Source organism: Neodiprion fabricii, chromosome 7, assembly GCF_021155785.1.
Source record: "Neodiprion fabricii isolate iyNeoFabr1 chromosome 7, iyNeoFabr1.1, whole genome shotgun sequence".
Lineage (NCBI taxonomy): Eukaryota > Metazoa > Arthropoda > Insecta > Hymenoptera > Diprionidae > Neodiprion > Neodiprion fabricii.
Window position 1 is genome coordinate 9432469 of NC_060245.1, and position 288358 is coordinate 9720826.

A 288358-nucleotide genomic window follows, 5' to 3' on the forward strand; every position below is an offset into this window, starting at 1 on the left:
AATCTTTCATTTTGCATGGATTCTAAATTTATCGCGGTTGACAAGATCTCAAATTTCCAAGCATAAATGTCCTACTTGGTTGTGCGATAGGTGTCTGTCTCATTTTAATTTCGAAAGATGTTTGTTGAAGCACCGAGCTGATTGCATGAATTTAAACAAAACCAAAGTTATTCTACCTACAGATGAGAAAAAAATACTCAAATTCAAAAATTTCAAGCACAAAGAAACCGTTCCATTCTGTATTTACGCGGATCTCGAATGTTTACTGGAACCTACGCTCAAAAAGATGGGTACAAGAACAATTTATCAGAAGCATCTTCCGTATAGTATAGCTTACTATCTGCATTGCGCGTTTGACGATTCGCTTTCAAAATTCCAAATTAATCGTGGAGAGACTTGCGTTCAATGGTTTGTGAACGAGTTAGCGGAATTGGTACATTCGTTAGAGGGATACTACAAGACTGTTGTACCGATGGAACCACTAAATTTCAATCAAATCAACGAATTTTATTCAACGACAGTGTGTCACATTTGTGAAAAACCGTTTACACTCGCAGACGTGAAACATCGTGATCACTGCTATTTCACGGGAAAGTACCGTGGTACCGCAGATCCATGGCTTTGAATGTACCGCGACTATCGGTCGACCTTGGACATCAAACCGACATCCGAGTAAGTGAAAAAAAATTCTCGGAACCATTAATTTTGGAATGTCACGTGGTTGATAACGTGGGAAAAGAATGCGGGACGGTAAAAAAGTTTTCGCCCCCCCCCCCCCCCCCCCCCCCGAGGAGAGTGGGGGTAACCTTCAAGGGTTTGCGTCTGAGCTGCGCGGAGCGGCTCGGTCGGTAAAGAAGGTGTTTGTACTCAGAACCCCCTTTGCTATACTACTGTTATCAATGCGTACTATGCGTTCTTTCACTGCTAATATCACATGGATTAGAAGCATGGAGTGGGGCCTACGAAACTGCCATAACCAAAGTAGCAATACTCCAAAATAAAACAGTGAGGACGATAAGTTTTAAGAACCACAAGTACAGTGCGGATCGATTGTATAGAGAATGCGGAGTATTAACAGTTAAGAAAATGTATGCTGTAACGGCGGTGAAAACTTGTAAAAAAATCGATTAATGCCAGTGCGAGCTCCAACTAGAAGGGCGTAACATCAATGTGTTATTGTGCCGTTCCGAAGGACCACGCTGGGAATGAGAGGCTGGGAAAATGTGGGACTATAGATATTTAACGAGCTGCCAAGTAATATAAAGCAGGAGAGAGATAGCAAAAGGTTCAACATGGAGTTAAAAAACATGTCATGAAATACTGGCAAGGACTGTCAACAATCATCAAACATATAGTAACTAGTAAGAATATTAAAAAATAAGAAATAAAAAATAAAAAATAAATAAACAAATGAATAAAAAGTAATAGATAAATAGAAAGATGCAATAACAATAGATAAATAAGAAGATCTATTTAGTATTATAGGCTTATATATCTATATACTTTCATAGCTTAGGTAATATATTATTAAGTTGCCGGCGAGAAGGCACCCCAGGACACAAATGTTAGAGCACTTAGGGGGCATTCATGAATCACGTGAGACTCACAATGGGGAGGAGGGGTACTTGAAAATATCACGTTTGATCACACGGGGGGAGGGAGGGGTCTTCTCGGGCAATATCACATGTATTTTTTGATGCATTTTTTCTAAAAATACCGAGTATATTTAGAGATTTTTATTGGTTTTATCACATTTTTTACCCATGCACGCGAGTAGTCGATCGGTGAAAAATCACGTGATAACGGGCAAGGGGGGGGGGGGGGGGTTCACCAAAACCTCATGTGTGATCACGGTGGGGGAGGGGCGGAGGGTCTAAAATTGATTATAAAGGCATCACGTGATTAATGTATGCCCCCTTTTCTGGGCCTTCTCTTGCCTGGTGGTATTAGAGCACGCATCTATGTGTAGGAAAATGATGTATGATATAGCACAGAATAATGTATTGTAATACGATGAACACTATGTAAATACCACAGCAATTCTATTATTATCAATGAGCAAACAATAAACAATATAGAATTAATAGCTTACAGTATATCCAAGGTAACTAATTTTACCGGGACAATCTCTAGAAACTATACAGCAAGTGCGCACGCGTGAGTTTTATCGGCCGTTAATGCAGGCTAGCTACTTCGAGTTTCAGCTGTCAAACTGTATCATGTTTTCGGCAGCGATGTAATTCGTACGAATTTTCGAGGTTAGAATCTTACATAACTGAGATCGTGACCGCGGTATTGCTGAACGATTCTATTACTCTTAGATAACTCATGCTCAATAAGAGTAAATAACAACATAACCACAATCCGCTACTTTACACGCAAGAGATTCACAGCTCTTGACACATTGTGCACGTTGGTCCCTTGTTCAGCCGACGAATATATCATCGCGGTGCGATTTTGACGACCAATCAGATTGAATTATAGCGCATGCACAGTTGTTGTGTAGCTTCAAGAGATTGTCCCGATATTATAATCTTATTCAGTGAAATAGATATGCACGTAATATACATATATTTTCGATTTCTGACTTACAGTTCTCAGTTTTGCGTTCATTTATATTGTAAACAATAAACTATGGCCTCCGAGGATGACGATATTACTCCTCATTCTAAGAAACATTCTCGGGATGACTCGAAATGTGCTGTTTGCAATATTTATTTAAACATATATGCCGAATAAAAGAAGAAAAAACAATTTCATATATAGTCGAAATGCTTGATGAGAGAAGCAATTTGAGACTCAGCTACCATAAAGACCGTGATAATCTGATAAGAGTATTGGTACATTCTCGTCACATCAACGGTAAAATCTATAAATGTTATATCGAATACACGCCAAATGGTATCGGATATGCAAGTATACTATGTTCCTGCTGTGAATGCCCCAATGATAAACGTACTGTGGGTTGTTGTGCGCATGTGGCAGCTGTTCTTTATTATCTTTCAAGCGGCCGATACAAAGGTAGGATACTGACAATGAGACCTACAGAAATCTTACCAAAACTTTTCATTAATGATGGGATCGTTGTCAGCATCAACGAAGATAGTGACGTTGATGATTAGTGTGTTGTCGACCAGCAAAATACTAGACTAAATACGAAGTAATTAAAAAAAAATATATGTACCAACTTTTTATCAAATTAAAATATAATAATATCATAATTCATACCCGTTTATCCAAATTACCTCTTATTTTTGAACAACAGATTTTCGTAAAAGCCAAGTATAATGTCAGAATTGAAAAGTATCCCTGTAATAAAGTGAATTATTTTGAAGCGAACCCAGCGGTTATTTATTTCTATCGTGTGTATTTGATAAAATCACTATATATTTGCCGCATTAAGTTGCCTTTTCATGCGCATCTCAGTCGCCCCGAATCGAGCAAAAATCGAGTGAATTAGGGTCGTACGACCACTGTAGTAGCTGTTTTTGCGTTTGCCCGTCAAAATGAAATTAGCATCAAAAAGCAGCGACAAATGTACTGTAGAGGATTATTCGTGCATGAAATAGCACTTTCATTTTGGCGGAAAATTCAATTGAAAATGAATGAATATGCCAGTTTTCAACGCTTTCATAAATTCCTATTGATTTTGTTTGTTGACAAAAATTCGTGAGCGTGCGAGAAGTTATGACGCAGCGAAGAAAAATTGTTTCGCATTATCTTGGCCGAAAATTCACAGTAAAATAAAATAAAAACTCTTACTTTTTTTTCATAGGGACCCCATATTTTAATATTTTGTTGAATCATGGCTCGCGGAATAAATGTTGAGGCGTAACAAAAAAAAATATTCCCAAGCTGGTGCCACGCAGGAAATTATTGATATTTCATTCAAAAACTTTCAATCCGAAGCCTAAGCTCCAATTTGTGATTGAAAAATCTGTAAAATAATCTAGTTTTGTGTATTTTTGCGAGACCTTTCGATTAAGACTAAACTCGAGATGATCGGTCGAATAATCGCGGAAGAAGTTGGACAAATCTAAAAAACGCGGTTTATTGAAGTTATGACCCATCGTTACAGTCCGCAAGGCTGAAACTTAAAGGGAATTAGTCTTTTTCGCGGACGGATGAAATGTAATCATCCCGAAGAAATTCGGTGACAGAGCAATTATTACATACTCATCCTACTAAACCCTTTGCCTTAACTCGACTTACTTTATCCATCACAAATGTTATTACAAACATATTTCTGGTGTAGACATGCGATCTTCTATAAGCCCGGTGACAGCTGATCTGGTCATGGAAAAACTAGAGCAGTCTTTCATCAATACATTACCTTTCGAATTCCCTTTTTACAAACGGTATGTTGATGATATTGTTACGTGGGGGTGAGAGTATACTGAGCGGTGGTAATTAATGATTAATTGAATCATCAAAGTTGCTCCCACGTAACGACAATGAATAAAAATTAAATCTAAATCTAACCTTTCGATAAGCCGGTAACTTGTAGGATCGTGTTGTTATAGTCCTGTACAGGTGTGTGAGGTTTGTTCAAATGATTGAGACTAAATTTTTAATGATAAAAATGGGAAAGGTTGTCGTTCAAAAGAAATGGCTTGAAATGATTTAACTGGTAAAAGATTAAATATATTTGGTACGATTGGTAATTGAAATGTCTGGTAACAATGAGCGTTGATAATGACGTAACAATTTATGAAGTGTTTGAATTTATATAACAATCCACGCCGACGGACGAATTTATATTCAAATCCAGAGAAGCTGCAGAATCGCTAAATTTGACCGTTTGCATGTTTGAGCAAATCGTGTTATTCTATTCTAATGATATTATTATTAGATACCAAGAACATCTATCCTGAACGATGGTTATAACTAGCTGGTGGTGATTATTGTATCTCTCTTTTTAGGTTATCTTAAATTAACTGCTGCTGTCATATCAAATTGTGTTTAAATCTTGGTAACAATACGTTTGATATAATTGGGGTAGTGAAGCTAGCCACCAACTCTAGTCTTACTTTTGACTAGATATTAGGATAGTAAATTTTGACTGGACAGGTGAAAACATTAGAATTCGTTCAATGTTGAAGATTAGCACTCGGATTGACTTATCTTTAGATGTAACACGGCGAGATTGAGAGCCGTCGGATCGTGTGGTCTGCGTCAGTGGTATTTCTGGATCAGGGCCTCACCTCGAGATCGAAAGGGTTGACGAGTCCAAAAGTTGTTAACGTTGAGCACTTAGTCGTTGTAAATTTAGAATAATACTCTACTATCGAAAGCTATGGTTGAAAATGTCAATTTGATTCACTCGCGGTTTTGATATACATTGAAAGGTGATTCTAAAGATTATTATTTAAAGGTGATAATGTAACTGGTTATTATCATAAGCACTTAATATTACTAGATCCGATTGAATCTGGGCAGAACTTGGTTTGATTTGAGGAAACGGAATATCATAAAAATGTCTATTCTCGAAATAATTAGATTTAGTAAAGAACAGGAAAGATGGAACGTAGAAGATAGTGAGTCTTTTCAAATCACAGGATAATATGAATGCTCGAATTTGACGGATTAGCAAGAGGCTTTAGGCCGGTCACAACTAGGATTTTCCGAACGCTACTATTGCTCAAGAAGGGCTGATACGGGTTGACGTCCACGCACCTCGCGACTTAACAGACAAAAGACGCGGCTTCTTGGGCCTGAGGGTCCAAGGAGCTGCAGTTGTAATAAGTTACAACGGTAATTAGCCAATGAGGTGAGAGGGCGACCTCCCGGTGCCCGAATCCACATGGTCAGCGTTACTTCACGCTCTTCGACGGTGTTCCGACAATTCTCAATCTCGGCGGTGACATATTAAAAATATGAACAAGAGATATTTACATACAATGTTCACACATTCATCCATACATCTTAATAAGTAATCTATTTCAATTTAGTTCACAATGGATGAATAGTTTATGCTAAATATCAATGATAATTTTGCCTTAAAAAGAGAGGTATTATTAGGCTGAGCTCCGCTGTTACTAGCTCAGCAGTCTCCTATCTCAGTTCTTGGTACCAGTTATAGGAACAAATTTGAACCTTATACTAGGGATCATTGTTGGTCTCTACGTGACTTTTGCCAGGAGGGGTGGAACTCGCCGTATTAGAATATGAGATTTTGATGAAATAATGTCTGTGCGTTGAAGAAATTAAAGAAATGAAATGAAATGGAATTTTGAAAAAAGTACGCCAAGGCGGTACGTCAGGGCGTAACAATATCAACAAATGCGTACATCAGGACAAAATCCACATTCTATTGAATGCTTTGACAACTTCCATCCGCGTTTAAAATTTACCTATAAATTAGAATCTAAACATAAGATCAGTTTTCTTGATACACTTATTAGAAATGACAAAGACGTATTAATAACAGATTGGTACAGAAAAGAAGCTTGGTTTGGGTGTTACATAAACTGCAACTCACATCACCCTCTACAATACAAAAAAAGTGTTGCGATTGAGTTGTTTGATAGATGAATTGGTCTATCTCACCCAAGATTTAGAAAGAAAAATCTAAAATTGGTCAAAGACACATTGAAAACCAATGGCTATCCTACTAAACTCATTAGCCCTATTCAATCACAAAGGGTGGAAAAATTCTACAACACTGCCAGATGTCCAAACCAAGACCAGTTGGATATAAACAATAAAAATCATGTAACTTCCATTCCTTTCATCAATGGTCTATCACAACAAATCAAACATATTTAAAAAAAGAGAACACACGGGTAACCTATAAAATAAAAAAATACACTCAATTTCTTGTTTTCTGCTCTAAAATCACAGACACCCACTCTTGAACAAATCAAGACTGTATACCGTATAGACTATAAAAACTGCAACAAATGTAATGTAGAACGAGTAGAAAGTTTCGTGTCTTGAGCACCCGATGTAAGAATGTATGTAGATGTATGTTTACATTTTGGAATCTTACGCTCCGATGGGAAGCCACGCAAGACGGGCAAATCCGTCTAATAAATGATATGCGGATGTGCATATCAACAGTTCAAAAAACGTATCGCAAATCATAAATATGATATTAAGTCCCATAATCCAGATAAGTCAGCCCTGGTATTTTATACACTTACTGGAGGTCACCATTTTAATTTCGATGATGTCAAAATATTAGATCAAGAAAATAATTGGTATAAAAGATTAATCAAAGAAATGATCCACATCTCCACAAATGATACATGCAACAAAAGAACGGACATACAAAATCTTAGCCATCTATATTCTGACATCATAAACAATGAAAATTAACTCAAACCATTATCTCAAACTTTCAGCAAACTTCAATTCAAATTTCGCACACTTACTATCTTCACTCTGTTTGACTACGTAATACAACATTGTTAACACCGAAATTTGGTTGGGCATATGAAACACCTGTTTAAAACCGCACTTCCTCCATGGTAGTCGTATAATGAATACCTAAGCGCTTAGGAATGTCCTTTAATGTAAGTTTCCTCAGTTTAACATTTACTATAAAATTAGATATAAATTCTCAACATTTTTATGCTCGATGAACACCTACTAAGTTCGCTGTAATTATATAAGTTGTTTTGTTTGTTTCTTTTTCCAATAAATAGCCTGATGATCGCTGGCTGGGCCCAGCCGTAATGCCGCAAAAAAAAACCTTATCGGTTTTTCTCTTGTCAAAATTGACCTTTCCCCACGAAATCCTCACTCATATATCTCCTCGGGTCGAGAAAATCGACGCAATAAAGAATAACATATCCTTAAATGGACGAAATCGGGCGAGGACACCTCAGGAAGTTTCCTTGTCAGTTAAATTTAAAATAAAACTGATTGGTAACAAATGAGGAAACGGAAAAAGCATGCAGGATTTAGGAAAAAGCTAATCGCTAAAATAAAACGATAGAACGATAGAAAAACGGTAGAGGTAGAATAAACGATATCGATGGCGGCACAGCAAAAAGGAAAAAAGTAAAGTAACTGAAGGAAATCTAAATCAGCGATAGCAAGGAATAGCGAAGCTATCTCCTGGCTGGTGACCGTAGAATACACGGAGGTTGGAGTTCGACTGGGCGATCTCGCCGCTGCCGTCAGGTAATCTTCTTCCTGTGATTGGTCGTTTATTTCCCCACTGTGGCGGTCTCGGAACCCCCCCTCCAATTCTTGCTCGCGCTCGAGGCGCCCCAACGGGGATCAGTGAAATTATTTTATTATCTTTATTATCATTATTATTATTTTCTGGTAACCTTGATTCTCCCTCTGGTTTTTCTCTCCCGCCTAACCGGCAAAACGTGATCTGCGTGATTTAATAAATACCGTGATAAATCAACAGTAAATATCAGTGGATTATTTCCCTCTCCTTGAAGATATTGAAAATTGTAGCGACGCTCGCTATACCACCATAATTGGGTCATCCCTCTGGTGGCGAGTTACGATTGTGATTGCGTTGCGCGTCTTCGAGAATGCCGATAGATGACACGTAATGTCATTTCCGTGACTTGGCTAAAGATCTGCGTTTCGGTGAATTTGTCAAAAACGCTTCTTTATGAAAGCCGAGTATGTTATAGATAACATCGTGAGAAAAATTTCCCTTGCTGAGCGTGGTATGGTCTACTGTACCGTTTAAAACTAAGTTTTCGAATACCTTAATCTTACGCACTGTGTCAACGAGCGTAAATTACTTGCTGCCAATGTTACCGGCTGTCAGTGGCACTTTTGGTGCCTCCTGCTGCAAGGTGTTGCAAAATACAGCATATATCACACGTCTGGATAGGCGATATCTGACTTATGTAATTACAGCACTCACCTTGACTTATACTACGTACACTCTTGTACTCTCATCTTCAACTTTGCGCGTACCGGAAATCACCCACTTTCCGCACTTGTAACATAATACACTCTTCCTTCCTTTTACAAAGTAGAAATGAATTTACCTCTGAGTCAAGTTACTTTGCAGCTGGAAATATCTATTTAAAATTTAATACGTTTCAGTACTTAAATGGAATGAGTACAATGACACAAAATTTTGCCCTTTGAATACATCATAGTACAGATTTATTTTTCTGAAAAATCTCAGGTAAGACATAATTAGAAACAATGAAGTGATTGGACTTTCAATGGGTTCATTTATATAATATTTATTGTTATTTCTCGCTCAAATACACATACGCACTGTTGCGTTCTCAGCTTAGAATATTTTGCTCCAACAGGGGAACGAGTAAAAAATTTTATTTACGCAAACAAGTACGATGGCTTCAAGCTAGAAACTTCGACGCATGGTGATTGTTATTGAATCAGCGTCCTGTGTTTCTGGCTGGTCGACGAATCCAAGCTTACCGTAGAATTCATGTGCTTCTTTGTTTGTTTTAGAAACCGTTGTGTGCACGCCAAACGAACCTAGAGTAAATTTTTTTTTATTATTCGCAGTGAGCAAAAAATATAAATTATCATGCAGTAAATATGATATGTTGAGTATTGAGAAAACTAATAAGAAGGGGTGGGTGGGTGGTAGAAATTTCACCCTTTGAATCCTAATGTGTCACAACTCAGTAGAATTGCATAACGGTTACACGAAGTGAAATTCACGCCAAACATAATATTTTCCTTCAAAAATAAGTTCTAAAAATCTGGAAAAAAATGTCTACGTATTGTTTGAAGTTTGCAGAAAAAGGTCTCTCAATTTTCTTATTTAAAATTGATTGTTTGAAGATTGTAAGACTTCGGCAAAGTTAAAGGAAGTGTCAAAAATGTCGAACAAAGCTTTCATTTCGTATGGAGAATGGCGTCAAGTAGTCCAGGAGAATGAAATTAAGTTCTATTCTGGAATAACGTAGGTTAGCCGATTTTTTTATAGGTTCGTTAGAGACGGACGAACATATTTTCACCTATGCCCCAAAAAGTTAGGTCCGGGTTTGTCCGTAACGATTGTTTAAACTTTTGAGACCCCACATTTTGTTAAATAACGTCTTTGTTATGGGTCATACACGAAAACTATTCAAACAAAAGTCGTTCGTCTCATCATTGTCGATGAAACAAGCTGTCGTGAGATCAACTTCCTCTATTTGTTTAGTTGCAAAATGCAAAATGCCGTGGAAAAAAAAAATTCACATTTCTTGTTATAAATAGATGAATAAACAAAGTGTGGCTTCAAAACTATTGGTACAGGTAATATGAAGTGTCTTCAAAATTATCGTGCAAGGCTTTTTTGGCTGTGTTATATAGTTGAGCAACAATCCGCGACAAGCCAAAATCCGTATATCGTCTGCCTTTTCTCATTTGATTGGCCCACGGGTTGCCAAAAAATCATGGAGTCAGTTCGTTACTAGTACTTTCCATAAATTTTTTGCTTTTAAACAAATAGAGATATCTCCGAGAATATTCATATTATTGTAAATATTATGATGGATTGTACTTGCTCTTCATTTTACGAGTAATTTAAAAAAACAAAACCTGAATATCTTGATTAGAACCGGAGATAACGGTGCTTAAGTGTTATTTTATTTATTGTTGTTGTAATTAATATTGAGGGGGAAAAAAAATCAGCTATCTCTCAACACCCCAAGGCATCACCGTGAATTTTTTCAGATTTCTAGGTGCGTTGTATCTAGTAAAAAAAAATTTCTCAACGTTCGTCGAGCGGGGTTAGTCGGAGGAATGAAACCGGGTGGCATGGTGGGGGGCTCGAAGCTTTGCGCGCCCGGCTGTTCTCGCTGCTTAATGAACAACTCAATAACTCCGTTAATAATTATCGTATAACATTTTTTTTTTTCAGAACTAAGCTATTTTTTTCTCAAAAATTTGGTTCTGTAATTAGATTTTTAATATTTATAATATTTTTTTTTCTTTTGGATTTTAGTCGTATTCTTAGGAAATATTGTTATAAATAACTTTAGATATATATCTGTGAATTTTAAGATAAAATGAAATTAAGAAAAACTTAATTACGGTGGTGTATGTATACATATTGTGACGTGGATTTTTCCCGCTCCATGGTCACTCGGAGAAAATGACCGAGAACTTACCGCGTGCACAATAAATCGGCGTCCGCGAGGTATCCTGGACCTAAAACAATATAGCGTAATTTGTTGGGCGCCTGGCGTGATCAACACGCCTCGAAATCGGTAATGCGATATACCGCAACCATATACTCGATAGCTCAGTACCGCGGAGAGGGGAGGGGTAATTTTTGGGTACAGAGAGATACGACACACGTACGCCAACACGTTCTCTTACAAAGCAATAATAAAATTAAAATAATATATTTTCAGCCAGCGATAACATAAAACAAAAGAAATGATACTTCAAAAGTCGCTCTTCGCGATTCTAAATACAAATACTTAGGTTTAACAAAAAAAGAAAGAACAAAAAAAAATTAATAGATCTAGAAGACCTCTACGGCCTACGTGCGCTAGTCGCTGCCTTAAGAATAAACGCTAACTCACAAAAACCAAAAACAAAATTGGACCCGACGCGCTGCCCGAGATCGTCCTCTACGAAATGACGCTAATCGCCAACTTAACAATAAACTCCTCGACGAAACCGGAACCGAAATCCCGACCGACACGCTGACCGCGATCGGTAATAAATCAAAAAAAAATTGCTTATGCCTACGGGCGCTAATTGCCACCTTATTACTAACCAATAATACAAAAGCCCAAACGAAAAAGGGGATCGTCGCGTTATTCGCGACTGTCCTCTACAAAAGAAAATTCTTATTAACACGCACCCGAGCGCAACTTTCTCCGTGACGTCGGGACGCGGTTTGCGAATTCGAACGCTCCCCTTTCGACGGCTCGCGACCTACACGAGAAATGATACTTTATCGTACTGATTTGACGTGGCCCAGTGTAACGGAATTTGGTTACACTCAAATTCGAGATAATAGTGCCTCGGCTCAAAACGTGACTCGACTCGATCTCCTCGATCGCTCGGAATTGGCTCTACTTTATTACGCGCAACTCAGGCTACGGTCACCAAACGAAATAATCAACAAACGAATTTCGAGGATTTTTCGACACGCAAATTACAAACGGCTATCCTTTCTCGGACAAGCCCTCGCTCAATTACTCTCGAAATTCGATCGCGAGAATATTAGCAGCGCTTACCGCTCCACATCCAGTAGACGAACTCGCCTACTCCCTCATGACGATGGCTGTTCATCATTCCTCGCGATCACCACTTCTGTACAATAACGCAAACCCAAAGAAAAGCCTGACCTAACGCAACTTCGCCACGTGACTACTGTCTTAGTTAGTCGCCAGAACTCGAGTGATCCCAGATGGCCGATCGGCCGCAACGCCGATCTCGTTACGCTAATCCTTAGTGACGTCATCACCCTAAGAATGCGCAACAATCGATCTGTCATCGATTTTGGAGATTGCGCAACTTGACGCGCACCTGTCGTCGCGACGCGGCGCAGAACTCAACGCTAGATCGCGATGTCGTCTTCCGCGCAGCTCTACGGGGTCCTGGGGTTGGGCGGGGTGGTGCTCCCTCGTCGCTAGCTGGTCTCTCGCGGTTGCCTCGGTCGGGTGTAAGCGGGGTGAGCGGGAAGGCTGCGGCGCGTCGGCCGCCAGCGGGAATCGCTTTCGCCTTGGATTCTCGCGCTGCAGGGATCTGCGTTGTCTCCCCCTCCGCAGCCTCGGTATCCTTCCCGCGAGATCTCCGCGGTTTCGCCTTGCCTCGAAATATCTTCGACGTCGGAGTTGGTCGCTGGCTTATGGCCGGTGTACTCAAAATAAAAAAAAAAAAACAAAAGCCTGCAATATCTTATTCGTAATTCGCTATTTCGTCCCTGTCGAAGCCCGGATGCGTGACTCCAGTTCTGGCGCTCTCTATGATTATCTCGCGACTCGATTTTCGAAACCCTTATTCCTGGATTCCGCCCAGGGTTCAGGGAGTACCTTGTAACGGGCAGGCCTAACCGAAATGCCACGTAACAATATATATATATACATTGTGACGTGGTATTTCGTACCCCGTCACGTTATTTAATTATCGCATTCCCCTAGGTACAAATATCGCTAAAAATAACGAAAGCACGTCTAAGGCCAATACCCCAAAAATGAACGACTAATTATCTTTAAGTTGATTTCTCTTTACTAAGCTAATTGTATGCTATTTTCTAATTCTGTAATGCTCTTCGAGAACCATCCGCGAGACCTTCACGTCAAGATACCAGGACATTTCCTGACAGGGGTCACGTACCAGCTCAACATCAACACCACCGACTACAGACGAACGAATACCGCTGAAACCACTCCCGATGGATGCCTATCTAGTTGTCGAAAAGGGTCGTGCGTGATGCACAACAGCACCTCCAACTATTTGAGACTTATCGGCCAGGAGCCGAACCACGAACGAATGCTTCTACCGCTCGGATGCATCGTCAGGCGGCGTACAGGGCTGTGCGTCAAAAACACAATGAAGCCTCCCGCCGACGATACTTATCAGCCTGGAGCTGAACCGACCCTAAAATCTACTAAGTCGTTGACTATCCAATAGAAGACGGTTTTCTCTTAACGAACCGTCTTATCGAAGGACTGCGGCGTGGAATAGGCTAATGATATGCTGACCACGTGGATCTGGTGGATCTAGTGTGGGGATCCGGGTTGAGGGCCATCACCACCAGATCGTTCCGGCATGAGGGCTTCCATGAGCGAGGGCCGGGATGCAGCGCCGACGAAATAGCTACAACGGGGAGTACCAGTAAAGCAAGGAGTGAGTTACAGTCGGTCGCAAGTCCAGGAGGCCGGTGACGTAACATTGCCGCACACCTCAATATCGCAATACCTGAGCAGTACGACCCCCACCCCCTTCTCACCAACGATACCGCATAGCTGCAGGAAAACATCTCTAACCACCTTCCGACGTCCTGATACCTCGATACCCGTCGTCGAGGGAAAAGAACATCAAACGGCGAGGGATTATCGCCGCCTATCCTTGGACCAGGCCACGAGACCAGCTGGTCCAATTAAGATACCGCAAATTTTGGGAAGAATCACGTGACACCAGCTCGATGAAAATCAGGATCATCGCTCATCTCATTACTCTACGTTCAGTTGTCAATTAAGAAAGACGTGTTCTCGATATCTGTAATAGAGTTTCTTGCTATCATTGTATTTAGTTTCTCGCTAGTGTACCGCATTCTGTAGTATCTACTATATCTTCTTTTACGTAAGTGAGGTTCCTTTTCTATTTTGTGAAGCCACGAGATTACTTGCAATATATCGTACCTTTACCTTTATCTCTTTCTCTCTTTACCTTGCAGTTGGTCTGCTTGAGTCAATTGGGCTCGTATCTTTTCTCTTTATCTTGCAGTTGGTCTGCTTGAGCCACCTGGGCTCGTACCTTATTCTCTATTATCTCTTATCTTGTCTCTTTCTCTGTCTTATTGCAAGTAACTTCGCGACTGGTTGATTATTACTTACGCATTGTAGTGACTATCGCTTTATCTTATTATCCTTCTCTTTTAGAATATTTGAATGTCTAATATCGCTGTCTAGCAGCGCGTTCCGTTAAAGGATCAATTTTTATCTTAGCTATTGAGCATTACTATTTTGTTATATTTTCTCTGATTAGTTTCTATCTGTCTCTTTATCTATTATCGTTGATTATCGCATCTTAGTGAGAGTACCGCGGAAGCGATCTTATATCGCTGCGCGGTCCCGTTCGTCGTTTATTTGACATTGGAGTATTGTGCCGTATCGCATAACATCTTTTTCACTATTTTCTTCGCTAATATCGCTGATCGTAGTTGTCCGTAGTCTATTGGGTTTGCCGTACGTTGCATATTAATTACCTTGAATATTGTTTGCCTTATCTTGAATTACCTTTTATCGTACCGATTATTATCTTTCTTTCTCTCGCACTTACCGCAAACCAGAGACTACGTATTATCTTTTATTCTCTATACTTCATGATAATTTTCTATTTGACCTATCGCTTGAATTTACCTTGTAGTTCATAATTCCTTGTCCGCCTATTTCTGATCATTCTGGTAATGTGATAACTATTTCAATTGTTGTATCTCGCCTGTGTTATAATCGCTTCTCACATTTTATGATTTATTCGCTTACCGCTTAAGTTAAGTACAGTATATCCCTTCTGTTCTACCTATCTATCTTAAAACCGTGTTACTCATTACCTTTAATATCGCGAGCTTACGCATATTTCCCGCTTATTCGGAAAACGTTCCGTTAATTGTTAACTCTCTCGCTTAACCTTTCTCTGGCTGTAACTATTGTTAATTATCGCATATATCGTACTTGTATCGCAAACTCTTCCGCTACTTGCTTGTCAGTAAACTTATCGCTTCTTGTTTAATATATTTGATATTATTCCTGCTTCACCTGTTTCTTATTTTATCTATTGGATTCGACTCCGCCCCTCTACCATTATCTTGTCTCTCTGAGCGAACTGTGCAAAACCGTCGTAGAACCTGACCTTACCTTTATCTATTACCTTTACCTTTACCTTTGTCTTTTTCTCTAATTATCTATTTTTGACGCATGTGCGTCTGGCGCTCAACAATCGTATCTTTCTCCCTTAGTATCTCTCTCTATCTAATTATTTAGGTTAGCGACTGCGCCGTAGGGTAACCAATTATCGTTATATCGTTCTTACCCTCAAGTATATAAAAATATCTGGTTACAACGTATATATAATTATATATATACATATATAATGGAAGAGCGAGAGAGAGATTCCAAGCTTTACAACGGATTTTTGCTGTGAAATATTTATTTTCCTCACATGTATATATATATTTCTATACGCAATTTCGAGCGAAAAAAAATATGTATAAATATTTATGGTCAGATGTTCATTATTATTTTATGTATTGTAACATTATATATAATTGACGCTTAAATCAGTTTCACTTTTCCTACCATTACCCTAGGTATTTTCAATTTTTTTTTTTTTTTCAAATTTTGGATGAGTGTAATCTATAGAAATATATATACACATGTAAGGAAAATATAAATTTCAAAGCAACAACCCGTTATAACGTCCGGAATCTCTCTCTCGTCTTCCATTATACATATATGTATGTATATATGTATACATACACACACCACCGTAATTGATTTTTTTTTAATTTCATTTCATCTTAAAATTCACAGATATTATATATCTAAAGTCATTTATAGCAATATTTCCTAAGAATATGACTAAAATCCAAAAGAAAAAAAAATATTATGAATATTAAAAATCTAATTACAGATTCGAATTGTTGAGAAAAAAATAGCATAGTTCTAAAACGGAAAAAATGTTGTACGATGATTAATCACGGAGTTATTGAGATGTTAATTAAGCGGCGAGAACAGCCGGGCGCGCGAAGCTTCGAGCCCCCCACCTCGCCGCCCGGCTTCATACCTCCGACTATCACCGCTCGACGAATGTTGAGCAATTTTTTTTTTTACTAGATACAACGCACCTGGAGATCTGAAAGAATTCACGTTGATGCCTTGGGATGTTGAGAGATGGCTGATTTTTTATTCCCCCTCAATATCGATTACAACAGCAATAAACGAAATAACACTTAAGCACCGTTATCTCCGGTTCTAATCAAGATATTCAAGTTTTTTTTTTTTTTACTTACTCGTAAAATGAAGGGCAAGTACAATCCATCATAATATTCACAATAATATGAATATTCTCTGAGATATCTCTATTTGTTTAAACGAAAAAAATTTCAAGTCACCCAAAAATTGTGATCTTCAAGTATAAAAATTTTTTTTTTTTCATTTATGAAAAGTACTAGTAACGAACTGACTCCATGATTTTTTAGCAACCCGAGGGCCAATCACATAAGAAAGGGCAGACGATATACGGATTTTGGCTTGTCGCGGATTGTTGCTCAACTATATAACACAGCCAAAAAAGCCTTGCACGATAATTTTGAAGACACTTCATATTACCTGTACCAATAGTTTTAAAGCCACACTTTGTTTATTCATCTATTTATAACAAGAAATGTGAATTTTTTTTTTCCACGGCATTTTGCATTTTGCAACTAAACAAATAGAGGAAGTTGATCTCACGACAGCTTGTTTCATCGACAATTATGAGAAGAACAAGTGTTATTTGAATATTTTCCGTGTATGACCCATAACAAAGACGTTATTTAACAAAATGTAGGGTCTCAAAAGTTTAAAAAATCGTTACGGACAAACCCGGACCTAAATTTTTCGGGCATAGGTGAAAATATGTTCGTCCGTCTCTAATGAATCTATAAAAACATCGGCTAACCTACGTTATTCCAGAGTAGAAGTCAGTCATTTTCATAACTTATTCGTCTGGACTAAAGATTGGATTTCAGGACTAAGAGACTCTACGAGGAGTTTGAAAAATTTTTGGGTTTAATTCACCCCCAGTGACCCATTAGGGTTAAATATTGATACTGAACGGCTATCACGGTGCGATAAAAATTATCCGACAAACTGCTCTAGGAATAAATTGATGTATTTCTGACGTATTTTGGTGCGCTAAATATGATGACGTAACCTGTTTTTTCCATTACGTCAAGATTTTTATTCTGTCGAAAAGTTTCATTTTTGAAGAAAATTGATATCTTTGGCTCGCATTATCTCCCAAACCGTTACGTAAAGTGCATTAAAAAACTGATGGTATGCGTTATTACCTACGCTTATCTATTGCTATAACTGTAAAGGATAAAAATTTTGGTTTCTGCTGTCAAAATTCACTACTTGGGCTGTTATTTTCGTTGGATGAAAATACCCTTATCGCATTGAAATCATCTTGCATGAAACGTTGAAATCGGAAATAATACATACATCTTAACAAACGTGAAAAATATGGAATTTTCATGTCGAAAATACTTTTCATAGGTATTTGTAAATGTAATAAAATTGAAAAACAATGGTATATCACTAAATAAGTTATAACATATGACATATACTGTTTCCACCGTACTTTATGTAGCGGTTTGGCAGATAATATTAGTAAAAACAGTGCAATTTTCGTCGAAAATTCTATTTTCCGATCGAATATCTCGCAGCCCTGATATAGTAGAAACAAACGGGCAACAACATCACATTCATCGCACCAAAATACATAGGAACTACACCGAATCATTCGTTGAGTAGTTTTTCGACAAAATTTTTCAGGGCTGTGTTATGATAAAAATTGATACTCTGGAGTAAAATGAAAATGAAATGATTTGTAAAGGCTTTTAGAAGCTATTATTTATGAGCAGAAGGAGATGAACGAACTTTCCAGCAAGTGGGTATTCTTTTTTAATTAATAAAATCCACTAAAAAATCATCGGCCTTTCAAGTCGAGAATTCGAAGAGAAGATGCATTTTTTAGGTGGCTGTACTGTTAAATATCAATACTATTTTGATAATTTTTTACAATATGATCGCACGTCAAGTGTTTAGTTTGGTTTAACTCACAATCAGTATGTTCGTAAGCTACGGTGTTTGGGCCAGAAATGTGGAAAAAAGAATACGAGAATTATAAACAACTACTTCGATATCGAGTTTTTACTTCGACCTCTTAAAAGACAGTGAAAAATGAAATAGAATTATTCGATTTCACTTCACGTTGGCTCATGTTATTTGAAAAACTACTTTTCACAAATTCACTGAACCGACTTCTTTTCCTTTTAATAATTAATCCGGTATAGCTACTTATCGATCAAAATCAATAGAATTGCAACCCTCGAAAATTTGATATTGAACAATGCTAAAGTAATGAAAAAAATAGGCGTGGTAGAATTGTAAAGAATAATTTTGCGAGCAAAATGACTCATCGGAGAGTGAAATCGAACAAATTCTTCAAATTGCTCGCTGTTTTGAAATGAATAATCGACATCAAAGCTCTTGTTAATAATTATCATTTTTTTCTGCATTATTCGTAGAAATATTGTAGGTTTTCGAATGCCATGGTTTCCTTACGGGGTGGATGGTTGTGATCACGACGAGCGGTTATCGATAACGATATCATGTACGTGCATGTACGAAGAATAAAGGGATCGAAAAGTTAAATGTTTAAATATACAATTGATTTATTGTAAAAGGTGTGGAAAGTACAATGCGAAGATATGGAGGACGAAAAAGGGAAGAAAGGTGAATTCAGATGTTGGCCGATTGAAAGATGATTTGAGAGTGAATATACGGGAGGAAGGATCCAAGCGACTGGCTAGTTGCAATTCAGAGGTAGTATTCTGCTGATGCGATATGGGAGTTGAGACAATGAGAGGATGATAGTACTAAGATTCACTGTATAAGGTAGCTGTAACAGTATGGGAGAAGGGTCAAAAGTCTGGAGGACATAACGTGTGATAAATACTTGAAGTGTGACCATTTTGTAATAAAATGATGAAACAAGAATTGATTTTTCACCATACAATCTTATTAACACTCTCTCTCGCTCACACATCACTCTTCCTCTCTCTTCTTCTATTCCTCCATTCTCTTGTCCGGTTTACGGACATTTTTTAGCGTTACCAAGGAACGTGCCGTTGTCGCATAAGAAGTATTCACTTAAAAAAACTTGAATGGCTACTGAGGTAACTGCTTTTGTATATACCAGGTCATCTCTAGCAAAGGCTTCGTACGGCGCTACAATATGCAAGCTCAGAGATCTTAACGTAAGCTCCGTTATCGAAGCACTAAGAGTCGTGACTATTTACAGTTCCATGTAGTGATATTGTAAATTTACAGAGATAATGGTATTCATTACATTAAAGCAACCACACAAGTAGTCATACAATTTGGGAATAAATTACCCTGGACTTTTATGATATGATTTCACATTATAGTTTTTTATCAGAAATTGCTTCAAATGACGTACTTTGATTTTATTTCAAGTACGAATATGTAGTGAATTTACGTCAAGAAAAAAAATATGAACAGTTTATTTTAGCTTAGAACTTTAGCTCGAATTCCATTATACGTACTGGGAGTCTCTGATGAAAGTGCCTATTCCGAGCTACGCGCTCACCCCCAGCACCAACACACGGATAACTTTTACGTGAGCGGAGCGAAGCGGACAAATGCTGCGAACGAAAACTTGTGCATGTGTTGGCGCTGGCGGTGACCACATGGCTTGAAGTCAGTACTTTCACCAAGGACTCTCGATATGTACAAAACTTCATCTTTTGTTTATTAGTACGACTGAAAACTTACCATTTGCCCTCAAAGCAGCAAGAACACAAGTGACAAGCCTCTTTGCAACCGATTGGTCGGTTACACTGGGTAGTATTGAACATATCAGTTTGGAAGGGTATTGTCTGGATAACTCTTCCGCAACGTCAGGCACGAATGCGTGAAAGTATTGTATTGCCTCCTACAAATTGCAATTAACCAAATCAATCCAACTATTATTGCAGCAAACGGTTCGGAGATATACATAAATATTGTGTACTGATTACTAAGGAGTAAGGACATCTTAAACTTGCTGTATTATTAGCAAAAGTGCATATGCGATGTTTTTGGGGGCTCCATTCTAAACGTCACATCATTTTTTACTGCATAGTCTCTGTGTTCTATGAGGTTTAAACATGCTACGGATTATGTCAACACGTATCTACCAAGTAACTAGTGGTTGATGGTATTTGAACAGAAAATGTTATTCAAATATAAAACTGGATGTAACAAAACAGTTTGAAAACCAATGTGCATCGAGAATTATTTGGGTAGTAAATTTAAATTTTTAAGAGATTCAATGACGAAGAAAATGGATATAAGTTACTGATTTACCTTCTCATGTTGCGGTAGATTTTTGACACTATCGTCTAACGGATATTTTGCTTGAAGTTCTGGAATCCAGGAAATTGCCATCTTCTGATTAAACGCTTTGAGGTTCAAAGCAGCGAGTGCATATCCCACAATGCCATCTTCATCCTCGACAACCATGCACAACTCAGGGCTCAGTAATAGATAGCTTCCTACCAATCTAGACTCATATAAAACAGTAGAATGACTGTCTCTGTGATAAAATTTAGTAGGAGCAGCTAAATAAATGCTTACCTATCAGCTACAACTGAAGTGCCTCCAGATATTTTGTTGCAAATTGTTCGAACTGCATCCTCGTCAATTGCTGAATAAGGTCTAATCGTATAAATTTTACTACACGGAACTTCTGGCGCCTTGTAAACAAACAAATCGTTTCCACTATCTACGGGAATTAATCTCTGTAATTTGAAAAGATAAGTACGATAACTTTTGTAATAAACAATCACCAGTTAACTAAACAAATCTTAAATGGCTAGTGAGGTAACTGCTTTTAGATACATATACCAGGTAATGTCTTGCAAAAGCTTCGTAGGGCGCTACAATATACAAGGTCAGAGAACTGCGCGTAAGCTCAATTATCAGAGCACTAAGAGTTGTGACTATTTGCAATTCTATGTAGTTTTATCGTAAAACAGCGACTGCTATGTTTAAGTCGGCTGCAGATCCGGGCAGACGATGACATAACTCACTGTACAGAACTGTTTATGAGGCCTTTGCACGAACTAAGTGACTACGTTCGGGACATCGATCCGTCTACTGATCAACTCTATGGGTTCTTAGCCTATACTATTTTCTATTCAGCTGATAATTTCTTGAATGAAGTCTACTTCTTTTAAAAGGGGTAACATAACTATAAAAATTTTTAACTTTGCCAATTTTTTAGGGATGGAAGAAAAAGTAATGAGACAATCATATTTAAGGAAGTTATTGGGCGTATATTTAAATATGATACAAATAATTATTATCAACAAATATTAAAAAACAGCGACACTGGAGCCATTGTCTTGAGACATGTTGAATTTTGCGACACCTAGTGCACTGGTGCAAACTTAAATCTGGAAAAATATATTACTTGATCTAGATGTTTATGGCTAGAAAAATCCGAAAGGGATATTAAAAATATTGATTTTCGTGTGATTGGCGAGTGTCTGAGTGAAAGACGTTATATTTTCGACAAAAACAAGGTCATCATTTAACAGTAAATAATGGTTAAATTAACTTATCCAAAATCTCCTACGCATTTCTCTAGTTATAAATATGTGGATTAAGTAACGTTTTTTTCCAGATTCAAATTGGCACCAGTTATACTGCGCGCCGCAGAATTCAACATGTCTCGCGATGATGGCTCCAGTATCACTATTTTTTAATATTTGTTGATAATAATTTTTTGTATGATGATTAAATATATGCCTCATAACTTCCTTAAATATTCATACATTGTTACGTTTTCTTCTATTAAAAAAACAATGTCACATTTTTACATTTTTACAGTGGTGTTACCCCTTAATCAACTCAATTTTCTTGCCCCTTTGACTCCTTACTATTGCCTAGCTGTTATGTTTTATCAATATAAATTATTAATTACTAGACATGTAAACCGAAAATCCCTCTTAAAATAGCCTTTTCAAGCGACACAGCGCGTTTGCACCAGCACATACTTGACTTTGCCATGAGCTGAAGGCGACAGGCGAGTTTTAACTTGACATTAAGGGGAAGTATCTGAGTGAATTTTCCAAATATTCGATTTTGTTTGTTGTTGTTGTTGTTGTTGTTGTTGTTGTTGTTGTTGTTGTTGTTGTTGTTGTATTTTATTATTCTTATTTTTATTATTATATATTTTTTATTATTATTTTATTATAAATTGTAGTTCAAAGAATGTCTTATACAAATTTCATGCAGAAATTCGCAATATTATAGAAGTTGTGGGTTATTCTGCAAAACGCGGCAGAACGTTGAGCGCGCGGTCGGTCGGGTTTGCAACTATCGCACTGGGCCTTTTGTTATACCGATCAGGTATACAAGGGTAGGATAACCCTCGGTGCCTGGAGTTGCTTCGAAGCGTCGGTCTATCATTCATCCTACAGAGGTGAACAATATTTTCTATTCTGTGCATCATTAGTGAAATCGATAAAATGAACCGTAAAGATCAGCGAAATAAAATCTCAAGAACGGATAGATCGACGTTTAAGATCCGTAAAGACAATCCTCCGGAAAAACGTCCGTTGAATCAGCATGAATGTGAAAAAGATGACAGTAAAATGTGTGCTTCTGCCGAAAAAATTCGAAATTCAATTGAATTAGAACCGAGTGTGAATCACGACATCGAATACGTTCTGTTGAATTTTGTGACTGTTTTTTGGTTTATCAGTGAACACGTGAAATGTAAAGACTGCGGACAGACAATTACCATTACGAAAACCTGGGATTGCTGATCAACAGTAAGGTAAAAAATATTTCTATCGTGCGAGTAATTTTTCTGACAAACTTCAAAACAGTATTGAAGTATACTTTTTGAAAAATGGGTCATTCCATGTCAAATCGACCAATAGTTGGAATCGACCCTCTTCGATTTGGCCGAATTTTGGTCAGGAGTTTTCTTTCATCCTATTACGAAGTTCTGCCAAAGGAAAAAAATTAAAAAAATTTTTTTCAAAAGATATGAAGAACTCAAAATTTCACAATTTGTCCTGTTTTTAAACTTATACTTCAAATATCTTGAAAACGATTGCAAATTAAGAAATGATCAATGGTTAATTTCAAAGGTGATACTTGGGGCTGTGAAAAAATAAATTCTCGAAAAAAAATTTTTAAAAATCTCAAATTTGTGAAATTTTGAATTTTTAAAAGTTCTCAAAATTGACGCTCGACAATAAATTCTTGACTCAAATTTTTTTGTATACTACCTTGAACCAATCTTAAGAGATCGTGAAATTTTTGAAACTGTGTTTTTTGATTTTCCCAAAATACGAATTTTTGAATTTTATTAAAAAAAAATTATTTCAGCATCATGGAGACTCAGGATTTCTTAACGGCACGGCTCGGCGAATCTGTGGTGTGTCCTAATAGTCACCCTCGCGCTTCCCAAGGTGACCCACTCCTCGACTCACCTTCCCTAAACCGTAACGTAGTACTTAGTTGTCCTAAATCTCTTTGTCATTTGTAATAGTTTAATTGATTACCCTGGTTGTCCTAAATCTCTTTGTCATTTGTCATAGTTCAATTGATTACCCTAGTCGTCCTAAATCTCTGTTTGTCATTTGCAATAGTGTACTTGATTTATTTCATTAAACAAAATATAAACCAGTGTGGACAATCCGAGTCCCATCCATTCGTCTTGTCCATACCACTGAGATCCTGTCACCCAGAATACTGTACTTTCATCACAGCAGGTGTGTTCACACTTTATATAAGCGAAGCCCAAAGTAATTTATTTCTATCCGCTCGCGAATAGATTACATATATATCCTTTTAGATCACGCTGAACGAGATCCTTTGGATTATCGTCCGTGCGTGACACTCCGAAACAATATACATATCGTATGAGTACTGAACATCACGTCGAAACTTATTCGAAAAATCGTCAAGCATTTTTCATGACATGACAGTGAAGGGTTATGGATTGAAAAAGTCAATCTTAAAGACATTGTCGTGAAGATTCACAGCAGTCTAAAACTGTTGCGAACATTTTTCTGAAACGATTGAGGTTGGCTTAACCTCTCCCTCTATCCGCGTAAGTAAGCCTTCATGTGCTCTTGCTACGGTTTAACCTTTTTCAAGCCTGTACTCACTATTTTTTTGTCCACAAACCCTCTTTCTGTAGATTTCTTGTACCTTGTGTGAACCATCTTTCTGACTTGCTTTTTGAACTCATTGCACTGCCCTCTACACTTTTCTGCTTTTAATATTGACTTCGGTGAGCTTACATAACCTCTTTCTATCATAGCATGCCTGTACCTTACCATTGCTCTGCTGTCTTGACCGCTGCACTTCACTGATGTCGTCATAACTTTGGTGCCGCTGCTACATAGCTACACTTATTTCAGCCAGTCGGATCGGGATCTATGTATCCGTGAGGGTGGTCCTTATTTTGAGGGGAAGGGGGGAGATTATCATTGAGACACCCCCCAGATCTATTCAAAATCATTAAAAGAAAATGCGTGTAATGTTTTAAGCCTCTACGACAACTGGAATACATGCGTCTAACAATAAACTCTACAAGTCTTAAATGTAAAATACACGTAGTATTTATGACCGGTTATTTCGTTTTGTAAGACTTTGGTGTAAATGAATGGACCGATCTGAAAATTGGCAGAGTTGTTGTTTACAATCTGAAAATTCCAAAATTTCATTATAATTTCGATATACATTTCTTTATATACATATGCTCAATAACATCGCTTTTATTAGGCTTATATGTATACAAGGGAACACTAATGTAAGATTTTTAAATTTTCAGGGTTTGTTCCTATCATTATAAGCAATAACTCGGCCAAGTTTCAAATCAATCCATAATTTTTGCCAAAGTCATACAAAACGAAATAACTATTTATACAAATTACATGTATTTTATTTTGAAATCTTTCGGAGCTTAGAGGCACGTGTTCCAGTTGGTGTCGAGGCTTCAAACTTTACACAGATTTTTTTTATTGATTTGAAACAGATCTGGAGGGTGTCCCAATCAAAATTTTTCCGAACCCCAACTATATGTGTCCTTCTTCGATACTTCTACAAACTTCTTTTCGCTAGCAGAGCTGCTGTTAAGGCCAGAGGTTTCAAATATACGTGGCATTACAATAGCGTCGTTCAGACAATGTTTGTGGTTGCTAAGCACACTTGTCAGATCCATTCCAACCAGTGTTCTTGAACCCTTTAAAGCAGTCACAACCTCCGCGCACCGCTCAAATCTGTGGAAAGACTATCATCTGCCTCTAGGTCTAGGCCGTTTCTCTTGATTGCGTGTGGAACTCTCCTCACTCGGCCCTATGATGGGTCTTGTCCTGGCTCTGGTGGCGCAACTCATGGTGGTTCACATCCTGTATCGCCTGTTGCGTTCTTGGCTCTAGAATTAGAATCATTTTCAATAACGTCACTTTGCTTACTCTTCTCTATCGCTCTCGATGTCTATTTCTCTAGAAGATTCGTATCTGAACCTGTACCACTTTGATACAAACTCCATCCGTAGTCATCTGGATTACATGCACTTTCATTTCGTCTTATTTAACTATTACTTCATCGCCGTAACCCAGTTTTTGCTTCATTTAGAGATCTTCGAAGCCTCTCTAGTCACGGTCAGTTACTCTCTGTTCCCAAGTTATCGTGTTGGTGAGATGAGTACACTTCACGTTAATGACTCTTCATGGAAAGATTCTTGCTGCCTCACCGTTTTTGTATGCCACCACCCATGATAGTCCGGTCAATTTAGCCATAAAAATAGTGATCGAAACACAAAAATTCCGACAGAGCTGAATTTTGGTAGAGACCTTGGGTTTACCATTATAAAGAAAAAGGAAAAAGTCCCCATCCATACCACGTGTGCTAAAAAAGTTATTCAAGGTCAAAGGTCAAAATTCTCGGTTTTATCGATTTTTTCTCGTTAACGGTTAATTTTATCAAAAAAATAGCTCAGACAAAAATTGTAGATCATAAAATTATCCACAAGAATGGTCTCTATACTTTTTTTCCTAAGAATTATCATTTCTGAGATATCGCGTTTCTGACAGACGAACGAGTTACATTCTTTATAATATACACGCATATGTCACGGATGTACATAGTACATGTATAGTATATGTAGTATATATATAGTATATATACTGATATACGTAGTATATATATAGTATATATTAAGGTGGTCCTCATTAGAATGTTGACGAATTTATTCCGGATCACCGCATCAAATCAACTATAAATAATTCAAAAACAATTCACAATTTTTTCAGATTTTTATATCAATTGTAACCCGTGCCTGTAAGATGAAGGATTTCCCAATTTAAAATACACATGTTTTGAATACGTTCTTAGTATATATTTTACTGCAAGAGTAATCATGTTCGAAAAAATCCATGAATGTGAGGTTCTGGTGAGCATGAGTGCTACTATCTGAGAAAAAATTCACATCATCATACCAGGTAATATAGACAATTGCATTTCTTATAAATAACAAGAAAAAGTCAAATTTCTAGGGTGTGCAATTCGTCGAGATTGGTTGGTATGATGAGGTGAATTTTTTTTCAGATAGTAGTACTAATACTCACTAAATCTTCGCTATTACAGATTGATTCGAAAATAGTCACTCTTACGATAAATTATATGCTGAGAATGTAAATGAAACAGGTATGTTTTAAATGGTGATATCCATCCATTTACACGTACGGGTTAGAATTGATATAAAAATCTGAAAGAATTAGGAAATTGTTTTTGAATTATTTATAGTTGATTTGGGGGGTGATCTGGAAAACATCATCAACACCCTAAGTAAGGATCATCCTAGTATATACCGGGACAATCTCTTGAAACTATACATACAATGCGCATGCGCGAGTTTTATCGGCTGCTCGGACAGGCTGGCCACTCCGAGTTTCAGCTGTCAAACTCTGTTTCTGGCGGCGATGTAGTTCATACGAATTTTTGAGGTTAGAATCTCCAACAGTCGAGGTAGTGACTCGGAAAGTTGATGCTAATGCTCTTTGAAAATTGGCTTTATTCGACTGAAATGAGAAATCTGTTTAAATCTTGGGTGCTTGGAAGAAACGCAGCAGGTAGGTGGGAACATTTTATTTGATCACTTTTATTATTTCGTACATTAGAAATAACAATGAAATTTTTTTCTATCAACAGGTGATACAGCCAAAATAATTACATCTCCAATATTTACTATTATCTGCCTATTCAATTTATCACACGTACAAAGATCATCGCCACTTTCAAGCAACTAAGCAACTTTCTCACTCTCTTGTGATTTCGGTGCTAATATTGAATTTCATCACTCTTGAAAATGAGACATTAAACCGAGCGTTCAAGAAATTTAAATATCTCACTACCTGTAACAGAATGGTGAATCTTTTTTTTTCTCGAAAATAGTTCAACAAAATTTACTAATAGTCGGTAGTCAATGTATTTTTTCCGATCAATAAATTATTGCTACTACTATTAAAAATTTTCTAATGATTATCAGAGTTCTTTCGCAAATTTTCAATCATGTTCGATTGAATAAATGAAGGGAACCTAATACTCAAATTGAAAATTCAAGTAATATTAGATTTATTGAAATGATTTCTGTATTTCATGTTAGTGCGGCTCGAAGCAAAGAAAATCTAATCGGAAGCGTAGAAACCAGGAACGTAGATCACATCCTATGACACAAGTTGAAAAACAACTTTCTCAAAATGCGCCTTAACGTCACAATCAGCTTCAAGGACAATCATGTTTTAGAGTAATGTCAGAAAATTATTACGAGGATATTGACTTATCGGATTCAAGATTGTGTCCCTTATTCCATCAGAATAAATTAATATCTAATTTTTAACGAAGTTTATGAAGATTTTTTTCCAAATAATGTAATCCGATACAATATCTTGTTCATAATCCTCCGAACATCACCTTGTAACAAGGATATTTGGAAAGAGTCCCTTTGTTGCAGAAACCATTATAAAATTCTTGGTTTTCAATTCGTGCTACTGAATAACTTCTGCGTTTCAGGTTCCATTTCCAATCTCAAAATCAAATTTTTTTTGCTCCAGACAATGCTAACATGAAATGCAGAAATAATTGCGGTAAATGGAGATTCACAAGCTTTCAGTCTTAGCGTAGGACCCTATAAAGAGTGTAAAATTGAATTTGGTTTTAAGTTATCGTGCAATTAGGTAGCCTGATGACACCGTCAACTAAAATTAAATTTAAAGACATTTGTAACTGAACTTATTTAACAATTCTAGATTTAGATTGATTCAGTTTACCTAGCAAAATTCGACCCCACAATCTAATTGAGGTCTTGAAAAATTATTCATCTGAATTTAATGCCAAAGAGAGTAAAAGTAAGCTTCAAAATAAGATACCAAATTAAATGGCATAAAGTTTGAAAAACAATGCTGGTCAATAATAATGCTTGAATTACAATGGTGCACAGAATGATTCCTCGGTAGAACGAATTGGCAGCAACGGTTAAGTAACAAACTTATCGCTATTGGCTCGATCAAAGTAAAATGATGGAATATTTAGCCATTATCATCTGTAGGATATCCCGCTCTTCAATTTTGCCTCAACTGATGTTAAGAAGGTGGCGATGGCCTGATGAAATTCACTCTGGCACCTGATGTCTGACGGAACAACCAGGTTCGATGGTTCTAATGATTGCACCGCTCGAGAAACCAGGATCCTTGCCACCTAAACGTTTTGACCATCAGGTAAGGCATAATTTTCCTCGTGTTAATTAAAGTTTAAACTTTGAGCCTGCTGCAAAAAAAAACTAATTTTATCATTGAATCCATGTTAAAATATTGTAATAGTCAAAGATCACGTAATTAGAAATTTACCTACATGCTTCCATGCCTGATAAATTTAGTCCCGCTTTGACAATGAATTACTTCGTACCTGAAAATATTAGAAGCTATTATTATCAGACAGGATCTTTTGGTATTTTTTGATACAACTAATTTCCAATAAAATGCACAAAACATAAATCGTTAATGAGACGCATTTTTAATTTTATGTAAATAAAGAATCTGTTCACAATAAACTTTGTTTTTACTTACCTACCTCTGTTTATCCAGACTCCCACTTGTTAATGACATTTCACATTGAATTTCAGATTTCTTCTTTCAATAAATAACACCCAATTTCTGTATCATTTGATATTTGCTTTTCCGTTAAATTCTTTATTGCGTCGGTTGAATATCTTCCGATATCGACCGCGGTATTGCTGAACGATACTGTTCTTCTTAAACAATTCACGTTACGTAAAAATAAACAGCAGCATAACCTCAATCCACGGCTTTACGCGCGAGAGATTTACAGCTTTAGTTTAATTTTGTGTACGTTGGCGCTCTGCTCAGCAGACGAAAACATCGCCGCAGGGCGATTTTACCGACCAATGAGATTGAATTATTTGGCGCATGCGCATTGTATGTATAGTTTCAAGAGATTGTTCCGGTATATGCCGATATACGTAGGATATATAAAGTCGGACATTTAATATACGTAAAAATGCTTATTTGTGCCTCTTAGGGCCGTTTTTTCCAGCTCTGGGTAAAATTTACCTAACGGTTAACCAATGTAATTTGATAGGGTTACCCGTCAGGTGAATTTTACCCAGAGGTGGAGAAGCCGGCCTTTATATGTATGAACCATACTATTCGGAGAATATACACTCAAAAGATACTCAGTCCCTTATTCCGTCTACCAGTATAATAACGTTCGACTTTTAGAATCACGATATCTCAGAAATGATGATTCTTAAGAAAAAAAATGTACAGACCATTTTTGTGGATAATTTTATGATCTACAGTTTCAGTCTGAGCTATTTTTTTAATAAAATCAACCGTTAACGAGAAAAATCAAAAAAACCGAAAATTTTGACCTTTGACCTTGAATAACTTTTTCAGCACACATGGTATGGATGGGGACTTTTTTCTTTTTCTTTATAATGGTAAACCCAAGGTCTCTACCAAAATTCAGCTCTGTCGGAATTTTTGTAACTTGAAATGTCTAAATTGACCGGACTATGAGTATTTTATTGTTGAACTCAAATCGCAGAGCATTCGCCCTGCCTTGTCTCGTTAGTTTACCATCCTCCCAAGGCATCCAACCTGACCACCGTCGAAACTGGCATGACTGGTTTTCTGGCATCTATCCGGTGTCACTGATAATTGATGATTTCAATACGAACCAGCATGGTAACAACTATGATGCTGACAATTGGCGGGTCTTCTGCTATACTCGGATCTCTTCTGCCATTCAGCTCAATATACCATACACACATCTCTGATAACTTGCTCGACCTTCGTTTATTTGGCGACCAAGAATTCATAAACGGTCAATCGCAATCGCCTTTCATTGCAGGACATGATTTGATTCACGCTCGTGTAGCCATGCATACGCCAATAAAATTTAGAATCATCTCCGCTCCCACTTGCTTTTTTGCCTAAAGTGTTCGTCTTGTATTTCGACAGCTCTAGTTGAAGCTCTTTCGAACCTGATACTCCTGTGAATGATATGCTGTAGTGCCTACATAATAATCTTAGTTCTGCTATCGACGCTCATTTGCCCATGTTCGCACTTTCACCCCTGCTCGTACTGCCCCGCCATAGATTTTTCTCAAGCTGATAATTTATTTGCATATTAGAGATGTCCTTTATTGTCATTAGAAAGGGTCGCGCTCTTTTACTGATTACCCCCGTTTTCGTATCAGCAGGGACTCTTTTCATAAGTAAATTTCTGCACTCGCTCTGCGTTTCGTGCTATCCGACTCCCTAATGCGCCTGATGCCTGCGCTATTTGGTACCATCTGCGTTTTTTTGGGCTTGCACCCTCCCAGCGTGGCGATTGCTATTTTCTCCGTTCAGGAATTGCATTGTTAATTTCCATCTGTTTCGCCTGGTCTCTCCATGGCCCAAGCGGTTATATTTCTCCTCAGCAGACGACAAATGCCAGCTTCCCACTTTATTTTACGAGCGCAGACGTTGATGGGCTCTCCCTAGAAAATATCAATGGCCTATTTGCAATTTTTCTTATTCTACTCCTGATATCCAATAAATCGCTTAGCACAGCCGTCATTATCGAGCTTAGAAAGAAGGCTCAAAAATAGATAAGGAGTGCTGGTTCTGGACATAGATCCCTACATTACAGATACAGCTCGGAAACAAGCCTTCATAGCTCGAATACAAGCTTTTTTCCACAACGTTCGAGGGTCACGATTTCATCAATTGAAAAAGACTCCTTCCCCCAAACTGCGCTCTACATTAGCATAGTTTTTTCATCCTCATCGGACATTTGCACTCTATCTTTACCACGTCGAATAAAACTCTGCACAATTACGCTCTACCTTTACTGTAATATCAATAGTTATCGAACAAGACCGAGGAATTGCATGACCGAGCGTAGACGGAAAATCTGTTCGAACTCTCGTACACGAGAAGTTCAGCACTCTGAGTCAGTGTCTAGGAAGTTCTTCTACTGTGAGTCCGAAGATTCTTTCATCCCTCCGATAAGCAGCGTGGAGAGGTGAGACGTTGAGAGGTTTGCGAATACGAGTTCTCAGTGTATAAGCTCACAAACAGTTCTCGAAGTCGTCTGACAAGTTTCGAATTGACATTGGGAAGTCTGCGTCGATCGGCAAACGTTGAATTCTGAAAGGTACTAGAGCTACATCAGCTTCGATGATGAACGAATTCTCGGAATTAAACTGCAGAACAGTTCTCGAAATCATCAGGCAAGTTTCGACATGACGTTGGGAACCCTGCGGGCCTCCAAATAGCCGAATTGGGCTGTGATTACTACCAAGTTAGCAGAACTCATCTGAGGTGCTTGGCTCATGTGAAAGGCAAGTATGTGTTGGCGCAGGCTCACTTCGTTGATTGAAAAACCCTGTTCCAAGAGACTCTTGTTATAATTGAACCATTTATTTCCGATGATGGTAACTCTTCTCAATTTTACTGGCTTTCCGCATTAATATCAGTAACGTATGTAAATGTGAACCAAAATGTGAACGACTCAAAAGTCGTGGAATCAGAATCACTGCTAGTGTTAAATAGCTTCGATAACTGCTTCTCGAAAACGACCACCCATGTATTCCGTAATAATCTGGACATATTTGAAGTTTGTTACTCCAAAAATCTTTACACACCAAGTACCAAATAATTCATCAACTAATCGGTCTTGGATCGTTATATCGGGTCTGTCATTTTAGTTTTTTAAACTTTGTATTGAAAATTATAAGCAGGGACCTCGAAAACCCAAATTTATTAGTCTTCAGTTTTCGTTGGATATTTTGTAGCCACTATTTTGAATTTTTTAGATTTATTCTCAAAAATGATGAAAATCTAATTTCAATTGACCGTCTTTTTCACGAAATTCAATAAAGCGCTGTTCATTTTTACGCATCTGATAAATTTTCAACTACTTGGTTGTTTCTGATTTAATTGGGTTTATTCTGAAATTAAAATTGAAAAACCAGTCTCATGACTCTATTAGAGCATTTCATAAAAAAATACAGAGAAATAGAAAGTGTAACGATAACGATATAAGATAAAATAGAACGAGAAGGTAAAGAAATAGAATGGAGACAAGCATCGAAGAAAAGAAGAACCAAGAAAGAGAAAAAAGATACAGAGCAATAGAGGATAAGCAGCTCATCAGAAGAAGAGATTGAAAAGTTCAAAGAAAATAGAGAAAGCGGATATTTGAAGATTCAGGTGTTTGAGTAAAACAGAAAAGTTATGCTACAGGGATGAAATAAAAATACATCAAATATGAGTTACTGATGGTATCAAAAGTTGAATGAAGTTGTTAAATGATATATAATACCTTTAACAAGGGATGCAATAAGGAATATACACAAGGTGCCCCTAAATTCGATTCCACGGGCCAGCCAACATGATACCTTGCTAAAATCCAATTGATAATTTTTTTACCAGCAGCTCGTCAGACGCATAATTATAGAATTATAAGAGAAAGCGCTAAGCGATAATCCGTGTGCAGCATTGTCTTCGAAGGTGCCGCCACAGAAGTTAAATTACTAAATCAAATTAACTATATGAATATCGTCAGCAATGTGGTACAACTACGTGTAAGCAAAAGAAAATATTAGCAGCTGTCATATATATAGAGTTATTACAATAGAATAGTATTTTTTAATAACACCTACATGGGAAGTTCGACTTTGCGCACTGAAAAGTACGCACGAAGCGCCCGAATCGACTACACCTCAAAAACCGTTAGATAATGTTAAAAACTGTCAGGCAATGTTCATTACGTAACAGATTTTGATATTACTCAACTGTTTACGACATTACCGAACAGTTTGGGAATTGTTGAGGAATCAACCGCCTCGCACACCCTCTTCGGCGCGCCGGGTCGAACTTCCCGTTACAGGTGGAACAAAAAATAGAATACTGTACGCGTGCGCCTATATTACCCTCGCGCTGGTTTTCTGTCACTCTCAGTTCGCTCGACCGACAAACTACACTCGTGCTAGAATCACATGCTTTGCGCATTTGTACTGTAACATACTATTTTGTAACAAGTGTGCATAATTATTTGAATACCCTGCGAGGTCTACATTATTTAGTTGATGATCATTTTATAGACAATATAACTAAAACTTTTTTCAGAGCGGTTCTGCTAATTTCGGGATTTTGAGATTGATCTTTGTCTGTATTATGCTTCATGAAACGGAGATGTTTGTAGTTCTACGGTATGAGCGATTTTCAAATAGTGTTAGTACAATAATTTCTAGAAAAATATGTAGAAAAAAAACTTTGAACGCAATTATGCGAAGTGCATCCCCAAAGTAACAAGAATGATTTCCAAATTGATATTCCTTTCATTCAAAAAACATGCACTCATGTAGGATTTGATCACCTTCGAAGTTAGTCTCCTGGAACTGAACATAATGATTTCAGCGATGCTGCCATTCTTCGCAGGAGGCTGATCAGAACCTAAATGATGTATGATGCTGTAATTTCATATGGGTTTTGGCCTTGGGGGGACAAGTTCAACACAACCTCAATTTCACACTGTGTGAGGTTTTTTGTTCCCCGGAAGCAAATCTCACTTGATTTTAGTACTGTTGAAAGATCCAGTCAACCGCGAACACGCGACAGCCTCTCACATGAACACTTCTAACACTGTTACAGAGAATGCGTCGCTAAAATCGTTGTATTCGGTCCCAGGAGACGAAAAATTCAAACGAGGTCGGGTGTACATGTATGTTTTACGAATGACAGAATTTTTCTCAGGATCATTTTACTTTCGGGACGGCCCTTGAATATCCCGGAACTACATTTTCGTGTAATACCGCCACGATATTTGAAGAACCACTCACGATGTCAACCTCAACTTCAATGAAGAGGATTTCAGAAAATATCGTACACATGATCTGTATTCCAAATTAGATCAAGAAAAATTTGTAGTCTATTTAAATTTCCAGAGTAAAAAATAAAATGAAATTTGATTTTCTTCACATTCTGATATCATTCATGTTTGTACTCATTTTTTAAAAGCAATCAATACAGAAATACCAAATAAATACAAAATTATTGAGCAAAAAATATATTCGGACTTCTTTTCCAGAAACTGTAGCAAGACTTTATTGTTCACTATAATCCGATCGGCTTTTATTGATTCTAAAATGATTTTGTATTACTTTGCTTTTTGATATTATTATGAAATGCCTGACGAGAATGATAGCAAGGGTAGTAGAGGTTAGATTATATACAATTGTACTTGATTAAGGTAGGAAATTACGATTTTGATTTCTTTAATATTAAACTTCCGCATGTGGATCAAATCAGGATTTCAGTGTGAATTTCACATCTATTTATATACCTTGCTGATTAGATTATGACTATCCAATTTAGAGTTCCATTTAAGAGATGGTCAGAATCCAATAACCTAAGTAATACAAAATGACAGTGTGATAAATAAGATTCAAATTGTTACATACAGCACTTGAGTAATTGAATAATGAGAAGTTGAATACACTGTTGAATTTGGAGACTTGTACATATTTTCGTAATATCTTTTCAAATACTTTAACCATTTGTATTCTTTATCGACTGACTGACAAGCCCTCGAATATGAAGACAAAGTTTGAGAAAATTGTTTTCTTCCTGTGTGACTATATATTTTTCGAAATACTTTATGCTCAAAGATAGGCTTCCGATCTGCATATATTGAGCGAAAAAAGAAGAGATACGAACCTGTAAATCTGCAGTAAGTCCACCTCGGAATACCCAGGGTTCTTGATCTCCGCTCATAAATGTTTCTTTCCATCCATTGGAGAACCCTGATACATTAAAGAGTTATTGAATTAAAAACCGAAAGGGGGTTTCGCCAAGATTTTTAAATTGACATCTACGTTTATATTTAAACTAATTGTATTTACGCAATTCTGATATTCAAATTGAATACTACAAAATATAGCTATGTCGGAATCCATGAATTCTCTTAGTCCAAAATTACACTAGAGAAAAGAATTCTTGCGCTCAAATATGAAAACTTATTCATTTGTATTGCGATTAATATAGTTTGTTAGTGTCATCGAAAGTTGATGAAATAACAGTTTAGGTAAGCTTGTTAGTTCAATGATTATCGAAAGAGAAGTTTCATCACAGTACAGACTAACAAGTTGAACTGAAATAGAAAAAAAACAAAGAAATATGATAAGGTTGATTTATTCAACAAAAGCCGTTCATGAAACTTACCTATCGATATATTCAAAATTGAAATATGATTTTATTGTCATTAAACTATTACAGAACTGATCACGGTTAAATAAAAAATCATGCAGTGTAAAAAGCCATTGCACTAGTGGACTATATACACTACAGTATTACTTCGTTACAAGAGTCTTCGTTATCAGAAAATTTCCCCTTTGTTCCGCTCGAGCGATTTTATAGCTCTCCCCACTCCACCTGTGTATCCGAGGTTTCCCAACTTTGGCATGGACCCATCGTTATAAGCGAACTAACGATTGCATTAAATCATACGTATTTAGACACTGAATTGACATACATAACCGTCATGTTCTTGAAACAAGGAGTGGTTCTGATCATCGACACACTCACACATGTGTGATTTCCAAGGACTCCAGGCAGCAATGGGGGAATATTGCGGCGATGAATTTCTTGAAATCTTATTCCCCTAACCACCCTGGTAATCTCTTATAATGAAGTATTACTGTATTAAGCACCTTGCGCAGGACGGATGCTATACCTACCAATAGGATATTTGTGTAAATGCATCCATATCAGCTATGAATTGTGAAAATAGTATAACTTATGTGTCATGTTTCCAATTGAATCAAGACTTTCGAAGTTATCGAACAATAATACTTGAAGTAGTTGTGTCTTATGAAAATATCTGTCGCGATTTAGATTTCTGAACAGTAGAAAATAGTCAAGTTCGTCGGGTTGTTATTCTTTTATATTTACCATAAAAGCATGTTGAATTATGTGTACACAAGGCGCGAGGTTGACATTTTCGTAGTACCTAAGCGTCAGAGTTTTCGATTATGTTTAGATCAATTGATATAACAAATCATCAGAATATAAATCACTTTGAAAAAGTTAAAAATTCTCCAAATGATTCGCCAGCTTGCAATCTGCAAAATGAACTTGATTTCTGACATTTAAAATCAAGTAGTCGAACTTTTTCGCTGATACGGACTTCTCGATTTTTGCAGTTGTGATCTAGAAAAAGACTCATTCAAACAAACTGAATAGTGTTACGTGCTCAGTCTCTCTTCGTACTAACAACTTATTCTCCTTCTCTCTTATGTGGAAGCCTCTTCATTTGATCAGACTAAACAATCTCTGCAATGTCCTGTGTACACCTGACTATCTCCTCTCATTTTCGGACACTGATCTTGCACTCTGGTTTCTGCTCTCATTCACACTTAGATCTGCTCAACCGAAACCACTTCCCATCTACTTTTTGAACTGTACACTTTGTTTTTACCTCTCGACCTAAGCAATTTTATTTGCAACTCTCGCATCACTCGACACCACGCATACGTTTATCATCATAAGGACTATTTTACCTCCAAAAGCCATGTTCACCATCAGTACCTGAATCACAAATCCTGATTCAAGTTGTTTGTAAACGCAAAAGTAAAGATGAACTTAGTCATGCTCTATTCCTTGCCACTTGGAAATATATGATCTTCAAGTCGTTACGATGGAAAAATTATAACTTATAATTCATCTTCAATTGAAGACATACATCTATCTATTTGGAATTGGTGTAGTCGATTTCCAGTGGGTCTATAAAAAGCATCCAAGTATGAATATATTTCGAAGACGAAGAGAAAGTGATGCAAACTGAAAAACTGTGACATTCTATATTCGATATGCAAAAGAAACTTGTATTCGCAGCATGACTTCTTATCGAAGTGCAGAGCTGAAACTTTGTAGAGATATTTCATTATGGTTTCAGAACTAGTTCAGGGATGCAAACGGTAAAAATTCTCAAATAATACTTCAAATCAACATATAGCACAAAACATGTTATGTCAAAATACTACTGGAAAATAGGCTGATACACATATCGTCTCGAGAAAATACTATATTGTATTACAACAAGAAAAGACGTTATATTGAATAGTGTCTAAAAAAAGAGTTATCAAAATACAATAGGTAAAGACGCTTTCTCAAAAACGTATTTATTTTCTCTGAAAATAGATTGGCAACACTACGGTGCACTCAATAATAATTTTCAAACTTGCATTTAAGCAGATTTACTAACTTTGGACCAAATTTTTGGGATAAAAATAACCATCTGGCTGCAATTAGGATTTTTTATAGTGTGCACTAAATTACAGTACAATTGTTAACTGCATGATGAAAAGAAAGAACGAGGAAGAAATAACAAGTTAATTTTATTATTTTATTTAATGATTAATGTTATCCACTTGACCTTTGGATACTAGAGATAAGTTTTTCGAATCCCATTTTGATGAAAAAGTTATGGCTCCAATATGTCGAAGTAATAAAACATGCGTATTAAATATTTGCATTTTTTAAATTTATTATTATACTTCTTGGTGTTTATTTAGTGTTTTCATTATTTTAAATTATTAATACCTTCTTGTGAGTTTATTGTCATTGGTTATTTTGATTACTATGAAATAGAAAGATAGCTCTACGTAAGTATATGTTCGGGATGAACGTGAAAGCTAGTGAGCAGATTTTTAAGATTTCAACTGATAAACACACAGCCAAACTCTAGATAGCTCTAGACACAGGCTCCAGAGTGCAATGTAGGGTAAATTCGAGATCCATGGGATCTAGGTAAATTATAGGTGTTACTATAATGATCTCATAAGCCATAAGTAACAATTCACTAATTTCTATTAAAATGAACAAGGTGTAGTTATTACAAAGGATAAATAATGCTTCGGGTTTAAATATCGAATCAGTAGAGTAACCCAGAATTGACACAAACAGTTAACAATCCTGTCTCGATGCAGCTTGCGAGCTGCAACGACTGAAGGGGAGGTTCTAGTCAAAATGTATTTTGTTGTTGTTGGAAAGCACTATGTCTACCTATCACTGTGTCGCACTGTGTCGATTGACTTCGTTGATGGAAAGCCCCCAATATCTTCCTTGTGATTCCGAGAGTAACGTAAGCTATGTTTCATCACTCTATCGCCTCAGAGGACTGAAGAAAGAACAGAACTGACAATATTTCAGCCATCCTCGATAATTGTAAGTGAATCAGCTGTGAATTGCTCGACTCACAATGAGACTAGAGAGGCTGATCATTATGGACTTCATTTAGCCTGCACGAGGTAGTTGCTACTGATCAACGATTCGATGTATATTTTCACCGTTCCCTGTCATAGGCTCTACCTATTTTGATATCACAATCTCAAAATGACACAAATTTTTCAGTGCCCAGAGTTCAATCTCGCCGACAGATGGTCAGAACACTCATGTGTGTCGCAGCATTTGATTGGCCAGAGCAGTGTAAGTGTTCAGTTGGTCTGTAAGTGAAACTGAACATTGGACGTTAGAAAATTTGTGTTGCCAGCTTCAGCACCTAACTGTCAAGCGAAGGGCCCTGGGTTCGATCTCCTGTACGTCGTTCTTTTTTATATGTAATATACAGATAAATAGCATTAATACAGTTATAATGCCAAAAATTGATATCAACGGTTTATAAAAAAAAGCATCCAGAGACAGGAAATCGATCCCACAACTCACCACGCACCACTTTAGTGCCATACTATTGCATCCACGCTTAGCTTCGTATGCGAAGTTGCGGTTGAGCTATTGCTGGAACTGACCCAAATGTCATAAAATTTAAAATCATAAATACGCAGCAGCCAGAACTAATGAGATCGAAGAGAGAACCATGATGGTTCAGAGATCATAAAGTATCATCATCACGTGGAAGCTGAACGAAATCCGCTTCGATTAACCTCCCTACTTTCAGCTCTCCTTGTGACGGGATATTTTACGTGGAATTCGTCTGCAATGCATGGGTTCCACTTTTTCTGTCATTTTGAGGTCTAGAATTTTCTCAACTAGGACAAAGGTTGGACGTGATTCAACGTTGATACGTCGAGTGCCTTCGCTCATACATGTGTTTACGTTTCTGCTGATGATTTATAACCAACGCAGATAAAGTATTCAAAATTTTAAGTAAGCTGTGCTGAATTTAGGTATCTGCTCTAAAGTTGCAAAACCATGTCGTTGATTTTCAACTTTCTGCAATTGATTATAATCTTGAATACCATTTCTTATTACGCATTTTATAAGAAAAATTTTATGCATCAGCTGTTCGAAATGGTTTAAAATAACGGTAATTACCATAACACGATCCTCTTAAACCAACAGTTGTCACCACTTTTTAACAATAATGAGACTCGTTGGGGAGGAGAATAGTAGCGGGGGAAGCAGGGTCCATAATACTTTCATCTCCTTCACCCCACTTCCTGCCACCTTTTCGGCGGAAAGGGGGGGGAGGGGGGGGAGCAAAGAGTGGCTCTCTTTCCCACGTCATTCCTCTACCCTCAAACAGGTCTTATTATATGTGACAAGATTTCAGATGAGACTTTTCTAACAACTTTTCTTCGGGCAACTACAGCTTTGAATATCAGAGAAAATATCAATTTTGGGGGATTATACAGGTACATACGATTCATCTTTGCAGATCTGAAGATTGACAATTGCCGCCAACACGCCAATCTCACGCCTTGTATAGTAGTGATGTCATACTACTTGGTAACGAAAGATATTAAATTTCTTCGTCGAAGTGGAAACTACGGTAATGTATATCATTTTCACAACAATCTGATATGTTTACATGTCTCTAATTTTTAACGGTTATTACGCGTATTGTTCGTGCTTTTCGATGTTCTACTTTTAAGGAAGTTTTTTGATACGGATGGACGTGAAACGATATTTCTGGTCTGTTTCATCGGATTCAACTGACCTGTATCAAATAATTGACATGAAAATAACGCAACTTTTAGGAATTATGATTTACACATAGCTATAAACATAATCCAAAATCCAAACTAAATTCAAGTCGTGTCGAATTGAGAATCTCCACAGATAGCATTGTATTCCAGTGCAAGAAATTGTCGTCATACGTTATAGGTTTGTTAAGGGAGCTTTCCAGTGTGAAATTTTCAAAAAATCGATTTTTTTTTTTTTTTGCTTTATCGAATAGTATACACTCTTCCGAATATTCCCTGAAATTTTCATGCCGAAATCCAGATTATTTCGGTTACTGTACAGCATTTTTTGGAAGAAGGCAACGGAGCGCTACAGCTGCCGCGTCGGCCGTCTGCCCGTGCGACTGTTATTTCTATTGTCTCGTTCCTACCTGCACGTACTTGAACTTGGCTCGCCAATTGTCGAAAATGTGAATTCGGACTATTGGATAATTTGCCGTTAATTAGCCGTAAATTAGTCGCGCGACTTATTTTTTTGTCGCACTCAATTTTCAAAAAAAAAGTGGATGGCGTGCTAAATTCTTGAAAATCAATCAATCACTGTGTGTGGCAACTAGCCCCAAAGCACGTATTCTGCGGCAAGCAGATAGTAGAAATCGCTACGCAGTGTGCTGTGTGCACCTTCAATGAAGGTTACGACCCAATTTTAAAAATTTTGAAGACGATGGGATGCACGATAGGGCCGAGCGCTGCAGATTTCGCCGCTAAGTACAAGAATGCGCGCATCATCCGAGCAAACCGCCAGGCGTCCCTGGATAGCAAAGAGGCGAGGACAGCTCGTCGGACTGAACAATCCATTGACCACGATCTTTTCGAAGAAGCAGAAGGGATATTGTACGGACCTGGCATCGCTGATTGACCGTAAGTAAACGATTTACCTAAAATTTCCTCACTTGAAACTTTGAACGCGTTTTTCTCGAAACAGCATTTTTCAAAACGGTGTCCAACTTGGAGGGCAGAGTTTTAAAGCTATCGAGTTGAATTTTTTACACAATATTCTTAACGTCATTGTTTATCGTGCTATGGAAGCTTTTTTTTTTTTTTTGACATCTTCCTATTTTTTGGTAAAAAAAACTGCCAAAAAAAATGCTAAAATAGATACTTTTTGTTCAAACCGGCGCCATTTTTGCAAAAAAAAAAAAAAAGAAAAAAGCCTCCATAGCACGAAAGCCAATTATATACCGATCAATAATCTTTTTGTGTTTTTTGTTTCAGATCAAAATTGTGACCCCCAACGTGGACACCACATCCAAGTGCATTTTCTGCAACAATTGTTTCATCATTTTTATAGATATTAATTAATAAATAAATCGATCTTTAAAAAATTGTTTAGTATTCTTCAATACCCAATTAATGTATAAAAAAAAAACCAGACCGATTAGATTATTTTTTCTTTAAAAAAAAAAATCGCGAAAAACAGCGATTTTTCGGGCTGTCACACTGGAAAGCTCCCTTAAGCATCTTGAGCGGAATATTTGAATAATTACGAAGAACCAAAACTACGTAATCACATGAAACGGTAAAGTGCAATGAGTTTCTAGCAATCTTCGGGTGAATTATGCTTTGGTTAGCATTTCACTGTGTGGTTCTGATAATCTCATCTGCTAAAAGTACATGTTGATACCTCATTTCTTGTAATGCTGTTTATTGGCAACGAGAGCTTGCATACAATTAAGCAGGAGTGGATACCCCTTGCCTCAAAAAATCCGGAATATTGGTATCTAGGTAACTACTAAGAAACTGGATAGGAGTTATGCATAGAGCTATGGTAATTGCGTGCACTACCTTGAGTTACTAATTAAAACAGGTAAATGGCATACATGTGTAGCTTCCTTGGGTATACGTAGTCATCGTCGTTGGAAATCTGCCAAACCCTAGTGAAAAAACAAAAAGTAGAAACGGCAAGTTAGTCAGTATTCAGATATATTTCAATCTTACAGTTTAAATACCAAAATAGGGAACACTTTTGACCGATTACATTTTTAACGAGAATCAATCAAATATATGGACGTAGAGTACTACTTCAAATAAAATATGAGATATTCAGCGTTACACAATATGTTTTACCAGCAAGGAGAGTATCAGATCTCCGGATCACAGATTCTGCTGAAACTTTTAAGGATGTTTCTTTAGCTCAAAATATGGAACTTCTCATTTGCGATTCCATCCATTCAGCCTTCCTTTGCTCGATTTACAATACATCAGGAACGCGATTAATTTTATACTTTACTGTGGCTCTGAAATAATAACATATCTGTTAAACTAAAATCTACAAGGTGTCCTATTTTGAAAAACGGGCTTAAATTTATCTAAACATAACTTGAGGCGAAAACATTAAATTAAAAAATGTTTCAAACAAAATTTGTTGTACATGAAGGGGGACATCAGATGAGCAACCCGATTTTTGGGTCCGGAGCCTCTGCTAGGCTCATCAAGGCTCAACTTTTGTCTTTTAAATGAAACCTTGAGAATGAGTCCTACGGTGAACAGAATTATTCAACATTAAAAAATGTTTGAGCACTTGTTTTCATTAGTTTTTCAGCATTGCTAAGCATTCGAGAACCACCAGCATCAGCGTTACCCAATGTACACCGCGGGGAGGTTCTTGAACGCGTTCTCATTTTGAAATTGAGCGCAACCATTGACGTATTGCCACTTTTTTTACGAGAAAACTTCGATTAACGTTTTCGGACTGTTTGAAGACGGAAACCAAAAAATGACTCCGAGTAAAACTTACTTATTTTTCGACGAGAAATGAGGAAATTCTATAAAAAATACCAGGTGCTGTTTGAAAAATAACAGTTGGGTTTCGATGGGCCCAGCAGAGACCCCGGACTCAACAACTGGGATGCTCATCTGATGTCCCTTTTCATATACAGCAACTTTTGTCCAAAAGGTGTTTTTCAGTTTAATGTATAGTTTTCGATGTATTGAAACTTATTTTATCTCAAATGGGACGCCCTGTACAAGACCCTGTAATTGAAACTTTAGGAGAGAATAATAAAAATTAATGTAGGTGGTGATTCTTGACCACAAGATGATGATAGAAGGTTAATTCTTGGATATGAACGTCAGAAAAATTAAACGAAGTGAAATTTGTTTACGTTTCGGCCCGAGTTGGGGCCCTCCTCGGAACGAAATATTTATCATGGTCTTAATGGACCGCATAGTGCACAAGCAAGAGTATTAATTTAAAAACACAAGTCATGTAGATAAATGGAATGGACCAGTTAGCAGTACAGTATTTGAAAACCGACAAACCAAACGTCTCTCCCAACTACTGATATTCACCGACTTATCTCTTAAGTGACTGGAAAGGAATTTGAATTTAACGCAACTATCAATCGATGTACTATCGCCACTGACCAGTACGATAGTACGATAGTACGTCGATTGACAGTTGCGTTGACTTCAAATTCCTTCCCAGGCACTTAAGAGATGAGTCAGTGAATATGAGTAGTTGGAAGAGACGTATTGGTTTGTCGTTTTTCAAATAATGTATTGCTAACTGGTCCATTCCATTCATCTACATCACTTGTGTTTTTAAATTAATACTCTTGCTTGTGCACTATGCGGTCCGTGAAGACCATAATAATTATTCCGTTCCGAGGAAGACCCCAACTCGGGCTGAAACGTAAACAAATTTCAATTTTGTTTAATTTTTCTGACCTTCATATCCAAAAATTACCCTTCTATCAATGCAAATGAATATTGAGAGCAGAAATGGACAACAGGATTCTTTGATCAGGGTATTCCACCCAATAAACTGCTGATATAATTAATTTTAACCGAACTGAAGAACGGCCCAATGAATAAAACTTTTTATCACAAGCTTCATATTTTGGGGCAAAGGAACACACTTAAAAGTTTCAGTAGAATCCGTGATCTGAAGGTCTGATGCTTTCCTGATGAGTCTAGCAGCTTGCCAATAAAAATCTTGCCTCCCTGGTAACTTCTGAGCAATCAAAGTCAACTACATTGAAATTTCCATATAGCGGGCACTTTTGGGATCGGAAATCTTGTCCGCTATTGAGTAGTGTCTGTTATTTAGGAAATGCCTAATTTTTTAGTGCACAAATATGTCGTATCTTATTGCGAATAAGTATACACATTCCCACAAAACATGTAATATTTTAATAGACGAAAGAACATGAACGAATAAATGTATGTAAGTATTCAAAATACATAAATTGTAACAAACAAAACAGAACAACACTTTTTGTTATAATAAAATACATAATAAAATATATATGTAATAGGTTCAAAAAAGAACGGTTTCGTAATATGTAGCAAACTCTAGCGTACGCGATGGTACGTCAACAGCCAAGAGTTCGGTAAACAATGAACAAACTGAAAATTTTGCAAGCCTGTCCGCTATTAGGAAATTTTTTCATGAACAAATGCATCCCCGGCAGTGTTTGCGTCCGTTGTTAAGGATGTTAAATATTGGAAGGTATATTTTCAGTTAGCGCGATGCTTTTCTATCGAGGATATCTAACTTGTTCATTATAAGAAGGTATCCGCTGTTAAGAGGTGTCCGTTGAGAGAATGTTCACTGTATATAATATACATATTCACAGATGGTACAATGACAAATTACGCTATTTGTGGATTTAAAAAAGTAGCTGCTGGTACATGTTTCACATTTTCAAAAGATACAATTCGCTACTTGTTTTACATAATACTCATTTGTAAAATATGTACATGTATAATCGCGCATTCCATATAAGTTGCACAGACAAAACCAGGGACCCGAAAAAAATGGATTATTCATAACATGTCAAAAAGTGTAAGACAAACTACATCAATGGCATATTTAATCATATGTGAGTGTGCTATTTTCTCATTCTCTGCAATGAAACTCTGTTATTATTATAGATCCTTTAACATTGAATTCTTTGATGGGAGTGATAGACTTTTCCCTATTATCGAAAACATCGAATCTCAAGCTAACAGCGTTTACCATTCACAACACGTAATGCGCACAATCCCTATTGCATAGAGCCGTTTTTATGGGCCAAAATGTTGGAAAATCAGACTTCGTGAGTGTTCAATGCTGTAAGTAGAGAACGCCATAGGACAAAGGACGTCCACATACAGAAATTGATTTTGCGACAGCTGGTTTTTCTCCCTAACTGGTGACGCTGTCAAGGAATTGCAATTGAAGGATTGCTTCTCCTTCGGGCTGCGCGTTACAAGCTGAAATTCTCCAATTGTAATTCCTTGCCAACGTGACTAGTTCGAAAGCAGTATTAGCTGTAGCGGAATCAATTTTCGTATGTGTACGTGTTGCAGTTGTCCGCCGATGCAGCCAGCTTTTGATGCTTTCACAGCCGACAGAATAATGTGGCGCGATAGAAAATTTGACAGAAAATCAAAACGTGGTAGGAAATACCAATTGGAAGAAACTCAAGGTTTCGACACGACTTCACAACCGCAGTATGAAGGTTTAAGTTTGTAATATTAATGTAACGTTGAAAAATTCATGTCTGTCTGAAATTCTGCAAACCACGATTTTGCGTTATTTAGAGAACATACACATATTTTGGAGACCCAATATTTTATATCATTCTACAACTGGAAAATACTGATCTTTATTTTAATAGTTTATTGCATTGGAAGGTTGCTATAGTCAGTCTTTATTTACCAAGATGTAATAATGAAAAAATTTGCAAATTATCACAAGACAGTGACATGAAATGGGTAAATAAATTATGTTTGAAAAATAGCTTCAGCTAGTACCCAAAATGCATTGATATCGAAAAAAATGGACTAATTTTGTATCGTGAAATAGGGGCGTCATTTATGTTGACTCTTACCCGAGTCTACGCATCATTGGTACAAAAAAGTTAAAGTTAAATTTTAAATCATTTGAAGTCGACTTTTAAGCACTAGTGCTCATAAAACGTACAAAGTAATCGAGTTATTTAGAGAAATAGCGATGAAAATGCATTTCTACGGTTCTCAGTATGTAATTAGTGATCATTAACGGGTTGAATGAGCCGTGATTGTTCGAGTCAAGTTGTATGTTTGCCGCTACTGTATTACTTACACGCAGTATCACGTGACTCCTATTGATGAGTAGAGTTTAATGTTGAGTCACGCAGTACCAGTTGTGCCATTACAGCAGCAGCAATCGTGCAACTTTACCTAAATAATCAAAGCTCATTCAAGCCGTTGACGGTCGAAAATTACTAACAACTGTAGGAATGCATTTTCTGGCAGATTTATTACCTGAAACACAAATGTTTCTGGATAAATGTGTCGCGCATCGCACATAAAATTACGCTATGGCGTTTTCCTATCAGTGATACGTAAGCCACGACAACAGTCAACGTAGATGACACCGAAACATTTTATGTTGCAAAATAAATCGGTTTTTCCCAATTCCAGTGGATTCTGGATACTAACTGGAATCCATTCTTTATAAATAATCGACTTAATCCATTGCATGCTCCCGTTTCGGGTTATTATTCGACGTGTTCGGTCGAACGAATAGTCAGAGGTGCCCAGGCACGAACGGTCGCTCACGCGTGTATACGAACAAATGCGTCGCGCGGCCGACTCTCTCTATTTTGTCTTTGCATGTGTTTTATTTAGACGAGCATGAAGGTGGAGGAGATAGCGCGGGCCAGGCCGCATCAGTCAAGTACTCGAGCGATTCGGGGTCGGTCGGTTCATTCCTTTTGCCTTTTTCTTTTCTGTGTGCGTTTCCAGAAAGACGGATAAATCTAAAAAGTTTGTCTGCAATTCGATTGATACTTGGATCTTGTGGTGTCTTGTATTTTCAAATCCTTCCTGATTGTTGCATGCAGGGGAGCTGGAATAACTTCGTAAGTACACTAACACAAGCGCGGTACGTCCCGCCAGGCACACCGGCGCAGCCCGGTTGTACCAATGAGCATTGCTTGTACATACTTCGACTCATACAAGATAATCCTTCAGCTACACCGAATCAAGCGGTGATACCTGAGCACAAGCGCAATGCTTACACGAAGTCGCCAGTGACTTCATTTACCACGATTATACTGCACGAAACAGTCCAGACGCCCAACGCAAATATACATAAATATAGAGATTCAATTCGGAAGTTTCAAACGAAACCAGCAATCAATACAACCACATATATATAATGTCTCCTACTCGTAGATTTCACCTCCGAAATAATTAATTGTGCGAAATATATTTGATATGACAAATATCTTATACACATTGTAAATTCAACATTTGCGAAGGGTTTTTTTCTCTGAGGTTCATACCTCAAAGACTCTGAGCCATAATAAGACATAGAACTGGTGGCTCAAAATGTGTGTTTATTTCATTTATTCCTATTCCCTAGATCGTTGTTTTCTAGAGTTGGAAATCGTGACCAAATGAAAAAATACGCGACCTCGTTTTTATTAAAGAGGACGCGACCCACGAAACACGACGTGAAAATGAATTGTATCTCAGTCAGTAAAGACTGACTGTCGCATCCTCTTAATGGGTACTCTTTAGTGCCATTCCATGGATATGCCATCATAATACCTCGCTAAAATACAACTCAAAAATTTTGTGCCGGAGGAGCTCGTTAAACGCATGGTTTTCGAATTATAAGCGACAGCGTTAACAAGGGGAGGGCGCGATTTGTAAATAATCGATTTTGATGAAACTCAGATATGTTGTAGAGGTATTTGCCTTAAGTACCAGACTAACCGGAATTAGGATAACAACTCTTATTCACCCAGAAAATCCTCTACAACATATCTGACTTTCATCAAAATCGATTATTTACAAATCGCGCCCTCCTCTTGTAAGCCAATTCGGGTACAGTATTTCATCTGAAGTAGCTGTACCGGAAGCTGACATTTAACTTTCCTGAAATTGGATAAAAAGGATGGAGTAGAGATAGAAATGGCTAGAACAAGATAAAACAGAACTAGAAGTGAAAATTGAGCACGTAAGCGAAAGAGAAAACGGATAGAAGGAAGGACTGAAGCAAATAAAAGACACAATAATGCAGCTTGAAGGTAGAAACGGAGAGAAAGCGGATGGCAGTATATGAGAACTGGAAAAAAAACTATGAAAAGAGAAGAGATAAGAACAAAAATAGACAAAGTAGAGAAAAAGGTCAGGTTGCAGCAAAGGTTAGGTAGAAGAAATAACACAGTAATCGAAGGGATAGAAGGGGCGGACATAGCACAGGTAACGAAAAAGGCAATAGAGAAAGGAACAAGGATCAAAGGGATCCAAGAACTAGGTGGAAGGAGAGAGAAAGGGAGCTCCAGAATCATGAGAGTGGAATTATACACCAAAGGAGAAAAGAGATATGCTTACCAAGAAATGGAAGTCGAGAAGAACTAACTAAGAATGGAGGATGACCTGAGAAACGAGATGAAAGCTATTAAAAATAGCAGGAGAGGAAAGAATAGGAGCCGAGGGAATAAAGAAAAAATAGAGTTCGACAAAATCCACATATAGGGAAAATTTTGGAATTGGAATAAAGAGGACAAGGCAATAAGGGACAAAAAAAAAAAGAACGCAATAGATATCAAAGGAAAAGAAGGAGGAGGAACGAAGAATGCGTGAAAGCTGACAAAAGAATCGGGGGGACTAGTTAGAAAATGGAATAATGAAGAGAAAGAAAGAAATTGAATAGAAAAACAAGGATTCTGAAACGTGACAGGCCTAAAACGCAAAGACAAACTCTGAAGACAAGTAACGAATTGGGACGTAATCGACCGGATGGAGACATGGGTGGGCGAAAGAAGATGAAGAGGATTAAAGACAGACTAGCAAAGGGATGGGCGTTGAAGATCAAGAAGGCTAGACAGGAAAGGAAGATTTATAAGAGTAATAACCAGAATAATGAGAGACTTCAGGCTAAAGGACAAAAGGAGGGAAAATGAAGGATGTCAACTAAGGATGACGATAGGAGAGGAGAAGTGGGGCAGAAAAACTGTATACGTAAATAAAGATGTAGAAAAGAAGAAGCTAGAGAAACCAAAAAAGACCACGAAAGAAGCGATCGTAGGTGAAAAAAAAAATCATAACAGGGTGGAACTGGAACGCAAGAATAGAAGAAGATGGGGGGGGGGGATTAAAGAAAAACATGAAATGAAAAGGAAAGGAAAATCGAAGGAACAAACAAATCGAATAAGGTAGGGAAATCCATAATGAAATAGCTAAAAAAAGAGCAGAGAAATGAAGCAGGGGAATGGACTAACAAGGAAGGTATCTCAGGTCGAACTCTCCGATTTGATTTCTTCTGTAACATATTATAGTTGACTAAAAGCTAAACGACACGTATTTTTTTTTTAGTCTTTTTTTTTTTTTTGGGAAATGGCATTTTTGATTTCTTGTTATGAGAAAAGTTTCCAGTGGGATTGGTTAAACAATATGTTCTTGTGGGTGAAACTACCAAATCGCCCACTGACATGCCTTACTTTAGAGGGTGGTTCACCCCCTTAAACTGTTGAAGGGCAGATTAAAAAGAACTACGTTTCTCTTAGTTTTTAGTCTACTTTAACATATTACAGAATAAATCAAATCGGAGAGATCGATTTGGGATACCTTCCTTGTAAGAAGGAACATACACATTGAGAAGCGCAAAAGCAAAAACAGTAATCGTTATCGGAATCTATTCGCAAAACTCTCTTTATTTCTCTACTACTCTAATCGCGTGAGTACTTCGGCAAAAAACTGCGAAGTTCAATTGGTTTAGAACAAAGCATAAACTTCGATGTTGATTATGTTTTTATAAATTTCGTTACCGTGTTTTCGTTTATCAGTGATCACGTGAAATGCAAGCAGTGCGGTGAAGCAATAACAATTACGAAAACTTCTATTTATGGTCTTTAGTTCAAGCTGAAAATAGAGTGTCCTTGTGAGCCCCGTAGTGTTCCCTCTTCCCCATATATTTCTAATGCATACTAAGAAAATACTAGGTTCGCTTTACTATGCATACGACAGGAATCGCGGAGTAAAGGCATGCAACGATTTTCTGGAATTATGGATCTAGCACATCCAGTCTAACAGACTGCGCATAGCGCGATTGTAAAAAATATTGCGACTGTTTCAGAGTCAGTACAAGTTATTATTTTTAAGTCAGTAGTGCGAAAAGAAAAATAAATGACTGCAACAAATGAGACAAATCCGTGATTAAACGTGTCAGGAAATGGCAGATGGCGCAAGCGGTGCTTCAATTCATCCACGGGAGTATGTAGTGGCATTGGACATTACACTGGTGAGGTACTTCATGTAAATATCAAGTGCATATACCAAATTCCCATATTCCAGAATAAGGAAACTACTGCTGAGTTTCAGGAAAATAATCATAAAAATATATGTACTGTATACCGCAAGGGTTCTTCCGGAAAAATGGAAGTTAACGTAATATCTGAATTATTTGAAAGATCGATAGGAAATTAGCATTGGAGGTTCCGAAACTTATAAGGGAATAAATGACAGAGCATCATATGAAGATACAAAAATAACCAAGAAAGAATATGATGGACACATCTAGAAAATAATGGCACGAGACTTAGAAATTGTAGACAAAAAATACCAGCGGACTAGGAGGAAAAGGTGAACTGATAGGCAACCGCATTGCCAACCTCTACAATTTATTACGGTTTCGCGATAAGACATAACAGTGATTTTGTGGAGGAGATGAGCAAAGCGATTGTGGCCACAGGATGTCCAACGACCAGGAATTATAAGAGAATTTGAAAGTGCCCTTAAAAATGCGTAATATATACAAGAATTTTGATATATTTTGATTTTGTTCCGTTTGTGCTCCTTAATTCTTGTATGTAATTGCCTACTTGTTTGCCTATTGTATATCTTGTCACAGTTTTTGCAGGGAATTTTGTAAAACACGCAAAAACGGAACATTCACGGCCTAGATGAAAATTACACTGCTTTAACCAGACACTCCATTGAACTAGACCATGTTTTTAGTTATGAACGTGCTAGCGTCTTAGCTGTGGAACCGGTACATTACAAACGTCTTCTTCTTGAGATGTGCAATATTGTAGCAGATGCTCTTGCAGTTAATTTAAGTTAAGATATTGAACATCTCAGTAATATCTATACGTCAGTAATACATCATTCTTAGTTTCCTAAGCTACCTATTGTGCATAACTCTACTTTATCATCAAAACTGTATTGTTTCGCTTCTATGTTCTTAGGTCATATCTATGTCTATTACTAGCCGATAATCCTTTCTTCTAGTCCGACCGTTGTTGTCTCAACGTTTCTAACGGTCATCTAATTTCAACGTCGGTCTTTCCTTGCCAGTAAATTTGATCCAAGATGGGAGCTTGGGCGTTTCGTATTGCACTGTATAATTGTAATATAGTGGTGTATTTTAAAATTATATTCTGTAAATCTGTTTCATCGTCACGTCCACATCAAGTTTTATTATCCAAAAAATTCTCACACGAGGTGAATATTATTCCTTTTTCTGTGAGATTAAATCGCATTCACTTGGTGATGTGTTTCCTATGTAAGCTATTTTTTAGGTTGCATATTTTTTTTCATTATTTATCTATTTATTCATTTTTTTATTTTTTCTGTACAGGGTGTCCCAATTCAAAGTACACATTATGTTTTCAGCCGAACTAACGTCTCAATTGGAAAATGTGTCCTACAAACGGGTAAAAGTTGGGGATAAAAAAAAAAAAAAAAATTTTCCACGAAGGGAAATGTGAGACTCATATAATTTGAATAACAATTTCCCTCGGGGCAATATTCGCTCAGAATCAATGTCAAAAATGGCAATCGTAATAAAATTTCAAGCCGCACGGTTATATCGAGAACTTTACGTTGGCTCTTCAAGCTTGCGCTCAACCCCCACCCCATTCGACAAATTACCGTCTTCCGAAAACGTAGCAGAAATGACAAAACGAGGGGCGAAGTTGAAATTTCGAATTTGAAGAGTTCCAAAACCTCCTAATTCGGAATTTTTTGATGGCCAAGGTTGAAGTAATGAAATCAAGCTCTGACGAAACATGAAAGTTTCGAAAGGTCAGAAACCAGACGCTCAAAATTCCGAAAAAGCAAAATTTCGAAAGTGCAAAAATGAAAAAATTCCGAAAAACCGAAACATCGAAATTCTGAATAATCGTAGATTTTCAGTTCTGTGAATTTCTGGCTTGGTAAAATTTCACCACTTTGACATTTCTGTTTTGGATTTTCGATATTTTTACGATCGGAGTCCCGGTCATTCTGATTGTCAGTTTTTCTGATTATCTACAGCCACTCGTAAATGTTAATTTCTGGAATTTCACTCGGTCGAAAGTTTATTTTTCAGAATTTTTCCTCCATCAGAACTTCACTTTTCGGAACTTTGCTGCATCGTAACTTGAATATTCGGAACTTTGATCCGTCTGGTTTCCGATTCTTCGATACTTTGTTGTTCCTCCAAGTTCGACTTCTTTACTTCAAGTTTCACCACCAAATAATTCGGATACCATTGAATGGACAACTAAATACGAATTGGACAAAGCTAACGCGGTGTATGTAAAAGGAGCAGTGAAATAAGAATGCAACTAATCAGTTGCAGAAAATTATCCCCCAATCGTCGATGTGCTGGATTTGAGCGATTCATCGCTTCAAAACCTACTAAAAACTTCAAGTGCTACTGTACAGTGTGATAAGCATGCAATACCGAACGCAAATTGTGCATTTCAGAACGTCACGTCACTTCAGAACTGGATATTGTAACATCATGCTTTATGGTGACGCAGAACAATTTGTCTTACTGTGCATCAGCAATCTTCAGGAACAATCCCGCATTCCCGGCGAATATATCATGATTGTGATACTGATTGTTTCCGATATAAGCTAAAATTATTCAATCAAGCTTATTTTTAGACGTACTCATGAATTAATATAGTACCTTTATCCTAGTTATTAACCTCTTACCGACCGAACTTCGCACGTATCCGTTCCAGATATGGAACCATGGCCAGGAAAAGGTTAAGACTGAAATTTTTGAACAATTGTTTGATTCTAGAAACTGTAAGTCGTCGTAAGAATATTCTATAGAAGCTTCTGAAACCTCTTGACGTGAATCTAATAAATATAGAGGTCATTGGTATTACACCGGTGTGGTAAAAAATATCACGTAGTTCATATCATGGTGAGAAAGGAATGTGGCGTGAATAATATTACACCAGCATTCCAGTTGACGAACAAAATTCTTGGAACCAATCATGCAGTAAAGAATGTCACGTAGTTGATATCACATCCAAGCCGACAAACAGTTCTGCGAACTGATTATATGACAAATAATGTCACGTGGTTGATATTACACCGGAATCTCAACCGGAAAACAGTTCTCAGAACTATCAATCGTAGAATGTGAGGTGTTTGACATCACACCGGAAGCCACTCAAGGTCAACACTCAGATTGCCTTGGGAAAGTCGTTTGCAGCGACATCGTAGAACAGTTAAGGGTAAAGGCTTTAAGTATTCGTCAGTGGGGTGATAACAGGTAAGATAGATAAGATTGAGCGAATTTTCGGTAAGGCAGCGCGATTATAACCTTCAGTTAGTAAGAATTTCAGCATAATTTTAGTAAGGCAGCGCGATTTTTAACCTCTGTTCGATATTTGATTATAATTTAATAATAAACAACGTCGGTAAAGCAGAGCGCAGTGTTGACCTCATAGCATCAAAAGGGTTTGAGTCTCAGTAAAGTGTCAGTAAGTGTTGGTAGTAACAATCTGTATCCAGAAGCAGCACAGCTATAACATTCCTGCTATACCCTTTCGGGTACAACCCCACAAACGAATAGCTTGTGCAAAATTTAAGAGAGATGGATTAGAGACCGTCATTATGTGTCTACAATCGTTTTAAGATTTTTAACAGAAACACCCGAATTTGCACGCTCCGTCTTACAAGTTTTGCGAGCTAACGCTAAGGTCCTCTTCGACAATACTCGACATGCTAATGATATGAACTCAAAAGTCTTCCCATTCCGAGGTCTTCTACATCTATCTAGTTTGGTGTGGTGGCCCGTGGAGTACCACTTACTAATTAAATTTTTTTGGTGTTTACTCCTTAAGAAACGATTTGAGTTATAGGGCCCGGTACGGAAATTATATGAGGAGTAAAATCAAGTGTAACACGAAAACTTGAGGCGTTACGTAGAAAGAGACAAACATATATATTTGTCGGATTGAATGTGCAAAAGAATGAAATGGAAAACATTACACAGCGTATCCTATACTCGGGGCCTCCTCTTTGTGCAATGCTTCGTAGTCTCACTGTATAGTTTACTACCTCTGGTCTGAGAGTTAAATGTGTGCGTATGTTTGTACGCGTGTGTGTGTGCCTGCGTATTACGAAGTTCTGCAGCAACTTGTATACTGCTGCCGAGTACAAGGTATCCATGCTGTATAACAAATACATATAGGAGTATTTATTGTACGATACAACGTTCACAAACAGCAACTAACCATCAACTTTTAATGTATTGATTTTAAAGATTTCTTGTACTTCTATGCATTGATACATGTATTTTTATGTATTACACTTTTATTGAAGTAATATAAATAATCCGAATAATTACTATTCAGAGAGAAGGCAAAAAATATATGAATCATCGACGTAGGATGCGCGAATTAGTGATGAGGACGAGTGTAAATAAAACGAAGATGATGTTGAGATGGAAAGAGATGATGATTAACAGTAACCGAGAATTTTATTCATTCTGATGTGGCGATACAGACCGTATCGCAAGAGAGCGTTACAGAGAGTGAACATTTACAGAGCGAGAGAACACATAGATTACACACATACATGATTTCGAGACAGTAGACAATACATGAGATACAGCTGATAGGTTTTGAGTCGCGACACGGGCAAGCGGCGAGATTTGACGCAGAGACGGCAAGTAAATATTGCACGCGAGTGTGAGGACGATTTTGAGTGTCGCGAGACACACATTTAACTATTCGATACTTTGCCGAAACATACCGCCCGCTTCGCTATCGGTAACGATCGCGAAATTAGATTATGCCGCCCGCCGTGCGCTATTTATTCTTAGAGTCAATAATTGTCTTGAGAGGACACTGGAAGCACACACAATTTTACGATCGGACGTTTTAACACAGCGGATTTCGTTTGAACGGTCACGACGCGAACGAGACTGTCGGTTCCCGGATGCACTTCGATCACTTTCGCGAGGGGCCACAAAGATGGAGGTAGATTTTCGTTTTTTACGAGAACGATGGATCCGATTTTGATGTTCCCGTGATGAGTCTGCCATTTCGAGAGGTTTCGGAAGAAGTGAAGATACTCCGTACTCCATCGTTTCCAAAAATGCTCCAGCATTTGACGCGAGTGTTGCCAATGCGATAGCCGTTGAACTGGCACCTCGATGAGTGACGGCTCAGGAATTGTGTTCAATGCTGAGCCGACGAGAAAGTGTCCTGGAGTCAAGGCACTTGGATCCCGTGGATCGTCCGAGATAGCGCAAAGAGGTCGAGAATTGAGCGTGGCTTCTACTTGCGTGAGGAACGTCGCGAAATGCTCGAACGTTTGAGGTGAAATTTGACCGATTTCACTCCCGCCCATTTTCCACCGAAATGAGGCACGGAGGGAGGATTGAACCGCCACTAGGTTCCGTGTGATGCAAGGATGTTCGCGATTTCTGAGAACTCCTTTGAGGATGCAGCGAGAAGACGGCGAAATTCTGAGTCTGCGCCGATGAGATTCGTTCCACAATCGCTTGTGATCGAGGCGCAAATTCCTCGTCGAGATGTGAAGCGTTTGTACGCCGCGATGAATGCCGCCGTCGTGTAGTCCGAAACTAGCTCGAGATGTACAGCCGAGGTCGTAAAGCAGATGAAGATAACAATATATCCCTTGCATGATTTTGCTCCTCTTCCGCGGGAGTCTCGAATCGAGAATGAACCAGCGTGGTCAACGCCAGCGTGGAGAAACGGCCTTGATTGCGTGACTCGAGACTGAGGGAGTTGGCCCATCTGTTGGCTGCTGAGAATGGCGCGATGACGCGCACAAGGAAAGCAACGATGTATGAACATGCGGATCGGTACTCTTCCTCCCAGGATCCAGTACCGCTGTCGAATTGTAGCGAGAGTGAGTTGCGGATTTCTGTGGAGCGTCAACCGATGATGATGATCGATGATCAATGTGGAGACCAATGATTCGCGAGGCAAGATGAACGGTTGCTTTTCGTCATACGAAAGCGATGAGTGATTCAGTCGACCACCGACTCTGAGGAATCCGTTCGAATCGATGAACGGCGTAAGTCGCGATAGTGGATGACTCCGAGTGAGACTTGAGCTTGTTTCGATTTGGCAAATTTCTTCCGCGAAATACGCCTGCTGAGTCACCTTGGTCCAATACTATTGGGCGTCATTCAATTCCCGAGTCGAGATTGATCCAGAATTGATAGAAGACGTGGGTGATTGATTTGATGATTTCCGCTTCGCGAGGAAATGATTTGCAGCACGCTTACACAACGCGATGACTTTGAGGAGAGTCGATAGTTTTGAGTAGCGATCGACTAGATCCCAGATTAGTAGCAACTTGGCTGTTGCGATATGCGTCGACAGCCCTTTTCTTTCCTCGAGATGAATGTCTTCCTCTGGTCGCGGAGATGAGGATGGCCAATTGACTGAAGGCTTTGAGAGCCAGGATGGTCTGACAGTCCAAAATTCAGAATTTTGGATTTGCTCTGAATATGCACCACGAGACGCAAGATCAGCGGGGTTTTCAGAACCCGAGATGTGATACCACCGAGCGCGCGCGAACTCTTGGATTTCCGTTACGCGATTACGAACGAATTCTTTCCACCGCGATGGGTGGCTTTTGATCCACGCGAGCGCGACTGTGAAATCCGTCCACAGATAGACCGGGGTGTTCTCAAGATTTAGAGTCTTTTCCACGTGACACATCAACCGGACGAGAAGATTCGCAGCGCAGAGTTCAAGACGAAGAATTGTCACCTTCTTTAGCGGCGCTACTTTAGTTTTCGCGCACACTACTGAAACGCACACTTCGTAAGTGTCAATGTACGTTCGCGCGTAGATCACTGCGCCTAATGCACTTTGAGAGGCGTCCGCGAAACCGTGGATCTCTATCCCGAGAGATGCTGAACTTAACCCGATCCATCGTAGGATGGTAATAGCTGAGATGCCTTGAACATCTTGTAGAAACTCGATCCATAGCGAGGACAATGAAGCTGAGAGCGGCTCATCCCAGTCGAAACCGAGTGCCCACAATTCCTGCATAAAGATTTTGGCTCTGATCATGATGGGCGAGAGCCATCCGAGAGGGTCAAAGAGCTGCGCGGTTTGTGAGATGACTTTTCGTTTCGTGAAATTGTCCTGAGTTTGATGAATTTGCGGTGAGAACGCGAACGCGTCGATGTCTGGTCTCCACGCAAGACCGAGAGCCCGAAAGAATGGACTTTGATCGAGATTTAGATGCATCGCGATCTCTTGATGGTTTCGAGAAATATCAACGAGAGTTTCTGGGTGGCTTGAAGTCCACTTTTGAAGTTCAAAGCCGCCCGCCTTGAGCAATTGATTGAGTTCGTTGATTTTCTCGCGACCTTGATCAACGTCCTCTGCTCCTGAGAGGATGTCGTCGACGTACGTATTCTCGAGAATGACGTGGCTCGCAAAGGGATACTGCTTACCTTCGTCCTGAACGAGTTGATGAAGAACACGGATTACCAGATACGGAGCGCTTGCAAGACCATACGTTACCGTAGTTAGTTGATATTCTTCAATCAGTAGCTCTGGTTCTTCCCTCCAGAGGATTCGCTGAAAATCTTGGTCATCATCGTGGACCAAAATTTGTCGGTACATCTTGACGATGTCTGATGAGGACGCGACTGGATATTGTCGCCAGCGTAAGAGAACGTCCGCGAGGTCGGTTTGCACTTTTGGACCGACAAGATTTTCATTGAGAGAGAGTCCGAGGTTGGTTTTTTGAGACCCGTTGAACACGAAACGCAACTTTGTTGTGGAACTGCTGTCGCGAACTACACCGTGATGGGGAAGATAAAACACGCGGGAATTGTTTTCAGGTGCATTGATAGCGCGACGCATGTGCCCGAGTTCACGATATTCACGAAGGAAGCTCGAGTAAGCCTCCTTGAGATTCGCGTCGCTGCCAAACCGTTTCTCCAAACGAAGGAGCATTTGATGCGCGGGATTCCGGGAGTTGCCGAGCTCTACCGAATTGTCCTTGAGCGGCAGCTGAACTACGTAACGACCGGACGCAGTTCGAGAAACCGTTTCGCGAAAGTGTTGCTCACAACGCTCTTTTTCGGAAGTTAGTGTCAAAGGTTTCGACACTTCTTCCTGCTTCCAAAACTGCTGCATAAGATCGAGCAATTCGTGATCGAGGGAGCATTGGAAGCCTTGGACTGCGCCATACGAGGGGCTTGCTGCTTCCGCTGAAACGCAGCCGGAGAGAACCCAGCCGAACTGAGTTTCTTGCGCGATTAGAGTTTTTGGTGCTCCTCTTCGAACTCCTTGAGCAATGATGTTGATGTAGATGTCGGCTCCGAGAATTACGTCGATTTGGCCGGGATGTGCAAAGCTTGGATCCGCGAGGTTGAGTCCTTGTAGATGAGGCCAGTCTTCGACGAGAAGTCGAAATGAGGGTAGATACGATGTGAGTCGCGGAAGCACGAGTACCTCCACCTGACACGAGAACGAGGTGTGAGCACGAGATTGGAGTTGCAATGTCGCGATGCCGCGAGTCACTGCCGATTGATGAGCTCCGACGCCAATGATCGGTATCGTTGCTTGATGCCGACGTAGTCGCAATTGTTGCGCTAGCGACTCCGTGATGAATGAACTTTCGGATCCTTGATCGAGTAGAGCGCGAGTGATGATTCTTTCTCCAGTCTCCAGATTCGAGGCGATCAATTGCACTGTGGCGAGAAGAACTGGAGAGCGCTTGATCATTGTAGGCTGAGCTGAGTGGTTGATCACCTGAGAGGCGCTGTTCGAGATCGGTGCGTTCTGCACTGCAGGTTGCGCTACTGCAGCCCGTCCTTGAGATGTGCCGCTGTTGGCAGCTGTCAAGATTGAGGAAGAGTTTCGATGCAGCAAGGAATAATATCGACTGTTGCACACGCGACACGTTTTGTTGGATCGACAGTCCTTCTGCTGATGTGGACCGAGACAATTGAAGCAAAGCTTTTTCACAGAAACCACTTCCCTTCTTTGATCGAGAGATTTGTCGCGAAAGGTCGAACAAAACGCAATGTAGTGGTTGCCTTTGCAACAAACACACGACTGTTCCTTTGATTGCGCCGTATGTGACCTTGTCGTCTGAGGATTTGACCTTCCTTGCGATGAGTGCGGTTTCGACGTCACGATTTTATTGTGAGCATGAGCTTGCTCCACGGCTTCGAGGGTGTGGATGCGACCGATGAGAAACACCTTGAGCTCCGCAAACGAGGGGGGCTCGAGTTTCTCGCTAACAATTTTCTCCCACTCTTCGCTGGGTCGAGCTTACGAATCGTCATGTGCACGATGATGTGATCCCTTAATTTCTCGGGACTATCGAGAAGTTCGAGCGCGCCAAGAGCTTCGCAAGTGTTGCTGTGCAAACTCTTCAGTTCCGATGATGATTTTTTTGCGACACGAGGAATCGCGAAAAGTGTCGCGAGATGAGAATCAGTCAGAAGCCGCTTGTTTTCGTATCGTGAGACGAGAGTTTCCCAGGCTCGAGGGAAGTTTTCTGCGGTGAGAGAAATGTTTTTGATGAGTTGTAACGGTTCATCGGTCACACTGGTTTTGAGGTCGTGCAGCTTTTCCACTTCCGAAATTTGCGAATTTTCGCGAACCATCGACGAGAAGAGGCCGTGAAACGGCTTCCAGTCTGAGTAGCCGCCCGCGAAAGTGGGCAGTTCAATACGCGGTAACCGTTTTGATGATCCTCCTGCTGGTGCGTCTTGAGGAGCTGCAGCAGCTTGCGCGGTTGCTGCAGGCGCAGGCTTTAGCAATTCGGGAAGATCAAGCATCACTCCTTCGCCACTGAAGAAGTGCTCTTCACACAGTCCGTAATAATCTTTCGCGAAGTACGAAAGCTTTTTGATCGCGTCGAGTTGATCACCTTTCGCTGCGAACTTGATCTCGTTGATCTTTTCGTGATTATCTTGGAACTTATTCCAACTTGAATTTAAAGCATTAAGCCGCGACTTCACCTGCCCGTAAGTGATTTTTTCCTCGCCGAGCTTGCGCAGGTTGTCGACGGCACGAGAGATGCGCCATATGTAGTCCTTTTGACGTCCGATATGTTCTTCGATCGACATGTTGATGTACGAGAGGATTTAAACTTACACGACGAAATGAGTTTTCATGAACGAGACACAAACACACTGATAGTAGCGTGACGCGATTCACACTTCGGGAGACCGGTGTTGTTGACGCTCCGATCTTAGTCACGGTCACTACAGAGGACACCGCACGTTTGAATTTAACGGACGCGACTGCTTTTTGTTGATGGTTTTCACCGATAACGAGATTGTTCACTTTAATAACGTGTACTTTCACAATTAGATGCTCACGCGATAGTTCGGTTTTCACTCACTAGCTAATTCGTTTTCCCGTAAGTCGCAACCATGCGAAAGATTCGACTCGATTTGCGAATGATCCGATTCGATTCACGACTGATCTGGCTCGAAGGACCAAAAAATTGTTAGAGAGAAGGCAAAAAAGATATGGATCATCGACGTGGGATCCGCGAATTAGTGATGAGGACGAGTGTAAATGTAACGAAGATGATGTTGAGATGGAGAGAGATGATGATTAACAGTAACCGAGAATTTTATTGATTCTGATGCGGCGATACAGACCGTATCGCAAAAGAGCGTTACAGAGAGTGAAGATTTACAGAGCGAGAGAACACATAGATTACACACATACATGATTTCGAGACAGTAGACAATACATGAGATACAGCTGATAGATTTTGAGTCACGACACGGGCAAGCGGCGAGATTTGACGCAGAGAAGGCAAGTAAACATGGCACGCAGGTGTGCGTACATGTGTGAGGACGATTTTGAGTGTCGCGAGACACACATTTAACTATTCGATACTTTGCCGAAACAATTACAGATATATGTTTATTTCTCTTATCATTTTGGAAGATGCGTTCATTGACCCTCTTTTTCTATTTGATATATATCATAATTATCGTTCATAAGGAGTAAACTCCAATCGTGCGTCGGAGCTGACACACACACTTTTTTTTTTATGGATTCGTATTTCTATTAACTAGCAGTCTTCAATCCTTTGCTTGCAATTACAGAGCGGTAGCAAAGTTCGGCAGCACACTTATAATTCGGCTTTAAAAGCACTGACTATATTTACTGCTTATAACTCTCGAAAAAATAGACTAACCCAGGTGGAAATAATTTTTAAGCCCACCTATTAATTTGACTCTACGATAAGTGGAGAAAATCGGACAATTTCGTAGTTTTTACATACAAATTTTTGTAGGTTACCGTTCATTTTCGTGTAATATTGTACTTTTTCGTAAATTATTTTCGTTTTCAATAAATAAGTGTATATTCGCTAGCATATGCGCAATTGTTATTCTTATATCAAATGCTATGATGGATATTATTTGTGGTAATATGTCTTAGAATTCTTGGGTTGATGAAATAACAAACGTTAGTTTTTTCATGAGACTCACCTATTTAGATAAAGTGAGTTCAAAGATATGCGAACGATTCTCCAAATTCATCTAGATAATACTTACGATCAGAAAATGAGAAGATCAGTCTTCGGACGTAGACCCAAATACTGCTAAGTCTGGACTTGTCCGCAATAGTTTTCCTTGTGAGAAAGATGCAAAATCTGTCGGTTTTGTAACAATGTATTTCATACTTTCTCATACACATTCATGATCTTATCGATTTGAATTAGCTTTTTAAATTGTCGATCGACAAAATTTTTCGTGAAAATTCAGACTCATAAAATTCATAAAGCTTTAAAAAGTTGTACTTTTCAACTGAATTCTTATAATACTAAGAGTGAAAATATTAATATTATCTGGAGCCGTAATTGTAATTATTTTTCATGGAAAACTGCAGATTTTCATGATTTTTTTGCAGAAACTAGCAGTTTTTCATAAAATTCCACAAATTTCTACGAAAAAAAATCTATTCTGCCCTTTATCGGTAATTGTAATTACCTTTTATAGAAAATTGTGGAATTTTATAATTTTTTGTAACAATTCGTAATTTTATATGCAAAATACTACGTTTTGTGACGACTTTCCACAATTTTATATGCTTTTTGACGATTTCCTATGATTTCCAAATATTTCCAACAATTTTCAACGATCTGAATTTTACCGTAGTTTGGTGTAAAATTGATTTCTGTAGGAAAGGCTATTAAAGGGATCCCCATAGTGGGGATTTACTTACACATCTGCATACCTATGAAAGATTTCCACCCCTTAAATTCTCAATGATAAAGCGATAATTCGAGCATTTATTAACTAAAAATGGTACCTTGGATACAATTGTTGTGGGCAAAATAGTCACAGCTGCAAATAAGGCTGGAGGTAAAATAAAATTTGAATGAAAAATCTTAAAAATAGCTGACAGGCACGCAGTATTTGCCATTATTTAACCCACAACATCACAGCAAAAATAGTCGAATCAAAATCCCAAATTGTGCGAATCGGAGACGCGAAAATCACTTATGCACAAGTGTTCACAGAATTTGAGATGACTGATTTTCTGGAAAAGTTGTTACCATCGCATAGTGGGGCGGAATCACTAATCTCTGGTGGAAAAATGAAGTTTCGTCTTCGGTGTTTTGAAGTAGTGGATTAGGTAAAGTGATAGTTGCAGGGTCAAATTGCAGACTGGGGAAAAGACGAGCCTTTATACCTGCTATTGTATTACAGTTGTAAAGTGACCCTCGCTCGAGCCAGACGCATCGCGCTCCAAGCGAAATTTACAGTGTTGTGTTTAAAACGTCACCAAGCCCAGAAAAATTGAGTTATCAAAAACCTAAAAAATGGATTCAAAAGGGAAAGGTAAGTATATCATCGTGAAATTCTAAGTTTATAGCAATGATGTCATCATATCATATCATATACATTGAAATCAACAAAGGAATGATTTGTCCAAAAATGGACGTAAAATTGTAACGGAAAATTGTAAACATGGAGAGAAAAGTTGAGCTGTACTCGATTGCCCCGCGGCTGGACTTGTATTAGGTTGCAGATTGATCTATTATTTAATGGAAACAACAACAAAGTTCAGCGATTTTACGCGCCACCCCTATTGCTGAAAGTTTTTGTAATAAAAAGTGCATTTTTCTCAATATCGAACTAAAACATAAAATATGGAGAAGCAGTTTGAATAAAAATTTGATGGTTTCAAAAGATCTATTCCGGGGTGTACTTACGTTGTGAGCTCAGTGCCCAGGATGGGCCTGGTGAGGCCCTACTCGATTTTTTTTCTCATCGCCCTCACTTTTTAGTTGTAAAGGAAGGCGGGTTCTGGATACAAATCCCTACTATACCGACACAGCCGAGGCGTCAAATTTTTTCGCGGGAGAGGGGTTATCCCCACCGAGACTGACGTTATCAGCCTTCATCTGCTCTGCGCTCTGCATTACCATGATATCGATCATCGGAAAAAATCATCTGTTTTGCGCTCTGCGTTGCCATCGTTGATGATGAAATTATTTAAATTTTAGTTACTTTTTCACCCTCATCGATAAAAAATTAGGTATTATATGTAAACTTACCATTATCAGCATACGTTTGTTTCATCATCATCGGTTAAAATCTCAGGCTCTACAGTTACCAACATGCATCGAGCAAGATCCAGACATAAACTCGACTCACGCAGTTCGACAAGACTCAGCTTCCAGAAAGTTTTTCCACCATGAGTGAGAAAGGGGAGCGTGACGTTGTGAGGTTAGCAACGACGAATTCGCATAATTTTGGAAGGTACACGGTTCTCGGAATCGTCAGACAAGTTGCGACACAACGTTGAGAGGCCCGCGTTGATCGGCAAAACGTTGTAGGTTTTGGATCCACACCTGCATAGATGTTGAATTAGCGGAAAACAAACGGATCGTGTGACAAATTGTGACATGATGTCAAGCGGCCTGCGTCGATCGACAAAACGTCGAAGGTTCTGGATCCGCACCTGCATCAATGACGCATTCGCAGAAAACAAACGGATCGTCTGACAAGTAGCGACATAATGTTGAGCGACCAGTGTCGATCGGCAAAACGTTGAAGGTTGTAGAACCACACGTACTGCGACCCTGAACGAATTCTCGGAATTTATGAAGACTGTAATATATTAAGTTATAACACGGGAAATGGTTTGGAAACAGTTTATTCGATACATCTTATCAAGCCTCCGGCCTCGAGCTGACTCTGGCCTACAAGATAATCTTTTCGGGAGAGTCCGCTGACTCACCCGATTGTAGACGCCAGCTCGTAGAGCGTCCCAATACACTACAATCTCCTCCCTTTTTATTTTGCAGCTCACAGACTAATAATAATAAACTTAATAGAAGATAATAGCAAACTTACATTGACCTTCATCTATTTGACTTTACTTTCTTTATTTAAACGGGCTGAGCGTCCTAACGGTATCGTTTCAGGTTCTACCTCCTCGTTATATTTTGCTACCCTTTTCTCTATTCGTCGAGTCAGCTGATTCGCGTGTCTCTTCCAAGTGAGGTCCGGTGCTACCTACACTTCGAACGTCACTAGTGACAAAACCTCCGAGACCGTTGCCTTTACCTGTTTGGAATCTCCTCGCCTTGATCTTCCGCCCATACTGGGTCCCCTACCGCGAAGTTTTCTATTCTCTTTAACATTTTCGCTTCCACTTGCTTGACTTATTTTTGTTCAATATCATTTTGTAAGGACGGTTTAAGGAGATCAAAACGCGTTCGCAATTCTCTCTTATACAGCAGCCACGCCGGCGTTTTCCCGGTCGTGTTGTGTGGTGACTGCGGTAATCAAACAGAAAAATATCTATGTCTTGATACAGCGATTTTCCTTCTTTCACAAGTTTTTTTACTTTCGTCTTAAACGTATTTACAAAATGTTCCGCCGCGCCGTTCATAGCTGGGTGGTACGGGGGTGAAAAACTATCTTTGATTTCCGATGCTTTCAAAAACTCGCCGAACTCTTCGCTCGCGAATTATCGACCATTGTCGGATACTAAATGCCTTGGCAATCCGAATCTCGCAAACAATTTTCCAAATTCTGCCATTAGTCTTACAGCCGTTATACAGTTTCCAAAATCTACCACTTCCAGCCATTTAGAGTGCGGATCGATAACCACCAAGAACATGCGACCCTCGAATGGGCCTAAAAAATCGCAATGAACTCTGGACCATGGTCTGTCGGACCACGGCCATGGCGTCAACTGAACCTTTGCCGGCTTGTTTCGATTTTCACCACAGATTGCGCATGAGGCTACTACATTTTCAATATCACCGTCAACCCCCGGCCACCAAACATACGAACGCGCTAACATTTTCGTTTTCACAATACCCAGATGCGAGGCGTGTAAGTCCCTCATCACAGCTTGTCTCAATTACTCAGGTATCACTACCCTGTGTCCCCACATTATGCAGTTTTGATCCAAGGTCAACTCAATTCGTCTCGCAAACTACGGTTCAAACTCTCGAGCTTTTCTTCACTCAGCGGCCAACCCTCTCTTACAAATTTAGCTACTTCTTTTAGAACTTTTTTTTTTGCGGTTTCCGTTGCTATAATTCGAAAATCTAGAACTTCGAGGCTCTCATTTATGTATCGTACCGCAGTGAACTCTTTGTCAAAAACTTGAATCTCGTTCTGAATTGACAGTGTATCGCAATTGCCATTCTCTGCCGATTTAATATATTCAATCCGATAATTAAAACATGACAAAAAGTACGACCATCGCTGCAAGCGACTTGCTATCATAACCGGTATTTCGTTCTTGGGACCGAAAATATACAGTAATGGTTTATGGGCCGTTCTCAAAATAATTTCGCGTCCATATACGTACTGGTAGTACTTTTTGAAACCAAAAATTATATCAGTAAGAATTTCTTCTCTGCATGCACGATGTAAGGAGACTGTAGTGTGTAGATGTTATGTTTACCCTTTCAATCCTTTGCTTCCGATGAGAAGCAAAAATTATATCACTCGCCTCTTCATCTATGATCGTTCGATTCAGTTCATCTGTCGGAATCATTTTCGATACGTATTCGATCGGTCGCTCACTACCGTCTCTATACTTATGCGATAATATCGCTGATAATCCATATGCCGATGCATCGCACGCCAAGATTAATTGTTCTTTAGGATCGTAATGCGCGAGAACCTTTTCGGAGGTCAACTCAGTCTTGATCCACTTGAACGCCTGTTCGCACTCATCCGTCCAACAAAACTCACTCTTACTCTGACATTCATATAGTGGTTTCATGTATTGTACCCTGTTGATGTATGTACTATACATTTATATTGTACACACATCACTCTGTAATGTATAGTGACATTGAAGAAATCGAATCTGACCTACACGTATGTATGTATTTAGAGTCAAAGTGAGTCGAAAACAAGATCGCAGAGAAAGCGCCACGAATGTCAAGTGTTGTCCAGAAAATTTGAATATTTTATCCTAACGTATTTCTATAGATTAAATATACTCATAGAATTATTGGAGTCTCGTTTTTTCCCAACCATTCTAACATACCCGACGCGAAAGAAATCTCGCATACTATGTAACGAGGCCTATAAATACCGCTGATTGTTTTGCATCTTGTGGGCGCGGTGCTTCTATCATCGCTTTGACTTTAGCTGGTGCCTTGTGTAATCCATTTTTGTCTATAAAAAAAACCTAGTATCTCTATTTTTTCTTTAAAAGATCGTATTTTTTTGCGTTCGCTCTCAGACCGCATTCTCCTAGTCGCACAAGTACGGTTTCCAGTGTCCTACGATGCTCGCTTTCCGTGTTACCCGTCCAATACAAGTTATCCAGATATACTTTTACTCGAGGAATGCCACTCATACACGCTTCCATATGACGTTAGAAAACCCCTGCGCCCGACGCTACTCCTTCCGGCAGACGCGTGGATGTAAAAACCTTTATGTGTCGTGATTGTTAAGGGGGAATATCAGTGTGACAGGCTGAAAAATGAGGTATTTTTTGGGAATTTTTTTTTTTTGAAAAACGGCTCGATCGAATTATTTGGGATTTTGTGTATTTATTATTGAAGCATTGAAGTATACAAGGGAAATTTTTTTTATTTTCAGTACATTTTATAAAGCAGAGGAGCGATCGCAAAATGGCGTCTCAAAAAAAAACTTCCCGACGATTGACTACATAAGTGCCACAGCAAGCATCCGAAATCAAAAATTCGAAAAGATTATGAAATTATGATAGTATAGATATCGCAGCATCGTAGGAAATTTGAAAATTTTGATTGGAAAAAAAATGGCGGCCATTTAAAAAAAAACGAATTTTACACAAAAAATTTGCGGTAAATTACGAATAAAAAAAAAGTAAACAATTTAAAGAAAACTCTACGATGCGACGATAGCGACAAGTTTTCTGAAGACAATCCTTTTTGAACGAAGTCGATTAGACAAAATTTGACCAAGTTATGCTGTCAACCAGGTCAAAAACATGGTTTCGAGAAAAACGCGTTTAAAGTTTCGAGAGGATAAAATTGAATGATGTCACTTAAATATTGATATACAACAAGTTCTTACCGATTAATCTGCTATCCCTGGACCATATAGAAGCTCATTTTCGTCCAGCACTAACATTTCCTCATCCTCACATCGGTTTATATCACTCAAGCGTCCCTCGTGCATGCCTGAATAGACAAAAAAGTCGGGCCGGACGCGTCCTGTATAGAAGGCTCTGAGAGCGTCGATGCTTGGTGCCGATTTCGAATACTTCTAAGCCGAATATTGTTTTTAAAATTTGTAGACATATTCTTAAAGGTCAAAACTATCTATTTAAGCAAAAAAAAAATCGATTTTTTTTCACACTGATATTCCTCCTTAAACAGTTGCGAGACGCTTCTTCAACTGGGATTTGCATATATGCGTGCTTTAAATCTACTTGCGAAAACGTCTGCCCCCCTTCAAATGCCGCGAATATCTCTCCGATGGTGGGCAACGGATACTTGTCAATCACGAGTTGAGGATTTACTGTTAATTTAAAATTTTCACAGATTCTCACTGACCCGTCTGACTTCACAATGGGTACAATGGGAGTTGCCCACTCGCTAATTTCGACTTTTGCCGAATGAACCAAACCTACCAGAATGTCGATTTCTTTCTCTACTTTCTCTTGAAGAGCGAACGGCACGTGTCTAGCTTTAAGTGCTACGGGCTTAGCATTGTCTTTCAAAACAATTTTTACGCTACCCTTATTAAACAATCCCGATCCTTTGCCGAATAACAACAGATACTTTGCTGCCATCTGCATCTCTATTGATTTCTCTTGTGAAATTAGCAATATGGAATTTAACTTTCTTTTATAGTTTTCATTCGCTTTTAATCCTAACGGCCATTCACCAAGTGCTGCCAGCCATTGCCTACCGATAAGGGTTGGCCCTCTAGCGGGCACGACGTAACAATCTAAGCGTTTAGTCACGCCGTCATACTCAACTCTTAAGTTTTTTATCACTCCTACCGGCGGTAGCGTATATCCGTATCCCTCTAACGCTATTGACGTAGACTCGAGTTCGTATTTAGGAAGAATTTTTTTTCGCGTCTGCTCGGACATTACGGCTAAGAACGTGCCCCCATCCGCCTGCATTCTCACCTGTACATTATCGATATTTAAACATACTTACATCGGGTCCGCTATTATTCTACCTGTGCTCGAATACAACGCGTAAACATTTTTCTCTTCGGTCGCTTGACTCGTTGTTGTGTACACTCGTAGATGTAAACACCCGCGGTCTCCTTCTGGCTCGTCGTCGAAATCTTCGTTGCTTCCTTCTTCCTCGAGATAACGCACCGATTGGTGTTCTGCGCCCCTTTTTCCCCAGCACGCCGCTGCCAGGTGTCCCTTGCGGTTACAGTTGGAGCACGTCTTCTGCTGGTGAATGCATGCTCTCGCGTAGTGGCCCGGCTTCCCACAGCAATAACATTCGATTTCTTCGTTATTCGTCTGTGCGATCGGTCTTCCTTTCTCATTGTCCGTGCTCTCTTGTTTATGTTCTCCTCTTGGCCTCGCTCTCTGGCTTCGTGAGCGCCCTCGTCCCGGATTTCCTCTCCCCTGGCTGAATCCTCGGCCTCTCGCTGATGCCCGTAGGTAATTGACATCGTGAGCTCCCGCCGTGGACTTTGCAATGCTCTACACTTTCGTGGCATTTTTCGCTGCCTCCTCGTGTGCCACTGCTATTTTATAAGCCCCGTCGAACGTTAAATCAGTTTCCTTAAACAGCGTAATTTTTGTTTTATGACCTCGTAAACCGCATACCAACTGGTCTCGTAGCGCTGTCGGCACATCCGCAAAATTACAGTGCAATGACATTTTCTTTAAGCGCGCCGAACATTCAGCAACCGTTTCAGTGGTTGACTGTACCGTTTAGTGAAATTTACATCTTTCAATAACCTCGGACGGCTTAGGCGCTAAATGTTGTTGTATTATTTCCGACAATTGCGCGAATGTTTTCTGCTTTGGCTATACCGGGGCACATAAGTCACGAACTAACATGTACGCGTCGTTGTCTATCAGCATCAACGGCATTCCGGTCTTCTTATCCTCGGATGTGTCCTGTGTCTCGATCTATATTTCTAGCCGTTCGGAAAACGATTCCCAATCATCCTCGCTTAGCTTAACCGACAGCCGCTTCGCTATATCCATCGTACCGCACTCCTGTTTACTGTTTTTCTGTTCTAAGTTCCGCGCTAGTTGCTCACCGACACACGAACACACCAAATCGTATTCTTCACACATTACTCACTGCTTCACCGGAATTCTATCTCGAATACGTTTGAACAATTGCTTCCTTAACTCATCTATCGATGCTTGCTCGTTTACGGCCTGTTCTCTTTCTTTAAGCTTTTCGATTACATCTTTTTTGGACAATTTGTACACCCACGATACCTGTGGTGCAGTTGCGTTGCTTCCGCCACTCGCGTTCTGTCCTCCGCGCTGCACCTTTCCCGGCATTTATCGTTATCACGCTCGTTTTTTTTACTCACGCACTGCCATCTCTGTTCTATATTTTCTCGCATCCCGTTGCGACTACTGATGCTCTGTCCCGCCTCACGTGGTGTTTCGCATCCCATCCTCGTCGCCAAATTGTAATATATTAAATTATAACACGGGATATGGTTTGTAGACAATTTATTCAATACATCTTATCAAGCCACGAGCCTCGAGCCGACTCTGGCCTACAAGATAATCCTTTCGGGAGAGTCCGCTGACTCACCTGATTGTAGACGCCAGCTCGTAGAGCGTACGAATACGCTACAAAGACAAACAGTTCTCGAAATCGTTTGACGAATATCAACAAGACGTCGAGCGGCCCGCGTCGATGAGCAAAATATTGAATTGTAGAAAGTTCCATCTCAAATCTGAGGAATCGTGTGTTTTAAGAATAATGGTTGATATTGAGGAGAAAAGATTTTATTTGAATGACTTGCGATTACGGTTTACATAAGAGTTAACATAAAAAAAAAAAAACCGCCAAGTCACGGATCTTTGCGCTATTGTAAATATCCGTAGTACTATGTAAAAAAAAAAAATACTATTTCAAGGATTTTGGAATTTTTTAAAAAATGGCGGAGTTAGAGCCATGTGAATTTCTGTAAACCACTGTTGCACCGCTATATTTGAAAATTCATATCGCCGAACTATTCATCGGAGCGGACTGATCCTGCAATCATTCTGTTGGTAAAGGAATACGCTTCGATACAAAAAGTTTTATTTAAAAAAAGGCAATTTCTTTCAATTTTTTTTACCTTTTTTTTTTATCTCGCTGCCATTTCCACGGGCCTAACAACAATTCATGGAGAAAATTTTTTTCAGATACTTGTATCCTTCCCCTTCAATCATAAAAAGAAATCTATGGAGAACATACCTGGGCCGGAAAAAAAAAAAAGACACATCTCGTCGCGCGTCACTGCGCGTGCCGATCCACATCGGCGTTACTCCCGCGAGCTCGCTGTGTTATGTATAGTAGAGTTAAATTTCATTTGATGCTTTTCCACTTACCCAGGCTATCCATTCTACGAAATTAGTTATTTAACTACTTTATCCCTTCCGTATCCGTCTACTGGTCATCTTTTCTCGGAGTTATAAATACCTGTTCTGAGAATTCGGAGCCACCAAGTGCACGAAATCTAATTCTTTCATCTGTATCGGGATTCAATCCGTCAATCTAGGAGGTTGTTTTGAAAAGGAAAATTATCAAACCATCATTGTCTATGACAGGAAGGACTATAGGTTTCGAAGAATTTATTATTTCGTACGGCCCAAGTGGATCGGAACAGTGGATCGAGGTCAAATTTGTTCTTTGTGCGTGATCCACGTGTGAAAATTATGTTTCTTTCTCTGCCGCACACACTAAATGCAACAATTGCACCAAGTTGGCTGCTCCTCCCCGAGGGCATATTGTGAACTGATTCGAAATAAAAGGCTCAGTAAATCCGTAATTACTGCAGTCTCACGACAAACTCGCAATTAAACGGTTAAAAACTCTTTCGTTGTGGAAATGCCGAGAAATCAGTGTTGTGATCCGTTCGGCTTGCCAAGGCATTAGAAAAATTTGCGCCCGGTAAAACAGTGAATGCGCGATAAGGTGACATTGATCGCACACGGTTGTCTGATTTGTGATAGTTGTCGGCTGATGTTAAAGGACAATGCAGTGCCCAGTACGTCGAAGCAAATCGTCACAGAAATTGTTTCAATACCGTCATCAACCGAATGTCAATCCGGAAATTCATGTATTAATTTTCCCGAGGTTGATAAAATAAATGTAATCTCTGCTATTAATTCGTCATTGACAAGTTTCGGTGAATCACCGATACCCGTGAAGAAAATGAAAACGGTTTCGGAAAAAGTAGAGTTATTCAGGAAACTTTCAAGTGCATTAAAACAACATTTTTCGAACTGTGTACCTACGAACAGCGAGAGTGCAGATTATACCGAGTAGTCAACTCAGTTGAAACATAGATTCAACGAAAGAGATAAGGCATTCAGATTGACCATTCTTACTGCTCGTCCAAAGAGTTGGAGTGTGGGAAAAATTGAAAAAGAGTTCAAGGTCAAAAATCATATGGTTCGCACGGTGAAAAGGTTAGCTGAAGATGAAGCGATATTATCCTCACCAAATCCGAGACCTGGCAAGACGATATCATCATGCGAAGTTGTATCACTCGTGGTAGAATTTTATTGAAGTGAGGAGGTCAGTCGCATAACACCAGGTGAGAGAAGCTGCATAACCGTTAAAACAAATGGTGAAAAAATATTGCTTCAGAAATATCTGATATTGAACAATCTGAGAGAATTGTATCTATTGTTCCGTGATCGTTATCCGTATAAAAAAAATCGGTTTTTCTAAATTTGCGGAGTTGCACTCGAAAGAATGTCTTTCGGCAGGACCGAGTGGCACACATACCGTGTGTGTTTGTACCTATCACCAGAATGTAAAGATGATGATGATGGGCGCAAATATTATTGATTTAGTTAAGAAAGGAGCTGTGAATTTTCCGACCTACCAGCATTGTTTAGCTCAAATCGTTTGCAATCCATCACAGCCACGGTGTCATTTAGAAGAATGCTCGAATTGTCCTGGTGTAAATATCATCGAAACATCGTTGCAAGAAGCCTTTGCGCATAATTTTATCAACGATGTTACTTATGAACAATGGATATCAGTAAATCGAACGTCTTTGGAGACACTCACCAAAAAGTCCGAGGATTTTATAGATAACTTCTGAGATTAATTGTTAAAATTGGTTGCACATGATTTCATTGCGAAGCAGCAAAGTAGTTATTGGCAGAAGATGAAAGACAGCTTGAAAGTTGGTGAATTTTTAGTAGTATGCGATTTCGTTGAGAATTATGCATTTGTTGTACAAGATTCCACGCAAGAGTTTCACTGAAGCAATAATCAGGCGACTATTCATCCAATCGTGGTTTACTATAAAAGTTACGGTGACGATCAGTTGAGATATTTTAGTTTTGTGATAATTTCCGAGCATCTGAAACATAATAGAGTTGTGGTTCATTTATTTCAAAACAAGTTAATCAACTTTATGAGAGAGAAGTTTCAAAATTCGATTCCTATGGAAAAAATAATTTATCTCTCCGATGGAGCAGCTTTCCAATATAAGAACAAAAAGAATTTCATAAACATAACACATCACTTTGAAGACTTTCAATGCCAAGCCGAATGACATTTTTTTGCTACATCACATAGAAAAGGGACCTGTGATGGTGTTGGTGGAACTGTTAAGAGATTAGCTTCACGTGCGAGTTGACAACTGATCGGCAATTCTGATCCCATGCAAACACCGCTGGATCTATACAATTGAGCATGTTCTTATTTTCGGAGGATATCTTTTGCGTACTGTACATCTGCAGAACATCAAGCGGAAGAATCTATTTTACAAAATCGATTCGATAAAGTCTTGACAATTCGTGCCACTCTGAAATTACATGCGGTCATTCCAGTATCTTCTAAACACGTCAAAACAAACTTATTTTCCACATCAAAACAATTTGATTCGACGAAAATTATGAATTAATTTCAAATAAAGGTGTCCTACTCAGCGTTATCCTGCGAATCATCGCTAAAAATATCGGCCCTTTTCAGAGCCACCAAAATATTGCAAAAGATCCATCAGTCACATAGCACAAACCGAGTGAAATAGAATCAGACCCAATTCTATCACAGGTGTGTTCAATGAACCATGACCGTACTGGAATTCTCATAACACGTATTTATAACTCCGCGAGGATGACCAGTAGACAGATACGGAAGGGCTAAGGTAGTTAAATAACTATTTTCGTAGAATGGATAGTCTGGGTAAGTGGAAGAGCATCAAATGAAATTTAACTCCACTATACGCAACACAGCGAGCTCGCGGGAGTAACGCCGACGTGGATCGGCGCGCGCTGCAACGCGCGACGAGATGTTTTTTTTTTTTCTCCGGCCTAGGTATGTTCTCCATAGATTTCTTTTTATGATTGAAGGGGAAGGATACAGGTATCTGAAAAAAATTATCTCCCTGAATTGTTGTTAGCCCCGCGGAAATGGCAGCGAAATAAAAAAAAAAAGGTAAAAAAAATTGAAAGAAATTGTCTTTTTTTAAATAAATTTTTTTGTATCGAAGCGTATTTCTTGACCAACAGAATGATTGCAAGATCAGTCCGCTCCGATGGATAGTTTCGGAGATATGAATTGTCAAATATAGCGGTGCAACAGTGGTTTACAGAAATTCACATGGCTCTAACTCCGCCATTTTTGAAAAAATTCCAAAATCCTTGAAATGGTATTTTTTTTTTACATAGTACTATGGATTTCTACAATAGCGCAAAGATCCGTGACTTGACGGTTTTTTTTAAGTGAAGTGGCGTGGACCCGCTCATAGATTCATAATGTTGGTATAAAAAAAAATTACGTACAAGTTCTTATTCGACAGTATCATAACCAAGCTCTAGTCTTTTATGTTTCAGTAAAAAATTCTGCAAGGAAAACACGTTTTGAACAGCATAATTTCGACGTAATAACCCATGGTGAGGATCACATTCAAGTGTAGTGTCCCCAGCATCTTGTTTAACTTTTGCAACGAAGGACATCCCAAATCCGTCAAATCGATGACTTCAACTTCTTTTTCACGTAAAATGTTCTCTAACCATTTTTTCTTTTCCAATCCCTTTACGTAAACTTTCGAATCATTAAGTAGTGCTTTACATCTCAGTATGAAAGCAAGCTTGTCGAAAGGTCACCGCTGCTCCAACATAATCCGTGGTAAGTACGTTTTAACCACGAATTTTCGCTTTTGAATCGAGCAGATAAACAATCCCAGTCGAAACGACGAAAGGTGGTTCAAAATGGTAAACTGACGGATGAGTTTCAGCATTCAGAGATAAAATCGCTAACTCTATTAGTGTGAAACCGAGACACGATCTTTTAAATCCTTGCACGTCTAATATGAATTCCACCGTGAAAAATATTGAACTAAAATGCTGTAATCTGCTCAGTTTTATACCAACTTTTCTGACCCCACCACTTAGTGGGTTATATTCATTTATACAGACATGTAAGATTCAACAGTATGCAGATGTACCAGCCGGAAAGTTATTTTTAGCCTCGAATTCGATGCGAATATCAACGGGTCCAGATTTTAGGGGTTCGTTTTGTTTCGAAAAGTCGATGAAAATCCAAAGTTAGTACTAAAGAAATTCACTCTTCGTCAACAAAGGCGAAGGGTTCCTTGCCGTAATTAAGGTTACCAGACCCCCCCCCCCCCCCCCCCCCCCCGTCCACCCGAAATAATGTATGCATGCAATCATTTAGTTATTCAATTTTTTTAATATTATTTTTTTAATATTATTTTTCTTTATTGTTTGTACCAGAGCCCAGGGTTCTTCCCTTGTTAGCTTTTTCTCTTCCACTTTTTCCTTCTTTTAAGATGTCTTAAAACGCAACGATTACTACCCCAGATCTCTCTGAACTTTTGGGATAACAGAAGCGTTGTTTCGGGTCCTATCGATGCCTAACGAATACTTGGAAAAAAAAGTTGAAACGAACTCGCACATAATTCGGGACATGCGAGACAATTTTTATAAATGCGGTACGAATTCGGGTGAAAAAAAAACCGGGACCCTTGGCTGAAATCCGGGACTGTCCCGCCTAATCCGGGACGTCTGGTAGCCTTACCGTAATACGTAGCTTGGAAGTTGGCGTACATCTCGTACAGCAATGCGAAGCGATAGTGACTCATGTCCAAGTTCAGGTTACCGTACGGATAACACTTAGAATTCAAAAAAAGCTTCGAGTCGGTAATGTTACAGTGATCAAGATGACTGGCATTTTTGCTAGCTTTGTTTTTTCGCTTCGTTTGAAAACCGAGTACAACAAATCGTGGTTTCTCCGATTGGGTGGATATTTTCACAGACCAAACGTGTTTCGTAGTAACAGGTAGCAAAGGATATTCGTACAGCTCCCAGCTACGGATACTCATGGAAACAGGTGAATCTTTTTCGATGAAATTCAACAGCGCAATTTTTCGTTGATCAGACGGCTTCACATATGGTACTAACTATTCCAGTTGTTCTATAACAATTTTAAAATCTTTTTCCTCATTTTGAAAAATAGCATTCAAAGCAGTTTTGGATCTTCTACGAATAAGCTCATTCTTCGTGTTAACGACAGTTTTGCGGTAGTCTTCAGCAAAACCCAATATCATGCTTAGGGAAATAATTACATCAAAGTTACCGTCAGCATCGGTTAATTTTTTCGTTTCTGCGACATCGATCCAATCAGCATTTTCCATAAGCCAACTCTGACCAGGGCTTAGCGAAGCGAAACCCTTCAACAAGCTGGTTAAACCTACGTTCTTGTTCCTATTGATCTCTACAGCGTTCAGTTCGTATCGCACCTCTTCGTACAAATGGCAGATGGCATTATTGACCGAGGATGTGATTGCTGTTGCAGTACCGTCAAATTTAACAAATTTTCCAGAGAAATGCAGTGAACTCTTGCTCGGTAATGTGCATGAATTCCGATCTTGAGTGGTAATGTGAATCTCATCACTGTTGTTGAAACTTGATGATGCATAAAGTTTGTGCGCATGTATCTCTAGGTGTTTGATTGACTCATCGAAGATGACATGCGGTTGAATGTTCAAGATTTCCTCCTCCATGGTACGTAGCAGGCAATGAAACAGCTAAACCGAAATTTTATTCGTTGGAAATTCCTTTGCCAAAAGGAATCAGCTTCAAATCCAGAGCTATCAGAAACTCTACGTTGCGACGTGTTAACGGTTCGGGAATCGATCGATGACTGACTTGATCGATACATGTTGACTTATTATTATAACTCTTCTTGAGTAATCTGTTATACACAATTCCCATCTTTTATTGCGATTTGATATGCAGTCTTACAATTATAACGTCGCCACGAAAATTAATCAGGTCTCCCTCTTGATCGACTAATCGAAGCTATACGTGATCTAAGGTCCTGACGGCGATCCTAAGGTAAATGACATGCGACGGCACTTCCATAATCTTATATCCTGTTAGAACGATCGGGAAAAATTCATGAATAGTGTTCACTTTGCGTTCGTTGATGTAGGCACCTGTTGTAATGCTACATTCGACTCGCAGTGCGTTGACCTTGAGAACGGCTACAGGCATATCTGATTGGTGAGTTTTTCTAGCTGTCAATGCACGTGGTGCAAATCCGAGAAGCCGACCAATGGAATCAACTGGTTCAAAATTTACTCTGTGGCTACATTTGATTTCGCTGCACAACGTGTTATTGTTAAGCTTGATGTGGATAACAATGTCGGTATTTTTCAAATCATCTTGAATTACTTCTCAATATCTTCAATTTCGTAGCTACCGGTAGTAATGGTGATGGCTTTATCCACTATATACATTTTATTGTGACTGACATCAAAGTTCGGAATGGAATTGAAGGTTAACAATTCTACGAGACCAAGAAAACAATCTTTATCAGCAGCAAGCTCGATCGGAGGGAAATATCGCGCCTCGAGAATCGAAGACATTCCCGATATCGTTAACGTAAGTGAATCATGCATTACTGCAAGTGTGACGCTGAACTGATTCAACTACATATCATGTTTATACAGCTCACCTCTAAGAAATTTCAGACACAAGTGTCCGCATTCAAATGTATCATAATCCTGGTATCTTTCATCATTATACTTAACGCTACCAACACCGAGATATTCTACAAGATCTAACGGAAGTTGAAGATGACCGAAACTGTTGAAATGAACAACATCGCTGCCACGTTTCTTGTATGCAACCCAGTGTGTTCCAGGACCATCCTTATCGTCAAGATTGACCACCGCCGTCTCGTTCTTACGCGGACCGTTCTTAGGCATTTCGTTGCGCATGAAAAGTCTTCGCAATTATGGAATTTTCATGATGTCAGCATACTTTAACAAATCCCAATTAGTTAACGGTCAGCGTGATAGCTTTAGATTTAGTTTTTTGAAAGACGAAAACCTAAACCCGTCTTGTACGGTTTAAGATGGAGACCTTCACCTAAAGCGATGGCTTCCATCGTTTTGTTACGCCGTTTGCTTTCCTCCAATTCCCGTTTAGCTGCGTTCGCGTCTTTCGCAACCTTTGCTATACCAGCTGCACCTCCAGCTAATGTACCCGTATCGCTAATACCAGCGAAAATAGGTACGAGAAGAGGTAAAAATCCACCAACTTCAAAGGGTACCGGTAGTATGCGTGGTGATCGTACGTAACGTTTACCACCTTCTTTTCTCACACCTTCACGAGTACCTTTGAATGCGGATCTAATGAATGTTCTCACATTGTTGCTTGGAATCATAGACTTTTCCGCTGCACGTATGATTTTTTTCAAGGAAACATTCTTTGGTTTCCGACACCCCATGCCTAACTTTGTCTTCACCTTCATCGTGTTAGCTACAGTCCAAGCCGTCGCTTTTTCACTCAATTTCGCGTTCTTTGCATGAATTTGTTTCCAAACTTTTTCAGCTAAAATTTTATCCGCAACGTTTCTAGCTTCTATATTCTCACAATTTTTAGAATAAGCTATATCATGTTCCTTGCACGCTGCATCAAGAGAATTGATACCGGAATCGCCTATTGCGAGCCGTTTCGCCAACTTTGTACCAGGACCACAATATTGGTAACCAGGAACATGCAACTCGATCGGAAGTTTGTGGATAATGCTATCTATTGAACCGTTCTCACGTGATTTCTTTTTCGGAGATCGCTTAAGATGACGTGAGTGCACAATCATGCCCGCTCATCAACTGAGGAAAGTGATTAAAAACGAGGTATTTATAGCTAATCCGATCAGTCCTGTTCGAGATGCGGTTCGAGAAACAATCGATCACGCCGCCGGTGATGAACTTTGCCAAATATATGAAAAATACAAAACGGAATAACCGTGATGGTAACCTGTTACCGAGCAGCGTACGTGCAGTATTTTGCAGACCATCCAACTGTGGTAAAACCAATGTTCTATTCACGCATATAACCCACCCAAACGGTTCGAGATTTGAGAACGTGTACGCCCACTCAAAATTTCTCAATCAACCGCAATACATGTTTGGGAGACAGTGCTTGATAGTGTCAATGGTATCAAGTACTGCTCCTTTAACGATCATGAGCAATTCATGGCACCGAACAAGGCGCAACCTAACTCTATCGTGGTATTCGATGACGTAGCGTGCGAAAAGCAAGACAACATACGTGCACACTTCTGTATGGGTAGACATCATGACGTAAACTGTTTCTATCTTTGTCAGACTTACACTCGAATCCCCAAGCATCTCGTGCGTGATAACACCAACTTGCTGATCTTATTTAAGCAAGACGAGGTGATTCTGAGGCACGTCTACAACGATCATGTAAACACCGATATGTCGTACACACGGTTTGAAGACTTGTGCATAACATATTGGAACGGTGACAAGTATGGATTTGTAGTCATCGACAAGGATCGAGAGCTCGACAATGGTCGATACAGGAAGGGATTTGACAATTTTATGAACATGAGAACGGAATGAAATACAACATCATTGAAGAAAAAGAAACAGTATCGTTGCAGAGCTAGTCATGTCAACATGCAGGAAATTCGTCAGGAAAAAGAAGTCTTGCGTCAGATTGCTCAAGCAAGTAATGCAATTCGTCGTAAGCATAGACTACTCAAGATGGGAGAAAAGTCAATGGAGAAGAAAATGAAGGATGACTTCAAACCTGTGGTAACTCCTCTGCAGGAATTAGTAAAGGTTACGCGAGGTGTGAAACCAATCAAAACAGAAGTGAAGGAAGAAATGAAAGATGAAATAAAGGATGGGCAGAAGAACGAAATCGAATCTGAGGCAGCAGAAGCTTATGAAACTGCGGGAGAAGACGAAGAGGATGAAACTTTTGTAGTCATCCATGGAATTAGAGGATGAATATCTTGAGATATTTGACAATCAACCACACCAGAACGATTTGGATACCGTTTACGGGGTGCGGAAGCTTTCGACTGTCGGACTGATGGTTGGTGACTTACCAATACGCTTCGAGCATAAATACATTCGCGTAGGTGATATGCGGTACCCAAAAACCAAGGGGTTGTTGGAGTTGTTTAAAAAGATGCCAAACATCGCTCACGTTACCTCTGACGACAAGGAGAAATACAAAAATATCGTCCTCGCAACAAACGCTCATAGAAAATACTATAGCGCGAAGGAGTCTATTCGACATGCTAGCGATGCAAAATTCAAGTATGTAATTGCAGAGCTGCTCAATATTTCTACGATGGGCAAAGGTATATCGTCACAGTCGTTGAAGCGTACGGGTAAAGTCTGCCTGCCTGTCTGCTACCTGAGGCTTGGATTTCTCGACAAGGTATTAAAACAAATTATATTTTCTGGGACGATGCTAACGAATTGGTGGAACGTCTCCGCTTGCTTATAGCATCTCAAGCAGTTGGGAATACGAGTCACAACAACGGAATAATGTCTATTCTCGGAGAATTACGAGAAGCGGGAATCATTCATTAGCCAATTCCCACAGCTTTTACGATCATTTCCGAGATGAGCGTCGACGTGTTTGGACGGCAGTTGAATCAGAACACCGCTGCGAGCACTCGCTGTTCGCCAGATGTTGGATTTCAAATAACTGTTGAGGAGCATTACGGTATACAGAACAAAAGACTGCAATACTCGTGTTCGAATCTCCCGCCCTCCGCTACATTGTCGACCGCCAGACCTGGATCATCGTTCTGGGTAGCATGCCAACACCAACATGCCCCTCTCTCTCTAAGCGCTCTCGCTTTCACTTATATATATACTCTAACCTACGCATCGCTACTGCTTTTCTGCTAATTACATCTCTCATTACAATTAACTAATCTCGCTTAAATTCAACTACGAATTATTGCCATTAAATTCAGTGAATTATTGTACGCTTCTTTTCTGTTCACGGTGTTAATTTCAGTGCTTTACTCGTGCAATTTTCAAGTCTTCCAGGCATGTGACTGCAGACCGCATGGCACGTTAATGCGTAACCTGCAAGTATCTCATGCATCGCCTCGTTTTCAAATCAAATAAACTAGCAGCACTTACGTAAAGCTTAAGTGTAATTTAGATTTATACTGAACCTAGTGAATAATTGTTATTGAATAAATTAAAATTATTGACAACGAAGTTGTTAAGTGCTTGTGTTAAACTTAAGCCACCCAGGTCCCAGTATATCTCGCCGTACTCTTGCTATCTTGCCCTTTTCTTTTTACAACTCGTATAGCTGACCCTGTTGGAGAGAATAACGCTGTGAATCTAAAAATTTTACAAGAGATATTTAATTTTTAGCAAAATCAAATCGTTATACTTGGTCAATTATTCAAAGTTTTGCAGACTACCGCAGCGAAAACGTTGAATACTTCGTAAGTTGACTTGAAAATTAACAGCAATCAGTTTATACGCAACACCAAAATCATCTTCACGTTGGATGGAAGACTAACAGCGTTGCAAAATGAACGGGGAAAAGCTAGCGCTGGTAACAGAGCTACGGAAGCCAGCACGACGAAATTACCAACGTCGACGAGTAGACGTTCGCGGCATCGATGAGACCTGGCATGCTGATCTTGTTGTATGACGTCGTACGCTGGACAAAACTAAGGCTACAAGTACATGCTCACAGTTATTGATATCTTTTCAAAGTACGCGTGGGCTATACCGATAAAGAGCAGGTCTGTAGATGATGTTACGAAGGCAATGGAATCTGTGTGTGTCCAAGGACCGGTACCGAAAAATTTACACGTCGACAGAGGAACGGCATTACACAGCTCGAAATTTGAATCTCTTATGTCACGCTGTGGAATCAAACTTTACTCCACGTACAGTAATTTGAAGGCTTCGATCTGCAAACGCTTCAATCGCACGCTCAAAAGTCAATTGTGGAAAGGGTTCAGTAAACAAAGAAGCTTCAAGTGGCTCGATATCTTATGTGATTTGGTTTCGGCTTACAAAAACACCAAACACCGAACCATGCGAATGAAACCGTCGGATGTCACCGTTGAGAAAGAAAGGCTGTTATAACGTCAGGCGTACGGAGGGCTTCGAGCGATACCTATCAAATCGGCAAAGTTCAAAACTGGTGACAAAGTTCAAATCAGCAAATTCAAAAACGTCTTTAAAAAAGGTTACACTCCCAATTGGACGACTGAAATATTCACGATAAGTCGAGTGGAAAATACTCAGCCTGTGACGTACAAGCTCAAAGACTATCAAGATAAACCCATCGCTGGTGGTTTCTACGACCAAGAGTTCCTCGAGGTTGAACATCCGGATATGTATCTGGTGGAGAAGATGCTCAAAAAGCGTGGAAGAAGAATATATGTTGAATAGTTAGGTTTTGACAAAACACACAACAGTTGGATGAACGAATCGGACATGTAACATTGAATAAATGAATTTTTGGAAAAACCTATGTGCCTTTTCATCTTATACGCGATACACAACAAGTATGCATCTTTCTTTTTTAGACAATCGACAGACATATGCATCGTTGCACAATTTTTATATTTCGGAGCGTTCTTATTCACTATCCTACATAATAATATTTTATATATCATGGTACAGTTATAAATTTAATCCTACATACATTACGATACGGTAATTACAAAGCCAAGGTGCAGGCTTGTAGCCCCACAGAAGCGTGTCGGTTGTGTTTTGAAACACGATCCGCTTGTCGTCATGCCAGCTCAGTGCCACTTTCTGCTGTTTTACAGTGTATACCTCGTGCTTTCGACTTAATATTGAATGCTGATTTCTAGACAAAATTTTCACGTTTTAAAGCACATTCCAAATAATCGATGAAAGTTTATTTTTCTCAACTCTGATCCTTAGACACCTTTGGCACATTTATTGTCTTTCTCATCTCTCAAGACTCGGAATGCGTACAATTTTGCTCTTAATCCTACAAATTCCAACATTATTCTCCCGTTATCCTCGTCTTTCAATAAGCCGAGGACTTTTTTGTTCGCTAGAGGCATTTCATAAGCGTTATCAAGCGGATAATCAGACGTATTAAATTTATGCAAGTCCTCCTTTATGTGTTCGTATACGTCGGGGACGGTAAAGTTGTAAATCAAAGTGTCGGTATCGGTGTACGTGAATTTTGCTCGGTTGCTAAATTTCCGTTTAATATAATTATAATGAAAATCATAGATATATGTTTGAGATAGATCCAGAATGGAGAAACCTGCATACAATGGTTTATTCAACTTGACTTTCATTTTATTCATTTCGACAATAATTATCTCTTTGTGGGAAACGGTGCAGCTGTGAAAATTAGGTTTGGCTTTGGTAGCTTTAGCACCGTATCTTTCATTCCATTTCATGATCAGCCTGACATCTCTATACTTCCCAACATTTTTCATTGTTTTGCCGAAAACTGCGTTGTTCGTCAGTTTGTAAAAATTTGTCTCGAATTCGTTGTGAGATTTTTTCCGCAAATCGGTATTCAAATCTATGTAATTTTTGAGCCACGGGGTTTGCCTGAATTTGACAACTTTGTGAATTTTGAGTAATTTTAAGCCTAATTCCAAACATTGTTTCAAAACGCGATAGAGAACAACGTAGTTTTTCTTGGAAAGTAGCGTGGTTATCAATTTCGGCTGTTTATTGTTCGGAATCGGAGGTACATAGTGCTCCGGACACAATGGTAAGTCTTTATGAGTTTCATGCAACTCCTCAGGATATTCCAAATTTACCTCCAGTATGTAACCAAACTCCATTTCGTTCGGAATGGCAAGAACGTCGCACTCTCTGAAACCTGACACCCATTCGAAAGAATTACACGGCAGAGCAAAGCTCATAGCAGCACCGTACAAATTATTAACGTCAAAGAAGATGAGATCAGATTCTTCGACCTCAGGATCGAATGCCTCCCCCATGTACCCGTTGTTAGCCTTTGCGTATCTGTTCGAGCACTGTGACACACCACCTCGAATACCTATCTGGATAAACATAACCATATCTATGGCGGTGAGAAGCTGGAGCTCGATGCCTGTACATTTTAACATTGCATCAAACGACAGACCGGGCGCTGTGTAGTAATGTAATGGGTCCAGTTTGTACATGGTCCAACAATTCTGTCGAAAATTTTAAAAAACGTCGGCTAGTAAATACACGTTCGTCTGTAAATACAAGTCCGAATACTCTCCCAAAGTTTGAACGTTAAAAGTTTGCCAAACTTCACATGCATGTGCACAGTCGTCGTCTGATATATCCCGATCATTTAATTTTGAGTAAAATTGTTGTTTGGATAGTAAAGGTCTGTCCTCGAGCTTCTCCCAGCTGTCTATATATTCGTACGGGAACACTTTTTTTCTGATCAATAACTGAAATTTATCTTAGCTACGATAAAATTTTCGTGTGATTGATTTTTGATCATCACGGAGATACGTTGCTAATTTCTCAAGACTACTGGGCATGAAACGGTACGAATCTATGAATCTAAACTTTATATCTGTCCCCTTAACGAATTTAGTGAAGGAAATGTACTTTTCTTTATTAACAGGTAAAAGTTTAACAGTACCTTCGAATGACGTTGCCAGTGCTTTGATCAGAAAATGCGAATTGTAACCGGACAGATTCTGGAATATCACTGGGATAGTGTGCGAGTTTTGGTAATTTAGATTACAGCCGCAGTGAGCAGCACCACGGTACTTTCCTGTGAAATGGCAGTGATCATGATGTTTCACGTCTGTGAGTATAAACGGTTTTTCACAAATATGACACACTATTGTTGAATAAAATTCGTTGATTTGATTCAAATTGAGCGGTTCCATCGGTCCAATAATTTTGAAATAAGCTTCTAACGAATGTGCCAATTCCTCTGACTCATTCACGAACCATTGAATGCAAGTCTCTCCAGGATTAATTTTAAATTTTAAAATTGAATCGTTGAACGCACAATGTAGATAGTAAGCTCTACTATATGGACGATGCTTGTGATAAATTGTTCTATTTTCCCCAAAACTTATAAGAGTGGGCTGTAGTGAACATTTCAAATCTGCGTAAATGCAGAATGGAACAGTTTCTTTGTGCTTGAAATTTTTAAATTTGAGAATCTTGTCCTCTTCTGCTGGTAAGATAACTTTGGTTTTGTTTAAATTCATGCAATCTACATTGTGCTTAGTTAAACACCTTTCAGATTAAAAGTGAGTCAAACATCTATCATATAACCAAGTACGACCATTACGTTTGGAAATTTGAGAACTTGTTAATCGAGACAGATTTCGAATACAAGTAAAATGAAAGATTCTATTTTTTTCATAATTTTCTATATCAACATCATCGTTATCGTCAGTGATTTTAGTTTCTATCGCTAAAAGATGAATTACAGGTTTATCAGACTCATTCTGACTCAGGTGAATCGGTACTATTTTACTTTTCCTCCGATCACCTTGGTCTATACCATAAAATTTAATGGAAAGTCCATTAAGTTTCTCAAAGTTTGAAATGGTTTTTTTGTCTAGACATAGAAAACTTCATACCATCATACCGTAGCACTGAGCTGAAATGCGGGTACGAGCTGGTCGCGTTGGGATTGTTGTTGTCGGCTGGGAACAGAGCTGCGGTGACCGACCAAAGAAAGCAGTAAGAGTCGTTGATTCTGATATTTACCACAGCCTTCTTATCACTGATATGCTTAGGTAACGGGGTGTGGGTATACAGACCACCTTGTAGTGGTGTATACTTGTCAATGTGACGGCAAGATTTATAATTGCAAGTAAGGACCAGCCTGAATCCTTTTCCTGGTAATCTTCCACCTTTTTCAACAAATGCTTTGTCGCGTTTTCGACAATATTCGTTAATATCCGTTGTCTGGAGGATGATTTCATTTCTCGTATTGAAAAATTTGATCTCTTCCACCGTGTTATCATCTTTTCTAACTTCAAATTTACAAGCCAGGATAACGTTGGCTTTCAAGCTCCTGTCTTTCTTCAGAGCGTTTTTCAGTCTCGTCACAGCTAGTACCTTTGCGTCTTCTAGAAATCTCTCCACATCTTCATGCATCAAATTGACGATAGATCGAGTTCGAATTCTCCCATCAAAAGCTGATTCCAAATCTTCCCAGTGAACTCGATCGCTTCTTCTTTCTTTCCGCGTACCTCCACCCGTTTTCTGAAGATGTTTGAATTTTTCCGCGAGCGCTTTCGAGAGTCCGATCGTTGTGATAATTCTCGTCTTTTCTCCGTTCGATGAAGCCTTTCGCAAAATTTTGTTGAGAAGCCGAATATTTTGACTTCCGAATTTTATCCATTTTCGAATTTCTGCTGTTGATGATGATTTGCCCAAGATTTTGTACGCCGATTCCATAATATCGATCAATCTCAAACACTTCGTGGATTCCATCTTTAGCTGCTTCCTCACGTATACTTGACAAGTTGATACTGAATGATCGTTTGCAGTGATGAGCGTTTTTTTTATAGGGCAGCTGTACCTATGTTTGTGTGTGCGCGCGCCGTGTTTTGCATTCCCAGAGGGATAGTAACCCAACACCGCAGATCCTTGGCTCTGAGTGTATACTACCGCAGCTATCGGTCGACCTTACACTCTGACCTTGACTGAACCCGTTGAAAATACATCGTAGGGTTCACAGTACAGTGACAAGCCGAAAAGAATGTCACGTGGATGATAACGTATCGACTTCCGAGTTGGTAAAAAACAATTCTCAGAACCAATAATTTTGGAATGTCACGTGGTTTATAACGTGGGAAAAGAATGTTAGGTGGTTAACGTTACACATCAGCAGTTCTACCGTGAGAAAGGAATTTGAGGTGGTTGATGTTACACATCAGCAGTCCTATCGTGGGAAAAGAATGCGGGACGGTAACCGACATCCAGGTCGGTAAAAAAGTTCATGCCGCTGCACACTCTACAGTTGACAGGCGAGCACTACATAGAGACTTTGACCTTCAGTCGGTAAGCTTTTCGGTAAAACAGCACGATTTTGACCTCCGACCGATAAGAATTGTCGGCAAGGCAGTGCGATTTTTGACCGTTGACCGATACAACTGTCGGTAAGGTTGCACGTTTTTGATCTCAAGTCGGTACGGTAGACTGTGACGTCATCGCGGAAAAGGGTTTGAGTCTGGGGAGGATGTAGGTAAGTGTCAGTAACAGGAATCTGTATCCAGAACCCCCCTTGTTATACTCATTGCAAAGCTTCTTAGGACTAGCAGGTTACTTTAGAAAATTTATTAAAGGGTACGCGAATATTTCAAAACCGTTAAGTGACTAAGTTAAGGAGGGCGACAAGGAGCCATAAAATCAAACCAAGAGCAGTCCGAAGCATTTACGAGATTGAAGGATATACTAACGGAGCAGCCCGTGTTGCGTATTTACAATCCGAAATACGAAACGGAGTTGCATACGGACGCTTCTCAAGAGGGATATGAAGCGATTCTTTTGCAACGCTGTTCGGACGATCAACAGTTGCACCCAGTTGAATATATGAGTCACAAAACGACGGAAGCTGAAAGAAATTTTCAAGTTATGATCGCGAAGCGTTGGCAGTAGTGAAAGAGTTGAATAAATTTCGCGTTGACCTTTCACATTTACCTTTTAAAATAATTACAGATTGTTCAGCATTAGAGAAAACAATAAAAAAAAGGATATAACCCCACGTGAGGCACGATGGGGTATGCTTCTAGGAGAATTGGACTGTGGAAAAGAATGCCGCACGTTGACGCCCTCAGCCGATACCCCGGAGTATACACAATAAGAAATGATCTCGTGGATCGAATTCAACAAGCTCAAGAAAAGGACGATCGAATATGTCTGATACGGCGAGCATTGCTGACGGGAAGTTACAAAGATTATGTGGTAGAGCACGACTTTTGTACAAGACGAGCGAGATAGACAAACTGCTCGTGATACCAAAAAGAATGCAGACCGAGATAATTCAGCGAGCTCACGAAATTGAACATTTTGGAGTACGAAAAACCCAAAGTCTAATTGTCGATAAATATTGGGTCGATAAACTCCGCGGAAAAATCGAAATTTATATTCAAAATTGCATCCCATACATTCTTGGATCGCGGAAAAAAGCGAAAGCCGAAGGATTTTCAAATCCTATCCCAAAGGAAGATTTACCGTTACAAACGCTCCATTTGGACCATTTGAGGCCATTGGAATCAACAAAAACAAATTATCGGCATCTACTAGTCATAGTGGATGCATTTACAAAATTTACGTGGATTTTTCCGACAAAATCAACAACTACAACTGAAGTTTTAGATGAGTTGCAGATTATGCAACAGACGTTCGGGAATCCAAACAGGATAGTCACAGATAGCGGAAAGGCATTTACGTCGGGCAATTTCAGAGAATATTTTGAAAACGAAAAAATTCATCACACTCTAGTAACAACGGGGATGCCACGAGGCAATGGACAAGTAGAAAGAATCAATCGAATATTGCCATTTTGACGAAGCTGTCGATTGAAAATCTATTGCACTGTGTAACATGGCGTTTCAGAGTCGCCCGTCCCAAGGGCACACAACCGTTATTATTTCTATTTACGCGTCCTCAGCGGGGTACTCCAACCGAACTCGATACAAAATAGGCAATAACTACTTTTAACTAATTCTTTCCTTGTAAATTCTGTATTTCGCGCTTCGGCGCACACTAATAAGGTACTTGGACGACAACGATCCCGACCACCGAGGGACTGATATCTACCGTTTCTAGCTCTCGACGACTTCGCCTACCGACGGTCTAATCAGACTATACTGGCTACCTTGGTGCACTTCTTTGACTACCAGGGTAGCATCCACCCGAACCTTCCGTATCGCCTCGACTGCCGGTGAACAGGAAGATGAAAATTCTCCCGACGGCCGAGGGCACCGCTCCTCAAGGACGATCCAGCCGCCCGCTCTATCGGATGCCGTAAGGATGGCGTAAAGGGCAGACCGTAGCCTGCCATCTTCCGACTTACTGGCCTGGTGCCGGACCGACCCCAAACCACTACGTCCAGATTGATAAAGCCATCGTTCCGAGGATCGACGCAGCCTTCCTGTCGGCAAGGACTAATTGTGTGGGTCATGGTCCACGGTTTAGCCAACCGTCTGACTGCATGACCTCGGGTATGGGCAGCCGGCTACTGCCTGTACAAAAGTCGGTGGAAGTGAACAATGAGGCGTCACTCTCCACTCGGTAATTCTGACCGAGAGGCACCCTGTGCATGCCTCTGTCACTGAAGTCCCCGATGATAGGCCACCTGGACAGTAAACTGAAGCAGCTATTAAACCGTATGAGTTGGTCTCAATGACGAAATCGCGAGCAGCACATTACGCCACATCTAACGGTAATCTTCGAAAACGCATGACCACGCCGTAACCAATATTCGCCACAGGGGGATGGCCTATTTGCAGTGGGGGTCAACCAACCAATCAAAGGGAAGAAGAATCACCTCACGACAACCGCGAGATCGGCGAACCGAACTCCGACCTCCGTCTATTCTACGCTTGACCCGCTGAGCGACAACTGTTTCAATCCGTATTCTCCCGATTATTCTCCCGTTTTGAGCTACCGATCCTTCCTCCTTTACCGCTATCGTGTCTATCGTTGATCATCCCGCTACCGTTTTATCACCACTATCGTTTGTTCTATCGTTAGATTTCTCCTGTAAATTCGAGTTCCTTCTTTCCTTCCTTCCCGTTTTGCTAATTATAAGTTTTATTAAAAATAAATTCAGTGTTATGTGCCTGAAGTCACCGATTAGGGTAAGGCTTCTGCCTTGTAGTGTATAGTTACGAACTTGCTCATAGTTTCTATTCTTTCTTAATGTATTTATCGACTTTGTGTGAATTACGGTCCACGGCTTAGAGTTGCGGTAAGCCGCCGTGGAACTCCATGATTTCGGTCATTAATATTGTATTTATCGTTTCTTGATTGCATCGTGCGATGCCAGTTTTGTGTGAATCATGGTCCACGGATTAGAGTTACAGTAAGCCGCCATGTGACTGCATGATTTCAGTAATTAATTATTTTCGTGTCTGAGCGACCTCGTAACTTCCGATTAATCAATTCTCTTGTATTTATGACTTTTCTGATTATTTGTTAATTTCTATTATCCTGCTTCTGTATTTTCTATCGTATTTTGAGCCTTATTGGCTTTACGTTTCATTCCATACTTTTTTGCAATAGTAGTGTGCCTTATATTTTATTTCTGTTATTGCTTATTATATCTTTATTAATTTTCGTGCCTATTGTACCGTATATCGATTTCCTTGGAGTATAACCGAGCGTAGAATCAGCCTCTAAATATTACTGCACTTTTTTCTATTGCTATTGTCAATTCTATATTATTTTTGCCTGTTATTCTTTTCTCTGTATCTTGTTAAGTTAAGTTCTGCGTATTATTCTTGATTCTCTTGTACTGCGGTGTATTTAGTGTATTTCTTTATTTTGTGAACTCTCCGAAATTCTCACTCTCTCATAATTTTGTATTTTGTATTCTCTCGAAAGTTACGTTTAGGAATTCATTGTTTAATTCCTCCGATCCGTAATTATTGTAAATCATTGATTCTATCGATTATGAATAACTCTAGCGAAAATTATCTAGTCGATCGTTTACGCTATCGATTGTGTAAATTGTTAATGAATTTTAATCTTTCGTACTGGTTAGAATCTATGATAAATTCGTCGTATTATCTACCGAGCTATCAATACTTTCTTTTCTACCGATTGCAATAAAGTTCTCACTATCGTTTTTAATTAACAGAATAATGAGTTTCGTTAGTGTCATTTGCCACTTGGGTAAGATCACGTCGCCCAGTGACGTTGTAGTTTTAAGTAAATTCTTGCATTATATCGCTTCTCCCGACCTACGTTCATTTTTTTCTGTCAACTACCGTCTTTCGTTTCAAAGCTACCGTTTAATTCTATTGTACCGAAATTTTTGTGAACAACGATTGCTTATTTTATTAACTACCGCTGTCGATACCATTTCATTTGCCTGTCTCAACCCTGTAACCTTCTCGACAATATATGATCGATTGACCTGTTCATTTTTCCTGACTTGAGTTTACTCTTTATTTCATTATATTCTTCAATTCTATAATTATTGTTAGCTGCCTTGAATACCGCGACTCTACCAGTTCGTGTGAGTACCTGAGCCTAGCCAGCCATGCAACGGGTTCTCTAGTTATTTTTCGTACGGTTTCGTGTTACTTTTATTGATTCGTGTTATTGTTTGAAAATCGACGCTAACGCGTCTGGCACCCAACATAATTGATTTTGTTATAGTTTACGGGGTTATATACAGTTATAATTTTCAAAAAAATTGATTTTTTTTCATTTTATTTTCTTAAAGTACATATGTTTAAGAATACACACAGAAAGTTTCATATCGTTCCGGTGAATATTTTCGAAGTTACACGCAAATTTGAAAAGGCGTTTCAGAGTGCTTGAAAGTACGAGGCTGGAGCGGAAGCGCTTACCTGGAACGCTGTCCTTTTATGCACCTGCCTATTGTAAATGTTCCCTTCTAATATATTTCGATGCGTAAAGCAACAGCGTGTTATTGTTTTTTTTTATACCTGAAAGGTAAATTTTTATTTTTCTCTCCCCAAACTTTAAACGCGTTTTTCTCAAAATGGTGTTTACAAAGTCGGTGACGAACATTACTCGAAAACGGCTAAACCGATTAGTCTCAAATTTTAACACGAGCTTCTTAAATATATTTTTCAGTAATGAGTCGAAGATTTTTCCTCACCGATAAATATATTTTTTTTTATAAACAATTTAAGGCCGAAATTTTGGTCAAAAATCGATTTGTTTTTTGAGAAACCGCCATTTTGTGAAAAAAATTTATTTTGCTTATTCCTTCGATTAATTACTAGATTTAACATTACTTCAACGAAATCTGTTTGGTTTTTTAATTTCTGAGGATCAAGTTCAAAGATATAGTGGTCACCGCAAAACGTCTTTTTTGAGAGAAGCTCCCGGAGATCAGCTGTAGCTCCTTTCCAAATAAATATTTTTACTAATACTAAGTCTTAAAATACAGTTAAAGGATACCATAATATGTGTACAAATTTTTAGATCAATAAATTTAAAAGTTTTCTCAAAAAAAAATTCTGAAAAATTCGCTTTTTTTCGGCCTTCTAACTGTATATGTATAACCTCTTAATGTTCTGAATAAGTGGAGAATCGTGCCAAAGTGTCAGCGGTAAATCCTCAACTGAAGGGAACAGAATTTAGCGTTACAACTGGTACAAACACGTGAGTAACGCGCAGCGTGCAATAAATTGCACATATCAGCGAAGCATAGGGACGCGTTTGAACTTCTGATCGGAACAAAAATGAGAATTCGTGAGGATCCACAACTACGAGAACTCATCGAGGAAGAAATCACGAACACGTTTGAGGAAGAACGAGAAAAAATTCGAACGAAAGCAAAGAAACAAATACTTACCGTACAAAACGAGAATCGAAGACGGTTTAAAAAAAAAAGAAAAGCTGCAAAAAAATATGCAGTGGGAGACCTCGTGGAAGACCGCGACTCAAATTGAAAGAAAAATTTTTAGGACCGTACCGAGTAAGTGCGGTAAACCTGAATGATCGGAGCTTTGGTAGTGAACAATTCATCTGATATATGGAAACGTTAAGTTGAAGCTATTGGAACTTTAATACATTCTACGCAAAAGTGAAAAGTTAGACAAAAATGATGTCGTATGCACATCCTACATGAAGACGTTGCGCTAAGAGTGGTCTTGAAGGAATCAGTTCCTTACAAACTCGCATCGAAATAAATTGGGTGATCAGAATCAATGCAATTACAAAGTTATCACATTTACTTTCCAACAAATCAGGACTTGAGTTGAGTAAATAATTTTATTTGTGTGTGTTGGTGTTCTTTTTCAGCCAAATGAGGAGAAGACAACAACATCAAGCTTGAGAACGAAACGAATTTATCTAATCGGTGAGTCGTATTAGAGCATAATACACATTTTCTTTTTCTTACCTAGAAGAAAACAGCTTAAAATTATTATTTTAACTATTTTACAGAAAATGTCTGAATATTATCAAATCGCGGAGCGCATTTACGTTCCGACTGAATAGGTGGAAAGGCTACCAATCAATTATATATTTGAAGCGTGCACTGCGGCTATTGTCGCTACTGCAGACTCACAATCATATTCAGATGCAGTCCTTGTGTTCCTATAACAGGATGGAATTCTAACTAAACTAGTTCGCGAAAACGACAACTGGGGGTTTCTCAAAATTTATATAAAGGAATATGGAGGAATCCAGAAAAAAATAATGCTTTTTTATAATCATAGTTTTATAACAGACATGTATTGTAAGAAACAATTTTTCTTAGTAATAAATTTTGTGTGATTCCGCTAATATTTTTACACACATAGCTTCGGAACCTTTCAGAATTCCACGTTTGCGTGGTACAGATAATTTTTTATTAAGTTATTCTGAAGTTGCTGCGTCGTTAAATTCAATTTGATTATATTTAGCACCCAGATACTTCAACAGCAACTGCTCCTGCTCCATCGTCTGTATCAAGTTTTGGAATTGGCGTTCATTCTCGTTGAGTAGTCTCACAATCCGTGTTGGTAAGAAGACGCTGAACGCGTCGTCGAGATCTGTGACCACTCGTTGACCGGACCTTGTCTGGACTCTTCGGATGCCTGTCACTTTATACGTTCTAAAGATTTCTAGATCTGTTAGTTTCCTTGTTGAGAGAAATTCATTCATATTTCCAACTTTGTTAAATTTAGTGAAATCCATCTTTTTAACTTTTTAAAATCTTTTGTTGTATTTCTTGAAAATTTAAACGTTCCAACTTCTTTTTCACTCTGTTCAGCTCAGACTATTGGTCGACAACTCTTCCAATTCAGGAATATTTTTTAAGAAGACGTAAATTCGCTCTCATAATTCTGCTTTGTTTGAGGTTCTTTTCATGAGAAGTAGAGGATCGATGCAAGACTAACGTTCTAAATTGAATTTTCAACTTTTATAGTCATATTTCTCCCCACCATGCATATGTTATGATTTTTCATTGCACATAAATTCGTTCATTATCAAAGCAAATGTGAATCTACAACCTTCCAGAATTCAACGTTTAGCTCATAGACGAGGGTCGCTCGATGTCATATTGATATTCGTCAAACGATGTCAAGAACTGTTTGTCTTCATAAATTCCGAGAATTCGTTCAGGGTCGCAGTAGGTGTGGTTCTAGAACCTTCAACGTTATGCCGATTGACACAGGTCGCTCAACATCATGTTGATACTTGTCAGACGATCCGTTTGTTTTCCGCTAATTCAGAATCTATGCAGGTGTGGATCCAAACTTGTGTCGCAACTTTTCTGACGGTTCCGAGAACCGTGTACCTTCCAAAATTCTGCGAATTCGTCGTTGCTAACCTCACAACGTCACGCTCCCCTCGCTCAATCATGGCGGAAAAACCTTCTGGAAGCTGAGTCTTGTCAAACTGCGTGAGTCGAGTCTACATCTGAATCTTGCTCAACGCATGTTGGTAACTGTAGAGCGTGAGATTTTTACCGATGATGATGAAAATAACGTATGCTGATAATGGTAACTTTACGTAGAACACCTAATTTTTTACCGATGAGGGTAAAAAAATAACTAAAATTCATATAATTTTATCATCAACGATGATAACGCAGAACGCAGAGCAGATGAAGGTTGATAACGTCAGTCTCGGTGGGGATAACCCCCCTTCCGCGAAAAAATTTGACACCCGAGCTGTGTCGATAAAGTAGGGATTTGTATTCAGAACCGGCCTCACTTTACTACTCTTTTTATAGCGGATTTATATTCCTGGCTTCAAAAAAGAAATGTTTTGTTTTAAGTTATTTTTGTTAAGCCCCTTCCAAGAGGCCCAAAAAAAAAATTTTTTTCTTCCATGTCCTTCATTTTCATTGCATGATGCATCATTCGCTCTACAAATGATTCGAAAATTATTAATGAATAGTTACGAATAATAGTGCGGAACAAATAATAGCTAGTGAGATTGAATATACCTATTTATATTTTTTGACATTTCAAAATCCGTTGCCTATGATCCTGCAGTACCTGATTTATTCAGGAAGGGTATTTTCCTTCTCATCAGAAACAAACTAAATGATCGTGCAGCTACAGTAAACGAGGAAATTGAAAGTCCATGTCCAAAAAAGTACAACATCTTTTCACGCTTTCGGATGACATGCAATGTCTCATACGAAAATTGTTGTTAAAATTTAGTGATAAATGGAAAACCGTTTCAAGGCATGAGGAACATTTTTTAAAGTTTTCGGAATGGCAGAGTATTTTTTGTTCCTTGGAAGAGACTCCAGGATGTTGAAAAAGTCCAGCAACATGGGTCGGCCTTCTTAAGAATTTTCCGAAACTAGTGAGCGTACAAAACGGAGGAAGACTGAAAAATTGCGTGCAGGGACAAGTGCTGAAGAATTGTCTTGCGCGATGAGCCTTTGAACATCTGACAAATTAGATGCTACAAAAGTCGTCCAAGATGTGACATCGGGAAGCCCATCAAAAGCTGCACAGTATAGATGATCTATCGGATCGATTACGGAAGCCCCTCTATCTCCTGATGCTGCTCTGTCAGTTAGAGTTGAAACGAGTTTATCAAAATCACAGTACCAGAAAATTCATAGTGCAAGTAGAGAAAATTGCTCCACTTTATTTACATTGTACAATAAAGTAAATCAAGCGAAGTTTAAATGTGACCCACCGTAATCAGATATTTTTGTAACGGATGTAGTGCCTAAGGAAAACTGTCTTTGCTGGACCACACAATCGGAAAAATCTTCTTAACTCAAGCGGATGTGATTAACCTCATATTAACCCAACGTGATATGCCTTACGAAAAAGTTCGCAACTTGAATTCAGCTCGAGACTTCGTACACTCGTATCCGCGGTATCATATGCCAACTACAGTGCATAAATCATGGTGCGGAAATAATAAATTCTGCACAATTTCCAATTGGACAAATACGTGAAGACACTTTAGAGTCTAGTAATAAGTACACTAAGAAATACAGAAAAGGTTTTGCGAGGAAATGTTCCCAATTAAAATCTGAAGACGTTTTTTCACGGCTTCTGTTAACATCCAACCCACACATTTCTACTTGGCGCAAATTACCTTACAAAAAAATGTAAGTCATTGTGGCTAAAAGGAGTACAGTGATTAACTGCGCTAAGTATTTCAACAAGTAAAGGAAGTTCAAGGTATTTTCCAGTTGAATCCACTGACTGTGAACCAGGTGATTCTTTTGATGACGACTACAAAGAATTTACGTACCTAACGCGATTATTTAATAAATAAAAATAGTCGAATTTTTCATGTTTCATGTAGCATTTCGTAGTTTATATTTACTCAATTTAACAGTAATTTGTATATCATTATAATTTAAATACTACTGTATTAACCTAATTGAAAGCAAATCATTGTTATTTCTGTACTATCAGTTGTAACGTGGCAGTTCGGCTAGGCCTGCCCGTTACAAGAGACTCCCTGAACCCTGGGCGAGATCTCGGAATCAGAGTCTAGAAAATCGAGTCGCGGAATAATCTCAGAGAGCGCCAGAACTGGAGTCACGCACCCGAGCTTCGACAGGGACGAAATAGAGCATTGCGACCCAGATATTTCAGGCTTTTGTTTTAATTTTTTTTTTTCGAGTGCACCGGCTACCCTCCAGTGACCAACTACAACACCGAACATCTTTCGAGGCAAGGCGAAACCACGACGATCTCGCGGGAAGGACACCGAGGCTGCGGAGGGGGAGGCAACGCAGATCCCTGCAGCGAGGGAATCCAAGGCGGACGCGATTCCCGCTGGCGGCCGGCGCTCCGCAGCCTCCCCGCTCACCCCGCTTACGCCCAACCAAGGCAACCGCGAGGTACCAGCTAGCGACGAGGGAGCACCACCCCGCCTAACCCCAGGACTACGTAGAGCTGCGCGGGAGACGACATCGCGATCTAGCCTTAAGTTCTGCGCCGCGTAGAGACGACAGGTGCGCGGCAAGTTGCGCAATCCCCAAAATCGATGACCGATCGATTGTTGCGCATTCTTAGGGTGATGACGTCACGAAAAATTAGCGCGACGAGATCGGCGTTGCGACTATCCTAGATCACTCTAGTTCTGGCGTGGAAACTAGGCGGTTGAGTAGTATTTTGGGTTGTATTGAGTTAGAGTTGCGGTGGTTCTGTGCCCGTGAGAGAGAGCATTTCGTTGCGAGGAAGAATATGAGCCGGCACGAGGGAGTCGGACCTTTCGTCGCGTGGATGTGGAGCGGTAAGCGTTGTTAACATTCTCGCGATCGAATTTCGAGGGTAATTGAGTCAAGGCTGATCCGATAAAGGGTAGCCGTTTTCTTTTGTTAGTTTGCGTGTCGAAAAGTACTCGAAATTCGTTTGCCGATTCTTTTGCTTGGTGACCGTAGCCTGAGTTGCGCGTGAGAGAGTAACGTTAACTTCGGGGAATCCAGAAAATCGAGTCGAGCCACGGGTTGAGCCGAGACGTTATTGTCTCGAGCTTGAGTGTGACCGAAGTCCGTTACACGGGGTCATTTCACGTCATCCGGCACATCTTCGTTTATCGTATAGGTCGCGAGCAATCACGGGGAGCATTCGAATTCGCGACTGCGGCCCGCCGTCGCCGAGGAAGTGAAGCTCGGGTGCGTGCTGATAAGAGTATGCGTTTTTAGAGGAGGATTGCGGGTGTCGCGACGAGCCTCGCATCACTTTAGTTATCTAATATTCTTTTTAGTTATTCAATATTCTTTTTTTTCTTTCTTCTTTTTTTTTGTTTGTTTGCATTATCAGTTAGTATTAAGTTGGCGATAAGCGCCATTTTGTAAAGGACGTTCGCGGGCAGCGCATCGAGTCCGATTTTGTTTTTGGTTTTTAGGAAGTAGGGTAATGTTAAGACGGCGACTAGCGCACGTAGGCCGTAGAGGTCTCCTAGATTTATTCACCTTTTTTTTGTTTGTTATTATTTTTTTTTCTATTTTTTATTTTTATTTGGGGTATTTCTACCTTTCTTATTTAGTAGGAAAAGTGACATTGTAGGCGGAATCGCGAAGGACGACTTGCGTGGTCGTATTATCATTCTTTTTATTCTTTTTTATTATTTACTTTTATTTCTTTTGTTTTTTTTGTATTATCGCTGATGAGAAATATATCATTGGGATTTTATAGTAATTTAGCCACATCACGTGTTGGCGTACCTGTGTTGCAATTCTCTCGACCCAAACTTTACCCCTCCCCTCTCCGCGGTACTGAGCTACCGAGCATATAGTCGCGGTGTGTCGTATTAACGATTTCGAGGCGTGTTGATCACGCCAGGCGCCCAACAAACTTCGCGACATTGTTTCAGATCGAGAATACCTCGCCGGACGCCAAATTATTGTGCACGCGGTAAGTTCCCGGTTATTTGCTCCGAGTAACCGAGGTGCAGAAAAATCCACGTCACACAGTACATCACTATTATTTCAGTATTTCTGTAGTACCCTAATTCCAAGCAAATCATTATCATTTTAGGACAAATAAAAAGGTTTTTTCTACACAAGTCGTCCATGTCGGTTTCTCCATTTGATTTTTTTAAATTTTGACTTCAGGTTCATAATCAGCGACCCTAAAAACTTTCTAGTACAGCTTTTACCCTATTTGAACGCGTATTTCAATAAATTTTTTACCATAATGATTGTATCATTTTGTTTTTTCAAATTTTTACTTCAGGTTCATGATAAGCGACCCTAAAAACTCCCGAGTACAGACTTTTAGCCGAATTGCATCCGTTTTTCAATAAATTTTCATCCGTATTGGGTTCACCATTTTATTATTTTAAATTTTGATTTCAGATTCTTAATCAGCGACCCTAAAAACTTTCGAATCAAACTTTTACCCTATTTGAACGCGTTGTTGAATAAATTTTTTACCATAATGATTGTATCATTTTGTTTTTTCAAATCTTTCTTGAGGTTCATGACAAGCGACCCTAAAAACTCCCGAGTACAGACTTTTAGCCGAATCGCATCCGTTTTTCAATAAATTTTCATTCGTATGGGGTTCACCATTTTATTATTTTAAATTTTGATTTCAGATTCGTAATCAGCGACCCCAAAAACTTCCGATTGCGGGCATTTGACCGAACTGAATTCGTTTTCGTCATTTGGCTAAAGATTTCGGATTCCGTCTCATTGTGCACCGGTCGGTCATTATAACTACAAGCTGAATATGAAATAAGTTATAACAATATTACTTGTTCAATAAACATGCCAAACATTTAATGAACTTACGTTGTACAAAGAGGATTCCTAGAAGGGAAACGACCTGACCATCGATGCATCTGCAGATAAGCAACCGAAGTTACAATAATTCTTTGTAGGGTGGTAAGCATGGAACCAATTATGGCGCCTGTCACAAACCCACCTGACTTGAACAGCTGTCGTAGCTGACACGAACTCCACAAAAAGGGTTAGCATGCGCTGTAAAACATTGAGTTTGGTAAGATATACTTTGAAATTATGTAATTTTGGAAAGTGTTCAAAACTCTGATAGCAATGTAGCATCAAATCTGAAAATTTAAACATGATAATTTTAAGGTAAGTTGTATCGTGAACGGTTTCATTCAAATGATAAACCAATCAGGGAACTCGATTTTTGATGGATGTTGTATTATTTTTGCAGACAAGCAGCGTTACGATCTGAGCTAGGTCGAAAACTAGCCCAAGAGATTCACTTGAGAGTCTCATGAGACTTGTTCCCGGCTAGAATTTGCAAGGTTATCAAAATGCCGCAGTCAATCGCTGACGGACAGCTGCTTAAGCTAGACGGGCTTGTGGCAGATGCCGTGCATAGTCCTATGATTAAATTCCCACAAAAATTTGATTTGATTTCGGTTATCTATCTGGCGGCGCATCGTAGTTAGCATCGTTTCCGTTACAGGAATCCTCTGGCTGTGTAACTTGGATTAGTATAAATATCGAGTGTAGTCTCTTGTAGGTATGATTTATAGCATTGCAGTCAATGATGTCCAACATAGGATTGGGCGATAGTTGATAAATATTTGAATCTTCATGATACAAGTTCATTAAGTGCATTGCATGGACCTTGTTCTACTACGAGGATGGAATTACCCATGCTTGGAATTTAGCTTATTACTTCATTTTCCAAGGTATCATCAATTTGTTAATCTTATTTCAAACTGTATGAATGCTTATAGGTTATGACTTGGGCCACCTCAGGACAGCTATCTCTGTTTTGCGAAAAATCATTAAAAATTGTCAATGTTTGCATTAAGGTATTGGCAAGGAGAAATTATTTGCCAATATTCAATGAAAATTAAGAGTCGAATCCACCATTTATCTCTATAATTCAAAATTAAAACTAACCAAATCAGATTGGCAATGAGCAAATTATTTAGTATAAAAGAATGCATTGAGCACCTAAGTTTCCGTACAAATCACCGGGTATTCACTCCTGCTCAGCCGGATGTAATAGGACGTAGGATGTAAAGTCACAATAGGCTGCTTTACTTAAGTGGCAAGCGCCTTTAATCCTGTACCTATTTACCACTTAGTTCGGCTAAGCACAGGTTCGTCAGAGAGCCCAAGTTTCTCAACCAAGTACCGCTCTCATCAAAAATACTATAGGTTATGTCTTCTGGCAAAAACATGAGTTGTGCAACTTTTAACAAGGTTGAAGTTAGTAACGTTAACGTATTGAAAATCTGAGAAAAATAATTATTGCGCAATTTGAGAATGACATTCAAAGAGTTCACTTTGCATAACACGAGTATGTTTCGTCTATTGTGGTTTACTAATTTTCGAACACTCTCAAAGGTACTAACGATTTTTCATGAGTAAAAATCGTTACAATGACATTACTAACTTCGTATTCATAACTTTAAATAAAAATCATAAAATGTTAGAAGTGGAATATGCTCATGAATGTATTTACCTAAAGAAGTAGTGATTCTTAACTCTAAAGTTTGACACATTGTAAGTAATGATCTTGACTTACCAAGCCATTTGATGTAACTGTTCAAAAGAGAGACAACTCCTCTCATATCCCATACGTATGCATAAAGATCATATAACAGCTCTCGATTGTTGCAGTATGTAAGTCGTTGAAAAAGCCTGTTCACTGCAGCACACATGTCGTTCATTTTAGCTGCCCGAGAATGCCATTCTTCAACCTGAAACAAAAAAAAATATTACAAACTAAGATGTCATTGAGCAGAAAATCATCATGAAATATTAGTTGTTCTAGTCTGAAAATCATCTTCAATTCGCTCACGTCCGCTTTGTTGTACATTTCCTGATTTTTTGGTTGTTTCATAACAATGTGAGCATTGCTCTTCAGCCAGTTAAATTCTTGCAACAGTTGAATTCCTTGCCCACCATGTTCGAAAGGTAGGTAAAATAGATCACAAAGCAAAGAGAGGTCTTCTTTCGTCAGTTGTTTTTCTGGATCCACTACATTTGAACCTTGTGTCTCCAAGGCATCATGATTATCATTATCCGTCTCAACTACCATTTGTGATCCGTTTACAGCTGATGATGATACTTCCAGCTCAACTTGCATACTGCCAGATGCTCCACTGCATGTCTACAATCGGAAAACACTTTTTTTAAGACCAAGAAGGAGCTACGATATTGAAGCGCGAGATTCGCTATTTAAATAATTTGTTTCATATCTAATCTCAGCTTAAAAATATAATCGAAACACAGTACATGGTCAACACTTCAGTAGGTTTCATTTCAACATAAACCAAAGCAACTCCAAGTAACCTTACCGAAATATTTTCTATCATTGCGTCATCTTCAGTTGTGCTTTTTACCAAATGCGCAGGTGAGTGGCCAGGTGTAATAGTACATTCCATTGGTTCAGTGGCTGGTGTAACGTTAGGTATCGTTTCGCTCCCGGAATTTGGTACCACCGAAGGTATAATCGATTCATTGACTACTTTAGTATCGGATACTAAAGAGTTCATAACAGGTCCACAAGCAGGTTGCAGAAAGCCTTCAGTACCTGTGACGCTCGAACACACCTCTGCCAATGCTTTAAGATGATTTGAATTATTAGAAGACGTTGTAGCTGCCGATACTGTAGTATTTGTTGTTGACGTAAGACTCATGCATGTGTTGACCGAAGGTATTATCGGGATTGGAACTGTAGGAGCCACGCATGGCTGAGGTTTTACAATGACTCCCCAAGCTGCACGTTTTTTATGAAATTCAACCAGCCAATCACTTATAGCATTTTTAAGAGCGTGCCGAGGATGGTACATATTAGGGCACAGATTTGATGGTACATCTTCACCAACCACGCCATCTTCTGTTTCAGTTTCCAGTTTGATATCAGCCGATACGGTGTCATCTAACGGAAAAAATAATTATCGAAAGTATAAAACGTATGTTGCCACATTTTCTTACTGTTGCTAGTTTTATATACTTAAAATTTAATTCATTATTAGGAGTGGGGGCAACACTGATTATGAGAGAACCATCAGGGGATCTGATACCTTTTCTTGCCTTGACAATGCGCAATTGAACGAATGTACATACAGTCTGTCTCATAACTTACTACTATTGAATAAACCCTTAAGGATGTATGCAATATTTTTTAATCTAATAGTGCACCAGAGAAAAATAGATCGCTAGTTTTTTAGCTCTTCCTGGGACGCTGTCATAACTAGTCACATTCAGTTTTTCTGAATTTCAGCGATACCTAACCTGACATCCCACGAAACAACTAGGTGTTTCATGAGCAGTTTATCCTACTTGAATGAGAATACAACTCTCCCACAGGTATTCAAACCTATTAAATTATTTTTGACGAATGTGTTTAAATAACTTCAAACCATGTATTCAATTTTGACCATCGATGCATTGAAACTTTTGGCCTTGAACTATCTAAAAACAATGATCTTAATGGCGCTCCAACGAAAATACAATAAAATTCATCTAGAGTGTTTTTTACTATTGGGATATGGTATGAATATCGGTGAATATTGCAGAAGTTTTTTGTATCAAATTTTAAATCTGAAATTTAACAAGGAGCTCGAATAAAACAAAGAAGCCAGAAATAAAATTTTTTTTCACTGTTAATTATTTCTCTAAATTACATGATCTGTCCGGAAAGTAGTCGGACTGAATTTTTCCCGCCCAGATAGAGCGACGGAGGGGAACCTTTTTACGTGGATCAAGTTGTGGGGAATTTTAGCTAATCAGCGCACCGGTACCCAATCGCCTTCGAGCCTTTCCGGAATCGAGGTCGATTTTAAAGTGAACCTCAGTCAAGGTGCCTTGTCACGCTTCGCAATGAACCGTTTAATTGAGCAGCGTTACGCGACAAAGTTTTGCTTCAAACTAGGTACAACCGCGAGTGAAACTCATGAAATGATGAAAAGTCCCCAGCCACCCTACAGCCCAGATGTAGCTCCACCAGACTTCTTTCTCTTACCCCGATTCAAACGGGTTCCGAAAGGACAGCATCACGGCTCGGTCCAGGCTATTTAAAAGGCCATGACGAGGCACCTTGACTGGGGTTTACTTTAAAATCTACCTACACTCCGGAAAGGCTTAAACGCGATTGAGGACCGGTGCGCTGCTTAACTAACAATAAGACTCCCTACAATCCGACCCACGCGAAAAGGTCCCCCTCCATCATTCTGTCTGGGCGGGCAAAATTCAGTTCGACTACTTTCCAGACAGTCCCTGTGTACATTCTCTACGGTAAATCCCAAATAATCCGTTGTCTGTATGTAAGGATTGCAATCGTTACCTCAAATTCTAAGAGAATATGACAATTTTCGAACATGCAAGTTTTTAAGTACACTCAGTAAAATCGATGAAGTAGTTATTTTATAACTTACTCAGGCTAAGATCTCTTTTTCCATCGATGTTGCATCGACTCCATTGGGCCAAGGTATGTATTGCCACAAAGTTAGCACCATATTCACAATTAGGATTTGTCAATACTCCTCTCAATTTAGGAATGAGATCTGGTGACCTCCCGGAATAAGGACCAAGGAATACTCTTTTTTGATCGTAATCATTGGCGTGGAGATTATCCCAGATAACTGGAGGCCTACGTAAGACGTCAGTGATTTCCTCTATCGATTCGATTGTTAAGAGCCGTGAAATGACCTTCGGTCCTGTCCACATTACATCAATTTCTTGTACTAATTTACTACCCAATGTATTTAGGTACTCTGAACTAGGGACGTTTGGCATGGCGCGCGTCGCACAGTATTGCGTTGGACAAAGCAGAAAACGTGGTTGTCCAAGGTGTTGAAAAATATCATTTGTAACAGAGACCTGAAACAAGAAATGAAAATCATTCGATCACATTCAACAAGCAAAGAAGAATGTCATACGAAAGGTGGGTATTGAAAGACCTAGTGATGTAAAGAATTGTAAACAGAAAGGTGAAAGGTATTCTATTACATGCACAAGGAAGACTCTATTTGCACAGGGTAAAAATTAAATATGTGCAGCCACTTCGCCAGATGATGGTTCCAAAGGACAGGGCTGGTAGAATTCAAGTCGTCTCAAAAAAGTCAGAAGTGTCTTTAAACCCTAAGAAAAAATGACAGGAAAGTGACCGATCAGGATTAATTATTATATAGTAATTAGACGACGTATGCTACCACGGTGTTATTCATCTCGGCAAAAAGAGCCCCAATTTCTAGTAAGGTAGTTTTTTCCAAAATGCTTCTTCTTACAATCGTGCTAAAAAAAAAGTGCTATTTTTTCATTACCATCATTTACATAAGCAGTCAAAATTTGAGTGAGCTTGGCCGTGGCAATCTCGAATTATTAATTGTCAAAGTTTTAACTCTCAACACGAGATTCCCTATCTTAAGCCTGCGGCGACATACCCAAGATCTACTTTTCCATAAATTTCTCGGAAATGCTCCTAGGAATGATTATGAAAAACAAGTATGATGTAAAAGACACCATAACGAAATCTTCCCTCGCTGAGTGAGGTATGCTCCACCGTACCATTTCAGAGTAATTTCAATCCAAAGTTGAGAATTTTATAGTGCGAACGACGCGAGTCAGCGAGAGCAAGAAAGTGAGCCAAGATGACAGTGAACGCTAGCATCTCAAATGTTAGAATCTCACAAATCTGTATGACTACCAATTTTCAAAACTTCCGCTAGACTTTTCAAGATGACCTCTTATAGAGCAGCAAATGACTGAACTATTAAGCGTTGATGAAAATAAAGCCCTAGAGCATTGGATGGCCTACGGCTTGCCTTTAGCTGGTATTGAAATACTTATTCGCGCCGAATAAGATCTACTTTACGAACATGCCACATAAAGTACAATTCTTTGTCCGTCCTCAAAGTGAGTAAACGTACAATGAAGCCTCCGCAGAAACTAAAACGAAAGAATACTGATCGTGAAAGTCTGCCTATAGCAGGAACTTCACGATCAGATTTTCCACGCGAATTTGTTAAAAGTAAATTTGTTGATAGTTTGCATGTTTAGAAACACTGATCCCGGAAATGAAAGAGAAGACAACCCGTGCAGTGTACTCTTCTATAGAATTGATAGAGAAAATGGACGTAATGAACAAGACGCAAAGTATGGTAACATCAAATCGATCGAAAATTATGGGTAAAAAAATGACGTTGGAAGTCATAGATCTAATGTATAGTGACGAATTCATTGAGAACAAAGAACTGATGACTACAGAGAAATAATGCGAATTGCATACTGAAATAGCACCGATAAACACTAAACATGCGACAGTAGTCTTCAAGTTGACCAGAAAAGAGTGAAGATCAGCCAGAAAGGTCCAGTCGCATTTGAATTTACGGCAAATTTGACATGATATTTTCGTAAAATTGAGTAATAATGGATTCATAAAATACTATATTTTACGGCTTGTACTCCAAAATAGTAATATTAGGAGGTTTCAATAATTGAATAAAAATTTGCACTTATTCCTCTGTTCTACCTACATTGGCAATATTCTGCCTGAGATATTATTAAAGTTTTATTTTTGATTGTAGTTAAATGCAGTTGGACTTTTGGAACTCCATTCGAATTGTCCACTTAAAACATTAACGACAAAAAGCAGGCGCAAACTCACAAGTAAAACCCAGCTATGGCGTTAGAAGAACCACGTAAAATGCAGCAGTAAAAAGTTTGAAAAATATCAAATAATGGATGGGTGGGTGTTTGGTCGTTTTGAAAAGGCCAGAAAAAATACGCATCTGATTAGTACACGAACATAGCGAGAATGGGCAATGACCACTTGAATTGAAACCTTAAGAAATATACATAAAAATCCAGAATGAACGCAAATAATACTGTCGACTGATATTGATTTATCGCACTGTATATGGAGCAATCCATACCATTTCGACCTGGGTCTGATCATTGACCTCTCGGATTGAGTCAGCGATTTTTTACATGATTGTTCTCATTTTAAAAGTTCTTTAAGAGTTCTTACGCACTCGCTTTTTGTTTTAGATTCTTTGGACTCGATTTGAATTTTCTACAATTTTTGAAAACGATTGTATGGATCGAAATAATTTTAAAATCTGCAAAAATTCTGAAAAATCTGTCTAGAATCAAAATTTTTAAGCTTATATATGCGGTGGAAAGATTCTTCCGTTTTACTGATTTAAAGCTTTTCCCGAAAAAAAGTAGAAGCGGGTGTCATTTTACTAAGGATGGTTGCTGAAAAATTATCGTATGTCAAACCAGATTACTGAAAATATTTTAGATTTTTTACAAGATTTTTTTTCTTTATTTTGCTAAGGAAAAAAATTGAAAATAATAAAATGGTTCCGAATAATTTTCAAAAATTCGGTGTGATATATGGAAATGTTTCAGCAACAAACCATAGTAAAATGACTCCTGCTTCTAATTTTTTTACAGTTTTTTTCGGAACAAGCTCGAAAACCGTAAGAAGGAATAATCTCCCCACTGCGTCGATGAGCTTAAAAATATTGATACCTGATACACGATTATGCAGAATTTTTTCAGATTTTTAAATTATATTGATCAACAAAATCCTTTTAAAAACTTGTAGAAAATTCAAATCGAGTCCGAGAAATCTAAAGAAAAACGCGCGCCTTTCAAATTGAGAAGAATCATATAAATTCTCGCAGACCCAATCTGAGAGGCCATCGCTCAGACCTAGATCGATATGGTATGGACTGCCCCATTCGTTTTGAAATGATTTTGGTAACTTTTTTAAAGAAAATCATTTGTATTAAGAGGTAAATAAAAATGATCACATCCGTTATGTTAATTTTTGGTAAACTCCAATGTCCTCGTTAGTGTTAAGAAGTTAAAAAATGTGTATATGATATGTCTATTTTATTTTGAGGGCATATAGACCGGGTGATTCGCGATATATGAAATTTATCTCGCAGTTATATGTTCTCTCGTATATTAGGACACTGCATCTTCCAAATATTTGTAAACCCATGTAGAAGACTTACATAATCGAGTGAACAACCGCAACGATCGTACCAGCACGACGCTAGTTACGTATTCGCACATATACAATATACATATATTGTGATAATATGTTTCCCTAACACTCAGTACTCATTAACGACTAAGTGAGTGTAGCGAGTGCAGAACAACGTTGAACCAGCGCGGGACCAGGCGAAGCGACGAAACGAGCATAATCATCAGCCAGTCATACATAGCATTAAAGTTCGAAACCAAATTTTGGATGTTCGGATGTTCGGATGTTCAGAGAGTGACGTCACCAACAATTTTTTCTCACTTGACGTCATCGATCTATAGTAATCGTCGACAACCAAAATCAGCTAGCCGAATTCCTCAGTCCGGAAACAACCACGCAGTAGAGAGGACGTATGAGAATCGCACTCCGCAGATTTCGAGGGCCAGGTTCTCCAGCTCCTGGATCCCTGCGCTCCCAGTCCGCTAAATGCTGAAACTCGACTTCCAGGACAAGCGCTCCGTAGTTCATGTGCTACAGGTCCACTGCTTGGTGAAACTCGACTTCCAGGACAAGCGCTCCGTAGTTCCTGTGCTCCAGGTCTACTACTTGGTGAAACTCGACCTCTAGAACAAGCGCTTCGTAGTTCTAGCTGTCCAGGTCCTTAACCTGGTGATTTTTGACCTTCAAGAGTAATTTCCCGTGATTCCTGCGTTCCAGGTCCTTTACCTGGTGGATCTCGCCCTCCAGGACTCGCGCTCCGTAGTTTTGGCTGTCCAGATTTTTTACCTTGTGGATTTCGACCTCCAGGACTGGCACTCCGTAGTTACGTTTTGTTGAAATTGTTGCTGTACATTCAATATCTACTAATAACGTTACTGACTGGACGTCGAGACTCACTATGTAAATTATTGTGTATGTATTGTAACGTTTGGACGAACGTCACGAAATAAATACGGGTTCGTGAGCTTAACTAGCGAAGAAATCAAAGGCGGAAATTAAATATTGAGCAAATGCTTTAATGGCAAGTAAGTGTTTTCAGTTTAACCGTCCGAAGCAAGGCTGTTTTTACAATACCATCGGTTGACGCAGCAACCTTATTCATTGTATGACAGATGAAGTCTTACATGTCTTTTATCTGTATGACTAATAGATCAGCTGAAAGGGAGGTAAAACGGGTAATTTCACCTTTTGTAACAGTATATCACGATACATACGAGCAGAATTATCTGGTAGTCAATTATGTTTTAAAGTTTTACAAATGTACGCTGAACTCATGACAGTAAGGCTTTATCTAAACGAGCACAAAAATCAGCTGTACTAGACATAAGTACTAGGCGTAGTGAGCACATAAGCACATCTTGAATTGTGTATTTGCACATATGTTTAATGATGTGTTTATTAACACTTATTACCCATTGAACAGTCCTCAAGCAGCTAAGGCGTAAGGTATCTGGTAAATCTCGTATCATCTGGTAAAATACTGACAACGAGTAAGTGAGCGCACGAGCACAAAAACCAGCTACACTAGGCATCCGACCCCGAGTGAGCTAGAGCGAGCGAGGATTTTAAAGCTAGTAATTAATTATTTTATGGAATAAAATTCCGGAAAAAATCACAGAAAATTACACAAATCGAGACGTTCAAGCTGTCGAAAAGAGAAGGTAGTCACTAGCTGGAATCCACCGGAAATCAGCAATCGAAATCTCCAAGAATTTTTAGACGCTCGAGTTTGATACCGAAAAATCTGAAAAAAATCCGTAACATGTGTACAGATATCTGCTAGATTTGTGATTTGTTTCATAATTTTCAGAGTTAAGATGTCAGATTTAACGCGAAGAGAGTACAAAACAGGTTTTTTTTTTGCGATAACTTCGAGCAAAATGGAGTTAGACGGCTCAAATTTGGTATGGGTCGATCGTTCATCAATATCAAGCAGGATGTCACTTGCACAATCCATTCAGAGCGGGGGCACTTTTGGCATGCTCACCAGGCTGTGCCTTGTGCATGGAAGAAAATTATGCCTTTGTGGTCAAAAAGTAAAAATTTAAAACTTTTTTGAAATAGCAAAGTCAAAGAGACTATTCATCCAAATTTTGTTTATCTTACAGTCCCAAAGTGAAGCCTTTGCTTTTGCACATCAGTTTTGAAAATATTTTCCTGACAACAGCCTAGGGAGCCAAGATATGTGGGCAGAACCACAAAACTTCGAACTTTTCCGAAATAGAAATATTTATTTTTAAGTCTGCGAACATACATTCCAGATTTGGTGTGTTTCCAAATGCCTTGAAATACGAATAATTCGCGTTTTTAATTATTTTCAGGTAATCATAATATTGTTGTTTTAACATTAGCAAAAGAAATGAGTGCGTTGAGTCAACGCGACAGAAGTGAAACTTCCGAGTCGTTTATGTATTTGTTTTTTTTTACCCTTTCACTAGGTTGTGTGGAGAATCATTAGTATAATTGTTGTATTCAATGGTGAAGTGAGGTTGAGCATTATATATGACAATGAATATGTCCATAAAAGGAGTGTATAAGATTGAGACTTAGGTAGCCTAACTGAGCTACATGTCTGTTAATTTACAATAAAAGCATGGCTGAAAGTTAACACTTAGATTCCACATCTCTCTGGAATCACACTGTTGCCACACTGGGATCAGACTGACCTTAAACTTATCCACCTACAAATGATAATTCAGTATGAATAAAAAACAAAATAAGTTATACATTGATGAAAATCCAGAAATAAAAATTTAATTAGTAAGTGATACTTGACCTTTTTACAAAAATACCTTCAGGAATAAATCAAATTCTATCATTATCGTTTCACGTATGCATCATGCCTTGAAAGAAGCACGCAGAGTACCGCTTACTAATTTAATTATTTTCTCTGGATTTTCACCATTGTATAAGTTATTTTGTTTGTTATTTATACTTGACTATCATTTGTAGTTGGATAAGTTTAGGGTCAGTCTGATCCCATTGTAGCAGCAGTGTAATTCCAGAGAGATGTGAAATCTAAGGGTTAAGTTTGAATCATGCTTTGATTGCGAATTAACAAATATGTACTCGGCAGTAGTATGTGATTTCAATCTGTTTTGATAAACGATAAAAAGACATTTTAATGTTTTTGGCGAAAGGTTTTTGCACCAGTGGTACTTTTTGAGGAGATACACATATAAATACGGTGACGATCAGCTGTATGCGGTCCCCATAAGCGACAGCTGACAATAACATGAAGAAGACGCGAAGGACGCCGATGACAGCCGACGATGACCGACAACACGCGTACGGAGTCAGAGGACACAGACAGAATTCAGATAGGCTCGCGGGACACGGACAGAAAATTGCGAGTTTGACCGCAGCGGTGAATTCGACGGAGGGGCCCTCAAGAGTATAAGTACTGGTGCGCCAGGAGGCTACGGCAGCAGATCTCCGGGAAAGCGCCAAGCTGACACACCACGTGTAATTGAGATCGAAACAGGGGGCAGCGCCTAATTCAATATGGCGTCCAAGAACGAGATACGAGTGCAGTGGCAGCAAGATAACAGAAACGGTTAAAGGTAGGAAAAGGTTTCGAAGAAAACTAAAAACAAATAAACCGGTGTAAGATATTCCCTAAAACCGCACAAAACTTGGTGAAAAGTAAGTATACATAATCTCTAATCGGCTTGCTGAACGAAACATGACTTGCGAAACACTAACCCCGGACAATTTGGTTATCGAGAATCGAAAAATGTGGATAAATTTACCTCACACATTTGCTGAGGCTTCACCAGCTAGCAGAAAACTGGTTAAAGGCTTTAGTATTTAATGGCTTTACAATTCCAAAAACATAATATTTTGTGGCTGGAAAAACAAGTTAGAGACTAAAAAGACGGTACGTAACCCCATTGCCTTCTGCCTACAAAGATCAAATCCGCATGGTGCCCCAGACGTGATTCGGGGAATCATTGATAACGGTGAGATAAAGTCGATGTCCTGCACGTGTTAAGCTGGTTTGAGCTAAAAATGCAAACACATCGTGGTAGTGTTAATATACTGCAACAGGTACATGCTATTCATTACAGCAGTCTTAAGGGATCGTCTCAGTGTGACCCTCCGAAAAATCACTGATTTTCGCCAATTTTTTTTTTAATGTTCAAATAAACTAATCGGTCCGGTTTTTTTTTTTATAAATAAATACGTTTATGAAGAATACAAAATGATTTTTTTAAAGTTTATTTATTGAGTGCATCATTGTTGAATAAATTGTTGTAATTTCACGTGAAAAAAAAAGGTGCTGCACGGTTTCCACGATGACGGCCGCAATTTTGATCTGAAAAAAAAGTTTCAAAAAGATTATTGATCTGTAGGAAAGTCGCTATCGCGCTATGGAGGGTTTTTTTTTTTTGTCAAATTTGACAAAATGGCGGTGGTTTGAACAAAAAGTGTCGAATGTGGCCCTTTTTTTCGACAGTTTTTTGTAAAAAAAAATAGGAAGTTGTCAAAAAAAAAAAAAAAAGCTTCCATAGCGCGATAAAGAATGACGTTTAAAATGTTCTCCCGAAATTGGAACTAGATATCTTGAAAACTCTTCCTTTGAGAGTGGAAACCGTTTTGAAAAACACCATTCTGAGAAAAACGCGTTTAAAGTTTGAAGTACGAAAATTTTAGAGAAATCGTTTACTTACAATCAATCGGCAATGCCAGGTCCATACAATATTCCTTCTGCTTCCTCGAACTGCTCATTTTCGGCTGAAATTTCGTTTCGACGGGCTGTCCTGGCTTCTTTGCTGTCCAGAGAGCTTCGGCGATCTGCAGTTTTGATGCGCTCTGCTTTATATTTTGCAGCGAAGTCTGCGGCTATCGGCCCTATGGTGCATCCCATTGTCTCCATGATTTTTAAAAGTGGATCGAACCCTTCGTTGAACGTACAGGCTGCACAATACGTCGCGATTTCTACGGTTTGCTTCCCACAGAATATGTGTTTGGGAGCGAGTTGCCACACGCAATGATTAAAACTCTCGTTATTATTTTGAGTATTTGCGCCCGTACATCTCTCTAACAAATCGTCGGTGGTCAAATCTTCGTAGATTGGCTTCAAAACCTCTTGGACATCGTCATCGAGCGCTGGTGGATGAGAATATTTTTCCTGAATTCCATTGGCCTCAGCTTTGCGCCATTCGCACCACGAATCTCCTCCCGAAGGACAATACTGATGCTGGGGATTCTCATCAGTTGAGCTTTTGTGGTAAAACGTCGCCCATATTGCGTTCCTCATGTTCTCAACGGAATCGGAGTTTCGACGAACTGCCAAGCCATAATATTCAGAAAGAGTTGTTAACAACTTTAGTGTCAATTGCACTTTTTTTGGTTCAGCAGCAGGTTCTTGCATTGCATTTTTTCCCCCTTTCGCAATACTTGAACGAGCTCTTATTTTCTTCGGTTCAGTCTCCACTTGTTTGTCTGCAATTTGCTTCTTGGCTTTCTTCAATTGGACCAACCTTTTTCTCGCTTCGTTTCCCCTTTTGTAAACACGTTTTTTGACGTGCAGAACGCATTCTTTTTTTCTTATCGTGAGCTCGTCGCCATAAGACTTGGCTTCTAACAACATTTTGAAGGTCTTTGTATCTCCATCTCCAATATAAAATCCGTATTTTGCATTGTGGATTTCCTCAGATCTCTTGAAAATTTCGAGCATACCATCAACCTCCATTTTTCCAGCGCTGCCTTCGTGATTTACGTTGCACTCCGGTTCATGCGTCGCATACCATGCATCGTATTCAACCGTGTTTTCTCTTCCCTTCCAAAGTGAACAAACTCTGCAAAAGCTTGACCGAACAGCAACGTCCAGGACTTTATTGGTGTATTTTCCAATGACAGACACGATACCCATGCGCGAAGTAAAACCGCGCTTCGACCAGGATCCATCACCAGACACCGTGAGAATATCCGCCCGATCTTCCGCTTCCAAATTTTTTTTTTTTTCTTCAGAGCCTGCTTTTCGGATAACGGCATTGTATACCGATTTCACAACAATATGCAGCGTTTTCATGATTCCGTAATACGTTGTGCTGTTGAAAGTTGAACTTAGATCCATTAATGCGGCAAAATTTCTGATGCCATGTATGCCGATGCCGAGTATTCGCATGACGAAACAGAAACGGCGGTTGATTTCGTACGCATTGTTTATCAACGGACAAGAGTTGATCTCGGCCGGGTCCGAACACAAACAATCAACACAAATTTTGAATCCCAATCCTCGAATCGATTTTTTATAAAATCGCACATCACTATCACAATTTTTGCATTTCAGGAGTTGTTGAAGAGCGCCGAAAACCAAGGCAAATTCGATCAAAACATAGCTGAATGTTTGATCGATTTTGACCTCAAAGTCCGGACTCTTTCTCCCTATTTTCGCCGCCGAAGTACTTGCAAATGATATATTCGTCTCAATACAATGTCGATTTGTGCCCTCGAATTTTGCGGATCTTTTCCTATCACGTCGAGGTTTCATGTCTCTTGTGCCTTTTCTATCCATTTTGATTTTTTTCGTGGAGGTTTCACTCCTATGTCTATTCGTGGTCGATGTCGAAAACGAACTGAAATGCTTGGCAAGTTTATTTTCGATAATTATATTTCGATAATTATAGAACGTAAGTACCTCAGAAGGATGCACGTGCAGTTAGAAAAATAAACAAAAGGAATAACGGTCAAGCGGAACGGCGAACGCGGCAGGTGTCGCGCTCCGTTCTCCACTCCGTTCCGTTTCTACCGGAAACGCTGTAGCGACCGTAATATTTTGAATTTCGATTTGAAAATTTGAGAGAGTGTTTATTACAGTGTATACTATCCGATAATGCAATAAAAAAAAAATCGATTTTTCGAAAATTTCACACTGAGACGATCCCTTAATGCATAGAGTAAATAACGATCCAAATCAAAAATATCTGAAATGTAAAAAAAGCCGCCAAGTACCATAATTACATTATGATAAAAAACTTGTCGTCAATCTGTGCCCTGAAATCAGGAAAAATGCCAAGCACGACGTCCCCGCACGTACACGTGGTAAAGTCGGACCTCGCTTTTCGTGTAATGATATCGAAACATCATTCCAAGATCTACGTACTTGGCGGGCACACTTTCTCTTTTTTGCACCCATACTCGTCCTACGTGTGCTTGTGCCTTTAACCAAATTACACAAGCAATGATAATATTATTAGCTTTAAACTATATAATTGAAATAACAATAAAAATTGTATTTATATATGGTAATAATACAATGTTTTCTGTATTTTATAATTACTACTTACGCAAACAACTTAAATAAATTATTAAGGGTTTATTCATACGGTGAGAATTAAATATCAAACTGACACAATTTAACACAACTTTATTTCAATGTGAGAAAATAAAAAAATTTCGTCACCGTCTTAGTGCAGTCTGTAGCGGGTAAATTCACGAACTGCCTGGAAATTGCTGTCATTATAAGGATTTAACAATAGCCACAATTGAGAAAAGTTTATCTATAAATTGGGAATATTTTCTTTAAAAAAATATTTTTCGTATTTAGTCGGATATAAGACAAGCTACTGACAGTGTGACGTTAGTTATTTATACTTCCGGTCAACGGCTGTTTTGAACTACTTGTTGTGTATCGGGACATGGAAAAAAAGCATCCATACGCTCGCACGTAGCGATTTTCCCATGTTCAAGTAATAGGTAGATATTATTCATTGATACTATGTCGCCAATTTTAAAGCGAGAAACATTGACAATCATCTCTCTAAGTATATTTGTATATACGCGATTAAGGTTTTTTTCTAGACAGTGACGTATTATTCTTGATAATAGCACGAAACTTTGAGAAAACAATAGGAGAGTCAATTTTTATCTGGCCCGTAGTATTTAGTGACACTGCGGATTAAAAATTAGAACTCATTATCTCCAGAGCGGCAATATTAAAAGGTGTACTTGCTGTGTAGGATAGCATAAGAAATATTACACAATAATATCCAGTCAGTTCTCGAATTTGCCAGATACGGGTTACACTAAGAAGCTGCAAAGGATTTTTAAATTCTATGACTAAACTAAAGTTATGCTAGATTGTGTTACTTCAATATTCAATTTTCACCACATGAATAAGCCCTTAAGAATTGATTTAAGGTGTTCGCATAAGCAGTCATTATAATACAGAAAACATTGCATTATCACTAGGGTGGTCCTCATTTAGAATGTTGACAAATTTATTCTGGATCACCCCACCAAATCAACTATAAATAATTAAAAAACAAATCATAACTTTTTCAAATTTTAATATCCACTGTAACCCGTGCCTGTAAGAGGAAGGATTTCCCAATTTAAAATACACGTGTTTCGGACACGTTCTTAGTATATATTTTACTGTAAGAGTAATAATGTTCGAAAAAATCCATGAATGTGAGGTTCTAGTGAGCATGAGTGCTACTATCTGAGAAAAAATTCACATCATCATACCAGGTAATATAGACAATTGCATTTCTTATAAATAAAAACAAAAAGTCAAATTTCTAGGGTGTGCAATTCGTCGAGATTGGTTGGTATGGTGATGTGAATTTTTTCTCATATAGTAGTACTAATACTCACTAAACCTTCGCTATTACAGACCGATTCGAACATCGTCACTCATAAATAAAATATATGCTGAGAATGTATCTGAAACAAGTGTATATTGAAACGTGATATCCATCCATTTACAGGCACGGTTTAGAATCGATATAAAAATCTGAAAGAATTAGGAAATTGTTTTTGCATTATTTATAGTTGATTTGGGGAATGGACTGAAAAAAAATCATCAACACCTTAAGTAAGGATCACCCTAATTATGACTATGAATATAATTTTGACGCTCGTGTTCGCTGCGGAAAAAAGTTATGTTCACATTGAGTAAAAGTTAATAATTCTACATAATTCTAATACCGGTTAAGTGCCACGTTATTGTATACACTCTTGAATAATACCTCACCAAAAAATTAGGTGCACCAAACTGCCCCTTTGGTTATGGTGAATTTTTTGATAAATGGAAGCGGGAATTCAGGCACGGCGCGTGCTGGCGCGGCATGTATACTATACTGTGCGAAGTGCACCACAGTAGGGTGCGAATTTTAGTAATTTGTTTCTCATAAATATAATTATTATTGTACCGGATTCAACTATCATTTTCATTAACAAATCATTACTGATTCTTAAAAATGTTCTATTATTGTCTAATAGTACAAGATAATTAGGTTTGAAAATGGCAAAAAGGACTTAATTCTTAATTTTTTTAAGACAAGTAGAGGGTCATTAGAAAAGCCTAAAACCCACCAAAATCCAACAAAATTTCCTTGTGTTGGGTCCGCCATCTTGAAAAACATAAAAAACAGGTAATCCTCGATATCTCGACTTCTATTGGTCGGATTTTCGTTTCTTTTTTTAGTTTTGTAGGGAAAAATATTATCTACAACTTTTATGTGAAGTAATTTTTTATAGATGCGAAGGAAAACATTTTACGATAAAAAAAAGTGTATCACAGTATATACTTTCCATCTATAGACTTACATACGGTATAATACACTCAGAAAGAGTAGACCCAAAACGATACAATTTTCTCCGCAATAAACTCCGGCCATTAGTAAATTTTGGAAAATTTCAAGCTATAAACTTAATGCAAGGGACACTTATTGTATATTTTCAGTTATTTGAAATACAGATTGGATATTTTCGGAAAATAATTAAAAGAATTTTTAACAGATTCATAATAATTCAATAATTCAAATAATAAAATAATTTCTGAATGAATCTAGACAAACTATTTAATTTAAAAATTCTCAATTACTAATAATTTCGAATTATTTGTTGGAATCGCCAACTGTAAACAAACCAAGGGTAGTTGCAATGTCTGACTGCAGTGACTCTAGCGACAATAACGATAGCGATTCGGATAGCAATTGGAGCCTTTAATTTCAAGTGCATTTGAGTCATTTTATTATATGAATGTAACATTTAATGTAATTTCCTAATAAATAAGTATTTGTATTCAAATTCGTATTTACATTTACATACTTTCCCAATCTACTATATCCTACACATGTACGTAATAATGAATTATTTCTATTCAAAACCCCTTGGTACCTAATTCCATAGAGATTGATTCAAATTTAAATAAAATTACCCGCCATTTTTCAGCCGCCATTTTTTTTTTTGGAGACTTGACTTCAGATTCGTGTTCAGCGATCTCAAAAACCCCCTGGTACCAAATTCCATAAAGATTGATTCAAGTTTAAATAAAATTACTCGCCATTTTTGGGCCGCCATTTTGTTTTTTGGAAATTTTACTTCAGATTCATGTTCGGCGACTTCAAAAACCCGCTGGTACCAAATTCCATAAAGATTGATTCAAGTTTAAATAAAATTATCCGCCATTTTTAAACCGTCATTTTGTTTTTTGGAAATTTGACTTCAGACTCGTATTCAGCGATCTTAAAAATCCCCGAGTAATGAATCTGATAGCGATTCGATAACACCTTCAATTTTTGGCTAGAGATTCGGGATTTGGAACCACTATGCGACGTGTACGTGCGGGGAGGTTGTGCTTGGCATTTTTCCTGGTTTCACGGCAATGATTGACGATAAGTTTTTCATTATAATGTAATTATGGTACTTGGCGGCGTTTTTTACATTTCAGATGTTTGTGATTCGGATTTCATTACTTTTTGCAAGTCTCCAACAGCAACAATAATACATCGTATAACCAATCATTTGATAAATACAATCCTTTCAGCCGTCAAGACATATAACACTTGCAGTTGATAATGTTGCACACTGCGATAACTCACTAGGGAATAAAATCGGATTCATATACAACTTGAACTTATATAAACAAGAAGATAATTTACTGGTGACAAATAAAGAGTTGCGAAATGCAATTGTGCATGCGGTGGTACAGGTGAGTTAAAGTATTTCGCACAGTTTTAATATGTAATTTGAAACTGAACAATACAATTTAGCCGTGCGTATATGTGACCGATCAGTAGTGGCGACCTTCATCACTGAACAGTGCTCGTGCGACCATAAAGATAATATAGAACATTGAGTAAGCATCCCGTCAGCAGCCCAGAGTGAACCATCGTGATGTCTTTTATTTTTTGACACTACACATGTGCACACATACAAGTGAATTTCGCATGATGAACTCTCAAAGACGAAAACATACTTTTCAAATGTTTTGTGACGAGCTGATTTCTTATTCAGAATTGTTGTGGGTGAAATAGCGGTGGGAGATTACAGTTAAATCAAAAGTGAAAAAAAAAATTATTATAAAATATTTCGTTGACAACTGACACGCGTATTCACACACTCAGAACGTCAACATGGCTACCGCTGAAACGACTGGGATAGTATTTTGGTTGTTTAACGATTCGTGGCATTTAGATACCACTGGAATTTATTCCACCCACAACAAAATAACAGCCCGGATAGGTTAATTGCATTTCCGTTGTTGGATAAGTTCTACATACTGATATTTTACGACGCGAAACTTCAGTGATACAAGATCGCGCCACCATTATCTTTTCGGCTCGGTGCTGAGCTGGCGAGGCTGAACCAGAGCTGAGCGTAAATTCTCGTGGGCCCCGTCCGCTGCACACGATACCCCTGCACAGCTTGTGTAGTACACTACACAACAGCTTGAGCGGGTTGAGCTGCTGTGGGCGACCCCGAAAGTTTCGAACAATTCATTTTTGACTTTTCACCGATATGAAGAATCGACGCTGAAATATCCAGGTGTTTGAACAAAACATGTGAAACTATTCATATTTATTATAATTTTCCAGATCGTCGTATTGGCCATATGAAATGCATATCAATTTTGAATAACTCATGAGGATAACGATACGTAATTTGCGCGCATAACCTAAAACTTGTCATTGTTTACCTCTGACGAAAATCTCTACCGACATGTAATTGAAAAACGATAACGAGATCTTTTGACAAATTATTCTGAATTTACATTATTCGTTATTCTGCTTTCAACTTTAGATATTGAACGTTATTGTCAGGCTTGCCGTCAAATATTTGGGGATACATATTTTATCTCCAATATTACGAAAACAAAGTTTGAATCGTGAAATTCGTTACCTTGTGGAAGAAAAACTGGTTAAGGTTACTGCAGTTATAGTTTATAAATCGAATCGGAAAATTTAATTTTATGAACATAAATAATCAAACCAACATTTGTGAAGTAGTATTCCGAAACGAGACAGAAAAAATTATGCCGGTTGTGAATGAGCTAAGATTGTAAGACAGGATCTTTAAAGCAACTACACAACTTAGTTGGCATGCCGAGAGTTTGCTGTATAATTTCACTAGTAACACTGTCGAAAGCTACAATGCTATCGTCAAAAAGTTCAACGGAGGAAAGCGTATTAATTGCCGAAGAAGACATTCCTATAACACTCAGTGCGCTGGGGATGTACACTTCAACATACCAGAGTCGTACTCAAAGTTGAGTGCTACTATAGAAAAGAATCCGTCTACCGAATTTCACCTACAAGCAATTTTTTTAATCATCCCAATTATGATATGAAATGAAGTAACGCAATAAGACTAAAAGGCTTAGAATACCGTTTATTTGCATACTTTATATGTTTTGACTAAAAAATGTTATGCGCTACGTAATATTACACTAGCGCATAACAGCCATGCTTCTTCGGAATCGTAATGAAGATTTGTTTTTAATTTTCTAGATGAAGTACTTTGATCTTCAAAAGACTGCTGTGCAGGTATATACTGAACATGATTGAGATCTGCAGCTCATTCGCTTGATGGCCTGAACACAGCCTGGAAGATTGAAAGGCACAAAATGAATCCAGCAAAGGCTTCAAGAAAGCACTGAGTTGAAAATGTACAAAATTGTACGAAGCGAATACTGCAAGACAACTTTAAGGAAGTCTAGAATGTGTACGGTAATAGCTCAAAAATGGTGTGGTGTGGGAAGACTACAACCCTGAAGATGATATGGAGTGAGTGTACAGATCTTAGTGATCATACTGGATGATAGGTAGACATAGCTCAACATACCATATAACTTGCACATGATTTTTTGTATCTCATTTCCTCAAATTTCAACTCATACGAGATATTGGAATGCAATTTTCGAAATAATCGTTTCTTATTTTACAGGACCTCTGACGCTGAAGGTTGATTGATTCGTCGGTTACACGCTTGATTTTGAGAGGGCCATCAGCTTGACAATGCAAGAAGCAACGCATGTAGCATTGTTTAGTATAATTATTACACTAATCATAAAAAAAAATCATTTTTGTATTTGAATCGGCTCAACACCTCCTAGATCGGTTAAAAAGAAATTTCAAAAAATTGGGCCAAAATTTTAGCATTCTAGTTCAACTAAAACGGGTGCCTGTGAGCATAAATTCATTTTGAATTTTTAATTTGGGCAGGAACCGCTAATAATCACTGATGATGAAAAATCTATATGAAAAATGAACTACTACATCAGCTATTTGTACAGTATTTCCATTGTAGCGGGGAAATGAGAAAAAAATTATGGCTTTGTCCGTTGACACTCCTGAAACAATTAAAATCATGGCAGAAAAGTTCTTGAAATATTGAAGATAAAAAAAAGATGAATCATTTGTAATTTAATCACAAATCAATCAGTCGTTATTCCCAATTAGCACGCATTATTCATTACTTGAAGTTGGCAATCGATCATCGTCATCGAGTATTTTTGTTCATTTGTAATATTCGAAGAATTTGATAATTTTTTTTTGGTGGCCAATCTTCAGATCTTCTCCAGAGAAGCTTTCTAAAGACCACTCTAATGATATATGATATTTGTGTTAAACTATTTTTGAAAACATTTTGTGCAAATTTTTGTAACTAATAGTGAGTGAAATAAAACAATTTACAAATAATTATCCTGTATACTTCGATACTAACTGAAACGTTTCGAGTTTATTTACGGGCCAAATTTCGCAAGAATTTCATACGTAATATGAAAAGTAACGCGGAGGTTTCGCACGAACTCGAATATTATATTAATTTTAAGAATTTCCTGTCTCGTAAATAGAACGGGAGGATTCGGTCTCTGGACTCGGAAGGAAGGTGCAGAATGGTTATTTGTCGATTATTTATTGAACTCCTGGAAGAGGTTGCTACAGTTTGACCGTTTCAACTTGGTTTTCGAGATAGCCTTAAAAATTGTTCCCTCACTCTCATGTGCAATGGCACGAGTGGAATAAACCCATCATCACAGGCCGTGTAGACGGTTGAGGGTCAAACTTGACCTGTATTTGTGAAACAACACACAGATCGATCGCTATGAGTGATTGACTCGTGATGCGAGAAATTTCTTTCCAGAGAGGAAATCTTTAAATAATAGTTAAATGTTTTGTTCGCGGGAGGCAGGATGAGTGACAGGATGTGACGTCGTAAATTTATTTTTCTTGTAATGTTTAGGAAATTTGTGGTAAGTTAGGAAGGAATAGCTTTTTCTTATTTAGTTTGATAATAATTCGGTTTACCTACGGCAAGACTGAATATTATTTGCTTGATAATATGGTGGTCAAAAGGACGGTATTCGACAATGCGGAATCGTTGTTGACAAGTTTGCTTCGATATTGATAATTATTCGTCTAGCTAGTACCAAGACAGAATATTATTCACGTGATTGCATGGTAGTCAGAAGAACGCTATTTGACGATCCAGAATCGTCGTTGACAAGTTCATTATTTGGTACTGATAATTATTCGTCTTGCCAATAGCAAGACAGAATATTATTTACGTGATAGCGTGGTAGTCAAATGATCGGGAATTCTACGCAAATATACCGTCACCTGTATCAAGGCATCCAGTCGCAATGACAGAGACTCTTTACAGGTTCAAGTGCCCTACCTATGGGTCAGAGGATTGTGAGACGATCACCGTATCTGAGCTATGAGGTTAGACGCAATGCTGTTCTTGTCTCAGACACGGTTCCCTAATACTTAAGGACTTTTATTGAAAACAGATGAAATGTTTAATACGTTGAATGCCTTCCTTTGATGGGGAGTTGTGTTTGAGGATTCCTGGAAGGACAACTCAACGTCTCCTGATCGTGGGTCCGTCGATATCTGGCTCCTCGTAGACGTGGGATGCTCCGTCAATATAAGCACGGATGGGTCCTCGCGTTGGACGATGTGTGGATCTACTCTGATGTGTTGTACGATAGATGATAGATGTCGAGCCCCATTTGCGCTCGACTTTTATACTTGCTTATTGTCTAGTTTCGCAGTTTTCGGGGATAGCGATTGGCCGTGTCCCTTGAAGAGGGAACACGGTAAATCACGTGATTTGGTTGGTTTATTGGTAACTGGTGGGGTTACCGAGTGTGTCGCAAGATTTGGGCTTCTCCCGATAAGCATAATATTTGGGGAGCTCGGGCTGACCGTCAGGTGCCGGTACGCCGGAAGGGCGTCCCGTCACATAAATGCGTAGTTCTGTTCGATTTCAAAGTATTGATGGATTTATTTGGTAATCCTATTCTTTTTAAAGACCAATGTTAGGCTACGTTATTATGTCGAATAATAACATATCTCAGTGTAAGCAATTATTACTATGAATCATCGAGTTTGTTATTGACTTATTCTTTTGAATTAAAATGAAGTAGTTTTCTCTTCCAGAACACAATACAGAAATAAAAGCAAAAAAAACTATACATCGTTACAACTGAATCAGTCTTTGATACCCAAGAATTAATGTTCTGCACATGTTCTCGTCAAAGAAAATTTCAGAACTTTGGGACCCCGAAGAAACCACAAATGATTTTGCATATGTGTATGCTCCTGACCGAGGAAGTTCCTACGTCGATCACCAGTCAAGTCGACTACAAAGATGGCGGCTACGATGATTCACTCTTAATAAGTCTTCTAAAGGACGGTAATAACGTCTGATTACGTGTTCTGATTCACATCAAAATCAATAGGCTTAGAGATTTTAATGGCTTTCAGTATTTTTTCAAATTCAAAGTTCAATCTGTGTAGCGGTTCGATACATAATGACGTCCCAAGCAGCGTTCTGTGCCTCAAGATTTCGACAATTTTTTTAGTTCGACTGCATGTTCGGATTTATTTCTAAATCAATATGGAGTGAGATTTCAATAGCAGTGACTCCTCGTTTAAATTTGAACTCAATCCGTGCAGCTGTTCGTCACTTATTGAGATCCCAAGCCTAGGGGCGGAGAAGAAGAAGAAGAAGAAGATTTTTCATTTTACATCAACTTTGACTGTTAATAATTTTAAAACTGGTGGGCAGGTTTCAATCAAATTTATAGTGCAAGGTCAGATGGACAAGATCTTTAGGTCCTGTGAGTTTTGTTAGAAATCAGTCACACATTCCGGAGATATGACACCTTGATTTCGGGCTTTAGTTGGCCGGGTAAAGATTCTCGGCTAGTAGTCCAGACGAATAAGCTATAAATTCGATTGACTTCTACTCTGGAATAACGTAGGTAAGCCGATTTTTTATAGGTTAATTAGAGACCAACGAATATATTTTCATCTATGCCCCGAAAAGTTAGGTCCGGGTTTGTCCGTATCGATTGTTTAAACTTTTGAGACCCACATTTTGTTAAATAACGTCTTTGTTATGGATCATACACGAAAACTGTTCAGACAAAAGTTGTTTGTCTCATCATTGTCGATAAAACAAGCTGTTGTGAGATCAATTTCCTCTGTTTGTTTAGTAGCAAAATGCAAAATGCCGTGGAAAAAAAATTTCACATTTCTTGTTATAAATTGATGAATAAACAACGTGTGGCTTTGAAACGCATGTTACAGGTGATATAAAGTGTCTTCAAAATTATCGTGCAAGACTTTTTTGGCTGTGTTATATAGTTGAGCGACAATCCGCGAGAAGCCAAAATCCGTATATCGTCTGCCCTTTTTTATGTGATTGGGCCACGGGTTGCCAAAAAATCACGGCGTCAGTTCGTTACTAGTACTTTCCATAAATGAAAAAAAAAATTTTTTTATACTCGAAAATCTCAATTTTTGGGTAACTTGAAATTTTTTTCTTTTAAACAAATAGAGATATCTCTGAGAATATTCATATTATTGTAAATATTATGATGGAATGTACTTGCCCTTCATTTTACGAGTAATTTAAAAAATAAAACCTGAATATCTTGATTAGAACCGGAGATAACGGTGTTTAAGTGATAATTTGTTTATTATTGTTGTAATTAATATTGAGGGGGAAAAAAATATCAGCTATCTCTCAACACCCCAAAGCATCACCGTGAATTTTTTCAGATCTCTAGGTGCGTTGTATCTAGTAAAAAAAAATTGCTCAACGTTCGTCGAGCGGCGTTAGTCGGAGGAATGAAGCCGGGCGGCATGGTGGGGGGGCTCGAGGCTTCGCGCGCCCGGCTGTTCTCACCGCTTAATTAACAACTCAATAACTCCGTTAATAATTATCGTGAATTTTTTTTTTTTGAACTATGCTGTTTTTTTCTCAACAATTCGAATATGAAATTAGATTTTTAATATTTATAATACTTTTTTTATTTTGAATTTCAGTCATATTCTTAGGAAATATTGCTATAAATAACTTTAGATATATAATATCTGTGAATTTTAAGAAAGAATGAAATTTAAAAAAATTTAATTACGGTGGTGTGAGTATGTATACACACATATATATATATATATATATATATATATATATATATATATATATAATGGAAGAGCGAGAGAGAGATTCCAAGCGTTATAACGGATTTTTGCTTTGAAATATGTATGTATTTTCCTCACATGTATATACATATTTCTATACATTAGACTCGTCCAAAATTTAAAAAAAAATTAAAAATACGTAGGGTAATGGTAGGAAAAATGAAACCGATTTAAGCGTCAATTATATTTAATGTTACTATACATAAAATAATGGTGAACATGTGACTATAAATATCCATACATATTTTTTTCGCTCGAAATTGTGTATACATATTATTTTATGTGATAAAATTATTTATTACATTATTATGTTATATTAACCCCTTATAACGCTTGGAATCTCTCTCTTGCTCGTCCATTATATATGTATATATATATATATATATGTATACATACTCACAACACCGTAATTAAGTTTTTCTTAATTTCATTTTATCTTAAAATTCACAGATATTATATATCTAAAGTTATTTATAGCAATATTTCCTGAGAATACGACTAAAATCCAAAAGAAAAAAAAATATTATAAATATTAAAAATCTATTTACAGATTCGAATTGTTGAGAAAAAAATAGCATAGTTAGAAAAAAGAAAAATGTACGGTAATTATTAACGGAATTATTGAGTTGTTAATTAAGCGGTGAGAACAGCCGGGCGCGCGAAGCCTCGAGCCCCCCCCCACCATGCCGCCCGGCTTCATTCCTCCGACTAACGCCGCTCGACGAACGTTGAGCAATTTTTTTTTACTAGATACAACGCACCCAGAGATCTGAAAAAATTCACGGTGATGCCTTGAGGTGTTGAGAGATAGCTGATATTTTTTTCCCCCTCAATATTAATTACAACAATAATAAACAAATTAACACTTAAACACCGTTATCTCCGGTTCTAATCAAGATATTCAGGTTTTATTTTTTAAATTACTCGTAAAATGAAGGGCAAGTACAATCCATCATAATATTTACAATAATATGAATATTCTCGGAGATATCTCTATTTGTTGAAAAGCAAAAAATTTCAAGTTACCCAAAAATTCAGATTGTCGAGTATAAAAAAATTTTTTTTTTCATTTATGGAAAGTACTAGTAACGAACTGACTCTACGATTTTTTGGCAACCCGTGGGCCAATCACATAAGAAAGGGCAGACGATATACGGATTTTGGTTTGTCGCAGATTGTCGCTCAACTATATAACACAGCCAAAAAAGCTTTGCACGATAATTTTGACAAATAGAGGAAATTGATCTCACAACAGCTTGTTTTATCGACAACGATGAGATGAACAACTTTTGTTTGAACAGTTTTCGTGTATGACCCATAACAAAGACGTTATTTAACAAAATGTGGGGTCTCAAAAGTTTAAACAATCGTTACGGACAAACCCGGACCTAACTTTTTGGGGCATGGATGATAATATGTTCGTCCATCTCTGATGAACCTATAAAAAAGTCGGCTAACCTACGTTATTCCAGAATAGAAGTCAGTCGATTTTATAGCTTATTCGTCTGGACTATTGGGCACTCTGCAGCAAGACGGCAGCGTTGGAGCGAGGTATACCTTTTGATTATGGATCCTAGAAATTAAGTGACCGAAAAGAGTTCGGCCCTTTCCTAAAATATATGCCTGTTTCTACTGCGTGTGTGTTTCATATGTATACATTAAGGTGGTACATAAAAAAATAATTTGCGATTTTCGCCCATGGATAGTATTGTTTCTACAAGTTCATTTCTACAAGTGGCGTTCCCGCAAGTTCATTTCTCATACATTTTTAGTTGTCAATTTCGTACATCTTAATTTAATTTAATTTGGGGGCAGGGGGGGGGGGGGTAAGGTTTTTAAACTTTTCTGAGTATTTAAAAAAACTAAAATTTATATGAATGTATAATATCTGAAGAATATTGTGTCAAAATTTCAAGCGATCGGAGCAAAATTATCGGAGTTGTGAGCATTTGAGCGTCCGTTGTCCCAGACCCGTTTTTGATACCTGCCCACAGCTGCCGAGGCGGGATTACCTAAAGCGTTTTTGTGCTTAATTATAATCTCTAAATTTATCTCTTCAAAAAAAATAATACCTCCAAATAAACGTACGAATGACGAAGTGAAAGCGAATAGTGCATCATCGAAACAAAATAAACCGAAGTACCTCTATGGAAGTAGAAGAAGATCTTTAAAAACATTATAAAATCATAGATTTTATTCTTGTTTTTTCAACCATTTCAACTTTAGTAAAGTGCGTAAGATGTGATGGTTTCATTTCAATCATACAAAAAAGAAGGTCTTGGATTCAATGTCAAAATTAAATGTGAAAATTGTAAACAGCTTCGCTAAGTTCCGTCTAGTGAAAGAATAGATTGTGGTGTATACGATGTAAATTATCGATTTGCTTCTGTAATGCGAATGTTAGGCTTAGGTTTAGCCGGGTGTGATAAGTTCTGCGGTTTAATGGATTTGGCTAGGAATTTCTTATCGAAACCATGCTATGATTCATATATGCATGAAATGTATAAAAATATAAAAACTATTGCCAGCACGTTTTTCACTTCGGCTGTAAAAGAAGAGAAAGAAGCAATATGTAAAGCAAATAATTTACAAGATACATCAGAATTGACAGTATCAGGCGACGGACCGTGGAAAAAAGAGGATTCTCCAAGTTATTTTGCGTCTCTTCTCTGATTGGATATTATACTGGAAAAGTAATCGATATTCTTGTAAAAAGTTCTTATTGGCACGATTGAAAAATTTGGGGAAGCAAATTAGATACTGCAGAGTATGAACATTTGCAGCATGTACATTTAATGAAGGCTGTTTTGCTTTGTTGGCCTTTAGACAAGATATGCAGATCGGTACAGGGCGGAGTTCTGTTGATTGGACGCGCACAGCTGACGATTTGCGAATTAGCAGAGCGGAGGAACAAACTGCGCATGGCAGTAAAAAAGGAAGAAAGTTAAGTAGACAAGTACAAAAAGATGTTTCAGTCATTCCAGATGAAAGCTTTGTACTTTAGGGACCTGGCATCGTCGACTTTGTGTGTGTATAAAAGAATTATCGAGTTTTATTTTGAATTTTTTAGTGTGCAAAACTTTGAAGCGTTTTTCTGAAATTTGTCATTTTTGAAGTCGTTGTACGCTGTAACTCAAAATCTAATGCACCGATTCTTTTAAAATTTTGTACACTATCTCTGCACATAAATCAACAGGTGACGCTGCCAATGTTTTTTTTTATTTTATTTATAATTATTTTTTATTTTACAATAACAAATTTTCCGAGGTTTTTATAGCGATAATTGTGTTTTTCACTTCCAAATGCTCCCAAAAATAAAAAAATCGATAAAAAAAAACTCAGCAGCGTTACTTCTAGAAACATTTCACCTAATAAACGCATTTTGATTTTTTTGTTTCAGATGATTCAGTGACGAGTTTTAGCGTATACCGCAAAACAACTTTTCTTCGAGGCGCCTGCGGAGATTTGCTGCCAAGGGCGTATTTATGAATATTTCGCAATGAAAATTTATGAAAATATAGTTCAGATATTGTATTATTATATGGAAATTAATTAAATAAAACAATATTACCTGTATTGTCTAAAAAATTCTTGAAACCTTACCCCCCTCCCCCTTCATTCGATTCGATTTAAATTGATTCGATTCGATTCGATTTCATTTAATTTAATTTAATTTAATTTAAATTATTTTGCCGCCACTTCTAAAAATGAATACATTTAACTGTCAATTTCGTACATTTTGATTTAATTTAATTTAGTCTAATTTAATTTAATTAAAATTAGTTAACCGGGACTTGTAGGAATGAACTTATAGGATCGCAACTTGTACAAAACAAACCTTTCGGAGCAAATTGTAAAAATTGAACTAGTAGGATCGCCACTTGTAGAAACGAACTGGTAGGCATCGGCACTTGTAAAAATGAACTTGTAGAAGCGGTCCTCTCCCAAACAAACTTTTCAGAAGGTGCCACGATGGAAGTTCGCAAATTATTTTGTCGTGCAACACCCTGGTATACATATATTGGCCAGTCCACTGTATTGCCTAGCATTTATTGAAATTAATTCATAGTACTATTTTTATTTGTCTGCCCTAAAAATCATGAATGTTTTTCTTCCTTATTTTTATACTCTCGTTTATACCAATAGCTAACTGCATGCCAAATGTGCATTCATCTGCGCATTCGTTCATTTACTCATTCTACACATAAATTGTTTACAACAGGTGTATATAGGGTTAACATTGTAAACTTATATCGTCTTTGCCCTTCAGCGTCATTATATAGATAAATAATCTTTGTTAATATCGTCTACCGTTGAAAAGTGTCTCTTTTGATTATGGTTTACTTCTCTTTCGATCTCCAATCGTTGTTTCGCTGAAGGTAGTTAATGGCGACATGCACGTGGATGTTATATTGTTTTATTTCATTTTTGAAGATTTGTCTCCCGATATAATTTCCATTCCGTAACATTTTAGTGGCAGTGGTTTTGTCCATCGACCTGCCTACCTACCTTTCTACAACAAAAAAGTATTGAACGCCAAAATTTTCCGGCACCATACCAATTAGTGATAGCCGTGCCGCGAACGAACTCCGACTAACAAGGTTTTGTGACAGTTATTCTAAACTTTCAATACGACGTGTGTACCTGCCACCATCAAAAACTCACTATGACCGATAGCCCTGCAACAAATGTTCAATTTCATCTATCTAGTCACAACTTGGAGCTATTGAAATTCACCATGATACGTCATCCATAAGCGTAAACAAAACTGCTTGATTTTCAAATCTTCAAATGTATTTAATGTCTGAAATCACCAGCATTGAACATCCGATATCATCGCATTATAAATCATTCCTAAAAGTGAACTACTCTTAGCAAAGTGAAAATTCAAGTGCAACCCTTTAATTGGCACAATATATCCATCTATATTTGGAACCATGAAAACCCCTGTGCCCCCGCTTCAACAAGTTGAGCCCATGATTGTTATTCTCCCGATACCCGGACCATCAGACGAATATTCCTCTGTGGCGGCCACCGCCGGCAACAACCTGAGCTCGGTTCGCTACGATAAGGCATATAGTCCAGGGAAGATAGGAAATAAATCGGAAATTTTTTGAAGACAGCAGATATCGAGATGCGGTTTTCTGCATTGTGTTCAGGAAGGTCCCAGGAAAAAAGTCTATATCGTCTGGTGGGGCCATTTTTCGAAAAATGCATTTTGCAATTGCATAATTACTTGCAATATTATGAAAACGACTAGAAACTCGGAAAAATCGCTCGGAAATCGTTACTCGGGGGTTTTTGGGGATGCTGAATTCAATTCTGGCGTTAGAATTATCTGGGGGCGTTCGGGGGTGGCTCTGCGGGGGCACCCGGGGAGTGATTGGGGAGGAAAATTGCAGCGTCCATGAAAACAAACGAAAATCGTTACTCGGGGATTTTGGGGGATGCCATATTCAATATTAATAGAAACTCCTACGATTTATCATTTAAATAAAGTGTTATTTTCATAATTTGTGATTTTTCACTTTCTCTATTACCTTTCCCGTAGAGCAACCGGAAGCAATTTGTTTATAACATATGTAATATGATTCAAGATTAAATTAAAATGTTTATAATTTATACCCCCCGATAATTCTAATGCCAGAGTTGAATTCGGCATCCCCGAAAACCCCCGAGTAACGATTTCCAAGCGATTTTTCCGAATTTCCTGTCGTTCTCATAATATTGCAAGTAATTATGCAATTGTAAAATGCGTTTTTCGAAAAATGGCCCCACCAAACGATATAGACTTTTTTCCTGGGACCTTCCTGAACACAATGCAGAAAACCGCATCTCGATATCTGCTGTCTCCAAAAATTTCTTTATTCCGGCTGATTTTGATCTAAATGCCCTGGACTAATAAGATGCTTCAACTCGACGCTGCAAGACTACCTCCAATTCACCGATACCGGTAATAGCAGAGCATTATCAAAACTTTATCACCTCCGTCATCAACAATCACCAACTTACCCCAAACAAGTTTCTACACCTGGTATTTTAAGCACTACTTTTCTCTCCTTCAATTATTCTATATTTTCTACGTCTAGCTACCGACATTGCCATATATGTTGATGCACGTATATTTACCCCTTATTCATCAAACAAAAAATCCACGCCAAAATAGTGACTTCTTTCAACGTATATCTTATATTTCATTATATTCTTATATTCAGTCTCGTCTATTAATTAAGAAAGTCTTAAACTTACAAGGAGAGTATCAGGCATTCCGATCACGGATTCTGTTCAAACTTGCAAGAGTGTTTCCTTGGTCCTAAAAATGAAGCCCCTTATGATCAGTACCATCTAATGAGGCCTTTCGTCGCAAGGTACCATTCATAAACTGACACAAAATACCATTTTCGACGAATTTATCAGGCCTTCGGTACTGCTCTGGACTGATCCAGCAAACTTGGATATATCAGTGAAACTTTCTGAGTAGACCATGAAAATTGATATTTCATGTGATAACTCACTATATTTGACCCTTATTGCTCTGCGAGGCCAACGTATTGGTGAATATCGTGAGCTTTACTGAAAACATCTGCGGAGTAAAACGACATCGTAACATTAGATTGCTCGTGTATGCCCACGATATTCTGACTAAAAAAGCGTCCATATCTTCGGTTTTAGCTCGCTGGGAAATAACATTTGATAATATTCCATGAAATTTACTGCTTACTATTTCAATGCCCACGTCGAAAACACATGAAAACATCTGCTAACAATTACAAATTATTAATTTTGGTATACAATTGGCTGAAACTTCCATCACAACGGATTCTACATCACTTTGATCGCCGCAGCTAGACGGACGGATACTACACATGAGCGAAGTAAAGCAAACCGTGCAAAGGTTTATATTACATATCGCCTTGTTGGAATACATACAGTGTTGGCTGGCATGTAAATTAAATAACGCAATGAGGCAAGACGTTAATATGGCAGTTTGCTTTTATTTGCTTTAAAGTGCCTTCAAAAACCGAGATTTGTTCTTTACACTTATTATTATTTATTAAAATACCCAAAAGGTTCCTATCTTTAATACTATTTTTCCATTTACGAAGATTAAATATCTCCGATTTCATCTTGGGTAATACATCCACAAGCTCATTTACCATCCAGTTCAATATTCTGAGCAACGACCTTCGAAATCCTGCACATAAACACGAGAGATCGATTTTTCAGTAAAACTATGTTAGTACTTACGTTATAACTACTTTCATAACAAATATAAAAAATTTATGTTTTTAATAAATACTTTCAAAGAATTCTGTTCATGTAATGCAATGGTGTTATTTCGATATAATTATGAATTTTGGTTCGGTTACGGCTTCTAATCAGAGAATTGTGTGTCACAGCTCAATACAGAAATTACGAAATGTAAGAAAATAAGGAGTAATAATAATCTATTCACCATCGATTTTCACTCACAAGGCCAGCTTTAATATAGCGATTCTGACAGATCCACTGAGACATCTCAATCGGTACACAACAGACGATGTTGGTAAGGTAGCACGCTATTCCAGTCAGTAACCTAGTCATAGTGGGCTGTTAGCGAAAGCTCATAAGGGGGATTACGTTCTATGTTCATTTATAAATTTATGCGCTAGTTTTATGACAACCTTTTTCTTCTACTTTTTGTTCATAATAACACGCCGTAGTTTACGAAGCGCAACGAGCGACGAAATGTCTATCAGATGGAACAGAGCATAAGAGGCTTCATTCTTAGAGCCAAGGAAACACTCCTGCAAGTTTGAGCAGAATCCGTGATCCGGAGGTCTGATCCTCTCCTTGTTAGTCTGAATTTATATCGGACACGATATATCAGATGGAGAAAAAAACAAATTTCAATGTGGCTTACGTGTCGCAGAACTATGCTTCAGACCTTTTGCTAAAACTACCTACCTTCCAGCAGTTAATTCATTACAGATTAGATCACAACGCCTGAACACTCATCAGTTTCGAAAAACAACATATTTCTATTCTTGTCGATTTTATAAAGATTCTACCAAGACATATTGATACTGCCTAAGCTGAGAAACAAAATGATAATATGCAATACCCTCCTAGTCTAATATTACCCTCACATTTTCCTAATCTAAATTACGATAACAGCTCAAAATGTCACTAACCTAGCTTAAATGAGAGAAAAGTCTTTTCACCCATACTAATTGTCGTCTTACAAGTCAGCTATAAAGACCATAATGTCAGCCGTATAAATGCTACACAAGGACAGTGTACTCTCAAACGCGGTAGTAGTTGAGCTCAAGATGTAACCGTAGCCATCTCCCATGACGACATTTATCGTACAGTGACTGCATCTGACCACTATAGCCATGTTTCACGTGATAAATACATTCTAAAAACTTGATACTTTAACGGCCATATATTCCATCTTTTTTCGAATTACTGAACTATTAGAAACAAAATTTTGCTTTATTAATAATGCCGTCGCCACATCCTTCCCCGTTCTTCGCGTAGAACTTTTTTTACTTTTCCAGCCTGCTCTATACCTGCAATCGCAACGTCTAATTGCTTCTTCATTTCTGGTCCATAGTAACATTGTGCCACCACCCCTCTCTACCATTAATGAGAACTGCAACCACCCTGGTACATAAGAGTATCACGCCAGCAAAATCTGCCCTTGCCAGTAAGCAATCCTTCACCCACATATCCCCATAAAATTAATTACTTATATTACCCCATAGATTTAATTCCTTGTATTAATCTGCGAGCTTTAACTGGCTCGTCGCACAAACGGGAAATAGTGAGAGCATAGTGGAGAGTAGAGGAATGATGTACCTGACAGAATCGGATCCGACCAAACCGGAAGTCTACTATAGAATGCAATTGAATAATTGATTCTATTCGCGGGCTGTCCGTTTATTTCTATTAATGTATTTCACTGCTTCACTGCCGATTTCACTGCTGCGCAAGCACAACGGCAAAAAATTTGAAATGCTGCGCATCACAACGATGCGCAAACACGTTCCAGAAGATTCTACACTATGTTGATGAATATGGCATCACTACTTTTATACCGATTCCAATCATTTCTTTTGAAATAAACAATTTTGGAACAATACCCGACAATTTACTCTACCTCACCATCATTCCATCCCGTGCGTACCCTAACGACGGTCAAGGTCTAGCGTAAAAGCAAACTCTTTTCTTTGGAATGTTCTGCGAACTGGCTACAATCGACCTTTTTTGTTCATGCAGCAATCTTCTTCGAAAGAATCAAAAACCTTACATCCCCCCCTCCCATAACTCGTGGTACCCGGTGTGATATCAATCAACTCACATACCCAATACAATGTTTACGCGATGCCGTTAGTTAGCAAAAAAGTGAGAGCTTTCATAAAGGACGAAAACAACGGCAAGTCTATAACCGAACTTATTGTTCTCAGAACGAAATTGTATTCGATTAAAATATCAGGTGAAAGCACAGATAAACAGCGAGTCAACACAGGCAGACCATCTACTTTGAAAAAAATTACTTTAACCCTTTCGTGCATAAACTTTTTCTTACATGCAATTCACTTGCAATTTTGCATGCACGGGCTTTTGGGTTCGGATCCAATATGGCGGGCAGACAAAAACAACTTGAATTTTTTTTTTTAATTCTGTAAGATTTTTTGGTATGTATTAAGCTTCTGTAAAAATTGGCATTCAGATTTCATGGTAGATTGGCAGAAAATGCTTTATTTCGTGGGAAAGTACGAGTTTCCATTTGTTTACATGAGTTATTTTTCAAAAGAAAAAAAAAATTTTTTATATTTTCTTTAGACTTAGAAATATTTCAGGGACTGCGGGACCAAAAAAACTCAGTAGTTGTTACAAAAACAGTAGTTTAATAAATAAAAAAATCTTTAAAAAAAAAGATGGGACGCTAAACGACCCTGCGTGAATTAAAGGGGGTTAAACGATTATCTGCAATACACTTTCATTATCGGAATTCAGTGAGAAGTCAAAATGTGATTTGAAGTTTGGAACTGTAACGTGGCATTTTTAATGCCCGTTACAAACGACTCCTTGAACCCTAACCGAAACGAAAAGTAGAGACTGCGGTATCAATTGATGAAGTATCCAAGATTCCGAGGGGGCGAATAACGAGGTTGAAATTAGTAACAACGTTATCGTAACGAAAACATTGGAAAAAATCACTAGTTTCTTACTTTTACAATGATTTTAAAGGAACTAAGATTACAAAATATAAGTATATTTTATTTTATTACGGTTTACTTAATTTCAAACAGTTCCAAAATCGCAAAATAACAGGTTTTCCTCATTATCACCATGAATCGTCAAGTTTACGTTACTAACTTCAACATAGTAGCGAATAAGATATTTCACAGTTTTTGTTTCTTTTATTTTCGAGTATGATGGCACAATTTTATGGAACGATGGATAGCGACGATTTTAAAAGATGTCGAAGCTACGGAAGGGAAGCCAACGAAGATCCCTGCATCGCGGTCCAAGGCGACATCAATTCCCGCCAGTGGCCGGAGAGCCACAGCCTTTTCTCCGCTTTTTCCGCCAATAGCTGGCTACTGGACTTGCGAAGAATCAACTAGCGACGAAGAATGACCGCCCGCGCTATTATGTAGCTACGCGGCTGATGAAATTGCAATCCAGGGTTAAGTTCGGCGTCACGACGTTCCAGCAAATGTGCGTCAGATTGCGCAATCGACGAAATTGATGGAAAATCAATTGTTACGGATTCTTGCGGGCATGAAGACACGTAGCAGGGGCCGCAAAGTGATCCGTGTTGCGGCAGTTTGAGAAATTTTCATATCACTCTAGTTCTGACGATCGCGTAATAGACACGTTCTATGCTCTTCGATAACGAGTTTATTTTTTTTACAATTACGAACTGTCGATGACGAAAGACTTCGAAAAACTGGATGCTTTTTGTAGTAGCTGCAGAACGGTAAGCGCGGCTTAGTTTCTCACGATCGAATTTCGAAAGTAATGAAGTAACGACTTGCCAAATAACGGATAGGCATTTTAGATTTGCGATGTCGATAACTGCTGGAAATTCGCTGGCCGATCTTCTTGCTTGGTGACCGTAGCCTGAGTCCCGCGTTATCAAGGAAAGAAAATTTAATTTTCTAAAATATTTTGAGTAGATTGAAGAATGAAGAAAGTTTAGTCGAAATTCCGGTCAGGTAAATGGAAGAATTTAATTGTTGGGAAAACGAACATGTTTGCGTTTTCGACGTTTCAGCCGGGCCCTGCCGACCATCCTCAGGCTATAATAATTACAAAATGTTTCAGAAAACAATTCTAATTGGAACACTAACATAGTCTCTCAGGGCCCGGCTGAAACGACGAAAACGCAAACATGTTCGTTTTCCCAACAATTAAATTCTTCCATTTACCTGACCAGAATTTCGACTAAACTTTCTTCATTCTTCAATCTACCTCCTGGTCACTAATACTTCACAAATATTTTGAGTAGAGCCACGGTTCCGAATTAAGTCTTTTTCGTGTAATTTTAGTACAATTCGAATTCCGTTGTAGGAAGTCGAGTCGTGGTATCACGTTTCGCAGTGTCGCGTCTCGAATAGGTTGTGAATTGCCGTAATTGACTGTTCGAAATAGACAATGGATTACTTAATTAGTAATTTTGAGAAAATGTAGCATTTAAATACGTTGCGACTGCGTTTAGTTGAGTCTGAACTCGTGATTTATGATTAAGTTTACTGTTACGATTTGAGTCTTACTCGTTTCGATTTAGTTGACGGTTACAATAAGAATTTTGTGGTGTCAAATTTCACACATATCAATTTGTGATTGAATACGATTGACTTTAGGTTGTGTTGACTCATTGTCAATTAATGTTTTCGTTTTGTTATATTTGAGTTTGAGTAAATATTGAGGTTACAAATAATTTCTGTTCAATTTTCGTTTTGGCTTGAGATTAAATTAAGTTGCATGTCTAGTGCTACGCCTCGACGTACTTTTTTCAAAATTGTTTTCCCTTCCCCGACTTTCCGTGTGGTAGTGCTGACTTAACGTTAATCTATCACCACCGCCATTTTTTATACTTTTTTTGCAGAGCAGAAAATACGTTATTTTGCCACTAATTAGCCTAAAAATAACCTAAAATTATGGTGTAGTCCATTTTTTGATTTTCTAACGTAGTGGTGCCAGCTTAACGTAAGTAAAAAACCTATCTCAATTGTTAAATTCATTACGGGTGCGACAATGTTGAAGTGAAGTCACCATTTTTCATCTGTGGAAGAACATATGAAAAAAGGAATTTCATGCCCCCAAAAAATGATATTTCGATATTTCGAATTTAGCTGACCACTTGTTGCTGATCTTGCTTCGTGTTTTCGCAAGTGGAATGTAACTAGCCGTATCAAGCTGGAACCGCCACATTATAAAATCGAAAAATCTTCTATGGAATAATTAAGGGCTAATTAAAGGCAAATTAAATGCTCTATTTTCGAATTAAATGCTTTGCGTTTTTTAAAAGAAACCTGTGGCGGTGCCAGCTCGAGATAAACCTGGAACCGCCACACCTAAAAAAAAACGGGAACGAGGTCAAATTTCTAAAAAGTGTGGTCATAGTTAAAGACTGATTAAAGGCTCCAGGAACGAGTATTTCATTAAAATATATATTATACATAAATTAAAATATAAGATATATATATATATATATATTAAAATATATACTATATATATTCACCCCCAAACAGCTTCAAAAGTTCCATTTATGTATAAAAATACGCCTGTTAAAATTTCAGCTCTTATTAATATTATGAGGGTGCGCACCGTACTTTTCTTTTTTTCATCAGAATAACGTGTACGTAATAGAGTTCGTCGCTGAGGCACATTGGAGACTATGTATCTATATATCTGGCATGTTTAAGTGTGTATAATACACGACTTATTTTAACCTAATTAGAACGGCAGAATAACTCGGGCAAAATGCTTTTTGCCCCTTCTTATTTTTATAACTAGCTTACGATGCGTCGTACAGAAAATTCACAAACAAATTTTCGTAGAGAATTGAACGCTCTACAAAAAAAGGTCTCTTATTATTTTTCGATAAATTCACTCGTTGAAACGTTATTCGAGGTCAAAAGTCAATAAGAATGAAAACAACTTTTGAAAGAGTAGATTTATCAGAAAATAATAAGATATCTTTTCTTGAACAGCGTTCCATTCTCTACAAAAATATGTCGGTGGATTTTCTGTACGTCGCCGCATCGTTAGCTGCTGACAAAAATCAGAATGAGCAAATACTTTTCTCCATATATTTTTATGAAAAATAGAAAAGTGCGATGCACAACCTTTTAATGTTAAGATTGAGAGCTCAAATTTTGAAAGACGTATTTTCGTACCGAAATGAAACTTTTCAACTTGTTTGGAAGTAAAATAAAATTTTTTTTTCTTATTAAAGTGCCTTGTTATACATTCAAAATAGTTGTGAAATTGATTTTTCGATATTATTATGAATTTAACTTATAGATAAGACCTTAAGAAACAAGAAGATATTTTTCCAGTATTTTGGGTATTATAAAGTTTCAACTGGTTAATGTGCCGTGAATGCAAACGGCTCATGGTTACCTGTGGTGAGGTAGGAAAAAACAGAGTATGGTTTCAGGTTGAGGGCTTACAACGCTATACAGCACATGATGTGAATATACGATATATTGTCGATTAATGTTCACACCACGGAAGAAAAGTTAAAAATGGCAATATTGATTATTTCAAGAAATCTTGCAATTGAATTATTTCCCGAGATGTGCGGTGCTGTGATAGCCAACATCACAGTCGTCTCCACGCAATTCTCAGTCTACTGAAATCATACATGCTGAGAATACCAATAGCTATTTTGTTGAATAAAAATGATTTTTTCCTACCAATGAGATTTAATATTAACAATGTGTACTATAGGCAATTACTGGCGAATAAAATTGAAAATTTTTTGATACATAATGGAATTTAACACAGGTCATTTAAATGAATTCACTCCAAGCGCTTAGGCATTGACAAGCTTTTTTTGATAATTGTCGATATACCCTTTGTTCGCCTGCATTTTTGTGATCATTATTGAATCATATTTTATTATTAATATTTTTATTATTAATTATCACTGATTTACGATTCTGATTCATGGGTGAATTCAATTCAATGGATCGGGGGCGATAACGTCGGAAATGAACCGAGTCAAGGTAGAGTGAAACATTGTTTGGATAACGGTGACTGGCTTAGACAGGCAGAACACATTATTGCAACAAATTTGTGAGCGATAAACTTTTCGACAATGTTGACACTTGATCCAATAGCACTCCATATTTATGCATCAGCATGAAGTTACGGACAATACCAGAAATTACTCTATTTAAAATAGTCTCGGGAATCATGGATTGAAAAGAGGTATCATGATTCCTGATAGCGACGAAGTATAGTAAACTATGAATAGAACGTTTTCGTCTCTTGAGCACCCGATGTAAGAATGTATGTAGATGAATATTAACATGTAGGAATCTTACGCTTCCGGTGGGAAACCACGTAAGACGGGCAAAGCCGTCCAATAAATGATATGCGGATGTGCATATCATTAAGTTTTTAATTATAGTTAACTATACTGGCAAACGGTCCCGTGAAACTTGAATTATTTTTTAGTACTAACAGAACAGAATAATCGGTTTGATCGTTGACAAAACATGGGTGAAATCAACTAAATACTGAAAAATTTGGTGTATCCTGAAATTCACTCAAATTTCTCTGCTGATTTTTGTAGGGCTTGTGATGTTGAAAATTTTTCCGTTATCAGAGACAATTCAATAATGCATTGTTTTGGAGTGATCGAAATCTGGAAATTGAAATAGATTTCCTCAAGACTTGTATGTATTTTCTGAAACACAGACTTTTGAAATCTGCAGCGGAAAGCCTATGATTATGAAATTGACGTAACGCCTTTAAAAACCCTCTAACTTGTTCCGTCCACGAGTTACACTGATTTTTCGAGTATTGAGGTGGTTTTCACCCCTTGGGGGAGGAGCATTTAATTCGCACGGGTGGTTGGTTAAGAGCCTTTAATTCTAGAGTAATTTTGACGCCTCTAGAAAGCCTGTAACTTGTTCCGTCAAAGAGTTACACTGATTTTCCGAGTTTTGAAGTGGTTTCCATCCGTTGGGGGGGGGGGAGCAGTTAATTTAAGCGGGTGATATTCCAGGAGCTTGCAATTCCAGAGTAATTTTGACGCCTATACGAACTCCGTAACTTGTTCCGTCCAAGAGTTACACCGAATTTAAGAGTTTGAGGGGTGTTCTTGTCTAAGGGTGGTTCTCAGAAAATGTTTTATCCATGGATTCCTGGAGCCTTTAATTAGTCTTTAATTATGACCTTCACTCTTTTTAGAAATTTGACCTCGTTCCCGTTTTGTTTAGGTGTGGCGGTTCCAGGTTTATCTCGAGCTGGCACCGCCACAGGTTTCTTTTAAAAAAAGGAAAGCATTTAATTCGAAAATAGAGCATTTAATTAACCTTTAATTAGCCCTTAATTATTCCATAGAAGATTTTTCGATTTTATAATGTAGCGGTTCCAGCTTGATATGGCTGATGTAACTTTTGATCTGATGATCGACATGAAATGAAACAAATTGGAATCACTTAGTCAATAATACTCTGAAAGTTCGATCATATGACATCATTTTTTACGTACAACCGTACGGCCACTATTTGCAAGGAAGCAAATAAAAGAAACTTCTTCGCTGTTCTTCACAAGAATAAACAATGTTTCCATATTATGATCTTCTTGACTTCAAATAGTTCTCTCTGAAGAATGTCTTGATATTGTTTTTCGAAGCCATTGTTTGTAAATTATCATAAACAATTGTAACGAGCAAATATTAGGAAAAAAAAAATTTTTTTCACGTGTTTTTTCTCAATTTTTTCCTTCTCTAGGCACTATCTAACCCTATTCTATACAAACTATAAGTATAAGTATCGATGAATTTGTACACAGTAGTCAGGTGCCCCCAACATTCTTGAAGGATCAGTCACGTGTCTGCATTTAGTGAACGCGGCGACAAAGACATGGGACCTTCTTGATATTTAACAGAAAACTATTCACAAAACATCATTAGCCGGAGTGCGTTTAGATTTTTTGAATCAAGTTTAAGGGGGATGGGTACATTAGAATAACAAAATTTCATGTATATGTTCATGTTTTTCCCTCCATTTTCATGAAGCTCAGATCTTTCTTTAACCCCTTCCCAAGTACAAGGTCAAACGCGTCTCACTGTATGACGAGAGACATTTGTTACCAGGATACCATTAGTCCAGGAAATAAAGCCGAACAAAGGTCTTTTTATGACACAAATTCAGGATGGATGAGACCTATATATGCTTATTAGTCCGGTCAATTTAGACCAAAAAATAGGGGTGAGGTTACAATAATTCACACTTGGCTGAAAACTGGTAGGGTTGTTCAAAACACTGTTATAAATGTAAAATGTGAAAAAAAATCCTCATCGATCCGACACCTGGAAAAAAATTTACTCGGGGTCAAAGGTCACAAAAACGGGTTTTTCGCGATTTTCAGCAAAACGGTAAGTTTTATCATAAAATTAGCCCAGACAACAATTATAGATCAGATAATTAACTATAAAAAATATCCAAATACTTTTTTTCCTAAGAGCCACAGTTTTGAAGATATAACGATTCAAAAAGTCGAAAGCGTTGTAATCGTCATAATATGCACACGTTTCGACGGCACCTTTGAGGTAGTGTACTTAGCACGGTTTTTTTACTGTGGTTTCCCTGGTAGGCCTATTCCACTGATCTGTTGTGATTCTGTTTAATTTGAAACTATTGAATAATTAAATATATTGGCAAGTGTTGAAAATGATAAAAGGGGTGTGAATTAAAAAAAAAAAAAAAGTAAAGTTTATCCATCGGAATCATAATTGTCTGAAACTTCTGCTTCCTATTCTCCTTGTTCTTCTTTTTCTTCTTGTTCTTCTTCTTCTCCTTGTTTATCTTCTTCATCCTGGGTGCAAGTAAATTGCCCCAATAACGACACATCGCATGTCTCTTCGTTAGCATCAAATGAATCTTCAATTTTTGGTAATTCAACATTGGAGCATGACAGACCTTGACAATTTGTACATGCTACAGAACAAAACAGTCCAACTTTTTTGCAACCACATTTAGCACTACATCCCTTTTTACAGTTGCAAAAAATTGTGTTTAGCAGTTTTTCTGGCGCAGGTGAGAGTAAAGTTTGAACTGGCTCTAATGAATTGTCGACCAACTTCCAACCCCATCTTTTGGGTCTAGCTGATAACCAAGCCACACTTGAACTAGGTAATATACCCGAAAAAGATGTTGATAAGCAGCCGCTGAGGTTGGAGGAAGACAAGCTAACTGCACTTGTTTTTTATTTCGAGTATTTTTAACGAAACATGCATATCGAAACTTATCTAAGCACGTAATTTTTTTAGGGGCTCCATACATGGAGAGAAGAAAACGAATTCCGTTGGTGATAACTTCTTGTGGAGTTGAATTACTCTTTTTAAAAACTTCAGCACATTGAACTAAATCTTGTTTTTCAAACATTTTAAAAACAGTTGTTTTACCCCTCCTGAAAAATGCATATGTCGTATCATAGCCAGTTTATGCATGTAAAAATAGTGCATGATTTGACACTTTGCAAAAGTAGATAAACTTTCTTATGAATATATTAACAATTGATGTTGAGCTTTTCCAGGTTTAAAAAAACAAATAGTATTTTCGATTGGAGTTCGAGCAGTGAGTAATACGAGTAAGTCTACATCTTCGCCTACGACAATAGTTGTATTTGTTAAATTGAATTGCTCTATTGCTGTTTCAATTATCATTACATCAGCATCATTATTAGCTTGTTCGACCAATATATTTTCAGCAGTAAACTTTTCTTTCAACATTGCAATGAACCGAGATTTGTTGTGAGTATTTGCAAGAAATTTCTGTTGACTGGGGGAAACTGTCATAGATTGATCAAATAAAATATCAGAAGATGAAGATGTTGCTGAAGTTGAATGGGAGACAGATGTTGCTCAAGGTTACACTGGCGTATAAAATGAGGGACTGGGTTTCTTTTCACCCGAAATTCTTATATTCATAATATTTTATATGTGTAAGTTACACTGACCGATAGAACGATATTTTTACTTGTATTACAGCTTCAGTGATGTATATACGTGGTGTACTTATACATATTATGATGATTACAACTCTTTCAACTTTTTGAATCGTTACATCTCTAAAACGGTGGCTCTTAGGGAAAAAAGTAATTGGACATTTTTTATAGATAATTATCTGATCTACAATTTTTGTCTGGACTAATTTTATGATAAAACTTACCGTTTTACTGAAAATCGCGAAAAACCCGTTTTTGTGACCTTTGACTCCGAGTAAATTTTTTTCCAGGTGTCGGATCGATGAGGACTTTTCACATTTCATTTATAACAGTGTTTTGAACAATCCTGCCAATTTTCAGCCAAGTTTGAATTATTGTAACCTTGGATGTCTAAATTGACCGGACTATATAGAGCTGATGGGCATGATGAAGGCCTGTGTTTCCGAGCACGATTTTGTTGGCGAAAAAACAAAAAAAAATGCGGAGCGTTCAAAGTTGGTGAAACGATGTTTTGAGCGATAGCGAGGAAACTATTGATCTGAGAGAAAAAAAGTTTTACAAGAATTTATAACTATTGAAAAGACGAACAATTTGGCCGGTCACAAATTGAAATTTACTAATTTGTTCTCTTGCAAAGTAATAAAAACCTGATAAAATGACCATTTCTACAATAACGAATAATTTATCCAATAATGCATGTACATCTTTGAAAGTCTCGTAATATATATCTCTTGGTAGATCGGAGAAAAGCTATTTATTATTAAAAACCCAACTTTTCTTGCACGGAATTTCCGAGCTGAAATATTATCGAGAAGCAACAAAACTGGAAAAATATTAATCCCAAAGAGTCCCACTATCATGTACACCATGAGACAAAACAATTTTTTATTATTAAGTGGCTGTAAAATGACTCCAAAAAGGGAGTACGCTTTTTACTCGCAAACAAATGGAATTACTCCGCCAATTTTTATGTTACAGAATCAGTATTAGCATTATTGAAAAGCTGTTATTTTTACACGGATTTATAAAAAAAAAATTCGTTCAAAGTTAATCAGGGGGGGGGGGGGAGATCATTTTTTAACATGGAGAGCTAAAATTTGGGTACAGTATAGAAAAAGACTCTTACTAACCGGCATAAAATTTTCGAAGACATTACTCATGAATGGACTGTTCATTTTTGCGGTTAATTCACGGTCAAGACGTGTGGCCGCGTATGGCGACGGAGTGGGGGACATCCATCTCCGCCTGGGCGGCGCTTGCGCTAAAAGTGAATTCGCGGGTTCAAATTCCACGAACTTGGAATATCTCTTGATGACAATGAACGTAACGAGATGTTTTTTTTTTTCAATCTCGGCTAGCTTTTTTCGTTGATCGTGAATTTGTTATCAACATCTCAAAAAAAATATTTTTGAACCTCGAAATTTGTTTATTAATTTTTCATCTTACTCATATTTAATCAACTTTCGGATTTAATGTGAATTGCCTTTCATCATTATAAAGTTCCTCTATGAGTTTACCGAAAAAAATCGACTCAATGAAAAATATATTGTTTCCGAAGCATGGATCATCTGGAATAAATACGAAACGTATTTACGTTCGAACATAGCGTATTTAATACAACAAACGGTTATAAAAAGTACCGAAGCAAAAAATACAAACGTCAAAAGCCCTTCAAATTGAGGCATACGTAAATACGTTTCGTATTTATTCCAGAGGTTCTGTCCCTTATATTCCGATTTTTCCGCAAAACGTAATTACCCGTGCTCCGGAAACAATATATTTTTCATTGAGTCGATTTTTTTCGTTAAACTCATAGAAGAACTTTATAATGATGAAAGGCAATTCACATTAAATCCGAAAATTGATTAAATATGAGTAAAAAGAAAAATTAATAAACAAATTTCCAGTTTCAAAAATATTTTTTTTTGAGATGTTGATAACAAATTCACGATCAACGAAAAAAGCTAGCAGAGATTGAAAAAAAAAACATCTCGTTACGTTCATTGTCATCAAGAGATACTCCAAGTTCGTGGAATTTGAACCCGCGAATTCATCTTCAGCGCAAGCGCCGCCCAGGCGGAGATGGATGTCCCCCACTCCGTCGCCATACGCGGCCACACGTCTTGACCGTGAATTAACCGCAAAAATGAACAGTCCATCCATGAGTAATGTCTTCGAAAATTTTATGACGGTTAGTAAGAGTCTTTTTCTATACTGTACCCAAATTTTAGCTCTCTGTGTTTAAAAGAGCAGCTGCAATAATTATTGAAAAAAAATATCTCCCCCCCCCCCTGATTAACTTTGAACGAATTTTTTTTTTTTTAAATCCGTGTAAAAATAACAGCTTTTCTATAATGCTAATACTGATTCTGTAACATGAAAATTGGCGGAGTAATTCCATTTGTTTGCGAGTAAAAAGCGTACTCCCTTTTTGGAGTCATTTTACACCCACTTAATTGTAAAAAATCGTTTTGTCTCATAGTGTACATAATAGTGGGACTCTTCGGGATTAATATTTTTTCAGTTTTGTTGCTCCTCGATAATATGTCAGCCCGGAAATTCCGTTAAAAAAAAATCGGGTTTTTAATAACAAATAGCTTTTCTCAAAAAGTATTAATCTGATCGAGCTCCGGTTTTGTAAATTTTTTTAGTATACCAAGAGACATATATTACGAGACTTTCAAAGACGTACATGCATTATTGGATAAATTATTCGTTATTGTAGAAATGGTCATTTTAGCAAGTTTTTATTACTTGGCAAGAGAAGAAATTAGTAAATTTCAATTTGTGACCGGCCAAGTTATTCGTCTTTTTATACCTATAAATTCTTATCAAACTTTTTTTTCTCCCAGATCAATAGTTTCCTCGCTATCGCTCGAAAACATCGTTTCACCAACTTTGAACGCCACGCATTTTTTTTTTTTTGCCAACAAAATCGTGGTCGGCAACACATAGGCCTTCATCGCAGCCATTAGCTCTATAAGAATATATAGGTCTCATCCGTCCTGAATTTGTGTCGTGCAAAAATGCTTTATTTCCTGGACTACATGGCAACCGCTGTAAATAACGCAAATGTTTTCTGCTTGAATAAATCAAGAAGAACGGGAGGCTGAGAATCTACTCACCAATGCTGAAGAACTGTTGTATAGACCAGGAATTACGGATTAGTGATGAATTAAAAAAAAAACGGTGTTTTGACGCAATAAGCAATCCTGATATTTTAAACTCGTTATTCTCGAAACCAGGTTTTTCAAATCGACGGACATAACACGATAACTATTTGACCGATTCACTCTAGATTTGGACAGCTTGTGCTTCATTCCTTTGTCTTGGAATTCAGTCGGCCAGATTGTTGGTACATTATTTTTTCATTTTTTTACTCTAATGATTGGGCAAAAAAGTGATGAATTAGGTTTTATTATTTTTATTTATACGGTGGCCATTTTTTTAAATCTTCAAAAATCAAAACCGTATTTTACTGAAGTTCTAGCTTCATATCTTAGCTTCGAAATGACGTTTGGTTTTTTTTTCAAATCAGCCGTTTACCCAGAAGGCTGTCCACCGCCAAAAAAAGGCTTTTCATTTAACCAACTCCCACGGGCACCATTTTCAATATTTTCTGATACACAAAATTTTTCATATATTGTACATACATACATTCACATAAATAAACTGATAGTACAAATGCAATAAAATCACAAAAAAATTGATGTCTTCTCGGTCTCTAATGTACATTCCCTGTCAAGTCAAACCTCGTCAACAAGTCGCACGTCGAGAGGTAAGTAAAAAAAGTTGATACGCAGATCTAACAATTTATTTAAATATCGAGGTTGAACTTTTGAGGCAAGAAATCGAGTCTTCCGTACGTTCTTTTGCCCACGGAGGATTTGTAATTTTTTTTGCTAACATTGACATACCCATAATAAATTTAACAATTAAGACTTGCTTCTGAGGTTTTCACGGAAGCTGAGCGTTTTTGAAATCTTTTTTCAAGCCGCCCTCACGGCCAAACTGTTCAAGTTAGAGAGGCGCCATCTGTAACTTTCCGGTGGAAGATTTTGTGTTCTACAAGTGATTTTATGCATTTTAGTCTACCTGTAGGTGTTTCAGAGTGTTCGCGTTGAAAGTACCCGCAATGCGAAAAATTTGCAGATTTACAAAGTTTTTAATTATTTTTCAAAAATATACCTAGCTACAATATACCCAACAACTCGGATTCTCATTGCATAAGATGGTATGAATATGCAAAGACATTTCAACGTAATGTTGAATTTTGATACAATGTTAATTATTTCAGCCAGCTATCAGATTTATCTAAATTGCACTGCACCACCTTTCAAATTTTTTTCACCAATCTGTTTTTTGACATAAGCTCTCTAATTGTGAAAAACAAGCCAAGTTTTTTATAACAAGTACTTGATGCGAAGAAAAAAATTTGAAACAGCTCAAAAGATATCACATTAAAGGTTTAAACTCATAGCTACAACAAACATGACCAAATCTCGTGATGATAATCTTGTTTCACGATTCTTTTCAGCAGTCCTACCACCAGATACATTATTAGTGCATAACGAGGTTAAGCTTGTTAACATTACGTAACAGTACATTTTTTTTAAATCATCATTTTAAGCTTTAGCATCAGTCTAAACTGCTTCTTGCAAAATGAGTACATATCGCGTTATTTAAGAAGGTTGGTGAGCTTGGTGAGCCAAAAAACTACTTCTCACGAATAATATTACAAGAAAATCGAGCATTGAGTATTTATCAAAAATGTCAATACATTCGTAAGAGGTTTTTTTTCTTTTTTTGAACCATATGAAAATGAAAGATACTGCAATCATGAGGCAAAGCTTACATGTAATTTTTCATTTCAAATCGCTTCAAAATGAGAAAAATAGTGTTGTTTGATTTCACTCAGCAATAATTATTTTATTCACAAGACAATTTTCAAAAGTCTCACTAGAAAGCTTTTTATTCGCCACGTTGGTACTATTAAACCTTCAATTTTACAACATTACATCAATGCTAAATTTGATGATCAACAAAGAGTAAAATTGAATTGGCTACCTAAAAAATATAGAATCTGTATGAGTGTTTTTGTATAAAATAGTTTTCTGAATAAAATAAGCTATCATAGAATGAAATCAAACGAATCTAGTAGATTTATCGTAATATTGAAGCTATTTGAAAAGAAATGTTGATTTTTAAACTTGTTTCATTACGGTATAGTTTATTTTCTAATTTCTTAAGAACACAATGTACCTTACAAACACATAAATTGATTGAATGCTCAAAATGCTACTATCTTGTAATAAAATCGATAAGAAGTATCAACAATTTTTTGTTCATTAGCTTCCTAATGTCACAATGTATAATGCACCATAATTCATTCGATATCAAATTGGCAAATTAGCCATCCTATTTGAAATTGTCTTCTTACGTTACTATCATGTTCTTTAGCCTCACATTTTTTAAGCATCATGACTAAATAGATCACACCATTTTGATGAAACTTACTTGAGCGTGTGCGAAGGACTGAAAGACTTCTTTATCAGCTTCACTCATTTCTGGTTCAATATCGTCGAAGAGCAGAGCAAATGCAATGCAACCGAACTGGCTAACTTGCTCCAGTTTCCTTTTTAAAGCAGCAATTTCTTTTGGACTAGAATAAGTAATATCTAAGCCAGGTGACAAGGCATAGTAAAAACTGATTCCACACTCCTTAGCTGCAGTTATAAGACCAGTTAAGTGCTCGGCTTCTTCGACTGTATATAAATCTCGCCAGTATGCACGATGTTTGTAATCGTCTTTTGGTGCATAGAGATATGAGTCCATTCCCCACTTTTTCATTCTGAAACCGAACGGGAACAGTTATTTGCTATATTTCACAAACAAAGAAAATATGTCAAGCAGTATGTGAAATGTTTCTATTAGAAAATCTAAAAATGTGATCGACAACACAATAAATTTATTCTGTTATTATCTTTCAATGATTGAAAAGACATTCTTACTTCTGGAATAAATCCTTTCTCTGTTCTGTTGTCCAAGGGCGGCCGTAGAATCCTAAAATAATGAGAATAGATGTAAAGTTCAAGTCGATTGAACGCATCGGGCTGGGGTTAGGGTTGTAACAATAACATTATTGTGCCACATTCATCATTACTTAGCTCCACATAAGGTCAGAGAATACTGTCGTGGTTTGATTGAAAACTTCAGTGGTGATGTAGTATTCAAGGGGAAGTATCGGAAGATTATGAACAAATTGTTACCTTCAACAACGCCACATATGAAATTTCCATTCTTCGTGTTTGAATTATGGCTAGCTCCATTTGTCACCGCCATCGTGAAATACAAAATATGTTTTTGTTTCGATTTCCTGAGTTCGAAGTTTAAAATAAAATTCGAAACGTACAAACTCGACCTGCGTAGTAAAAAAACAAGGCAAAACCATAAGGTTTAACTTTCTACTTCAACTTAAACGTCACTGAGTTTGCATGGTACACAACAGTACACAACGACAAGCTTTAATTATGTAAAAACTACACTCCGGTAAGACTTCGCCAAAAGTAGGATCGATTTCTAGTCTCACGAATTGTTCACGATCGGTGGTACACTCGATACAGTAAAAACATGATAACTTTCTACCATATTGTCATAACGTTTTCACTGGCTTCACTCGATGCGCACTGAGTGCAAGTTTCCTAGAATTCCGCTTCTTATTAAGCTCCATATACTTTAGCCTCACATTAACACCCAGGTGGGCTAATATTTTTTGAACCCTTCCTTCGTCGTTTGTTGGTATTTAATAGTGAGTTCCCGACGTTTGATGGTGAATAGTTTAGTCGTTATTAATAAAACAAATTCGACTAGGGATTTCGCGTGACGTCAGCCCTTCATGATTGTATTTGGTGATCGAGCGCTACTTTTGCAGAATCGTTTGTTGGTATTTATTAGCGCTTGTCCAACCTTCAATAGTCTCCCAATTATCTGTGAATATTGGAAAAAATGGCCTAAAAACAAAAATAAGAGGACAGGGGCAGGATTCTGAACATCAAGTGAGTTCGAGTTAGTGAGTTCTACGGTTTTCCGCTCTCCATGCTATTATTATAGTCGATGGTTAATGAACATCACGGTCAGTACAGAGCTTATCGATGTTAAATATTATTACGAAGTGGCATATGCTGTTCATAGAGAGCGATAGCTTAGAAAGAAGAGAAAAATAGATGTTCTGACGTTTGTTTGTATTAATCATACATAACCTCTTATTCCTTCTCAAAAAGGTTGGGTCAGCCCCACGGTCTTACATACAGGTCTGAAAACTCTGGTGGTGGGGGGCGACTCACTTCTTGAGTCCGCTTTCAATAATTCTTACAAGGGGAGTGTCTAACTTGGGAATCACAGATTTCCATTACTTTTATATATATTGTAAGGCAGGGTCCCCTCAATAAATATATAAAGCGGCAAGACGCCATTCGTTTTTATTATTGAGAAATTTCAACTCAAAGTTCTATATGTAACTTAAGTAGAAGGAACCTTTTTACCGGTTGCAGCAATAGTTCCGTGGCGTAGCGGTAACGCTCTTGCTTACTGAGCGACTTTATTTTTGATAATATTGATCACTTTGTTATTATAATTATTACAAATCCTATTTTTATCATTTTTTGTATTTTTTCCTAACTTAAAAATAAAAAAATAATTTATAGAAATATTAATTATTATTTATTTATTTTTGTATTAAATAATTTATAAAAAAAAAAAAAAATGTAACTCTAACGGAACTTGAACAGCCGTTCGGTCCCTCAGTAAGCAAGAGCGTTACCGCTACGCCACAGAACTATTGCTGCAACCGGTAAAAAGGTTCCTTCTACTTAAGTTACATATAGAACTTTGAGTTGAAATTTCTCAATAATAAAAACGAATGGCGTCTTGCCGCTTTATATATTTATTGAGGGGACCCTGCCCTACAATATATATAAAAGTGATGGAAATCTGTGATTCCCAAGTTTGACACTCCCCTAGTTAGATTGGCCGCATGGTCGCTGTAACCTAGTAGGGTCACTCGTGTCACCTGTGAGCGGCAGAGACAAAAAAAATTTCTCTCTGTTGGCGTAAGCGCGCTACAACCTAATCGGCCGTACTAGATAGTAGCGACAGCGACGCAGTGCCGAAACTGTAAACTACAAATTGATTCAATGTGTGAGTCACTCCTAGCCACGGTCTTACACACGGAGTTTCCAGACCTGTATGTAAGACCGTGGTCAGCCCCCTGATACACGCTGCTAAAAGTAGTTCGCAAAATGTCCCTCGATTCTGTCACCAATTGCCACCACTAGTGGCGCTAATAGTTACCTGACGAGCTTGCGCGCGAGCCCACTGCTCGTATACTAAAAAATTGTACGCGTCTTGTCCCCGTTTTTTAGTTCCTCTACGTGGCGCTAGTAGACTTCTGACACGCTCGCTGCCCTTGCTGACCGCGTGCAAGCTCGTCAGACAACTACTAGCGCCACTAGTGGTGGAGATTGGCGGCAAAATCAAGGGACATTATGTGAAACACTTTTAGCATCTTGTGTCAAGGGGCTGCGGTTATGTATTGTGCAACATATAGGTTATTCGTGGTGTGAATCGAAAATAGATTATTTCAATTTTTAATCGCAGGTGAATATAAAGTTTATAGCTGAAATGGCGCATTCGTGTGTTGTGCAGTGTTGCGGAAATAATCGTACAAAAGTAAAAGTTTCTGATGGGTATATCAGTTTTTTTCGTTTGCCTCAAGTTAACGTGATGTAACACCTGATTTCCGTAATTCATTTTTTGTACCTGGCATTGATATTCGAATTATTCAATGTTTCAAAAATTAAGTGTATTCTCCAGAACACGAATCCCGTAACATTATCGCTACAACTCCGAACCACAGTCTTACATACAGGTCTGGTAACTCCGGCACTTTTGAGTGGTAGGGGGTGTCACCGTTAGTGAGGCACACGGTCTTATTTCCTATCTATCCGCTAGGAGCGCCATTGGCCCGGGGTATGATAGATATAGATATATACCGATAAGATAACCTGCTCATCGAAGTTTTTGACAGTTCATAACTCAGTGTACAGTGTGTAAACAGTGGATCATCTCCACAAGATCTCAAACTGTCTCAAAAGTTGTGAGCCCTCGCTTGATGTTTATGGATTTTAATGACTTAAACATTTGAGGATTCCGTTCAAATAAAACAATTATCACGCCCGGCATGGAATGCTAGTAAACATCTCAATCATTTTTTATTCGCATCTTTCTTCATTTTTGAGTGTTATTCAGGATTGTTGATTCCGAAAAATCAGCTATTCGGATCTGATTTATGATTGGCTCACCCCGAGGGGGCAGCGCTGCAGACGGCGAAGACGAGAACCACGGTTTTGCCTCATTATCTGAGTCATTCCCCACCCTACTAGTTTCGGACCTGTATGTGAGACCGTGCTCCGACATACTCAAAAGACCTATCATCCTTTCCCCGCGCAGATTCAACGTTACAACAATTAATCACCACAGATCTAGGGTATTATGACGCCGTTGGTACCGGATTTACTTAAGTCCAGTCCAGCGCGAGACGGAAATTTCTTTAGAGAGAGAAGCTGCACTCCTGGGCACACCATGGGTGCGTTCGTGGAGCACGCCTACGCGCTTTGAGCGCTTACGCTTACGGACCCGTTCGACCCATGCATACTCACACCACGGGTGAGGGGCGATTTCATTTCGGTCGCGATCGATGTTTATATACATATATATATATGTCGGAGAAGAATTAAGAGGATGCATCATCAAGTGAATTCGAAACTTGAACTTTGAATGAGTCCGCCGTATCAAGCGTCAAACGTTATTTAACATGCTTTGAATATAGAACGAATAAATGGTTTGTTTATAACAACGCTTGGATGAAATCGACACTCACGGAAAAGCAAGCGAATTGACCGGACGTATTGGGATCATCGCGCTTTTTACAATGAGCAATCCACGAAATGCAAATCCTATATCCTCTCCGCCTTCCCGAGGCTTCACCCCGACATACATATATATATATAGTCAATTCTTACCAAATTCTCTTCGGAACTTTACGATGACAGCTATGCTTTGGATAAAATATAAAACTACTAAACGACAAATTTTCGAGGACGATTTTTTCGATGCGGATTTCTTTCATGAATACCGACTCCATCATTGGCTATAAACATCTAAAACGACCCTTAACAATAGCTATTACAGGAAATTGACTTGCATCGCAATGTATATGCGTACGTATAAATGAGTATAGGTATAATAAATATATGCGCTACAGCTAAACTAACGCCTGGAACTATTGCCTAACTACAATTGCTTCAATTTTCACGAACAACCGGTCGGCTATCAAAGGTCGAAATTTCACTATCCAACACCACCAAACGACCAACAAACGATTGCTAACACGGAAAATTGCATTTCAATGCAATTTACAGCTAAGAAGAAGCTGTGGTAAGTTAGATGCGCTGGGATTTGGACAAACTCCCAGAACTAGTGCTTAACTACAGTCGTTTTATTTACTTTTTTTGGAGGGGGGTTCGGTGGGAGGGGCGAGGGCTATGTTTTCAATTATTACAGATAATTGAAGGACTATCATTGGATGGGGAATCATGAATAAACAGGTTCATAAAGTTAGCACCCGAAGTCAATACAATCGACTGAAAGTAGTTTAGAACGTTTGCGCGTGGCTTGAATATGAAAAATATCACTCGCTCTCGTTTGCGCGTTCACTCGTTTTTGAGAAATATGCAAATAAAGATAGGATGCTGAAATTCAGCACCCGGTTTTTGAAAATGGTATTATGCGAAAGACTCACAGAATTTTGAATACATTGTCATGTCAATCGTTTGCGCGTCGTTTGCGCAACGAGCACCGCAAAGTAATTAGGCAGAAAATATCAAAATTAACAATAAAAAAATTAGTTTTTCTAATGTACAATATTAGCCACCAGAATAAATTATTGCACATGCGCCGAGAGCGGTTTAATTCCGTGTGTTTCAGATTCCAACCAAATACTAGAACCAATGTGGTAAATAGCTGAAATATGCGTTTCAATCACTTTCAATCGATCACGCGGTTTGCGCGTCGCCCAAACCTGAAAAATATTACAATAATTCGTTTGCGCATTCGCGCGGTCTTAAGAAAAAGTGGAATGAACACCGGGTGCTGAATTTCAGCACCCGCGCTCTGCGAATATCGATCGCATATGAACCCAGTTTGGAAAATTCTAGACATCTCGTCTCTAGAATCGTTTGCGCGTTGTTTGCGCAAACAGCACCCACAAGAATTATCCAAGAAATAACAAAGTTGGTGTTATAATGCAGGGCAAATATAAATTACATAGAAGGGCCAAAAAGTTCAGCACATGTTCAACACCATACGATAATGAAATATTTATTCAACGTCCAAAGCATGCTCCTTGCACGACATAACAAGAGTAATACATATTCTCATTTTGGAGCGATCAATCAATGTGTCGGTATTGATTTTGATATTTTCTGCCTAATTACTTCGCGGTGTTGGTTGCGCAAACGATTGACACGACAATGTATCCAAAATTCTATGAGCCTTTTTTTGAGTCTATTGACTTCGGTTGCTAACTTTATGAAGCTCTAATAAACACCACCAAACGACCAATAAATGATTCTCCGACAAGCAGGACTCAAATCACGGTGTAAGAATAATAGGTGGTCCAACTGCGGCTCGGCGACTGTAATTATTTTCACATAATTTGGTACTTGTACACCAGACGGCTATGGGTCTATATGAGTATATGACCATTGCAAACAATAATGGCGGCATGTAGTATACGAAAGCGAGGTGGGTAATTTTAGGTTAATCATGAGATGAACGTGTGATATTTATAAAAATTTGAGCAGAAGTTGCAGTTGAAAACATAAAATACCAAAAATAATAACGAATTAGAAAATATATGAAACATGTAAAGTAATATAAAATAAATAAAAGTCATAATAAACCTATGAGGTTGAGATTTGTAATGTTGACGAAACAGAATAATCGAAAAAAGTTCGAACTTTGAGGCGTCGAACTACTCCGTGGGTCGAACCTTTGAAAAATAGCAAATACACTACGTAAATTTCGAAGTTGGTTAAAACATTGTATCTCGCTTATTTTGCAATTATAACAATATTTGAGTTACAAAATTGTACTCTTATGAGTATCGTATTGCGTCAACGTTATGAATTTCAAGCAGCTATAAAATAACGTTTTCATCAACCCAGATAATTTTCTCTTTTCACAGCTGTGCTTTAGAATGTCGCTAGTATGAATTTTCACCCATTGTCACATTCTCATAGTTATGTAGTAATGCATGATACATGATACAATTTCAGCCTTGTATTGTTCGCAAGGAAATGAAAAACTGTAATTTTGTATCATATCAGATACAGTAGATTCATATACAGATCCATTCTAAGATCCTATGTGCTTACAGAAGTATTTCTCAATCGCTGATAGAAGAGAGAACAGAAATATATTGCTACGAATTAAACCACGTCTGGTTTTCATGTTAATCAATTCTGCTTCGTCAAGAGTAACATTTTTTTTAACTGACTGAAAGGCTTTCTGACATATTTAACACTTATTTTGCCTTCCTGATTTGATACAAAAACCCAGTCACATAATATATTATGCAATTGACCACTGAAGCTGACGCAACATCATGGTCAAACCTGAGAACATCTTCGCATTCCCATTCCGTTGTTTGGATAATAGAGTCTAACTGCGTCTTTAATTCTTGCAAGTGGTTTGGAATGTGTGTAGTATCCTTTCTAAAAATCATTGGGTAATCTGCCAATGGAACTAAACGATTGTGCGATTCTTCTTGCACTGTAGTATTTTTAAATTTTGGGGATTTCAACAGTTGATATATTGATATTATTTATAAAGTTGTAAAAATGAGGGGGGCGTAAAGTGGTCATTAGCAGCTCAGGCTTGCCTGATAATCCCAAAAAAATTCTGCAACATAGATTAGATACCATTTCATAGCTCAAATAGGCTTGACACAAGAAAATGTAATATCGAATACTACAATATTTATATGCTTATTGTTAGTTTAAATTGCAATACAAATTAGGTTCACCCCAAGATATAAAAATCGGAAGGTACAACAAATATAAAATGTGTAAGATTTTGAAGATACGTTTTTCAAACCCTGCGTTCCACCATTATTGTTTACCATGGTCCTACAGATCCGTAGTAGTCTGGTGGGCGTGCACCCATTTATGCTAAAATAATCGCAAGACTTAGCATTGCGCGCATAGGGCAGCCAGACCACCCATTATTCTTAATAAAAGAATACAAGTATGAAGGGCTAATGTCACTTGAATACACTAGCCGATGTTGTTTTATTAGTAACGACTACTATTGACTATCAAACGTTGGGAATTCACTATCAAACTCCAACAAACGAGCAACAACCAACTAAAAAAATCAACTCACTCGCGTGTCAATCAGGGGCTAAGTATATGGCGCTCTTATGTTTCCATCACGTATATCCAGATATATAATGCAGTGATATTATTATGACTACGGAATGACCATACATGGAAATAATCGTATATTGCCATCTAGACGCCGTATACCCTCCATACTATGCAACTACATTTGAAGTAATTCATTTCGGCTAAATTCAGCAATATTGATCTGACTGCATCTCACAATCAGTCACATGGACATGAGTAATATTGTTTGAATACATGGACAACATGGATACACACGATTGACTATAAGATACCAGTTCTTGATATGAACAATAGGAGCTGATGGAGTTATAGTAAAGGGATGAAATTATGAAGTGGTACTTAAGATACGTGACTAATATTTTTATCGCAAGCAAAAGGACGACTGATACAGAAAATCAATTTTTCATGATTCAATTTCCATTAAAGGGCATAGCCGGATAAGCAGGTCGAATCGGCCCCCGCTGAATTTTTTGTCGGTACTTCAGAGATCAATTTAGACCCAAATGAAAATAATTCAGTGAAAATTTCAGCTATTAATCTTAAACGGTTTCCGAGTAATTGAAAAAAAACCTATTTTTTAGTATTTATTTTTTTTTTAATAGTAAAATTGAAAATTTTTTTTTGCTGATTTTTTTTTGAATACTTACGAGTAAAAGCTGTGAAAAATTTTTTTTTTTATGATTTCTAGACTAATAGCCGATTTTTAAACTAAAAAACAAAATTACAATTATTTTTTTTATGCCTATTTTAAAACATGCAATCACCAAATTTGGACAGAATACGTCTTTTATACCCCTCTGTACTCAGGAATTTTTTCAATTTTTTTGGTTTGGTGCAACGTCATGAAAAAAATTAAAAACCAATTTTTTGTTAATTATTTATATTTCAACTGCTTAGAACACTACTTACAACTAATTATAAAATGTATTTATTCATAAAAATATTCATCAAAAACGTAAGTGGTCATCAAAATATTTGTTAATATTTTCGTCAATCTTCATCACTGTCTTCACTAATAACTACACAGCGCCCGGTATTATTGAAAATGCGACTTAAAATCTCTGCTGGTCTTACAATTCTCGATAAATATCTAGCATGTGATAGGTAATGAATAATAGCTGCTACATGCAAACAACAACCAACTGTACGCCGACCGTTGGCACAATCACAGCAATATCGAGAAATTCCGTTAACTCCATTTTTGCCACGATGATACTCAATGAAGCAGCGATATGTTTTTGCATTAATATGCCGAGATCTTACTTGAAATCTAAGAATGTTTTCAGCCGATCTTACGTACTGAAGGCTTATATTATTATCTTCATCCATCATCTCAGCTAAGTATGACACTGCTTGAGAAAGCTGGTATGATCCTTTTAAGTCGCATTTTCAATAATACCGGGCGCTGTGTAGTTATTAATGAAGACAGTGATGAAGATTGACGAAAATATTAACAAATATTTTGATGACCACTTACGTTTTTGATGAATATTTTTATGAATAAATACATTTTATAATTAGTTGTAAGTAGTGTTCTAAGCAGTTGAAATATAAAATAATTAACAAAAAATTGGTTTTTAATTTTTTTCATGACGTTGCACCAAACCAAAAAAATTGAAAAAATTCCTGAGTACAGAGGGGTATAAAAGACGTATTCTGTCCAAATTTGGTGATTGCATGTTTTAAAATAGCCATAAAAAAAAATAATTGTAATTTTGTTTTTTAGTTTAAAAATCGGCTATTAGTCTAGAAATCATAAAAAAAAAATTTTTTCACAGCTTTTACTTGTAAGTATTTAAAAAAAAATCAGCAAAAAAAAATTTTTAATTTTACTATTAAAAAAAAAAAAATACTAAAAAATAGGTTTTTTTTCAATTACTCGGAAACCGTTTAAGATTAATAGCTGAAATTTTCACTGAATTATTTTCATTTGGGTCCAAATTGATCCCTGAAGTACCGACAAAAAATTCAGCGGGGGCCGATTCGACCTGCTTATCCGGCTATGCCCTTTTCGATGCTTTTTTAAAACCAGTGCATTTTTCGCGGCAAACTGAGATTTTCGAACATAAAAATAGTATTTGAACATATTTATTTGAAACTAAATAATGCACCGTTGTTATTAATACGTCAGTCTATGTTGCACCAAAACCTGGTAAACTTTAGGTAATCATTATCACAAAAGTAATAGAAAAACAAATTTCAAAATAATCTGGCTATCTGCTAGTTTGAAACATGGAAAAAAAATTGGTATGTCTACATAATTTACCTCTGTATTTATCAAGAAAATATCAACACGTCTGCCATAATCATACAGCATTTTTGATTGCATTTAGCACTTAGTTGCAGCTATAATTTTGAGTGAGTGTAAGCTATAATATTTTATCTCAAAGCAGAAGAATAGTAAATACTGGAATTATAAACCCATTTATTTATCACATGACATCGTTGAATATTTAATTTTACAACCTTGCACCAATGACGATTATTAGCAAAAATGATGAAATTGAGGTTGCCAATTGGAAAATATAAAAGCTGTCTCAGAATACTGACATGAAATAGTCTTGAATGAAGCATCGTAAAGTTTAATTAAACGAATTGTTTAGATTTTAATTGATTTTGTAATAATAAGAGATTAAATATTGATATCTCAAATTTTTATTTATGTTTTCAACATCATCTATTTGTGCATTGTATCGCGATGAAAAATGATCACAATATAAGATTTGACTCTAAAGATATTACAATTGACCAGCCTAGGCGGTGGGTCGGTCTAGCCGGTTGACCAGCCTGCCAATTGACTAGCCTAGTTGGTTGACATACGTTGCAGAAGGTAATATACATTTTTTTTAGCTGTTTTCGTCACATTTCCAAAATTTCTCATACTGAAAGACAATTTTAACAGCTTATCAAAATTTAAAATAAATCCACAAGTCTTTTATTCTTTGTGAAGTGTAAGAATTCTCGACCTCGTAGATAATATATTAGTGAGTCTTGGTGAGCGGTCATAGAAATGTATAACGTATATTTTCGTTAACGTAGATAAAAAGATTCCAATCCCACTTATTGAACTTGTTAAAGCCTTAAACATCTGTTTTGATTCGGCAATTTTCAAATTTAACGAGAACACATACACACAACAATTTGGGTTGCCCATGGGATCCCCTCTCTCTCCAATCTTGTTAGATCTTGTGATGGAAGACCTAGAACTGTCATGCATCAGCAAACTAGATTTTGATACACCCTTCTATTTCAGAAATGTTGACGATATTTTAACTGCTGTTGCTAAAGAAAAAATAGACTACACACGGAATATTTTCAACCAATATCATCCCCGATTACAATTCACCATTGAAATAGAAGATAATACCGCTATCAATTTCTTGGATTTATTGCTGATACACTGCAACTCTAAAATCGAAACAGATTGGTTCCACAAAAAAACTTGGTCTAAAAGATACTTGAATTTTAATTCCCACCACCCGATGTCCTACAAGATAGGTACCATCTTTAATCTTGTTGACCGAGCCATCAAATTATCAAGTATCGAATTCCATGAAAAAAACTTGTCACTTATATATAATATTTTAAGATGGAATGATTATCCACACGGCCTATTATACAAACATATAAAAAAGAGACGCTTCCATATCAATAACCTACTTGACCATAATATTGACTCTGCTTCCGCAGACGACAACAACAGACTAGCCACTACATTTATCCCCATCCCATATGTATCGGGTCTCTTTGAGTCGTTGAATAGGTTTTTTACCAAACACAATGTCAAGTTTGTAGGAAAAAACTCAAAAGACCTACAACTTGTCTTTGACAGTCTTTGATTCGGGAAAAGATGGGATCCCTATAAGTAAACGATCCAACGTTGTTTATAAAATACCCTGCAACGATTGCAATCAAGTTTATATTGGACAAACTGGCCGCCATCTAGACACTAGACTCAAAGGACATCAACGCAACGTACAAGATAATGAGGATCGACATACTGCTCTAACTAAACACGTGATCAAAAAAGAACATTCTTTCAACTATGACGATGCAAACATCCTTTGTGAAGAACCCAATTATTATAAACGGTTACTACTAGAAATGTGCAATATTGTAGGACGTCCAAATTCCGTTAATCTTAGACAAGATGTTGAACATCTTAGCAATATTTACAAACCGCTGATTACCGCCCACATATCACACTTTGTTTAACCTTAACTAAGTACATAATTTTGATGTCCCCATGTTACATATTTTTACAAATGTTTATACTTGTTCACCTTCATTCTGGTCATATTTGATTCTCTCAACAGTCGTCGTTTACCAGTTGACTGAAACGGTTTAACAAAATTGTTTAGACATGGAGAATAGGGTCATAACGATACCATTACCTTTGTTTCGACATCGTTTAAACTATTTTAACTATCATAAACCCTTTCTTTAAACCTTGTTAATATTTTGACTCATACACTGTGAATATACATAGTTTTTTTAATTACTAACTTTCATATCTTTTACACCTACACTTTTAACAATTGGAGAAGTCTACAACGTTCACTGTCATCATATTTGAAGAACCTTTGCTCTCCAAATAGTATTTTATGATTCTGACAAGTGTCTTAATCCTCTTTCTTATAAAAGGTAAATTACTCTTTAAATTCTATTACTTTTTAATCATAACAGATATATGATATGTTCTCACTCACCTACAATAGACAATAACTTTCAATAGTATTACATCCATAGTAATTTATGTCTTACTGGAAAAAATTTTTGTTCTTGACAGTCAAATAAAAAAAAAAAAATTAATCGTTCTGAGGAGGGCCCATATCCGGGCCAAAACGTTAACAAAAATATACGTTATACATTTCTATGACTGCTCACCAAGACTCAATAATACGAGTATATCTTTTATTCTTTATTCCAATTAATTTTCAAGCAACCTTATGATAAATTCATTTTCATTATTCATTTTTATATTTATTCAAGAATTTGCGTAATTTTTCTTGATGAATTATTGCTTCCAAATTTGAAACTCATAAAATAGGTTTAACCTTCTACATATCTTGAATGTGTTTCTAGCAAAGAGAAAAGTGTTTCCGAATTCTTCAAAACTTGAGACATTGATCTTTTTCAACTCATAATTTTAAAAGTGCTCATCAAAGGCAGAAAATTCTACATGGGAGCATTCTTGAAATGATTGGAACTAAAAATTTTTTCAAAATATTTGCAGCTCAAAGTTGACTTCGTTAAAAACTTATAATAAAAAAAAGCGTCTTAGAGATGCTACTATCGTGTGTAAAAAGTTAAATATATTCATGTAAATATAAAAGATACACGTTCATATATTTGATTGATATTTATTTTTCCGTTGTATAATTTCGACGTACATATTTCTTATACGAGATTTTCTCAACTTTTTAATCTCATGATGACAGTATGTAAATCAGGTATCAAAAATTTATTAAACCAAAAACAACCCCAAATAGGGTGAAAACTGGATGATTTATCAACATTGTTTTAGATAGCGTTCTTTAATTAGATTTATATGAATATTTATTTCGAGACAGTATGATTTGAGGCCAAGAATAGGTGCAACCCCTGATACGAACTATATGCACCCCTATGCATTGAATTTAGTAAATCTAATGGCCATTCTAAAATCTCTGTCAACCAATGAATTCTAATCGTTTTTAGTATACGTTCATTATTAAATTTCTCCGCTAACGAATTATATTCACGAAAATACCCTTTTTTTCATACGTTTATTTGTAACAATTTCGAACAATTATGGATTCACAAAAAATTCTAATCATTCCAAAGTTCAATTATGTTTCACCTGAAAGTGCAAAAAAATTCAGGATTTTGCATGGAATATGAAAAACAAAACAAAAGGAAACAAAAGGTGCCATCATAGTGGCTTCTATGACCAAAAGGGTTAAAACTTCTTCCATTCGAGGCATACTCCTCAGAGTATAATTTCAAACAACTATCTTAAATAATATTAAAAATCTAATTTGTAACTCAATTTATATCATTATCTTTATTCTTGAAGTAACCAAAAGTATCGAATTCAAAGTGTCAATCTTCCAAAATAACCTTTCATATTTTCAGAGTGTAATCATAAGTTAATAAACAATTCCATATAATAAAGACTTATCTTCCATTCCTTGCCGCTGCACAAAAATCATCCGCCACTGCCACTGACTGCTGATCCTGCATCTAGCTGAAGTCAAGGTAAATCACATATCAAATTATCCCTTTGTTTGCACACTTCCGTCACGACCCGTCGACTGCATATGGCATCAATCAGACCCCAGAAAATATTCGGCTTTGAATATCCAGCAACTATGAACTTTTTGAAAAAAAAGGTAGAATTACTTTTTGTGGTAAATTGATTAAACTTTAAGCTTGTACTGTCAGATTATCAAAAATAAAAAATGTAACAGTCTGAGAACGTGCTTGAAGTGGAACGTACTCCTCAGCGCTATTTAAGAACAAAGAAAAAATTGGAGTCAAAATGTCGGTGTGTGCAGACAAAGGGTTATATTATATCCATCAAGTTCCCTCTTGTAAATTACACATAAGGTTCCAACTATAATTTCATAACGCGGTTGGTTCACGTCTGTCCAGTGTACTTTAGTACTTAATCGATATTGGCAACTGAAAACTACTGATTGTACGTCGCAGTAAATTTTCGCAACATAATTTAGAATCTAATTCCTGAATTGTCCAGAAGTGTCCGTTGGAACGTCACAAGTCGTTCAGCGGATATCACAGTAAATAACATGTTTGCTTCGATGGTGCAGCGCATCCGCAGTAGCTAACACAAAGAAATAGGTCGTCACATTTGAACTATCGCCCTCTACGCCAGTCCCATCACCTTGGTACACGTGCCAGTTAAGTTGTATTTCAGTAATATTCATGTCAATATTATATTCTGTGACTGCAGTCAATGATTCGATTTTCACTAACTCTCATCGATGTAATACACAATATATCAACCATCTGTGCATGTGCAAATCAAAAAGTTCAGCAGCTTCGACTCCCAACTTTATTTTAAATGCGAAATTCTATTATTTCTTTAAAAAATATGATATAACACCATTTCAAAGCGGTAAAAAACAAACCATCGAAATATTAAAGTGTGACAATGACTGACTGAAACCTAGTTAGGAACAGTCGCAGTTGCATTTGGTCCAAGAGCTCCTGCTGCAGCTGGTTCTTCGGTGACAATGCGTCGATTCTTTTTTATTCGTTTCCATTCGCCATTTGTATAATTCATTTGAAAATGCGTTTCAACAAGCATGGAAACGGTGCTTCCATCAGCTTGGGTAACTTCTTCTATATTTTCCGACAGCATAACTGTAACTATGTTACCCAGCTTTGGGCAAGGATTATCTGAAAGAAGAGAAGATTAATAGTTAACCAAAAAAATGATTGGAGGATAAAAACTGCCAAACAAACAAACAAATTGTAGTTTGATGTGATTATTCATTAAAACATTTTATTCAAATTTACCTCTAGAACCGGCCATAAAACCAAGGATAACTGCTTTCTCTGGTCGGGTAACCTTATTTGCTGTTCGAAACATATCTTGGGCTTCGAGCATTTGTTCCCTCTGCAAGAAAGAATGTCAATACGTATTACGTTCGATCCATTTGTGTGCAGAAATTTAAATATCGGTTACAATGGAAGCATAATTTTTACCACCCATAGGGCAGTAGAAGTAACATTTCTTAACAGTAGTGTGGTATTAAGATGATGCTATAGTCAGCCTTCACCAACAGAATAAAATGACACTTTGTGACAATGACATACATTGTTCTGTTTTTGACTATTATCGAAGCACACGCAGCACTGATATAAACATGCCGCAATCAGCGCAATTCTTCATGCAATTCTGAACAAAAACATCCAGAAACTTTTGCGTTTTATGCGAGAATAAGACTGGAAAATGTATTACTAAAATAAAAGGTAATTTATTTGCAGGAATACATTTCTAAGAACCATTATGGCATAAAACAAAATTTGTATTTGTGTATTCTTATTTGGCATTGCACGCTACATATAGCACTTACTATAGCATAGTAAGTGATGTATAGACTTTTATAATAGTCCACATAAGTGTCATTTGACACGATCAGTAGAGGCGAACTATAGCATCCTCTCAAATACTTCTACCGTACAAATTTTTTCGATATCCAGAGGCGGTCGATCCCGATATCAGCTAACTTCGAAGATTACATGCTTATTCATTTTGATTGAGCTGAATGCCATCAGTAATTTGTATTCTTGTATGTAAGGTCCTTGTTGTTAGAGTGAAACCGTAATGGCAGTAACATGTTTGTTAGTGTTGATGAAACTGAATCAATGGCGAAGAAAAAGAAACAGAAAGATATCGAGTTGGAGACATTCATCACTATGGACCGATAACTGGTTATTAGACTGAACGTTAAAAAAAAAGTTTGTGCTCCCAGTTCAAAAACCTAAAGTTAACCTTGAAAAAAGAAGATCCTCCAAATTTCAATGTTCTATCTTAATATTAAGGTGTGCCGATAATTTTTTCAAGTTTTTTTTTTTTAATAAAATTTCAGTTTGTTTCAGAGCTTAATATTTTTTAATATGACAATGATTTGAAAAAAACAAACGGTAGAAAAGAAAATGTGGCATTGAAAATACTTTTTACTCAAACATTTTCAATTTTTCATGATGGAATATTCAACATGGCGTCCAAAAAAAATATATCCTAGAAATTATTCTTTAAATAATTGTAAGGAAGCCTAGAATAAAAAATTAACAAATCAAAATAGTAACTGAGTTCAGAAACCTTACTCGAGTGACTCGAGTATCGCTGTGTCTTTGTTTAATCTCATGTGTTAGACAGAGACAGTATGATATCAGAGTTCACTCAGGTAAGGTTTCTAAACTCAGCCCTGCGGTCACATGATTTATTATTCGTTACTATTTTGATTTGTTAATTTTTTATTCTAGGCTTCCTTACAATTTTTTAAGGAATAATTTCTAGGATATATTTTTTTGGAACGCCATGTTGAATATTCTATCATGAAAAACTGAAAATGTTTGAGTAAAAAGTATTTTCAATCCCAGATTTTTTTTTCTACCGTTTGATTTTTTTAAATTTGTCGTACCTGTGCATTCAGGTGTCATATGTGGTAACTCATGCATTGAATATTTTTAGTTTATCGACTTAGAATTTACAGAGATCTAAGCTTTCAAATCTTCACTACCACACAGTCAACTTTGAAATTGATTTGAACGTATACAAGGTTTCTGCAAATTGCTGTTACGCGTGCAGTGCACGTTCTAATGCTGCTGAAAAAGTGACAACACGAAGAAAAAAAATCATTTGAAAGAGACCGCTATTCTTCACTTTTTCTGAACAGGTTATGTCACGTGGCAACAGTTTTGTATTGAACTTGTGCGAATTGTTGAGCAATAGCATTTTCAACAAGTTTATAATTTGATAAAATATTTCGCCCAAAAAAAACTTTGTGAAAAAAACCCTCAGACACATGGCGCCCCACGCCATGGCGTGGTTGGTGTACTAGGTAAATTGGCCCTGCGTCTATATCACAAACAATCCCCCCCTCTGCCTCATTTTCATCCTCACACAAAAAAATAGTAACATGTCATCATGCAAAATGAGAAGATTGAACCTCAAAGAGGCTCAATCAACATCTTGGTTAGGCACAGATATAGATCCTGATTGCTGCTCGTCAGGTCTAACTATCCATTCCAATACAACAGTTCCTTTCAATAGTTGAAATAGCATTAAAAACAAAAGAAAGTAAATAAAAATTTGTCCTCAAAATCTTATCTAATTTTAATGATAATGTCTTATTTATAGTTAAAATGGTTAAAAATGAATTTATTATGATCGAACACTGTATGAAGCATATATATAAAATAAGAATGTTACCGTGAGAGACAATCCTTTTCTAGTATTAGCAGCTGCAGTCGCCGGTGGTGCCGTCGTTTGTATTCGAATTTGTGTTATAGTTTGAGTTGGTCTGACAATTTGTATATTGACAGGTGAACTTTCAAGAATAGTTGAAGGTGTTGGATTGACTACTGGCAATGTCGAACTTGCTGTTGCAGGTGCTATAGGCGTAGGAACTGGAACAACAAATATGACATATTTAAAATATAAAAATAAAAGAGATCTAACTCAGTAATTAATAAACTGCGAAATTTCTTATTTTCACTGGGAATTTTTTGTATGATAATACAATCCCTGATAATATCCTAAAAAAAATGTATATTTTTTTTCAATGACTCGTTTTCACCCTGTGAATCGTCAAATCTTTCTGAAAAAGTTTGCAAATAGTTTTCAAAAATCACTAATGTAATTGTTCAGTTTTTGATTTGAAACATTGAAAAAAAAATGAACAATCAAGTCTGAGATGACGAGGGTCTGCGAGTGGATGAGAATGAACTCATCCGTTACACAAACGGGTTCGTAGAGAATTTTTAGAATGCAAGTTTTTATACAATTTCAACATCAGGTTTAAAATACAGTAACAAACTCTGAACTATAACACGTAATATATCAATTGTCAGAATTTTCTATCCCAAAAATCAAATAATTCCATTTGTGATTTCTGAAAATTGACTTTTTTTGTAGGATAGTTTGAAAACTCATAGGCTAAACAAATTGGTTGAGGAGAGATTTTTATTTGGAAGGTTTTTTGGAAGAAGCCCAATCATGGAACGAATTCTTTGCAAAAATAAAAATATCGTTACTGAGTGTTTGCTGAATTCGCATTCGTTATTATGTGCACTGGTATAACCAAAAACTACCAAGTATTCGAACTTCCTGATTACACAAATAATTTCTTATCGATCGAAGGAGTAATTGAAAGTGAGAATAATAATATAGATGTATATATATCATAGTCTGAATAAGTATGAAATATCAAATGCTCATAGCTATAAAATCGCAAAAGTTGTGCAAAATGGATGGTGGTTTAAAAACTGATGTTGCTGAACTTCCTCTACTCACTCTGAAGGTCATAACAGAACGCTGACTTACTTGTTTGCGCTGCAATAGTTGCCACACCAGTTGTCGGTGTACTAATAGGTGTAGCGTATGGTTGCGTAGGTGCAACAGGGGTTGCAGGAGGATTTAAAGGTGCCAATCCCTGCGCATACTCTGGAGTGGCAGGTGTTTCCGGTGAGCTAGGTACTACCGTGGCAGCAGTTGCAGCAGCAGCTGCCTGAGCTTCGGCCGCCTTCTTTTGTTGCTCCTCTAACTCCAGCATACGTTTACGTTTTTTAGCTTGTGCATACCCTAGGGGTTGTTCATTTATATCCAAAAGCTTTATTCCACCATCTTTACGAATTCGACTTCCGATTGGTGTCCTATTAGACATTGATGGACTTGTCAGAGAAGGTGAGCGAAATCCACTGGTTGGAACTCTGCTGGGTATTCCTTTCAAAGGCGCTGGAAGGAACCGTGATTATTTTAATCTCTCAATATTTATATCAAAATCAGTGATTGAGGAAATGAACGTCATGTAGCACATACATCACAATATTGATGTAGGTCAATTATAACATGACATTTTTTTTTTTTAATATTTTTTGAGGTGTGAGCAGATTGAAAAGGTAATTTTAGTTCACTCTAGTAGTAAATGGTTGTGTCAGTAATTATTAAACCCTTGAATGTTGACTGACAAGGTCTTGTTGGAAAATAAGTACTACCTAGTACTTGAATATCTCAATTTTCGAAATTGCACTGACTTCAGTTTTAAATTAAACCACTTGAAAATTTAAAAATTTCAATTCTTTTCTCGAGGTTTCATTACATTAACACGTCGACTGCCAACTACGAGATATCTCATAGATTGTTTACTTGCCCAGGACGCCTACTACGAGTTATCTCGTAGTTGGCTTGCGCGAAGAGGTTTCTGCTACATAAGCCAACTACAAGATAATCCGTAACATATTTTTTTTGAAAACATTCATAACAATTTTTAATAATATAACATGATTAAATCAAATTGGCTCTTTAGACCAGAATCGTGAAAAATTCCGTGGCAATCAATGTGGTAAAGTTATGAACTTCAACCTTGTTACACAATGATAATCCAACTCGTGGTAGAAAGTGGAATTATTCACAAGAATAAGCATTGTACAAGTATTGACACAGCGTTAATATACCGATTTTGTGCAAACTCAACTCCTTCGATTCTGTTCTAGATATGCAAAATAGTAATTTTTCTTTTGACATTTAGTTCTAGTGGCATTACTAACTTGAACTTTGCAGTATTCGAACCATGAACAATAGCTTTGAATTAAAACTTTAAATATAGTGCTAAGCTGTTTTAAATTTATCTTTTTCTTCAGCTGTCTATTTGTTTGTAAAAAAAATTATAACAAGTGGCATAGTACGATTTTGTATTTGCCATTCGAATGAAGCAGTTATTTTTAAATGGAATTTCGATACATATTTATTTAAAAAGTCTCGGTAATTAAGCCTTTTTTGAATAATTTGACCTCTGTAAGATATGAATAAATCATGAGATCGTAATATTACTTAGGAACAAAATGTTATTCCAGACTTATGTTAAAAATGTGACGTTATTGAATTTATTAATAATTAAATTCCTATTTTAAACATCAACCCTGACTTTTGGGAAATAGACAAGAATTATTTGTGAAATATTAGAGTGTCAAAGTCGTCAACAATTTGAATTGACTGACATATATGCTGAAGGAGTCTGTTGTACACAAAAAGAGCTTAATTCTGAATGGTACTCTGATACTTTTTTCAAATCAGTCAAAAAATAAGCATGTTACGTTTCTGTGCAAAATAATAAAGTGAGCACACCGTTATATTACACAAAATTATATTACACAAAATTATTGTACACGATATGATTTTGTGTCGTAGCGTAGTAATGTAATGTAAGCAAAGTGTAACTTTATGAGATATAAGTTTGTGTGGTATAATTTTTGGGTATGATAATTCGGTGTTGTAGTCGAATTTCATCTAATGTCAGGTGTGTAGGAACAGTATGCTTTCAATGTGATTACTTTGGAGGACTTAATGTTACTCTTTGAATGGCAAAAGCCCAAAAAAAAATCAGAAAAAAAATTGTTACAGCTTATTAGTCATACAGCTAATGGCTTCAACGAAATACCTAAAATTCAGTATCATTTCAAGTATTAGTTGATAATTAATCTAATCTCACTTGTATCAGTCATTTTCCTGGGCATTCCACGACTTCGTACTGGCACAGTTGGGGCTGCACTTTTTTTCATATTACTAGCTGCATCTGCACTCTTTTGTAACAATTCCGCACGCAGAGCAGCACTCTTGGGTTTCCTCTTGAGTGTGAAATGCTTGATAGATGCTGGCTGCTGCCCAACGACTGATGTCAATGCTGTTTTATTCAAATAGTGGCATTCTAGCGGAAGCATAGCTGCATCACATTGTTTTTTTACCAACTTCCTCAGGTCATTGACTAGTTCACCAAATATTGGACGATGCTCATCAAGATCTGATATGTCAGTGTTCAATGAGCCTGTTGATGGAAATGTTTTCATCGCTTCAGACAGCATCGATACCCATAATTCATTGTCCAGTGATGCTACTTCGATGATTTCTTCCAACTCAATACGCCACTATTTTCAAAAAAAAATGCGTTTACTATGAGTATTGAAAATATCAAATCAGTGGGGTATTCGAAAACTGCTGAGGCCCATGGTACCATTGATTTTCAAATACATTTCATCAATTTCAGGCAGTTATAAAAAAAATTATAATTTTCCAAAATCGAAGCTGCGGCCGGTGAGTAGGGGAATTCAAAAAATCAGAAAAAAATTCGGAAATATTCCTATTTTCACCCCCGATATAACGCTACAAGTTTCATCAGAGAACGCGAAACTTTAACCCCGAAAAAAAATAATAAACTCTCCCGAATTGACGAAAACGTTGAATTTTCTAAGTTCGAAGCTGCGGCTGGTGACTAGAAATATTCAAAAAATTATGAAATAATTCAGAAATGTTCCTATTTTCACCCCCAATATAACGCTACAAGTTTCATTAGGGAAAGCGAGAAGATGACTGTGAACATCTGTGTTGAGTGCTGCAACTACTAATCGACAACTGCTAAATCGTCATTGTTTATCAGGAGCTCGTAACTGTCTTGCACATATTTTCACAAATTTCTATGTTTATCCGAGTATTGACACTACTTGACGTATGGTAGAACGTGAGAATCGAAATTTCCAGCTCGGGCGCCCCTGGCCCTTATTCGCCCCTGGATTTCGCAACCTGCGGCTGAAACCTGCAGCTAACTTCAGCGTCGTCCAATAACTGCATCGTTCATCTGATAGTTTCAGTTTTATACTCTGTTATCCGAATAGATGCAATATAAAAGTAACAACGTGTATGTTCGAACAGTAAAATAACTGCATGCAAGTTACGCGAGAGCCTTACAGGTAAAATTAGGACAAGTGTGAAATCGCTTACACAAATTTCGTCGCTTTTTGTAATTATATCATACACATAAGGTACAAATCAGAGGTTCCAAATTCTGAATGCTCATTCAAACGGTAATCCACTGAAGTTAAAATTAATATACATTGAGGAAAAAATCAATTTTGTGCAATTTCAGAATAACTTAAATAAAAAATTCATTATATGCTTGTATTTTACTCTACTACAGTTTCCTGAATTCCAAACAATCCTAAAGTTACAAAATAAGGATATTTCCTGAAACTGCATCCTTATAATAACGTTACTAAATTCAATCTCATAAAATTCAAGTAATTTACATCGTTCAAGTCTTCTTGGTACTTTTTCCCACAATTTAAATTATTTACTCATCAATTCATACTAATTGTGGAGAAAACTGTCATGCACACTGAAATCGTTTTGTGAAACAACTAATGTGATATACGGCTGTTAAGATTTTCATTCAAAAGATCGTTTGAAATTTAAAGCACATTACAAATTATACAACTCATGTCTGTTTCAGAGAGTTAGAATTAGTTACAATACTGAGGAGGGAGCAACTTCGTCGAGGCACATGAAATATTGGTGTGAGCAATATATACCTCGGTGTGACTCACATGCAGCCACTTCATCAATGAATTTCCATAGTATAAATAAACACTGTGTCTATTTGCACTACAGAGTGAACTTAGGCAGAATATGCTAAATATGCCAAATGATCGCATGTTAGTAATGTAATCGCATAAGTTTTTTCAAAACATCTGCGGTGTCCGAACAAATTTTCAAGTGAATGGAATATTTTGGAAATATCATCTCTGAGGGTGACAGACACCGAAAGCGTGTTTCAGACCTCTGGTATATGTTATGATTTTGGATAGTGATAGAATAATATGATTTATTGAAACTCTACCCGGGGTATAACAGAGATCTAACTTGATTTAGCCTTTATCACTCAATTTTGGCTTGCCACGGATAATCGTTCAGGCACTCAAATATTTTGCAAAACAGTTCGGGACAACTCAACACTTGGTAAGTCCGGAGTGTCCGTTGACGGTAGTGTGAGTAGACACTTTAATAAATGATATTATCATATACAAATCAAAATGGACATTTTCTCATTGTATAGAATATTTGCACTGACTGAACTGTTGCAAAACTGCAGAAGATTGGCTACCTTTTTCGCAGATAGTTTACACCAGAATTTTCATGCCTAGTAACGGGAAAACAGGAGATGTGGTATCTGGTTGAAGAACTACATTTTTGATACAAGTGACAGGCTGGATATGAGAAAAACCGTTGTGACAGATTAAATGAATTGATAAAAAAGATCATTGAACATGGATATCAAGTTCAATTGTGAAAATGGTAACAAAATATGAATACTTATCGACTATTTTATAATAACGATACATACTTCTTCGACATTGCGTCTTTGTAGGTGAAAGAAAGAAAGGAGTAGTTTGAGCTTAACTTGAGTTTGCAAATCCGGAAAGCAATCTTTTATGTTTCGCAAAACTTCGGCGTTTAATTGGGAACAAATTGAGCTGCCAGTCCAGCTATCATTTGACGTGCCGAGCTTATTATGAAGCCATAACGAAGTATCACTATCTCGCACGTTTGCCATATTGAAATTGTGTAATTAAATTCTGTATGGCCTGAGCCATGGTCTTACATACAGGTCTGAAAACTCTGGTGTTGGGGGGCGACTCACTTCTTGAATCCGCTTTCAATAATTCTTAGATTGGTCGCAAGGGTCGCTGTAACCTAGTACGGTCAGAGATGAGTAGGGAGATCTCCAACGCTCGGCTTTTCGTGATACCAGCTAAGTTGGATCGATAATGGGATCTCAACATTTACTATTGTTTTCGCAAGTTTTTAGTTTTCTTGGATCTTTGGATAACTTAAAAAAAAAGAATAAAATGGTATGAACTGTATTCAGGCCTTCTGGCATTCCTCTAAATTTCAGAAAAATTGAAATCCATTAATAATAGAGAAATTTATGACCGAACAAATAAATAGAAACTCCAATTCCGGCATGAGAAAAAAAAACTTGCTAGAAAAGTAGTAAATGTTGAGATCCCATTATCGTGTCGTGCTTACAAATCATATTCTTAATTATAAAATCAGTGTGAATTTTTTCAGAATTTTAAAAGAAGCTTTTTCGGAATTGGTTTTACAATTTTTTTCTATTTCAGTGGTAGCTAAAGAAATCTGCAAAAAATTCCGACACTGTTTTAAGTCAATTGAAACCGTGGTTGCAACATCATACTAAAGAATTATCAAAATCGAAGAGGGTGAGGTACATGGGTTGCAAATTTGACGCGGAATGCCCCATATACGATGTATATCTATTAGCATGGTCGTTAAACGGATTTTTTACGTTAATGGCTTCGAATATAAAAAAAACATCTCTAATTTTTTCAGATTTTCATTTCGAGCTCTTAGTGGCCTTATGAGATTTTCTTTTTAATTAGAAAAAAAAGTAATTTTATGATTTCCGGAATCTCGCCTATTGACAGTGGTCTCCGATAGGAAATATCCTCAGGATTAGGGAAAAAATAATTAAAGAAATCCCACCTGTGCGCAAAATTGTTAAGAATCGATTTGAATACCAAAAAATTAAGGAAATTTGGAAATTGAGGAAAATGTTTCCCCCCCCCAAAAAAAAAAAGAAAAAATTATCGAAAATGCGTACTATATTCTTGGGCACTAGAATGGAATTCCCCACACATCTTCCTATACAATCAAAAATAAAAACGTCTGACAATTCAAGGAAAATTAAATAAAGTATAAAATACGACTACAGCTCCTTCACTTTTTTTCTCTTCTTAATCTATAAAGTAAATAGATGATCGTCAAACCTGCCGGTTTTTCCATACTCGTAAAATAATTATGTAATTCACTTAGCATCTTGATACCTCGAGAGCTGCTGGCACTAAACTGAACACTGTGAAGTCTCTTAACTGGCTGCCGATATCGGAAAAGGAGAGGGGTCCATACATTGTTGCTACTGAAATAATTTTGTCGTTCCGATTTCGCATCTCTCAAAATTCTTAAGAAATGCTCGTCAAGACTGATATAAAATGGACGTTTTTTTTTAATAAGGAAAAGTTTTGACAGTAATGGAAAATAGAGATTACTAAAAACAAATGTATTGTTTTTTAATAACACCGGCCCAATTGAATTTTAAAAGGCTTATGGTTGAATAAACTTCAGATTTGGGTTTAGCGGACCAAAATGCATAAAAATCATACTTGGTCTACAGTTCCACAAATTTTTTTCTTAGCAAAACTGCCAATGTTTGGCGATTTTTATGGTTTATTGCAATTTACTCAAAATTTTGAGGGTGTACGGGCAAAACTGACTTCAGATTCGGATTCAGTGCGTCAAAATACATAAAGATAGGTAGGTCCGGTCAAAAGTACAGACCACTTTTTTTTTTTTTGTGGGCCGGTGTTATTAAAAAACAATACATTTGTTTTTAGTAATCTCTATTTTTCATAACTGTCAAAACTTTTCCTTATTAAAAAAGAGGCGCCAAAAACGGGGAACAAATCGATTCACTCTCGGCATTTTATTGTTTCAATTATTTGTTCTCTTCTGGGTTACCCCCACTACAAAAAGGGTGGGTTCAATAAAAAAAAAAAGCAAAAGGAAAGAAGGAAAAAATCGACCGGCTCAGGAAATTTTCTTTCTTTCATTTGTTTTTTCTCTCCGAAAATACAAAAACAAAAGCCGGGATTGAATTTAAAAAACAAAAAAAAAAATAAAAAGAGTGAACTGCGATCGAACCCGTGTCCCGCATCACTCCATCCTCATGTTTTTTTTTTTTTTGAGGAGGAAACCTATATTATTATTTATTTATTTAGATAAACAATAAATATACAATATTTACAATGTTGCACTTGTAATTATCTTAGTTTATGTAACTCCGGCCTAAATTTTAAGCTCAATCTAACATTTTGTTTTACATTAAGTGGTTAACTTATTTTTTAGTGTTTTGTTTAAGACTTGAATGCAGTATTATAGCAAAGGCAGCAGTAATTAACTTAAATACAGGAAAACTTCGCGCACAAACCTGTGATTGAAAATTCATCCTCATGTGGTATCCACTCAGCCACACCACAGCTACGTCCGCGAGCGCGCGTTTGCTCGGTATGTTTATGGAGCTTGCTTGGAATTCGCTGATGCTTCTCTGGAAGATTCAGTTTGAGAAAAAAAAAATTTCCCCCAACCACTTGCCCATTGCACATTTTGCATAAATGTTATCGAGCTGGCTTCGTATATTTTTCCATATACTGCGTGTACAAATATTCGAGAACACCAGGCGTCACATATTTTCATATCAATAAAAAAATAATATATGTTAAAAAAAAAAAAAAAAGTATTCGGACTGGGAATAGTTAATTAATTTGGTTCAGCGTCCGCTAATTGAATCCAAGATTTATCAAATCTGCAGATACTTTTATTCGCTGACATTCATAACTGAAACAAAAAAAATCCCAATTCTTGCATTCCTGAAAACATCTGCGCGAGCGGGGACAAGGATGCGATTGGCAACCACTTGCTCGAGCAACCGAGTGTATCTATATATACACGATTGTGGGCCACCTTCGGTGCATGGCCGCCTGGTGTCAGGTCGGAAATGCGCCACCTTCGGTGCGTGGCCGCCTAGGTGTCACGTCGACGCTCCAACTTAGCTGGTATCACGAAAAGCCGAGCGTTGGAGATCTCCCTACTCATCTCTGATACAAGTTCTATGTCCATTGGCGTGGTGAGGACGATAACTCAAGACGCGAAATTAATCATAAATTTGGTTTAATTATTGCAGATTATCGAACTGCGTCCTGATGAAGTTGTGAAAAATAATCATCAGGTCAAAACCCAGTTCTTAGCGCATAAGAATGAACGTGTTGCGGTTCGTGCCGAACGTGATCTGTAGCATCACAAAATGTGATGGTTATGTAGCAAGATATTATGCCTTCAAGTCGGCTCTCAAAATAAAATGGGTTCGGCCCGAAAAAATTCCATTTTACAAGCCAGAAAAAACCGGGGACCTTGGTTTGAATTTGAAAGTAACGTCGAAAGATTTTGCTGGTAGATTTGGCGAGTCTAAAGAATTGCAAGAGTACGTGTTCTGTTCTTTGTCAGACTTTGCATACATTTTGGCATTCATTTGATACCTTTCTTTTGTATTCAATTTCCTGAAAAGGTTTCATTTTTCATATCAACAATTTTTAGCGCCGACGAAGTAGTCAAGAAGCTGTTTACGCTAGAATATCTTCCAGAAATGGAAACAAGAAAAATGAAACGAAACAAAGCAGTCGCTCTTGTAAGGAGGCATGAATTAGACTGGGGCTCAATGGAGGCAAAACGTATGTTATTTAACAGTATTTTGCTATGAATTACTTATCCTTGTTGTGAAAATACAAATCAATTATCTATTACAGTTGCAAAGATGACCGCTATTATTCAAGACATGCAAAAAACAATGGATAAATTTCCTAGGAATGCAATCCTCAAAGTTGAACTCAACGAACTCATTCATAAGCGGAAAAAATTCCTCGGATATTTACGCCAATGGGACTATAAACGATTCGAATGGATTCTTGAGAAGCTCAACTTGGTCTATAAACCATATCCTCCGTAAGTCATATTATGATTGAATAATGTCAAGATCGTAAGTCATACCATTTAAGATTCAGATGATTTAAGTAGATCATTTATTTGTTTCGTTATGTCAACAAATATAGCAAACTCCTAAAGTAAGTAACAAATCGATTTCTAGAAAACTTCTCCCAGTAACACGGAAAGACTCACTCCGCAAGCTAACCCAAAAACATTGTGATGAAATTGTACAAAAAAAGTTGGATGCTTACAAAGCTGAGCTGACCTTAAAGCAAAAACAATTCTTCAAAGAAAAATCAGAAAAGCTTGCCTTCATCAGACAAGAAGAGTTGGAATGTGAGTTAGAACCTACTGTTACCGAAGAAGAAATACAAGAAGCCAAGAATAAGTACGAATCGCTTTAATAAACATATTTCTTTACCCGAATGACTTGGACCCTGTATATACATATGAATAAAAATTATATACCAAATATTATCCGAATAGCGACTGATGATTGAACTAAAATTGAAATAGAAAAATGTTGAATAACTAAGTATTAAGTGATATATGTAAACCATGATTCCATTTTATTTAATTTATTACATTACAAGATGATGTTAAAAATATTCAGTCAGACGTTTAAACGTGACTCCTTTTAAAATATTAATTATAGCCAAAATACAGTTTGTTCGAATACATTATATGCTCTAGGGTGATCCTTATTTGGCAATCGGAAAAATTTTCATTGGAAGGCCCTCAGATCTGTTCCAAATCATTAAAAAAAATCTGTCTCGTTTCAATCCTTTACATCACTGGAACACATGCCGCTAACGTCTGAAAGTTTTAAATGCAAAATACATATAGTTTTTATAATCAGTTCTTTCATTTTGTATGACTTTGGTTTAAATTCAGAGATCAATTTGAAACTTGGCAGAGTTTTTCCTTATAATAGTAGAAACAAACCGTGAAAATTTCACAATTTTATTAATTTAAAATATATTTTTTTTTTATACAAGCTTAATAGTATCACTTTTATTAGGCTCGTATATAAGGAAATAATAATTATAGGATTTTGAAATTTTCAAGGATTGTTCCTATCATAAGCAACAACTCTGCCAAGTTTCAAATAGGTCCCTCAATTTATACCAAAGTCATACAAAACGAAATAACTAGTTCTAAAAACTACATGTATTTTACATTCAACGCTTACACAGCTTAGAGGCACGTGTTCCAGTTGACGTAGAGGCTTGAAACTTTACACAGATTTTTTTTTAATGGTTTGGAACAGATCTGGGGGGCGCCCCAATGAAAATTTTTCTGATCCCCACATAATGACCAACGTAATACGCACACATATGTTGAAGAGAAGTCGCAAAAAAGAAAATTGACGGTGCAGTTTAGAAATTAATTATACTAACATTAGTCGATTATATTCATATATGACAGATTAAATTCTCCATCAAATACTCCGAAACATGGTTATTGTTCTTTGTTGTTCGTTTTTCAGTTTGTTGTGTTATTTTAAACTGCAAAGTATGAATTGTCCTTGGAAGCGTTATAGACTTCATCTGTGCCTGGACCGTTTATTATTACTTTTTTTTGCACTGCTTGAAGACGATCTATTTTTGTGAGAATCTTTGCTATTGGTATGGCTGTCCTTGACTGGGGTAGTTACGTGATCTATACCTCCGTTAGACATCGGCCCATTAGTAAACTGAACGTTACTGTTGTCTACGTTACTTAGAGTACCATTATTCTGGGAATAACTTGTTTGAACCAAGGTGTGATTTTTACCACTTGTTTCTTTGTTATTGCCTGCCGTTAACACTGAATTTGTAAAGCTGCAATTGTCCTCGCTCCCGCTGTTACCAGCTTGAGATTCCGACTCGCTGTACCGCTCAACTGGAATCATTTGTCTCTCGTGAATAGTTTAAAAAAAAATAAATAAATGAATAAAAAATAAAGGGAAAAGCGAGTCTGTTGACACAGCTTAATTACAGAAGTCATTTTTAGTTCTAATCTTCATAGTTTACTTCAACTAGAATTCTAATAAACTTTATTCATTGAATTGTCTATTTTGTTGATTCAAGTTATCAAAAAAGACTAAGGTTGTTGAACAAACTTTGCATTCATGGTAATGTAACAGTAAAAAAAGTGATAGACCAAAATCAAAGAGCCAATAGAATATATATATATTATCACAATGTACATATATGTATACTGTCACTGCACATAGAATAAAAAAAATATATATATATATATTAGGGTGGGCCAAAAAAAATGAGTATTTTTTTTTTTTACTTTATACTCTGAAAATCGGTTGCTAGATACCTCTAAAGAATTCTCACGAAATATGAGCTCTTAATTTTGATAACAAGGTCCTCCGCTTTACAATTTTGCATTTTTTCCTGAGTATTAGAAACAAAAATTCATATCTCTTTGACAACTGTTCGTTAAAAAATATCTCTCCTCATATTCTTGTAGGAAATCGAACGCTCTACAAAAAAGGTCTCTTACAATTTTTTCGTAAACCTTACCGTTTAAAAGATATCAAAGCTTAAAGTTTGATTATTTTAAGAGAAATTTCTGTTTTGCTTATGAATTTTTTAACTCGCTTACAAAAAATTTTGATGAATTGCGCAACTCATAGTTTTGTAGGAAATTAACTGCTCTACAAAAATGGTGTCTTATGATTTGTCGATTAAGTTAAGCGTTCAAAAGATATTCATCGTCAAACTTCAATGCATACTAATTTTAACAGTTTTTGATGAATAATTCGAAAAATTTCAATTTAATTTATAAGTTTCATGAAAATTTATTCCAATGTGAGTTCCTAAGAAAAGAGAAATGTTTTAAACTATTTTTCTTTTATTTTTTTAGTTCTATATATTATATAAAAAAATAAAAAATTTCTAAAAAAAGAACTAAAAAAATAAAAGAAAAATAGTATAAAAATATATATTAAAAATTAAAAAATATATATTATATAGAACTAAAAAAATAAAAGAAAAATAGTTTAAAACATTTCTCTTTTCTTAGGAACTCACATTGGAATAAATTTTCATGAAACTTATAAATTAAATTGAAATTTTTCGAATTATTCATCAAAAACTGTTAAAATTAGTATGCATTGAAGTTTGACGATGAATATCTTTTGAACGCTTAACTTAATCGACAAATCATAAGACACCATTTTTGTAGAGCAGTTAATTTCCTACAAAACTATGAGTTGCGCAATTCATCAAAATTTTTTGTAAGCGAGTTAAAAAATTCATAAGCAAAACAGAAATTTCTCTTAAAATAATCAAACTTTAAGCTTTGATATCTTTTAAACGGTAAGGTTTACGAAAAAATTGTAAGAGACCTTTTTTGTAGAGCGTTCGATTTCCTACAAGAATATGAGGAGAGATATTTTTTAACGAACAGTTGTCAAAGAGATATGAATTTTTGTTTCTAATACTCAGGAAAAAATGCAAAATTGTAAAGCGGAGGACCTTGTTATCAAAATTAAGAGCTCATATTTCGTGAGAATTCTTAGAGGTATCTAGCAACCGATTTTCAGAGTATAAAGTAAAAAAAAAAATACTCATTTTTTTTGGCCCACCCTAATATATATAAAAATCGACTATTTTTTTTTTCACTTTATACTCCGAAAACTTGGTTGGTAGAGACCTCAAAAACATTCTCTCCAAGTATGAGCTCTTAATTTTAATAGGAAGGTCCTTCGCCTCGCAGTTTTATATTTTTTTCTTATGGTGAGGAAGAAAAATACATATCTCGGTATCTACTATTTATAAAAAACAAATTCGTCTCATATTTTCGTAGGAAATTGAATTCTCTACAAAAAAGGTCTCTTACAATTTTTTTTGTATACCTCACTGTTCAGAAGTTATTGAAGGTTAAATTTTGATCATTTTAAGGAAGATGTCTTTTTTTTTATGAATTTTATAACCGTTCAATAAAAAGTCATTATAATACGCGCAACTCATGGTTGTGTCGGAAATTTACTGCTCTACAATAATGGTCTCTTATGATTAGTCGATTAAATTAACCGTTCAGAAGATATTCACCGTCAAACTTCAATGCACACTATTTTTAATAGTTTTTGTACAAATTTTGCCAAAACTCATGGATTAAATTGAAATTGTTTGAATTTGTACAAATTTCTCCGAAACTCATGAATTAAATTGGAATTGTTTTAATTATTAACAAAAAACTTTTCTATATATATATAACATTATTTCTATATATATATAACATTCTATATATATATATATAGAATGCGTATTCGAAAATTTCAGGTGACTTGAAAAATTAACGACGAAGCCAGGAATCGAACCTGGTGTCTAGAGATGCTTTACCAGAGACTTACTCCACTAGACCACCTAGCCGCCTGACTTCCGTCGTTAATTTTTCATCTCACCCGAAATTTTCGAATTTGCATTCTCTACGAATTTTTCTCACGTAAAAATATATATGACTTCTTCATATCATTCTGATGATCGGCCGGATCCGATCCAAATGGCTTGATACAGGAGTGTAATGAGTTACACTCACAAACAAGCCACGATTACATACTGTCTCAAACTGTGTCTCTTGCGACGAATCCTTCAACTTCTATATGTATATATCAACTTCTATATAGAATATATATATGGGACATTCCACAACAATTCGACCTGAGTTTTGCCCTTGAACGCGCGATTTTTTCTATGATTCTTCTCAGTTTGAAACGTACTCAATTTTTTTTTTCGACTCAATTTGAATTTTCTACAATTTTTAGAAACGATTTTATCGACCGTCCGAAATTAGAAATTTGAAAAAATTATGAAAAATCCTGCGTCAGATATAAAAATTTTCAAGCTTGGACCCGGAGTGGGCCGATCTTCCTTTCTTACTATTTACAAACTGTTACTGACAAAAACACATTAAAAAAATTAGAAGCGAGAGTTATTTTACTATGAATGGTTGCTGGAACATTTTCGTGTGTGTGTACATACTATATTGACAAAGTGAATTACTAACGACTGAATGGTTTAATGCACTTGCACTACAAATTGAAAGCAAGACCAGTTGTTTTGTCTGGACGACCAGTGTTTATAAATTCAGGTGACAGGTCAATGCAATGTATGTAACCTCGAAAATTTCGACATCTAGTGGTCATATGAATTTATGAATCCTGGTTGCCTTGACAAAACAACTGCTCTTGTATTTTAGCGCATGCGCTTTCAATCATTCGGTTCGTTAACAATTCACTCTGGTTATAGTGGTATACTTATACAAAGTGAATAGCTACGGTTGAACGATATAACGAACTCGCTTGTACTAAAATTCTAGAGCAAAAGCAGTTGTTTTGTCAGGACAACCGAAATTTGTTAGCTTACATACATTGCGGCAACCTATCACCTGAACTTATAATAGTTGGACATCCTGGCAAAACAACTGGTTTTGCTTTAGAATTCTAGCACATGCGCGTTAGGCTACTCGACCGTTAGCTACTTTGTATATATATATATATATATATATATGTGTATTTAAAAAAAAAAAAAAAAAAAAAAAAAAAATGGATTCTTCCTAACGCTGCCCGATAAAATGCCTGTTTGGGACCTAAATAATAAGCTCTTAAAAATTGAGCCACGAGATATTTACGAAATGCAAAATCACAACTTCAAATATTCACTTTTCTTTTCCAAAACAATTTTTTTTTTTTTTTCAAATCTTCAGATTTCATATATTAATTTTCAATTCTCAATAAAATAGAAATTTCATATCAAATCCCAAATTTTGTTGATCGACTGAATTGACAAAAAAAAAAAATTGTTTTGGAAAAGAAAAGTCAATATTTGAAGTTGTAATTTTGCATTTTGTAAATATCTTGATAAATACGCAATATATGAAAAAATCACAACAGACTTTTTGTCATATATGTTATATTTTGGGAGATTTTTAGGAAAAAGTGGAAAAAAAAAAAAAAAACGAACAATCAACCGCGCCAGTTCTTACGCAAAAGCTATGTGGCTCAAATTTTAAGAGGTTATTTTTTAGGTTCCAAACAGGTATTTTATCGGGTAGCGTTAAAAAAAATCCAAAAAAATTTTTTTTGAAACTAATATACATATACATATTAGAGTGTCCCAAAAAAACCGACTATTTTTTTTTTTCAAAGAACATTGAAAAATCGTTAGAGTATCTCTAGAAAATGACCCTGTGAAAATATAAGCTCTTAATATTAATATTTAGAGGTGGCGATTTGTAATTTTCTATTTCCCATTTAATTAACATGGGAAAATTTTTTTTTGAACTTTGGAATTTTGTGATGGGATAACGAGCTACTTCATAAGTATGACAAAATCAGGTCTTATAGGAAATTTGATGCTCTACAAAAAAGGTCTGATTGACATTTTGCGTAAATCCAGCCGTTTCAAAAATATCGAGCCTCAAACTTCGGACTGTTTAAAATTATGCTTTTTTTTCGTAAATACAACAAAAATTAATTTATATGTATTATAAACCCAGAATTATCAACTGAAGAATAAATATAAGAATAAATACATGCATATATTTATTGTCCAGTTGATAATTCTGGGTTTATAATACATATAAATTAATTTTTGTTGTATTTACGAAAAAAAAGCATAATTTTAAACAGTCCGAAGTTTGAGGCTCGATATTTTTGAATCGGCTGGATTTACGCAAAATGTCAATCAGACCTTTTTTGTAGAGCATCAAATTTCCTATAAGACCTGATTTTGTCATACTTATGAAGTAGCTCGTTATCCCATCACAAAATTCCAAAGTTCAAAAAAAAATTTTCCCATGTTACTTAAATGGGAAATAGAAAATTACAAATCGCCACCTCTAAATATTAATATTAAGAGCTTATATTTTCACAGGGTCATTTTCTAGAGATACTCTAACGATTTTTCAATGTTCTTTGAAAAAAAAAAATAGTCGGTTTTTTTGGGACACTCTAATACATATACATATATATATATATATATATATATATATATATATAGAGAGATATATGAGTTTACAGGTATGTAACAAGGTAAGAACATGATGTAGCTCAAGATAAACACAACTATCAAGTATAAAGCTGTGGTGTGTACAGTGAAATTATAAAGGATTAGGTAATTTTCTGGTAAAACAGCATCGATAATGGAAATAGATTTATGGAACAACAAAATAGACAACAATAGTGCCAGATAAAAGGGTGAGAATTCAAAATTTAGTTATGGATATCCATTGTGGACCTTACTTTTGTCTTGTGTATTTTCCAGTATTCCATTCACAGCCTGTAACAGAAGATATAATTTTCAATAAACTTCTCCTGTTAGGCTTGGATTACTTAGGATCACTTAAATAAAATATGCCTATACAATAATTTAAAATACAACAAAAATTTGTTTAATTAAGGATAATATAGCATACTTACAGCAACAGATGTGATTGACGATTTGGAAAACAGCCGTTCTGCTTCTTTGAACTTTCTGTTGCGCTTATCTGCCTTACTATTTGTGTTCTTATTGCTTGCTAAATAACGATCCCAGCCTCGTATAATATTCCCATACAGTTGCGTATCCTCAAGATAGCTTCCCTCAAAAGCATATATCTGTCGTTCTAAATTTGCTAGCGTGTCCTAAAATTGAATTTTTCCTATTTGTCACTCAAAATTTAGCGGCTTCGTTTCAAATTTCCTTAGAGCCAATTGGTTCGTCTTTCGTGATTGTAGTTAAGCGCTTAATAAATCGCGATCCGAGTAGAAATATATGATTATAACTTCGAAATTGAATCAAACATCAGGGACGAGAACGAGTCAACGTACGACATGAGGCATTAGTTTGGAACATAGATTATAAACGGGTGATATCCTAAGATGTAAAGTTTATCCAAATACATGCTTGTCTTTACTAATTTTACGGTATTATTGGTATCGTACTGTACGGCAGATCGGACGGGGTTTAATACCAAAACCTTTTAGCAAAATATATTATATTTATTATATAGTATATTTGACTCACCGCTATTTCAGCCTTACGCTTCACAAGCTCTGCTAACTCTGTCCGCAAATCCACTGATGATTTAGTTGACATAGTTTTGACAAGTTTCTTTTGCAATTTTGTGTTTTATAAGTTAAAAATTTGCTTCACACTAAATAATTGCATGTAAGTCAGAGCACGGTCTTCTTGCATACAGCTCAGTCACGCATACAGGCTGGGAAGTCGTAGGGTGAGGGGAGACTCAAATAGTCTGGCAAAGCGTAGTGCTCATTTTCGCCACTTGGAGCAGTACAGGCTTGGGGTAAGCCAATCAAGAGTTAGCTTTGAACAGCTGTGTTATGATAGTACATGAGTGTTGTGTGACGTCGGAACGGTACCTAGTGGAAATCTCCAGATGTTAGACACCGGAAACATTCACACGCAGCTACAGCTAGACTCACATCGGTAGTTTGGGTCACCAATTACCGATTAAGTATTGAAATACACCGGACAACGGGCATTCTGTCGCTCTAGTCGAACGAACCGAAGAGGGAGAAATTGTTGGATAAAAGATTTAATTTGGCTTACCTTTTTGAGAATATTCTGGATGCGATGACTTGTAGATTGGTGAGAGGTTTTAGCGGAATAACTGACTTTAATATTTGGATATTTTGACTAACTTGGTTTATTTTATGAGTTTTGATATTTAAAAGTCACAAACGCAGAGTTACACAGTGTAAGATCTTAAACTTAGTATGACAAAAAATGGAGTTGAAGCTCGCTGAACTTTTGGGCAGAGTAACGTTGTATGAAAGTTTTAATGCAAAAGGCTAAAGGATTTTACCGCGAGACTGTACCGGAACTAGATGACGAATCTGGAGGTAGAATACAAGAGGACGATCGAGTGATCGGTCACCCTTTTTATAGGGGTCGATCGTTGCGCAGAACGATCCCCCTCTCTAGTTTTTTGGTCACCTTTGCGCACCTCCCCTCTTTTTCTGGGAACTAATTAGGTCACGACATCCTCGCGCATACACGCCTGTTATCTTAGTTCTTTAGCTATTACTATATCGTAGGTTTTTACGTATGGTATATCGCTGCTTGGTGCGGTGGTGTAGGTGCGTGGACTTTGTTCCGTAGTTCTCCGAACTGCGTGAGCTTTTCGTTGTGGCGCCAGCCCCCTTTGTGGCGCCAGCCCCTTTTGTGGCGCCAACCCCCTTTCTGGTGCCCCTCAGCCACTTAACTTCTTCCTGTCTACCTCTTAATGTTTTTGCTATCTTGTTCGTTACAAAGCCCATATTTCATTCTGGTTACCTGTCGTTTGTTAGTTTTATAGTTATATCTATATAGAATTGTATATGTATTATAGTCGACTACTGTCGTTGTTAACCTGGAGTACAATAGCAATTGTTTACGAACATAGTTTGTTATTTGTTTAACATTATTAGAATCGCGCTGCTGCGAATATCCTTAGTTGTTTGTGTTATAATTCTCTTAACAGATTTAGAGTATTTAGTAATTTGATGATTCATAGCTTTAGAGCAGGTTTACATGTGTGCTTTTGTATATGATTCCCTTCTGTAGTTGTTAATTCTTATATTGATATAAATCGGCTTGGAAGCTTCTAGAACGTTTTCGTTTCGTCGGTAAGTTTCCTAATGTATTCTCTAAGTAAGGCTCTGTATGGCTCCACATTGGAGATCTGCATTGCCTTCAAAACGTTGCGCGTGTTGCCTACAATACGGCGTTGCGGAAGAAGGTATAGTTCATGCCGGGTAATTAGCATTCACGGTTTGATGGTTTTGCAGTCTCTGGTTTTATGGGTTATTGCAGCAGCGCTATCTTTACATTATATTGGTTATGCATTTATCTATGGTTTTACAGTCTTCTATACTCCAGGCTATATAGTAAAGCGTATGTTGCTTATAGTATAGCTCTCAGCTCCGAATGCACAAATGGCATTGTTGAGTGCTACATAATAATTGGGTATAATTGTGTTAGTTAATTATAGTGCTAATATGATATATAATAACGCATAACAGTATTATAGTTCTCTGTAGTACGAAGATCTCGTAACATGGTTTTTAAGCCTCGGCTAGTGAATTTCATAGTTATTTCCATCTAGGGATATTTCAAATAGTTAGACAGTTGTTTTAATTTCCTATGGTTACAAGATTCTCGTATTTCGAGTTTGGTTAGTTGATAAAAGTAACATGCAGTAATAATAGTCGATAAAACATACGGACGTTCCGGTCGGATGTTACAGTTGACTGAAGTACACTATAAGCTAACTGATCAATAGACTGAGGCCGTGTTCGAAAATTGACTGACAGTACTGTCAGCAATCTTTCATCTCTTTTGCGTTTCCAAGTTCGTGAATAGCTCTGACTCTGTCCTAGGGAATTTTCAGTACTGTCAGTCCACTTACGAACACGGCCTGAATCTCATGAAGTCCTCAATTCTATAAAATATTCAATTAAACTACAAGTGGCAAAGAAAAGTAACAAATCTGATACGTTGGTGACATTAAACAATTTGTCATCAACCAGTCATTCCGATGCACAATTCCTTTTGTTAAAAGAAAATTCAGTCCATTGATAAGATGGTAACAGATAGGCTAAGGGTATGTTCCGATATACACTGCGAGCACTGCAAGGTGTGACGTCAATTTAGTATACTGCGAAGCCGTTCCTTCATAGTTAGCTATACTGGTTACTGCTTCAAACGGAACGCAGTACAGTATACTGTGATCGACATTTTTTAGCGTTGCATTTATTTCATACATAATATTTGTTTCACACTGCAATAAACACAATTTATTCAAATTTTCCATTTTTGTTTTTAACGGCCGGTATTTTTAAATGACAATATTCAATAATAATAATTATCAATAGTGGAAGCTGTTAAATTTCTGAACGCTGTTGATCACGTGATCAAAGCACTGAGAGCACCTTACCTCGAAAGCACCAGTGTTCACAGTAGAAAAATGGCGACGATTTATGACGTCATATATTTCCCTAGGATACTGCGACTGTACACTGTCCGTCTATAACGGAACGAATTTCTCCCCAGTAAGAGCACTGAACAGTGCTCGCAGTGTATATCGGAACGTACCCTAAAGGTCGAAGCACATAAAATTACAGAGGCCATGGGCAGAATGCAGAAGCCGTAGCGCATGCGCAATTGCGAAAGTCCAGTAGAGCCATATGGCTTCTGCATTCTGCCCATGGCTTATGGATTTTTAATCTACATAAAAATCCATAAGCCATATTCCATGGCATAACAAACACAGAAGCGTGCGTGATTGTACCACTGTTGATTACCTGCAACTCAAAAGAATAGGATATACATTTTAACAGACAGGTAGGCTCTTTTATTGTTCAATAATTAATGTAGGTAAAATTACATACTGGACATGGGTGTCAATATTTCGTCTTTTGTAGATACAACTTTGAATCCTGGGCAGTGTAACATTTTAAGGTTAGGCGGATTTACGCACATGATTTCTCCAATTCATTTTTTGGTCAATTATTAAGAACAATATCTTCGTTAATGTTTTGTTCGATATATTAATCTCAGTATTTTATCTTGGACATTCTACAGTTTAAGTGATTTTTACAATTCAAATTTTTAATATAATTATATTTTTTGTTTAGATTGAATTTCGAATCATAATGAATTTTTATTATAGGAATGGATGACTCTGATTTATTGTTAATTTCCTTGGTTTATCTGGGAGCAATTTTGGTAAATCGCCGAAGAGAGAGAATACGTCGGCGGCGCAAACGTTTGTGGGTCCGACCAATTAACATGCGCAGACGGCAGCAGGGTGCTTTCCACAATCTCTTTCAAGAGTTGAAAACTGATCCGCAGATGTTCTGGAAATATGCTCGTATGACACTTCCATCATTCCAGAACTTATTGGATATTGCAAATCCAAGTTTGTTAAAAAGAAGTCCACGTGCTATTAATCCTGAACAACGACTCGCTTTGACGCTACGGTATTAATTTGTATAAGTCAAGATGTAATTCTACGTAGATAAATAAGTATAATACAATACGTATCCATTCAATATCGTCATATGTATTTTTACCTTTCAGATTTTTAAGTGGAGACAAAGTTCCTGCCATAGCGTTTGCTTATCGTGTCGGTCTGTCAACAGTGCATAAGATAATCAAAGAGACCAGCGACGCATTGGGGAGAGTTCTTGGCCACAGATATCTTCAAGCGCCTTCGAAAGAAGAATATTTACAAATTGCTGAAGGCTTTTGGCAACTATGGAATTTTCCACATTGCTTGGGGGCGATCGATGGTAAACATGTCGATGCACAATGTCCGCCCAACTCTGGCACTCTGTACTTCAATTATCACAAGAGATACAGCGTAGTACTGATGGCTGTATGTGATCATAATTACAAATTCACACTAGTTGATATCGGCTCCGCTGGTAAGAACAGTGATGGTGGAATTTTCGCAATTAGCGACTTGAATCCTGAAAACCGGCAGCTAAATATCCCTGAAGGAGCCAGCAAATTGAGCGGAAGCGACATTCAAATGCCTTATTTTTTCATCGGAGACGAAGCATTTCCTATCGGTAAACATTTGATGAGGCCTTTCACAGGAAATTATCTTGGCGAACGTAAAAATATCTTCAATTATCGACTGTCTCGAGCACGGCGTATAATAGAAAATTCGTTTGGGATTTTAGCTAAAAAATGGGCAATTTACAATCGACCCATTGTTGCGATTCCAGAAAATATAAATAAATATATTTTAACAACTGTGTGTTTACACAATTACATCCGCCACCAAGAAGGTGACAATATTCAGTTTCAAAACAACGATGAAGTTATCGAGAATATCGAAAATGGGATTGCATATGCAGTAAACGTAAGAGAAACTTTGAGCAATTATTTCTTAACACCACCGGGAATGGTAAATTGGCAGTACGATTATGTGACTAGGGGGCAAAATCTAGACTAAAAAAATTAATCGACGTACGACTCACTTGTATATTATATTGTAATATTTATTGCTGGTCCCGTTTCACTAATAATATATACCATCAACAATAACATATTATGCGATACTTAATCTTATTAAAAGGATTATTCTTACATCAGTTTGTAAGTTATTTCCACTATTCATAAAATCACTGTTTTTTTTTAAGTTTGAACACTGCAGGTAAGTTTGGTGGTTAACTGACTTAAATAAAAATATAAAATTAAGAATAGAATCTCTTATACATATGTAGAAATTATCGTAATGAGAAATTTTCAACAGGTCTCGCCTTTATATGATAATGAATTAATGAAGAAAAATATTATATTTATATGATATGACTTAACATGATAATGCCTTTGACTAGACATGATAATTTTCAGTTTTTAATGTTTTTATAATCTAATAGTCACTCACACAGCCAATTAAACAACGTTTAATTCCACCTGACCACTTTGTAGACAAACTCATCCAAAAGTTCTTTCTCCATAGCAAAAAAATATATTGGAGAAAAACTATCTAATCTTTTTTGGGGCTACTATTCTGCCATAAAATTTTCAGGATTTCTCGTTTTTTATTGATTTTTTCATCCTCCTTCATTCTATTCAATTCTGTCACAATTAAATTGCCGAAAGAATGGTCGTGATCGCTACATGTTTGTTCAGGTTTTTTCTTATTTACCAAATGCGCTGTAACTACCTTATTAAAATTAATGAAAGATGCTTCAAATTCATCATTCTCTGCTTCTTTTTTTTTAAAGTCTTTTTTTATCGTTATATATGGATTAAATCTGCCCTTCGTATATGATGGTGGTTTCTTGAAAGTGTTGGGAGTTTCATGTATTGTGGGTGACGCTAGTGGAGACTGATATGATGATTCATTCGACGTGGACGCTGATCGATTTTCAAACTCGTTCACAGTGAAATCTGTTGAAAAAGACGATGATGATGACGCTTCCTCAAAATTCATCACTTCGGGTGTCGTGCATGGAGTCGGTCGATTTGTTGATTCCGATACATTGATGATATCTTGTTGCGATGAACTGCTGTGGATTTCCGAAGTGAAATCGCCTTGCTGCTGCACCCATTTTGAGATTGCCTGATTTCGACTCTCGCTTTGCTGATGAGTTGAACTGAATGGTTGTGTCATCTTGACATTGCTGACCGATCTGAGGAGATATTTAATTCAATTTGTAGATCCACAAGAGTACAATTTTTTACTAATATGATGTAAGAGTCTGCAAAATATAAAGTTGAGAAATCTCACGATCGAGTTTTTACGAATTTATCTATAAATCGCATGGCTTCGAAGTGTACGAATCCTCGCCGTTGAGCCGCTCCACTTCCGCTCTTATTCTCAGTATTTTTTTTTTTTTTTTCTTTCGAGTAAGATTCCCTTAATCGAGTCCAACGAGTGGAGCAAATTTGAGCTGTAATTGAATTTATGAGAAATTTGTTTAAAAACATTTATTGCACAATAGCATAGCAGTTTTTCAGTATTTGATCTATTTTTTACACATCGAGTTATTTTTGATAAAGGATCAACTTAAAAATGATGAATTGTGTGCTTTTGTGGAAGTTCATGAAGTGATGTGAGTGTAGTACACATTGATAAGAATTATATATTACAAAGAAAGTGATAGAGATGCAAATCACATTGCAAATGTCTGCAAGAGAAATCTGTCATTCGAATTCAATCATCGACCTTAATTTAGAGTGAGCAAGGTTGCTCATATAAGAATACTTCATTGGCAAACAAAAATAATACTGACGAGTCGCATTCAAAACTCCGGCTATCTCCACCCAGGAGTTCTCTTTTTTAATGGCATCGCGGTAGTCTTTGCAGCTTGTATCGTACAGATGCGGATAGCTTTTAACCGCATCTATCAAGATTTCATCAAAACCTCGCTCTTCTTGATTTTGCAGTACCACTTGAGGATCCAAATTTTCTTGCATTCCACAGTCTTCGAAATTCCTTGAATTATTGCTTCGTCGACAGTAATCCGTATGATCGTTGTCCATGTCTATAACGGCAAGATCTGAATATTCATATGGAATATAAAGAAAATCATCATACAACCGATGTATTGTAATAATTAGATAATAAATTATTCATGTGGTAAATTTGAGTTGGAGAAATCATGCACGTAAATCCGCCTAACCTCAAAATGTTACACTGCCCAGGATTCAAAGTTGTATTTACAAAAGACGAAATATTGACACCCATGTCCAGTATGCAATTTTACCTACATTAATTATTGAACAATAAAAGTGCCTACCTGTCTGTTAAAATGTATATCCTATTCTTTTGAGTTGCAGGTAATCAACAGTGGTACAATCACGCACGCTTCTGTGTTTGTTATGCCATGGAATATGGCTTATGGATTTTTATGTAGATTGAAAATCCATAAGCCATGGGCAGAATGCAGAAGCCATATGGCTCTACTGGACTTTCGCAATTGCGCATGCGCTACGGCTTCTGCATTCTGCCCATGGCCTCTGTAATTTTATGTGCTTCGACCTTTAGGGAGTCCGAACGCATATGGAGGAATCGTCGAAAAGTGGTTCGTGAAAGTGATGAAAGATCTTGTAGTTCGGGATGTATTCGCAAGCGATACTAGCGCCTGGTTACGAATAGGATACGCTGACGGAACCCGCAGTGGTAGCGCCACCAGGCGCTTACAATCCGTGGATCGTTCATTACTTTCACCGACCATTTGGCTAGCATTGCGTTCGGATTCCTTACCTGTAGTCTCCATGCATTTGTGAGTCGCTCTGCCTGTGATATACACAGAGCCTTTCCGCTTCGTGGGAATTCGTGCGTCTTCGTCTCTAAAAAGTCTGAAAAAGTCGAGGTGTTGGGATATTTGTTCGTAATTGGAATTTGATGTATTAACCAAAAGTGGACTTTGAAGTAAATAATAATTATTGTAATTGGAACAGTGTGATGATAATAAGCGTTGAAAGATGTACGGAACAACAATAGGAAATTAAGGATACTAGGATAGCTGTAGATGACAGCGTGTAGAGGTGTAACCGAACGATACCTAAGGTATGTGTAGCTTTTAATAGAATTTAAAATGGCCTCTTCATCCGTTGTAACAAACCTCTGCGGAGTTACCGAGTTCACGGTTACTCGCAATAAATGCGTACTAAACCGCTTATCGATTACGAGTATCGGAACAAATAGACTATGTATTTTCTCACAAGCCTCGGCTATTGGTCTTTCCGCACACTGCAAAAATTTTACATTATGGACTGATTATGGAAATGATACTCCAAGTAACTTTCAAAATAAGAATAATTTTTACCATCGTTTGCCCTGAACAAGCAATCACCGTCCATTCTCCACTCTCGCTTATTCGCATAGTCTCATTTTTTCATCACGTAGATTTGAAGTACGAATCATAGGTATTGTCATTTATCCGCTATTATTACACGACTATCATCCTGGCAGTCTGACACAACAATGGGCAAATAAAAAAGGAGTTACAGACCAGCCCCCCGCCCCCCCCCCCCCCCCCCCCCCCTCTTCAGTCTCTAATTATTAAATTCGCCATTTCCATTTAAACTCCAAACGTATTACAATATTACAGTGATGATTGGCTTGACATAAGTACGACATAATAGAATTTATTGTTGTTGTTGCATCATTGTATTTGCTCTGACTTTTTTCTGCACAGACTCGTAATAGCTCTCTGCATTTGTACCTGAAAAATAATCCGAGACTGGTGACAAGTAGTTTTCTCTTATTTTTGGTCATTGTGCAAATCTCATTCTAGTTCCATTTGAGTTAATCACTGTATTAGATTTTGACAAAGGTTTCCTTATCATTCTAATGACAAATATGTATGAAAATCTTACGCGCAGCGTTTTACTTAAATTAAAAATAATAATGAAAAATTACTGTAATATTTATTTCACTGCGAGATTAAATTGTTCTAATTTATACGATTATCTTATTTTCAAGTTTATATCTGTTATGTGGAATCATGCAATACGATTTGGTTCTTAGTGAGAATGTATGCAGAAAGTTATTAGGTATGAAAAACTACTCAATTTCTTGGAAATTGAAAATATTAGTAGGTCCTTTCGATTTTTGTGCAGAATTTTGGTCACAACTGCTTTCTTCTCGATTTGTGTTGTATGAAGAGAAATTTAGTTTTTATTGAATTTTTATGATAAGAGTAAGGAAGATAGACGAGATGGAAGTTTACAGGCCAACAAAGTCTTTTAGCCACAGGCATAGCATTGAATAATGCAGTAAACAAGAACGAATGGCAGTATAGTTTCATTGCAAGGGCTTCCTTCTAGGTGTGTAATTGAATTTAGACTCATGATGTTCGTCCTGTTGTATAACACATTGAAAATTCAGACAAGCTAGAAGTCAATTTGAAGTACCTAATCATAAGCAGTAGACCCTCTGTGTAAGCACAAAACAGTATTACAGAACTGTTTGCCTAGGTGTTGTTTTGTCTTATTGAATTTAAAAGTATTTTGTAATTGGAGATTTGATAGAGATCGAAAATAAAATTCTTCATATTAACAGAACAGACTCCCACTTATTCATATACTCAATAAATATGCTCACATGAATGAGCATACAATAAGTTGAAGTTTGTCTGCAATCGTAATCTTCAACCATACGTAAAATTTTTATAAAGAATTTTTTTCTGCAACTCAAATTGAGTTTCGAATTTGTAACAATACTTGAAATTGACCAAGCCTAAAGAAGATTTGATACAGTATGAATTTCAGCTACATGAATATGTACTCTTATGAAATTTAGTAGTACCGGGACGGAAACGTAGAAGTCTCAGAGAATTTTACACCGCTCCTTCAGAATTTATCAACTTTGAAACCTCAGCTCATGTAAAATTCAGGCTTTCATTCTTAATTCTTGTATCTATCTCTTTTAAATTCAATAATTTTTTGGAAACCACACATGTACAACTGTGAAATCAAAGGTCGTAATCCATAAGAAAATATTGGATCAAGTCGGGTCGTCATTAATGGATAAAAGTTACAATTATAAAATGAATATACTTTGCTTAACTTTACTCTATAATTTATATCTTGGATTCAACAGCTTCTTCCAAACAGTCTCATTATGCAATTTTGGCTTTACAAGTTTATACTACGTATAAAAGTTAGGTATATGGCAGTAGCCTACAGGATTACAATTAATTGCCGTAATTGTTCCTAATACAAAGCTGATAACACCGGTCAACACGATTTTTGGCTTTGATTTCTGCATGTGAAATTTTGGTTTCTCCTACGTTACAAATAAGGGAAAATATTATTTTTCTGATCAAAGTTTGCTTTTGTAGAAGCGAGAGCAATTTTTTGAATTTTCAAGAAAAATGACTGTTTTTTATATTATTTTTTATAATTGTATTTTAAATTACGATCAAAAAAGTTTTTGCGGAACATCAAAGTCTTTTTTATTCAAGAATTGTGATAAATAATTATAATATGCAATTTGCAATCAGGATAATCAAAGTGCTACTATCTATTGCTCATAAAATGAATTAAAATCTTTAAAACGTACTTATCTACGTAAATCAGACAAAAGCAAACTTTAAAAGCTAAAAATGGATATTTAAGTGTTTTTCGATGTCTGGAATCAGAATTCAAGCATTAGAACTGAAACCCAAAAAAAAATTTTTTTTTGTCGACCGGTGTAATTCTTATTATTTTGAACTTTACGGATACTTCTTTGAATATTTTACCATAATTAGTTGAATTCCTCGTATTTCATTGGTTCGAAAATGAAATTGCTTCAAAGTCATTGTAAAGTTACAATTGGTCATTTTTTTGGTGTTTCCTTATCGTAATAACAATAACTTCAGTTTCCTAAGTATGCCCACACATACAAGCGAAATGTAGTTTCTCTTATTCAGTCATTGGCAAGCTTTAATACTCAATACCTTTTTACAAATACATCATCGTGAAGAAATGGTAAAATGCTATTGAAAAGTCTGTAGTAATTGAAGACACCTTTTGGATTTTCGCAAACACAACTGGCTAATATTTTTTTGCCGACATTATTGAAAGAATTTGAATAATTTGATAGGAAGAATCAGAATTTAAATTTAGCTAGTTCGTAATCATATGATCATATTTTTCTATAGAGAGTTTGCAGATTTGTAAGCCACTATTTCGAGCATTGTTCACAAGGCTTTCATCACATTAGAATTTCTATAATCTTATCGATATAAGTTTGGTAGTATGGTCTCCAAATCTGGAGTAAACTATTTTTCCTAAATATTTTTGATGCATTTTAAATCTGCACTTTAGAAAACAAAGGTGGCAATTGGGAAAGGCATGACCTTTGAACACGATCTTTTTTGCCATATCTCATATTCATGTATTCTGCGTACTCGATTTTCATTTGCTATTTTTCTTAGTTCCACTTTCTCCTTTTTCAAAGTTTATAGGATTACAATGCATCGGAGAGTAGGGCACAGCAATTACGATGGCAAGATTGCTGGCCTTTATGATATGGAGGAGACACTTGGACGGGGCCACTTTGCTGTTGTCAAACTTGCTCGTCATGTATTTACTGGTGAAAAAGTCGCCGTCAAAGTTATCGATAAGAGTAAACTAGATGAAATATCGCGTGCTCATCTGTTTCAAGAAGTGAGACATTATTTTCATCCTACAATATATTTTAGTTGTGTTCATTCATTTCTGAGAGGAAAAAAAAAGTATTCAAATGTTATATTTAATATTCTCCTTTCTAGGTGAGATGCATGAAATTGGTACAGCATCCAAATGTCGTTAGATTGTACGAGGTAATAGACACACAGACAAAGCTCTATCTTATACTCGAATTGGGTGATGGCGGCGACCTCTATGATTACATTATGCGGCATGATAGTGGATTGAGCGAAGAGGTTTGTGCTGTAATACTATTTTTTTTTAGGAATTTTCGAATATCAGTCCTCGCATTTGTCTACTTTGGGAGCTATTTTATAGAATAATTGAAGAACTCGTCCCCAATATTTCAGAGTAACCAAATTCAAGCACATTCTTAAGTTCTAACGAATATTGATAGACAGACATGCCAAGGCAAGCTCATACAAGACAGTTTTATACAGGGTGTTTCATTTTAACCCCCCTAGGCTGATTACTCCAAAATTAAGCAAGATTCAAAAAAAGGTTTTGTATAAAATATTCAAGGTTCGAAGGGGCAATGAATACTAAGGTAGCAGATTTTTCGTAAATGGGCCATCAAGGTCAGGTGAAGATCTAGTTGGTTTTTTAAATTAAACAGTGTATATTTTCCATTAGCGTCTGAAGAGACATGAAATTTTGCATCAAAATGTACATTCTTATCACTTAAACTTGATCGGTAATGAAATACGAGCTAGTCAAGTTGCTATGGAGCATGGTACCGGTAAGTTACCGCATTCTGAACCGAAAAGTACTTTTTAATCCTATTTCAGATGCCCCAAAAAAAAAGTACACTGTTCCATTTTAAAAACCAAGTTGACCTCTACCTGACCTTGGTGGCTCCACTTGAAAAAAAACTGCTGTGTTGATGTTCTTTCCCCATTGAAACCTTGAATATTTTTTACGAAATATTTTTTCTTACCTTGCTTAGTTTGGGAGTAATCGGCCTGGAGTGATTGAAATGAAACACCCTGTATAACTTCGAGACAAGCTTGAACAATCGCAAACTCAGATGAAGGAGGCTTGAATAATTGAGGCTCTGTCAGCATTGAAAGTAATCGTAGTGAAATTATTGATCAGATGATACTAAAAGTTACTCTTTGATTAAAAAATTGATTATTCACTACTTAATTGTACTTTTCACTATATAATGATACTGTTTTGTGATAATTCAGGTCGCAAGGATGTATTTCAGACAAATAGTTAGGGCCATCTCTTACTGCCATAGGCTCCATGTTGTGCACAGAGATTTAAAGCCTGAGAATGTTGTGTTTTTTGAAAAACTCGGAATGGTGAAGCTTACGGATTTTGGGTTCAGTAATAGATTTTGCCCGGGGCAAAAGCTGGAGACGTCTTGCGGCTCTTTGGCTTATTCAGCACCAGAAATTCTCCTCGGAGATAGTTATGACGCTCCTGCTGTTGGTGAGTGTGACATAAGCTGTGAGATAATATCAAACTAGCGAAAAAAATAGTAGTCTTTTAAATTACACTTTAATTAAAAATACCTATTTTCATAGATGTATGGTCTCTGGGTGTTATACTATACATGTTGGTTTGCGGTCAAGCTCCGTTTCAAGAAGCAAATGATAGTGAAACCCTCACCATGATTATGGACTGCAAATATTCAATTCCAACACATGTCTCTGATGGATGTAAGCAACTGATAGCAAGAATGCTTGTCAGGCAACCAGAACGGCGTGCTACCCTCGAGGAAATAGCATCCAATCCCTGGCTTGTTTCAGGGTCAGATTCTGACCCTGTAGAATCGTTGCCCCTTGTATCAAGGCAACAAGTTTCAGAGGACCACCATAATCTCATTATTACCAAAATGGTTAATGGAAACATTGCTACCAAAGAAGAAATACTTGAGTAAGTGAAGCACTATATGACAATATATTTAAGCATATCGCCTTCTTTTTGGCTGTATGTTGATTTTTTTCCTACTTCCAAGCTTAGTAAAATAATTGTGGTCCTTTCACCGAAATTATTTAAAAAAATACTTGGGTAACTTTTTTCATAGAAGTCGTGAAGAATTTCATTTGCCATTCAGAGAACCCCACTATTCGTCAATATTGTTTAGTTTATTCACGATTAATATATATTTTATTTGCACTATGTTTTCTCAGATATTTTTTTTTTTTCGTTTTGCTACTGTGTGAAGTACGGATATTTTCTTTCTGTTCGCAATCTAACTAATAAAAATTTACCAGGTAAGTAATGTCAATGTACAAATAAAAGTTTTAATACTTTGAAAAATATTGCAGTGCACTAGATAAGAATGAATACAATCATATCACTGCAACGTATTTCCTGCTGGCGGAAAGGAAACTTCGTGCTCACAGGCAAGAGCAAGTACAAAAAAATGGTTCCGAAGTACTTGACATCTCATCCAGGTGAATCTTGGTGATAGTAATGCATGTGATAAGTTATTCACATTTTTTTCGCTCTTGCATGCTACTATAAATATCAAATTACATTATATTTATCAACGAGCTCTAACTACTCTAACACTATCCACTTGAATTCCTTTGCTTTAATTTAGTACCACAATTTAATTATCATTCCCATTTTTACTATTTCCATATACAGGGTGTCCCTAAATTGCCTCCCACGGACTAGCCAGCATAAAACCTCGTTAAAATCCAACCGAGAATTTCTTTTCCGGAAGCTCGTCCGACGCAAAGTTTTTGAATTATAAGCGATACCGCTAGGCTAATCAGAGTGCACCATTTCATCTGGATTTGCCGCCACGGAAATTGCTGTTTTGTTCGTCTGGGTGAATTATTATTATTCGTTTACGAATTAAATATCGGCACCTCCCCTCTCTCCCTGTTGTGCCCCTTCTCGGGCGCTGACCTCGGTATTGTTGCCGCGGCACACGCTGCTGGCTGCACATCCATGGGCGCACACTTGTGTGTGTAAACAGAAGCGCATCCTCAAGCATACGGGGGGCAGCAGCAAGAGAGGGGAGGTGCCGATATTTAATTCATAAACGAATAATAATAATAATTCACCCAGACGAACAAAACAGCAATTTCCGTGGCGGCAAATCTAGATGAAATGGTGCACTCTGATTGGCCTAGCGCTATCGCTTATTATTCAAAAATTATGCGTCGGACGAGCTTCCGGCAAAGAAATTCTCGGTTGGATTTTAACGAGGTATCATGCTGGCTAGTCCGTGGGAGGCAATTTAGGGACACCCTGTATAGTGAACAGCAATGTTATATAGAATCATGTTATTCATTTCAAAAAAATTCTCAGTCTCTTATACTATCAAAAAACCTAGGATTACTTTTCGTATTTTTCTGTGCCAAAGTTATTGTTACAAAATTCTATCATTCCTCGAATTTATTGTCTTGATAATTGCGATTAAGAGAGTGTATGACACGTAGAATTATCTAAAATACACCAATTTTCGAAAATACATATAGTTGACACTTGTAATAATTGATTATACTATTTAAATATACTTACCGTAGAGTAGAGATGAAAGAAAAAAATCGATAAGGCCAATGTGAGAAATCACAAAATTTTAGTTTAACTCTTGATATGTTTTTTTTTTTATACATTTAAACTCATACAACTGTTGTTATGCCAAAAAATGTAGTTCACAGTGTTTTAATCTGTGAGATAATTTACAAATTTTTGTCCATATCAACGATTAATTAATAGATAAATCGTTGCTCTTGGAACAAGTGTATTTAATAAAAATTACACACGTGTTCCTGGAAATGCTCCTAAGCTTAGAATTAACCTACAAAGTCGTCCCAAATAGATTAGAGGATTACATCTGACTTAATCTAGATTCTGTGTTCGAAATTATTGTTCATGCTGCTTATGGTATTATTTTTACGTTCTTGCATGTATTCAAATTTAAGAAACATTCGCTAGTTGTTAGACGTGCTAACAAAGTATCAAATTACTAAAATTAGAATTGATTTCGTACGCTTCGCTATTGTGTCCTAATAGGAAATTATCATAGGCGACAAATGGTTTATATGACTTCTTCTTGAACGTTGGAAAATTGTATACACATTTATTGAGAGCTGTCTCAGCAGCAGCATAAAAATATTCTAATAAGAAACACGTGAATAAACGATGATATGTATATTGGAAAAATACGCAAACGTAACATAAGTATGTAACGCCATAAACAAAAAGACTCGGAAATTGTGTTATTAACCAATGTCCGTAGTGATAATTTAATATGATCGACGAATGGAAGAGTGATAAAAAAAATCTTATTTTTATCATCAATCTTCTAATCAAATGATTATAGTATTTCTATCAAGGGTTTTATTTCATTGGATTATATTGTCATTTCATCATTTGTGTCCTTGTCTATTATCTTTGGCTGTGTAACCAAGCTTGGTAATGAACTAAATATTTCTTCAATAGTTCTTGTTTGATTATGTATTCATCATATCTGGGCGGTGTGTGTGACACACCTAACTTGACAGATTGTTTATTGTTTCAGCAAGCAAAATGTTCTCGCTCCAAATAATACAGAAGTCGATCAGCATGCATTAAGCAATTTAAATGAATCAATCCGAAGTATTCCTCGAACAGTTGGCGACGTAACACAGGTAATGATGACGACTGTGAAAACTATTGTATTAAAACTATCATATATATAGTAGCCAGTCACCTGTCTCACTCTTATTGTCGCAAACGTATAATGTGCTCGAAAGTTTCTTTCGAAACAGATTTTCAACAAATAAGTCTCAAAATTTTAACAAATTAGTCCTTTTTTTTGTACCTCGTGATCCGTGAGTTGAAATGCTGAGAAAGCATTTTGCAAATAATTGGTCAAGCCTGAATCATTTATGGAACATGACTTATATTTTTTTTTAACAGAATCAGTCTAATTGTAATGCAATACAAACATGGTGCAATAGGGTGGGCCAAAAAAATCGACTATTTTTTTTTCACTTTATACTCCGAAAACTTGGTTGGTAGAGACCTCAAAAACATTCTCTCCAAGTATAAGCTCTTAATTTTAATAGGAAGGTCCTCCGCCTCGCAGTTTTCTATTTTTTTCTTATGGTGAGGAAGAAAAATACATATCTCGGTATCTGCTATTTATAAAAAAAAAAATTCGTCTCATATTTTCGTAGAAAATTGAATTCTCTACAAAAAAGGTCTCTTACAATTTTTTTGTATACCTCACTGTTCAGAAGTTATTGAAGGTTCAAGTTTGATCATTTTAAGGTAGATGTCTTTTTTTTTTTTATGAATTTTATAAACTTTCAACAAAAAGTCATTATAATACGCGCAACTCATGGTTGTGTCGGAAATTTACTGCTCTACAATAATGGTCTCTTATGATTAGTCGATTAAATTAACCGTTCAGAAGATATTCACTGTCAAACTTCAATGCACACTATTTTTAATAGTTTTTGTACAAATTTTCCCAAAACTCATGAATTAAATTGAAATTGTTTGAATTTGTACAAATTTCCCCGAAACTCATGAATTAAATTGGAATTGTTTGAATTATTAACAAAAAATTGTTAAAAATAGTGTGCATTGAAGTTTGACGGTAAATATCTTCTGAACGGTTAATTTAATCGACTAATCATAGGAGACCATTATTGTAGAGCAGTAAATTTCCGACACAACCACGAGTTGCGCGTATTATAATGACTTTTTGTTGAAGAGTTATAAAATTCTAAAAAAAAAAGACATATACCTTAAAATGATCAAACTTCAACCTTCAATAACTTCTGAACAGTGAGGATACAAAAAAATTTTAAGAAACCTTTTTTGTAGAGAATTCAATTTCCTACGAAAATATGAGACGAATTTTTTTTTTTTATAAATAGTAGATACCGAGATATGTATTTTTCTTCCTCACCATAAGAAAAAAATAGAAAACTGCGAGGCGGAGGACCTTCCTATTAAAATTAAGAGATCATACTTGGAGAGAATGTTTTTGAGGTCTCTACCAACCAAGTTTTCGTAGTATAAAGTGAAAAAAAAATACTCGATTTTTTTGGCCCACCCTATGGTGTAATGTATACTGTAAATTCAAAAAGTTGCATTCGTAAGTTTACGTGTTAACGTATTTTGTGCTTACATTTTTGTTTCACTATATATCTGCAAACTAATTTGGCATCAAGTATAATACATGAAATCGCATCAGATGAAAATACTGTAATTCTCTTTCGTTTATTATGAATATGTGTCAAGTTCCACAAGTCACTTTTAATTGCTTTGATTTTCCGAAAAAGTCATTTGTATTGTTATTCGAAGAGAACTTCCAGATCACGAGTCTTGCCATCACAACAAAAGTCCACTTTGGCACTACATGAATTCCTCTTTTATTCATCGACAGAAGTACAGGTAAACTAGCATCAGTTATCTACGAATACTTTTGACATTTATCTATGCTTTTATTATACTCTTATCTAAGAGCTCTTAATCTGTGATTACTTCATTTCGTGCCTTTTTTAATGAACTGAGTCCTGCTTCATGATGGTACAATTATAAAGTACGAAAATTTCGCATACCGACTTTCCGATGCTACTGTACTTTGTCAAAACTCGTGCATAAAACTAGGTCTTGTAACTTGAGATCATCTGACCATATAAATAAGGTGAATAAAAGATTCGAAAGCTTGTAGATATTTCGATACAAAATAATTTATTTCACGTGCCTTGCAGAACTTTCGAACAAGAAAATGCAGTATTGTCCAAGAAGAGGACGACGAGGACGATATGTCTTCTTGCTCAGGTCGAGATGATCATGGTAGTAACTCGACGCAAAGTTCGGTTAGCAGAAGAGGATCAAGATCAGAAGGAAAATTGTCACACGTTATTCAGGAAAAACTTTCTCAAAATCTGGAGAAACATTCCATTCATAACAGTCACATACACACTCACTCTCATCACACGCACGATCCAATAACAATATCTGCATGCAATAAAACGACAATAGCCAACTCGCGCGATGATTGTGATAAGTTCATTAAGGACAGCAATAAATCTGGGTATAAATCATCAGTCAAAGTTGCTGACAGCGGTGGAGGTGTTGAAAATTTATCTGAACCAATGAAGGCAAATCTGTTTGATGCCAACTTCAGAAATAATCTCGACAATTCCGGACTCGAAGTTGCCTCAGAGGACTGGATAAAAAAAGCCGAAAATATAGACAGGCGGCCCAAGTCTGTAACTGATTATTCAAAATCAACCCCTTGTAACAAGTGGCGAATGGGGACCAAGCACCAATCCTCTTTGCAGTCTCCAGAGAGAATAAAACCCAGCTTAGATACTTCAGCTTCAGTAACTTCTACAATTCTTACAGTATCATCGACCGTTCCGATTCCCTTAAACACAGCTACAATTACAGGGAACAGTCAATTGTTGCCAAGCTATAAATCCTTGCCAGCGCCACACAATGTAACACTTCCAGAATTGTCTTTCAACGAGATTCTCGAGGATCAGGATATGGCCTCTATAGACTGGTCAAGAAATCGTATCGTAAGACGGACCAGTTACGAACAAAGGCGAAGTAAATTTCACAAAACTCGCACTGCGTCTTGTTCAAGTTCTGATGCCAGTGATGACGACAGCGAAGGGAGAAAAAAGCGAGCTCACAAACTGGGAACTTCGGGAAAACCGTTACCGCCACGAAGGGATAGTCATGATGATTCAAGCGATTCTCAGGATCCAGGTGGCAGTGAAGGAGGAGGAGGCAGCGGTAACACGACTGGCCATGGGAGAGCTTTGTCTGACAACAGAGAGTGTCCTCCAAGTTCATCGAGCACGGAAGATAACAAGAATAATAGCGGGACCAACAATGGTACAGAGGGAAGTAAAAGATGCGCTATTAACAGGGCGACTGTTTTTGAAAGAAGGCACAGAACGGGTAGACGAAGGTCTGGCGAAACGCGATTAAGAGAGAGCCAATCTCTGAATCGTATTACTGAAGTTCAAGAAGCCGAGGGTCCTTGTCATATCCATAATTCTAGCATTGTTGTCACTCAGTATACTTCGAGCACATCGTCGGCTAATGTTAAACAGAAGGCTAAGGGGTTTGGTGCGAGACTATTTCACAGTTGGTCACTTACCACTAACAGTATAAACAACAGTAATAGTTGTAATAGTAATAGTAGTAGTAGTATTATTAATAGTAATAGTAGTAATAGTAGTAGTAGTAGTAGTAGTAGTAGTAGTAGTAGTAGTAGTATTATTAATAGTAATAGTAGTAATAGTAGTAATAGTAGTAGTAGTAGTAGTAGTAGTAGTAGTAGTAGTAGTAGTAGTAGTAATAGTAGTAGTAGTAGTAGTAGTAGTAGTAGTAGTAGTAGTAGCAGTAGTAGTAGTGGTAGTAGTGGTAGTAGTAATAGTAATAGTAGTAGTAGTAGTAGTAGTAGTAGTAGTAGTAGTAGTAGTAGTAGTAGTAGTAGTAGTAGTAGTAGTAGTAGTAGTAGTAGTAGTAGTAGTAGTAGTAGTAGTGGTAGTAGTGGTAGTAGCAGTAGTAGTAGTAGTAATAGTACTATTACTACTACTACTACTTCTACTACTACTACTACTACTACTACTACTACTACTACTAGAAAATCAATAATCGTAGAATTAAAGGAAAACACGATGAAACCACAACATTCAAAAGATGATAAAACAGTACATCATTATCACTCTGATAAATCCGAATGTAAAAATGTAGTATTTGTTCAAGGTTTTAGTAATAGTAAACTCGATAAATCAGTTGATATAAGTGAGAAAGAAACAGTTGATCTGGATAGTCATCACTATTTGGTAAAATCATCAAAGTTACAAAGTAACAGAGTATTTTCGTCTAATAATAAAAAACCAACCAATAACGAAGATGATGATAATCGTACTACGGCTATTACAAAAAGTAATTGCAAAAACAAAAAGCTTCATTTGCTTAGTCGTTACTTTGCCATTCACAAAAAATTATGCATTCCGTTACCCTCGATATTCGGCAGAGGACGCTTATATAAAGCTCAATCTTGTGGCAGTATTACGAGAGACAAGGTATCTGCTTCGTCTCCTAAATCTGTACTACTTTACCGTCATGGTACGTGTTGGGAGGAACAGCGACACTGGTGCGACAACAATCATCGATATCGAGGCAGTTACGGTGACATTAATCAGAATTTGGACATCACCCATCAATTAGTTAATACAATGGGTCAAGGGTGTTCGGCCGTTTCTGCAGCTTGTCATATTCACTTTGGTGATACATCTAAATGCTGCAGTCTTTGTTGACTATAGAAACACTGTTAATGTAAAGATATGTACAACTCTATGTGTGCTCATGTGCGTGTGTACGTGTATTAGGGTGGTTCTTATTTGTCCGATGTCCGAAGTTTTCCAATTAAAATACACGTGATTCTTACCTTCTGATGTAATTATTTTACTGAACATCTAATCTTTGACGAAAAAAATTGTTATTATGTGGAATTGACAGGGATCGATAGTACTTTCAAGAAGAAAAAGAAGAAAAAATGTATTGGCTATTCTATGGCATTTTTACCCTGCTAATTTAAATATTTTTCGTTGTTTTAATTGAAAATGATAGGAAGAAAGCAAGATATCTGTCATATCTGACGTTTATTACGTATTCAGGTTATCTAGAAACATAACATGGTAAATTTTAGGTTCTAACAAAGTCATCAAAGAGATATTTAGTAACAATCATCCGCATCTAATTTAAAAAATAGAAAAATATTGAAATAAGCAGGGTATAAATGCCTGAGAATGGCCAATACATTTTTTCTTTTTTTCCCCTTGAAAGTACTATCGATCTTTGTCAATTCCATATAATATTTATTTTTTCCATCAAACATTAGATGTTTCATTAAAATAATCACATTATAAGAGAAGAATCACATCTATTTTAAATGGAAAACTTCGCGTCGTTACAGTGGATAGTAAAAATCAAGTTAGGACATTCACGTTACGTTCGAAATTTTTTGTTTTTTTATATAGATACAAACGATGAGGCGGCATAATTGAAATTCGAACATAGGTTGAATAAAAACCACCCAAGTGTACACACATCTTTTAGACTACAAATTTACACCTGGTTTGTTTAACTTTTGCATTATTATTCAAATGTTAATAAGTATACTTACTTCATTTGTGTTTCTCAGTTCATCATAACATATTAATTTTTATTTTTTTATTTTCCTAGACATATCCAAGTATTATTTAATTTAATTTAATTCGTTATCGTTCTTTCGAACCTTGTTCATTAGATAATACGCTTTAAATCAATTCATTGCCTTTCTTGTCTGGAAAATAAAAATTCTTTTTCCTATAATGTTTGGCACTGTAGGTGAAAATATGTGGAAGATATTTCATAAAAGGAATAAAGAAGCAGTCTCGTAAGGGGGAGTTTTAGAGCAATAATTTCAAGATTTATGCTGTAACATGGCTCTGTGCTAAAAAAGTTATAATTTTAACTAGTGAATAAATAAAATGAGCCGAGTTGAAATAGTTTGGAGATTAAAGATTAGTATGGTAAGACGTTTTCCTACCTAGCATGTGAAGGAATAACTGCATCGATCTTTCCTGATTGATTTTAAATCGTTGCTTTAAGGGTGAAGATGTATAGAAGTAAATTTACTATTTGATTGTCATAATATAGTATATCAGTAAATGAATAGTATTAACACGTAGATTAAATTATTTAGAAATTATTATATATTTGACAGGAAATAAATTGGTGTGTAACAAATGATAATAATTTAAAAACGTCATTCAAGCCGTAATTCTCGATTATCAATAAGAATTAATTGCAATAATTTGAAAATGTGTGAAAATGTAATTACCCTTTAGTTGCTGCTACTGCTGCCACTACATTACAAGTGGCATATCTAGTCTGTGAGAACAAACTTGTCTTAAGTACTGCAGAGAGTTTATTGTCGGCATATCTCGTATTAGTTGTATATTAAATGTAAATTAAAATGAAAACATGCATAAATATAGATATGTATAAATATAATACCCTATATACATTTGATGAAAAAAGTGATAGCAGATTTTTGTGTCCGGTTCAACACGTCATTTTAAGTTACGGTTTTCTTCGAAGTTATCCGTATACCCAAATTGCTTACGCCAACCATTGTAATCACATTAATGTACTTTACTGTAAGCTAAAGATAATGAAAAAAAGAGAAATTCAATCTCGGCTGATTACATTTAAAAGGTTGGAAATATATTCAAATTCATACGGTTTTGAAAAATTTTTCCTACTTTGACGACTGGGGATTAAGTCCATGCAGAAGATTAAATTTTGTACAATAACTGAAGGTACATGTGTAGTGTATACTATACATCATCTTATGATCTCGTATTTCGAGTCTTGATTAACAAAACATTAGTAATCGCAATAATATATTAATAATAGTGAATTTCCAAAACAGTAATGTCTGGTTACATTTCAATTTTTTGGCTTGGCTTGGATTGGATTGCAAAATTCAACTGAAATGGAATAGAAGATATTTTAACGTTGACGTATCAATGTGAAAAATAATTTATATTAAAAGGGATCAAGATGAGAGAAAAAAACATCCAACAAACAGTTTCTGAAAAACAAAAATATGTATGTTATGTAAACTTACTGTTTATATCGATATGTATACATACCTATGTATATTTAGTATGATAAGAATGTAGATAAAATTTTATCTACATCAAGCCGTACCATGTACGCCACGTTAGGAGAGAAAAAGAAGAAAACAAAAGAACACAAAGAAAACAGTGATTATGAATCTTTATTAATATTTGTTACAGAAATGAACATGTTATTATTTATATCATAATAAGACAACTGTCATTACTGGCTCAATAATACATAAATGTAACAACAGAAGTGTCAGAGATTTTCAAAAATAGTGTGTTAAATAAAATTCAATGTACTATGTGAAATCTATGTCTTGTGTTGTCAATTATTCAATCCATGTTATTACTTTATTTTTCCTCTTTTATCCCGAAAAACTCTACGGCCTCGTGTAACTCCCAATATCCATCATACAGCTAATTATTTTGATGAATTTCCAGAGGGGAATATTAGAAAAATGTAGAAACTGGTAAAAATTACTACTAATTTTTACAAAAATTGGAACATTTCCTACTATTTCTTACAAAATTGTAAATATGCATAGTTTTTCGTAAAGTATTGTTAGGTTTCGTTCAAAATTGTAGTAGCTTGTAGATTTTTTATTGAAAAATACAATCGTTCGTGAAAATCTACAAGTTTTTATGGGAAACTATGAATATTCAATATCAAAAATTTAAGACATGTTACGAAATGTCCCAATTTCTCTAAATATTCGTAGAAAATCGTAGAAATTATGCAGGAAATGGATCAGAAGAGAATTTGGTTGTATGTAAATAGAAAAGTACGTAAAAACAAAAAAAAATCTGACATTGACATAGAACATCTGTTTGATGATACAAGGGATGAAATTGAAGGCAAGAGAATATAGTTTAATGAATACTTTGTTGGGGTAGGGATAAAGTTAGCAGGCAAAATCAAAACTAGAAATAATGTACGTAAAATTGAATCAGTCAAAAATTAAATTTTTCTTGACCCTACTGATGCCCTTGAAATAATAAGTACCATTGGTAAATTGAAAAATAAAGCTAGGGGCGTTGATATTATTCATGCCAATATTATAAAGACATACGGCAAGTATACTAATTTCATAAGGCGTTAGTTTGCGTGTGTAATCTAAGTATTTCTACTGAGATATGTAGTTCCTGTTTTTAAGGCTGTTGATAAACATTCCTGTGGCATTCTTATTTTACTATATTTATTACTTGCATCTAATTTTGCCAAAATTTTCGAGAAGCTGTTGTATATTAGAATCACAGGTTTCCTATATAAATATAAAATCCTTTCAAATTTGCAGTTTAGTTTCAGGAAGGGATTTGCAGCAAAAGATGCAAAAGCTAAATATGCTAAAAAATAGCTAATGTAACTGAAATTAGTTACGAAAATTTAGACCAAAGTAAACCAACTGCAGCAGTGTTTTTAGATTTAACTAAAGCTTTTGAACATGGTGAATCATGGAAAACTCATTGTAAAGCTTGAATTGTTTAGCATAAGAGGTCTATCACTAAAAGTATTTACCAGTTATTTTCAAAATGGAAGGCAATTAGTTAAATTCCATAGTATGAAACATACATTTTTGAAAATCTAAACAGGGGTAGGACAAGGGATAGTTTTGGGACCACTATTATTTATATTAGTGATATATATATTTTGAGGAAAGTATTGAGAAATGTTTTATTTTTTAATACGCCGGTAATACTGTGATTATATGCTCAGATATTACATCAACTGGCTTTATCACAATAGACTATCCTTGAATGTGAGCAAGACAGTTTGTGCTACTTTTGGCTGTTGCAAAGATAGCATACCAGTCAATTTTGAATCAGAAATTGATGGTGGAAAAATGTAGCAGCTCTCTTCAATTAAATTTTTAGGTGTTTGCATTGACTGCCATCTGAGATGGAATTTAGAGATTATAAAGAAAGTAAACTACACTAAATACCTTCTATATGTATTTTCAAGAACTGGCAAACTGATAGCACCTAACAATTTCAAAATGATTGTGTATGGAATATATTTTATTGTTAGTGTTGCTCCTTATGGGATATTAGCTTGGGGATCAGCCAATAAAACAATAATGAGCCTAATCGAAAGTGTACACAACAGCATTCTAAGGTTGATGCATGGTTTACTGGCAGGGAAAAAACATCTAGAACTTTACAAGATATACATGCTTGATGCTATCTCCCATAATTATCAAAACCATAGTCAAGAACACTCAGACAACACTGCAATCACTAAAAATAAAATGCTCAGATTACCCAGAGTAAAAAAAAATTGGAAGAAGTCATGAGTATATTGCCAGACTAAATTTCAACAATTACGAAAAATTTATGAAAAACATAAAACCAAGAGGTATAAAACAATTATCCAGAATTATTTCAGGAATACTGGTGTGTAATAATAATGCCTTTCACAGATTTACTAAATAATTTTTATAGTGATTTCGTTATATTTTCGGATTAAGTTATTTTTAAGTTGAATTTTTATTTTTTAGTGATCAGTCTATGTACAGACGCAGAGAATCTCTACAAAATACAGCACTGTGTATCGTATTATTACAATGTAACTTGGTTAATAATAATAATAATAATAATAATAATAATAATAAAGTAATGTGTCAATTAAATTCAATCGAAATTTTTTGTGATAATGTATACTATTTGTACAGTCGATATTTTACCAGACGCTTGGCGAAAAGTTACTTATCGGTGAGTGGCAAACTTTTTTTTCTTACATAATTTCATTACGATGAATTTTTTTATGAACCAGGAGGTGTTTAGATTAATAACAAGCAAAATCACACTGAAAATTAATCAATTTATTAATTATTTTGAAAATTCGACAATTCTTCATCATTATTTACGTTTTGCAGTAAAATTGCAAATTAGAGGTACAACAGATGTCGAGATATTCTTTTCACTCCGATTTTTCCGGAAAAAAAACTTTCGGTTTATTCAAGCTTTCTGACTCTAGTTTGGTGACTTTATTGGAACGAAGCACTGCGCCTGGACTTGGATATGGCCGCATTTGATAAAGTGGTCCTGACGCCGTTGTATCTGCTCCTGTTTTAGCTTCATTGTGTCTGGCCAATCCATCTGACCATTTTCCTCTGCAAAAATAGCATGTTTGAAAATGATCACGTACCAAATCCACACACAGCAGATGCCAATGATTTGAATGCCTTGAAAAAATTATAATAATATAAAGATATTTAATTAGAATAAAGATAATTATATAACGACCTTGGGATATCACTGTAAGATGCTGGATCCATGGGATCTAACGATCGATCCTTCTTCTCTTTAGCGCTTTCATGTCTCTGAACACGTCGGTTGTCAAAACCCATGTATCTGTCTATAATTTCAAGTTTTTGTTCCCGTTTTGCTTCTGCTTCATCTATCTGTAAATCATGGTTGCATTAAATTAAGTATATATATCATACGTTTATCAATACTGTGCAGTAGCAGTCAAATTTTAATTTTTGATTTTCAAGAACAACTTGTCTACTGATTCTTCTCGATCTAGAGGCTGGCAGCTGGTAATGTCTCTTGAAAAACTGAAGTCATGATTCATTCATTTGCAAAATTGAATAGAAACTGATTCACAAGATTTACTGCATGTTCATTATAGCTGAAAAGAGTTCTTACCGTTACTTTCAAGTACTTCTACATGATCAATATTTATAGTTTTTGTAATGAATGGACGTTTTTTCCTAGACATGATACTTTAAACGTCAACTTTTCGATAAAATGGAATTTCCAATTGGAAGCTTTCACCTTGCGTTGATTAGTTTTTGTACGGGCTTCTTACTAATTTTTTCAAATGCACAGAATATGCCATCTATTAAATTGGACTCATTATGCTTGAGTCTTTGTACGGTGAGCAAAAGTGTTTTTTTTTCTTTGTATCCTTATCATAGTTTAACACAGAAAATATTGTAGTTTATAATTTGTCAAAATTCCCATGCGTTTATACAATTCTCATTAATTATCATGATGAGCTGTATATTATAAAATTTATGAGGGATATGTGTTCACTATTACAATTACTTATAATTGCACGTCAAACTTCAATAATTATCACCAGTAAAAGAGTATCAAAACTTTTGGTATGAACATCGCCGACTCGTTAATTACAGTATAAAATCAAAATACAAATAATATACAGCTCAAATGAAGTTTGGTAGAATATTGTAGGATTGCATAGAAAAAGTGACTTGTTACCAGCGCTACGGTCTAGGATTGACCCTATAATACGATTTTGTTTTTATGGGAATGAAATTGAGTCATATAATAAACTTGAATCTATAATCCTAAATATTTACGATTTTTCGACTCATATTAACATACACAAAATGTGCAGTTAATTTTCAGCATAAACAAAATAATGCACAGATTGAGGGTTAAGAATTTTAAACTTGATATTGCTTTCGAAGATTGAAATAAGATACGTTTCATTGATTGCATCAATTGATTCTTTTCTTTTAGGTATTTCAGGATATGCACACCTCCATGGGCTCTTGGTCACTGGTGCTTTCGTCACTGGACAAGTTATCATCTTGATCAGCTGCTTTTAAGTGCAATTCCTCACGTAATTGTGAGGCTGGCTGTGATATCTGGCACTTAGGATGTCCTGGTGGATACCATGACACCAAATCTGATGACCACTCCCAGTAATAGTGTTGTCCACTGGTGGGAATGATTGAAAGTACATGAATTATTGAAAATGTAATTAATTGATGAAACAATTCTGTTTTCTGTAGTAATGCTCATGGTTTTTTTCTGAATTTTAGCAGCTTTCCTAGAACAAATGTGGTTTTATTTCTAACATTTCCGAAGCAAATGTCATTTACTGAAGCACAGCGCTTGAGCATTTGATATTTTTTAAAGCTTTTATAGAAAGACGCACACTCACGATTTGCAAGCCAATGCAATGTGCATTTGAATCTATAAAAAATTCTGCAACATTTGGGTAAATCTTTGAAAAACAAAACCTAATCTAGTTCTGGCGCTTTTTCATTGAGTTGATCACCAGGGAGATGGCCTAAATCGACTTGGACCTTGATTATATCGATGCCTTCAAATGTAGCAATCGAAGTAGCAAATCGGAAGGTACAATGTTGGTATTCGGCATTTGATGAAAGAAAAAAAGAAAAAATGTGAATGACGAAAAAAACAAGAGGTTGATACTTACGATCCTGGATCGAATACAGCTTTCCAAGTATCAGGTAATGGATACTTTAGTAACAATCTTATTTGTCGTTTAATGTACTTTTCTGTAGGCTGCAGTCGTCCTGATCCCCATAATTCTTTGCATTTACTGTTGCATTCGTGATAGATGTTGTACTTGTTTGGGCAGCTGCTATAGCCCTATAAAACAACAATCTTATTCTACATTAACGGATATTGTCTACTCGTAAAAATATTGTTAGTCAATCACTTTTGTTATTGTTATCTTTACCAGGCCCAGTCTTAGGTGGGGGCCACGTGCATCCTTGAACAAGTGACAACGATTGAAGGGGAGGGCAGTGTCCCAAGCCACTACTCGAGTTTTGGAATTAATCTTTGCTGCATAGATAAATATTGAGTAAAAAAAATTCAAATATTCTAATATTCTACATATGTAAGATTTTGCTTCGAGCAGACCATTTTTCTGAACAAACTATATCCACCTTTATGGTTCAGCAGGTATTTTGTACAAGTTGTTGATGTAAGTCTCTGAATCAAACTCAAGGCCACTTTTCGATTCAGTTGACTGTCTAGCAGAGAAAACAGATACTGTTTTGGCGTACAGTCTATTTCTTTGCGGCTCATATCTCAGTTGGTTATGGCGTAAACTTCAATTGTTTAAAGTGGTTCTAGTTGCTAATTTCACACACTTTTTAGCCGGTATACTCACGTCTCTACTCATCCTCAATTTTGTAACAAAAAAACGCTGTCCAGGTTATATTTTCGTTTTAATGTGTTTTGGTTTTTCTGAAAAAATTTATTATCAATACTAAAAAGATTCAAAATATGCACAATATATAGCCCAAGTGGAAAAGTGGAATCATTTATTGCTCAGTAGCTATTATCGGAAGCAAAAAATATTGAGACAGACATGTTAATTTAAAATTGAAAAAAAATTTTTTAATACAACGAATTTCAGATCAAGAAAGTTCTTGTGAAATGGAACTCCAACATAAATAGCGTTTTTAAGTACTACACCGAGATTGAGTAGAAATATGAGTATAATGGTTTAAACTTTTTAAATCGACCTTTTATTAGACGTGAAATGTATAAATAAATTCAATGAATTTTCTATGTGGAGCCCGTAACCTGACTGCTTTTTGATATATCGAACGGCCCCACCAGCACAGTAAAGTCAAATGCAAAAAATTTGGCACGAAGGTTTGAAAATATTTTCCTAGGTAATTTGATCTCCTGGATACAGGGAAAATCGATAAAAGAATCCTGGTGGTACCCTTGACCTTCATAACTGCCATTTCAAGGTCAAATTTTTTTTGCTGTTATTTTGGCCTCAAAGCAGGTAAACCCAAACCAAAAATAAACCCTTTTGGGCCAAAATAGTAAAAAAAAAGAACTGACATTGAAATAGCAATTTTCAAGGTCAAGTATGCTTCCAGGAATTTTGATATTACTTTTTCCCATATTCGACACATAATATATATTCCCTGAAAGAACATCAAATATTATGAGTCCCGTGGTTGGCCCATATATCGACCACTCCGACCATTAAAAGGTTAATTAATCTTCTCTTATTGAACAACTGGGATATGAGCCGCAGAAGAAAACACTGCGCTTGAAAACAACATTCCATTTACCATTGATAGGTAGCCAAACAAATTGTATAGTAGCCTTTGTTTTGATTCAGAGACTTATATCCATTCGTAGCATAAAATTGATAATCGAAATCAAATTGGTATTGATCATTCAAAGAATTGTTGCGTTTGATATGAACTACTATATGTTTACCTTAATAGGAATGGTTCTATGCTATGTTGCACATAACTGAAATACCCCGATAGCAAAGTTCCATTTTTTGTGAGGAAAGGGTATCCGTTCCTGCTTGATCGAATACCAGCCTTTGTTCTTGATGAATAATATTGCAAGAGATCAAGTATCATTACATGCTTTTAGAAATTGAGATTGATAGTAATTGGACAGCATCATGCTGACTCAAGCCAATATATTTGTGCAATAAAAAATTTCTCCTTTGAACTGGTGTGCCCAAGGTGCTTTGAATACAAGCACAACGTATAACTATCGCTTCTTGCACAGGAACACAGTGCTATCTGGGTATCCTCATAGTTGGCTCTGATCTTTACCATAAACTTTTGAGATATATCTATTTGATTAATATCATCCTTTGCGTTGTCGTAGTCCTCGGCAATGATCTCCTCGTGAATCTTCTTCTTCGGATCCTTTTTTACAGATTCTGCAAAATTTTATTTCTTCACATTTGTTCCAAAAGTTTACATGGAAGTTATAGCTTAAGCTAGGTTAAGTTCGGTGAAGTTGGATAAGGTTACGATGACTGAAGATTTTTGACGCTTACCATTTTTTTCACTTCCAGAAATAAGACCTCGCTTAGCAAGACGAGCCGCCAAGGCAGCTGGAAGCGGCATTTAAGCTGATTACTGTTTAAACATCGGTATTTCTTGGAATAAATTTGACAATTGGAGGGCACGGACCACTGATCTCTACTAATCTCTACTGCATGGAGACTACAGTAAAGGAGTGGACACAGCATAAGAGAATAAGTAGTAACGGCGTCCTCAAAAACCCGTCCTTCAATTAGTTCTCCGCTCTGCCACTAGCATCGCAGAGGTCGAAAAGATCGTAAATATTGGGTATGTTCCGATATACCAGTGGCGAGCACTGTTCAGTGCTCTTACTGGGGAAAAATTCGTTCCGTTGTAACATCCGACCGGAACGTCCGTATGTTTTATCGACTATTATTACTGCATGTTACTTTTATCAACTAACCAAACTCGAGGTACGAGAATCTTGTAACCATAAGAAATTAAAACAACTGTCTAACTATTTGAAATATCCCTAGATGGAAATAACTATGAAATTCACTAGCCGAGGCTTAAAAACCATGTTACGAGATCTTCGTACTACAGAGAACTATAATACTATTATGCGTTATTATATATCATATTAACACTATAATTAACTAACACAATTATACCCAATTATTATATAGCACTCAACAATGCCATTTGTGCATTCGGAGCTGAGAGCTATACTATAAGCAATATACGCTTTACTATATAGCCTGGAGTATAGAAGACTGTAAAACCATAGATAAATGCATAACCAATATAATGTAAAGATAGCACTGCTGCAATAACCCATAAAACCAGAGACTGCAAAACCATCAAACCGTGAATGCTAATTACCCGGCATGAACTATACCTTCTTCCGCAACGCCGTATTGTAGGCAACACGCGCAACGTTTTGAAGGCAATGCAGATCTCCAATGTGGAGCCATACAGAGCCTTACCTAGAGAACACATTAGGAAACTTACCGACGAAACGAAAACGTTCTAGAAGCTTCCAAGCCGATTTATATCAATATAAGAATTAACAATTACAGAAGAGAATCATATACAAAAGCACACATGTAAACCTGCTCTAAAGCTATGAATCATCAAATTACTAAATACTCTAAATCTGTTAAGATAATTATAACACAAACAACTAAGGATATTCGCAGCAGCGCGATTCTAATAATGTTAAACAAATAACAAACTATGTTCGTAAACAATTGCTATTGTACTCCAGGTTAACAACGACAGTAGTCGACTATAATACATATGCAATTCTATATAGATATAACTATAAAACTAACAACGACAGTAGTCGGCTATAATACATATACAATTCTATATAGATATAACTATAAAACTAACAAACGACAGGTAACCAAAATGAAATATGGGCTTTGTAACGAGCAAGATAGCAAAAACATTAAGAGGTAGACAGGTAGTTAAGTGGCTGAGGGGCGCCAGAAAGGGGGCTGGCGCCACAAAAGGGGCTGGCGCCACAAAGGGGGCTGGCGCCACAACGAAAAGCTCACGCAGTTCGGAGAACTACGGAACAAAGTCCACGCACCTACACCACCGCACCAAGCAGCGATATACCATACGTAAAAACCTACGATATAGTAATAGCTAAAGAACTAAGATCACAGGCGTGCATGCGGCGATGATGTCGTGCCCTAATTAGAATTCCTAGAAAAGAGGGGAGGTGCGCAAAGGTGACCAAAAAACTAGAGAGGGGGATCGTTCTGCGCAACGATCGACCCCTATAAAAAGGGCGACCGATCACTCGATCGCTCTCTTGGTTTCTACCTCCAGATTCGTCATCTAGTTCCGGTACAGTCTCGCGGTAAAATCCTTTAGCCTTTTGCATTTAAACTTTAATACAACGTTACTCTGCCCAAAAGTTCAGCGAGCTTAAACTCCATTGTGTCATATTAAGTTTAAGATCTTACACTGTGTAACTCCGTTTTTGTGACTTTTAAATATCGAACTTATAAAATAAACCAAAGTCAATCAAAGTATCCAAATATATTAGAGTCAGTTATTCCGCTAAAACCTCTCACCAATCTACGCTACAAGTCATCGCATCCAGAATACTCTCAAAAAGGTAAGCCAAATTAAATCTTTTATCCAACAATTACCCCTTCTTCGATTCGTTCGACTAGAGCGACAGAATGCCCGTTGTCCGGTGTATTTCAATACTTAATCGGTAATTGGTGACCCAAACTACTGATGTGAGTCTAGCTGTAGCTGTGTGTGAATGTTTCCGGTGTCTAGCATCTGGAGATTTCCACTAGGTACCGTTCCGACGTCACACCGTTATAGACGGACAGTATACAGTCGCAGTATCCTAGGGAAATATATGACGTCATAAATCCTCGCCATTTTTCTACTGTGAACACTGGTGCTTTCGAGGTAAGGTGCTCTCAGTGCTTTGATCACGTGATCAACAGCGTTCAGAAATTTAACAGCTTCCACTATTGATAATTATTATTATTGAATATTGTCATTTAAAAATACCGGCCGTTAAAAACAAAAATGGAAAATTTGAATAAATTGTGTTTATTGCAATGTGAAACAAATATTATGTATGAAATGAAAGTAACGCCAAAAAATGTCGATCACAGTATACTGTACTGCGTTCCGTTTTAAGCAGTAACCAGTATAGCTAACTATGAAGGAACGGCTTCGCAGTATACTAAATTGACGACACAACTTACAGTGCTCGCAGTGTATATCAGAACATACCCATTGTGACGCCGAACGGTACCTGGTGGAAATTTCCAGATGTTCGACACTGGAATCGGACACACAGCTACAGCTAGACTCACATCAGTAGTTTGGGTCACCAATTACCGATAAAGTATTGAAATACACCGGACAACGGACATTCTGTCGCTCTAATCGAATGAACTGAGGAAGGAGTAATTGTTGGATGAAAGATTTAATTAATTGGCTTACCTTTTGAGAATAATCTGGATATGGTGACTTGCAGCGTAGATTGGTGAGAGGATTTAACGGAATGACTGATTTTAATATATTTGGATACTTTGATTAACTTGAATTTATTTTATAAGTTCAATATTTCGAGTCACAAACAACGGAGTTACTCAATGTAAGATATTTAATTAATAAATACTAAATTTTCTTGGGAACTTGGACAGAATTGATCAGATTCAACTTATCAAAATTTGCAACGTTTCGTTGGTTTCATTTATTTTCCAACTTCATCAGGCAAGCTGTAACAGATGTACATAAACTTTAAAATTAAGTTGCATAAAACAATAGACATGATACATGTAAGTTACAAATTCAGAAATAATAAACTAAACAAAATTACAAAATATTTACTTTTGAGGTTAAATCATCGTTAAAATCCTCTGGTCCATAACATCAAGTCAAAAATATGTTTAAATAAGACTAGACAGATATATACATTTTTTTTAAATAAAATTATAAATTCATTGTGCCAATAAATCAATTTAAATAAAATAAAATGGACAAATATAATGATGGACAAATACACATGTCAAACGTAGTGACTCTTAAATCACAGACTGTACTGCTCTCACACAGTGTGATAGTACGTGTGGAGGTCGCATTATCTGTATTGTCAACATGACTCTGTTGTCCATGACTAGTGCTATTCATATTGTGCGCGAAAGTTCAACCTCTAAGTAAAATAAAAATAATTACTATGACTTCACTAAATCCTTAACATCATTTATCAGGTCACTGTAAATTGTACTGAGGTTTTGCGTGTCGGATCTAAAATTGACACAATTCATCGCCTTAATGAAAATCATTTCACTTAGGTTTCTCTTCATGTAATTTTTCTCCAGATCTAAAATCTCAACATCCTTGAACTGAAAGTTATGACCATCCTCAACAAAGTGATGTTCCGCTAATGCTGTTTTGTTGTTTTTTATGGACTTCTCAGGTCTGCAGTCAAGTTTGTGTTGTCTCACTCTGGCTTTTAATTTTTGCCTGGTCTGTCCAACGTACCATTTCCCACACGAGCACGGAATCCTGTATACCAGGCCAGATCTATCTTCTTTCTCCACTTTGTCTTTTAGCCGGGAAAATAGATCCTTAACCTTGAATACATTATAGAATACCAACTTGCAGTTGGTGTGCCTAAATAAAGATCCCAGTCTTGGTGACAAGCCTTTTATGTAGGGAAATCTGCTAAACGACCAATTCCTGTTGACATTGTTGCTCCTGATGTTGTTTCTAATCCTCTCGGACACAATTTTCTCACACTTGCTGATGACCTTGTTTGGATAATTGTTAGATGACAGTAATCTTCTAACCATGCGAATACTTTCCTTGGTCTTGTTCACATGACTCAAGCGCATGGCTCTGTTCAAAAACCCTTTTGCAACTCCCAATTTCTGGCTCAATGGATGATTGGAATTAAAATTCAAAATTCTTCCTGAGCTGTACGGTTTCTTGAACCAAGAAGTTATAAGATCACCATCTTCTGATCTTTTTATTAGTATGTCCAAAAAAGGCAACTTCCCGTTATTCTCAACTTCCAAGGTAAACTGGATGTCCTTGTCAACACTATTAAACACATCTAAGATGCTGTCTACTTTATCCTTTGGAACCACTGCGAAGAGATCATCAACATACGACTTAATAATCGGAATTTCAAAGTCAAGGTGAGTCAACGCCATTGAAACAACATAATCTACTGCAATAATGGCAATTGAAGGACTTGCTGGACTCCCCATAGCACATCCTTCCTTCTGAAGGTAAAAATTGCCATCAAACACGAAATATCCCGAGTCGTAACAAAAATCAATAAGCTCTAGTAGAGTAGTCTGGTCTAATTGCACAAATTTCTGGATATAATATAAGTACATGTAAGATGGTTAAAGATTTAACCCGTTGCCATAAGAAACTAGCCAACATGAGGAATAGACGGAATTTCTTACTTAGATGCCGAGCCAACAACTTAATTCCTCTACATATTTTTAATAAGGTGGACTACATTTACACCGTCTGTTTAGATGATCACCCGTTTGGAAGAGAAGTTAGTCACGTATTGTTGGGTAATAGAACCAAGCTACTAAATCTAGAAATCAAGATTACCTTGTGGAAGATTGATAATTTACTACGTACGATAGATAACCTCAAAAGAAACGTGGAGTCCCGTTTTCCATTAGTTTTATGGATGCAAACTTTGAACAAGCTCCATAATTACTACGAGAGCAATTTTAAGAAAATAAAAAAACAAAACATCAAAAAGTTTGGGAAGCTACAAGACAAGATGACTGACAATGTAGAACAAAAAGTTGGAAACAGAATTTATAATTTCACTGATACAGTTTTACCATCAGAAGTCCAGAAGATCTTGGAGTTAGATTTTAACTATGGACTACCAACAACGAATATCAATCAACCGGTCGTTACAATTATTAAGGGTCTGGAGGGGTGTATCGACAAAGTGAAAGATGACGAGTTATCCAACGAGGGTTTGACGGAATCGAGAAATAATCTGAGAGCAAGAGGTGTAAATATTGTGACAAATCACATTAAATATCAGCGTAGAAGCAACAACAATCACAAGAAAAACTTCAACCTAGTTAAAAATATCAAAGTCACAAGAAATTTCTTTAAACAACATGAAGATCTCTTAGTAATGCGCTCAGATAAAGGTAATTCAACAGTGGTCATGTACAAAGAAAAATACCTCACAGAAATGAACAAGTTGGTTGGCGACCGTAAAACACATGAAAAGATCAAAAGAGATCCTACGTCAAAGCTACAAAACATAAGCAACCGCTCAATAAAGAAGCTTGTGGATATTGGTATCCTTGACAACATCCAAGGTAAGCTAATGCGAACTTACAGTGCATTAGCACCAAGAATCTATGGCTTAAGGAAAACCCACAAACCTGGGTGTAAACTTAGACCAGTGGTCAGTAGCATAGGATCACCAGGTTATGAGATCGCCAATTTTGTTCATAAGAGTCTGCTACCGTTCGTAATGAGTCTGAAATATAATGTCACAGATTCATTTCATTTTTTAGACCAAATCAAAGTGAAAAAGGTAAACGAAGACCATGTTTTAATATCACTGGACGTAGTATCTCTTTTTACTAATGTTCATAACAGTTTAATAAGGAAAATCATCATTGAGCGGTGGGATGAAATCCAGAAATTTGTGCAATTAGACCAGACTACTCTACTAGAGCTTATTGATTTTTATTACGACTCGGGATATTTCGTGTTTGATGGCAATTTTTACCTTCAGAAGGAAGGATGTGCTATGGGGAGTCCAGCAAGTCCTTCAATTGCCATTATTGCAGTAGATTATGTTGTTTCAATGGCGTTGACTCACCTTGACTTTGAAATTCCGATTATTAAGTCGTATGTTGATGATCTCTTCGCAGTGGTTCCAAAGGATAAAGTAGACAGCATCTTAGATGTGTTTAATAGTGTTGACAAGGACATCCAGTTTACCTTGGAAGTTGAGAATAACGGGAAGTTGCCTTTTTTGGACATACTAATAAAAAGATCAGAAGATGGTGATCTTATAACTTCTTGGTTCAAGAAACCGTACAGCTCAGGAAGAATTTTGAATTTTAATTCCAATCATCCATTGAGCCAGAAATTGGGAGTTGCAAAAGGGTTTTTGAACAGAGCCATGCGCTTGAGTCATGTGAACAAGACCAAGGAAAGTATTCGCATGGTTAGAAGATTACTGTCATCTAACAATTATCCAAACAAGGTCATCAGCAAGTGTGAGAAAATTGTGTCCGAGAGGATTAGAAACAACATCAGGAGCAACAATGTCAACAGGAATTGGTCGTATAGCAGATTTCCCTACATAATAGGCTTGTCACCAAGACTGGGATCTTTATTTAGGCACACCAACTGCAAGTTGGTATTCTATAATGTATTCAAGGTTAAGGATCTATTTTCCCGGCTAAAAGACAAAGTGGAGAAAGAAGATAGATCTGGCCTGGTATACAGGATTCCGTGCTCGTGTGGGAAATGGTACGTTGGACAGACCAGGCAAAAATTAAAAGCCAGAGTGAGACAACACAAACTTGACTGCAGACCTGAGAAGTCCATAAAAAACAACAAAACAGCATTAGCGGAACATCACTTTGTTGAGGATGGTCATAACTTTCAGTTCAAGGATGTTGAGATTTTAGATCTGGAGAAAAATTACATGAAGAGAAACCTAAGTGAAATGATTTTCATTAAGGCGATGAATTGTGTCAATTTTAGATCCGACACGCAAAACCTCAGTACAATTTACAGTGACCTGATAAATGATGTTAAGGATTTAGTGAAGTCATAGTAATTATTTTTATTTTACTTAGAGGTTGAACTTTCGCGCACAATATGAATAGCACTAGTCATGGACAACAGAGTCATGTTGACAATACAGATAATGCGACCTCCACACGTACTATCACACTGTGTGAGAGCAGTACAGTCTGTGATTTAAGAGTCACTACGTTTGACATGTGTATTTGTCCATCATTATATTTGTCCATTTTATTTTATTTAAATTGATTTATTGGCACAATGAATTTATAATTTTATTTAAAAAAAATGTATATATCTGTCTAGTCTTATTTAAACATATTTTTGACTTGATGTTATGGACCAGAGGATTTTAACGATGATTTAACCTCAAAAGTAAATATTTTGTAATTTTGTTTAGTTTATTATTTCTGAATTTGTAACTTACATGTATCATGTCTATTGTTTTATGCAACTTAATTTTAAAGTTTATGTACATCTGTTACAGCTTGCCTGATGAAGTTGGAAAATAAATGAAACCAACGAAACGTTGCAAATTTTGATAAGTTGAATCTGATCAATTCTGTCCAAGTTCCCAAGAAAATTTAGTATTTATTACATTTAACATGGATGAGAACCAAGATTTGGATATTTAATTAATATGACAAAGTGGAGCTAAAAGCTCGCTGGATTTTTGGGCAGAGTAACGTTGTAGGAAAAGTTTAAATGCAAAAGGCAAAAGGATTTTACCGCGTGACTGTACCGGAACAAGCTGACGAATCTGGTGGTAGAAACCAAGAGGACGATCCGATGATCGGTCGCCGTTTCTATAGGTGTCGATCGTTACGCAGAACGATCCCCTTCTTTAGATTTTGTCAACTTTTTCGCACCTTCCCCCTTTTTCTAGGAATTAGAATTAGGGCACGACATCTTCGCGGCATGCACGCCTGTGATCTTAGTTCTTTAACTATTACTATATTGCAAGCTTTTACATATGGTATAACGCTGCGCTGGTGCAGTGGTGTAGGTGCAGGGTCGTTGCTCTGTAATTTTCCATTCTGCGTGGGCTTTGGTGTTCGGGCAGCAAGCCCCCCTTGGCCCCTCGGGTATCGTGCTTCTTCCTCCCTGTGGGCGTTAGGACCCGGGCCGATCTTAGCAGTTATTTCCTAATATGGTAATCACTGTGCGCATGCGCTAGTGGTGACCCATATTTCGTGGTGTACGTTAATGCCGTCTAGTCATAGTTTACTTCTTAAATATTCTTACTATCCTGTTCGTTACAAAGTTTATATATTAAGATTGTCATATCGGTTACTTGTCGTTTTGTTAGTTCTATAGCGTGTAAATATATGAAATTGCATATGTATTATAATTGATTACTGTCGTTATTCACCTGGAGTACAATAGCGATTGTTTATGAGACATAGTTGCTATTTGCTTAACATTATTAGGATCGCGCTGCTGCGAATATTCTTAGGTGTTTGCGTTATAACTATCTTAACAGATTTAGGGTATTTAACAATTTGATAATTCGTAGTTTTTAGAGCAGGTTTACATGTATGCTTTCGTACATAATTCTCTTCTGTAATTGTTAATTCTTATATTGATAAAAATCGGCTTGGAAGCTTCTAGAACGTTTTCTTTATACTTGTTGGTTGCCTGTCATTGGGCGTTGCCACGTATGCATCTTTGGGTTTAGTGCGAGTTGATTTACCTTTGATCGTTTCGTCGGTAAGTTTCCTAATGTATTCTCTTGGTGAAGCTCTGTATGGCTCCACATTGGAGATCTGCATTGCCTTCAAAACGTTGCGCGTGTTGCCTACAATACGGTATTACGGAGGAAGGTATATTTCATGCTGGATAATTAGTATTCACGGTTTTGACGGTTTTGGAGTCTCTGGTTTTATGGGTTATTGCAGCAGTGCTATCTTTACATTATGTTGGTTATACATTTATCTATGGTTTTACAGTCTTCTATACTCCAGGCTATATGGTAAAGCATAGGTTGCTTATAGTATAGCTCTCAGCTCCGAATGCACAAATGGCATTGTCGAGTGCTATATAATAATTGGATATAATCGTGTTAGTTAATTATGGTGTTAATATGATAGTGATATATAATAACGTATAATAATATTATAGCTCTTTGTGGTGTGAAGATCTCGTAACATGGTTTTTAAGCTTTGATTAGTGAATGTCATAGGGAGCTTCCCAGCAAGGAGACACAGTGTGACACTGTGTTACACGGTCGAACACTGTGCCTTGGTGCTTGTTGGAACGCTTTGAGGTTCTTAATTCAGTCACTAGAGTCCGCTCATGCGTTATACGCATGATTTACGAACATTGAGCGCTCCAGGAAAAAAAAAGCATTGGTGAAACGCGTGTAGATTATCATTGCATTTAATAAATAAATATATACAATACCATGCATCGCAAATAAAATCTTATAGAGATTTTGCAATTGTTCCTAACCACGTGGCGTAGATCGAGGTTAGGTGGTAAGGAGAACTCGGGTGGCGGTACTTTTTATTTTTATGCGACCGGTAAAACAGCGCGGTTCTTTATTGACACCATGCTTTTTAGGAGACGTATACATAAATACATATAGATAATGCAGAATATAGAAACTCTAAAGGGACGTACAATACATTTAACGAGACGCACACATTCACGGCGGTGCGCTCGGGACAGACTCACTCGGCCCCAACCCCAGTCGTGCGGCTAGGCCGCGCTTTTCGCGTCTCATTAATGGGTGGGGGTTGTGCGGTCCGGTAATCACGCCGTATTTCTCAGATTCTTAACAAATCTCTAACTAAAAAATTGGCAGCAATGAATCCAACACAGTGTAACATTCGACCGGAACGTCCGTATGTTTTATCGACTATTATTACTGCATATTACTTTTATGAACTAACCAAACTCGAAGTACGAGAATCTTGTAACCTTAGGGAATTAAAACAACTGTCTAATTATTTGGAATATCCCTAGATGGAAATAACTATGACATTCACTAACCAAAGCTTAAAAACCATGTTACGAGATCTTCGCACTACAAAGAGCTATAATATTATTATACGTTATTATACATCACTATCATATTAACACTATAATTAACTAACACGATTATATCCAATTATTATATAACACTCGACAATGCCATTTGTGCATTCGCATTTGAGAGCTATACTGTAAGCAACTTACGCTATACTATATAGCCTGGTTTATAGAAGACTGTAAAACCATAGATAAATGTATAACCAATATAATGTAAAGATAGCACTGCTGCAATAATCCATAAAACCAGAGAGTGCAAGACCTTCAAAACCGTAAATACTAATTATCCAGCATGAATCATACTCTTCTCCGTAACACCGTATTGTAGGCAACACGCGCAACGTTTTGAAGGCAATGCAGATCTCCAATGTGGAGCCATACAGAGCTCCATCTAGAGAACACATAAGGAAACTTACCGACGAAACGATTGAAGGTAAATCAACTCGCAATAAACTCAAAGATGCATACGTGGCAACGCCCAATGACAGGCAACCAACAAATATAAAGAAAACGTTCTAGAAGCTTCCAAGCCGATTTATATCAATATAAGAATTAATAATTACAGAAGAGATATACAAAAGCACACATGTAAACCTGCTCTAAAACCATGGATTATCAAATTGTTAAATACCCTAAATCTGTTAAGATAATTATAATACAAACACCTAAGAATATTTGAAGCAGCGCGATTCTAATAATGTTAAGCAAATAGCAACTATGTCTCATAAACAATCGCTATTCTACTCCAGGTGAATAACGACAGTAATCAATTATAATACATATGCAATTTTATATAGATACACGCTATAAAAGTAACAAACGACGAGTAACCAATATGACATATAGACTTTGTAACGAACAGGATAGTAAGAATATTAAGGAGTAAACAGGAACTAGAATTCAGCGCATCGTGACCCCGAAAATGCACACGGTACTAACATAAAACATGAGTCACCACAAGCGCATACGCACTGCGATTACCATATTAGGAAATAGCTGCTGAAAGTACACCACGAGGGGAAGAAGCACAGTAGCCGAGGGGCCAAGGGGGGGCTTGCGCCCCAACAACAAAGCTCACGCAGAATGGAAAATTACAGAATAACGACCCCGCACCTACACCACCGCACCAACGCAGCGTTATACCACATGTAAAAGCTTGCAATATAGTAATAGTTAAAGAACTAAGATCACAGGCGTGCATGCGGCGAAGATGTCGTGCCCTAATTGGAATTCCTAGAAAAAGGGGGAGGTGCGCAAAAGGTGACAAAATCTAAAGAAGGGGATCGTTCTGCGCAACGATCGACCCCTATAAAAACGGCGACCGATCATCAGATCGTCCTCTTGGTTTCTACCACCAGATTCCTCATCTTGTTCCGGTACAGTCTCGCGGTAAAATCCTTTTGCCTTTTGCATTTAAACTTTTCCTACAACGTTACTCTACCCAAAAGTCCAGCGAGCTTTCAGCTCCATATTTTCATATTAATTTAAGATCTTACACCAAGTAACTCCGTTTTTGTGACTTGAAATATTGAACTTATAAAATAAATCCAAGTTAATCAAAGTATCCAAATATATTAGAATCAGTTATTCCGTTAAATCCTCTCACCAATCTACGCTGCAAGTCATCATATCCAGAGTATTCTCAAGAGGTAAGCTAATTAATTAAATCTTTTATCCAATAATTACTCCTTCGATTAGAGCGACAGAATGCCCGTTGTCCGGTGTATTTCAATACTTTATCGGTAATTGGTGACCCAAACTACTGATGTGAGTCTAACTGTAGCTGTGTGAATGATTCCGGTGTCTAACATCTGAAAATTTCCACCAGGTACCGTTCCAACGTCACATATAAAATTTTTTATGGTGCATCGGCCGGGAAAACCAAACGTTATAATCGCAAAAAACTTTTTGTGACGCGAGTAGCGACCGACGGACGGCGGAAGCTTTGCGCACTACCGACACGAACTGAAAATCATCCTAATCTCGCTCGATTTGATAAAATAACTCAACAAACCTGAATTTTAATACCCGTTAACTCGCCAAAATTCTAAAAATCAATGAGTCAGTCAAGAATTTTTTCATCTGCTCTGGAAATTTTCCATTCCAATATTTCTTCAATATCGCAACCACTGGGATCTTGTATCACTGACATCCCTCGTTTTCATCGAAATACTCTGTCGAACCAAGATTTCAACCTTCAATCGAAACCTCTGACAAATACCCGTTGTTCTCATAACGGATGCTTCCAAAATCGAACGAAATAAACGGAGGAAAACGCGGAACCGTAGCGAAGCTTTGGGAACAATATACTCAGCCGATTATATTAAGCGATCCGCACGAAATTCCGGACTCTGTAAAGGAGCCTTATCTCAATAAACCGCAGAATTCTAACCATACCATCGGAACTTTTGAAGATATTTGCTATCACACGGGAGATACAGAAGAGCGAATAAAAGAAAGAAATAAGCTGTTCGAGCCCCCAACGCGACCCAGAACGATAAGCGAAGAAGACGCAAAGATTAGGAAAAAGGCAAAAATTATTTCTGAATACCTCCCGTTCAAACTTTCAACGATTTCTACCTCCTTTTTCTCCGACACGGGATCTAAAAATTAAAATAAACCTTATTAACAAAAGATTGTGCAATCCCAACATTAAATGGGAAAGGAAGACCCTCCTACCGACAAAAAACGCCCAGCCGTAGTACATACTCCGCCTTCAGATCGACGATTCAGATCACAAGTTAGTACGCAGGGCGACCAATTATTTGAAGGACAATTAGAAAATTTAGAGGAGACGAACGCGTCGGGAAACTCAAGTCTAACTCCCGAACAGTCACAAATCTCCAACCAAAATTCTAATCCAACGAATAAAAATTCTCCGGAGAACTCGAGAAAAACAGAAAAATCCACTCAAATACTTATTCAAACGCCTAATTCGGAAAACCAATCCCAAACACATATTAAGGTGCCACTGACCTGGCATGTCCTATATATATTTCGTGACGTCAGAAGCGGGGAAATCGCCCGCACAAATCCTGATAAAACGGGGGTATGAATCTGACTGGGAAAATTTTTAAAAGATAGCTTGAATAAAATTGTACGTCTGTATCTCAGTCACTACTATCGAAGATCATTGATAACGTCTAATAAAAATAATGATGAACTCAATGAAATCACGTCGCGTCAAACATGGCCGATCGGGCTAGCGACTTGTTGAATATTCACCGTTTGTGCGATATCAGAATTTCTTTTACTTTTGCCAGGGAGATACCGACGTACAAAAACACACACGTAATCCGGGAAAACCTATAGCACCAGTCAGTTTGCTGTAAATATGGCACGATTTGTGCGGGCGATTTTCAGGTGACAGGAGCCCGTTCTGATACACGAGAAGTCTGTAATTTAGTTCAACGTTGAACCTCCAGAAGCGCTGTAGTCGACCGAAGCGGTACCAGATGATAAAACGACATGGTAATACGCACACGTCCTATGTTTCTGCTAAAGCAACAATCTGCAGTGCCGACGGGAGCATAGGCTTTTAGGTGGATACGAAAAAATGTACAACTCACTCAGAATAACCGTTAGATTTCGAAATTCGTGCATATTATAAGGCATTGTTGGGAAATGGTAATATCAGTTCACAATCGCGGTAACTATTCGTAATCACACGTAGCCCGACTATACGTGAACGGGGCATTCCATGCGAAACCGACCAACCCGCGACCTCGACCAATTTTTATTCTACTGAAAATTTTACACTTTCTTGTACCTGCCAAAAGCAGTCTTTCTGAAATATTTTAGATGTTTGTCTCAACCCATCCAAACACCATAAATTTATCAAAATATCGCACAATTTTTTTTTTAAATGCTCATGGCTTTTCCAAAACCCGATATTAAAATAACATACTGTTTCTTTTCTCGTTTTGAGTCGTAGTTCCGCAAAGAAAATTATTCTTTTTCATTTTATTGAAGGGTTTTGGGGCATTCTACATCGAGTACGCACCACTTAAATCTACCTTTTTTCATCGATTTGATAGAAAATCATTAACAAAAACGAAAATACCTATCCTTTAATTCCTGTTCGTCGAAAAGGCAGATGTAAATGGCGAATAATTGACATAGAATGCCCCATATACGCTCCGGATATCCTCATCTAATAGTAGCATCAATGTCCGCAAAATTGTTATACTTACAGATTATTGACCGAAAGATTAGATGCGGCAGTAAAATAAATACCGAAATTGCAGGAAACACGCAAGTATAGGCGTGAGGGTTTAGGGTTGAGATAAAAAATTATACTCTTGAACAGACCATTATTTATTTATTTATAGCAAATTTGGGGGGGGGGGGGGGGGGGAGCCGGTTGATAATCGTCCGAGCCTGTTTTGAAGATTACCCTAATACATACGCGAAATTGCTTCTGAACCGGATGTGTTTAACAATACTAGGAATACATCCCGCAAAAAATCCATGTCATTGTACATACATACAATTACTGCATACAACGGTTCAACATTCGTGGCAAATATTTTACAGGGCCGATCCTTGTTAAAATTCTGATGAAGAATTTGCTTGCCAATTTTTTCTGTTTTTAATTCTCAACAAATAAGGATTTCACACTTTATTTGCTTCTTTTCATTTGTCACCTAGTTCTGAATGATGCTACCAAAATTTTTTTTTACATTAGACGAACTACCTGAATGTTACTCATTTGGTGGAAATCGTTATAAAACTACATACCGTGACTTCTCGTAGATGGTATACGCTACGGATACGCTAGCGAGTTTTGGGTTGGTTTCTGCATCGTATACGACCTACGAAAAGTCAGGGTATGTGTTACTGTTGTACATCAAATCCGGCACAATCCTATAAGATTTCACAGAAATTTGGAACTCTCGAAGGAATCAACTTCTTCGGATTCCGAGTACTATCCCTCACACCCCACTGTCCCCACTATCCGAGCGGCCGTCACTTCTGCGTTTCCTCGCGTACCGTCCACATTCACTTTTCGCGGCGAACGAAGCAAACGCAAGTGTCTTGGTAATTTGCCGTGTCACAAGTTCTAATCACGTGCAAATTTTCACGCGGCCAGTGGGTAAACATATATTTGTTACAAACAACAATAATCTTGTGAGTGCAACAATGGATGAGTTACGTCGCACGGCTAAACCGAAAAAAGGTTAAATTTGACGCGCCGACGAACGAATCGTTCGTTGCAATGGTAAGTGTTTTATACTGCAAATTTCTGTTATGCAATTATACATATCATTTACAAGAATCCTGCCAAATCGGCACTTGCTATGCAGGGTGATTCGTAATTCACAGCAAATACTTGACAGGGCGAATCCTTGTCAAAATTGGAGTCGACAGTTCCTAAGAAATTTTTCGGGAAAACGCCTTTTTTCATTCAAAGAAATGGAAATTTAATTTTTTCGGATTTCTGTTTCGATCAACCTTTTAATTTCTTGGGTCATCGTCAGAATTGATATCGAAATTCCCCGGTTAATTTGTAAATAATTTCTACGAAAATTTTTTTTTCACAGCTGTCTCGGGGGGGTCACTGGGAGTGTAAATTCAAAATGGCGACCAAATCATGCTCATGCGTATATTCGAAAAATGGTTTTTTTAGGTTAAAATGGTTTTTCTTAAATAACTCGGCCGGTTTTGATTTTACAGAAAAACCGTCGGAACAAAAGTTGTATCAATTTTGATTCTCTACAAGTCTAGTTGTTACAGTTTTTCTTCCAGGATCAAGATTTTTGGAAATAAACCTGAAAAAAGCGACAAATTCGAAATATTTCCATTATCTCGTTTATTTTCAACTTAATGGCATAAATGAATAGCAACAAACTTGTTGAGAATCAAATTCTAAACAACTTCGGTTCCTACCTTTTTTTCCAAAAATCGATATTTTCGGAATTTAACCCGAAAAGGAAGGATTCTCCGTCAACTCGGCCACTTTTTTTCGATTATCTCAGATCTGCCCCATAATTGGTTAAATCAAAGTACTACTGAAAGGTACTCTGCGTGAATTTTTTCAGATTTTTCAATTCATTATTTGAGAAATTGCCGTTTTTTTCTTTAAATGAATAAACACTACCGTTCATAAGTATGGAAACACTCGCCCCAGATTGTTTTCACTGTACCCATGATGCTCATTGTATTTCTACGAAAATGTACACCGTTGAGGAGTGGGGAGGGACTTCCAGCATTTTTATAGTATAGAAAAAAAATGTAGAAAACAAATCGTCTTGTTTACGTTTGCTTCGAAAGAGTGGCGTTCGAAAGATCGTCGTTTTTTTGACATTTGTTTCGATCGTCGTTCTGTTATACATTTTTAAAAATATTGAGTAACCAAATTGTATACGTGTTTCAAATTTTCTTTTCTCTATTCTCTTCATATATAATCATTTTGATTTTTCGTTAGGAGTGTGCAGAACATAAGAATTGCTGAATGCTTCGTTGCGAATACCACAATTTTATCGGAGCCTAGATTCGAATGCTCGGAGAGTTCAATTATTATAATCGTACGGTAATTTTCTTTTCCGATAATTGGAGAAATTTACACGTGTTGACATATACCCTAAGTACGATGCAAATAATCGAGAAATTTCAAATCTTAAGGAAAATAAATATTACGAGTGTTATTATTTCATCATATAAACCATAAAAAGTTAGTTGGGACGAAATTTAGGTTCTTGAGTCAGAAATATCATTCTGACAAAAAATGACCGCGTATTTTCCAAAACAATGAAAGCTTTTTCGAAGTAATATGTGAGCATAAAAAGTCAAAACCTATTTCTACGATTTTTTTCTCCGAAAGCGCCGAGTCATTCAATTTTGTTGCAGAATGGGCGCGCAGTGAAGTTGAAGAATCAATATCTCATCTCCGGTTCTATTTGACGTAGAAAAATGATTCACAGCGCATTCGCGAGCAGAGAGGATAAGCTTTCGTAGAAAACTTTGGTTTATCCGGAAACATTGAACATTGTAATTGTTATTAACAAACGAATTGTTTAATGGTACCATTCTTGGCGAGGCTTCTACCATTTTATACATTCTATAAAAAATCTTTCCGATTACAAATAATCCGTCGGGTTTGACAAGGAATTTCCCATTCATATTCATTCCGAACGACCATACGTTAGATATCTGCTATCGGTAGTAAAATATTGAACACGGTGAAATTTAGAGTGATTCGTAAAAAATGAATATCTTAATTTCAAAAGAATTATCTCAACTTTTCGGATTATTCAAGATGATCAAAATTTTTAATCACACTATTCCATTTCATCGGATTCGACCATTCACTTTTAACATTTTTGTGTATAGTGAGATGGCGCCGACACATGGTTATAAGAGAACAGAAGAGGACCCATGTATTTGTATGTGTCTTTATATGATAAGGAGGGGAGAGCACGAATTCTCTGCCAAAGTATATTTTTATCGACAAGTACTAATCATGTTATGGATTCTGCATTGAAAAAGCGAAACAACCAAATGAACACGCTTACATTTTACAGGATAATCCGTCGTAACCGTTGGACGGACGCAATGTCACATGCGGCGAGGATATCTTCATGGAGTGGTGAACTATGTTCGAATTACATTGCTTCGCAAAGGATGTTAGAAACTCCCATCAACCGGGTGAAGGAACTGTTTCGCAGAACCCGCAGCTTCATAGTTACCTCGAATCTCAGATACTATTTCCTTGCATTTAATATCTCAGAGGGTATAAAAATAATCCTCAACGTCGATGTCAACAATTGTTTCATATATCCATAGTAACATGAATAAAGTGTTACAATATTATATATAATCATTTTTTGAAACCCTTTTCACTAGCAAAATAGCTTCGAACATAAAGTTATTTCATTATTGTCAGTAGAGTTGTGTGTAACAAGCGATGTACAATTCCAGAATGATTCCAATACAGTAATACCCCGAAGTTACGCTATGGGTCGTTCCGGCATTGACGGCGTAAGTCGAAAAAAACGTAAGTCGGGGTGCACGTTTTATACAACTGTATAATGTACATATATATATATGTATAAATACTCACCAGAGATAATCATGTATGTACCTCGTAGAAAACCTCTGAAGAAGAATGAGAAATACTCTTTATTTTGCAAATATAAAATGTTCGAGCACAGTCGTCTGCCGACACAAAGATTTTTTTTTCTCGCGCACAGTCACTATCCGTAGACTGAACGAATAATCGAATACAATGTAATGCACGGACGGAAAATAAACATGACCATTCAAGTTTGCCGACAAGGAGAAGCGGAGCTGGGCTGCGGGGGGGGGGGGGGGGGCGACCGATGGCGTAACTTCATAAAACGAGACCACAACGATTCGTACCCGTTTTCATTCAATCGTATATTTTGAACATATTTCCAAATATTTACAAATGGTGAATGGCGATATTTATGAAATCATTTTGAAAATACTTCGTGCTGTGTAAAATTAATATTGCGCGATATGTTTTAATGTATATGGGACATTCTTTTACAACCAAACACGTTTGTGACCGACACATTTTTGATTCAGCTGAAATTTTTTTTGACGAGTTCTATACCGAAAAAATAGGGATACGTATTCGCGGATTTTTTATTTCACATATTTCGTAAAATTGAGGGGATCGAAAATTTGATAATTTGGTGTTTTTTGGCTTGGAAGACTCACTTTCAAAAATTCATAACGCCGATTTTATTTGAGCTGGAAAGTTCGTTTTTTTCATCTCAAAGCTAATAAAATGAATTTTATTACAACAATTCTTTCATTAACGATTATTCCGAAATTTATACTGTTATAAACAATTGATATGTTTTAACCGATCTTTAACAATTGCCCCAACCTCGTAGCGAGTTCTTAGCACAACCATCGTATTCTACGTCAAATTTTTCATCCATAACGTATTTTGAATTGATGGAGAATACGATGGTCGTGCTGAGAACTCGCCACGAGGTGAAGGCAATTGCTAAAAATCGATTCAAACATATTAATTATTTATAACAATATAAATTTCGGTTAGTCGTAAATGAAACAATTGTTGCATTAAAATTCATTTTATTAGCTTTTGGTTGAAAAAACGAACTTTTCAGCTCAAACAGAACCGGCGTTATGAATTTTTGAAAATGAGTTCTCTGTGCCAGAAAACACCAAATTATCAAATTTTCGATCCCCTCTATGTTACGAAATATGTAAAATAAAAAAATCCTCGAATTCGTATCCCTATTTTTTCGATATAGAACCCGTGAAAAAATTTTAAGCTACATCAAAATTGTGTCGGTCGATTTTTATCTATATCTCTCCGATTTGTCAAAGAATGTCCCATATTCAAGGGTGTTTCACGGAACAATAAATTGAATTTGCTATATTCACCGTAAAACTATCAAAATAATCAGTTCGGTCGTGATGCAATCGCTACACACATGACGTCATCATTTGCATGCAAAAATCGGGTCAATCCTGGTGGTATGGTTACCGACTCAGATTCAGGCCTTTTACCGACCGCGTTTTGTCTAATATTGTGTTGCGCTACTCCCCGGTGGAGAGTACCACCTTCGAATGGTTTGGAACCAAGGAAACTTACGCAGAGGGCGCTTCGATCGATTACAACTTTCAGATCCAGGTCAGCGGCACCTTAAGATTCCTCAGGAATTTAAAATGGTGAGCGAACCCGTTGCAAGTACAGGCGCAACCGCCTTACCCGCACCGACTTATCATTATATCTCAATTAAGGATGCTTTAGAGGCAGTCCGGGTGTTTGACGGCAATCCATCCCAGGTTAGAAGTTTTGTGCAGGGATGCAAGGATGCACGCGAAATGGTCCCGCCTCAAGTCGAATTAAGCCTCGCGCGAATAATACGTAATAAAATCAAGGGAGTAGCTCGACGTGTGATCGAGAACGAACGGTTCGCTACCGTAGACGAATTAACCGCGCGAATAAATGAGCTTTATGGACCAGCCAAATCCGTTAATCTGTGTCAGGGTGAACTAGGGAAAATTTTCCAAAGACAGAATGAAGACGTCGTGACGTACGCATCAAGGGTACGCGAAGCGATGGAAAATATAAGACAGGCATTCTTGCAGGAACAACGTAAAGATGATTTCGATTATATTGCGTTGTATGTGGAGCAAACGACCACGATAAATACGATTGCCAATATAATTCAGATAAAAGCTATTACGACCACCGTAAACCTCGGAATCAAAGTTATGTTATCCAAGGTAATCGAGCAGACTATCGGAATAATTATAATTCGAGAGATGCTTATTCGGATCCTCGACGTAACTCGAACACCTACCAACTGCAAAATAATACTAACTCGAGAAATCAATTTCCGAAACATCAAAATCGTCAAATAAATTACCAACCGCAACCCGGTTACGATTCAAGAGAAAATCGTCCCAATCGACAGCAGGGACCTCCGAATTTTAGTAACCAAGACAATCACAGTAATCGAAGGTCGAACTCCCCTAATCAACAAGGTTATCCTAGAAATAATCAATATCGCGAAAATCGCTATTAAGGGAAGAATCAATACCGCGGAAACATTTATCCCAACAATAACTCGTACCGTGAAAGAACTTATTCAAGGGACCCTAGCCCGCAGAGGATACAACCAAATTTCAGACAGGGAAATCAGCGTCCAAATCAGTACGACGATAATCAAATAATTAGACAAACGCGCTATACTCCGCAAACAAATTATCAGCCCTACAATTCAAACCGACCTGAGGAATACCAGACAGAAAAACCACGCGAATACTGTCGATATTGTAGAAAGTACGGTCAGCGAATGTCCAATTAAACAGCAAAATGGTAGATCAAACCAAATACCGCGAGAAAATCGAGTCTCATTTTCGGGAAACGGGGAGAGCCTGCCGAACGACGGTGCGACCTCGGAGGCTCTCAAAACACCCAACCGCACCTTATCTATTATACAGGGCGTACCGATAGAAAACTAGTGACGTTGGCTACAAGCGATATGGAACAAATAATTATAGATCCGCTTCAAAATTCCGATAACAAATCCATCAATACGATCATAAATCCAGAGAGTATAATACCTACGATCAAATTAGAAGCGAGCGAATTACAAAATCCGAGTACTTTCATGTTGGATACAGGCTCCGACCTGAACATTATAAAAAATAATTGTGTAAGGTCAGAAATCGAAATAAACGAACAAAAGAAATTTAATCTTAGCGGAATAGTCCCCGCGTGCGTAGAAACTATGGGAGAAGTTCCCATAAACGTAATAGGAACCGAAGCTCAGTTTCATATAGTTCCAGAAAATTTACCGATCCCACAGGACGGAATAATAGGATCCCAGTTCTTCAACGAAAATCGAGCTCAGATAAATTTTGATAAAGGCACATTAGAATTCGGTAACGTACAAATCCCATTTCTAAACTAGCAGGAAAAAACGACTCCGGATAGAGCGCAGACTGGCAACTGCGACAAACTCGCGGAGACCGAACTAGGCACCGAGGTTTTACCGCTCCTGGATGTAGAATCTAACGGGTGTCTCGGTTATACAAAATCCGATTTAACGACGGAAATTTCCGAACCTCTTAAAGGAAAGGGAAAGGTCAAAAATCCGGAAGATGTTATCGTAATTCCATCGAGGACACGGCTTGGCATCCGTATCAATCTCGAAAAAACTGAGTTAACCGAAGGGTACCTACCTCTGATAGACGCAGGTGACAACGTCTACATAGGGAACGCGTTAGTGGCAAATCGAGATAATAAAGCGTACCTTTATGCAATTAATACGTCAGACTCGGAAATAAGGCTGAGGAATCCACCGCAAATCCTGGAGGAAATGAGTGAAACAGAGGACTCTTCAGAATCAGATACCCAAAATTTTAAAATCAAAAGCGAGAATGCAAAAGAAACCGTTAATTATAAGAATATACCCACAAAATATCAAATATATCCCGACGAATGCATAAAATACGACAATGAATCCGTGAGAAACGATAATAAATCTACGAAATATTCCAATAAATCCATGAAAAATAACGATGAATCTGCGATAAATCCAATTGAATCCCAAGAATCTGTGAAAAACGATAATAAATCTACGAAATATTCCAATGAATCCATGAAAAATAATGACGAATCTGCGATAAATCCAAGTGAATCTAATGAATCCATGAAAACGATAATAAATCTACGAAATATTCCTATAAATCCATGAAAAATAATGACGAATATGCGATAAATCCAAGCGAATCCAATGAATCTGTGAAAAACGATAATAAATCTACGAAATATTCCAATTAATCCATGAAAAATAATGACGAAAATGCGATAAATCCAAGTGAATCCAATGAATCTATGAAAGATAATGATAAATCCATGAAAAATAATAATGAAACTACGATAGTACCAAGTGAATCCAATGAATCCGTGAAGTACGAAAATAAAACTACGAACAATAAGTGTAAAAGTAATTCCGATGAATCCGAGAAAAATAATAATGAATATTCCGACGAATCCATAAGAAATGATAATTCTATAGTGAACCTGAGTGAATCCAATAAACCCATGAAACGTGAAGATAGATCTGAGAAGAATGAAATTAAAACCAGTAAACCCACAACGAGTGAATTAAATAAAATCAAATTAATGGAACCGTATATTATTGACAACGCAAACAAGGCTGTAACGAATAAACACACCCCGATATTTAAAGTCTACGCGAATCCGCAAATCTAAACCTTATACGAAAACAGCCGGAGACGAGTATAAAAGGAAGACAACGTGCGCAATCCCGCGAAATATCTCTACGCAAAACACAAATCAATCTAATGAAATAAATATCCCGAAAATAAAACGATTATTCATGGTTCAAAATTCCCACGACGACCTAGTCAAAGCCAGGGTCGAGCTTTTGGAATCCTTATTGAGATTAGAACACTTAAATACCGAGGAAAAAGAGAATGTCTATAACTTAATCCGAGCAAATGCAGATATATTTCACCTACCAGGCGATAATCTAGGATGCACTAATGTAATTAAACATAAAATAACCACAACCGATGAACAGCCAATAAATACAAAACAATATCGCTACCCACCGATCCATAAAGAAGAAATTCAAAAACAAGTAGGAGAATTATTAGATTCAGATATTATCCAACCTTCAGGGTCTTCGTATAACTCTCCGTTGTGGATAGTGCCTAAGAAACCGGACTCTAAAGGGAATAAGCGCTGGCGCATTGTCATCGACTATAGGTCATTAAACGAAAAAACGCTAGGAGACTCTTACCCGCTACCCAATATCACAGACATCTTGGATCAACTAGGTGGTGCTAAATATTTTTCAGTCTTCGACCTAGCCTCTGGGTTTCATCAAATTCAGATGGATGGAAAAGACAAGGGTAAAACTGCCTTCACAACACCTTATGGGCATTAGGAGTTCAATAGGATGCCATTCGGTTTAAAAAACGCGCCCGCAACCTTTCAGCGTTTAATGGACCACGTATTAACGGGACTCCAAGGAATAGAAATGTTCGTATACCTGATATTGTATACGATGATATTGTATTATATGCAGAATCGCTAGAAGAACACGACGAAAAATTTGGAAAATTAGCCGAGAGATTGAGGCACGCGAACCTAAAACTTCAACCTGATAAATGTGAATTCCTAAAGAAGGAAGTAGGCTATCTCGGGCATATTATAGGCGAAGACGTTGTCCGACCAGACCCGAAGAAACTAAAAGCAGTAGAACTATTCCCAAGACCCAAAACCCAGAAGAATATTAAACAATTCTTAGGGCTAGCAGGCTATTACCGCCGTTTCATCAAGGACTTTTCAAAAATCGCAAAACCTATGTCAAACCTATTGAAGAAAAACTCGATCTTCTTATGGTCGACAGTGCAACAACAAGCTTTCGAAAAATTAAAACGACTACTGTGCGAACAACCCATATTACAATATCCAGATATTACGCGACCATTTGTAGTAACCACCGACGCTTCCTACTTTGCAATCGGAGGAATACTAAGTCAAGGAGATATCGGAAAAGATTTACCAATCTCATACGTCTCCAGAGTTCTCAACGGAGCAGAATTAAATTATTCAACGATTGAAAAGGAGCTTCTCGCAATAGTATACAGCGTCCAATATTTTCGACCTTATCTGTACGGCAGGAAGTTTACATTAGTCACCGACCACAAACCCCTACTCTGGCTGCACTCAGTGAAGGATCCAACTTCACGATTATTGAGGTGGAAAATCAAAGTTGCCGAACACGAATACACAGTTGTCTATAAGACCGGAAAAACCAACCTCAACGCAGACGCCTTATCTAGGAATCCCGTCGCCTCACAAATACTCGCAATAAACAAGTACTCACTGGAGCCAGACGGATCAAGCGAAGACGAACCCGACACGGTCACCACACAGGCCGACATACACTTGGACCCACCATTAGCCCACGATTACGAATGCTCAAAACTATATGCGATGGAAATTTTAACGAACCCCGAGCAAAATCCGGAAACGAGGATGAGTACGAACAACTTAAAATGTTAGAAGAGTGGCTAGATGCAGAAGACCACCCTCACACAACAAAACTTGAGGACACTACCAAGGATATCGCTAACGAGGAGACTGACCACGAAGGAAAAAGCAGCAACCTAACCAACACTGAAAATAAAACAAATGGTGGCAATAAAGCGCATAAACTGGAGACGTTAGGAAACAGGCTAACACCATACGACGATGCTGACAAAATCGAAATATTACCACCCGACAAAAATTTAACTGAACAAGAGAGCGAAAAACAAATCGTAAAGTCTAACCCTGTCATAATCGAAGATATTCGGTCCCGTTCTAATGTAATCACCATTCGAGACAATATAGTGACGAAAAAGGGAGCAATCATTTGGTTTGCGAATGAGCACGGAGAACCCATAGATTCGGGAGGAAAATCTCTCGCAGCCTGTGGCAAGGCTATAAAACTTGGAAATATTAACGCAAAGGGAGGAGAAACATGGTTTAAGAGAAGGAAATCGAGAAAACAATTTGTAATAATCTTGTCAGAAGAAGGAGATGTAAGCGAGCAATTAAAATCCGCTATCCGCGAACTCAAGACTCTTATCACGCAGTTTAAAATAACACCACTATTCATGTCAGAAACTAAAGTTGGAATCTATACAATTCCCTGGAAACACATTGTTAATGTACTCAGAATAACATTCATCGCCGATCCCGTAAAAATTCTAGTTTGCACGAACAAAATTATCCTACCCCCTCACTCGGAACGATTGACTATTATCGAAGAAGCTCATGCCTCAGCAATAGGTGGACACAAAGGCGTCACGAAAACATATAATCGAATAAAACAACACTATTACTGGGAAAACTTAAAAGAAGAAATCCAAAAATTTATCATGCAGTGCATAAGCTGCCAGAAGAAAAAGTTAGTCCGAGTAAAAACTAAACAACCAATGGTTATAACCGACACGTCTTCAACCGCGTTTGACAAAATATCATTGGATATAGTAGGACCACTACCTACAACAAAAAACGAACGCTCATTCCTATTAATAATGCAGGATAACCTAACGAAATATTCATTAGCCGTGCCCTTGAAAAGAGCAACAGCGCAAGAAATCGGCGAAGCCTTCGTGAAGAAATTTATTTGCCAATTTGGTACACCAAGAGCTGTACTGACTGATCAAGGACAAGCATTCATAGGAACTTTACCTCAAGTCAATAGCCAAATATTTTAAAATTCAACAATTTAAAACAACAGCGTTTCACCCGCAATCGAACGGTTCGCTAGAAAGATCCCACCACGTGCTAACTGTAACGAATTGCTTGTTTGCCAAGCCAAGTACTATAAATGCATTATAGAGAAGGACATTTTATATTAATAAGAATGGTGAGACAGATAAAAATTGGTCAGGAATCGTGATGGAGGATGAAATAAAATAAAATAATAATAAATACTTAAAAATAACGCTTATCTTTTGGAGGCATCGTACGATAAAAGTAAATGTTTTTCCGCTCTATTAAATCGTCAGTCCTTATATATTGTTTATTTTAATCAATCTGCTCATCCGATTCTGAACTTCGTCACTTTCCCAACAGGGTTCGAAAATGTTACGATAGAAAAAAACAAATAAATAAATAGGTAAAAATTCGGTCTTGGGTCTTATACGGCCATTAGATAGATGTGGATGATTTGACGATTACTGACCGACTGACTATTCTCGCAGCCTCACGATGATCGATACCACACGTATATGTGTGAACCTATACGTGTGATGTCCAGACTCTTACATTCCCCCGCCAATTTTGATGATGCGGTTACCTTCATTAGTGAATCAAAATTTCATATAAGTATAATAACCCTAATGTATCATTTAAATGTATTAAAATTAAAAGTTTTTGTACTATTAACAATATTCATTAAGCTTATATTTTACTTTACTTTACTTTAACTAAATTTTGATCATAGGTTACAATGTGTCTTCCTCGTCGGTTTTCTTGCTTTACACTGCGTTTCATACGGCATATAGCTTGTCTAACTAAAATTTACGGACTTCTTTTATTAAGTGATCGGCCGAGTTACATCTTTTGTTTTTAATTAGATGTTAAGTCGATTGGTAGTATTTACGCAAACTTAGTCGATTGTAAATTCCTATTACTACGGAATTGTTATTTATATCTGCCAGTTTATAAGCATTGTCATTTATTTTCTCTATAATATTGTATGGTCCTTTATACAAATGGAAAAATTTATGAGTAGTTTTATTTGAAGCCGATGATTGGTACGGTACATGTAATAATACCCTATCACCAACATTCAGGATTATGGACAATTTTGATTTTTGCTGGCGTTTTCTTTGTTCAAAGTTTTTCTTGAGATTCTCATTCGCTGAGAAAATTTTAACTTCGTTTTTTTCTTCGATCATTTCTGGAAAGGGCATAGCCGGATAAGAAGGTCGAATCGGCCCCCGCTGAATTTTTTGTCGGTACTTTGGGGATCAATTTGGACCCAAATGAAAATAATTCAGTGAGAATTTCAGCTATTAATCTTAAACGGTTTCCGGGTAATTGAAAAAAAACCTATTTTTTAGTATTTATTTTTTTTTTAATAGTAAAATTAAAAATTTTTTTTTGCTGTTTTTTTTCTAAATACTTACAAGTAAAAGCTGTGAAAAAAATTTTTTTTTATGATTTCTAGACTAATAGCCGATTTTTAAACTAAAAAACAAAATTACAATTATTTTTTTTTATGCCTATTTTAAAACATGCAATCACCAAATTTGGACAGAATACGTCTTTTATACCCCTCTGTACTCAGGAATTTTTTCAATTTTTTTGGTTTGGTGCAACGTCATGAAAAAAATTAAAAACCAATTTTTTGTTAATTATTTTATCTTTCAACTGCTTGGAACACTACTTACAACTAATTATAAAATGTATTTATTCATAAAAATATTCATCAAAAACGTAAGTGGTCGTCAAAATATTTGTTAATATTTTCGTCAATCTTCATCACTGTCTTCATTAATAACTACACAGCGCCCGGTATTATTGAAAATGCGACTTAATTGCATATTTTACTGACAGGATCATACCAGCTTTCTCAAGCAGTGTCATACTTAGCTGAGATGATGGATGAAGATAATAATATAAGCCTTCAGTACGTAAGATCGGCTGAAAACATTCTTAGATTTCAAGTAAGATCTCGGCATATTAATGCAAAAACATAGCGCTGCTTCATTGAGTATCATCGTGGCAAAAATGGAGTTAACGGAATTTCTCGATATTGCTGTGATTGTGCCAACGGTCGGCGTACAGTTGGTTGTTGTTCGCATGTAGCAGCTATTATTTATTACCTATCACATGCTAGATATTTATCGAGGATTGTAAGACCAGCAGAAATTTTAAGTCGCATTTTCAATAATACCGGGTGCTGTGTAGTTATTAATGAAGACAGTGATGAAGATTGACGAAAATATTAACAAATATTTTGACGACCACTTACGTTTTTGATGAATATTTTTATGAATAAATACATTTTATAATTAGTTGTAAGTAGTGTTCTAAGCAGTTGAAAGATAAAATAATTAACAAAAAATTGGTTTTTAATTTTTTTCATGACGTTGCACCAAACCAAAAAAATTGAAAAAATTCCTGAGTACAGAGGGGTATAAAAGACGTATTCTGTCCAAATTTGGTGATTGCATGTTTTAAAATAGGCATAAAAAAAAATATTTGTAATTTTGTTTTTTAGTTTAAAAATCGGCTATTAGTCTAGAAATCATAAAAAAAAAATTTTTTCACAGCTTTTACTTGTAAGTATTTAAAAAAAAATCAGCAAAAAAAAATTTTTAATTTTACTATTAAAAAAAAAATAAATACTAAAAATAGGTTTTTTTTTCAATTACTCCGAAACCGTTTAAGATTAATAGCTGAAATTTTCACTGAATTATTTTCATTTGGGTCCAAATTGATCCCTGAAGTACCGACAAAAAATTCAGCGGGGGCCGATTCGACCTGCTTATCCGGCTATGCCCTTTGATTACTTGTTTGACTTTACTATATGCTGGTTTCCCAAAATGCAACTCATAAGGTACATATCCTGTGCTATGATGGGTGGTTAAATTTAAAAATTTCTCTATCTCTTTTACACTCTTAGCCCATTTCGTATGTTTATCAGAGCAAAGTGTACGAAACAATCTTCCGATCTCTCGCATAACTCTCTCAGTCGGATTAGATTGAGGGTGACGTATAGAAGAATAACATACCTTAATATCTAATTTCTCTAATTCTATTTTCCATTTGTCGGCCGTAAACTGTGTACCATTATCAGATAATATTTTTTTAGGCTTCCCAACTTTCACACAATAATCATTTATTAACTTATTTAGTGCAGCTACGGTTGTTGCTCTTTTTAACGTATATATTTGACAGTATTTAGAGAAAGCATCTATCGCCACTAAGAGATATTGTACCCCCCCTATAGATCTTGGTGATGGACCATAGAAGTCGACCGTCAATAATTCGTTAGGCTTTTCCGCAAGCACTCTCATATATTCACCTTGCATACTATATGATAAAACTTTAACTCTTTGACACAAATCACAAGACCGAATATCTTTTTTAATGTAATCTTTCATTTTACGCCAATAATAATATGTACTAATATATTGAAATGTTTTATATATTCCCATATGACCTATTTTTTCATGAACAGACTTCACCAATAATTTTATTAAACAATCTGGAATAACTAGACACCAATATTTACCATGAGATGACTTATAGAATAAAACGTCATTATAGAGTTTATACGGTATATTTTGATCTGTTACTTTCGATTTGCAAGACATTATAATTTTATTTAAATATGGATCATTCATTTGCAATTGTTTTATCTTTCTCAGTTCTTTAAGTAGCTGTGCATCAATTTCTATAGTCTCCGACTTTAATACTTCCAGACGGACGTCTATTCTGTTAATTAAAATTTCATTTATCCTTGCGATCAATATTTTACTATTTTCAGGCTCAGCTTGTTTTCCATCTATGTTTCTGCTACAAAAATCAGCTACTAAATTATCTTTGCCTGTACAGTGCTTTATTTTAAATGTATATTCTTGAAGAAGTAGGCTCCAACGTATAAGTCGCATACTTTGAAATTGAGCAGTATTCAAAAACGTAAGTGCAAGATGATCAGTGATTATTAAAAACGGACTTCCTATCAGGTAAATTCTAAGTTTTATTATTGCAAATACTATGGCAAGTAATTCTTTCTCGGTTGTATTATAATTAAGTTCAGCTTTCTTCAGACATCTACTTACTAAAGATATTATTCTATGATTTCCCGCAGAATCTACTTGATACAAAATACCACTTATACCCAGATTACTGGCATCAGTTTGTACTCGGAATTCAGTATTTGGAATATAATGACTTAATGTAACATACTTAAAAAACATTTCTTTTAGCTTGTTAAAGGCTTTCGTATGTTCGCTTTTCCACTCCCAATTAACATTATCTTTCAAAAGGTTACGCAGTGGTTTTACCTGATTTGCATATTTGATACTGAATTGCCTATAATAATTACATACGCCTAGAAATTGTTGAAGTTGTTTTTTATTGGTAGGTACTGGAAATTTCTGAATTACTGCTAACTTATCTGGATTTGGATGTACGCCAGCGGGTGTAATTATAAAACCTAAAAACGGAACAGATTCTCTGCACAGTAATGTTTTGTTTAAACGGATAGTGAAATTATGTTGCATCAAACGACCAAATACCAAGTTTAAATGGTTCATATGAGAATCAAAATCAGGTGACGCAATAAGTAAATCATCTATATAACAGGTCAGAAAAGCAGAATATTCATTACCAATTGCTAAGTTAAGCGCTCGAATGAACCCGCTTCCTGCTGTTTTAAGACCAAAGGGTATCCTGCAAAATTGGTATACCGTACCTCCATATACAAAAGCAGTAAACTTACGAGAATTTTTTTCAAGAGGAATTTGCCAATACCCGTGTGTTAAATCTGTTGTCGTCATAACTTTTACACCATGATGTTTTCTCATCAGTTCTTCAATCAACGGCGGTGACTCGTTATCTGATTCGATAATATTATTTAAATGACGCGCATCTATACAAATTCGTACTCCACCTTTGTTTTTAGGTACGATTCGAAGTGGATTACAAAAAGGGCTATTAGAACGTTCTATTATACGTTCTCGTAACATATTTTGCAGCTCTAAATCTACAGCTTCTCTATATGTTAATGGTATGGGATACGATCGTTTTACGAATGGTTTATTAGTTGCAAGTTTGATTGAATGTTCATAAATTTTAGCACAGCCTACTTTATCAGAAAACAAATGCTCATACTGACACAGCAATTTTTCAAGAGTGACTCTCTGCTCCCCGCTCAAACCCATAAGACTTGTCACGATCGCTCGGACATCTTCAAAAAAAATTTGATCATTTTTCGTACTTTTAATTGTTCTACTGAAACAATTTAAAGATTCTTCTATTACATTATCATCTTCACACAAGTTATACTCTTCTTTTGGATTATGATTTTTCCTATGATCTTGCTTTTTATTATTAATTATCAATCTATCACATTCATCAATTTCATCACAATCAATAGTAATATTCGCTATTTCACTATTTTTTTCTATTTCTATTTGCAGATTATCGTCAGCTTCTTTCTCTTTATCTATACTTTTCATTACATCATTAATAATCACAAAGTCTATATTATTGTTACCTTTTACACAAATATTTTTGACTGCGTTTTCAGATTCTTTGACATTATTCATCACATTATTGCTTATTACTAAATTATCATTTTCACAAGATTCCAAAATAACCTTATTATCAATATCAGATTCTTTTCTATTATCTGATTTAATTGCCTTATTACTTCTTTTGACCACTTGTATATACGTTTTTTGATTCCATGCAAATGATTTTAGCTGTTCTGAAGATTCCCGACCGTACGAGCAAAACGATGGTGCAACGAGCACCCCATTTAATTCAATAGTTTTACATCCATAATCTAATACGACTTTGTTTATAAATAACCAATCATTGCGAAAAATAACATCATTTACTAAATGCGGTACGATTAAAAAAACTGTACGCACGACTTTGTTCCCTATACTTACATCTACAAGTATTTGTCGCCTGACTGGAGTAGTTTTTTGTCCTATAGCCGATAATACTGAAACATTACTAACAGGAAGTTCATTCAAATCATGTTTGTTTTTCAGATGTTTATAAAAATTTTCCGACATGCAAGTTATTTGACTTCCAGTATCTACCAAAGCTGAAACTTGATTTTCCAAAATAACAATATTTATGTGTGGCTCCTTGAATAAGTGGTGTTCTATATCATGAGTTTTTGGTACATACGGATTATCGTCAATATCACCTACAAGGTCCTCAGCTAGATTTACATAGTCACAACACGATGTGGGACCCAATCGCAGCGCGTTGTTATTTAGTTTAAATTTGTATTTATCACGTTATCAACGCCTTGTTTTCCTACGACTTGATGATGTGTACTTAATAATGGAGGTGGTGGATATCTTAGATTAGGTAATATTATATGATTATTTGTAGACGCTGAAAAATTATTCGGATTTTGCCCATTTGACATCACATTGCCTGTATTTGCAGCTTGCGAATTGTTATAGCTATAATTCTGATAATTGATCTGAGGTTGTGGACCAATTTGGTTATGTTACGTGGGGGTGAGGGTGGAACTGAGCGGTGGTAGTTGATGATTAATTGAATAATCTAGCTCCCACGTAACGACAATGAATAATAATTAAAACTAAGAGAAAGACTTACCTTTCGGCAAGCCGGTAATTTGTAGGATCGTGTTGCTATAGACCTGTACAGGTCTGTGAGGTTTGTTTAAATAGTTGAGGCTATTTTATAATAAAGAAAATGGGAAGAAGGTCGCTCAAAATAAATGTTTAAAAAGATTTGACTGGTAAAAGATGAAATATATTCTGGTTCAATTTAGTTATTGAAATATCTGGTAACAATCGATGGTGATAATTATATATATATATGAGCCAAAAATAACAATTTATGAAATATTCAAGTTTATACGAATCGTGTGTTGTTTTATTCTAATGGATATTATTATTTGGTACCAGGAACATCTATTCTGAACGATGGTTATAACTAGCTGGTCGTGAATATTGTATTGTATTGTATTGTATCTCTCTTTTTAGATTATCTTAAATCGTTTAATATAATATATATATATATATATATTTAATATAAATATTTAATCGTTTAGTCTTATTTGTGAATTCTTGGAAACAATAAGTGGAATTTAATTGGGGGTAGTGAAGCTAGCCACCAATTCTATGCTTGGTTTTTGTGAATTTACTGAAGTAGTTTTGATTATCAAGGTGAACAAGAATTCGTCTAATTTAGAAGATTTACACTCGGATTGACTTAGCTTTTGGGTGAATCGGTCGGCGAGATTGAGAGCCGTCGGATCGTGTCGGTCTGCGTCGGTGGAATGCTGGATCAGGGGCCTCACCTCAAATTTGGAATAGTTGATGAATCGAGTGATGTGGAACGTTGGTCACTAAGTCTTTGTAAATTTAGAATGATATCTTGTTACCGAGAGTTATAATTGAAAGTGTCTGTTTTCTGATTTTAATGTATGATGAAACTAATTGGAACGATTTAATTATTTAAAATGATAGTGTAATTATTATTATTATTACTTAAGATTACCTGATTCGGTTTGAATCAGGGCCGAACTTGATTTAATTAAGGAAAATGGAACTGCATAAAAATGTCTATTCGCGAAATGACGAGATTTAGTAAAGAACAGAAAAGATGGAAATGTAGAAGATAGTGAGTCTTTTGCAATTAACAGATTAACTGAAGCTCGAATTTAACGAATTAGCGCGAGACTTTAGGCCGGTCACAATTAAGATTTTCCAAACGCTACTCTTGCTCGAGAGGGCTAATCCGGGTTTACGTCCGCGCACTTCGCGACTTGAAAGACGAAAGACGCTGCTTCTTGGGCCCGAGGGTCCAAGGGGCTGCAATTGTAGTTGGTCACAACGGTAATTAGCCAATGAGGAGCGAGGCGACCTTCTGGCGCCCAAGTCCACATGGTCAGCGTCACCTCACGCTCTCCAACGGTGTTCCGACGATTCTCAATCTCCTCGGTAACACATTAAAAATATGAACAAAAGATATTCGCATGCAATGTTCACACATTCATTCATACATTCCAATGAGTGATCTATTTAAATTTGATAGTTCTAAAGATAGTGGTTTATCCTAGTTGTTGATTATAATTTTAATTCAAAAAGAGGGATACTTCCAGGCTGAGCGCTACTGATGCTAGCTCAGCAGTTCCTTATTTCAGTTCTTGGTACCAGCTAAATAAACGAAAGTTGAAACTTATACTAGGGATCGTTGTTGGTCTCTACGTGACTTTTGCCAGGAGGGGTGGAACTCGCTGTTATTCGAATATGAGATTTGATGAAATGATATATGCGCATTGAAGTAATCAAAGAAATGAAATGAAATGGAATTTTAAAAAGGTACGCCAAGGCAGTACGTCGGGGCGTAACAGTTATTAGCGGGTTGATAATTTATATATTGACTATCATTATATTTATACGTCGTATTTCTAAAATTTTGAGATTGATTCATCGGATGACTGCTATTTTGATTTTGACGTTTTTCATTCTCTCGCTCTTGATATGTACTGTCCAATTGTGACAATGTCTGTTCTATTTGTTTGGTATCAGAAAAATTTACTGTTGCTAATATATCACGAATTCTGTTTGGTAATTGTTGTATAATGGTGTAATTGACTTCAAAAACATCTAATTTCGGAGTAAAATATTTGGCTTCAACAATTTGCTTGAAAAAATACATTTGTAATGATCCATCTTGTGATTTGTATTTTTGAGAACTCCACCTATTTTTTGCCTTAACTTGTATGGGAATAGAGTAAAATTTTTCCAGAAATGTTTGTTTAAACGCATCATAACTTTCAATCTGGTGTTTGATCGAACTCCACCATAACTTAGCTCTGCCTCTCAATTTATTCTCTATAATTCCTAATTTCCATTGACCAACAATATTTTTCAAATTAAAATAGCTTTCCATATTATCTAAGAATTCTATTGGATTTGAACTCTCTTCGTCAAAAAATTCAGGAATATTTACATCGATATGTGTCCTTTGTAAACTTGCTACCAATCCACTTACCAACGTTTCATCATTATTCACTGTTTGTGTCTGCCGAGGACGAATTGTTTCGAGCATCTCCCGCTGTTCTCGATTTTGATTCTTCAATATTTGAATTTCTCGGGCTAATTCGTCATTTCGTGTTTGTTGATTTTGTAACTGTGCCACACATTCCTTTATACCAGATAGACTCGCTAACTCTTCCTTAAGACGTTCCAACTGTTCTTCCATGTTTATATTTATTGTGGATTTTTGTGTACTTGACTTTGTCTCGTTCTTTGTTGTTATTGGTGAATGTACAATTTTGGACCTAGTTTGAATAGTTGAACGGTTAGCCATCAATATATATTACCTACATCTATTTTACATGACCTTATTGCTCTTCGTGCTGTATCATTATCATAAAACAAAATTTACAAATATATTAAAAAGATAAAAGGACTTTTGTTCGGGCGCCAATTTTGTAACGAATTGCTTGTTTGCCAAGCCAAGTACTATAAATGCATTATAGAGAAGGACATTTTATATTAATAAGAATGGTGAGACAGATAAAAATTGGTCAGGAATCGTGATGGAGGATGAAATAAAATAAAATAATAATAAATACTTAAAAATAACGCTTATCTTTTGGAGGCATCGTACGATAAAAGTAAATGTTTTTCCGCTCTATTAAATCGTCAGTCCTTATATATTGTTTATTTTAATCAATCTGCTCATCCGATTCTGAACTTCGTCACTTTCCCAACAGGGTTCGAAAATGTTACGATAGAAAAAAACAAATAAATAAATAGTTAAAAATTCGGTCTTGGGTCTTATACGGCCATTAGATAGATGTGGATGATTTGACGATTACTGACCGACTGACTATTCTCGCAGCCTCACGATGATCGATACCACACGTATATGTGTGAACCTATACGTGTGATGTCCAGACTCTTACATAACAGAATACCTAAAACACTTTATAAAAGATAAACAAGACTGGGACAACTCGATCGAGCTAGCTATGTTCTCTTACAACACAAGCACGCACGAAGCTACGAAATACTCACCCTACGAATTGGTATACGGGCGCATAGTACGCGCGCCATCGAGTCGAGTGCCTGCCGATGGAGACCTAAAACTGTATATAGCGAATACATATCCGACCTGTTAGACACGTTTCACGACATTCAAACCGATGCGAAAGAAAACATAGAAAAGGCCAAATTAAGGTATAAAGAATACTACGATCGTAAACTACACCCGCAAGAAGTCAAGGTCGGGCAGAGGGTGTTCTTAATGAAGGATAAGGAGGGAAAATTCGAAGACCATTATACAGGTCCTTATGAAGTTTTAGAAGTATTGAGTAAGCAGAACATTAAAATTCAAATGGAAAACGGCAAGACAAAAGTCATACATTCAAACCGCATGAAGATAGCTCGGACCCCGGAAGAATCACGCATAACCCTTCAAGAAGAAACAGTAGACAGACACGTCCGTTTCGGCCCCCAAATTAGTGAATTCCTAGGCGACATCCTTTCATTGCCTAAAGGAACGACATTGGTAGCAACAATATCTAGTGACATTGATATGACTACGGGTCAATGTAAAAAGATTACAGAGAAATTCGGACGATTACCATCATATAATAAACGAATAAAATTGGGAGAAATAATAACCTTGGTCACAAATGAAAACAGGATAATATTCTTTTTAATTACTAAAGAAAAGGCCGATTCAAAGCCATCGTATGAAACGCTAGAAAATGCTCTAACCAAGCTCAAAGAAATGTGTAAAAATTTTGATCTGACAACACTGGCAATGCCTCCACCGGACTGCGAACCAGGGAACCTGGAGTGGAGTAAAGTATGCGAGATGCTGAAACACAATTTTACGGAAGAATTTGACATAAGTATTTATCATGACTCACCAGCAGCTGCCACGAACCTGTTACTAACATTGGACGATTACAACATTGCACCAACAATAAAAGTTCTGATCTCAGGAAGTATCGTACACGCACTAATCGACACCGGAGCCCAGTGTAGTTTCATCGATCATGCCGCTGTAACTTACTTGGAGAGTATCGCACCAAGGCCATTGCGACGATTACCGGATGCCCCCCCAGTAATGATGGGAACAGCACAAACCGGGGTCTTCCAACAATCAATAAGAAGAGTAATCATAAACATGCATGTCACCGGAATGAGACAGCAGCACGACGTAGTAGTGATGAAGGACCTATCCCAACCTTCCGTTCTCGGATTAAACTTCTTAGACAAAACGGACGCAAAAATAGATCTGGAGAATGATTTACTAATATTAGGAAAACCACCGATCACCATACCATTCGCAGACCGACGACGGAAAGAACAAAGACAGGAGCGGAACAACAGAATGGAGATACAAGAAATAACAGGCAACCTATTTGACGCCCCACTTGACACCCCGTTAGCACATTGTGTTGCCAAGGACCTCGAAATGAACGCTGGAATAGCCCTACAATTCAAAATTCGATTCAATTCCATAAGACAACTGAAGCAACAAAAACCCGAAGTAGGCGATGCTCTTTCATTACAATGGGGACAACGATTGATGTTCTACCTAATAACCAAAAGAGAAGGTTCGTGGATGGCCGCTTGAGTGACAGACGTGAAAAATCGCGCTACGACTCTCTGGTGTATTACTATTGGCAGATCTCAGCTGCAAGGCGTCTTAAGTGATAGTTTTAGTGACAAAAAATCAGGCTTCCTTTTGTGATAATCACCGTGGCTCGCAACTACACCCAAGGAGAAAAAATCCGAAAACTCTGCACACAGTTTTCGACAAAGTGAGGTTGGTTTGTTTTTCAGTCCACAATCATGTCGTCTCCTTCTAACAACGGTATCTCTCACTCAGTCTCGGCTGAGCAGGAGACTCCACAGAACACCAACAGAGGGCAGCAGGTTACGACCCCGCTATCCCATGATAATGATAACCGCACTGCCGATAAAACACCCGGCACTAGAGGTCGCAAACCAATGGCACTCACATGGAGTTCACTCAACCTGGACGTCATAGGAAACCCGATTGACCTTTTAAACAACAACAACAAAAAGAGGTCTCGAGAAACGGAGGAAGAACATCCGGCAAAAAGAAGACTAGCACTGGACGCCGCTACTATCGCCAGCCTCCGAGAGGGCATAGTTGAAGCCCTATCGGAGAATGTTCAAAAAATAATCGACTCCAAGCTGTCCTTTATTTACAACCTCCAGACGGAAGTTGAATAAATTAAAAAATCAACCGCCGAGACCATAGCTAAGCTAACAGACACCGTTGCGGCCAACGACGATCGACACTCCCGCAAATTTGACGAACTCAGCGAGAGGATAAATAAGCTCGAGTCAATGTCTCAACAGGGCACACAACTATCTTCGGCTTCTGCACAGAATGCTTCAGAACAAAACGTTCGGACTGATGAGATACAAGCTGCAGTCAAAGCCCACACGGAACAACTCAACAAGAAGCTTGACTCTCTCGACAAACATCACCGGCAGTTGAACATCATAATTAAGGGCCTAGCCATACGCGACGTTCCAAGGCAAAGTCTAACAGAGACTGTCGACAAATTCCTGGAAGATAACTTCAGTGTGTCCAGCTGTGTGGGGCAAGCGAGAATCATAGGCAGCTATAACAAGACTGGCTCAGTTATCAAAGCCAGAATCGCTTCAATGATAGCCAAAACGGAGATAATGAGGAAGAAGAGGACACCGGGAGCTCGCAAGATATACATCGAGCATGACCGAACACCGGAAGAGCGAGATGCTGATTACAAACTCAGGCTAGCAGCCAGGCAACGTCGCAACGATAAAAGCGGCAGCTATACAAACGCAAGTTCCATCCCACAGCCATCGACCACCTCTCACTTACCGACTGGTACCCCCCCAAGGACTCCAACGACGACTCTCTCACAGGCCACCAACTCTCAATTTCCACTGGACACCCGGATACAGGCGCGCTGTTCTTCAAAAAACGGAAACTGAGGATAGTATTTTGGAACTGTCACGGGTTGGGTAATATAAATAGTTACACACGACTAAGTAAGGCAGATATTTTTTGCATAAATGAAACATGGTGCACTGACAAATCCATTACACTCTCCAAAGAATACAACGGCTTTAATATTATTTGTTCACAGGCTACCAGGATGCATGACGTGGGGAGGGCGAGTGGTGGACTCTTAATGGGCATCAACAAAGCTTTCAAACACGAAGCTCTAGAAACAACTCCTTGGCAGATCATTGTCAGGATGTCTCTGGAGAACTGGAGCTTTATCCTATGCAATATTTACTTTAGTCCGTCTCTGCCACTTCAGCATCTTTTGGATATTCTTCAGTTGACCATAAATGACATACGAATGACTTATCGCGATGAGCTATTAGTGATGGGAGGTGACTTTAACGCCCGTGTGGGATCCCAGGGCTCAGTTCATGAAGATGCCCTTCTAGGCTCTTCGTTACACTCAACTCGTTCATCATTAGATACCACTCACACGGCCAGGGGCTCACAACTCATAAACTTCGGCGACATCAATGGACTCATCCTGCTAAACGGGAGAACCCCTAGCGATTACCCCGCCCAGCACACCTTCTGTTCCTCCTCTGGTAAGTCAGTCATAGATCTGGTTTGGGTTGATCTCGCGGGTGCAAATCTTATAGACGACCTGCAGATTATGTCCGAAGCTACCACATCAGATCATTTCCCAGTTGTAGCAACACTCAACTTTCTCATAAAGACGCCAACCTCTCCTTACTCCTCCGACTCTTTCTCCTCCTCCGTTAAGCTGAGATGGAACTCACCAGCACAGGATTCCTACACAAACGCCATGCTACTGTCTTAACACTTGGGGATCTCATTTGAGACCTCTACGACTGACTCTCTATACACAAACCTCGTCTCGGCAATCATAGAGGCCTCCAAAGAGGCAGGAATGTTAACGCAAAACACTCAAAACACTGTACAATTAACCACTCACTTCGATCTTGAAAAACAGGCTAATAAAGTGGATTGATCTGACTGGTGCCTTGCCCGAGGAACAGGCAGGTTTCACAGCCAAAAAAGGCTGCATTGACAATATTTTCTCGCTATTGGCTGCCCTTCAAATAGGACTGAGAAACAAAAAGAGCCGCCTATACGGCCTCTTCGTTGATTTTAGGAGAGCCTTCGACTCCGTGCCACACAGCGCCCTCTGGAGGAAACTCTTTCTCTTGGGTGTCAGTCCAAAAATGATAAGAATCCTGAAGTGCTTGTACGACCAAGCAGAATTACGTGTTAGATCGGAAGGCTGCCTCTCGGGGGCGTTTGAAGTCACGGAGGAGGTTCTACAGGGAGAAATACTCAGTCCTATTTTATTTATTCTATATTTGCACGACATAGTAGATTTCTTTAGGTCTAAAGGTGCACAAGGCATCCAAATCAATAATGTATATGACTTAATAATGCTACTGTACGCTGATGACCTGGTGATACTTGCTACAACATTCTCTACTCTCAGGAAATCCCTCAGAATTCTTGAGGAATATTGTGCGTGTAATAAACTCACTGTAAACATGGATAAAACCAAGATCATACACTTTAGGAAAGGTGGCCCAAGGGAAAGAAGGAGTCTCTTTTACAACGGTCAACCTATTGAATGGGCAGTCGAGTACGTATACTTGGGAGTGCCGTTTACAAGCTCCACGCTGGGACTTTCGGCGGCTAAATCAGCTTCACAAAAAGTACATTCTGCCGCCGGGGCAGCGCTCTCGACGCTTGCTAGTATCAAAGCCGAGTCTTGGCATGGTATCACACAGATTTACGAAGCCATTGTAGCTAGCACGCTCCTATATGCCTCTCATATTTGGGGCTTGCGCTACCTAGACACACTTGAAAAGTCCCAACTAAGTTTTTACAAGAGACTCCTCCTTCTCCCAAGCGGTACCCCCAGTGCACCACTAAAACATGAGCTCAATTTATCCTATGTAAAGACCGGGGTGCTGAGATTGGCACTAGGATGGATCGCAAGGATTCTTGAGATGGACGAACATCGCATTCCTAAAATTTGCTTCAGCAGACTTGTAATTTTAGCAAACAGCTTATCCACCGATCCCAGTTACAACTGGATCTTGCAGATTAAACAGCTTGCTGGAACTCGGTAATGCTCCACCAACAATCTGGTTCAGCTCATCCAGTGCTCATTGGAAAAGACTGACCCCCAAAATCCTGAGCTCATTCTCTGCCAATCTCAGGAGCCTTGATCTAGCTGCCATCACAGAAAAAACTCCTTGTCAAGTGGCGATTCCCCGTCATCTAAATTCGCCTATCGCATCATATCTCAAAGAAAATCCTGTTCATATGGCCAGAGTACTCGCACAGGCAAGACTTGCCAACAATCACTACTTCAGCTTTAGTTTTAAACGCATGTATTACGGTATAAACCCGCAACTTCTATGTTCAATTTGTAACCTACAAGAAAACGAGAACCTGGCGCACATCTTTCTAAGGTGTCCAGTCTACAGACCCTACAGAGAACACTTCATCGCTCCATTATACCCTACTCACGCTACTGATGATGTCTCCCTGCTCCTCAACATCCTAAATGACCTTAGACCCGTGACAGTAAAAGCCGTTCACTTATTTCTAGCACGCTCGATGAAGCTCAGAGCGTTTTGCTTAAATGACTAAAGGGAATATCAGCGCTCCCTGTGCAATATTCTACTCGTTTTAACAAAAATACTATCCTCAGCTTACCGCCTAACGAACCAAAGTCATTATATAAATTATATTATATCAAGGAAAATTATTATTATAATTATTATTTTTTATATCGTTAACTGATTAAGGTCTATTTAGTTTAGCTAGTTATATTATATAATTTATACGTTTCACTTGCACAAGACTGTTTTATCCCATGTATTAGTGAAATTCATGTATAGCACCTGCTGTAAGCTTAGCTTTATAAGCAGTTAAATAATTAAATAAATAAAAAATTAATAACCAAAAGAAGAAGCAATGATAAACTGACGTACAATGACTTAAAAGATGCATTAAAAACCCTCTATCATAAATGCTCCATGCTCAGAATTAACGAGATAGCAATGCCAAGAATAGGCTGCGGATTGGATCAACTGGATTGGAACACTGTAAAGCAGTTGATTAAACGCGTCTTTCCAAACGACTTTAAAATAAAAATCTGCAATATCAAAAAAATGAAACAAGCCACAACGCAATTACCAGAATTGCCAGACGTCATTGAGGAACCGTAGTAACCTCTGATGACCTGTTCATCCGTTAAAATCCACCATTAAAATACGCACACACACCTGAATCGGGCAAACCCGTAGCCAGTGACTTCTCCCTCTCTCAAGAACAAATGGAACCAATGAATAGCAGCCCATGACCAAACTCCACCCATTCAAGCTCCACCCACCTCGAACCTGGATAATTCTACGCGTAAAGCTATATCTATGGCCGCTCCGAGATGCCTCCGCGATCCGTCTGTAATCGCAGCCACTTAAAAACTAAGTCAACAACACGCCCGACCGAATATACGACACTACTCACTACAAGAAATAAAAAAAAACCCAAACAGATAAAATCAAGAGGAGGAAAACGATGTTTTTAATTACAAGAGAGAAAATAATAAAGGATCAAAGGAACTAGTGAATTTAAAAATGATTATAAGATAAAACAATATATTCTCATACACAAAATCTCGATAATAATCTTAAAATAACGAGTATAAACAAAAGGAAAATCAATTACAACCACCTATAATAATCCCGATAAAATGAGGTTAAAATACACACATGAGAATACGATATAGACGTAATATATAAAGGGAGGCCAATGATGAACTTGAACCTATTCCCGTAATCGTTAACACTCCGTTTCTGTAACAAACGAATAAACATCGATTAAGACACCGTCTGGAATGGGAACCTTATAGGCCTTGTACCGACGCACCACGTGCCCATAATTTAATAATAACGAACGAACGATGAAATTAGCTACTCGGTTACCAACATCAACCGTAATTAATCACACCTAAGTAGACGGGCCATTAAGCTTTTGGTAACCAAGGTGTTACGTCCGTGGGTAGAGTTTACTCCTGAGCGGAAGGAGTAACCTGGTTGGCTTCGCTTTTACGTTACAGTTCAACCGGAAATCAAGATGGGATTGAATAAACTGGAGTATGTTGATATGTCGTTTATAAGTTTATTCCGTAGAACATGAGATAGCGGTCGGAATGAGTTGTGTGTTGCGAAAAGATATATATGAAGGCGAGATGTGGAATTGTCGAGTGTCAGAATAGGAATGTCCCTCGAGACGTGAAACGGACGGGTGCAGAAGGTGTCACAAAGCTAGGAGTAGGGAATGGAATTTGAAGAGTAAGCGTGATAGTGAATAGCGTGAGACTACGTAGAGATAAGAGGACAGGACAGAACTGTGGGAGAGTTAGCGAGTAGGAAAAATAGAAAGACGTGGTATGTTGGACGTAACACCCCCCCCGTCAGAGGGAGCAAGAAGGTGGAAATGTGAAACATGATTTGTGCTTAAAATTAGTTTTACAATTATTCTTATTATAGGTAGTGTATGGTTTATATTCTGGGTTACGTATGAGCGTAAGGCATATAGTTATAATACTATGGTTACATAATGTTGTTTAAAGCTAGGCGCCTAGGGTTAATGCGCATGGAAGCGGGTTAGTACACTTAAGCCTAAACAACAATGATTTTTTTTTTTTTTTTTTTTTTTTTTTTTTTTGAACGAAGTTCCTTATCGCTCGTTCACCGTAGGGGCTAGGCGGAAAAAAACGACACCAAAAAACTGACACTTTTTGGCTATAGTGCTCGTTTGCTATAGTGCGCGTGATCTCCCTCTCTCTCTCTCTCTCTATTCCAGCGTGTGCGCGCGCTCTCTCTCTCTGTCTCAGCGCTTGGGGTGGGAGACGGCAGCAGCGGTCTCTCTCACTCACAGCGCACGACTATACTTCGCCCCTCTTTCTCTCTCCTACAGCGTACAACTATACTTTGGGCCGCAGCGCGCTCTCTCACAGCGTACGTCTATACTTTGCCTCTCTTTCTTTCTCATAGCTTTCCCACTTTCTCTCTCTCTCTCTCACACAGCGCTCGGAAAGAAAACAAGCGGCATCAGTATTCGCTGTGAGCCGCTGCTTGGAGGGGAGCTGCGAAACGATCGCAGCGCGCGGGGTGGCGAGTAGTGAGTTGAGCCAGCGTGTGTTGTGATAGCATTTTGTATGAGAAACAATAGACGGTATGTGGAATCACACTTGTTGTGTTGTTAACTGCAAAAATAACGGTAAAACTAGTGATTGTATATTTTATAAGTTTCCAACTGCATCACATAAAATAGTTCAAAGGCAAAAATGGATTGCTGCTGTGAAAAGAAAAAAGTAAGTAACATAACTTTACTTTCGATGCCTTAGTTTTCTATATTTTTAAAATCAAGCCAACTATATCAATAGGTGAACTGTTATGCTATCTGCATGAAACACTATATAAATACATAAGTATTATTGTTTTTTACTGTCCTGATGGTTCAAAGTGGAGTTCAAAAACTCATCATTTAATATGTAATGCTCATTTCATTGGCAAGAAAAAATCAGATGATCCTGCGAGTCCAAGCTACGCGCCAACTCTATTCCCTCCAGTTTATCATACAAAGCAAGTAAATGAAAGAGCTGTTTTGAGCAGGTAAATGTATGAGAAGTAAAAAAATAATTATAAAATTGAATAATATATACATCGATATTTATATAGTAACCTATGTATCTATTAATTATAGGTACAATCGACTCATGAACCGAAGAAAGACTCTTCACAAGCGTAACATCGGAGTGAATTGTGATACTGGAAATCAAGTTAATAACGACCCCAACAATGTTGTCAATAATAGTGGACGTGAACCTATGGATATAAGCAGTGCCGAAGTAATTTTAAAAAGTGATCAAGAGTGTCAAGTAGATTTTGTAAGTTCTGCTGGTATCGAACAAACAAAAGCTTTCACTTGTAACAGATATATTTACATGACTAACTACTGCGATGCTGAAGTTCAAACTGAAATACCGGAAATTGCCACTCTCAAAACTATTGTGAATAGGAAAAAAATGAAAGATGAAGAGGTACAATGCGGCACATCGTTAACAGATAGAGTAGATAAGTCGGTTGGTTTTAACGAGGCTGTAGTTGAACAAAATAGGAAACAGCATAGTTTCTGTGGTTTTCCATCTGTTAAGACCGATGAAGATTTATTAGATATTGCTGGAGTGAACTTCCAGAACTTTAATTTTTTATTATCTAAAACTGAAAACCCATCGGAAAGATCTACAGTAACAAGAGAACAGAGGCTTTTAATTTTTTTAGTGAAAATAAAAACTGGACTGACATTTTCAGCCATAGCAATTTTCTTTGGTTTACATCGGTCAACTGTCTCCAAGATATTCTTTTCAACTTTACAATATTTGAATTCGTCAACTGCAAATTTATTGTTTTGGCCAAGTAGAGCTGCCGTACAGAAAACTATGCCGGAATGTTTTAAACCTCAGTACTCTAATACTCGGGTTATCATAGACTGCACTGAATTCAAGATAGATGTTCCGTCAAGTGTTGACGACCGTATTTACTGTTACTTTCATTATAAGAAAGGTTTTACAGCAAAATTACTGATTGGAATCACACCATCTGGGTTCATCTGTTTCAAATCGAAAGTTGCTGGCGGTAGAAAAGGTGATTCCCAATTAACTATCGAATCGAATTTCGTAGATTCATTGGAAGATGGTGATGTGGTTTTAGCAGATAAAGGTTTTCCTGAAATCAGATCTATCATTGATGCAAGTGGTAAACGAGTATTACTTATTATGCCACCATTTTTGGAAAAAAAATCAGAATTATCGAAAGCAGAAACAGATCTGACTTACAACATCGCAAGAGTTCGAATTCATGTAGAAAGAATTATGCAACGACTTAAAACATATCAAATTTTGTATAAAATTCCAGAACATTTGTTCTTTTGCATCGGTAATATTATTCATGTTATCTGCGGCTTAGTAAATTTACAGCCACCAATTTTTTCCAATAAAACAAAAACTATCAAGTAGAATAATAAAAACCTTTATTCGTAAAAGGTAGTGGTTTTCATTGTGTATTTATTAATATTATATTGCTACATACTACTGGAGTTTCAACTCGTTATTATTTTCAACTTTTCACTTCACTGTTACAATGGAAATATCACTTATTTGATAATATTTTGCTGATTTGGATATTTATCAGTATGCCTCTAATGTAAATTAACACGCCGGCTATTTAGCTTTTGAAACCGCTAGGTGGCGGCACGAGCGAGGCTCACAGCGAATAGCGTCTCTTTGTAGCGTAAGGAACTTCGTTCGTACCGGCTGTCCCATGACAGCTCTCATGTTTTTTTTTTGATATGTCGAGATACAGAGTCTGACCTATTTGTACAATGATATCGGTTATGAGTGTAGATATATTTTGGGCTAATTTTAAACTAAGGGTATAAGATCGTCACTACAATTATTTTAGTGCAGTAGTGTACACAAGTATTTATTTTATTTATGTCTGTTTGACAGCGCAACAGCAGATCTTGATAGCAATATAGTAAATGCCTATTTGTAATAAGGTTTTCGTAAGGTGGGTGGGTTTAAAGGAAGCGGAGGTGGTGTGTGACGAACTGCATGATGGGTTTCTACTTCGTTGGGAATGGGTAGGACAGAAGAAGTAGGTGGGTGAATAATATTCAGCTCGATTGGATTGTCATACCCTGTTTGTATGGCTCTAAATGTCTGGTTCGTCTTTTTTGTTTTGCAATGTGTGCACAGAGTAATGACCTTGCCGAGGTATGAGTGACGGTAGAATAAGTATAGGGTTGCGAGAGATAGCAAACCAACACCGCTGTAAGTAAGAGTGTCTTTGATGTGCAACATATAGCGCTGTGTGCGGTGGTGTGTGCTGATATCAGTAGCTTGTTTTGCGATATCCTGCAGCGATAGTCCGGTATTGGCCAAGGCATGTACATCTATGTGCGAGGTTTTGTGGAGTGGGGGGATTGCAATTAAGGATAAGTCGGTGGAAATATTAAAATCAAGACTGAGGGATACTTGACTTAGATCCAAGGTAACTTTGGGGACGTAGGAGAGAGTCTCGGTAGATTGTGAGCGTTTCGAAGTTTTGAGAGTGACCTCAGAAGTACTAGCCGTACATAGGTCGTCTAGGGTGATAACGCCTGAACCGGAAAGTGTGACACGAGAGGTCTGGTCATTTGGGCAGAGAGTATGAAGAGTCTCAGGAGTGGAAGCTGAGAAAATCCAAGAATTAGATGTTGATAATTCCGTCCAGTAGGTTCCATCGAATGCGGTCAATCTGATATCACATTGTTTTGAAATTTTTCTGGACGGGTTCAGAAAAAGGTCTACCTCGCACAGTTTGTGAGTCGACGGTCGGAAAAGCGGTTGTGTCAACTTACATATGAATTTTCCTAAGGATAAAATGCATTTACTAAATTTGGATTCCGAGATTTGAAAGTACGACGCTCGGTTAAGTGCTATAGCTACGTAGTCGCTGCCAGGTTGAATGTAAGCGAATTTGTTATTTGCAGAGTCGTATGTCTGTCTAACGGGGACGGGAAGCAGTCGGTACAGGTCAAAAACCTCGGAGTTGAGCAACGGAATAGATATCACATAAAGCAGTCTGGGTTCGTAATACGCTATGTCGATTTTAGAGATTCGAATCAGTTCTTCAGCGTAATTTGGATCCATTGGAATAGGAAACTCTATTTGTGGTCTGAGTGACTGGATATGTTTAAGACTGGAAATAATTAGTTGTGGTGATAGAATTTTAGGGTGGACGATACCTTTTTGAGCGAAGAGGATAGCGTTTACTAAGCTGGACAGGTCAAGTTCATACTCGTTCAAGTGTCGGTCCAGGTCAATTAGTCGGTTAAGTAAAGTCGTTCTGAAGGTATTGTTGGCGATTAAGGCTTTTGAAATAGCTGCATCAGTCGAGAGGGCCGTGAGTAATTTATGTTGTTCGCGGTCGTGGCTTATCACGCTGTCGATTTCTTTCCCGTAGACGCCCAACGTTGACTGTACGATATTTGTCTGTTTGTTAAGCAGGGATGCTAAGTGTCTACTGTCGTTGTACAAGTTGTCAATTTGTTGGTTAAAATATTCTCCGTCTTTTACGTCTAGCGTGCCGAATAAGGATTTTGATACGCTACCAATGAAATTAATCGCGCCTCGTGTTCCGCGATGGTGGGCTAATTTAGCAAGTTCGGAGTGAGTGGATTCGCCTGTGCGATGGCCAACTAAATATTCTATTCGATTTTGGTATAGTTTCATGGTTTTTATTCTATCAGCCAACATTTGAATATGGTCGCCGGTGTAACAGTAGTTTTTGGCGACAGAGCATTTACCTTCTATTATGGTTAAGAAATCTGATGCTTGGTCAAGTCGGTCGAATAAATATTGGAGGTCTATGTAGTTCAGCAAAGTCCATTCTTTGTTATATGTACGTAGGTCTTGCAATTGTTCGAAGAAGATTCCCGGGTTCTGATTCAGTTGCTTAATCGCGACGTTAGTCGAATCGTCTGTCGTGCTGTCGAGAGCACTGCACCTGCAACGATATGCAAGAGTATGAGACGTAATGTAACGCGATCGCAGGCAATATGGTAGCATGCTATTGTCGGTTGTACTGTAGTAGCTATTGAAGGGGTTAATGTGGGATTTCACTATGTATGTGCGATTTTCAGTTTATTGAGATGAACTATTTTAGTTTTGTTTAGCGTGAGGTATATTTCGGCGTTAACGTCATCTATTATTCGTTTGATTACATACGGAGGAGCACCGTAACGTGTAATGTATTCTGTTGCGAATGCTGCGCCTATAGTTTTGGCGGTGGCATCAGGTAAAGGGATGGCGTCCAGGAATTTTGTCAAATTGCATTGTATCGTCAAGAGATATTTGTTGTTCGATTTAGTAAGGGGTAGAGGTCCAACAATATCTAATGCCACTTTGTCAAAGGCTTCTGCGGGCGTGTCAGTGATTGCCATGGGTAATTTTGTTTTGATCCTGACTAGTTTTTTCCTCTGGCAACTGCCGCAAGATCTGATGATATTTTGAATTTGCTTTTTCATATTTGGCCAAAAATATTTTTCTCTTATTTTATTGAAAATTTTTGTAACACCTTGGTGTCCTCCGATCAGTGACTCGTGGTACTCTTTGATCATGTCTTCGCGTAATCGTTCGTCTGGTATAATTGTAGTATTTCTACAAAGTGTTACTCGAATGTCTGAATCCGCAGAAATGTGATAAATGAGTTTTTTAAAGATAGATCGTAGAATATCATCAACTCCTGGTCCTGACATGGGGAATGATATGGACCGAATGTCTAGTCCGGACAAGATAATCCTCAAGTTAACTAACGTGTAGAAAATGTCGTCAAATCTGCCCGGGTCTGATTGACGTGGTTTCACTACGAGGGTAAATATGTATTTGTTGTTTTTCAACCGAGTTTTAATTACGTCGGATATTTCTGGATTCTGGTTTTGAAAAGATTCCATGCTTATTAGATTTCCGTCTATCAACTGTTTTTCTAGTCCTTCTGTCCAACCACAATTAGCTGATACGAAATGAGCGTAATTATCGCACAACATGAGAAGTCCGTCATTAGTTTCGGTTACGTTGGGTGTTGGTAATATGTCATTTTGATTTTGTATGAAGTAATCTAAGCAACAAAAGTTGTCATTGTCAATATGGGGGCGGTCCGGTTTTCGCTCTTCGGGATTGTCGCGACGTTGTGAGCCTAAAGGTGGTAGCGTTGCCGTAGGTACAACGGAGGCATCGCTATCCGTGTCTTCAACAGCTGACTCCGGATCATGTGTCACGGAGTCACTCTCCGAGATATCAGTTGGGTAGCGCGAGGGAGTAGAAACCGGAGCATGTCTTGGAGCTGACCTAGTGCCGGTCCGACGCATTGGCCGACGAGTTAAAGGGGGAGCAGGGATTCTGGGTGTTGATGCGTCTGCTTCAGATTCAGAAGATGTCGAGTCATAAGCCGGGTTTTGATAATTACAAATGGTGATCGTTATGTCGGAGTCTTTAAATATGTAATGGATCATCCGATTAACAAGGTTCCAGTCTAACTTATCTAAGCCGCAGCCTAGTCTTGGAATCGAAAGCGATTTGACTTTGTCTTGTTCTAAGCAATTCTTTAGATTTACTAGGGTGTTGAACAGTGTCTCTTCAGTTGGTTTTTGGTAGTGGTATTTTTTGGTTACTAGATTGTAAATGAGGCGGTTACCATGTGGCAGTGTCAATACGGTCGTTACTTCAGGGTCTAGTTGTTGTAGTTGATCTCGGGTGATTATTTTCCTATTGATTAGTTGTCCCGCGACTCCTCGTGATGTCTTGCAGTCTGCCGAGATGCAGTGGGCTAGGTTATCTTGTCTGTCGAGGAGATTGGCGCGTATCTCTTGAATAAATTTACTATGCGTTAATGGTAGGTGGTTAAGATCTGTTATGAATTCCGTGAATCGAGGGGCGTAATTTCGTCCTTTACTGGGAGTGGCTTCGGGTGTCGGCTTATTCAGTGTGTCGGACTGATCTTCACGTATTTTAACACTACGACCTTGGGGCTTACCGGAGTTTTGGTTTGATTCAGATGAGGTGAGTGGTTGAATTCGTTCCGTAGTTTGCTTGATCGTTTTATCGACCACGATCGGTGCCTCCGTTGCGCTGCTATTGTCAGTCATACTGGCATTTGAGTCAGAGGTACCAGTAGAAGTCGAAGTGTCTTGTAATGCTTTGTTTCGTCTTCGTGGGGAAGGGTTGGTGGATTCATGTGCAGATTCATGCGCTCGTATTGGGTGCTGGTCTACATGTTTCATTCGCTTGTGAGCGCCGGTAGATGAAGATAGCGTATCCGGTTCGCGAGCACGTGTTGGGTGTTGGTGAGCTATTTTGGTGCGTTTGTGAGCGCTGGTAGACGAAGACAGCGTATCTGGTTCGCGAGCACGCGTTGGGTGTTGGTGAGCTACTTTGGCGCGCTTGTGGGCGTCAGTAGATGAGCATTCTGTATCGGGTCGTGGCCGTTTTGAGGTAATAGGTAGAATTCGGAAAGAGTCGACAGGTGGATTTCTGGAAAGCGCGTCGGCGTTAGAGTTCGCTATTCCTTTTTTATGTTTTGTGACGTACGAATATTCTTCCAACTTCAGTCTCCAGTGCATTAAACGAGAAGTCGGGTCCCGTACGTTTTTGATCCACTTTAGTGGTTCGTGGTCTGTTACCAGAGTAAAGGTTCTACCGTAAAGATGAAGACGAAAATGTTTGACGGCGTAAACGACTGCTAAGAATTCTTTTTCGGACACCGAGTAATTGATTTCGGCCTTTTGTAACACCCTAGATGCATACGCGATTGGTAAATCCTCGCCATCTTTGTCTTGACTAAGTATTGCTCCTATTGCATACTTTGAAGCGTCGGTTGTTAGGACGAAGGGTTTTTCGAAGTCTGGATACTGCAGTATCGGTTCTCGACACAGACTATCGCGTAGTGTTTCGAACGCAAATTGATGTTCTGCTGTCCATAGGAAAGGGCTATTCTTCTTTAGCAAATTATTAATAGGTCTAGCAATTTTTGAAAGGTTAGGAATGAATCTTCGGTAGTAGCCTATCAAGCCTAAAAATTGTTTGATCTGTTTAGGATTCTTGGGAACTGGGTAGTTTTTTATTGCTGATATCTTCTCCGGATTAGGTTTCAATCCATTTTGAGTGATGACGTGACCTAGGTATGCTACTTCTTTACGCAGAAATTCACATTTATCTGGCTGCAGGGTTAGTCCTGCATCAGACAATCTCTTCATGAGTTTCCGAAATTTGGTTTCGTGTTCCTCCAAGGATCGGGAGTAAATGACTATATCATCCAAATAGACAAACATACTTGTACCCTGCAATCCCGATAGAACCTGATCCATTAGACGTTGAAAGGTGGATGGGGCATTTTTTAAGCCAAATGGCATTCTAGTATATTCGAAATGGCCGTGAGGAGTCGAAAAAGCGGTCTTTGCGCTGTGATCGGGATCCATTGGAATTTGGTGGAACCCAGAAGCCAGGTCGAACGTTGAGAAATATTTTGCGGAACCTAGCTGATCTAGGATATCGACGATATTTGGTAGCGGGTAAGCGTCGCCAATGGTTTTTTCATTTAATTTCCGGAAGTCAATGACCATTCGCCACTTCTTTTCGCCGCTAGCATCTGATTTCTTGGGGATGATCCAGACCGGAGAATTGTAAGGAGATAAAGAATGTGTGATAATGTTCTGATCAAGGAGTTTGGTCACTTGTTTTTGTATTTCGTCTTTGTGTACTCTTGGGTGTCTGTATTGTTTGGTATGAATTGGTGCGTCATTGGTAGTAGGGATCGTATGGCTGACTAAGTTTGTATGTCCCAGGGTGTCACCCGGGAGGAAAAATAAATGGTTGAATTCGATAGCAAGATTAACTATTAATTGTTTTTCTTCGTCGTTCAAATGATCCAATCGTAAGTTTTCTTTCAAAATCTCAAGGCGTCTCGAATCGTAATTTGGGGATGTGGGAAGAACGCGATTCTCGATCCTTTTTTGTTTTTCGTGTAAGACCTGTGCTAGTAAGACCTGTCCGCTGCTTGCAGTACTTGTATGCGTTAGGTGTGTTTTTGCACTGAGCGTGGCGGTGCTCGCGAGTTCATCGACTTCTTCTAGTGTTACGACTGGTCTTCTTATTTCCACAGCTGATTCGTTGGAATTTATTGCATAAACGTAAGCAAACCCTTGTTGGTTGGTAACCAGGGCCTGTCCCAGGAATATGTTAGCGCCTACTTCCAACTGTTCTATGAATCCCGTTTTTACAGAGGGATTCGAAATTTTTAGTGCAATCACCTGGGCCGTTCGTGGTGGTATCAATATGTAGTCTTCGTTTAGGAGTTTGAATGGCTTGCTAGTATTGTTCGGTATTATTTCTTCTGTATCGAAAGATATCGTTGCATTTTCGTTCCGTAAAAATATTGATCCTAAGATTCCGTCTTCTTGTATCGGAAACAGATCGTCGACTATATGGAATATATGAAGGTTGTCACCGATTTGAATGCTAGTTGTTCCTACTACTTTTATTGGCTCATTTATAGCACTGGTAATGTGGATCTGATCTTCGAGTAATTTACACGGAACATGCGGATGTATTGCTCCGAGTTTAATTATGTTTACATCAGCACCGGTGTCAACTATAAATGTGCTGGGTTGTCGTGTGAGTTCACCGGTGGTTATTCGAACCTTCGGTGTTTGTGTGACAGATGTTATGAGGATACGTGGTGGTGTTTTTGTGTTGGTTCTATGATTGTTAAAGGGAATAACGCCGGTTTCGCGAGAGATAAGGTAGTTGTTTTTGAAACAGATAGTTGCCTTTTCCGAACGTAAAAAGTCTGCACTCAGTATACCGTCTTCGATGATAGGGAAGGAGTTATCGACAAGATGGAATTCGTGGCGTGTATCAGCTAACTCGATGTAGAGACTTCCTATTGTTCTGATGGATTCTTCCGTTATCCCTGAAATCTGCCTAATGTCCGTCTTTGCGACGTGGACTCTTGGGTCGATTTTATCGATTTTTAACAAATTAATATTAGCGCCGGTATCTATTATTAGTGTCACGTACCCATTCAAAGACTGCGGGCATTGTGTTCGAATCTGTGGAGGGCCAGATTCTAATTGTACGGAGCTGACGTTTGGTTTGGACGCTGCTCCGGTTTGAGGGAGGTCGATGCGTCCGCGCGGCCGTCCCTGAACTCGTTTAAATGGTTTGCGTTGCCTGAATATTCGCGATGTTGCTTTGCTTCGTATGAAACTTCTGGGTGGATGCCTGTATCGCAATTCTCGTTCGAGTAGTCTTGTGTTACGTAATTAACCCTGAAGTTCGATCGTGAAGGATTTGGTGTGTTATACTGTTGTGAGCGTTGACTGTCATTTCGCGTCTGGTCTAACGGTTGGTTTGTCGGGTCTCTTGCTCGATATTGGGTATTGGGATTGTTCTGTTGTTGACGATTAGTGTTATTTTGGAAAACTCTTGAATCTTGTTGGAATTTTGGATTCTGGGGATATTGGGACCGATTTGAGCGGCACTTATCGTTTGAGTGGCCTTTGCGACCACACTGCGTGCAAGTTGTGTTGTTGCGCTGTCTCGTTCTGCACTCCTCTATACTATGACCTGCCTTCTTGCAGTATCTACACACTACTAATAGGGAAGTTTGTTCAGGACAATATTTGTCGATGTGATCGGTTAATTTACATATACTGCATTTTATATGGTTTTGTGTTTCGTAGTTAGTATCACGGTATGAGGCTAGTTTAAGTCTATCTGATAATAGTTTTTCAGTCTTGGTGGCCGTGTCTATAGCCATTTGTAGGGTTTGTGGATTCTCGTGAGCTACTCTTATTTCTAATTCGTCTAGTAATCCTTTGATAAATCTTAGTCTTGCGGTCTCTTTGATATTTTTCTTTAGCACCTGAGCATCACTGATAGATTCTGAGGCATCTATTGATTCGCACGCTTGTCTTAACAGATGTTTTATTCTAGCACCGTAATCCAGAACACTCTCGTTTCGCCTCTGTGCCGATTGTGCGAGGTCTAGCTGGATATCTGGGAGGTGTTGTTTAGACGCGTAGGCCTGTTTTAGGCAGTATAGCAAATCTCGAAGAGAATCCGGATTATCTGACTCTATATATTTACTCGCGTCGCCTTCGATTTTCGTGCGAATGAGTGTGGAGAATAAATTCAGTTCTCTGGCTAAGACAGCTTGTTTTGCGCATTCTACTTTAGTTATGAATTCGGATACGGGCATATTAGTGCCATTGAACGTGGGAATCAGAGCTAATGCATCTTTAAGAGGCAGGTGCGGAAAAGTGCCTTCGGTAGCCATGTTGTAAATTTTAATCTAGGATTTGTCGACTTACAAAGTGAAGATGAAGAGGAGGAACGGAATAAAATGTTGCATTCTTCCGTGAGGATGTTGGTCCAGCGATTTCGTGTCTGTAGCCGGTGATGACGTCGGTGTGCGTTGTGTCGTACTAGAAGTCGTAAAGAATGAAGATGTCGTCGTAGTAGCAGCAGGAGATAGTCTTTCAGCAATATCGATTTGGAGATACGGATTTGTCTGTGACATTCGTGTGAATCAGAGATCGTTGATTGCGTTAACGTAGAATCAACACTATCACACAGTGGTATTACTTTTTTATTAACATCAATGAGTTTGCACACTTCAGAACCGGTCTATCAGATGGCACTTCATGCGTAGCACACACGTAAAATTGTATCACTGGATTTCAGGAAAGCGAAGGCCACCGCTGCCACCAATGTTACGTCCATGGGTAGAGTTTACTCCTGAGCGGAAGGAGTAACCTGGTTGGCTTCGCTTTTACGTTACAGTTCAACCGGAAATCAAGATGGGATTGAATAAACTGGAGTATGTTGATATGTCGTTTATAAGTTTATTTCGTAGAACATGAGATAGCGGTCGGAATGAGTTGTGTGTTGCGAAAAGATATATATGAAGGCGAGATGTGGAATTGTCGAGTGTCAGAATAGGAATGTCCCTCGAGACGTGAAACGGACGGGTGCAGAAGGTGTCACAAAGCTAGGAGTAGGGAATGGAATTTGAAGAGTAAGCGTGATAGTGAATAGCGTGAGACTACGTAGAGATAAGAGGACAGGACAGAACTGTGGGAGAGTTAGCGAGTAGGAAAAATAGAAAGACGTGGTATGTTGGACGTAACAAAGGTTTCAGTAATAAATAAACGAAATAAACATACCTAGTCGTGCACCGACGCCTGGTATTAAGCGCCCGTCGACATAGAGTGCCTCCTCCTCCGAAGCCACGTACACCCCAAATTCACTAGCACATTGCGAACATTTGGCGCCTGTAAAGGTCGCCACCGGACGGGCGCAAGTATCACAGACCATCAAAGTGCCTAAGGGGAGCGCAAATAACGGGTGACGCCCCCGCCTCATATAGGGTCCCCGCTTTATCACTACGCAAGTCCGGCAATATACTCCTCCGTCAGATGGACGCCACGCTTCAAAACTCATGCAAAGCGTCGACTTACAGAACCATTCCCATAAAGTCTTTTGCCGATCCTCCCACAACCTGGCGAAAGGCAAGTCCCAGAGCTCCACCGCCGAAACCACGTCTCGCATTAAATCAGTCAAGAATAATCGCGGTAGAACTAAAACAGCAAACTATATTAAAGCCCCAATCATGTGAACAATTTAAACATGACCAACAAAACCAACCGATATCCATTATGCTTTTCTCTCTTTTTATTTTTCTTCTTCCTCTTGTTTTCCTCTCCCCCGCTCTAAACAAACTACCAGAAACAAGAAAATTTTCTTGAAAACCTAGAGACGACTGAGACCGCAGGGAATTTAGCCGGGGCTTATATAGGGCCTCGAGAGTACCCCCCCCCCCCCCCCAAAAAAAAACCTGGTAAGAATTACAAACTAAGGCCCAAATACGCCACACACACACATCACACCAACCCAAGGCTAAGGGGTGGTATACCAGAGGAGGGAGTAAGGGTAAATCAGAACGCGCAGACACGCCCGCGCATAACCCCGTACTCCAAGCCTGCGCGATTCCCCTACGCTCAGCGATCAAAACGAAAATTTTTAAAACCCTTACGGTTCCCCTATTCCAAGAAGACATACCCAACCACACAATGCCCGCTGAAAACCAACCGCTCGCAATTAATAATCCTCATCAACATTATGATATCAACTACTACATCAACATTTCGATTTTGCAGATGAATCTCTTGGTAAACCAGGAAAATTTGGTCATAATATTCGCCGATAGATTTCAGCCAAATATGCGAACTTTAGAAATAAAGCGAGCTGGTAATATTATTGTCGTAATATGCAATAGAATCATGCCAAATTGGGTAAAGAGCGTGACCCGTCAGTTGTTATGGAACGACGACCTGCCACCAAGAATCCATAATTATAGCGTTCATACCGACTACATCGTTAGCGATATACACCACCGTTAATCTTCTCGATTACGGGAATTATCCGAATAGCATAGTAATAATCAAAGACGTAGATGGCGAAATATTTTCAATAGTTTTTGATGATTAAAATTACAAGGTCAAGCAACACTTTATGATCGACAATCTGGCAATCGAAATTCCTAACGACGATGACGATGAACTAATAAACTGAAACCATGACGAGACCCACTGTCGGGTATATTATCAACTAATTCCAGCATCATAACTAATCATGCCGCGCATAGATACCTTTAGTTAAGTACATCGGATATATACATACATATAGCATACCTCTAACAATAAGATAGAAATAAAGAAACACCCAGCTCTTATGCGGGAGTGACGGCTAATATACGACGAGAAAGTACATCGAACAAGTCCCTTAAAAGAAATGATGCCATACGAGAACAACGCTTTAACCTGTGTGCAAGGGAACTATCACAATGCGAAATAAACGATAATCGAACTGATGCGAAACTATGGTGGTTGCAGCTCCAAAATGTACATCATAGACCTTCAAGGATTTCACGGGGAAAATCATGTCTTCATGATAAAGGAAATCGCAGTGATGAGTTGCTGCGAAGGACCAATACACCATTCGATAGTCCGTATGGAAACAGAAAAATCTACTCTTCCGCCAGAAATCCAAACGCTCAACCAGCAATTAACAGATCACCACCACGGGCTCGATTGGCACGATGGCACCGCCGTTGCCAGTGACGTAACTAAGGCATTAGAGGCAATGTACAAGAACACAAGAATCTACGTAAAGGGCTCAGATAAGGTCGAAGCCTTAAGACCATACTTCAACGACATAGTAAACCTGGATAACCACGGTTGCCCGCCCTTAGCGGCGATTAAAGAAAGCGGAGTACCCTGCATCCAACATTCTTTTATGGATTTCAAATTCAACTGTCCACTCCGCAACGTCACAGCATTACTTCACTGGATGAAACAATCCTTCCGCGAGCCTGTGAACTGCGACAAATGGACAAACGAACCTAATCGGCCCCCACAAATAGCAATGCCAAGCTGTCAACGACGACAGGAGACACCGAAACGAAGGGTGCCTGAGTCACATAAGAAAATAGCCCTGAATTTACTGGGACACATCGTTAACACGATCGAAAAAGTTTGCAACAATCCAGAATAAAAAAGAAATAATAATGAATACGTGTCACCAGTCCTCTAACGAACCAAATACCTAAACCGATAATCAGACTTGCAAACCCCATATAATTATGCCCACTCGATAGCCCAGACGTAATGAATTCATTTGCACTATGAAAAGAATTTGTTGAACTCGTAACTTCACCGAATTGATAGTACTGATGCCTATACGTTGTAACATTACAGGGCTAAAGATGTACGTTATCGACATACAAGGACTTAGAGGGAAAAATAACACGTTCATCATTAAAGAAATCACCGTGAGAAGGTGCTGCGGAACCTCAATACACCACCTTATCCTCATCACAAAGACAAATGGGACTAACCTACCCGCGAAAATTCAAAGGACTAATCGCTGGCTGAAAGAGTGTCTCCACGGCCTTTCCTGGGAAGCCGGATCAAACACCCGCGCTCAATTGGAGGAATTAATAAACTCACTGGACGCTGATGAAACTGTATACGTTAAAGGCAAGGAAAAGCAAACCATACTACGTGAATATTTTAACACGGTAATCAACCTAGAAGATTATAGATGCCCAGGTATATCGGACATAAAAAACTACGGAACCTCGTGCGACGAACATTCAAAATTGAACCCGGACTTCAACTGCTCATACCAAAATACCGCAGCCATAATGTATTGGCTGAAAACAAAATTCTGTGGACCGGTGCCTTGTAGCCGATGGAAACCCAACCCAGACATCGCTTTAGAACCACCTGTGGCTACAGACCCGGCGAAACTAGATCGAGCGCTCACCGCAAGGAAAGGACTAGACGTCTTGGAACAAGTAGTCGAAGCAATCAAGAGAATTAACTGCAACATTAAGGAAGACGAAGCCTAAAATAAGAACCACCCATCTCACAAAACACTGACGAAATATAACAACCATCAAAGTGTCCTAACCTCCTCCACAACCACACGTCCTCACCAGAGCAAAAGACAATTCCGTCGAACACCAGAATGTTTATTAATTACAGTCGATTTTCTTTTACGATCACAGAGGATCGAGATGGGTCTCCGGCTAGCAATCCTGCCCTAACTGATCTGGATGACCATGGCCCTAATCGCCTACGACTGCGGATCGAAAATGATGAACCTGACCACGGTATCTCTCCTTGAAGTAGGAACATGCGACCTGCCAAAGCTACAACCTGTAACTAGCACCATCAAAATGCAGCTCCTACAACTCACCGACTACTCAGAGGCACGAATCACGCAATGCAAGGTAGAGATACATCGATCGATCTTTCACTGCGGAATGCATTCGCATATTTCGGCAACTAGCAACGGACAACTTGAATATATACACTTCGTATCAAAAGAAGAATGCATACAAATGCACCTGCACAAATCATGGAGATTCGGAGTTAATAGCGTTATATCCTTATTAAAACCAAATGGAACAACGACAAAAACCATATCACTTGGCGGAGCAACGAATTTTGACGGGACTTGCGAAGGCATACAATACTCTGACGAATACGGAACATGAAGCGACGTAATAGTCCAAGGATACGTAAAGATTAGTCTAGCCGAAAATACTGCAAAAATAAACTTAAATTCAAATAAAATCATATTTCGATCTGGAACAACATGTGACTTCAGCAACGATAATTGCGTAGACAATGAATGGGGAAACACGTTTTGGGAAACCTTGCCAAAGGATTCCTGTCAACTGGACCGATACGATGTCTTATACGAAGGCAGAGCCATAAAAATCAAAAACAGCGATGAAACCTATGACGAAGTGTATACAGTTACCACTCAAGACATAACCTTCGCCTTTTCGAAAAAGGGACGTCAACAATTATGCGGGTACGAATTGATTCGGACCGAACACCCGAAACTACTCATCATCGAAGAACCGACTAAAAACGCGTTCACTCACAAAAAACCCATAGCAACCAGCAACTTGGACATTTTCACCTATGTAAACTCAAAATTTGTATACGTGGAAAGACATATGAGAATGCAGATGTCAGCATTATACCGAGACGTACTCTCGCAGAAATGCAAATTGGAACAACAAGTTTTACGGAACTTATTGATAACCGCAGCCCTAACGCCCGACGACTTCGCGCACCAATCAATGAAAGGACCAGGCTACATGGCAACAATAACAGGAGAAGTAATCCACATAATCAAATGCATACCAGTCGACGTAAAAGTTAGAAAGACGAAGAACTGTTACCAAGAATTACCGCTATTCAGAGGAAACACCAGCATGTTTGTATCACCGAAGAGCCGCATGTTGTTAAAAACCGAAGTACAGATAGAGTGTAACCCTTTCATCCCAGTAATGTTCCATTCTCGATAAGAAATGGTATAAACTACTACCAGAATTGACTGAATCAGTGTAACCAGGCACAATAGAACCTTTGACCACATCAACATGGAAATACATTAACCCCAATAACCCAGCAACCAGCGGAATCTACTCCTCGGAAGATCTGGAACGACTGAGAGATATCATATTTCCAGCAGAGAGATCTGGAATACTAAACGACATGGCAAGAGGAATGTCAGGACAAACCATAGCAAATCAACAATTATCTATCATGCAATTCCTAACCGAAGAAGCGATGCAAAAAATAGCCAAGAACACATGGACAAATATGTGGGGTTGGTTCGTAAGCTTCGGCACCCTCACCGCAGAAGGAATCGGAATTTGGGTAACCATCCAAATAACCAAATTCATCCTCGACACAATAATCTACGGATGTGCTCTGAAAAATGCCTACGGGTGCAGCTTTCACATGCTCGAAGCCATATGGAATTCCCTGACCAACCTGCTCTTACATTTAGCCAGACAAAAACAAGAGAATGATACGGAATCCAAAGGACCATCTAACAATCAAACTAAACCGCCGCCAGAACCAAAACCTTTAGATATATCCTGGAACCAAGAACAACCAAAACCGAAACACTGCTCCGGAATCCCCGAAATACACATGGACATGTCAATCAAACACGAATACGCGATACCCGGATCCCTCAAGCAAGAAGTACCAGCGCCAAAACCTACGGTCACGCAATATTATGTATCAATGGGAAACAACACGAGAAACGTTAACCAGACCGAACCAACAACAGAAGGAAACGGAGAATACAAAACACCCCAAGGAATGCCGATACCCATATACCCCAATTTAAACATGAAACCATCAACCCAATCACCAATTGCAAAAAACGTCTCAACATCAACCATGGACCCCAAGGACAATCAAAATACCGTATGGATTCAAAAACCTACAGCACCCAACGACCGTCAGGAAGAATGATCAAGCAGAGGCTCGCCATTCTTGCATAAGCGGGGAGGTGTAACATCCGACCGGAACGTCCGTATGTTTTATCGACTATCATTACCGCATGTAACTTTTATCAACTAACCAAACTCGAAGTACGAGAATCTTGTAACCATAAAGAATTAAAAAAACTGTCTTACTATTTGGAATATCCCTAGATGGAAATAACTATGACATTCACTAACCAAAGCTTAAAAACCATGTTACGAGATCTTCGCACTACAAAGAGCTATAATATTATTATACGTTATTATATATCACTATCATATTATCACCATAATTAACTAACACGATTATATCCAATTATTATATCGCACTCGACAATGCCATTTGTGCATTCGGAGCTGAGGGCTATACTATAAGCAACTTACGCTTTACCATATAACCTGGAGTATAGAAGACTGTAAAATCATTGTTGAAGATATAAATTTGAAAAACTGGTCAATTCGAAAAATTAACGACGGATCCAGGAATCGAACCTGGTATCTAGCGATGCTTTACCGGAGCCTTACTCCACTAGACCACCTAGCCGCCCTGACTCTGATGTCGTTAATTCCTCTCATCACCAGTTAGTTCAAATTTGTTTTCTTGTGCTGTTGTATGTGTGAATAGAAAGTGTTCTTCCTCTTGAGCACAACTGTAAGAATGTCTGTAAGTGTGTTTACATTTTGGAATCTTACGCTTCTGATGCGAAGCCCGTAAAACAGTCAACGACTGTCTAATAATTGAAATGCGGATATGCATTATCATTAATCACGAGGACTTTTCATTGTTGAAGATATAAATTTGAAAAACTGGTAAATTCGAAAAATTAACGACGGAGCCAGGAATCGAACCTGGTATCTAGCGATGCTTTACCGGAGCCTTACTCCACTAGACCACCTGGCCGCCCTGACTATGATGTCGTTAATTCCTCTCATCACCAGTTAGTTCAAATTTGTTTTCTTGTGCTGTTGTATGTGTGAATAGAAAGTGTTCTTCCTCTTGAGCACAACTGTAAGAATGTCTGTAAGTGTGTTTACATTTTGGAATCTTACGCTTCTGATGCGAAGCCCGTAAAACAGTCAACGACTGTCTAATAATTGAAATGCGGATATGCATTATCATTAATCACGAGGACTTTTCATTGTTGAAGATATAAATTTGAAAAACTGGTAAATTCGAAAAATTAACGACGGAGCCAGGAATCGAACCTGGTATCTAGCGATGCTTTACCGGAGCCTTACTCCACTAGACCACCTGGCCGCCCTGACTATGATGTCGTTAATTCCTCTCATCACCAGTTAGTTCAAATTTGTTTTCTTGTGCTGTTGTATGTGTGAATAGAAAGTGTTCTTCCTTTTGAGCACAACTGTAAGAATGTCTGTAAGTGTGTTTACATTTTGGAATCTTACGCTTCTGATCCGAAGCCCGTTATATCTTCAACAATGAAAAGTCCTCGTGATTAATGATAATGCATATCCGCATTTCCATTATTAGACGGTCATTCACTGTCTTACGGGCTTCGCATCAGAAGCGTAAGATTCCAAAATGTAAACACACTTACAGATTTTATGGTTTATTGCATCAGTACTATCTTTACATTATATTGGTTATACATTTATCTATGGATTTACAGTTAATAGAAAGTGTTCTTCCTCTTGAGCACAACTGTAAGAATGTCTGTAAGTGTGTTTACATTTTGGAATCTTACGCTTCTGATGCAAAGCCCGTTGTATCTTCAACAATGAAAAGTCCTTGTGATTAATGATAATGCATAGCCGCATTTCAATTATTAGACGGTCATTGACTGTCTTACGGGCTTCGCATTAGAAGCGTAAGATTCCAAAATGTAAACACACTTACAGACATTCTTACAGTTGTGCTCAAGAGGAAGAACACTTTCTATTCACACATACAACAGCACAAGAAAACAAATTTGAACTAACTGGTGATGAGAGGAATTAACGACATCAGAGTGTGATGGAGCTGTAACATTTCTAATGAAATGTAACAGTTTATATCCTCTCGTAGGAACATGCCGGGGATCATTTAAATGAGTGCAAAATTTATCAGGCAGCGTGGCCCGCCTTATGCGCTTGGCTTCCTTATCGGCAGCAGTGCTCAAATTACGCGATTATGCACTTCATATGCACTGTCGCCGAGCCCGGCGAGAGGCTGTGTGAGCAGTCTCAATACTGCTTCCAGGCGTAACGCACGTCTAATTTAATATAATATAACGTTAACGCTTCCTTTTACCATTTGTTGTTATCAATTACCATTCAACTTCTCTGTTTGAATAAACATATAAATACATATATAATCGTTGCGCAATATTTGTATGACAAATTTGGCGATCCTGCCAGGATCCGGTTTAAACCAACGAACGCGGCGCGCGTATCAAACGGCCGGATCATAGTGACGAACTTTGGAAGTGAGTGCATAAGCCCAATAAATTCACGCGCGAACCTTCGGCTACGCGTTTATAAGTAATTATTACGAATTGTACCTAGCAAGGGATAGAGTGAAAGACCGCCTTGCGTAGACAATCAAGGACTGCGTGTAGACCGCTTGATAACCAGGGACTGAGTGTAGACCGCCTGATTCTACACTGGACAATTCCCATAGTAAACTTGTGTATTTATTGGAAAGGAAGCAAGTATAAAATTCTGCACTCCTTAGATACAATAAACTTCGCGTTTAAACCGTCTAAGTGAAGTGAAGTGAGAATAAGGACACTCAGACTCGAGCCGCTCTTATATTCTTGCCCCCGGTGCCTGTCAGAGACTCCAGGACATCGAAGCCTCGTACCGACGGCTACCACGATCTTCGAGTGTGATGCTTCACACCTCAATTTGGCTACTCCTAGCGTAAGTACAAGCATTTTGTTACTTACTCGAGTCACCATAAACTTATCGAAGGACAAATCGTGATCGAAATTGAGAATTTGATGGTCAAACTTGAATCATTCAAATAAATAAAGTCAAAGCTTGACTCAAGGTAAATTTAAAAATAAATTCACAATGGACGTGAACGAAAACAATGACCGGAGATCGGCAGTACCTCCCACTATTGTTGAGACTGCAGAAGATGGACAATCCGTCACTTCTGAATCCCGGTTTGAGGAGAGATTTTGGGATTTGACGAACCAAATGACTCAGCTTGTGAATAGGCTACGAGAAGCCACCGAACGTAATGATTTAACGGCAATGGGCAGATACCGTCTTGGTCTAGAGCAATTAAACGGAGAGAGGTTAACTGCGCGTCAACTTGCTCGCCGCGAAGATTTGCCTATAGAAGAGGTTACCCGTTTTATTCAATTGAGGAATCAAGAACGCCGTGAACACGACTTCATTCGTCGCAATAATGTAGAAATAAATCGAAACTCTGAAACAGTCCCGCGTCCCGAAGACACGCTTGAAAGCGTTACCAACCAAATGTTTCAGGAAATGCAACAACAGAATAACCAATTAACCGAAGAAAACCGTCAAGAGGAAGCTCTTGCAAATAGTAATACCAATCGAGAAGCAATCAATAACTATTATCGCTTAACAACTAGCGATGATCCGAATGTTTCGAATATTTTGAGACCGCCCGGAAACCATACCGGAGCGATACCGCGAATTCAACTAGATACCGCGCGTCTCGTTGAATCAGAGGTTGAAGGTCCTACTCAGATAGCTCCCTCAACCATAACAAACCCACCACGTTACTCGGCATTATACGGGCTCGCTCAAAACCGATTGCTGCCACCGACACCGCGCATCAATGAGGTAGGCTCCCCAGCCAATTCAGACTCGGACCATCAAGGTATAAATGCGATGCCAATACCGATCCTTCACCAAAATCGCTCATTAGAAAACGACCGATTCTCCACCGCGCGAGCCAACGTAAACCATGATATCTTGTCGGATACGGATTCGACACTGCAACGCGTTCTCGAGGAAAGCCGACGTTTATCACGGATGCCGAACGTACGCCTTACACCAAGGCCTAGTCCACAGTGGCCTAATGGTCCGACGGATCCCGAAATCCCACAAGGTACTGGTAGCAATACCCGTAACAACGTCCCGCGTCGTCGTCTAGAACAGCAAGAAGAGGATGAACTTCGAAGAGCCTTGGAAATGTCTGCTACTTTACCACATCGTCGTCCGGATACTGTGACGTTCAGTATGTCCCAGTTGCTGAGTGATCCCGAAGCTTTACGCCAACAGCAAGAGATAATGAGGAACATTGAGGAACTCGCGCGAAGAAACCAAACAAGAATTCAACTACCGGCAACTGCGCCACCCCGAGACATGCTTCCCCCTCGGAATCCAAGAGACCCAGGCCCGTATGCACGAACAGAAGCTTACTTGAATGATGTCAGCCTACGCCCCGATGCTGCCGGAAGATACCCTGGAGAACCAAATCGCCCAGCGGACGAGCCCTATGCGATCCAAGATTTCCTACCCGCGTTTCAAGCCATCAAGATGATTGATTGCAGACTAGAAGGAAAAGCAGGCGAAGACGTACACGCTTGGATCATGCAAGTAAAAGCCGCCGATATGGTAGTTATGCCAACCCAACGTTTCCCGTTTTTGAGCATGGTAATCAGCTTGAAGACAGGAGGAGCTCTTCAGAAGACCATCAACCAGAGGAGACCTCGTACAATCCCAACTTTACTCGAAGTCATAAGATCAGCCGTTATTGTCGAGAAAAGTGCCACCACATTGGAAATGGAGCTTGGCAGAACAGGCCAAAAGGGCGACACTGTGGACGCCTACAATCTCAAGTTTAATCAGATCTACCAAGACCTCGTAGCTGCCTTCTCGAATCAACAACTACGAGCGAACATCGATCCTAATCTTCAAGACCTCGAAAATAGAGTGTGCCAGTACTATCTGTACGGACTTAATCCGAGGATATTCCATCAAGTCAAAAACCGTCAGTACTTCAAGTTACTAGAAGCTCAGAAGGCCGCGAAAGAAGCCGAAGGCGAGGAATTGAATTTCCGAATGCATCAACAACAGCTGATGAACAGTAACGACACAGCCTCGAAACCCCCGTTTTGGAACAAGTCCCAAATTTACGGGCCAGGCAGCGCATCAGATACGCGAAGATTCCAGGTACAACAAAGAACCTCGACGAACTCGCCAAGGTCAACTCCTCGACCACCAGCGTCTGTCCACCACCACGATGAAGCGGAACAAGACGAAGATAAAGAACTCCAGAGATGTGAATGCCACACCTGTAACACACATCGGACCGCCCATGAACAACAAGCAGTATGTCATAATTGCGGAACCAGAGGACACTACAGCCGGAACTGCTACGCTCCGCGCCAACCACAGAACGACCAACGCCGTAATACTAACGGCAATAAGCGAGACGCAAATTTTCAAAACGCCAGCCTCAAAGACAAACCGCCCAACGACCAAGTCAATTGCACGTCAGAGGAACTCCAGTCAGAGGAAGAGGAAATAGAGGGACAGGAGGACGAACTAGAGGACGAGTGCCAACAGGAGCCCGCGTATGTTCAGTTTCACAGGGGTTACTACAGTGTGCTGTAATAAAATTTGGAGAAACAAAGCGAGGAGTAGCCCTTATGGTCGATACAGGTGCATCAATAAACCTCATAAAACGGAAGGTTATTTATCCATCGGATAAACAAATTTGTCCAATTATCAAACGCAAAATTTCCTTTAAGACTGGCAAAGCGCTAAATTCCGCGAATGAAATTGCTGTACTAACTCACATGGGGCTAAAGGACGAATTCGTCATTATACCAGACGATTATCTGCCTGACGAAGAAGATGGAATCATGGGAAACCCGTTTATGAGGAGGCGAGATTTCCAGTTGAATGCCTCGACGCTCACCCTGAAGAATAAGATACACCACCTTAGTAGCGACCGAAAAATTCGATTTAAACCAAATTCGGTGAATAAAATTGCCATCGATACCGACGAAAAGAATCTCGATCTCATGTTACGCATGGTCTATAAAGACGGAATGCCTATGGAAAATATCCCGGTGCAGATTGTACACACGAACGATCATGGTACGGCTTATGGAATCATCACCACCGCTGAAGACGAAGATATCGAGCTCGGACTGGAGAACGTCCAAGTCCACCGAGTAAAGAGTATGTCAACCCCGGGTGTATGGCAACAACCACGTGATGAAAGAGAGCAGGCGCTCCAACATACTGTCGACTTGAAACACCTACCGGAGGAGTACCAGAAAGAAATTTGGAGTATTCTTCAGGATTTCAGCGATATCTTTGCCTTACAGGAGGAAGACATGGTCAATGGAACTTCAATGGCCGAACATCGCATCGAGTTGTCAGATCCTCAACGCATTGTAAATGTGAAAAGTTTCCGTGCTCCACAGCTGCACCAGCAGGTTGTAAAAGAGGGAGTAGAGAAAATGTTGAAACAAGGAATAATAACGGAATCCGAGTCGCCATACAACTCGCCAGTTTGGGTTGTACCCAAAAAACCGGGCCCCGACGGAAAGCCCAAGTATAGAATTGTGATCGATTTCAGGAAGATTAATGAACTTACCGTTCAGGATTCTTATCCGATACCAATAATCGAGGATTTACTCGATCACATGGGAAGGGCCAAGTTCTTTACTACTGTCGACATGGCCGCAGGTTTCCACCAGATCAACATGGCTACTGACTCCAAGAAATATACTGCCTTCTCAACCCCCGACGGGCATTTCGAATACCAACGAATGCCTTTCGGATTACAGAACGCTCCTGCGACCTTCCAACGCATGATGAACGATGCGCTGAGAGGATTGAATCAGAAGATCTGTTGCGTCTACATTGATGACGTAATAATTTTTGGCGAAACGGAGGAAGAACACCATCGAAATGTAAGAACCGTATTTCAGCGTTTAAGACAATGTAACTTGAAACTCCAGCCAGAGAAGTGCGCCTTCATGAAAACTGAAGTGAGATACCTCGGATATGTCATCACTGACGAAGGAAGCAAACCAGACCCGGAAAAGACCAGAGCTATACAACAATTACCCGTTCCAGTCAACGTTAAGACGATTCGATCCTTCCTTGGTTTGACGGGGTATTACCGAAAGTTCATACAAAACTATTCAATGTTAGCGAAACCATTAACAAGGTTAACAAGAAAGGACACCCCATGGGATTGGTCAGCAGCCTGCCAAGAAGCCTTCGAAACCCTGAAAGAAAAGTTGGTCACACCACCGATACTTGTGAGATCAGACCCAGCTAAACAATACGTCGTAACCACCGACGCGTCAAACGACGGAATTGGAGCGGTACTATCTCAAGACGGCCACCCCATATATTTCTTATCTCGAACCCTGAATGATGCGGAAAGGAATTACAGCACGACGGAGAAGGAGATGCTTGCTGTTGTATGGGCCGTCAAGAGACTAAGAGTATATTTGCTCAATACACCAGATAAACCCTTCATCATCCGCACCGATCATCGTGCACTAGTATGGCTGAAAAATTGCGTAGACCCCAGTCAACGCCTGCTGCGGTGGAGACTAAGATTGGAGGAATACTCATTCCTGATAGAACATGTTTCGGGGAAAAGTAACGTAGTAGCGGATGAGTTATCTAGAGTCTTTCGCACAAAGGAAGAGATCTTCGGAAAACTCACCGAATTGGAAAAGGGACTATACGAAATCACACCCATTGATAGGAATCCCAAGTGGGTCCACCATATTGCCGCACGCCACATTGACATCGAGAGATTGTCGCTCACAACAGGCAGAACAAAATCTCACATCAAACTCGTTCCCAACCGAAATCGAAAAGGGGAGGACGGCAAATGGGTGAAGATTACCCTAGAAGAAAAGGATGCCTCTGACAACACCCTGATTATACCTAAGAATCAGACTGATAGACGTGAGAAACTCAGAAACTACGTTCATCCGAAAAGGTACGAAAAGATATACTTCTGGATTGACCCTAAGAAAACCACCAAAGAAGAAACCAATTCGATCATTGAAGATCTCAAGAGGATACGTCAGGACTCAGGTGCAGACATATCATTTTGCTTGACAGGAAAGGATGTGCCTAACAAACAGCAACAGAAAGAAATCATGGCCAGCGCTCACAACGACATCAATGGACACTTTGGCCTAGCAAAAACAATTGACCGAGTAAAAGAAACGGCCGTATGGTCACGTATGGAGAATGATATCAATTCCTTTATCCAGGCATGCCCCACGTGTCAGATGTATAAAAAGGAAAGGATACAAATGAAATCACCCGCCATTCTTTTCGAAACCTTTGCTGAAAAACCTAACGATCAAATTTCAATAGATATCGTCGGACCTCTGGTCGAGTCTTGGAATAAACACCGATATATCCTTACGATGCAGGATTCAATAACTAAATTCATTAAATGTGCCCCGCTTACGAACAAAACCGCGACAGAAGTTATCAAGGCTCTATCAGAGTACTGGATAGGTAACTTTGGGTGCCCCAAAGTGATCCTGACGGACATGGGAAAGGAGTTTTGTAACGAGCTGACCGATTCTTTTCTCGAACACTATAATATCAAACATATCACCACAACTGCATATCACCCGCAGTCGAACGGCTCTATAGAACGAATGCATAGTGTCTTGAAAGACTATATTCGAACTGCCTGCAAAGAGAGAATACACACTTGGGACAAGGTTTTAATAGAAATGGCACGTGCCTATAACACTTCCGTTCATCAATCAACAGGTGAAACGCCTCACAACCTCATGTTCTGTCACGAAGCCAACAATCCTGACGGTTTCCGCGAAAACCGATTGGAAACCGTGATTAGTAAGAAAATGTTGTGGATACGGAAATGGGAGGAACGGTTCGAGAAAGCTCTGGTCTGGCTTACCAAATCCAGAGAGAAAAACCAAAAACAAGTGGACCAAGGAACACGACGACAAACTCCTTTATATCAAGTGGGAGATAAAGTAATGATCAAGAATCATACGCGACAGAACGCCTTGGAAAGGATTTGGAATGGACCATTCGTCGTCGTCGAGATCAACGAGCAAAAAGGAAATATCACTTACAAGAAAACCGCGGATGATTCCACAGCGTCTTATTGGAAGACCCATCTGAATAACACCAAACCGTACTACGAGTACGACACCGGACCAAGGGAAAACGATCCAATCCCTAGAATTAAACTAAAACGGGTTCAGGGTAACGATTGGATCTCCACGGAATAGAGTCTTAGTTTCTTTTGTTATAGGTGTAGCAGTCTGTCCCTAGCCTACTTCGATGTCTCAGCTATCAATGGGACTCTACTCCAGGAGGAAGTGGGCAAAGTATACATGTACCAGGAAAGATGGAAGATATTCCAATCCATTGACGCAAATGGGTTCACCGAACCATTACTCGACATTCACGACAAACTCGGAGGCCTCCTGACGATACGGGATACCTATCTGGACCATTGGAACCCTAGTCAGCGATCCCTCGCCCAGTCCGCCCTGGACGCTTTAGATTTAGAATTTGCCCGTGCCTCGTCACACAAGAATATTTTGGAAGTCATTTTAGACTTGGGTGCGCCTATTCTTCAAATGACGCGCCGCCCCTCTAAATTAAGGGAATCTCAATCCCACGGAACCAAAACAAGTACTCCGAAAGCGCTCGCGTCGAGCGACGTTACTTACGAAGCCTCGCGCGAAGCTGAGGCGGTATTTGGAAAACATGTCCTTCTG

At 37.6% G+C, this 288358-nt stretch overlaps 12 protein-coding genes across 16 annotated transcripts; 5 read left to right on the forward strand and 7 right to left on the reverse strand.

Moving 5' to 3' along the window:
* Nucleotides 1–9157: 9157 nt before the first annotated feature.
* LOC124187111 (protein O-GlcNAcase) lies at nucleotides 9158–151851 on the reverse strand. 2 transcript variants are annotated; one of them, XM_046579373.1, is made up of 13 exons: nucleotides 150857–151849; nucleotides 150599–150650; nucleotides 150105–150438; nucleotides 105098–105542; nucleotides 103016–103599; nucleotides 102517–102828; nucleotides 102241–102415; nucleotides 42801–42854; nucleotides 35717–35802; nucleotides 21036–21199; nucleotides 20766–20961; nucleotides 20193–20352; nucleotides 9158–9432 (listed from the first exon to the last, which is right to left on the reverse strand). In XM_046579373.1, exons 1-13 carry the CDS (start codon nucleotides 150927–150929, stop codon nucleotides 9296–9298), a joined length of 2772 nt encoding a protein of 923 aa, XP_046435329.1. In that variant the 5' UTR covers nucleotides 150930–151849; the 3' UTR covers nucleotides 9158–9295. The 2 variants fall into 2 exon arrangements, with proteins under 2 accessions (XP_046435329.1, XP_046435330.1); XM_046579374.1 differs by lacking the exon at nucleotides 42801–42854 and having other exon boundaries at nucleotides 150857–151851.
* A 12270-nt stretch (nucleotides 151852–164121) lies between these two features.
* LOC124187197 (negative elongation factor A) lies at nucleotides 164122–174252 on the reverse strand. Of its 2 annotated transcripts, XM_046579558.1 has the most exons (7): nucleotides 174019–174252; nucleotides 171337–171769; nucleotides 169173–169583; nucleotides 168060–168256; nucleotides 165638–165737; nucleotides 165247–165517; nucleotides 164122–164471 (listed from the first exon to the last, which is right to left on the reverse strand). In XM_046579558.1, exons 1-6 carry the CDS (start codon nucleotides 174226–174228, stop codon nucleotides 165285–165287), a joined length of 1584 nt encoding a protein of 527 aa, XP_046435514.1. In that variant the 5' UTR covers nucleotides 174229–174252; the 3' UTR covers nucleotides 164122–164471; nucleotides 165247–165284. The 2 variants fall into 2 exon arrangements, with proteins under 2 accessions (XP_046435514.1, XP_046435513.1); XM_046579557.1 differs by lacking the exon at nucleotides 164122–164471 and having other exon boundaries at nucleotides 165157–165517.
* Nucleotides 174253–177303: 3051 nt separating this feature from the next.
* LOC124187198 (28S ribosomal protein S15, mitochondrial) lies at nucleotides 177304–179583 on the forward strand. Its single transcript, XM_046579560.1, has 4 exons — nucleotides 177304–177732; nucleotides 177846–177979; nucleotides 178055–178250; nucleotides 178393–179583. The coding sequence occupies exons 1-4, from the start codon at nucleotides 177509–177511 to the stop codon at nucleotides 178634–178636; spliced, it is 798 nt and encodes a 265-aa protein (XP_046435516.1). The 5' UTR covers nucleotides 177304–177508; the 3' UTR covers nucleotides 178637–179583.
* On the reverse strand, nucleotides 178779–186431 carry LOC124187199 (chromatin modification-related protein MEAF6). The gene is made up of 4 exons (XM_046579561.1): nucleotides 186239–186431; nucleotides 185653–185856; nucleotides 185476–185512; nucleotides 178779–180116 (listed from the first exon to the last, which is right to left on the reverse strand). The coding sequence occupies exons 1-4, from the start codon at nucleotides 186308–186310 to the stop codon at nucleotides 179779–179781; spliced, it is 651 nt and encodes a 216-aa protein (XP_046435517.1). The 5' UTR covers nucleotides 186311–186431; the 3' UTR covers nucleotides 178779–179778.
* A 2909-nt stretch (nucleotides 186432–189340) lies between these two features.
* On the forward strand, nucleotides 189341–191681 carry LOC124187200 (protein ANTAGONIST OF LIKE HETEROCHROMATIN PROTEIN 1-like). Its single transcript, XM_046579562.1, has 3 exons — nucleotides 189341–189559; nucleotides 189888–190197; nucleotides 190298–191681. Exons 2-3 carry the CDS (start codon nucleotides 189890–189892, stop codon nucleotides 191178–191180), a joined length of 1191 nt encoding a protein of 396 aa, XP_046435518.1. The 5' UTR covers nucleotides 189341–189559; nucleotides 189888–189889; the 3' UTR covers nucleotides 191181–191681.
* Nucleotides 191682–191717: 36 nt separating this feature from the next.
* Nucleotides 191718–193662, reverse strand: LOC124186669 (transcription factor Adf-1-like). The gene is made up of 4 exons (XM_046578550.1): nucleotides 193477–193662; nucleotides 192970–193236; nucleotides 192465–192627; nucleotides 191718–192366 (listed from the first exon to the last, which is right to left on the reverse strand). The coding sequence occupies exons 2-4, from the start codon at nucleotides 193217–193219 to the stop codon at nucleotides 191718–191720; spliced, it is 1062 nt and encodes a 353-aa protein (XP_046434506.1). The 5' UTR covers nucleotides 193220–193236; nucleotides 193477–193662.
* A 119-nt stretch (nucleotides 193663–193781) lies between these two features.
* On the forward strand, nucleotides 193782–209785 carry LOC124186670 (probable serine/threonine-protein kinase MARK-A). Its single transcript, XM_046578552.1, has 9 exons — nucleotides 193782–194249; nucleotides 197638–197839; nucleotides 197944–198096; nucleotides 199051–199297; nucleotides 199393–199744; nucleotides 200140–200268; nucleotides 202353–202461; nucleotides 204541–206070; nucleotides 206317–209785. The coding sequence occupies exons 1-9, from the start codon at nucleotides 194212–194214 to the stop codon at nucleotides 207112–207114; spliced, it is 3558 nt and encodes a 1185-aa protein (XP_046434508.1). The 5' UTR covers nucleotides 193782–194211; the 3' UTR covers nucleotides 207115–209785.
* A 2485-nt stretch (nucleotides 209786–212270) lies between these two features.
* LOC124186058 (polyglutamine-binding protein 1) lies at nucleotides 212271–217220 on the reverse strand. Of its 3 annotated transcripts, none has more exons than XM_046577409.1 (6): nucleotides 217031–217220; nucleotides 216801–216910; nucleotides 214667–214842; nucleotides 213981–214161; nucleotides 212716–212873; nucleotides 212271–212582 (listed from the first exon to the last, which is right to left on the reverse strand). In XM_046577409.1, exons 1-6 carry the CDS (start codon nucleotides 217098–217100, stop codon nucleotides 212390–212392), a joined length of 888 nt encoding a protein of 295 aa, XP_046433365.1. In that variant the 5' UTR covers nucleotides 217101–217220; the 3' UTR covers nucleotides 212271–212389. The 3 variants fall into 3 exon arrangements, with proteins under 3 accessions (XP_046433365.1, XP_046433363.1, XP_046433366.1); XM_046577407.1 differs by lacking the exons at nucleotides 216801–216910; nucleotides 217031–217220 and adding exons at nucleotides 214934–215040; nucleotides 215145–215307; XM_046577410.1 differs by lacking the exons at nucleotides 216801–216910; nucleotides 217031–217220 and adding an exon at nucleotides 215372–215398.
* A 3500-nt stretch (nucleotides 217221–220720) lies between these two features.
* LOC124186671 lies at nucleotides 220721–221761 on the reverse strand. Its single transcript, XM_046578553.1, has one exon. The coding sequence runs from the start codon at nucleotides 221759–221761 to the stop codon at nucleotides 220721–220723; it is 1041 nt and encodes a 346-aa protein (XP_046434509.1).
* Nucleotides 221762–222300: 539 nt separating this feature from the next.
* Nucleotides 222301–224343, forward strand: LOC124186672. Its single transcript, XM_046578554.1, has one exon. It carries the CDS (start codon nucleotides 222301–222303, stop codon nucleotides 224341–224343), a length of 2043 nt encoding a protein of 680 aa, XP_046434510.1.
* Nucleotides 224344–246065: 21722 nt separating this feature from the next.
* LOC124186277 lies at nucleotides 246066–249384 on the reverse strand. The gene is made up of 2 exons (XM_046577826.1): nucleotides 248405–249384; nucleotides 246066–246076 (listed from the first exon to the last, which is right to left on the reverse strand). Coding segments are annotated over exons 1-2 (753 nt in total). The 5' UTR covers nucleotides 249156–249384; the 3' UTR covers nucleotides 246066–246074.
* An 11998-nt stretch (nucleotides 249385–261382) lies between these two features.
* On the forward strand, nucleotides 261383–263481 carry LOC124186673. Its single transcript, XM_046578556.1, has 4 exons — nucleotides 261383–261517; nucleotides 261721–261818; nucleotides 261910–263053; nucleotides 263434–263481. Exons 1-4 carry the CDS (start codon nucleotides 261491–261493, stop codon nucleotides 263479–263481), a joined length of 1317 nt encoding a protein of 438 aa, XP_046434512.1. The 5' UTR covers nucleotides 261383–261490.
* The last annotated feature ends 24877 nt before the right edge of the window (nucleotides 263482–288358 follow it).

Coding starts and splice junctions, on each gene's coding strand:
- LOC124187200 (XM_046579562.1), top strand. CDS start 189,890: ATGGATGACTCTGATTTATTGTTAATTTCCTTGGTTTATCTGGGAGCA. Junction 190,198..190,297: donor CGACTCGCTTTGACGCTACG/GTATTAATTTGT, acceptor TTTACCTTTCAG/ATTTTTAAGTGGAGACAAAG.
- LOC124186671 (XM_046578553.1), bottom strand. CDS start 221,761: ATGGGGAGTCCAGCAAGTCCTTCAATTGCCATTATTGCAGTAGATTAT.
- LOC124186670 (XM_046578552.1), top strand. CDS start 194,212: ATGACAGCGTGTAGAGGTGTAACCGAACGATACCTAAG. Junction 199,298..199,392: donor TTATGACGCTCCTGCTGTTG/GTGAGTGTGACA, acceptor CTATTTTCATAG/ATGTATGGTCTCTGGGTGTT. Junction 199,745..200,139: donor ACCAAAGAAGAAATACTTGA/GTAAGTGAAGCA, acceptor AAAATATTGCAG/TGCACTAGATAAGAATGAAT.
- LOC124187111 (XM_046579373.1), bottom strand. CDS start 150,929: ATGGCGGTGACAAATGGAGCTAGCCATAATTCAAACACGAAGAATGGA. Junction 42,855..102,240: donor CAGTTACATCAAATGGCTTG/GTAAGTCAAGAT, acceptor TTTTTTCACTAG/GGTTTGGCAGATTTCCAACG. Junction 35,803..42,800: donor TACCCAAGGAAGCTACACAT/GTATGCCATTTA, acceptor TTAATGTATCAG/GGTTCTCCAATGGATGGAAA.
- LOC124187199 (XM_046579561.1), bottom strand. CDS start 186,310: ATGTCAACTAAATCATCAGTGGATTTGCGGACAGAGTTAGCAGAGCTT. Junction 185,857..186,238: donor AGCGTAAGGCTGAAATAGCG/GTGAGTCAAATA, acceptor ATTCAATTTTAG/GACACGCTAGCAAATTTAGA. Junction 180,117..185,475: donor GGAAAATACACAAGACAAAA/GTAAGGTCCACA, acceptor AAATGATTCCAG/TTGAGCGGTACAGCGAGTCG.
- LOC124186673 (XM_046578556.1), top strand. CDS start 261,491: ATGGATTGCTGCTGTGAAAAGAAAAAA. Junction 261,518..261,720: donor GCTGCTGTGAAAAGAAAAAA/GTAAGTAACATA, acceptor TTCATTGGCAAG/AAAAAATCAGATGATCCTGC. Junction 263,054..263,433: donor TGACTTACAACATCGCAAGA/GTTCGAATTCAT, acceptor CCGGCTATTTAG/CTTTTGAAACCGCTAGGTGG.
- LOC124186058 (XM_046577407.1), bottom strand. CDS start 215,286: ATGAGCCGCAAAGAAATAGACTGTACGCCAAAACAGTATCTGTTTTCT. Junction 212,874..213,980: donor GTGACCAAGAGCCCATGGAG/GTGTGCATATCC, acceptor CATGATTTACAG/ATAGATGAAGCAGAAGCAAA. Junction 212,583..212,715: donor TCTTACAGTGATATCCCAAG/GTCGTTATATAA, acceptor CTATTTTTGCAG/AGGAAAATGGTCAGATGGAT.
- LOC124187198 (XM_046579560.1), top strand. CDS start 177,509: ATGAACGTGTTGCGGTTCGTGCCGAACGTGATCTGTAGCATCACAAAA. Junction 177,733..177,845: donor GAGTCTAAAGAATTGCAAGA/GTACGTGTTCTG, acceptor AACAATTTTTAG/CGCCGACGAAGTAGTCAAGA. Junction 177,980..178,054: donor GGGCTCAATGGAGGCAAAAC/GTATGTTATTTA, acceptor TATCTATTACAG/TTGCAAAGATGACCGCTATT.
- LOC124187197 (XM_046579558.1), bottom strand. CDS start 174,228: ATGGCAAACGTGCGAGATAGTGATACTTCGTTATGGCTTCATAATAAG. Junction 171,770..174,018: donor AAAGACGCAATGTCGAAGAA/GTATGTATCGTT, acceptor TTTTGAAAATAG/TGGCGTATTGAGTTGGAAGA. Junction 169,584..171,336: donor CAGGAAAATGACTGATACAA/GTGAGATTAGAT, acceptor GGTTCCTTCCAG/CGCCTTTGAAAGGAATACCC.
- LOC124186672 (XM_046578554.1), top strand. CDS start 222,301: ATGACTGACAATGTAGAACAAAAAGTTGGAAACAGAATTTATAATTTC.
- LOC124186669 (XM_046578550.1), bottom strand. CDS start 193,219: ATGGACAACGATCATACGGATTACTGTCGACGAAGCAATAATTCAAGG. Junction 192,628..192,969: donor CGGAGTTTTGAATGCGACTC/GTCAGTATTATT, acceptor ATTCAATTACAG/CTCAAATTTGCTCCACTCGT. Junction 192,367..192,464: donor AAATTCGTAAAAACTCGATC/GTGAGATTTCTC, acceptor ATATCTCCTCAG/ATCGGTCAGCAATGTCAAGA.
- LOC124186277 (XM_046577826.1), bottom strand. CDS start 249,155: ATGTCGGAAAATTTTTATAAACATCTGAAAAACAAACATGATTTGAAT.